This window comes from Oxyura jamaicensis, chromosome 1, assembly GCF_011077185.1.
Source record: "Oxyura jamaicensis isolate SHBP4307 breed ruddy duck chromosome 1, BPBGC_Ojam_1.0, whole genome shotgun sequence".
Taxonomy (NCBI): Eukaryota; Metazoa; Chordata; class Aves; order Anseriformes; family Anatidae; genus Oxyura; species Oxyura jamaicensis.
Window position 1 is genome coordinate 38,072,925 of NC_048893.1, and position 250,051 is coordinate 38,322,975.

The 250,051-nt window shown below is 39.7% G+C and overlaps 5 protein-coding genes and 1 long non-coding RNA gene across 11 annotated transcripts in view; 5 read left to right on the forward strand and 1 right to left on the reverse strand.

Moving 5' to 3' along the window:
* The first annotated feature begins 31 nt into the window (after positions 1–31).
* Positions 32–92,679, forward strand: LGR5 (leucine rich repeat containing G protein-coupled receptor 5). Of its 3 annotated transcripts, none has more exons than XM_035333973.1 (18): positions 61–444; positions 37,070–37,141; positions 50,945–51,016; positions 52,726–52,797; positions 63,398–63,613; positions 66,368–66,439; positions 68,932–69,000; positions 71,486–71,557; positions 72,397–72,468; positions 72,573–72,641; positions 72,772–72,843; positions 75,586–75,651; positions 75,862–75,933; positions 76,876–76,947; positions 78,899–79,024; positions 84,094–84,239; positions 85,225–85,308; positions 88,653–92,679. In XM_035333973.1, the coding sequence occupies exons 1-18, from the start codon at positions 239–241 to the stop codon at positions 89,741–89,743; spliced, it is 2,721 nt and encodes a 906-aa protein (XP_035189864.1). In that variant the 5' UTR covers positions 61–238; the 3' UTR covers positions 89,744–92,679. The 3 variants fall into 3 exon arrangements, with proteins under 3 accessions (XP_035189881.1, XP_035189864.1, XP_035189870.1); XM_035333979.1 differs by lacking the exon at positions 61–444 and adding an exon at positions 23,416–23,465; XM_035333990.1 differs by lacking the exon at positions 63,398–63,613 and having other exon boundaries at positions 32–444.
* An 18,673-nt stretch (positions 92,680–111,352) lies between these two features.
* Positions 111,353–150,620, reverse strand: ZFC3H1 (zinc finger C3H1-type containing). 2 transcript variants are annotated; one of them, XM_035334000.1, is made up of 35 exons: positions 149,896–150,620; positions 145,165–145,581; positions 142,674–142,738; positions 142,224–142,422; positions 141,393–141,619; positions 140,803–140,926; positions 139,383–139,480; positions 138,259–138,462; positions 137,428–137,592; positions 135,612–135,749; positions 135,074–135,192; positions 134,534–134,680; positions 133,286–133,460; positions 132,978–133,109; positions 131,720–132,268; positions 131,533–131,642; positions 130,188–130,319; positions 128,995–129,116; positions 128,334–128,435; positions 127,885–128,001; positions 127,046–127,229; positions 125,039–125,225; positions 124,383–124,574; positions 122,299–122,536; positions 121,089–121,194; positions 120,811–121,009; positions 120,272–120,366; positions 119,202–119,312; positions 117,371–117,475; positions 117,118–117,283; positions 116,212–116,312; positions 114,955–115,056; positions 114,331–114,370; positions 112,326–112,388; positions 111,353–112,200 (listed from the first exon to the last, which is right to left on the reverse strand). In XM_035334000.1, exons 1-35 carry the CDS (start codon positions 150,503–150,505, stop codon positions 112,063–112,065), a joined length of 5,979 nt encoding a protein of 1,992 aa, XP_035189891.1. In that variant the 5' UTR covers positions 150,506–150,620; the 3' UTR covers positions 111,353–112,062. The 2 variants fall into 2 exon arrangements, with proteins under 2 accessions (XP_035189891.1, XP_035189898.1); XM_035334007.1 differs by having other exon boundaries at positions 112,059–112,200; positions 112,295–112,388.
* An 8,327-nt stretch (positions 150,621–158,947) lies between these two features.
* Positions 158,948–163,498, forward strand: LOC118171179. The gene is made up of 3 exons (XR_004753089.1): positions 158,948–159,066; positions 160,433–160,435; positions 163,487–163,498. It is a non-coding gene; the product is annotated as an uncharacterized LOC118171179 (long non-coding RNA).
* A 247-nt stretch (positions 163,499–163,745) lies between these two features.
* TMEM19 (transmembrane protein 19) lies at positions 163,746–189,081 on the forward strand. Of its 3 annotated transcripts, none has more exons than XM_035334020.1 (7): positions 163,746–163,973; positions 173,515–173,665; positions 180,511–180,624; positions 182,104–182,241; positions 182,538–182,792; positions 183,877–184,086; positions 186,374–189,081. In XM_035334020.1, the coding sequence occupies exons 2-7, from the start codon at positions 173,536–173,538 to the stop codon at positions 186,535–186,537; spliced, it is 1,011 nt and encodes a 336-aa protein (XP_035189911.1). In that variant the 5' UTR covers positions 163,746–163,973; positions 173,515–173,535; the 3' UTR covers positions 186,538–189,081. The 3 variants fall into 3 exon arrangements, with proteins under 3 accessions (XP_035189911.1, XP_035189902.1, XP_035189899.1); XM_035334011.1 differs by lacking the exon at positions 163,746–163,973 and adding an exon at positions 173,274–173,430; XM_035334008.1 differs by lacking the exon at positions 163,746–163,973 and having other exon boundaries at positions 173,276–173,665.
* Positions 189,082–210,736: 21,655 nt separating this feature from the next.
* Positions 210,737–223,651, forward strand: RAB21 (RAB21, member RAS oncogene family). Its single transcript, XM_035334102.1, has 7 exons — positions 210,737–211,092; positions 217,323–217,382; positions 217,588–217,695; positions 219,257–219,320; positions 220,075–220,129; positions 220,535–220,623; positions 221,509–223,651. The coding sequence occupies exons 1-7, from the start codon at positions 210,934–210,936 to the stop codon at positions 221,646–221,648; spliced, it is 675 nt and encodes a 224-aa protein (XP_035189993.1). The 5' UTR covers positions 210,737–210,933; the 3' UTR covers positions 221,649–223,651.
* Positions 223,652–233,661: 10,010 nt separating this feature from the next.
* The window catches only part of TBC1D15 (TBC1 domain family member 15), a 33,038-nt gene continuing 16,648 nt past the window's right edge, over positions 233,662–250,051 (forward strand). The window contains exons 1-5 of the mRNA XM_035334094.1: positions 233,662–233,797; positions 245,262–245,360; positions 245,589–245,663; positions 246,290–246,428; positions 247,837–248,047. Coding sequence (XP_035189985.1) covers positions 233,774–233,797; positions 245,262–245,360; positions 245,589–245,663; positions 246,290–246,428; positions 247,837–248,047 — 548 coding nt within the window. The 5' untranslated portion in view covers positions 233,662–233,773. The remainder of the gene's footprint in view (positions 233,798–245,261; positions 245,361–245,588; positions 245,664–246,289; positions 246,429–247,836; positions 248,048–250,051) is intronic.

A 250,051-nucleotide genomic window follows, 5' to 3' on the forward strand; every position in this document is an offset into this window, starting at 1 on the left:
CCCGCCTCCCCGCCCGCCCGCCGGGCCCGCGGCCGCCCCCGCTCGCACGGCGAGGCGGGCAGGGCCCGTCGCTGTTCGGCGGGCAAGGCTGGGGCGGCGTCAGCGGGAGCGCGGTGCCGGCTGCAGGGCTTTAAAGCAGCGCGTAAGCCGCGATGCTACCACAGACAGCGGCGCGGCGGCGGCGGCCGCAGCAGCTCCCCCGAGCCGAGCGGGCGCCCCGCGGCTCCCGGCGCTCCCCATGGCGGCGTCCAGCGCCATCTTCCTCCTCCTCCTCATCCTCCTCGCCTTGTGCCCGCAGCGGGGGGCGAGGGGCAGCGGGCAGCGGCCGCGGGGCTGCCCGGCGCCGTGCCGCTGCGAGCAGGAGGGCATGCTGCTCCGAGCCGACTGCTCCGACATGGGGCTAACGGCCGTGCCCGCAGACCTCAGCGCCTTCACCTCCTACCTGTAAGTGGCTGCGGGACGGGGGCGGGGGGGGCCGGCCCCGGAGGTGACAGGAGGGCGAGCGCCCGGTTCGCAATAAGTTCCTAATCGCTTCTTAATCATCCGGGGGCTCCTAAAGCGGCTCCGGTGCCTGGAGGGTCGCCGCGCGATGTGCCGTCCGGAGGGCGATGGGAAGCGGTTGCGAGAGCAGCAGGGCGATCAGGTCCGCGGGGACGTTGTCTGCACCTTGGCTTCCCGGGACGCGGCTTTGAACTGCGGCTGCTGCCGATTTACTTGTTAACGCGTCTCCCCTCGGGCTGCCGAGAGCCGGGCAGGTGGCCGGGCCCCGCCGCAACCGGAGCCGAAACCGGAGCCACATAAACCGGAGCCTCAGCCCGAGCTGGAGCCGGAGCCGCAGCCCGAGCTCAGCCGCCAAGCTCCTGCGTGAGGGCATCGCCAGCAGCCCGCCCGCTGCGTTCGGCAGCTCGGTTAATACTAAAGTATATACATATATTCTTATTTTTGAGAAGGGTCAGCCTTCAGGCTCTCTTGGTTGCGTGTATTGGAAGTGCTGATGTGAGGTATTCTGGTGGTCTTCGTGCTGGCTTCACGCAGGTCCTTGTGGCTGCGTTTCCAGGGGTTCTGTAGTGGAAGGCTTCTCCTCCACGTCCCACACGCTGCGGGTCGCAAAGTGTCCATCCATCCATCTGTCCGGCGGGTTTGGCTGGCTGTTGACATCCTCGCTACTATGGTTACTGTAAGGATGGTTCATGGGACTGTGTGCCTGCGGTACTTCGGTGATAATTCTCACTCGCTTCTCCGTTAACGCTGCTAATTCGTCAGAGGACATAAAACACGGCGCATCTGAGAGAGCAGATGAAAGTCAACTAGAAATGGCCTTCCTAGGAGAAGGGCAAACAGGACAGCATCGGCGAGGTAGAAATAAGATGCCACCAATAAAATGTAAGTTGTAAGTATACGTTAGGGGAGAGCTTAGTTCAGTGGAAATAGTGGTTTAGAGAGGACGTGCAGCTGAAAGTCTTTTCTAAATATTGTACACATAAATACCGTTTTGAAATTTATCTTAATATAATCGATTTTAGCTTAGTTTATGCTGAGCGTTTCAAAGTCAAAGCCATTAATAATGTTAAAACTCCATGTTATTTAAAGACCACTTATAGAAGAGCAGAGCTTTGGCTATACACAATAAAAATACAGTCTTTAAGATATGTACAGAATTCACCACCGGTTTCTAACGTATCAGGTGAGGATTTGGGGTATGCACAAGACCCAACACTTTTTGGTGCTTTGGAAAGTGGTAACCAGACAGATAGGTACTGAACATACAAAGGCATACTTAAGCTGTACATGTCCCGTGTCAAGCAGATGCCTTAATTTCATTATTGCTGGGAGGAATGCTAAAACTGGAAAAAAAAAAAAAAAAAAAAAAAATTGAGGATCTACTGCTTGACTGTTTTATGAAGAAAAAGAGAACATAAATATGCACAATTATGTCAAAATACCACTGGTGTGGACTTCTGCTGTTCAAAAGCTATATACCTCCAGTAACCTGCTTCTAAGCAGGACTCTAATCTGGTACATGCTTTTATTTTTAAATCCTCTTGTCCTTCAGCAAGGGAATGACTTTCTCCAGTCAAGAATTCTGTGCTCTTCCATAACACCCTGAAGTGTAAAAACTCCACTGCAGGACAGGCAGACTTTTACATGACCAAGACTACATACATGCAGTGTAATAGTCAAGTGGGTTAAAGACTGGTGCATCCAAATTTACCAGGCTGTTATTCTTGGATTGGTCAATTATTGCCTAATTATGCAGAGCTGTAGCTCCTGCCCGCCTTCCGTAAAGAGCTGTCAAGTCTCGTTTTCTGTAGATGGCTAAGCAATGGCAAATCTTAAAACATTCTGGCTTGTTATAGAGATGTTTCCTTCTTTGAGGTTGGTAGTGGCCAACCAAATCTGTTTTTTTTGTTTTTTTGTTTTTTTTTTTTTTTTTGGCTTTGGGTTTGTTTTCTTTTCCCAGCAAAACAGAAATGTCTTTTTGCACTGTGACTATTTCTGCTTTAGAACACAGTGGGAGATTAAAACCGTTTTAAACACATGGACTCTCTTTCCAGCAAAGAACGTCCTCTCTAGTAGATTCCCTTCTTGTACAGTATATAAATCTGGCCAAAAACTGTCTGTGGTATTACCTTGTGTTGTTAGTTAATATAGCTTTATTTCTTAATTTCTGTCATTCTTATCTTATCTGAGGCACCTGCATAGAAAACAAAAAGATAAATGATAACTTGGTGTCCACTGGAAATTGTGTGAAAAATTGAAATGCTGAGACCATTAAAGTTTGTTTGATGCTGGGACAAATGTGCACAGATCATGATATATCATAGTGGCTAAATTCCATGTGTTTCGTATGAAGGTGCTCTTGCAGCAGAGCTAAATGTAGTCTACAGCTGGACCTGTTACATGCTTCTTCACTCTCGTTTAAAGTTGCAATTCTTGCCCCCCCCCAAAAATTTTTTTTTTTTTTTTTTTTTTTATCAGTTATGTATCTACTGCCATGAACTGTTAGACTTTTTAAAAGCAGACAAGGAGAATCTGAGAGTTTCTTTCCATTTCTTCTTCATTTACTTTTAGGCTAACTAATGTACTCAGTGTATGTAATGCAATTCCTGGTGGCATTAATGTGAATTCCGTGTGCTGATGAAGGGCAGCACCGAGTCTCTGTTTCAAATTAAGAACTTGTCACTTTCTTATCAGTACATAGTGAAAGGAAGAAGCCAGGATCTACAAGTCTTTGGTACACGGGATACTCATTAATTCTCACACTAAGCCTGTGAGATAGTGAAGTATTGTTACCAGTTAGTGTCATGTGGAAAACGGAGGCAAAGAAGGGCTTGCTCAAAGTTATGGGTAACATTTACAGCAAAGCCAGTAATTAAAGCCAGAATGCCTTATCCCTACGCCATTCTTTCACCACAGGCTCAACCTACTTCTTCTAAATATATGCTCATTAAAAATAGTGTAAAATCTGCCAACTCATGCTGAAGAATATTTAGTATGACAAGCATAAAAAAATCTTTTCATATGTCATGTGGTGACAATACAGATGATAGCTCTTAAAGATTTTGAGGGTCTTTGTTATGTGCCTGGATAGTACAGAAACAAAAATGTATCATAAATGCCAGTGTCAACAGCTCAGATGCAACGTTCTTTGTGATCAAAACCTTTAAGTGAGGAGGCTAACATGAAACCCTTAAGAGGAATATTTTCATAATGTTATCGTCTTGGATTGACATAGATATGTATGCATACATGTATAATTATTGCAGGCTACGGTACGTTGCCCTTTCCATTACGGTTTACTTAATGAACTATTTTGGGATAAGTGTTAGTTACATTTTAAAAGGTTTGAGTACATTGTAAATATGTGTAGTAACATTTTGAAAACTACGATTCATATAATTTGTAGTTCTTCATAGGAATAGCTTGTTAAAAAAAATTATTTTCAAAACTATGGTAACATCGATAGTATAATAGTAAAGTCTATGAAGATGGTAAAGACTATGAAGAGGAAATTACTGCATATTAGAAGTTTTATAACATAGTCCTCAAATAAATTCTGGTCTTCTGCTTCATTCATTTCCATAATACTTTGTTTGATAATAATTGTTACTGTAAACTTTTGAGGATGTCTGAAAGTGTTTAAGAGCACTTAGCAGAAAAAAAAAAAAAAAAAAAAAAAAAAGAAAGAATTTTGGAAAAAAAAAGAAAATACTTAGTTCTTGAAGGTTAAAAAGTACATTCCCATAAACTGTCTTCACGAAATGAGACGTTAGTTGTTTCTGTGCCAGAAATACCCAAAAACTTGAAGAGTAACTCTTTGGGGGTAAATCTGCACTATTTTAGTCATTCTTACTTCACAGTGCAGGCTCAAGTTTTGTCTGCCTCATTATCTAAAACACTGTAAGAATGACTGCAGTGTCTCAAAGAGATTATATAGCAAGGTATCTTCTTACGCAGAAGCAAGCTTTACAAAGTCTCTTACAACTTTAAGATCCCTTGACAAGGTTTAGGTGTTAGGTAGCTAATAAAATGTTAAAATGTTTGCCTTTTCTTAAAAAGTACTTCTATACATAGCTACAAACCTTATAAACCTTTTTTACCTTTTTTTTTTTTTTTTTCTTCTCTAGTTGAAATAAATTAAACATTTGCCATGTGGTTTCAGTTAATAACCTGAGTCTCTTCCCAGTTGGAGATGAAGGTGAATCCAGATTCTGGGTTTAGAAATCAGTGTTACATCCCCTCTTTGATAAGACCATGGGGCATTTCCTCTCTGCTGTGGCAATAATAGGTATACAGAGGTAAATGGTACACATAGATAAATTTGAGGTGCATAAAAACTGAAGAAGTAACAGACTGTAAAGTTGATGTTCACCAGATTTCAAAGGGTTTGCTTTACATTTCAAATCATAATACATCAACTCAAAGTTAGTTTATTTGTAAAAAGTTTAGATTTAAACTGCCCTTTAGAAGAGAATGTCACTCTTCCCACTTGAGACTAGAGTCCCAAAAATAACTTTTCACTGCTTTCTAAAGAGCCCTGTGCTGCTCAGGAGGGGCAAAAAGGACTCACGCTACCTCTCTCCTGTGTAGGATTTGCTGCGTGGAAGCACTGCATAAATTGCCGGGGAAAAGGGAGCTGTCTTTGAGCTGGAAGAATACAAGGAGCTGGCAGGGTGAAGGCACCTTCCATTTGGTTTGGTATCTGAAGTGCAGAGGACAATTGGCCGGGCAGAGGGAGCCCGACTCCAGCTGGGAACGCGTGCACTGGGCTGACCTTCCCAGCCAGCATGCCAGCAGAGATTAGGCTTTCCTCAAGTGCTCCCTTGTTAACCCAGTCTTCTCTCCGACGTCATTTGTCTTTCAAACGCTGAAAATTGCTACCAGTTTTGCCGTCCCAATTGCTTGCTTTTATTCTGTGTTTGTTGGCCAAAGATAATATTTCATCTGCATGAGCTGCTTTCGTAATTCTCGACCGGTCACTTGAATGGTCTCGATTAATACAATTTATAGTATTTTCCCTCACTTACTTCCTTGAACTGTCCAGCAGATCTGATTCTTTTCCCAGTAAAATCATGGTAAATAAGGTGTGGTTCCTTTGCTCTGAGTAAGCCGGCTGAGGGCAGAACACGATGTGGTGTTTTTGACATACAAAAACAGCTTTAGACTGGAGCTAGAAGAAAATACCCTAATGTCTTTAAAAAAGAACGAGATGTGATCAAAGCATGCTAGCTCCTCAGAGACTTAGCAATTCATGTGGCAAATCCTTGTTCTGCATGCTCTGCGCCGTTTGCTGGGAAGACCTGAGCAACGTCTGTGCAGTTTTACTGATCAGATGTGAGAAGGTTAATACCTGGAGAGCTATAAAAGAAAGAAATGTAGTAGGGGAAGGCCTGAGATGATGTTACTGTTGCTTGCTGAAGGAGCGCTACCCTCTTCTCTCTCTTGAAATGGAAGTTTAAATGAAAACTACGAATGTCTCGTAATATATGACAGTAACTCTGGTTTTAGACCCAAGAAGCACGCTTTTTGTGTTTGTGTTTGTTTGTTTGTTTTGTTTGTTTTTTCCTAAAAGCCTATGGGCAACAGCTTGAATTTCTAATTCTTGAATTAAATACATTGAAAAAAGTATTAAAGCAGCAGGACCCATTCAGACATAGCATCGTGGAGTGCCTTTGCTGTTTGGAGGAGAGAAACCCATCAGCTGCTGCTCAGAGAGAAGCGAGCGCTCTGGCCAGGGAGCATTAAACTAGGTGCAAGCAACACCTGAAACTCCAAGCAGGAAAAAAAGTAGGATAGCAGTGCAGATCCCCAGGAACTACACAGGATGTCCTCAGTTTGATAAGGCCTTTGCTGAAGCACCTTCCAGTTTCATGATTTTGCTGTGGTTTACTACATTTTTTTAGCTGTGAGCTTTAGGTTTTGGGCGCAGTGGCCTCAGCACTAACTTCCATATCGGAAAAGTGAAGTTGTATTTTCCTGGCTAGACACTGTTGCAAAAGTAGTTATTTTGAAGTGTAGTGTTCTCCAATAGTGATAATTATAATAATCAGCCCCTCCCAAATTAAGATTTTATTGGTAACAAATGGGCTCTTAGTTTGGGCCCAACTGTATGATTTGGCTCCCATCCTGCAAATACTTATCCAGATACTTAACTTTAGTGTCAGGAGTGGTTCCACTGAAATCACATGTGCAAATGTTTGCAGGAGCAAGGCCTTGTGTAATTTTAAAATAATTGTCCCCTTCCTCAAATACGAACTCATTTGTGTGGAATAGTTCCAGTATGATGTTCTGCCACACAGTCTCTTTACACAGCCCAATGCATTATGTATACCATAAATTGTTTGAAAGCCTTTATTTCAATTTTTTTTGAAGTCTTACGTAAAATGTGTATTTAGTTTAATCTAGAAAGCACCGTCTTTCAACCTTGTTATGCAATTGCAAGTAATTTTAGGGACATGTGTTTGATAAAAATTGCTGAAACATTTTGCATCGTAGTATTTCGAGAAAGGCGGGAGGGTTTCTGGCAGGGATACCATACTAGTGTAGGTGCTGGGTAGGTAGGTAGGTAGGCACCTTTTAACAACATGCCCAAAATCTGTCAGTGGGTTGCAGTACAGACAAGTGCTGCTCCCACCAGGGAAAATCTCTTGCAGACACTTGAATAAATGCTTTCTTTTTATTGAGAGCAACCATGTTTATTAATGTTACCTAAGTATTACCTGCTTAAGTAACACAGAAGTAGTTAGTGGATTGGAACTTAATTTGTATAATGATTGTGTATAGACTTAACCCTTTAGTCTTACTTTTTTGTGTGTGCTTTTGTATATATAACTTCTCACATAACAAACGGAATAATTTGTTCATGTTGTTCATTAAGGGGATGTGGAGGGTAGAAAAGTAAAGGTCATGTTTAGCACTAGTTGTTTAGTACTAGTACTGCTCCATTTTCTTCATGTTTTTTGCTGTTAGTTCATTTTCCAAACCCTTCAATCTATGTTGCTTGAGGATGAAAGTTACAGTACCAGTGTTAGACAGAAATAAAATTTCCCTAACTCTTGTTTCTGCAGCAGTAGGCATGTTATGATGCCAGTTGTACCATGCCTTCTGGATCCTGTGATAATATAAATGCTAGTCTAAGTGAATGAGAGAACAGATGTGAGATGATGTCAGCATTAAGAGAAGTGTAACTGCACTGATTTGGCATTCGCTGAGTTTGTAAATGAGTCTCTGTGTGCCCTGAGGGGAGAAGTAGGTCATAACTGGCAAAGAAAACAAGATAAGGCAAAGCTCTTCCTCACCCATCTCTGAGCGTTACCTGTTCTAAGCAGCCTTGATGAGTAACTTGCCTTTGGGTCTTTTATCCCTGAACAGTTTGGCATGGAGGCTGCCTCGGAAATTAAATCTTTCTCCTGGTGGTCTTGCACATGACAAGGTTACAATTATGCATGTGGTGGGGGGCAGGTGAGGTTGTCCAGTGTCCAGAAATGAGATTCATCCTCACAAAGGCATTGAAACCAAAGCCTCTGCAGTGCCCTGCTGCACAGAGGTTGGCATTTTGGAAGCACGAGGGAAGGGCGAGAACTGCTTCTGAGAACAGGGAGAGTGATCGGATAGGGATAGCCAGGATCCTGGTAGCAATTGAATAATAAAATAAAATAAAGTAGAACCTTTGGGTTCTGCTCCTGGATACAGTAATGAAATGATTTACAATGTGAAGCAAGTCATGCAACTGTTGTGTAGTCTGACTTTATGGAATGGCTGAGACAACCACCTACATCTGAGTTTAACCAATTTGGTAGTGACTGATAAATGCTAGAGATCTGTAGATTAAAAACACTTAATGAGGTGCTAATTATGAGTATGGCATGGTAAAATAAGGTGAAAAGCCAAAGGTTTTGTTGTTGTTGTTGTTTCCTCTTCATATGGATGTACGTCTGTCTGCCTTTCAGTTCAGATCATGGTTGCCTACACAGGCTGAACTCGGTGATATATAAGATTCTTACTGGAACAGGTAAAATCCACGCAGGCGCCTGAAAGCAATATTTGACCTGCTGACAAAAACGTACAGGATCCATATGCTTGGTGCAGTGTGGAAGCATCGCCTGCACTCATGCCGAAGTCATACAAAGACAACGATTTGGAAAAGGGCCAAAAGAAGTGCAGGTTCAACTCTGTGGCCTGACGAGAGTCTCAGGAAGTGAATTCCAGTCCTTTGGTAGTGTCCCCCACATAAAGCTTCAATGTATTCACCTTAACCTGAAACAGGCACACACAATTTCAGAAGGATTAACAGAGGGGTTCAAAGTGCATTGCGAAGAGAGCAGGTAGCCTGGAAATCCCTCTGTATCGGCGCCATAGAGTACTGAAATGTGGCTCTCATCAGGCAGCTCAACCGTTTTCAAACCCTCAGGAGAAGTGGCAGTAATGGAAATCACAGTTTCCATTTGTGCCAGGAGTCTGTAATAGGACTTTATAGGGTACAGTTGCCTTGGCATAGGTATTAGCAGAAAAGTTCATGACTAGCTGGCCTTGATGGAGATAACACCTAAGTATAATTGTGATGGGGTGGTGAGCGTAGGTTTGCAGTACTGGTACTGTGGTTTGTTTTGTTTTGTTTTGTTTTTTTAGTTGAGTGTGGAGCACAGTGAAAGTGTAATTGGGAGCAAAATAAGGTGCTCACATGGTGTTATTTAGGCCAGCACTGACAAAGGACAGTGTGAAAGCTCATGATCCTGGGAACAGCATCTGGAAAGGCTTTAAGTTTCCCAGCATATGGAGACTACACATCTGACCTGTTGCCTGTACATACGTAGAGCAGTGTGAACTGCTGAGTGCCACAACATTGCTTCCTTCTGGCTAAGGTAGGAGATGTGGAAAGAAAGGGCATGACAAGCATCTTGGAACATCCTGTCCGTCTGAAGGCCAGAGACAGCATGGCCCGTAGCTGAACGGGTTCTTGAAATCTTGAAGCAGATGTCTTTAGAGTAAAACAAATGTTTACTGAATACTGATAAGGGGAAAAACTTTAATCTGGAATAGAAAAAGCCATTGTGTAGAAGCAGATACTTGTGGAAGAATATTATCATGGAAGTATTTCTTGGGTTATTTGGATGGAATATTTATAATAAATCATAAGAGGGAGTGGAGAAAAAAGGCACAGTGCCAGATTCATCTCTGCATGTCCCTCCATGTGTGCAAGTCAATACTTATGCCAGGAAAGACTTCGGGTAATTTTTTTCTGTGCATATACTAACAGAACTAGCCTGACTCTGTGGAATTGGTACTGCTAAAATAAATTCAGTTTGAAAAATTCAAAGTCTTTAGACTTTTTATCATTAATGTAATTAAAATGAAGCATTAATTTCAGTTTTAATGTGCCAGCTCTTGAAGGAAAAAACTTAATGTGTTATTACTGTGTAGGGTGTCTGTCTTTCTGAAACAAATAAAAGCCAAAATTGTTTTTAGGAAAAGAAAAAAAGATTTAAATCATGCAGCCAAGTGATCATTGCTGTGTCGTTTGTGTCAGGATGTGAACTCTGCCAGGAGAGTTGTATTATATCATGGAGTTGTGGTCAACTGTACAGACTTTCCAGCAGTTGGAGGAAGGTGGGATCTTCTTTTATTTTCCATTTTTTTTCTTGTTGTGAAAAACACAGCAGATTTTTCCTGCAGATGCTTACATAGCACTGTGATATATTCATTATATCTATCACAGACAGATACCATCCCACCAAATAGAGTTATCAAAATCACATTTGTCCTTGCATTAATGCCTCAGCTGTTCTCCCTTCAATGGCTGTCTCCGGTCAATCTGTGAAGAATCCTGTAAACCTGAAGCCAGATGTGGCCTGTTTTCTACATTTATCATCAATCATGGCTGTAGCGTCTCACAGGCATGTAGCTCTGTGTTCCTGCCTGCCTGACCATAGGGCACTGCTGTACGAGCATCAGATTTCACAAGGAATTTGCAATATCCAGATTCACTGGATGGTGTTATTTACAGTGTTCTATCTCTGGGTGGGAAGTATAGAGGGAAATGCTGCGTGCTTTCAACATGCTCTTAGTTTAATCTATGCTGATAAGGGTTTGTGGAAACTTAATTATGAACCAGTTCAGTTCCCATTGAAAAACTGCAACTTCTTAGGATCATATGGGATCAAGTTCCTGGCATGTCCCAGTTAGTTTTATTATAGAGGTTTCTGTTGGGTCGTGGTGAGCCTAATCAAAAGCAAATTATTCACTCTTTATCCAAGTATCACTGTATGTTGAGTACACAAACAGATTTGTTTTTCATATTTGGCAAATGAATAATTGCCTGAGAACACAATGAGAGTAATTAATGGTAAATTATATTCATTAGTGGTTTTGTTTATCTCAGTGAAGAAGGCTTCCGCTAAAAGTGTTTGCAGCTTTCCTAAGGCAGCATTAAGGTGGTTGTTCAAAAATATATACTGATCGATGTCAGACCATAAGAAAATAAGCACTCTGTGTGTCATCGTGGAGCAATATGAATCTGGTAAATGTCTGGATGTCCTAGCCACAGGAGAATAACAGAAAAACATTGAAAATAATAATAATAACAAAACTCCTTGGCAGCAAAGCCTGATGTCTCTATTCATTGAGCTAGTAATATCATTACTAACGTTAAAGGTACATGAAAGACACGTAACAGTGTGAAACAAATACAGACATGGAATAAGCCTCCTATTTGTTCCCTGACTATAACATAGTGTGGTTTATCAGAAGTGATTCCAGAAATGAAAACATTTGGTAATCTATCATTTATTTCCAAGTGTAGACATTAATCTGAGTGTCCCTCTCTGCTATCAAGTCCATCACAAGGAGATGCCTCGGACCAGCACTCCCCAGCGTGGCTCCTCAGAAGATGGCTGTCTGACAAAGCGACTGGTGCATTTGCTTGCTGTTTGACTCGTGGAGCAGCTCCTGGCTTATTAGGCAAAGCAAGGTGTTCAAAGTGCGACAGACAAGCTCCTGCATCGGTCCACTTGGGTGCAATTACCGCAGGCCTGTTGCTACTGCTGCGACCTTGGGTGCACTTGGGGAACATGTGGTGCAGGCCTGTGTAAGCTGACCCAAAAGGAGCAGCCCAGGGCTGCGCCAGGTGGGAAGGATGACACACAACAAAGGGATCTCGGCATTTTTCTTTATGCACCATGGCAGCATTATTGATGGAGCTGAAATGTGAGGTGGAATTTCGCAGGAGTTACAGTATGCAAGAGGCTTTGAAGTTGCATACTAAGGTGATTCTACAGGGATGTTTCAGTGCATATCATTCTTGAGTATTTTAATGATGTAATTTATATATGTTTTTCTCTTCTAGTTAAAATAGCTTTGAATAGTTTGTCATAAGCCATGGCAGATACAAAAAAATAAGTTAACTGTGCACAGGGACTGATCTCTGAGCATGGGGATCTAACTGTGGAGAGAGAAGCCCCAACAACATTCAGGTATTCGAGCTCAGTCTTTCCTTACACATCATAACCTATCTGAATAGATAATGCATCTCAAGTAAAATAAGAAGTTTTATTTGTTATTAATATTTTAATTTATTTAATATTCATAATCTTGTTGACAGGATTGTCTCTGACCATCAGATTTAGTAAAATTATATAATTATATATTCTGATAGGCAAGGTGCTGGTTAGGTTTGTTGCTGTTTTCTGCTAGCATGCGATCATACACTAAAAATTGTTACAAAAGCACTCAGAGCACAAATTGTATTAACAGAGTACATTGGGTATTAACATAAGAAACAATGGATAAAAATTCAAACTAGACAAAGAAAAGTACAATTAGGCCATGGGGAATAATCTCTTTAAACATGTAACATTGAATAGCCCTGCAGCTTCCTTAAAATAAATAAATAAACGACACTTAACCTTCACACTGTAGGGAAACAAATCTGAGATGTCAGCGTGTAAGCATATACATGAGGCTGAGTGATATTCTGAAGTGAGTACATGATGTTCTGAAATGAATGCAAGATTGATTTTAATACCAATTCTGTACCTCTTGCTGCTCTTGCAGTATTTCACAGAGCGCATGATGCAGTTCACTTTGAAACACGCTGATTAAGACCAGTTTCATAAGGGATATTGGAGCAGAATTTATGCTGCTTCTAAAAGCCAGGTTTGGCAAGGACAGCTCGAGGTTCCTTTTGCCATTTTAAAATATTTTCCACTGTAGGTTACTTAGGACAGCAACACATTTTACAAAGAAAGTAGGAAATGCCTAAGGCTGTTTTTCAGAAAAGCAGTCAGCTCACAGCTATCCCGGGAGCTACTCCGCTCTTTGGAGCTGTCAAGCAGGAACACGAGAAACTTCCATCGGCTTCTGAGGAGGCTTGCCATATTCTGCTGTCAGCCTGCCTCTGAGAGGGATGGTTACTTAGAGGCATGTGAGCTGCATCCACACTGATCCCCAGCTGCGAGAAGTTAGTGAAGCAGTTCCTGAGCTCTATTAAAAATGATCAGGATCTGCCTGATCTATTGATTTAGTTCTGTAGTTGAAATAATTGCCTTTCCCTCGATCTTAAAAGACTTTCATCTGTCCTCTTAAACCTTCAGTATGTAGAAGACCTGACAATATAACTACAAGCTTTGTTAGTTCCAGATAAATGTCTCCAGTAGAATGATTGGATTCATTAAACATAGTGTTGTCTACTTTCTGGAGACAAACAAATGCAGGATAATGCAAATGCTTGCATCTTCAGGTTAATTGCTTTGGCTGCAATGCTTCTGGATGGTGCAGAAGCTCTACACAGAAGCTCATAAATTCTTATCCTCTATAAAAAGTGTAAAATGCAGAAAGATACAGAAGTCAGTGTAATTTTTCTTAGTATGTGAATCTTTATTTCTATCAAAGTAGAAATACTTTAATAAATTAAATTTTCCCTTAGATACCAAGGTATCTTACATACATGGGAGTTAGGCAGTTACATACTTTTGGATAGAAGTGCAGAACTAGCTTTTTTGTGTTTGGAAGGAAAAAGAGATTATGATGTAATTGGTGTGACATAGGTAATCCAAATGCGGGAACTATTACCTCCATATTATCTCCTCAATGCCTGATCCATTCCTAGTAAGCCTGTGTTCACTCTCTGCATCTGTAAGTGCCTATGCTGCTTTTAAGACCTCTATCCTCACCATCTTTAAGCTATTAAAGTAAGAAAGAGATGCCTTACAACGGAAAGCTAACAGCTTATTCAGACTTCTCAGTTGTTGAGTCTGAAGTACATTTCTTACTTTTTAAGACATCAGCTGATAAGATGAATATCAGAAGATTATTTCTTTTGCAAATTACAGTTGGTAGAACATAAATATATTTGTGTGCTTGTATGCAGGCTGGGAAAGAGGTTTTGGCAAATAATTTATTTTTACATTAGTTTTTATATTCTATATCACTTAAATGTGCCTGACACTCTCTTGGAGATCTGCAAACCTATACAGCCATATCGCTTAAAGGCAAGAGCGTGACTGTATGTGTACAGGCAGTGGAGAATAAGACAGCTGTCTAAATTTGATCCTCAAATCACTGATTAGTTTTCTGTCACGTTCCTAGGTTTGTCCTCACATGGAAGTAGATACTTTCAAATAAATGCAAAAACTGAATTGTCTTGTTATCACAGGGAACTGTGTAAGCTCTGGTAACAGAGAGTCAGATTATTAAAGTCTACAAATTATAAAGCAATTAAATGGGGAAAATCAGCGCTGAATTATTAGGCAAGCTGTATTTTTAAAGGAATCAGACCAAGATGATTAAATCTGTAACAGCAGCCACGCCTAGCTGTTTTGGAAGATATTTAATTACTACTACCTTTTAAGTAAGAACAAATCCCTGTGTCCCATGGTATTTTAATATACTTGTGAATATTCGTGTTCCTGAGAGCATACTGATCCATCCTAACTGCTGTCAAAATATTAATCTCAGCTGCCCCAAGATAATAGTTTTTGACAGCTGCAAATACAGTGGTTTTTAAAGTTTTTTTTCATGGTTAAATACTGATAGCTTTATTATCAGAGGAACCTGTTATTAAGAGGATTGTTTCTCATTTTGAAGAGTATATATAGGTATAGTTTAACAATCCTTTTCATCTTCTCTCTAAACAAAACAGTCAATTTTTTTTTTTTATCCTCTTATAGTGAGTTTTTTTTAATTGTTTCAAGTAAGTATTCTCAACTATAGTGGATATTCAATGAATACCTGGTGATTAGCTGTTTGTTTTTGTTTGTTTTGTTTTGTTTTGTTTTCCTGATTCTTTGCTCACCAAAATGAAGAAAAAATACAGTAATCCAAAATCAGCTCAGTTGCAGGGGTGTGACCGAGAGCCAGTTTTGGACTTTGCAATAATTGCTGTGCTTGAAAGGGTAACAGGATAAGGATTAAGTGGACATGTTGTCCGTGAGGGTAAGTCATCAAATGCTATAGCAGTGATGGTTTAGAGAACAGGATAGGAGAGAGCAGGGGAAGCTTGATTTATATGCTTTATTTTCTGGTATGTTTTATCCCTACACTTTCTCTTCCGGTTCCGTCAGGATAGAATCTCCTCATACAAAAGCATTAGAAATGAAAATGGAGTTTGGTTGGTTGTTGTTTTTTTTTTTGCAAGCTGTGAAGGGTAACAGATTTAGGACTTGCTAGATCTGAGGAAAAACAATTTAGAAGGAGAGGTGTTCCACCAAAAGTGTACTTCCAAGGTGCCAGCATGTGTGATGGCTCACAGCACTCACAGCTCAAGCACAACTGCTAATTTCAGTTTGCAGGGCAGAGCGCTGGGAAAAGCAATGGCTTTCTGCAGCTGAATGCCTTGAGGAGGAGCCACTCGCCTTTGCTGGTTGATCTTCTGAATTCACAGCACTGGAAGAAGATAGAGCTCAGAATTTTCTGGAAGATTGGATTTGGAATAGAAAACTCAGAAAAAAATGTGGCTCCATATCAAGAGTCCCTCAGCAAGAGAGACAGTTTAAGATGTTCATGTTGCTTTCCTTCATGCAAAGCCAGTTGTTCCCACCCTCCTGCTCTAGGCTTCATCTCCTTTGGCAGTGCCGACTTTGCTCTTTGTTGGGCTGTGCTCCCACAAAGATCTGTGAAATAATCTGGTTTAAAAAGAAACACATTTTTGGTCTTTGAAAGATGCATTTCTCATTTCACTGATCAGTTTTAGAATGTAGCTGCAGAAATGGCCAAACCAGTGGAGCTGAAGGGACAGGGACAACCAAGGGGAGGATGGTCAGCTGCCAAAGGGGAGTGGAAAACACTTCAAGTACTCTTGTACCACTGCAGTTTCCAATGCAGAACTGAAGATAAGAAAACCAAACGGGTAGGTTTTTCTCGTTTTAGATTTATATGTACATTATCCAAACTCTTTTGCTTTTATTAGCTGTTACAAAACAGCTTTTTGTAAAAAAAAAATCATTTTAGGTGCTTATAGTAGGCACAATATAAATTCTGCAGGCTATTCCAAATGAGTCTAGAATTAAGCAAAACCTGCAGAACACAGTTAAACATACGCAGAGCACATGAGTTGGTTTACATGAGTAAAGAGAGAACTTTTCACCCAGACATTGGTATATTAAAACAAACACAAGAGCAGGTCTTGAATTTGTGAGTCAAATAAATACTAAGTTTATACACCAAATAATTTCTAAATAATAACTGGAAAAACATCCCTTCCCCTCCATAAAGATGTTCCCGCAGGTAAAACATTTTGTCCACTTAATGGCAAACTTCACCCAAGATACATATATCATTGGCCCACAGACCACACAAGCCCATGAATGAAAGAAAACTCAACAAATATGAAGGTACAGTTGAAAATATCACCTTATTCTGAAATTGTTATGAAATACATCATCCAGAATAGAACTACAGCAACAGGACTCTAATGATTATTATAACCCTATGGAGAGCAGTATGGCTTGTGTCTATATACTTGACATCTTTTTACAAGCATTATTTCGTTCCTTTTGACACTGTGGCACTGTTATGATGCAATAACAGGAAAAAAGCATTTTAATAAGTGACTACAGCAGCCAATTTCAAATATATTTGCTGTTTTTACCTTATTTTCTGTGCAGAAAAGGAGTATTCTCTTGCATCTCCCAGTTGCCATTGCTTGTTTTGAAAATCAAGCCAAATTCTGCCTTTTGTATGCATTCCCGACAAATATTCAACAAGTAAAACATCTAAAAATAAGGCATTCACTTCTAGTAGGCTATCATCTTACATTTCTCTGGTTGCCCAGAGAAGCTGTGGATGCCCCATCCTTGGAGGTGCTCATTGCCAGGTTCGAAGGAGCCTTGGCCAACCTGGTCTAGTGGGTAACATCCTTGCCCATGGCCACGGGGGTGGATCTAGATGATCTTTAAGGGCCCTTCCAACCCAAGCCATTCTGTTACTTTGTGATATCACTTACAAAAAAAAAAAAAAAAAAAGAACAACATGTAGACATGTTTGTATTTCTAAAACGGTATATATATATATATATATTATATATATAATATATATTATATATATTATAATATATATATATTATATATATTCTCTCTATATATATATTATTTTTTTTTAATTCAGAAATACAAGAAATGATACACTTGGGGCATTAAAGAAAGTATATCTTCATTATAATGAATCATCTCATTTTGTGTCTGGTACAGTAGTCCTGGACCTGTACTTTACATGAATTTTACTATATGACAGGCTTGACGGAACTATTTTTTGTTATTAAGTTTTGTATTTTAACATTTTCAAGCCAGTTCTGTGTTTCTTAATACTAAGTAATAACTCCACAAAATATCTCTTGTAATTACATTCTGTATATATAACATGATAAGGAATTGCATTAAAAGCATAACAAGATAAATAGAGCTGTATTTTGAAACCTTGCTTCTCCTACATGTGTTTAAGGCAAAGAAAACTGCTATACATATTCTTCTGTAATAAGTGTTTCTTAAAATTGGCTTTATTTGTTTTACAGTTTAGAAAACTCTGCTCTAAGGTAGCTTTAAGAGCATGTTCATTTCGTTATCATTAAATCAGCAAGCAGAGCTTCTTTCTGCCATTCTCTGGCAAGATTTATAGGTTTTGGCATGATTTGTGCATCTAGCAGTGAAAGCTCTTGCTGCGTAAGCTAGCAAGCTTGACTAATTCTCAGTTGTGCTAAGTTCATAAACCTATTCTAAGGTTTTAACTTTGACTAAAGATTAAAGGTAATGACTTCATGCTGCTACCTTTGAATATATGATACGCTAACACGGTTATGGTCAGTAAGTGTTCATAAAATATTGAATATAGATTGTGTAGTACATATGTGAAACAATGTATATAATGGGCATTTGGCAACATCCAGCAAACTGTCATTTTTGAGGATTTAAAATGAGATTTCACAAAAGAATTGATACATTAATATTAAACACCCGCATGTATCTGAATGCTTGAAATACTAAATGATAGAACTAGTAAAGCGTATAACAGGAACAAAACATTTGTATTTCATAACAATTTACACTTGAATCAAAAAAGTGAACAATTATGATTTGACTCAATTTGATTTGATTTAAAGCTGGCTTGCTCAGCAAAGCCATTTTAACCTGTAAAGCATTCCAGTCACTACTGGGTTTTTCACCTTTCCAGACAACCCTAGAATCAGTATTCAGAAAAGCCTAAGGAAAGGAGAAAAGAGAGGAAAAAATATTTTCAGCCTGTCTGACAAGACTACATAAAAAGCTCATGATCAAAGGGACTTAAATACACGTTACTGGTGTGACAAACAACATTTTTGTCCCTTTATTAGATTTATTTTTCTTCTGAAAACTGCAGTGGCCAGTGCAGAGTACGTGAAAGAAAGCTGGCAGGGTTGTATTCTTTGATTCCTAATTAACACCTTCAGTCTCAAAAGAGGACTAACAGAAATACCATAAAATGTTGCAGCTGCATTGTTATTCCGCTTGGTTGATTTGTTAAAAGTCGGCTGGGCATTGGCAGCTGCAATAAAGGAAAAGCTCAATGGATGTTTTGTATTGTGCCCACTGAAGTGAAAGAAGGCAACCATTTTATTTTCAAATGGGCAGCTGCATAGTGATGTTTAAATGGAGCTAAATGTGAGATTTACTGTTAATTTATAGTAATTGGTTATAAATAAAGTAGCAGTATAGCTTGGCTTTCATCTATTAAAGACACAGAACCCAAATCGAAGGGAAATGAGTTATGAAGGGTAAAAAGTGAACAGCAAGATACTAGAGCGATAGAAAATGCTGCTTGAAGGGGTTACTTAGAAGGAGCAGCAGTATTTGGTTGTATGGTGTAGCAGCCACCCTGGCAGCAGCTAGCCAAGCCACTCTTTAGATTGTGCTTTGAGAAGCAAAGGTAGGCATCGCTTTGTCCCCCTGTAGTGAAAACAAAAATTTTAATCTGGGATCAGAACCAAATGCAATTCTGCCGGCAGTGCATAGGTTTGTGTTTTGGGTGGCAGAATAAAGGAGGCATTTAACTCTGGTCAGATAAATCTCGCTCACATTCAAAAAATGCAATTAGGGAAATATGTAAATCTAGATGTTTCATCAAATGCTAGCTGAGGGGTTACCAGTTCTTTCCTTGCACAATGACTGAACTAAAGAACTTCAGTGTCTATGTAAGAACCATTGTCCCAGCCCCAGAGCCTGTTGGAAACAGAGTCCAGACTGGCCGTGGGAAATACCTACATATTTGACACAGGCCCCGTTTCTGAGAGAAAAGGGGGTGGAACAGAAAGTATGGAGATTTTACTGTTGCATTCTAATCAGCCATGATCTGCCTAATTTGCTTTGATCAGGAAGATAAACTAATTTTCCTATAGGCTGGATGAAAGTAATTAGCAATCCAATGCTTTCATGTTTTTGAAAGGGGTAAAGAAAAGAAGAGCAGAAATTGTAATGGTGGGAGCAAAGTACATCTTTTCGGCTCATCTGAAAGCATTGTTAGTTGAAAATAGGATGGTGCCATAAGAGAGAGGCCCTGATTAAGGTGGTTTTATGAGCTGGGGTGTCATTGTACACCACAATCTGTAATGCTATGCAGCTAGCAGCTAACAGTTTCTGAAAATCGGTTTAACATGAGTTTTAATATATTTAGATTCTGTTCTCTTTTGTGGAAAGGGGATATCCCAGATAAACTGTACATCTGCCGGTCACTGAGGACGCTGTTTGATTTCCCAAGGTATTTTGATACTTCTCCGCAATCGTGGTGGAATAACTCAATGGTTAATTAAAGTCTGGATCTGCTGCTGCCATAAGACTTAAAGATTTCTAAGTAGACACTGTGAAAGCAAAAAAGCCCTAGCCATAGCTTAAGCCAAATTGCTGGATGTCCTGCCTCCTGATTCTGTTACAGAGCAGCTGTGCAGCTTTGCAGACCTGAGCTGTGGCTGTCAGCCTAACATACACTGTGGTATAGTGTACCTCAGGTAAGTTTTTTGGGAGCTGTTACTCCTCTTTTCCTTGGCTTCAACCATTCTGTTTAAGTATAAATCAAGATGCCCAGAAAGAGATTAAGTTTCACTCTAAAACCATGAACATGCAGACAGTGTGAAGTGCCAGGACATGGTCCTGCAGTCTTTACCCAGGCAAACAGTTCAGGTAATCTTGCTGAAGGCCATGGGGCACAGAATCCCCCACTTTTAATCCCCATCTTAAAAATGAAGAATGCTCTGGAAACACATATTAACAAGTCTAGGTAGTCTTAAACTAAGAAGTTTTTAAAGGACACGTGTTCCTGTAATTTTTTATGTTTGCTGCCAATCAAAAGTCTGAGGTTCTGTCAGTAACGTGCCTGTTATCATAAAGAGATCTCTAAATTGTTCATCACACATGGCTTAGAAGAAATTACTGAACTCCTTGTTCAGCATTCAGCTATCTCACTCTCACAAACTTGTCTTACCAGGGCATAGAAGCTGTTCTGGGGAGGGCATTGGGGTCTAAAACGCCCATTCCTTGCAGAGGGGCAGACAAACCTAAAAGTATTAGGGCCTCACATTTGCACATACTTTTTTGCTATGCAGTAATAATGCAGAGGAGAATCATGTAACCTTAAGCTGTACTAAATGAAGGTTAAGGATTACGTCTTCCCCCAGGTTTCCCCATTTTGCTATGAATTGAGTAGTGGCAGCCAGCTACAGCCATTCTGCTTAATAATTCTGTCCACCTACCTCTTCATATTGTGAAAGTTATATTTAAAAAGTCAGATAAGCATAAGGATTCTATTTATCGTTTGTGTCTTGGTTGTATTGCAGCCCACAGTCATAATCAGGATTGTGGATCCACTGTGTCACGAACAGTTAAAACACAGAGGTAGGCTCTATAAAAGCTTTCGTAGGGGGAAAAAAAAAAAAAAAAAAAAAAAAAAACAGCTATTTGTGATGAATGGGAAAACATTTTATGGTGTGGATAGAGAAACAGGGGCATATGTTCTATCTCAAAGACGCTCCTATTAAAAAAATAATATCCTTTAAAGACCGAGTTTGGAAAATTAATTTCCCCTGCCGGCAAGATGCATTGAATAGTATTTGCGGGGACAAAAAGTATGTTTCTGTATGATATCACTCTTAAACTGAAGTAGATAACAGATTTTTCAGTTGACTTTTTATCTCCTAAAATATGTTGGCATTGTGAACATCTGCAGTATTTGTATTCCAACCCATGTGATGTCAGCTGCAAAAGCTATGTTAGCATGGATGTGAGAACATGGTCACAAAAATATAAAATGATGGAAGACTTACAAAGAAAAGTAGAAGCATTCATTGAAGTACTGCTGAGAGTTACAGTTAGCCTGGGAACATTTATTGTTTATGCTTAAGGAGGCAGCACCACCTCATAGGTAAAGCACTGATCTGACATTCAGGAGATGTATATTTTCTTCCCAGGTTCACAGTTGTGTTGCTTAGTGCCACAGCAAAATTAGTTCATGTCCCTTTCTAGAATCTCCTCAACTTCTAAATAGCAGCTAACTCTTTCTTTAGGGAGTTTTCTGAAAAGTGCTGCATAATTGAATATTATTGTACCCCCAAAAAAAAAAGTGCAGGAAGGAAGACCTGGTAAGCATGTAATTACTTTTGGCCAGATAAGGTGCTCATGCTCTGAAAATTTCTCCTCAACCCCACTCCCCCTTGCCAGTACAGATCATTCTTGGTTATCTGTGGGCAAAAGTTGCTCCCCTGACACTCCCAGGAGAAAAGATAGCAATTGTGTCTGAGACCTTTCAATTACATCACATTTTCTGTAGGATATGAGCTAGAGTGCAGATCCCTACGTTATGCACAAACCTGAGGAAGGACGAAGTTGCTTTTGTCCCTCTTTCTGACCTACACAGAAATTAGTTTCTTAAATCCTTAGGGTATTTCAGAATCAAAATTGTGAGGAGATAAGAGGATTTGTGACTCCTACAGGAGGAAAACACTGACCCTAATTCTAAAAGTTGTCCTTCTTCCATAATGTTCTGTTCTTTACAAGGCTAACTTTTATTAAAAAAAAAAAAAAAAAAAAAAAAAAACTTTCTTGTGGTAATCTGGAAAATCCAACTCTAACGGTGCAGAAAAAGTTTCACAAGGAATACTTCACTCTCCTGCGATATCACACATTTCCAGTCCCAAAAGATTCAACATTCATTTGAAGTAACATCTACACAGAATTTTTTAGGAAAACGTGTGAGCTCTGCCTGTGTTCCTAACCATCTGGAAAGCATCAGCAAAATGCTGTGTCTAACCTTACCTGAGTACTAACCATACCAAAAGGATGTATTTTATCTAGAGACGACTAAGAATCTGCACGGGAGACAAACCTGCTCCATCTCATTGAACCTAAGGGAATCCAACTACAAGACAGATACCTGCATGAAGCTAGGCTCCCTAAGCTCTACTCTCATGGAACACACCCCGAGTTACAGAGAAGAAAGATTTCAAAAGCCATTAATTGTTGTTACAGACTAACTTCCATTCACTTTTGGTAGGGTTTTACTAATTTTTATTAAATCATCCTTTAAAAGTGTTTTGCATTTGTAGTAAGACCTGTCTGTTTATATTTTTATAAAACAAAGACCAACAATGAAATCACAAGTCTTAAAATATACTGACAAAAGTACAGATAGCTTTTCACTTTCCTGCATTAAAAAAAGTATATATATATATAAAAAACACTTTTTTTTTTTTTAATTAAAAGGAAGACTTGAGTAAACTACCAGGCATGACAGCATACTTCAGAGATTATAAACCTTGTTATATCCATGCAGAGAAGGAATCGTCTAATTCCTTTCCATCATCACTACAATGAATATTATGTACACATTTTATCTTGTAATTCAGTTGTTCCTGAAGTTGACTGAACTGCTGTTCAGCTCCAGATTGGCATGTGGATCTAAAATGCAGATGTCCAGAGTAAGCAAAGTGTCTTACTGTCCCAGTGGTGACCAGAGAGCATTGGAGAGCACTGACCTAAGTCACTTACCTGAAGATGAGATCAATCTGTCTAGATTTGGCTGACTACACCAAGAGCTCGGAAGCCTGTTTCACCTTTTCACCTGTCGACAGCTAACTTAGGGGTGTTAGGAGCTGAATCCCAGTCTCAGAGCTCAATGCAAGTGCCTAAACATAGGTAGCTATGGCACTTGAGTTGACTTCATGTATCCTGCCTGGGCTTCAGATGTCTCTTCAAAAGAGAGGGTCTTGTCATAGAAGATATTTTATCTGCCAGGTTCATGTGGATGTCTCAGGTAACCAAGGATATTTCAGGTTACTCTAGATGCTTTTGCTTAGCCAACTAAATTGAGTTTCTATTCTTTAATGCAGCAGTAGGCTGGAGCTTCATTTAGATATTCTCACATATCTTTCTCTTGCCATTTAAAATACTTCAGGCTATCTGACATGTCCCCCCTGGGATAACTATGAGATGGCCTCTACAGGAAGCACACCTCCTACTGTGGGGAGAGCTGTTTGGAAGCCAGGCAGGATACCCTAACGCATCTCAAGATGTGACCCAGAGATAAAAAATTGGCCCTAGTTTACTTTTAATCAGTGGTGTGGTTCCTCTGATTAAAGTACAAAGTCTTTTCAGTTGATAGCAAAAAATGGAGAGGCACATGTCCACGAGAGTTGATTGTAAGGTAGACAAAAGAAGCAGATGCAAGGTGCGGCCTTCATGCATAGTTGATGTAATTTTACATATATAAATACTTGACAAAAAATTTCCCTTTCAACAGTTCCTGTAGGAACAGGCTATCTGTGTGTATGTATCCTTGTGAGGGATGTCCAATGAATTTCACTGATCCCCAGTTTGGGTGTTCTTGTCATTCATAGTAAATCGTCCACTACGGTGAAAAGGTCTATTTGTTCAAACACTAAGATCTATCTGGATCAGGGAAAAATTGTCAGGGATCTGTTTTGCTTTTTGCCTAGCATTGCACCACTGGCACTTCTTCAAATTTTGCCTGGACTCTCCAGTGCATGATCTCATTCTGTTTTTCTTCTTTTCTATGATGCATAAACACTTTGACCTGATTATTTTAATAAGTAATAGTAATAATGATGATAATAATGCTTTGTACCCTTCAAAATGGTATTACTTATGGGATGCAAAAATGCAAAATGTCAGAAAGGAGGTAACACAGAACTTAACAGGACATAAGAACAGCTTAAATAAAAGTGTGTGTGTATGTATGTGTGAGAGGAGCAGAGAATGTGAGAGCTTAAAGTCTGTTTGGTTTGTCTGGAGAAAACTAAATCAATATGGAATTACACTAAAATGAGGCAATGTGTAACATAAATTATTAAACCTCATAAATGTCTAATTTTTATAAAATACTATGAAATAAAAATGTTGAACTATGATTATTATGAAGTTCTTATCTTTACTTTTAATATAAAACAAACAAAAAGTCTCCTGACATCTGATTAAGGGAAATTTTAGACTGTTTCATTAGATGAAGCAATCAGGTTGTGCTTTAATCAGTTTCATTGTTGAATTGGAAGAAACATACCGTCCGCTCTTAAAATAGTAATGTAATTGTGAAGTTGTCAGTCTGGGGTTCCTATTTGAACTGATTACACTTGATAAAAATAACAAGCCATGACAAATAGAGGGGCTAGGTTTCAGTAATTCACTAAAGAATGTCTCTACCAAGTCTTTGTGGCAAAATGTCTTGTTTGCAGGACAAATGCAGAGTTGAAATAACAACCCATGAATACCACTGGTGAAATGGCTATGTACACAAGGTGAATGCTAAAGTTTTCCCTTCTGAATGGACCTTTTAATCCAGGCATTATCTAGGCTCTGAAAAAGTCTTCAGTGGCCTTACGTACAGATTAATGGGAAAAGCTGAGACTCGGAGTTGGGCTATTTGCAGAAACAGTTTTCAAGATTTACTGATGGTTGACAAATGCCATTTAAGCTTTCAAAGCCATCAATATGCTATTGAAAGGGATTTAGAGGGAAATCCTCCCACTATAGAAGATGAGGACTTTGAAGGATCTCGGTGGAAGCCCTTGGTCTCCCCACCCCTTCAAACCTTTCACTGGCTTCCTTCAGCATATAGAGCCCTGAAACGCGTGGCTATGGGAAAGGGGGGGGAGGTCCCTTTCAAGGGCATTTGTATATAACCGAATGTGCCAATCTGCTTTTGTTCAGCCATGAGAACTGAATAGAATTGTTTCCAGAAAAAGTCTCTTGTGCTCATGGTCAGCTTTTCAATAGGCTTTCTGCTAATAGATTTTTAATATGTGAGCTGGAAATGGCGAAATACAAGTTTGAAAATTTTATTGAATTGAAAAGTTGCCCAGAAAAGACTCTCTGCCCTATAGCATTTGCTAATGATGCGACCATTTCCTTCTTTAGCACTGGCTTTTAAATAAAAGTAGCATCATACATTATACATGTGACAAGACAAATCACCTGAGCGTTCAGTTTAATTATTTAAAATAATGTCCTGTCTTTTTTGTTTGTTTGTTTTTCCACAGACATTTTAAAACCTGTTTCTCTGTCCTTTCTTTTCTCTGGTTATTTAAAAGCTCATTTTCAAACCACATGCCTTTATTAAAAATGTCCACTATGGGATTATGTTAGAAAAAAAAAAGAGACCTTAGACTGTCGTGTTTTTCTTAAAGTGGTTTTAACTTAGGATCAAGATGGCTTGAAGCACTCATTTTTTTCACATGCTGTACTGGATCTGTAGGAATCAAGGTGAAGATAGTGAAGATCTTGGTAAAGCTACACAAGTAAAAAACTGGCAGAACCCGCCAGAGCCTGCGGTCCTTTTAATAACAGCAATATTAATGCATGTGGAGCCATGCAGTGCCATCTTCTTCAACCTGTTGTAAGTATGTGAAAGTGCTGCGATCCAAATCGTTCCAAAATATTGGTTCATCTTCACCCAGAAAGACCTATAGCGATACAGATTATTGTGAGTAGACCTTCTGTTTTCCTGGTGGAGCTGACTGGAAAGCTGAACCTTATGTGAGACAAAAATTGAGCAGAGGCTTGCGAGGAGGAGGAAGGGAAAAACAAGCAGAACCAGCAAATTGCTTTGGAAAGAGAACACCAGGAATTAAAACACATGTACCCAAATAACTGAAGCAGCCATTACAACCAAAACAGAAAAGAAATAAAGGCTTTAACAGTGAAGAATATGCAAGTAAAACAAACTGAGATAAACCACATCCTTACATTTTTGAACCTCCTCACTTGAAAAAAAAGTATAATCATGATTCTGTCTATAGCAAATATGCCACCTTCCTCTCCTTAGTGATCCAAACCAACAGCATTCTGTCAGATTTCAGAAACAACAAAATAGGAGCTGGAAAAAAATAGGTAGAAATCCTCCTGGTGAAGCCAGCAGTAGGTATTACATTCACTACTCCAGGCAAAGTGATTTGCTGTTGCATGATTTCCACAACTGTGAAATACTGCCTATTGGGTAGAAGCTGGCATTAGACACCGCGGGCCTGGGACAACGTCCTGCTCCCATGGGAGTCACTGGGAGTTTTGCTGCCAACATCAGTGGAGCCAGGTGTTCACCCCCAGGCGCTGCGCCAGTGCTGACATTGACTTGCTGTGTTAAAAGTTGTAAGACATGTAAATAATAGGACGACTGATTCTTTCCAGCGTTTTTATGGCATTTGGAATAGCTAAAGAAAAGGATCCTGGAAAGTTCATTTCATGTGGAAAAAAAAAAAAAAAAAAAAAAAGAGACAGGTGCAGTGAAGGGAACACACATTGCATGTATGCACACAGGTGCAATAGAGTTGGCTCTATTGCCAACTGTTGCTAGTAAAGTGTTACGAGTTTACATTTGTTAAAGTTTTGGTTTGGCTACTGGTGTTTTATAATATCACTCTATATTTATCTCCAAGAAGACCCAGAACTGGTATTTCAAACCTGAAACTAAGATGTAGCAGCAGATGTGTGTGAACAGTACCAATTGATGACTTGCCCTGAAGAGATTTTCTGTTGATCGTTGTAACAATGACAAGAAGTGGTGGGTCACTGGCCTCCAAATGAGGTGGCCAAACAGCAGATTATGTAAACACTGCAAATAAAAGGAAGGAAGAAGGGATCATTTAGTCTAGATTGGAGTCTGCTAGTGCTACTCATACCAAGCGTTAGCCCAGCTGATCTCAGTGGAAATAGTCCTGAAGTATTTTGCCTGCATGTGTTAATTCTGCAGCTCTGATTCTAGATTTATTGGAAAGGGAAAGAAATTATCCTAAGAGAAGACATTTTCATACAAGAAGGAGCACGGCCCTTTTCCCTGAAGACTGTGGTGGTACAACCACATGAGAAACACATGCCAGGCCTGTCAAACACATGTGAGGTCTCTACTGGAGATTTCTCCTTGGCATTGTACATTAGTGCATGCTCAGCACTGCTCCTTGCCCTGAGTTCCTTACAGTTAGCTGAGGTATTTCAGTACTCTGCTGATCTGAAGGACAGCTGTTCGGTTACAAGCAAACAAAATGTGAGTGGAGCAGGTATACATAATGTCAGTATAGGATTAAGGATTTGACATCTCTGTAAATTCAGACTATTTTATACTAGCCCATGTGGAAGTATCCCACAATGAGGGAATTTTGAACACCTCAGGCAAAAAAAAAAAAAAATGAAAAAAAAAAAAAATGTATTGTTTAGAAAAACAGTGTTTTGAAGTATATTATCTTTGTAAGAATCAAGTTATAAATAGTGCTGGCACTTACTATTGCAGAAGTTTTGGTATTCAATCTGTCAGAGAAAAATCTGACAGCTCTGTCATTCCACTGAGCTCCACAGGAGGTGTTGTAAGAGGCTGTCAGCCAGCCAGAAGCTGGCAGATGCAGAGGCCCTATTGTATTTCAGCAAACAAGGTTTGTTAGACATAAAGGGCAAATGTGTGTGTAAAAAAAATCCACAATTATGTATATCTGAAGAAGACTGAGAATATTTACATCCCAGGTAAAAGATCACCCTGAACTGCTCTAAACAAACACAGCCAAATGAAAGCAAAAAGAACAACAACAACAAAAAAATAGTTCTGCTTCACCTTCCTTGTTTGTTTCTCCTCTATACTTTTGCTTGTGGTGGCACAAACAGTGATGCAATCAACCAGCTCAGGAAAGTAATTTGGATTAAATCCAGTTTTTATTTTCCTGCTGGAATTGTTTTAATCCATACCAGTTGCCAACCTTGGTCCAAGAGCATCCTTAAAAGGAATGGATGGTGCTGGGGTGGGAGGGATCAGGAGCAATTCATTTGGTGGCAAAGTTGGCTGAAACCATGTGTGCTGGTAATACGGCATCCATTGCATTGTCTGTGCAATAAAGATAAGATTCTGTACAAAATTATTTCAGCTATGCAACAAAAATAAAGTGAAATAATTCAGAGTAGAGCTCTAGTTGTTATATAGCACAGCATCATTTTCTCTGGTGAAACTCAGATTACTCTTCAACAAGACAAGGTACAGCTAAAGTAGAATAAAAGCAGAAGTGACAGTGCTGTGTTAAAACAAACCCAATTATATACCACCAGTGCATAGGAAAATGGGAACCATGAAGAACAGGAATAGTGAAGAAGCTAACCAGAGTTTCACTGAAAACTCCTCTGAGGTAAGTTACGACCAAAGAGGTGGACTCGGTTTTGTCGATTGAAGTTTTTTGCCATTTCTTTTACCAAGACAGAATTTCACCCAATCTAGTGTATGTCTATACATTGCAATGAACCAATGAACCAAGTTTGTAGCTAAGACAGCTGCTACCTCACATCACACAGAGTAACACTGTGCAGAGACCCTGCATTGTGAAATTAGTACAGTCATAGCAATGTCCTGCTCTAGCAGGGATAATTAGCCATTCTGAGAGTACCTAACATGGTAATATAGCTCCCAGCTCTGGACCTAGCTCACTCATCTGCACCCAGGGGCTCTCTGCACTGTGCAATGGAGCATTTGTATTTCCTGCTCTAAGTGCAGGTGCACAGAATGCCGGATGCGCAGACTTACATCATCACAGTCGGAACGGGCTTGCAGTAGATGCTGTCAAAGCTGTTTACTTTTGAAATCTTCAAATCTCTGCTATGGAATTGAACTGAGGCAAATTATGGCCAGCAGAAGTTATTTACAGTGTATCTTGTTATGAATCAAATCAAGCTAATCCTGATTCATTTCCACCCTCAGCAGCCTCACAGAAGTAGTATTGGGTATTTTGGCAAAAATGAGTATTAAAACTGATTTGTGTATTATAGTCTATGTTGTGCATATCCTCCATTTGGGTATTGAGTCCAGTTGGCTGTGTGGTCCGTAATAGTCTAGGAAAGTTTTCCTTGATGGCATTGGACCTATATTTTGGGTCTTTGACTATTTTCAGGTAGCTTTTGAATTCATTTCTGCCACAGTCCAGGTTTAGTCTACTAGTAAGCAAACTATTCTGTGCTTTATAGAACAGCTTAATTGTATTGACTGATGAAATTATAAACCTAGAAGTAAAAAGACTGGGCCTACATTTTCTGAAATGGATGAACGTGCCACTTCAGCAAAGAAATAAAAGTGGGGGGGGGGGGGTACATTTTCCTGAATATTTATAATTTTTGTTTCAAATAGTTGTAAAAGTAAGGCAAACCTGGAGTTGCAGGAAGTATTCTGAAACTCAGAGAGATCAAGATGTTTTTTTCCTAAGCTTTGTCACTTCTAACACATAACTTGTCTGAAGTTAACTGCGCTGTCCTACATCCAAAGTGAGATAAACAGTACCTGGTAAACAAACAGGTGGTGATAAAGAACAGAACAAACATTCTAGTAGTCTTCTTCATAAATTGCAATAAAAACTGATAGGTTTTCCTGTTGGGTATTGTCTTCAGTATTTGAACAAGATAAATAGTGTCTGCAGTTCTCATATAACCTATTTGAATTAGTGCAGCAGAAACAAGTAATAACTCATAAAGCAAAAACACGCTAAGGCAATCTGTGGGCATGGGAGAAAGAGGAATTCCATTCAGGCCTCTTTTAATTGCTCCTGCTAGCTCCCGTGTTATAAAATATTCCTTTAGATTCTTAAGCTGTAAATTATGTGAGTTAAGTACAGTAAATGATTGACACGTTGGAATGTTCTTGTAACTTATCCTGGTAATTATTACTTACCAAACTGAGTCTTCAACGCCAAGTGAACAGCCATGAATCAGCTTTGAAAGTAAATGGATAATTCCATCCAGTGAGCACTGTGAATTTGATATACAAGAAAAGCAGAGCGCAGGAATCTTTGTACCTAAAATAAAATGTCAGGTACTTGTCAGATTAATTCAGCACTGTGTGTGTTTGATCTGATCTTTGATCTTTACTTTCTTTTTGACCCTAATTGTTTGCTCTGCCCTGCTCCCTCTGCTGGAGTCTTGGATAAACTGAATGGCAAAATTGTTTCCTGAAAAGATTAATCATGCACGTACTGTTTGCTTTACAAATGTTCTGCAGTCTAGATCTAAGCAAGCCTTTGATGGCTGTTTATATGACAGAACTGCCTACCATGTTCAGGAATAATGCGTGCTATTTAAAATGACTGTGATACAGAGCTACTTCCATAATAAACCAGATTTTGCTGTCTGAGACACTCAAGCAACCCAGTGACAGGTATAAGGAAGTTCAAATTTTGACCACAGCATTTTGTTAGATTGTGATGAATCCAGCCACAGCCTAGCGGCGTGGTTTGCCTGGATCCATTATTTAGTGCTCACCCAACGGGTTCCATGCCAATAGGCAGCAGCAGGGAAGTGTGGATGGAGTTCTCCTGACCTGGCTGGATCACTTAAGTTTGAGGCAGCAGATCCTTCCAGTAGATAGCTATTAACAATTGCAGAGCTTATATCTTCTGTAAGCAAAATGCACTGCTAGAAGTTGCACCACTGGTGTGTTGAAGGAAAGGAAGGAAGTACAAGGAGGGCAGTAGGGCTACTAGCCCCAAACTAGCATAAAGCTGTTGGAGAGGGTCTGACACACATACTTACACTACAGGGTCTATTCTTATGTGACCACACAACCTCATTTGCTTTTTCCAGGGTGTGTTTTAATATGAAAAGTGTTGGGTCACTTGAAACAGTGAACTTCAAAGTGAAGTAACAAAAATGTTCTGTAAAATCGGAGTAACAAGCAACCTTGTTTTAGCTTTGCATCATCTCCGTATTAATGTATAGAATGAAATCAGTTGCTGATAAGTTGCAATTATGAGTCATACTTTGTGGGATGCTGACATTTTAAATATTTAACTTTAGCATTGGTCATGATTAATGTGCATAAGAAATATGCACATTATTGTCATTTGTTGTTGACTGTGAATACATTGATGGGGTGGTTGCTTGCTACATGGGATGTCTGTAATAGCTCCCCCTCTTTACTGCTTCTTTCTGCATATCTACCACTTCTTTTTTTTTTCTTTCTTTTTTTTCCAGAAGATTTTTCCAAATAAAAAGATTTAGTTCTTCAAATGTGAATCGCTTAGTGCAAATTCACATCTTAATCATAGTTTTAATATGGAGTCCTTCAAAGAACCACAGATGCAGCTTGCAGCTAACTGTGATAAGAAGTGCTGTGAGTTAATTGTCGGGAAGTGCTTCCAATGCTTTTTGCTCTGCCCTGTGTTTCTCTGCATGGCTGTATTAAACATGGAAGCACATGCCTACCAATTTGTGTATTGATTTTGAAATATGATATAATCGAGGACTTTGGAATGAAAATATGCTCCTAGTTGGGTGTAGCTGTTTTGTGAGGCTGTTGACAGCATATGCAGCACCATTGGGAAGGCAGCAGTGTGAATGCTGCAGGGCAGACAGTGGGATCTGATGGAAAGGGCACTGGACAAACCATCAATAGTGTTCCTCCATGGCATATATATAACCTGCAGATGGACTGTGAGCACGTCACTTCACCATTAGGTGTCTTAGTTTCCCTTCTGTAAAACAATGATAATTATTCTTCTATTTATTTATGGAGAGCCTTGAATGAAGACATGCTATAGGAATTTATTTGTAAGAAATAGGAACGACTGCTACAGTGTTGGCAAATAGATTTATCGCCTGTAAGTCGCTGTAGCAGACAAAGTTATTTTTAATATCCATAGTGAAGCAATTGTGGTAGTAGAAGGCAGGCGCTTAATAACTAGCACATTCCTCCATCAACCAGGGGAGCTAGTAAAGTGTCCTGCCAGCCCTGAAAGGGAGAGTGCTGCCTTAGAAAGATAGCAAGGGAACAGCAGTAGCAATTCTCACCCCTTTTCATCATATTGTATTACTACATGTAAGATAATGTCCAGTTTTGCTGTAAATGGATTAAGGAAATGGCCTTAGTTTAGGAGCTATTCCCAGCTTGTAGGAACATAGTGTAGTCAGTCTGTTGCCAGTGTTTTAATGTGAGTGCTTTATCTTTCAAAGGCTGCCATAAAAATAATTATTAATACATCTTGTTGGGACAAGGCAGGCCTAGAGAAAGCACAACTAACCATCCTAATAGTGAGGCATGATCATTTCAAAAAATTAGGTTCCAACTGTTAATTAATACTGGATTATTGTATTAGCCCTGTGATGGTAGAAAAGTTTGTAATATTTAGTATAATAGAAGTATAACCTAGTTATAGATGAACTGTAGAAGCCTTGTATATATGCCAAGACAGATTTTGTTCTCCTTTAAAGGACATAAGAACAATGTGGAAAACAGATTCCAAGATGAATAGTCACTGAAACATCTCTTGTAATAACAGCTAATAACAGGTTAGTAACTTGGCCTCCAGACTCGTCCATTATATGTTAAGAACTAGTTCACTTAACTTATTTTACTGGCTTTTGGGAACTTATGGTGAAGTACTTACCTATAAGACAGTAACTGGATATGTTTTTCAGCATGTATATGCACAGATAACAAAAGTGGAAGTGGGAGAGGAAGACCTGTTGTATTTACCTGTCTGAACTGTTTTGCAAATGCTCAGAATTTTTCTGTATAGTCACCAAAAGAAAAAAAAAAAAAAAAAAAAAAAAAAAAAAAAAGAATAGTTGTATGGTACAGTTTGCAATATTCTCCTTCCTTCAAAACATAATCTGCCATAGAAGTACTTTACAATTTCATCACAGGTAGGATTCCTTTCTCAAGTCACCAGAGACACAGCTTGGTGATTGATTGGCACAGAGTATAATTAAGATACCATTATAGTGAGCCGTGTTGCCAATGCAGTCATTGAAGCAAATCTTTTTATCTTCTCACAAGATAAAAGTATCATTTGCTGGTATGTTGATTTTATGGTCAGAAGTTGGAAAGAGGCTGCAGGAATGCTGCTTGGAGAAGAGATGATGTGTTCATTTGACTGTTCAAAATAGCCTATCAGCTTTCCAGCACAGTTCTTAAGCTCGTGGGGAGGTTGATTTTCATATGTGATGATCTGATGTTATTGCTGTTTACAATAGGGGTGTTTTAAGACTCAGAATGTACTCTTAATGATGCAGGTCCTACTGACATCAGTGGGATTTGCAGATGCTTTAGTGGTGGAATATAGAAAATGTTGCCGTACATCAACTTACTAAAGATTTTTCAGTATTCTAATAGTTGTAAGTTTTTCATCACTGTAGTCTGTAAGACTCTACCGAGTTGGACAAGAAACAATTCCAGTTTCAGCCGTTTTGATTTTGCTGAGTACACATGCACACGTACACAAGGAAAATTGGAGAATGGATCTGATACAAAAACCTAGTAGTTCCCCTGGGGATAGTTGAAAACCTTGATTTTAATATTTTTTTCAACATTACACTACAGATCCTGATGTGCAAGCAACCTTTCATCCCCTTCTGTAGTGCAAGCAAATGACTGATTTTACAGGCTAACATTGAAAGGAGAAATCAGAAAACCTGTTTGATGCACTTTTTGGAAATACACCATTGCAGGTGCAGGACATATGATAAATCAATCACAATTGTTACTGTTTTTCATAGTTATAATATGTAAGCCTGCAATTTACCACCTTGCTCTTTCTGGCTGTTAGCTGTGCTTGATCTAGCTAATGGACATAAATCTCATCCTAGCTATGTCTTCTTGGCAATACGGTAAAAAGGCTGGCAAGTTTGCTGAGAGCCTCCTTTATTTGTCTCTGGAGAACCATGAAGAATTTCTGTTCAGCAGCCCAAACTTTGCAGCACTGCTCACATGAGATCCAGTGACTGCATTGCATCTCTTTTTGTTTGTCTTGCTTCTCTGTATCCAGAAGTAGCTCTGGGTCGTGAGACTTCTCTCCTAAGTCCCTCAGTTCCTTCAGTGGACAAAAATTGGATGGAATGCATCCATGGTGATTCTGACCCAGAAGAGTACTCTGAACCTAAGAACTATAAGTGCAGACGAACTGCTTTGCCAGTGCAAGCAACGTAAGGTTTTTAGGAAGAAAGAGTTATCTAATCAGCCAACTGGTACATCTGGGAAAAGGAGAGATTTTTGATTTTTGTGTCTGAAAGTTTCTCAGTTTTTCCAGATGTATCTGTTAGCCTAATCAAAAGATATTATTTCTCCCTACAGCCGTCTTCCTTAGATTCTTAAACCACAACAACACATTGCCAACATAGACTGCAGTAGTCACTATGTTAGTTACCACTGTGTTAAAAACTAGTCTGGAAAGATGTTGCTGAACAAATCTGGAAGTAATTTCTGTTTATGAGAAAGTTGTTAAAAATAAAAACAATATGTATAGGTAACATATAGTTGTCCTGTTCCACAACAATATATTTGTATTTCATGTTTCAAGAAAATAGTAATTTGGGAAGAAAGAAAAAAAAAAGGAATCTATTTAGCAAAATGGGATGATTTAACTATTAGTTTTAAAAAGAGCTAGCAACTACGGCATTGTAGACTGGGAAAAAGAAAAGGTTGTCCTCATCATATGATGAAGAACACATACTTCACAAGTGGAATCTGAAAAGGAGACTAGGACACTGGAATTCACTGTTGGTAAATCCACCTCTGAGATCAAAAGAAGTTTTTAAGAAAAACATTTATTGTTGATTTTCTCATTTTGCATCAAAGCATGTAATCAAGGTGGCCTTCTCTTCTTCTGATCATCTTAAGATAATAGAGGGAGCTTGATCTGTAGATCGCTTATGACAGGTATCATGGGTCAGGACCTGGGAGCATATGGGTCAGGAACTGTGAGACTTGGGGTTCCGTGGATATCAGACAAGTCCTGTCTACTACTACAGGAAATTAATATACTATAAAAATAGGGTTCAGTTTTTCCTGGTCAGCCAGAGCACTGATTAATGCTGTTTTTATAGAGTGCCCTAAATATGTGTCTATCTGAAGAAGAATCACTCCCACCTTCAACCAACTCTGGCTTTTTAAGCCTAAAATGTGATTTAACATGTTTACAAAAACCCATTAAGATGTATGTTGAACATTTCACAATCAAAATGATGTTAAAATATCATTTTTATCTTCATATTCAATAGTATATGATTCACTACCTGGTGGAGTTTTTCTCTTGCCAAGTAAATCCATGTATTTGTTCCTTTGCCAGAATAAATCCTTTGAGCCTTTATCAAAGTGAAAGGGTAATAACCTGCTAAGCTGTATGAAAGAATTAGGTGATAAAGTATTACAGTAAAGAATGAATTTAATAAGTTCACAGTTCTGAAATTATACCTTGATTTTGAAGTGGATGCAAAGACTTTACCCAATAGTGATTTGATAATTGTCGTGAAGTATTAACACATTTCCTTTATTTCAAAATCTCTACGTGAAGTATGTTTTTAAATTGCATGTTTTAAAATTCAGCAAAAGATCAAACATCAAAATTAACAATGCTGACTAAAAACATATATTCTGTAATGTGAAACAGACTGTGAGTAATAAGAACTGGATGGAATAGGAATAGGACCCCTACCCACCGAAGTATAGATAATTTCTTTACCTTGTGAGCTCTCAACAGCTGGAAAAAATGAAGTTATCCAACTACTACCCAAAGTGGCTAGAATCTATAAGTGCTGCTACAAATACACATATTTGAATAGATTGTTTTAAATGATCACATAACATTTGCATAAAACATGCAGTCCTCTGATATTTTTAACAGCCTCTACAATAATTGTGTAACATAGTTGTGTAAGTCGTATCTTCCAGGTAGAGTTTTGTTATGTAGCCTGTCTACAGTTTTTATTCTTAACATAAGTCAGTTGTAATGATAGTATGGGGCTTGGGGAAGACAATGGAAAATGATGAGGAAACACCTTATAAATAAAAAGGTATTATATGAAATTTAGTCTAAGACAGCCTGAATGAGCTCTGACAGAGCTGCTATGGCTGGTTGTTTCCTGTGCCAGGAACTACCGTGGAACCCCACCAGGAAGTGTGCTACAGAGCAGGATCACATTACACCCTTGTTTTATGGTTCATTTCACTTATTTAATGCAATTTGAGAACCTGGAAAAAAAAAAAAAAAAAGACCACTCTAGAAAGGGGATGTTTATTATTTGAAAATATGTCTTTTCTTTGGCTCAAGTGGGTTGGGTTTTGGGGACACCTAAGGTACCTAATGTAATACAAGCCAATAACGTAACAAAACCAATAGAACCAGTAGGTTGTACAGCAAAAGCAAAATTTTTCCATATTCATTAAATGTAAAGAATTGTGCACATAGTTTGTATCTGTACACTTTTGCTTGTCTACTTTAGTATACCAACAGTGTGCTACAATGCAGTAACAACAGAAACCGTAGTAGTTTTCCTTTACTGCTCCAAATAAATTTTAGTACAGTACAGTGGTTTATTAAAATTATGTAGGCTAACAGGGCTGGTTAGTATTCCAGCTTGATTTATAGAGCATGATAAAACATTCCAAAGTCTTTGGACACAAGAAACATGCTATAGCCTGTGTTGGTTTGACAAAGCTATTTTCATAGGAAAGTAGAATGTTTAAAGTGCTAACTAGATAATGATTCATTAATCCTGGCAGAGGAACTAATTTTTGTTAACGTAGTACTTAAAAATGTGTGGAATGAACAGCTGGATACCACAGTTGTGGCATGCCATACTAAGTCTCTGTCTGTTTTCCCCTACAGTGATCTCAGTATGAACAACATTACTAAACTGCCCTCAAACCCCGTGCACAATCTCCGCTTCCTGGAAGAGCTGTAAGTATCATTGTATCCTTGATGGGCATAGTCAGCACTAGACACATTCCTGTGTTTGTCTCTCATACTTACTGTGGGAACCAGATAAAACGGTGCAGGAAAGCTGTCAGCCTGACACTTTTGGCACATGCGGTAACACTTAGTTGAAAAAAACGATTGCTTGTGATTCTGGAAATGAACTTATAAAAGAGTTACCAAGAGGCTACAACTTCTCTAGGCAGGATAGAGCCAAACAAATTAAAAAATTTAAACAAGGACTGCTTAAAAGAGCTGGATTGCTTTTTGGAAATAGCTAAGCAGCAGGATATTAAAAGTTTGAATACTGGCTCATGTTTATTAAAATCGCAAGTTAAGCAATAATCAAAACCAAAACCTGCTGCCTCATTCTGCCTGTGTCAAGGACAATTGAGTCCACATTTCATAGTATCAATGCTTCTTTTCCTAATCGCTTTTAATTACTGTTTCCTTACTCTTAAATTTAGCATCCCTGAAGGCTGGCTGTAAAATGCAGAATCCTTCAAAAAGCTTAGTTACGCTATCTACTACATTCACTGAGGGGAAAAACTGCACTGCAAAAACTAGCTGATCAAGCACAACATCAAAAGAGGAATGCTGTTTTGAAGTGATGGTGACTAACCAAAAGTGAAAAGTATTGTGCTTTCATGAGACCTGGATTTAGCAGTGACCCTAGTTACAATGACCCAAGCTTAAAAGAAAATTTAGGTTCCTGAGGAGTGGTTGAGACTCTGTAAATGATGCACCACAGCGCTTGTGGGAAAAAAACTAACACCTGCATTTGCATGAGTACCTCTAAAAGCTGATTAAAGGAACTGTGTAAGCATCTAGCCTCTTATGAAACGTGCTTTATAAGCTTTTAAAAGTGAAAGCCTTCTTTTCTCTAGCAAGTTTAGCTGCTAGCACATCATAAACCCCACATAAGATATGCAAAGTCATGATTCTGCCATTCTTGCAAAGACAGAGTTTATTTTAAGTTATGAAATGTGCATGGTCCTCTGCAATTTAAATATCCTTTAGGTGGCTATTGTACTGATGACTTTTGGTGTCCTTGCTAACAGTCATTTGAATCTTTCCACCTGGTCTTTCCAACTGGTATCTATGAGAAAAAAAGAAATGAAAACCATTCTGGTTATACCAGGTTTGAACAATACATTATCTGCAAGCAGGTTTTTCTTTTCTGCTTTCTTTTCCTTTTTCACCATATATATTTTTGAATGTCTTATATTTATTAATGGCAGCGTTCACATTCACAAAGCATTATTTCTTTTAATTCTGTCTTGTCCTTTGTGTATTTCCTGATGATGATCCAAATAGCAAGACTTAAATAACCGTTTGAGAGACTGTTCAGCAGTCTCTTTCGTCATTCTGGTCAATAACTCTGGAATGGTGCTAGGTCTGCATTTCCCACCTTAAATATTAAACCACTGTCCCAGAACCATCTTCTCCCAGATTCTTTGTTTTCATTTTTTCACCACTGATAGTACAAGGAAAATATTTCATTGCTATGTTTTGCCTTACATGCCCACTGTCAGCTCCTCCATTTGTTTCGCACGAGCTAATCATTCTGATGCTGTTTTGTGACAGACTTCCTGTTCAGTCACTTTCCAAATAAGCATAGAAAGTTGAAGCTTTTGAAGATGTGAGGTAACTGATTACTGGTTCTTAAGGCAAATTCAAACCCAATGTGCTGAGAGCATCTGTGGTGTTCAGAGCCACATAATACAATTCAGTCTAGTATTACTCAGAAAAAAAAGTATAAACAATAGAAAGGGAATTGGATATTCAGTTTTGAAGTAGGGAGTAACAGCCATTGTAGTTCCCATGCTCCTTTCATACTCATTTTTGAGCAGTGACTGTGTGTATTAAAATTATTTTGCTCGTCCAGGCATTACTACATGACTTTTATTCCCAGCTTACCTGGAAATTTTGTCTTGTTAGTGTTACTCAGCTAAATAAATGGGACAATTGTAAAACCTAACTTGGCCTGTAATACAGATATTGTAAAATAAGATTTTACAAGATCTTTAGACCAAAGTGATGTCTCCATGATGTTAAAATGCATCTCAGAAATGGCCACCCACTCTTTGAAATACAAAAACAGCAGGAGCTTAAAAACACATTTTCTAGGGCTTTTTAATGTTGAAAATTGTAAATTATTATAAGCCTAGTTCAAAAATCTGAAAAAGGCTAACAATTGATCCACAGAGATTTAGCATAGATGTTATGTCCTGGATGTGTGGTTTGGCAATACTTACAGGTCATTAACCAAAAAGAGCTGAGATTTTATTAAGAGAGTCAAAGTAACTGTTTTGACTCCAATGCAGGGATGTATACGCCAGGTCTGTTGAGCTAATTCTGACCACCTAGACTGACTCTGATTCACTCTTCCAGCCAAAGTTAGACACCTCTGCAAGCAGCATTCTTGCAGTCTTGATGATCATGTCTGGTACTTATTGATCACATACATATTGAAACTATGCTGTATTTTTGAGGTGCCTCTTCCTCCTAAAATCTTGGAAAACATCATGTTACTTTGAAAACTGAACTGTTCCAGTCCCTAAAAAGTTTAGTTTTGAGTAAGGTTTTTTGTTTGTGAAAACGATGGTCCTTTCAGGCCTTTCAGGATCATCGTTTTTTCTTAAATTACGTATGATAGAACTCCCACCAAGAAAAAAAAAATGCTTCAGCTTCTTGATTATCAGCAAGTTGCTTTGCATGGACTTGTACAACACCATTAAGTAAAATTCTTCATTATAAATTCAAAATAACAGCAGATATTTATCAGTATGACTGAGCCCAAGACTTGATCCTGTGTGTTTTTCTAGATGTATGTCATTCTACAAAGTGTTTAGTATGCCTGTATTAATAGAGCAATAAGTTAGGATATTGCAATAAATAAATTAAAAAAAAAAAAAAAAAAGTGTAAAGAATTACCTAGGCTAGGGCTCTTAAGAGTTTAACAGGCAACTCCCTCTGAATGTAGACATATCATTTTGGGATTACTAACACTTCAAAGCAGTGCCTGAAACTGTTTTATTTTATAAATTAGTATCTCTGTGAAGAGTGAGGAAGAAAGCCAATAATCATTTAAAACTATTTGAATCAGACTTAACTGCAAAAATCTCCAACTAGAATTATCTTCACATTTATATAAATACATGTATTCATATATAGTAATATAAATATATGCACGTGTACTCACATATACGAGGCTTTTATTTCAATTTTAAACACAGGAACACCCCACAGAAGAGCAAAACTCCAAGTGTTTTTTAGGTCATTGCTGTTTTTCAACAAATTAAACATTTTAGCAAAAAAAAAGAACAAAAAATAGGATCATTTTATTGCATTTATTTTACCTACAGAGTAAGACCGTTTAACAAAATCAAGTGAGAAAGTCACCTTAAATTAATAGTAACCTACATATAGATACAGTAAAGTTTACCAAAACACGTTATTTCTTAAAAAAAAAAAAAAAAAAAAAAAAAAAAGCACTCGGAGGGAATTACATACATGTCCACAGTTTTTCACATTGCCCACAATATTATTACATCAGTTAATCAAGCAGAAGTGCCTTTAAAAGTGAATTTTATTGCCATACTGAAGTGCAGAATTACAGAAAAAATGCAAAACAGACATGTTTTGCAAACCTCACCATCATTTGTGTGGAAATCCCTCCATGTTGTGATCAAGCAGCCACTGCATATATGAAAATGATGTCCTAAATATCCAGGCATAGTTCATTAACATCTGTTCTTGTTTATTGTTTTCCTTTTGCTTCTCTGTCTGTTTGCTCTCTATTTCTACAAAAAGATTTTCAAAGCTGTTAGTGGGAATTAGGTGTTCTTTTCCCCACTGACTTGGAGTGGTGGGATTGAGCTGTCTAGTCATTTCTGTCTTTGAAAACTGAAACCATTAGCTTCTGGGGTCGTGTACCATCTTTATTTTCATGCTGATACAGGCTCATTATGGCTAGCACTGAAAACTCGTTCTGCTCTTCTTACTATTATTGAAGTTAGCAGTAAACATAGGAGTGCTGCAGCCGTAGTCCAAAACTTTTTGGAGAAAGTGGGAGAATCTTAACTTACTTGAACATACTTTGGGCGGGATGCTTAGATAACAAAGTCTTTGCCATAGAATAATCTGCTTAGACTTAGAAACTTCCAAGGCAAAAAAGGTAAAAATAGCTGCAACAGACATGCACAGCAGAAGTAAAAGTAGGGTATCACCTAGTGCCTCAAACTGTCCACACACGTCCTTCTGATGTCACTTAAATATCAGTTTTATGGGTTTTGCACAGCAGGTTTTACGGGAGCTGTTCCTGGTGGAAATCGGCTTGTGCCATCTCCATCAGTGAATGTCTCCAGAAATGTTGCTGCTAAAAGACTTAGAATCCCTTAGGTAATTTGGGTGCTACGTGATAGCCGGCACATAAGTTGTGAATTTGATTTCTTCCCTTCATACCCACATATCACATGTAGAGGTGATCTGTTCAGAACACGCCGCTGTGTTCAATACGCAGTGTTTATCGGTGAGCCGTATCTGTCACCAGCCAGGCAAGCAGCCAGGGGCACATCATAAATTCCACTGCTGTAGGACAGACTTTGGTGATAACTCAGGGCTGGGGCTCCACAGCTTTGCTTTGTGACAGACAGGGAGGCACTGAAAGCCCTGACAGAGGGAAGTGCACCAGTCATTTTGAAATTAACCATACACCAGTAAAAACAGTGAGAAGGTATTTATCCAATTAATCAATTGGAAGCAAATACAGTAGTTTTCTCCCCTGGTTTTTACATACACAGTTGGCTTGATTTACTAGAAAAGAACAAAGCCAAGCAGGGAAGATTCCTGCTGCACAAGATGACAGCTCGGAACCTTTGCATTCACCAAAAAGGGCCCCAATGGCTCTGGAGCTGCCACCCCCTCTGTCGCGATCCCTTTGATGCCACCAAACTGAGGAACAACAAAGAGCTTTCCTGTGTGGCTGTGTCCCCTCTCCAGACTGCCCTTTCTCTGTCTTATCTGTAATGACAAGATGAGTAACAAAAAGAAGACAAACAATGTGGCAAATGCCTTACTAAATGAGAGCAGCTTGCATTGCTTGTAGAACAGTGTGCTGACAAACAATTGCTCTAGCAATGTTAATGCAAATTGCAGGGAACAGCCTGAACACTGCTGTGCATCTGGGGTGTAAGGGGGCAGAAGAGGAGATGAGGAGAACAAGGTAAAAGAGAAGTGAAAATAGTAGAATACACATGCAACTAAGAACAATGAATATTGACATCCAAGAAGCCCTGTCAGAACTGCTGCGTTGCTCTTTCTGAATGCATGCTAAAGTATATTTTCAGCTTGTAACTTTTAAGTACTTTCTGGAACTTGTAATTTATTATCCAGCAATATTCATTAGGAACTAGTTTACACTATCAAATAAAGGCACAGGAAGAGCTTTTCGTGTTTCGCGATCGATACAGATAGTGAAATTATACTTAATTAACTTAAGTGAAACTATGCTTTATTAAATGTGCTATGTATCTGTAAATCCTGAGGCAGGATTTTAATTTAAGTCTTACATGTTCTGCATGTACTGCAGTAGCAAGTATGCAGAAATAATCTTTTGTCAGTGGAAATTCAACCTGTTTGTAGACTGCTTGATTTCAGTGCAGTGATGGACGCTGATACCTATACTGTTCATTTTTTCACTTGCTTAGGATTACAGATACTGAATTCAGCCTATATTACATCTGTATCTAATAAGTTCACAAGCACAGTTCTTATCTCTAAGTTGTTGGTAGGGTTTTGATTTGTTTTGTTTTGTTTTGTTTTAATTTCCGAACAGGGCTAGCAGTAATTTCTCTAGTAGTTCTTTAGTATTGCTTAAATGCTTGAAGGACCCAAACTAGGAACTGTAATGTATCTGACCTACCATTTGTTGCTCCATCTTGCTGTAACAGTTAAAGTATTATAACAAATTGAAGATTATTCTCGGACTAGTGATTTGGTGACAGCATTTTTCAAATGTGGCGGTAAAGTTCTCTCTTTTATTGCTGGTATCTTTGGAATCCGCTCCTGGGAATCGACATGGGATTTCCTGGCTGATGTTGGAGTATCTCCTAACAACTTGCCATGCTGTAAGTCAGAGGGCAGGTACCTAGCCGCCTGTGTAGCAAAAGGCCACTCACTGTTAGAGCCCTCTGGAAGGGAGCTGGCTGCTGCTGCACTGAGAGCAAAGCAGTTTGTTCTTAGCACTGGCCTTGGACACCTTCATGAAAGGAGAGATCAGTTGTCCTTAGCAGTTGTTGGAACACACTGTTGGATCATGCCAGGTGCAGAAAGAGGCTCTCCCTTTTATAAGTGGAGAAAAAAATAGTACATTTTAGGCCACATCCTTAACTGACAAAAATCTAAGATCTCTTTTATCAAAGCCAGTTCAAGATCAAATACACACTGATTTCATTCCAACTGCTTGAGGTCAGTTGGAGTTGCTCCAGTTTACACCCTCTGAGAATTTGGCACATGCATTTTAAAAGGCAATTAGGCCCTAAAGCAAGAGCAAACTGTGTTATATTTGAATTTCCTACTAAACTGTAAGTAGCAATAAGCATAATGTACAGCACAATTATGACTTGCATGCTCCCCTCCCCTTTTTTAAAGAAAGGAGAGTATCTTTCTATATTTTTTCTTTGATCTCTCTGAGCATCAGATTTTTTAATATATCATTTGACCCACATTTCTTTTTATATTACTGTAACGATTACAGTTTTAATTAACATGACAGATTGAAATATAAAAAGATAATTAAAACATAGAGTAACATTTAAATTCCTCATCTAACAAACTAATTCTTCAAAAACATTCTGAAAGATATACACTGATACCATACATTAATTAATTAATAATTAACACAGTAATTAATCACCCATCAGTTCATACATTTCTATTGCCCAAGAATAATCATTAATAAATATAAAATTGAACTCTAATCTCAATTTTTTAGCTGACTTCTGGATATGTGTCCATGTTATCAGAGCTATTTCAATGTGATAAGCAAGAACATTTATTGTTATCTATTTAATGATGTATATGTAAACTGACGAAAGCTATAATCATCGAAATATATGTGATATATTCCGTATATGTTTTTATAATTAGACTATATGTATGTATAGTGTACGCACTGTGTACAAGACTTTGGTTAAGTTTGACAGTAAAGAAAATCGAAGCAAAAGATTCAAGATGAGTAATTCTTCCTTGAATAATGGTTACATTTTATATATATCCAGAAAAAGGTGTTTAAGAAAAAAAAAAAAAAAATGAAATGTCCATTTTTGTGTTATGCTTCCACATTGTATCTCCAGAAACTGCAGTTTCCTTTATTGCAAATGTGGGTAATAGTTTTGGTACTAGTGCTAGTGTGACTTGTAGTAGAAGAGGTGAGTCTGGCAGATACAATACTGAGACACAATGCAGAAATGAGTCCAGTTTCTACTTATGTCAACACAGATTTTTTCACGGACATCCATGGGACTAAGATTTCACCACTTACCTTTATTGGTTACTCAGAACAATTATGGCAGTTGGAGAGGAGGGATCAGGTTTTAAGGAAAGTAGTTTTGAATTACAAAAGAGGATTTCTTATCTGTACCCCAGGTATAAAAGAGACAATACAGGATTTCATAAATGTAAAGGAAATTTTCTACGTGCAATACTAACGTTTTAGTACCAAATTCAGCAACATTAGTACCACAGAGCAGCAGAAGTGACCCAGCTGTAGAGATTTTTCACTGTCTCAGGCTTTCTATACTTCCAATTTCTATTCATAAGAACAAAGATTTTTTTCACCTATTTTTTTTCTTCTCTAGGTTTGTCTCTATAATTCCTTTCAATTTTCTGTTAACTGCAGAATATAATGTAGCAAATAAGGAACGGAACATATTTTCAGAGTAAACAGGTAAATGCAAAACTGAGTTGTAATATTATTGATGGTAACCTACCCATCTTTAAACTTACATGTACATATGTGTATTTTTGTATGACCAAATTCATAATGTCATTGTCTTGGTACATGCAGTCTTTGTTCTCATTCCTCAAATAAAATCAACAAAATATTGATCAGAAGTAAAATGTATAGTCAAAGAGAGATAAATGCCAGATAGCGGGAATTATTTTTGTTGATATCCCTCAATATCTTTGCACAGTGAGAGATGATTTTGAGTTGCACTCATAGTTACATTATGTATAGAATATTGAAATATATATAAGCAAATAGCATGAGGAGTGATTAAATATAATGCAGCAGTAGTGATTAAGGGTCTTTAGTCTATGATATGTAATTCAATCTTTATTAAAGTGCTTGCATTGGCATTATCCTAGGACCGTAATCTGGTATTGCTCCTGTAGATTATCAGCATAATAATGAGCCCAATATATTTATTTTATGTTTGATTGTAATGAGGTCCTACTTAACTGTGTCTGTTTAGAAAAACAGAATTCACTGGATTCTCACATCTTAACAGTGCAGCTTAACTCTTCTTGTAATGCTCATCCCTGCCATACGTTGAGCCATACCAAGATGCAGAGTACTATCTCTTCTACATTTCTGCACCTTGCAGGATTTGATCAGTCACTTGTTCAAGAAAATTCCATTGTGCTAGTCTTGTTAGAACACAGCATGGGTGTTAATTAATATAAATGAATGCTGTTTCCCAAGGAGATGGTTATCTTCTTTTCATATCTTTCCTATGATTTTGATACTACCAGATTTTGAAATACACTTTACATGTTTGTTCAGCATTTTTGGGACTAGATCTTAAAAAAAGAAAAGCAGCTACTACCCATATCCTACTGTCACTATCTGCTGCAGACAATGAGGAGTAGCTAGGTTAGGTTTGCAACAGTTTCTAGTAGGTATGGAAAAGGTGCTTTTTTGTTAAATGTTTTGTTTCATTAGCTGTAGAGAGAACTTTTTAGTGTTTGAAGTTCACATTACATCCCAGCAGGTAATGAGAAGAGGCTTGGCACCGGGCAGCACTTGTTTTGATGCAGAAAATATACAAACACAAAGCAGTTTTGAGTTGGTGAAAAAAATTATTGTCCTAGAAATGGAAATAGTTGACTACGTTCAGTCACAACTGTTTATTTGCTTCTTTCTGAGGAATGAAGTTGTTCTTTTCAGACATGAGCACCAATAGATGGAAAACAAAAAGGTTCAGATCATTTTCAGAACTTTCCATGGGTGCCTCATTAGTTGTATTGTCTTTAAGGAATGTTCTCCTGATGTGGGGACCACCATTTCTAAGAATTGTGGCACTGCAGGAAAAGTCAGAATACAAAATAAAAGGTATAAACAGATGACGAATACTCAAAGGAGACACCAGACCTGCCTTTTCTTAGATCTGAGAACAAGACACGAAGCTGACCTGTAGCACTGCAACCGTTCCAACACTGAGCGGAGATTGCCAGCTGGGCTGAACAGCATTGAAACATACTTTATAAGTTGCTGCCATTTGAAAGGATAGAGGCAACATGCTCTCCTGTCAGCTCATTTATTTTACATCTTTCAGAAAGAAATATGCAGTAGCATCAACACTTACCTTGTACTTAAGCCAAATGTAGCCTGGTATCTTGTCTTCAAGAGTGTCGAGTAGCAGGTACCAAGGGAAGCATATGGTGACACATCCCCTTAAGTTTTCCAACCTCCATTAATTTGCAAGAGAAATGAAGCAGCATAAGTAAAATCTAGTTCTCAACTATTGCAGCTTTAAAAATGTGATCCTAAGTCAGTAATACTGTGTACTATAGATTACCTTTTCATTAAAGAGATGTAATGCCTTTGAGCCTGAATTTATTTAATGTGATACTTCCAAAGTAATAAATCTCAGAAATGCTGGAAATAACAGTGATTATTTTTTTTAATTGAAATTCAAAGTTCTTCAAATAGCGGAAGCCAGCCATTTGGTTATATAAGTGCTACGAACAAGCTAGCTCGTTCCTGCTCTCGGAAATCATAACTAAATACTGAACTAAATAGGATGTCCATCCTCATCTGTTCAGGGAAATCAATATCCATCCAGACTGAAATCAGTACCCAAAGTCCATCCAAAGTTCAGTAAAAGTACTGGGCAGCTTCCCTCAAATAGTTTAGGGTAATGGAAAACAAAATCCCTGAAATGGAGAAGAGTAAACTCTGACAGATGCTTGATAGATACCTGTAGTGTCAACAAGGGGATTCATTTTCCCCTATGCCAAGACTGAGAAAATAAACATAGTAATAGCAAGAAAAAAGCCACAAGGAAGGCATTAAAAACGTTGGGAACAAATAAGCCAGACTGAATGAGCTTTGCAGTATGTCTTAAAGATCTGATGTGCTAACTTTCATCCAAGAATATTGAAAGAATTAGATAATGAGCCCAATGAATCATTATTGCTTATTTTTTCCAAATCACACAATGCTGGGGAATTCCAAAGAACTGGGAAAGGAAGATACTGCTGTTGTGCCAGTGTTCAGAAGTGGTCTCATGGAGCATCCTGGGAGTGGATAGGTGGTTTGCCTGACTTTGATTCCATGGAAAGTCATGTAAAGGGTGTTGTGAGAAAGAATTTACTTCAGTAACTGCAGGTCAGACAACATCATTATGTAGAAAATAAATGTTGCCAGAAGTCTACCTTTTCTGACACTGTCAGTTTGCCTGGTAAGAGAATGGCACAAACATATGTGTATTTTGTCATTACATTTGATTTAGTCCTCTACTGAAAGGGGATGGCCTATACATGATGAACATGATCCTCTGCTGCATAAGCAGAAAAGTATATAAATTATAGTAATCACTGTCTACAAAATCAGTGAGAGCTCTTTTCAAACTGAAAAATAATCAAAGCAGAACTACAAGAATGACCTGAGGTTTGAAAAACTCAGGAGTAAATGCAGCAGCTCTGCATACAAAACCATGTGTTTTCCTCTGCTAAAGTGTCTGTACAAGACATTTAATAATTGAGAAGTAGTGATCTAAAAGGAAAAGCAGGATACAAAACAAGGTTAGGAATCTGAAAAAAAGACACACACAAAAAGAAAAACAGAAAGGAAAAATTACATCTCAGTTTAACAATGCAGGAAACAATTGTTCAAAACATCTTGGGAACATGGTTCAGCATCACTCACTTATACCTGTCTGTCAGCTTCAGATATTCCTCCAAAAGGTGTTGGAAATGGGGCCATGCAGAAGTCGTGCTCTTTGGGTGGTACATTGTGGGTGGCCAGATAATCCAAACGGACCTTACAATCAGAATGACAACAGTTTACTTTGGCAAATCTTCTCCCAAGGACAGGGCTTTTTTGATACAAAACCTGACCACAAAAGGAAACAGGGAAAAGAAAAAAAAAAAAAAAAGAAGTTAAATGAAAAAATTCTGGCCATCAGAGACTAGTTTAAATGCAATCCAGTGCAGTACAGTCTCATTAAAACAATGCTGAATGTCAGTGAGACATGTAGCATGTGCATGTATACATGTGTCTCTGTGCATAGGTATTTCCTTCTGACTGTATTAGATATGCATCACAGGTACCATAAAACCAATTTAAAAATTAAAACAGTCAATTTTTTAAAAAATGCCAAATATTAAGGCTTACCACAGATAGACACGATGATGCTCTTAAGCTGGGAAAAGTATTACACATTGAACCAAAACTTCAAAGTTGGGCAGTGTCCTAGTCACATTGCCACAGTCCTACATTTAGAGCAGGGAGGAGCATGCTTACCATACGAGCGTCCTTCACTGGGAGCTCTTAAAAGGTCTGATTTTCTTAGCTAACACTTTTAATAAAGAACAGTCCAGTTCCAAGTGGCAGTGTGAACGTGTGTGTGGCTGTTTGCATCGCAACAACTATGAAATTCACTGCAACATGGCCATTGTTAGGAAAGGATGGTGGCCTGACAGAGCACAAGCTTGAATCTTTGGAGATATGGTTTAGTTTTTGAGTTTTACATATGACACACAAAGCAGGCACGTTTATCTGCAAGTCAAAACCTTTGTACCTGTACCTAATTTTTTTTTTCCAGTACAGTTTTGCAAGCTCCTCACTTTCTGATTCATGTCCAGACTCATATCCAGTCCTATCAGTAAAATAACAGTGCAGAAGGTTGTTGAGGGGATTAAGTAGTCTATATACTTTCTAAAACTCTGTATCATAACTGAGATCAGCATTAGAGAAGTCCTTAGCCTCTGCTAGTCTGTGATCTGCAAATGGCATTTCTTTTCAGGGAACTGATCTGGCATGCCTAGCCTTGCACACAGAGGAAGAGCCATAGGTCCTATCATCCAACAGGTGTGTGTGTGTACAGGGAAGGTCCTTTTTCACAAATCGAAGATGCCTGAAAAGTCTTTGGAGTTAGCATCTGGAATCAATTTTCTTTCTCTGTGGCCAAATTTTTGTTTTCTATATGAAAAGGATGTCTAAGCAGAAGGTGTGCTCAGGACCCTGTAGGCCAAATAAGCTCCAAAGGAAGACAAATTTTAAGAACCAGTCAGTGCTGCATCTTTGGGATTGCAGTTGGCTTTTTCCACAAACAGGATTACCAACTCTGATGCCAACTTTGATGCTGTAGGTTCCTCTTTGGCAGCTCAATACATATGGCATTTTGTCTGGTCTTTCCTAAAGGGCCGGATGCAAAATCACGTCAGCTCAGCCATCACATCAGCTGGCCTGTGGTAACTGTCTGCAATTATGATGTGCAATATAGCTGATGTGAAACTTCAACTAATTCCACTTGGTTTAACTTGGTGTGCAAATACGAGGGTCAGATCATACAAACCTCCAGTTGTGGCCACCTAAGAGCAGACAGTATGGCTCTACTGACACACACACTTGGGGGAACTTGACTGGGAATCTGGCCTCAGCCAGTCAGCTTTCCAGCTGTGGAACAGGTATCATGGCACATTCCTGCTGTGCTGGAATGTCAGGAGGGTAAATGCAAGATGCTCTGGAGTTCCACTGATGGGGAACATACCAATGGCATTATTTCACATCAAATACAGAATACAGAATCTCTTCCACAGGCACAAATCTTACACATTGCTTTTTTTTGTTGTTTGTTTGTTTTGTCAGGGTAGTGTTCTTTACAGAGGTATTTGTTGTACTTACCTAGGTCTGTAAAGTATTTTCAGGCATTCTGAGAAGCAGGATGCAATAGAAATAGGGGGAAAAAGCCCTACAAATTTAAGCAAATACACTTTAAGGCAAACTATTACAAGTCTCTTCAAGGAGAATACTGTGATTGCACCAGTACAGAAGTTTTATGCATTGTTATTGTAAAATGAACTGTAATCACTACTACATGAATATATTCTGATATTATGTGCACATCTGTTAAATGCACAGCTGGGTTAAATGTGTACAAATACTATACAAGCACAGTTCCAAGACTGCATGCCTGTAACTCTAATGATGCTATTGCTGTCAGTGTACCTGTATTTTTGTTACTGAGGCTCTAATGCTTAAAAAGAACACTACGAAGAGTTAGATACGCATTTTAAACCATAAGCTTGATTTATAATGAACTTGCAGTTTGTCTCTGCAGTCCAGCTGTCAGTAAATCAACTGTACAGTTAAGGGCTCCTCTTGATTTTTTGCTTTTAAAAGTGTATTAATGGCAAAGCAAGGCTCTTAAACTACTGCCTCTGGCATCAGTCGTTCAAACATAGCTGTGTTGCACTTTTTAACAACCAAATTAATTCCACATGAAGAGTAGAAGTATTCACTCTTTTTTTCTTTTCCTTTTTCAAACTTTGCAGACGTCTTGCAGGAAATGGCTTGACATACATTCCTAAGGGAGCATTTGCTGGCCTTTTCAGTCTTAAAGTGCTGTAAGTAAACTGTGTGTTGTTTGATATATTTCTGATTTCCTAAATGCTCCAGGGAACTAATTAACCAGTGAAGTTTTGATCAAGTAAATTACGTATTTTGATCAGCTCATTTTGAACAATTCAGCTGAAGTGAAGATACATATGAACATCATTAAATCTTTGTTTTTTCATATAGAAAATATCCTAAACACAAAGGTTGGAAAACATTAATGGCATTCTAAAAACAACTTGCTCATCAAGTAGATGTCTCTGTACAATATCAAAGGTAAAAATTGGTTCAGTTAATAGTTTCTTTAATTGTCTCAAAAGTTCTGAGTTCAGGTCTAAATACCTTTGGACTTTTAATGATCACACAAAATGGGGGTAAATTGCCTTTTCCTTTTCTTGAGAGCTGGGGTGGGGGAAGTCATTATTGTAGAACACAATGCAATTTAAAAACCAGTTCTTATTTTGTATCTTGTTCTCTGCAATCTAATTAAGATAAATTATTAAAAATGACTAGACCCTATATTACTTGGGTTATTACTCCAAGTAATAAGACAACATGTACAGTTAGTAAAAAAAATATGAGCAGACCAAATCTCACTATATAGCTAATACAGTAAAGTTCATAGAGATTGTTTTGTTAGCAAGAATGCCAACGTCCTAGGCAGCGTCAAGCTAAGCCAGATGCTACTATAAAAATATACAGAGCTCTACTGCAAATATATGTAAGTGGGAAAGAAGTATGAAGAGCTTCCCACTCCATCTACTCTAAAGTTGGCCAACTGTAGATCTTGTTGGCCCTAGGAGCTTTAAGCCTGCCAAAAATGATTTCATATACAATGTCCCAATATGTCTCATTTTGAAGACATGTACTACGTCAGTGTCATCCAAATACAGTCCTTTTACATATGTAGGAGTTGGTCCAAACAAGGTTATTAGGCAGTGTGAATGGAACCATGCGCAAAGCGAAGAAAAGTTTCTACTGGAATGAAAAATTATTTTTCTGTCTTTGCATGCTAAAAGATGGCAGCTTCAGAAAAGAGGTTTGTCAGGTCATTGCAAGCAACCTTTCTTTTGAGAAAATTAATTTCATTGGGAAAGGTTTAGCAGCTCTTACAAAGATAAATATATTCAAACCAAATCATAAAGCCCTCATACGTTTAAAAATCCTGTTGGCCATAGTAACATCTACCTGAGTCAGAATTTCAAGACTCGGTCCTTCAGAGCTTTATCAGAATAAAACACTGAACTGTTGCAAAAGAAAAAAGAAAGTAATACATGAGGATCATAGAATCACAGAATTGTAGGGGTTGGTAGGGACCTCAAGAGATCATCGGGTCCAACCCCCAATGAGGATGACAATTCCAGAATCACTGGAGGCAATTATGAGCTCAAACCTAAAAAAAAAAAATATCAAAAGCAATTAGATATGATCTATTGACTTCCTCACCTGCTCTGAAAATCCCACTTAAAGCTGATGGGTAGCTCTTAACAAGGCTATTATGCTACAGGTATTTGGTTTGAAGAGAACTAGAATTTTGAAAAGGCCAGGCGAATGGAGCATTTGTGTAAATTGTTCCTTGCTTTTAATCTTCAGGTAAAACCAGTACAAAGGAGGTAAGCTCAGAAGAAAATTTGCAATAAAAAAAAGAATACCTTTACTGTGTTGATTCTGTTTTGTTTTTTTGTTTATTTGTTTGTTTTTTGTGCTACTCAAAATGTAGGATGCTGCAGAATAACCAACTACGCCAGGTTCCTACTGAAGCACTCCAGAACTTACGCAGCCTGCAGTCTCTGTGAGTATGCTTGATAAATCAACTTGTAAGCCTACATTAACAATAGTATATAAGATTACCTATTAATTACCTGTTAATGTCACTCACTAACATGCTGAACCAACTTTTCCTTTTAACTCTCTTTGAGTTCCTTTTCAAGAGAATTGTACTCTCAGTTAAACATCAAAAGTGACTGATTTCATTCCAGTAATTTCATTACACTGGTGGCTTCTTTGCAGTGTTATAAACTGGTTCACCATCTGAGAAGACACTCCTTGCCCTGCAATACTTTCTGTATCAAGAATATGGTCCCTTGAGCTCTGATCTTTCCCATGGTTTCTAGTTAAGACTCTTTACAGGCGAAAAGAAAGAATCCCAAACAAAACCCTTGAAACCCTTGTTGTTTTTTTGTTTTGTTTTTTGTTGTTGTTGTTGTTGTTGTTGTTGTTTTGTTTTGTTTTGTTTTTTTCCTGTATTTTTTTTTCTTTTTAAGCAATATGGAAAATGCTATTAACTTATGAAACAAAGTGTACTAGAGGATGCTTAATTATATTCTGTGCTTCAGGCAGGTCTCCATATTTATAGTTCTTGACTGTGCCATGCTGACTCAGTCCACAGGCTTCAGTTTTAACAGAACTCCTGCCAGATTTCCTAGACCAGGAGTGAGGATTGGCTGCTTCATGGTATGAACGAAATTATTTTGATGTGCTTCTGCCCCATAACATAAGGACAGTTGTACCACATCATGCTAAAAGCTGACCTAGCCCAGTATCCAGCCTTCAACAGCAGATGCCAAAGGAAAACTAAAAGGTCAGGAGAAGAATATAATAATACTGGCTTGGTGAACTGTCTCATCTGCCAAAACTTGGGACTCAGGGACTCACTGAACAGCTTCTTTGAACTCAATAGCTCTTAAAGGATTTGCATTGTGAGTTTGTGAGCTTCTTTGTGAGTTTGTACAATTGCTTTCTGAGCCAATGTAACACCCATTATTTTCTATGGCAGAATATCTGCTGATCAGCTAACTCTGCATAGTGTGGTGAACTACCTCGTCTAATGTACTTGGAACTTACAATCTATGGTAATAGATGCTGATAGATGTAGGACTAAGGTGTAAACGGTTGTTGTACCCCAGATTTTATAGACTTCTATCATATCTCCATTAGTCATTAATGTTAAGTTGTTTCTTATGTGGGAGCTATTCCCTGCATCTGGTCATCTTTGTCACTCTGTACTGAACTTCTTTCCAGTTCTTTGATAATGAATTTGAGACAAGTTGGGGAAGAATCAGACCTGCACAGAATACTGAAAGTGTTCACACACACCGGACTTATAGAGGGGAATTATGGTTTTTTTTTATTCACTTTCTGGCTAACCTCACAAAATTTGTCTTATTTAAATATTTAACCCTTACTGAACGCTACGCTATGATTTTCACACTTATTACAACTTCAAGACCAATTCCTAGCATGTTTATGGCTACTCAGAAGTTTGTCATGTCAAGTGGGAATTGCCTTTTCCCCAGAGATGTGACTTTACATCTACCTCTACTGAAATCCTCCTGCTATTTTGTTGTTTGGTCAATTGATTATCATTAGTACCTTGTACTGCGATTTCAGTTCACATTTTCCAACTACAAAGCCATTCTTGCTGTCTCAATGCAGGATGCAGAGTAGTTTCTATTTCTGAATTACCCACAGAATTCCATTGTCACCCAGTATAAAAAAAATAAAAAAAAATAAAAAATAATTAAAAAAAAGAAAAAGATGGGTAAAATTTCTAAAGCATCTACTGACTTTGAATGTATGGAATGAAATATCTAGATGATTTAAGATAGCCAGGCATGTTCTTCTTTGGACATACAAAAACGTCAGCTGACTTTGTGTGCTTTAGTTGATCATCATATATTTTCACAGAATTACTTTGAAATAAAATTATTTTCCTGTACAGGTCATCGGAGGTCATTAGAGAAGTTTAAGTAACTATTGCAAAAAATGTTGCTACAGTGTGCAGTGATTACCACATCATTGGTCTAAGAATGACAAGGGTAGCGTATATACCAAGCTATCTAGTCTGGTTACAGTCGAGATGATTGGGAAGCTTACTGTGCTAAACATGCTGTCTTTGCTGTCTTCTTTTTTTGTATGTAAAGAAGTTCTACCAGAAAGTTAACATCTTTTGCATACATTCAATTCAGCCAAAATCTGAAAAACAGAATTAATGAAATGAATTGTTTTTTTGGCAAAATTTTGTCATCTGTGTAAAACTTACCACTACACAGGCTCACATTATTCTGTTTTAGCTCCCAGGTGCTTATGTCCGTCTTGAACAATATTTACCTCCTCAATATACAAAGTATTCGTTAAGGTTTGTCAAGGTGAAACAGCCTTAAGAATTAATTATCTTATAATTGTTATTTGGTCAGTGCCTTTTTTCTTTATTGACCAGACACAGAGTGAAATATCTCAGCCATATACTTTTGAGGTTACAGTTCTTTCCTTTGATCTTTTAAAAAGTCATGAGAAAATGCTGGTCTAGTGACTATATTAGATTTTCTTTCTGCTGAACAAACAAAAAAAAAATCTTGCTGAGATCACATCATTCTATACACACTCCGGACCAAAACACGATAAGCCAAGCAAACAAGAGTTCCTTTGTTGCTCTGAAAGAGACTGTTGAATTTGCAGCACAGTTTCTAAACAAAATGACGGTCTCACCCATTCTTTTTTGCAAATACTCTTTTCCATAGGTGAAGAAGCTGAAGAAGTAAACCAAACATAGTTACGCTGTGTATTCTATGTAAAGAAGTGGTGTTTTATGACGGAATTGAAACAGAGGGAGAATAGGAGTGGTCAGGAGAAACCTTTAGACAGCTGTGTAGCAGACCCAAGATGGAATGATACGGGTTTGTACAGAAAAGCTACTATCAGCTGAAAGATGATCACTGGCGAAAGAGACCTCTTTGAGGAAAAGAAGACTATTATTCTTTTGTTTGCTTAAACTGGGTTGTGTCTGTCAGATAAAGGTGTGCAGAGATTCAATTTCTTCTTTCATACAGTCTAGGAATTTTCTGTTCACAAGGTGGTTCTTGCATTGGTTTCTGATTTACAATAGGAGTTATTTCTCGAAACCTTCAGAATAGCAGGAGTCTTTTCAAGGGTGTAATTAAGAGGTTAAAAGCCTACACAAAGGCAATTTCTGTAAGATAACAACTTATTGTGTTTATTATGTTTAACTAAACAGGTGGCATGGTTTCTGGAATCCTCATTAACCCTTTTCTTTAGGTTAGTACAGTTGCAAAAACCTGAAAACTGGGGACAGGACTTAAAATCTGCCTTTTAAGTTTTCACCCAAGAAGGGAAATCATGTAGAGAGGCAAACCATACTAATCACCTTTCTACCTTAATGAATATGAAGAGTAAAATGTTAAAATCATTTTATATAAATATATATACAGTTGTGTATGTGCACACAATATATATGTATACACACACGCGTTTTCCATATTCACTTACTATACAAATTCATCACAAATTTTTGCACAAAAAGATATTTCTGAATGATATTGCCTCCTTATTGTCTAGTTCCAGGCTCAAAAAATGACATTACAGGTATTGATATAGATAGCCAGATTAATTGATGTTAAATGGCCTGTGGTACAGAATGCAAGAAAATCTGCTGTATTGCAGGGATGAACACCAGTTCTTTCCACTTTCTCGTCCATGTTGTTATATTGTTGGCATGCTGAATAACATGACAAGTTTGATAAATACTCATAAATTTATTAAGGCTTGAACTGCCTTTAGCATACATCAGTCGCCTTCAAGAAGCAGGCATTATTCACTATATACTGTGGGATGAGAAATGACCACACACCAAAAAAAAAAAAAAAAAAAAAAAAAAGATTTGTGTATTTCATCTTCAACAGCAAAAAAATCTGTGAGAAAACCTTAATACTGCTGCCTGAAAACAAACAACCATATTTTTTTTCTTAAGCAGAAAATTTAGATTTAACGATATTAAAATCTTCTCCAATTTTAAAAGTCTTTGTAGTTCAATAGTCAACAACAGTGATGTGATGCTCTGATTAATAAATGAGTTCAGCTACTGGTACTTGGGTGATGATTGTTTTGGACTCTGATTCCCCTTATGGCATAAGGATTTAAAGTAACCAGAAGATGTGAATTTTGAGATGTGGTTATCTCCAAGTTCAGTGGAAGGTTATCTTCAACTTATAATATGGCCTATAATTTTCTTTTTGTATCATGAATACAAGTTATCTGGATTACTGGCCCTAACAATTCAAATGGCAGTCATTTCTGTTAAGCCAAAAAGAGGAAAACATCTCAAATACCATGACTGAAAACGACCAACACACAATCACTGGTGTCACAACTTAGATCTTGACAGCAGGGTTTGAAGTGCCACTTAAATGCTCTCTCTCCTGTTACTCACTTTTCCTTGGAATTGACTGTAAGCAGATGGTGTCTGGATTTTATGTTTCCCAGAGCTCCAATACCTCCGTTCTGCTTTTAAATCAAGAAGGCCTTTAATAATTTGAAATATATCTGTATAGTCCAAAAGCCTTTTACATAGGTATATTGATTTATTTTTCACATATAGCTATTAATTAACAACTTGCTGTCTGGCCAACTCTTTTCACTGAATTTAAGTATTTGTTTAAATATATATATATATATATATATATATATATATATATTTCCTGTAGTGTAATCATCTTGTCTTTTCTAGTGACAGGTACTAGAATTGTCGTATAGGTATCTTTTGAACAAGAAGGGATTGATAAAGCAGGCAGTAACATAAGAATATATATATATATTTAAGTTTGTTCCCTGAGCATATTAACACAAATTTTAGGTTATTAGCAAATGATAAGTCGGAGATCTTCATTTGCAAATGTTAGTAAATAAAGGAGAAAAGTTTAATTGGTATCACTGGTAAAGAGGTGAAGCTTCTGCTATTCTTTTATTGAGCCTATTGAAATACAACACCTTGCAGTGAATACTACAGATGAAACTTAACTCTCTGTTTATTTTCTTGTTTAGGCATCACTATTAATGAGCAGCTTTTCCTATTGTGTTGTCAGACAGGAACCGTCAAAATCAAGAAGAGATCAAGTACCATGTCATTGCCCATGCCAAACCAGTCATCAAGGCTATTTAAAAACAAACATTATTTACAGTAACACACATTACCTGCTTTCATTCCTGTAAAATATAAGAGGACTTTTACTTTAATAGCAGGAAACAGGGCAGAATACAAGACTCTTCCAAAGTGCTGGAAACATTGGTAGAGATAAAAATAAACTATCCTTTCTCCATTGAAAACCTGTGAAGTTGGAATTTAGTGTAGCAAATTAATTTGACTTTACAGATACAGGATAAGAAAATAATATAAATTAAATTTGTTTGAACTTTCTGACAGAATTTATAAATCACTTCAATTTTATTTTTCAGATATGTTGATATGTTTGGAGCACATGGTGGTGATGCAGTTTTACATAAAATGTTATCTAGAAATCATCTCTAAATAATCTGCCTGGCTGGAACCAGTCAGAAAACTGATTTTTCAGCTCCTTCTCCCTACTCCTCCATATATTTGACATTGCGAAGGAAATTCTTAATCTGAGCAAGGAGTTGAAGACTATGATGGCACAGAGTTCTGAAATGCATCCAGTTCAGTCTTGAAATTAAAAAGCCTTTTTTTTCAGACGCGTTAACTTTAAACATTTTTTTCCAGTATGTTTGTGTTAATAATGCTGATTTTTAGTTAAAAGACAAACCAACTTTGTTGAAATCACATTCTCCCAAGAGAATTGTTTTCATGAAAAGATGGGAGCTTTAGTTGTGGTTTTCCATGTCACACCCCATGATAATGAAGCCTATAGAAGGCTTTATCCTTCTTAGGAAACCCAGTACCTCATCAGTTACCCAAAAACTCCCTAAGGAGGAATTTCCCACAGTTTAAATCAAGGTTGTGTGTACCCATGCATGTATCTGTGCACATACATGAAGATGTCTCAAAACTCACCACTGCAGTCTCAATTTGCTGCATGTTTTATCCATGTGAGCTACTAGAGCCCTAGGGCACGCTAGATATCAGAAGAAGGACTGAAACACTGAGCCCAGTATCAGAGCACAGACACTCTTCTAGCTTGATAAGCATCTGGGAGGAAGGCTGAGGTGCAAGGATCACCTAACTGTGTATGCTACCCGTTTATTTGGGTCCAGTCCCTAGCACAACCAGCTGTAGGTTCAGATGGCTTTCTAAGCGGGGTGCAAATAGTCTGAACTAGATCAGCAGTTCCAGGCTACCAATGGATGTTTTCTTTCATCTGGTAGAAACTACTAGATGTCTGATTCTTTTCTGTCCACTGAGCAATCTCATAAGCACTTTTTTTAATCATATCTGTAAAAAGAGAAATTTCTCAACCTGAGAACTGCTGGTGAAAAACCTTCCTGTGTGGCTGAACCCCAGCTCCATCAGTGGGAGGAGGAGAAGCAGAAGGTGCTGAAAAGGTTAGCAATGTGAGGTTCATGCTAGATTTCTGAGGTCCTCCTAGGCACCATACAGGGACATCTAGTTGCCAGCGTAGCAAAGCAAACAGTACTTAGTAGTGCTCCCAGGCAATGGCCATGACCGTCTACCAAGCTGTGCTGTTAACAGGGTCGTTGCCACACTTCTGACCAGTGCCAGCTAACATTTGGCTGCGCTGTTCTGCAGGGTCACTTGGCAATTTGTACACCCTTGGGACCATCCCATCAGTGCTCTGCATGCAGCCACCTGTTTGGGAGGCCAGGAGCAGTCACAGGAAATGTCTGATCATGGACTTCAGATCTGGGTGTTCGGCCAGGTTCCTAGGATGACCTAAAAACTCCTGCTGGCCACACTTTTTTCCACTTTTGGGGTTTCAGGGCTAGTCTTAGTATGAAAATAGCTTAATATAACAGAATAAAATAACAGAAACAAATGCTCCTAAATTATGGCTTGTGACTTCTCTTTTTCAGTCTTGCTGTTGCTGCTCAGGGTTCTTTGTATCGGTCCTGTATGAGACCATACAAGGGCAGAGCTGAAAGTGAGCTGTGGGAACTGCTGTGCTGATGTGTTGTAATTAAGCTTTCACAATAGTCCTAGCATTTTCCCCTGTGGACTGAAGGGGATATCCTGCTTAAAGGGCCATGTTTGAAAAACTAAGCTCACAATAGCCAGTTCTATTTTCATTACAACCACTTTTCAGAGCCAGTTTTGATGTCACGCTCGCCATTCCTTACACAGGGCTTTAGCCCAACTCCTATCAACAAACCCTTGAGAGGGTCCGCGTCACCACAGGCTTGTAAGGATGGTGGGGCTGCAGGTGACTCCATCCTGCCTGCGACACCCATCCTAGACAGGCCCTGTCCCCAGTACTTCCCCATCATTGCCCCACACCTTGCAGCAAGGCCTGTGTGCTGCTCCCCATATAATGGATCCTGCTCAGGAGGGGAGGAGGGGAGGAAGGCAGTGGGAGAGGGAGGATCATGCCCTTCGTTAGTTTGCTGTGCCTGAAATTGGTCCTCATGTGCTCTCACCCCCCTGCCTCCCCTGCCTATGATATATAGGCCCTTATCATTTGAGTTTGCATGTCTTATTTTAAACCGAATGACAAAAGAAGCATGGTGTTCTTGACTTCTTTGTCTGTCATTGTAGCTTTCCTCTTGGCAATCCATATAACAGATATTTATTTCAGAGGGGAGAATGACCTGGGAGAAATTTCCTTCCTGATCCCATACCTAGCATTTGACTTATCCTTGAATGAATGAGAAAGACACACCGACAAGCCATTAAGGAATGTCTTTAACAGGTATATCACTAGGTGGTAGCTGGGCTCACTCCGAGAGAAGACTAGGAGAAAGGGAAAAAATATATATATTGCCTTAGAAACCTACCAGTGGCGTAAAACTAGGTGTCCATCCATATTGAACTGATCAAAATACCTGAATCAAATCTTATTCAAAGATCTACTTTCACCCTTTACAGAGTACCAGTAAATTAGTCATGTTTACAATTCTATATGAATAATATCTTTTAATCATTTATAATGCATATGGTTGTAGCATTCACAGTATGTCACAGGAAACACCAGTGGGATACAGTCCACATAGCTCAAGCATTTTCTTTGAAAGGTTTGGACATTTTAAGTGAGCTCATGGTGAATTTCATACTGGCTGCTTTATTTACATGCCGCCTATCAGAAGAGATCAAGCTTTTCTGTTTCCTTAAATTGGTTCTCTCTGGAATATAATAGCAGCTTTCAAACTCACCACATGTTATCTATATATTTTCAATTATAAATAGGGTCATGTTTGTGAGTTAATGGGTTTAGTTCTGAAAGTGCCAAAACTTTGATCAGCACATGTAAAACAATTGGCTGAAAACAGTGATTTTGATCAATGCTTTATACATCAGTGTGCATTACCTACAGTATGACAGGAAACATAACCACTACTGAAATGTTTTATTATCTGCAAGAGGGAAAATGGTACCTGGAAGTTTTAAAAAGATTAGATAACAAAATGCATTTGAGGCAGTACTTCTTATGAGCACTGGTAGGATATGTAGTCCAATAATAGGACTTGCAACTCAAATCATTGTAGCTTCTCATTTTCTTAAAAACTTTATTCAAAGAATAATCCAACCACCTAGAGTCTCACTTATGTTACAGCAGTACTATTTTGTGTATTTTGCTTACGTAGCTAATGGTGGGATTATATTTGGAAACTTTGGTTATTAAAAAAAAAATGTTTCCTTGACTTGCTGCTGAATATCAGTAAGGTAGAAATCCTGACCTCTCTGAGGACAACAGAAATAATACCGTTTCAGACACAGGATCACATAGAAACAATTGACTTTTGGCTTCAGCATGTGACCAGGGGCTCTGTGAGTAACTCCTCTGGAGTCAACAGGGAAGCCAGAGCTGCACACTCACCCTTGGTATTGAACAAGATGCTGACTGTAATGCAGTAACACATTTAGGTTGAATAAAGCCTCCATTCTTTAATCAGTGTAACTGTCAAACTAATGCAACTGTAACTTCTTAGTTTACATACCAGCATCACACAGGGAAGAAATTTACTTCTGACCAAAACACAAAGAAACCTCATCTACTCATTCAAATTATACCTTATTTGAAAACAGAGGCATAGCATGGTTATTGCCTGGGGAATGGGGGAGGTACAGCATGACTATTTCTAAACATTTCCAGCCTCACCCATTTGTTGACCAACCCTTGAGTTATTTTGGAAGCTCTGTCTCTGCTGCCTGCCATGTCAGTTATTATATTGAAAATTTAATTGTACAAGGGCTTTGACACTGAACTTTATAAATTTGTTCCAACTGACCTTGTCTCAGTTATTTGCCAGCCTGGCACAGAGCCTTAGCATTCATTATTTGTTCTCATGCAGTAGGTAGAAGAAGCATGGAGCAGGAGATAGAATGGACCTGACATTTTACATGACTGCAAATGAGGAAGCAGCTTTAAATAAAGAGATTACCATGGCCGCCACAAAGAGTATTACATTTCTCTCAAACAGACCGAATTTAGTCTGTACAGAATTACTACTTTGTACCCTGGGTGTGTCTGTTTGTTCTGCAGTGTTTTCAGACTTCTATTTAAATTTGTTTTTATTTCATCATTCACTTAATTACTTCTCTGTACAGATGTCTTCGAGAAAAGTTTTAGAGAGCATCTTTTATGTTACAGACAAGATATTAAAAGCAGAAAAAGTGTATTGGAGTACAGGTCACCATCTGGATGTTTCATGAAGTTGCAGAAAGTAAAAGCCAGTGAATATATGACATAGTATTTCTAGTGCCATATCTGCAAAGAGTTCAGGAGATTTAATCCTTATTTGCAGAAGTGTGAAAGCAAGATATCACCTGCAAACTCAGAAAAGGTACGATGCGCAACTGAGCTCCCTCTGTTGGCTCTGCAGCAACTGAAGTGTATTAAGTGCTTTACTTTTCAAAGTAAATAAATTGCATTAGCAGCACTGATCTCTGTTTAAAAACACTTTGCTCCACTATTAAAAAATATTAACTTTGTTGCTCATTAGAATCATTGGAATACACAGTCTTTAAGAAGGTGTAAAACAGGAGCAGAAACTCAGAAATTCTTTATTTTTGGCTTTTAAAATGGTGGATAGCATATGGAAACCCAAGTCAGCTTTTGGCACCATGATTCAGTGATTTATAGATTCTGAAAGAGAATGTCCTGCTGAGTTTCTTATACTTTTTTGTTCCAGACTTTCAAATAATTGGGAAAGGAAACAAATTCATGCCTGATCCAAAGAGAGGATCTGTTCAGAAATGATTAGTCTGTGCCCTCAGTGAACTGACGGCTCCAAAGGAGAGCTGTCTGCAGCAAGCCAGCTGACCAGGAGACTTAGGAACACCACATGAGGTCTCAGATAAGGCTGCAAGCAAGATAAAAATGTAGAATCTCCGGGAAATGAAAGATGGATGTGGCAACTCCTACCTATCCTTGTGTTCTTGGTGATAATTTCTTGTGTAAATCCACTGTTCTTTTCTCAGAGTCAATTTTCTTTGTTTCTTTTTCTCCTAGACGCCTGGATGCCAATCACATCAACTATGTGCCCCCCAACTGCTTCAATGGCTTGGTCTCCCTTAGACACCTGTGGCTAGATGATAATTCTTTGACAGAAATACCCGTCCAAGCTTTTAGAAGTTTACCAGCACTTCAGGCAATGACACTGGCACTGAATAAAATTCATTACATACCAGACTATGCTTTTGGAAACCTCTCTAGCTTGGTAGTTCTGTAAGTTTTATCGATTGCTTTTTAGCCACAATCTCTGCTTCTTTGCAGAGTTTTGACCTCCTTGTGATAAATTACTTGAAGATGCAATGTTTAATTTAAGCATTGCTTGAGAAAACCTCTAATAATTAACACTCCTCTAGTCTCTCCCTAGTTGGCAAACAATAGGTAAATAGCTATACGCATGGGTCATCTAAACCTCAGTTTTGTCTTTCAGTGTTAGTATTAAACTGATGTATCTTGGGGCCATAAAGCTGCAGTTCCCTTCTACTTTTGCATGAGTCTTAATAATGATACTCCTTTACCATGAGGTCAATACTGTTTCTTACAGAAAATGTTCTTTTTGGAATACAAGTTAAGTTTTCTGGTTTGCATATGTACTATAAAACAAAATTTGAAAGAAAAAAAAAATCTTAGAGAAGCATATCTTTTACATCTTCTTACAGTTAAACTCACATTTGCTAAATCACTTGTTTTGATCTAGCTTAAAAGTTTCCGTCTCCAGTAAAGAGCTATGTAAGGGATTTTTTTAAAAAAAAAAAAAAAATCACCATATCTGGTCAGCAAAACAAACAGAAACAGATGAACTGTTTGCCTTCTAAGACTCCAAGGCAGCATGTACTGAATGAGAGAAGATTAGAAAAAGGAAATGAACAGAAAGCTTTCTGGGTGACTTGGAAAGAATGCTGTCCAGTAGAAACTATGTATTTCCCTTCGTAGAAAGTATATGTAGTTTTGTATTTAGATATGTTTGCATACCAATACAACTAAATGAAACAGATGCAAAACCCACACCAAAATCTGGAAGGAATACTCTGGAACATGGTTTCAGTTTTTTATCTTCTGGGAATGCACCAAATGGAAAAAATTCTAGACTGGCCGGAGAAACTGAGGAGGAGACTGAGGGGGAGAAGTTATTTCAGGATAGTTTGGAAAATCTTAGTATTATTAAACAGAGAATAATATATTCAAGATTTACAAGCTGTCTGAAACCATAGTCTGTAAGACACTTAGCATATTTTAGCATGTTCTAACCCCAGTGTGAGCATGGAACCTGGCATTCTTCAGGGTTCTTTATTGAGCTTTATAATCACCATCTCTGCCTAGTGCCTAATATATTCATGTCAACATATAGAGCACCAATAATAGGGTGATAATAACTGCCTTGTGGCACACAGTCTTTGCCCTCTATTTACATCAAGTAACAGTCTCATTCAGGTTAAAGTTTTTAAAGGAGTCATTTACCGAGCTAAACATCTCAGTAATGCTTAAGATAGAGAATATTTTCAATGTCATTCTCTACATCCGTACCAGAAATACAGTGATATGAGGACAGTTAAGAAATACAGGAGAAAACAACCTCGTCTGATTCCCTGATTCTGTCTGCTCACTTAGGTTCCCTTATTTTAGATCTGCCCTGCTTATTTCTTGTCTTCTGGTCTTCATATTGATTAATAATTAAATTATCCCTCATGATCTACAATATCTGATACTTTTGGCCTGTCAAAATCTTTCTGTGTGGTTCTGTTTTTGTTTGTTTTCTACTCTATTCGGTCTGGCAAATTTTCCACTCTTTGAAAATATGCTGTTCATTTTGTGTAGGTTTGAAGCTCGATCACTAGCAGTCCAAATGTAATTTGTAGACACTCTTCGTGCTAACTAAAGCATTACAGCTCAGCGTAGTCATTTAAAAAATGATTATTTTTTTCACAGGAAACGAAAAACCCACAAAACATCTGTATTTTGCCACTAGAAACCTTTTTTTTTTTTTTCATGGACAGGGAGACTCAACTTCTGTAGGCTCTTTAAAATTATTTTCGGAGCAGAATAATGCATTGAAGGGTATGTGCTTGGCAGTTCCTCATTCACAGACCTTCTTTTCTTTTAAAGTGCTACTCTCATAGCTTCACTCCACTATGAGAGCAGTGTCAGAATAAAATAAAGGTCTGCTGGAAAAAAAAGCATCCTCTTTAGAAACCAATCTGAAGTATCACTGAGTTCTACCTACTCACATTAATAAGCTTCACGCAGAATGTTGTTTTTTTTTTCTATGTCAGTCTAAAAAACATAGAAATAGGCAGCATTACCAGCCTTCACAGGGAGGTTTTGATTGAAATGTGACATGCAACAGTTTCTTTCAGTTGCTGAAAATATGAGAAAGTAGCTGTTGGTTTTTATTCTTTCAAAGGATGGCAAGTTAAAGCACTTTGAAGATTGATTAGCTTACTCATCCCAGTGAAGCTATGACTTCCTGTCCTGTGGCTTTGTGTCTTCTTTCACTCTGCAAGGCTAATGACTATTTCTGCCTGATTATCCTTCTCCTCACCTGCTCCTGCTTTGTGCCATCCCCTCTAACACCCTCTGAATGTCTTCCATATATACAGCTAACACTCTCCACAGTTCTTAAGGCAACACATTAATTAACAACAGGTGAGAATATGTCTACAATTTCATGGTATTTAATATGCAAACCTCAACCTAGACCTCCAGGATATACCCTTTTTAGACCATCTAGGTGGTTGTAAAAGAAATCCCATGTACAGAATCAAACTGAAGCCCTCATGGGTAGGGAGATGTCAGGAGAAAGGGAGAAGGGTTGGTGAAGGTGCCTCTCTACATGCTCTTGCAAAAGCATGACTTGCATAGAATCGGTGCATGCCTGAAAATAAGTTTCTTTTGATTGAAGCATCAAAATGTTTTGCTTAAGTCCACTGTGTGTAGTGTGCTTTCCTGACTGTGCTTAATGTTCCCCTGCAGACATCTCCATAACAATAGAATCTACTCCCTGGGAAAGAAATGCTTTGATGGGCTCCACAGCCTAGAGACTTTGTGAGTTGACCTCTTATTTGTTTCTTTTTTTTTCCAGTGTTTTCATTAATATTCTAAAAGAATAAAAAATAGCCTAAAAGCTAAACATGGTTTTTGGCTTGCCTAATCGCTACAGGATCTAAGTGATGGTTTACAATGACTGTATACTGCAAATCCTATTTTTTACTATTTAATTAGTTTGCCTTTTTAATAATCATTGTTGATAAATTGTTGAAAGGACATTAGAGAACTGTACTGGGCATTGAAAACGTAGTGCCTATTCATGAACAGTTATGTTTGCCTAGTTTAGTACTATTTATTTGTCTTGTTTAATCAATAAAGCTAATAGCTAGATTAGGAAACTGTCACAATGAAAAGGTTTACCGTTAAGAAACTGTCTCACCCTAGAGGAGGGTTATAAAATGATTTTATTTTTCTATCCCTGGAAAAAGTGCCAAATAGCCAAATTATATGTTTTGCAAGGGAAGAGAGGAACACTTTGATTGTATCCGTTTTTGTCTTTAAAGAGCTCTGATAAAGAGTAGCACTTGTAAAGATTCAAATTGCCTCAAGTTTTTGCCATAGATGAGTGAACATGTTGTCTGCTAGAGTAGACAACAGAATCCAAAAATGCTACAGGGACAGAAGACCTGTGCATATCTTTCTATCCGCCACCTTCTGCCCTCAGCTGAATCCTTTCCAGAGATTTTAGAGATTTCAGCCAACCAGGGCAAAGCATAACAGACCTGGTCTGAGGAGCAAAGTATCAAAACTGAATAATGCTGGTCTAAAGGTAACTATTTTCTTTCTCATCCACAGAAGTATGTACTGCTCATTTTTGTATTTTCATAAGATCAGAAAACAAGAAGTTTTGGCCTTTTTTTTTTTTTTTAAATCCCTGGTTTCAGTCGCATCAATCCTTTAGAAGTGGATTGCAGTTTTACAATTTTGATTTTTAGCCTGCTGTGAGTTGAAAGGAAGTCCCTTGGTGTAGCACCGGAAAGGGGGACAGGAAAGGAAGAAGGAAAATGTAATAGTTTGTTTTGTTTTTACAAGTGAGATTCACATGGCACTTGGTCAAAAATGGGGAAAAAAAGAACAATGGAATAAGTAATTGCAAACCCAGTCCCAGACACCTGGCATGAAAGAGGTGAAAACAGAGAGGACAATCATGAACCTGGGAATAAGTGTAGGTGCGGCCACTTTGCTGCGATAGGAGAATGCAGCACTTGACCCAAGTGCAGTAATTGTGTACTGTATAGACCAGTTTCCAGATAGTTTCAAGCTAATCTAAAGAGATCTCAGTGTAAACGATGGATGCCAGCTTTAAAATCATTTATTTGCATCAACGCATAGGTCTGGAAATCACATATCACTGGAGGGCAAAACCAAACCGTACACGCCTGTAATCTCTTTTTGTCAATAAGCAGGAGAGATTTACAAGCAGGAAGGAAAGCCTTGTTGAGTTCAGACAGCAGTTTCCTGCCTGCATTACTTCAGCCTGATACTATTTCAATTTCAATCTATTGTAAACTGATTTGTGTTTTGCCCATTCAAAAAGGCTTTTACTCAAGTTTTTCAGACGGTGTTCCTCACAAAGCAGTGTTCAGGGAGCATCACACTAAACAGGTACATCTCAATTTTCAGGTGTCTCCTGAATGCTAAAGGATGCACATGTCATGCTTGGGGCAGAAGTATGCTAACAGCCCATTCAGCTTACCAGAATGAAGTTTAATTGCCACAGCAGCACGAGCAGTTCTTAAAGCAGAGGCTACTACCCTAGCTAAACTACTGTTCCTGCAATGTGTGTGGTTAGAAACATTCTCCATATGAACACTGCCAAAGCTTAAAATTAACTATTAACAAAGCTTAAAATAGTTAATGATAAAGTTGAACTTACTGTATGTTTTCCCACTTGTTTTAGCCAGAGGAAGATTTCTCCCAATCATTTTTACCTTCCAAACTCCATTATCTCCAGCATCTCCAATTTCTTGGTCTCACAGACCATGAAAAGTACATCAGATGAAATAAAGACTTAAGAATAAAATCTAAGTCTTGAAAGACTAAGTGAGTCAGAGGCAAACGTAGCCTTAATAAAGAAATCTATTAACCGTGTAAAAGTCAGCTCACCATACAAAGTTCTTGAATATTCCAGGCAAGAGGGTTTTTGTTTTGTTTTTGTTTTTATTTTTTCTGTTGATAATTCCCAAGTTATAACAAACGATTTACTAAAGAGCAGATCCATTAGTAGTATCTGAATCAAGTTTTGGCTTCTTCATTGCTGAATAGCTAGGATACAACTGCAAATAGGATGCTGATAGAAAAATAGGAATGAAAATGTATCCTAAATAGAGTCTGTTAGAAACATCCGTACACTGCTGAGGATTTATTGGCTTTTGCCTGTATGTACTTATTCAATGAATGGAAGACAATATTTAGTTACAAATGCTAACAAGTCTATGTTATCCTTAATGCAGCACGTAACCTCAATAATACGATCTGTTTTCACACAGAGATCTAAATTACAACAGTCTGGACGAGTTCCCCACTGCTATCAGGACACTAACAAACCTAAAAGAATTGTAAGTACAGAAGTACAGCGCTTATATTAGGAAGGAGGATGTTTTGTCTAGTGTGTGACTGATTCTTTTTTAATGCTGGTGATTTTATCGGTAATCCTTAAAAACTCAGATCTAGGAAGAACCAGTAAACATGCCAACATGCATAAAAGATAATTTTCAACATACAGTTTAGAGCATTCAAGTTCTGAAGACTTCTATACTGCATTGTGCAGTAGATTTTTTTCAGGAACTTCATCCTTGGAATACAGTGAATAATAACCACAATTAATTAATTTCAAATCCCAAACACAACAGTTGTTTTTTTTCAAGCAATCCAAAAAAAAAAAAACCACAATCTGCTAGTCTAAGAAAAAAAAACATGGCACTCTTACTGGCCAATCAGGTTTAGATGCTATCTTCCATCCCTCCTGCACCATTAAATTAAAACAATTTCTTTTCACTGTAAATACTCCTTTGTAACGTTGTAAACAAAACACTTCTGGATGCACGGACATAGTTTCCGTAAAATAATGTCAACAATGAAAAGAAACCAGCCAAGTTTATTGTAAGAAACAGCTGAATTGTAAAAGAATGAATGAAATATTCACACATTGTACACACAATGTACACAACAGCGTGTACGTTCAGAATTCTTTCCATGTGAAGTATTTACCACATTACCGGTACCATCAGCATCAAGATTTACAAAAACTAGGTAACAGTAATTGGGCGCAGTTGTAGCACTGTTACATCACAAGATGATGACAAAGCCACTGTAAGTAGGGACCTGAGATTTTTTCCAAAGCAGGGAATGCCCCGGCAGCACTGACTCCAGCTCGGTACCTCCCGTATGGGCCAGGAGTGCAGCTCTGGATGAGGTAGCAGAGGGAGGTTCAGCTCACTGCAGGGCTACCATACCATGGGGGTTTCTGGGCCAGGCCTTGTTTCTCCCTCAGAATTTGTGCCTGGGCTGAAAACACAGAAAGTGGTATCTTGCCTGTGGCTTGGAGACACCAAGGCAGCCAGTCAGAGCTGGAGGGCTGGCCAGCAAGACAGAGCTGTATCAGGTTGTCTCAGGTGCTCTGCACTTTGCAATCTCAGCTGTAGGGGAGGTTCTCTTTGCAAATTAAGTGGGTACAGCTGTTACCCAAAGTTAATACCTACATAGTTTGCCAGACTGAGTTTTGAAGATACCTGTGGGACAAATTTTCCCACTGTGGTCTTATTAGTCTGCTTACCTGGAGGTTCAAGCTCTTTTCCTCAGTACGTGAATTGGCAGGCTGTAACCTACCTTCGGTTTAGGCAGGGTGTATCACTGGTGAGTAGTGCCACAGGGCAGAGGCTCTCTTCCAACCAGTACAGAAGCTCTCTAAACTCTGTTTTGCAGAAATGCACCAAAATCTGCTCCTGGCTGAAGTCAGAGTGGTGATGAGGGGCCAGACAGTGCCCTGAGAAGTAGTTATGCCATTTGCTTAGCTTTTCTGCCATGCAGGGAATCCCAGTCAACACAGCCACAAAACCAGTCCCTTTGCTGGTTGTAGATGAAATGGGATCTTCATGCTGCATGGATTCAGCATCTGCACGGATGCAGTTTTTCTTGCATGCAGAAGAACAAGGGAGCCTTGCAGCATCTCGTCAGCAGTAGCATGATGACTAAACAAGTGAAACCAGTAATGTGGGACCTGTCCAAGTAATGACCAAGTGTGCTTGCATCAGTGAACAATTTGAGGCTTTCTAAATGTATAAATTTAATCTGGGAAGCCTTTTTCATACCCGACTGAACTAATGGGAGTTTCCCACACAAATCATCATTGTTCTTTTGAAACCTTAGTTGTTTCTTTTGTTTTTCACAATGGAGAATTACTCATATAAATAAAATCCAGTGATTAATAATGAGACAAAGATTTGGTCCTCTATCCAGCAGTCACAACTACATAGGATAGTTTGTTCATGTCCACATCTAAAATATTTCAATAGAAATTTGGTTGTGGGAGACTTAATAATATAATGTATAAAATTATTTACTTGACAAATTTGTGTAATTCATTATTATCTCAGCAAAAGAAATAGTTGCAGTCTAACAAGCACAGGGGACTATATATATATTGTTTTATTATTTATTTATTTTTAAATATTTAACTGTTAATTTTATTATTTCATGTGTGTATATTTACATTACATATTCATACGCATACATTCATACGTACATGACATACAGCTACGAAGCACTGTTTCCTAGTGTCAACATCTGAAGTTTAAAATGCTGTTTTGCAGTTTACTTTATCTGAACGGCACTCTCATTTAGAAAAGTACAGAAGCCTAACTATTTGCCTTTCTTTTTCTTTTACCTTTTTTTTTTTCAGTTCTATCTTACCCCAGAAAGCAAGGATATACCCTTACACACAAACATTTTCCTTATTACAGACAAAAAACAATGTGCATTGTGAATACAGATTGTGCCTTCACCATTTTTTTCTTTACTGTGTAACCATTTTTTCTTTTGTAGGGGATTTCATAGCAATAACATCAAATCAATACCTGAGCGTGCATTTGTGGGTAATCCATCACTTATTACAATGTAAGTGGTACCAGTTTATTCAGTAACTCTTCCTGGTAGAGCATGTGGAATTAAACACCATATTTGTGGCTATTTGTCTAATAGATCTTCATAGATCTTCTTGTGAGTGTACTGTGTAGCACACAATAATGTAAGTGAACAAGCTTATATCTTTCCAACCTCATGGAAAGAGTGTCAACTTGCATACCCTATTTAAAGGGAGTGAGTACTGCTGCCTTAGCCTTGACCTTTGAGTTTAACCATTCCTTATAGGTCTCTTAGTTTTACTGGCAATGTAGAAGATAGCAAAAATTACTCCTGATGGATTCCAGTCTCAGTTCCCATGGTTTTACATGAAGATACATGAGAATTGGCAAACCTAAGATTAAGAAATTGTAAAACAAATTTAAGAAAAATAGTGACTCATCTTGAGCAGTGTTATTTTATGAGCAAAAGCAGCATGGCTTCAAAAATGCAATGGAACTCAAATGCTGTGGATGGTCAACCTCCTCCAGGTGTGTGAAGTTCTGATTTATTCACTTGCTAACTTTTTCTCATGTCATAACAAAGTTCTTCATCTTTGGATTTCAATGTATGCAAACCTGGGAGAAAGAGAAGATGTGTTTTTTTTTTGGCAAACTTGTGGTTTTAAATTCAGGGAGACTGACTGCTTCAGTATTCAAAACATGGTTGATGGACTTAGGCTAGTGGGTAAGAAAAGGCCCAGAGGTGCACCAGGACTGTGGCTGAGAATACAGGGTATACTCACTTGCATATAATATAATCATGTAACGTGTTTTGAATCTTTTAAAATATTTTTAAAAATATTTTTAAATGTCTTTTTTGCTCTCTTTTTACAGACATTTTTATGATAACCCTATCCAGCTTGTTGGAAAATCTGCTTTTCAACACTTACCAGAACTCAGAACTCTGTATGTGTTTAATTTTGTTTTAATTGTCTTTATATGTTGCAATATTAGAGCTGTCCCACACAGCCCTCACCACAGTTATATTGAAATGATGTTTTAAATTCTAGGACTTTAAATGGTGCTTCACAGATAACAGAGTTTCCTGATCTGACTGGGACTACAAGTCTGGAGAGTCTGTAAGTGCTAAAGCAATATTTTTGCTTTGTTTCGTTTGTTGGATACTAACTTTTTCTAAAGAATGTTGTAAAAAAAAAATGTTTTACAATCTCTAAAAAGCAATCTTTTTTTCATAAATGCTCTCAACAGGACCCTCACAGGAGCACAGATCACCTCTCTCCCCAAATCAGCTTGTGACCAGTTACCTAATCTCCAAGTGCTGTACGTTTCAGTAAGATTAATGACATTACAGTAATGCAAAAGATTAATGAACAAATGAAATCAATATGATTTTGAAGTTACCCAATTGATGCTATTCCTGTGTATCACATTAACTGCCTAGGAATTCAGAGCAGGGAGCAATTCCCCATGTTACTCAAAAATACCAGCCTCCAAAAGTTCACAGTCAGGATTTCCCATACATTGTTGAAAAAAATAATTAATTTTCATATTTTTAGGTCAGCTTAAAATGGTTCTTGATTTTCTTTTAAAAAATGCAGAGCTACTTTACATGACCTTATTTTCATTCATTCTATGTCTCCTATAGTGTTTTCTTTTCTTTCTGAGACAGATAACTCAGTGAAGTGAGTTAGCTTTGAGTACTTTTTATGCTTCTCTTTTAGTTTATTTTCCAAACACACATAAGTAGTTGACTGAAATTTTAATAGATTATTATTTGGCATAGCTGGGGCATACTTCTTATACCAAATATCCAATATTGTTTTAGCTTGGAAATGTCCTTGGAGTTTGCTTAATCACTAACAAAAGTAATCATTGTGTCTGCTTCTTTGAGATTCAGCCAACAGCACTTTCCTCTATGTATTACATCACTAGGAATGCATTTGATATTGCTTCTCTGGCCAACATTAAAATAACACTAATTATAACACATTATTTGAATACCAGCTTGGATGTCATGAACATTTCCAGAAAAATTAAGTTTTAGTTGATGGACTCAATATAATCATTTCCAGAATGATAAAAGACAGAAACAGAGTCTGTTGCCAGAAGGAAGTCTGCACACAGACTTTCTTTTGACTATGCCCTGTACTATTCAAAAACAATAAATCTCTAAAGAGAAGGCAAATAAATACAGTAGCAATTAATAAATTGTACAGTTCATGGAAGAGCAGAAACCTCCACTGAAAATTCACATTCCTTATTTTCAGGTATCACCCAATATTATTGAAGCTGACAATAATAAAAAGGGCAGGGAACCAGTTTAGCAGCCATGTCATGTACACGGAGTTGCTTTTTCCCCATTCCCATCAGACTGGAAGGAACATGCCACATTTTACAATTTGTACCCAAGTTCACATTTAAGCTTACAGATGAGTTTTGCCTGCACCATGAAGTATAAGGGTGTGCTGAACCCGACCAGTTACTTGGAGACAGTGACCTTGAGCCTCCTGGCTCAGTTACTGCAGAACACCTTGCTCTGAGACACAAATCCTACAAGCACAAACACTGCTTGGAAAGCCAATTTGTTTATCCCACCTAGCCACCAGTGCTTCCAAATGTGGATGAACAAACACAGAGACTTCCCAGGTGCACCTGTATTGGAGGTATATCTGAGAAGGTGGACTCCTCGCAGCAAAGCTGGATACACACTTGAACACAGAGCCATAACCCCTCTGCTGCTGCCAAGAGCTTCATTTATAAACAGAGACAAAAAATCCTCAAACATCTTTTACCTTGGCTTAGAAGCTTCCAGCTCACCTGAACTCTCTGGCATGTCTGATCTGGACCACAGAGTACCTGTGAAGAGCACAAAATTAGGAGCAATAACCCTGCTGTTACAAAAATGTGTTTATATTAGTGGTAGTGTTTGTGCACAATAAAACCGAGTGGAACTCATTAAAAGTCATGCACTGTCATAACTTGCACCACATTCACAAGTCAAATATAGAATCTACAAAATGCCCCTATCAGATCAGTAACTGTGAAAATATTTTTTTTCCAGAAAGTAAATGGGTAGATGTGATCCAATTTTAAAGGATTTGAAGCAGGAATGATAAGAGATTACTCTTTTTGTTGATAATACTAAATAATTGTGAAAAATTACATTTTCTGTAATTATAGGTATAAGCCTTTACTCTATATTCTTTCCACCAGCAAAATTTCAATTCAGTTTTCCCCAAACGGGATGTATATATACGATGAAACTATTGAGAGTGGGAAGGGGAGGGGTGTTTGGTTCTTTTCCTTTTTTTTTTTTTTTTTTCCCTCCAATTTCTGCAAATTGCCTGGGCTTGTTTTTGATTAGTTAGATTATACTATAAATCAGTCCAGATGTTTCAGTTATTCTGTAATTTGTTGAGTTTTGGCTCAAGTCATTTTGAGAGTTTTTTTCTTCCATGTAGTGATTGATTTCAAAGTTAGTTCCAATATCTTTAACCACATCACTCAGTTATAAGACATAACAGTTCTAAGGATCAGAGGCAATACTGCTTAATTAAAAGTGTAGAACGGAAAGCTGATTACAGTTCATTGTGATTATTGCCAGAAAAATATAGGATATTCTCTGACAAAATGTGAGTATCTAGTATATATATGTATACGTGTATTTAATAGATCATTTAAAATGGTTTAAATATTTGTCAAGTTAAACATGATGAACATGAAGTCTGTGGTGCAAAGCCAGTACTCCCTCGAAGCAGACTGCTGATATTGTTACTGTAAAACACTCAGAATCTATGCTTCGGGCAGGAAATTGTCAGACAATGCAAGGAATTTGAAGAAGTAGGATATGGCGTTAATACATCCTACCTTTTCCCCTCATATCTCCTTCTCAGTTAGAAATAGAAGTCTGACAGATGAGAGATGATAACTGAGTCCACTCATTTCTAGTCTCCTGTAAAAACAAGCTATCTTAAATTGAGCATGAAGAGACACAAGGAAAGGAAATCTTTTTATTTTGACATTACTTTGAATATTAATCTTTTATTCTCTTGTGTATTACAGGGATCTGTCTTATAATCTGCTGGAAGATTTACCCTGTTTTACTGCATGTAAAAAACTTCAAAAAATGTAAGCTTCAAACTATTCAAAAATGCCTAACAAGAGTCATCTGTATACAAATTTGCATGAGCATCATTAATTTGGTTACTGCTGACCAATTTGACATATCCCAAATATATACCTTTACAATGCACCCAAGTGGATCATAAATAGTCTGAATTACCATGGAGTGTCCTCCAGGTGCCTTTGAAACTGAGGAGATTCTTATTGCTATTTCAGTGACTTGCATCATAACGAAATTGATGAAATCAAAGCAGACACCTTTCGGCAGCTGGCTGCTCTTCGTTCTCTGTGAGTACAGCCCTAGCAGTGGTTCACTTGAGTTCTCACAAGTGTGGGGCATATTTACTATCTATTCATTGTCTGTCCACTGTTTGCCCCAAAACATCCTTGTTTCTATTTTTCCATGCTTTGATCTTTCATCCGTTAAATCATAACTGTGAAAGCAGAATAAACACTGTGAAGCTTAGCATCTGCAGCAATGAATTCAAAGATGTAAACTTCCAGCTATAAAAGCTGTTACTTGTGAACATTTCTGACAGAGGTGGAGAGAGATACTGAGCCAAAACTGGTATCTGATGGCAGGTTCGTGTAAGAATCATCTCTAGGGAGCATGAAATCTTTACAGAGAACACTGTTCTCTACAAAGAAGAACAATAAGAAATAGATTTCAAATTTGTATGTGTTTCTAGTATTCACATAGACACAGTAGAATAATTTTGTTTGGAAATTACTTTTGTAAGTTTTTACTTTTTTAAGTTTTTGAAGAATCAAGCCCATTCTCTTTTTTTTTTAATTTAGTTGCTTGCAGTTTTTTTTCTTTATTATTATTTTTCAGGGGTGGTAAAGATTGTTATTAAGAAATTAAGCCTATTGACAATGGATTTGCTGTTCCTAGTCATGTTATAAGGGTCTCTTAGAAGTAGCCCGTATACACCATTCCTCTTCCTGCTGCCTTGGGAAACCATGAAGCAGGCTGAAAACAACTAAGTTAGACTGTAAAGGTCATTAAGTTTTAGAGAATGTTGTCACCTTAGTAACTAACACCATTAACTGACTAACGTAATTTGAAAAAAATGTAAAAAGTTTTTGCCGGTTGACATATGTAGAAGTTTATTGAAAATATTTGCATGTAATTAATACCTTTTTTATATTTAGGCACCCTAATCAAGTGTATGAAAACTTCCATATTCACTCAGTGGGTATGTAATTTTCTACTCACTTTTCTTGTAGGGATTTAGCTTGGAACAAAATTAAAATTATTCACCCCAATGCCTTCTCTTCTTTACCATCTCTGATCAAACTGTAAGTATTTATATATCTTTTACATTTAAATTTTCACATTTTTCTTGCAAGAACATGCAAAAATTTTGTAACTTGGTTCCCCACTCAGCAGAACTTGAGGATTTCTCAATTCTAACCTTCTGATCTGCTGAATCCATTTCTAAATGTCTGTTTCCTTGTACTTCACTAACTCCCATAGGTATTATGGAGAAGCTTCATATATCAAAAGTGTAATCACAGTGAATTGAGCTCTAAGAAACATGTCAGTCTACATGCCTTGCTTCTTTGAATTTGTTAGTAGTTCAGTCTCTATTATCAGCAGTGCAGATACCTTACGTGTTGTGTATCAGGACTAGGGAACTGGATTCAAAATTAAATGAGAAACATTTTTCCAGTTTGCATCTTTATTTCACTGCTTCTTCTTTGATGGAATAGTTTTTCTTCTTTAGTAGCTTCAGCCAGAGAGGTTAGTGGTCAAAACATCAGAATCCAAATTGTGTATGCCTTATTCACAAGCATCTCTGTCTTTAAAAACATTTTCCTGCTTCCCACTGTCATTGCAATACCTCTTTAAGGTGAATCCCTGAGGCAGTGGATGTGTGGGGAAGACATGAAAGAAAATTTCTCTGGAGTCATCCTGCTCCAAAGCTGTTCACAAAGACATACAGATAATCCAGTAGCTGGATTTCAGAGTCATGGGAAACGTGCATTTGGAAAGGAATATTAATTTTTGTTCATGGAAGAAACCTCCCTTCTGAATGGTGCAAAATCCCCATGAGGAGAATATTGCCTATGGCATCCCTTTTTGCGTTCCTCCTCAGTGCTTTCTTAGAGAAGAAGGGGTGAGGGAACATCATGCTGCCAGCAATAAATTCTGCCTTTGGTCAATAGCACCAAACAGTCACACAGAAGTAAAGAAAAAAAGCCTTTGAACACACAAAGTAAACCAGTGTACCGAGTGTTACCTGAAATGCTAGTCTGTTGCCCTGGTCTGTCTGAAGTCAGTGGTAGTTTTTACCTTTTCAGCAGGACCAGAATTTCTCCTTTGGTATTTAACTGTGTTGTGAGCAGTAGGACACACATGCACAAACAGTGCACTATAGTGCACTATACCAGAAAAAGCAGAAGACCAGTCCATCAACATACCTCTTATTTTATGACTAGCCCTTTAGATTCAGATAGTCTTAGAGACAGGAACTTTGTAATCCACCCTTGCATCAGACTCCCCTTCTTTCTCCTTCTTGAGTGTTAACCATCTTACATATTGCAGTGAAGATTAGTATGAAGAGGACTGAAAAGACTTATAAAATAAATAGAAGGGAGAGGGAGTAATAGAGAACAGAATACATCTGAGCTTCCCCCTCTTAGATTACTTTACCATTTCTCCTTGATCACAGTCACTTTTCCATTCACCTGTTTTACTTTGCCAAGTTATGTCTTCATATTCATCTGCATTTTCTCAGCTCCTCAGACAAACCTCAGCATAGAAGTATCACCTTCACTCTCTCCAGCCCAAACCTGTCCTCCTCTGACACATACTTCTTCCCCATACACCTGAGCTCCTCCTTGTGTAGATTTCAGAGCAGCCATGCCCTCTCATATCCTACTAATTTTTTTAGGTTGGGGGGAGTTTGTTCTGGTATTGTCTCCCTTTAATTCTATTTAATTATTTTTAAACTCATTTGCTGGTCTCTAAACTTGTATTTGAATTCTTAGAGTCAAAATTTGACAACAGAGATTATTCTTAGTGAAGTACTAGGTATATAGTACTAGCTTTGTGCTAGAAACATAGGTGTATACTCCTTATACTCCTGAGTGTTGCTGCAGCTTTGCTTTGCTGACAGGAGCCTCTATAATGCATTCATTTTTTTATCAATTTAGAGTAGTATAGTCTGTTTTTCCAACATGACTCTTCTAGCACTGAAGAAAAAAATGAGAACCTGTAAGCTGATTTTTATTTGCTGTTATGCAGGGATGTGTCATCCAACCTTTTGTCCTCTTTTCCTGTGACGGGGCTACATGGTTTAACTCATTTAAAATTAACAGGAAATCATGCCCTACAAAGTTTGATATCATCTGAAAATTTTCCAGAACTCAAGTGAGTATATCATTAAAACTAATAAGCCACATTTGTGTTCATGTGCAGTGGAAGGTGTGTCAGTGTGTAAGGCATGTTGCTTCGTATTGTCAGTCTTTGATCTGTGGTATTAAAACTAAAACAAATATGATAAAAATGATAGAGTTATTTTATTATGCTCACTTTTAACTGAAGAACTATGAAGTGTTTTGAAATATTAACCCCAGTACTTGCTTAATATGAGCCACATCTGCTTCCTGGTGATATGTTTCAAAAGCTGTTAAAACAATATTGCTAGCAGCTTAGTGATATCTCCTTCTACTGGACTGTGCTTACAGAACCTCCATTATATTTAGTGAGAATTCAGTAAATATCAAGAATATATTCCTGAAGTTCCAAAATATTTTGCCATTTTTGTTCCAAGTAGAAATGAACATTATTTCTTTCCTGTAATATTTAATTAAGATAATACTTTACTGTTATTACTTAAATACATTAATGCTAATAATTTGTTGTTGGATGCTCTATGATAGACAAAGGAAATGATCTCTAGAGATTATTTGAAGCTCTGCCAGTCACTGGACCATAGAGAAGTCACAGTAGAGAATTTTGCCTCTGACTTCAGGATATTAGGGAGTATCTCCTGAGTCTCCCTTGAATTTATGTTTTAGTTGGAGGATGTCAACTGCAAAATACGTTAAAATGAGGAAAAAATATAAAAGATATTGTAAATTTTGAAACAATTAAACAGTGTGAACATAGAGAATCACAGGACGGTTGAGGTTGGACAGGATCTCTGAAGGTCATCTTGTCCAACCTCCTGCTCAAGCAGGGCCACCTGAAGACAGTTGCCCAGGACCACGTCCAGACAGCCTTTGAAGGTCTCCAAGGAAGGAGATTCCATCCTCATATCCTCACTAGATTTGCCTTTTGCACTGGAGAAGTTCCGTAAGTCATAGTAGGCAAACAACTCAAGGAGACATGTTACTGATGAAAAGGACTGGAGTGTTTGAAGATATAAATAAAGCAGTCATAAGTAGAAGTAGGGAGATGATTTAATGTTTGCGTACAGCACTGGAAGGATCCACGCTAGAGTACTTCTGTGATGGTATGTTAATATAAACAGAGAGAAAAGCTGCAAAAATAGTTCAAGGGTTAGGAAACAGTGCCTTAAAAGACTTAATAAACTCAGTATTTGTAGTTTGTCACAGAGGAGATCGGGCAGTGACGATCACAGCGTATGAAACTACTTCATAACACAAATGTTCAAAGCACTAGAGGCCTTACATAAGTCTTCAGATGAGTCTCAGAGGTCAAGAAGCAAGTATCATAAAAAGTTGTGCATGTCTGAGGCTGAGTTTCTGCCAGTTTTTCTTCTCTCACTGACTGCCCACACGTTGAGGCAAGTGACAATTCTAAAATGCCTGAATTTATTAAAAAGAGTGTAAAGACCAAAAAAAAAAAAAATCAATCATTCCAGACTAGCAAATATATAGTAATATTTATACCACAGCCTACTGGCATAAGAAATCCTGCAGTGGTCCTAGAATAATCGACTATTCAACTGAATTGGGTACAAGTCATATTTTTTAATTTTTTTATCAACATTGTTTTGTATAATTTTTCCACCAAATTATGTACATTTCTAAAATGCAACTACAGTGTAGTTATTCTGCACAAGTAATTAAAAAAGTCAGACAATAGCTTAAGGGTTTTTTTTTTAAGTTATTAAAAGTATGATATATATGAAATATAAAATGATATATCTAGAGCTGATTAACATCTGTAAGAGCAAATGATAGCCAATCAGGAGAAAATGGGGTAAAATCCTAACCTGGAGTCTGTAGGACTTCTACATTTTAATGAGGCCAGGACTTCACACAGGATCACTGCACAAACAGTGCATGAAGCACCAAACTTGAACAGAGATCTAAAACAAAATGTAATTTCACCCTTTGTAATTGTTGGAACTAGACATTGGTTACATTAAAGACAAATTCCTGTACAAAAGCTGCCTGCTCATCTAAATAGGTCACTGCTGTTCAATACACAAACACATCAAAGAGCTGAGCATCCTCTGCCCCACCTCCAGCAATGGCACAAGAATGCTCACAGAGCCGAGCCCAGCTTGCTATAGCAAGCTACGAGGAAATAAAGTCAGGCTGGCAACCACTCCTTCCTTCTTTATCTGATGGTTTGATTCAGTGCTGTAAAGAATTCAGTGACTAGCTCCATCCATTCTACCTGTGCATTCCCGTTCACCTTTGTGAGGTGGAAAACAACCTTGTGTTCTCTGCTGCTTAATCCAAAACCAGAAATAGAGGCATTCCTCACTGCGGGAAAAAAATAATCAGGTGTACAGATACCATCAGTAAGATAAGAAGTATATAAAAATAAATTTAGACGGTGTTTCTACAAGACTTTAATTTGGCAAAGTCTAAATCTAATCACCCACATCAAATAAACACTAGCCATAGAAAGGAATGCTTCTGGCACTGTATGGCTGAGAGTTGCCTTTGTATTTTAATGTTAAAAGTAGCTATTGCAAAAAAGGAACTCCTCTGTCACCAGGAAGAGCTGATACTAGTTACTCTACATTGCAAAGTATATATTGTCCAGCCTGTTCTGGATCCCACTCAGTCTGTGCATGTGTGCTTTACACAAATTCAGAAGTATTTGCCAAATTGGGATCTATATGTATAGACTAGTAACCCAGGGTGGGTAGGAGTGTGGAGGGGAACTGTTCAGGTTTAACAAAGGATGCTAGAAAGTCATACAGGGAGGATAAGAAATGGGAATCACAATACAAAAATGATGTTGAGGTGCTTGAAAGCCTTCAGAGGAGGATGACAAAGCTGGTATTGGGGCTGGCAGCCTCTCCCGTGAGGGCAGGCTGAGGCCCTCGGGCTGCCTGGGCTGGAGACAAGGAGGCTGAGAGGCGACCTCCTGGCTCTCTGCAGCTTCCTGAGGAGGGCGAGCAGGGAGGAGGTGCCGGCCTCTGCTCCCCGGGACACGTAGGGATGGCCCAGAGCTGCGCCAGGGGGCTTCAGGCTGGGCATGAGGAAAATCTGTTTGTGAGGGTGGCCAAACAGGCTTCTAAGGAGGCCCCGTGCCTGATGCCCTGTGCTTGCCAGCGTTTGAGGGGCGTTTGGACAATGCCCTCAGTAATGTGCCTTAACTTATGGCTAGCGCTGAAGTGGTCAGAGAGTTGGACTGGATGATCTCAGGTGGTTCCTTACAACTTAACTATTCTATTAAAGAACACATTTGCTTTAGTTTCTTGAGCCTAAAATATCCACTAGCTATTTCCACAGCTTTATCAATGTCTTCAGATCAGTCTGACACTACAACTTGCAGCCATCACCTTGCAGAACTTTCAGTGTTTCTTTTTATAAGGTGTTTTGTGGTTTGTTTTTGTTTGTCCAAAAAGGGGCATTCCTGTTGGGGATGTGGATTGTCCTTCAACCCAAGTGACTAGGTATAGGTTAGTCTGGTAAGCTATGGGTTTAGTAATGGTTTATTTAAGGGCTTCTAGGAAATGTTTACCAAAATGTTTAATTGGGATAATCTCAGTGTTTTAAAAGATGACATGCACAGAAATGAATTAGAAATTACACACTTAAATCTGCTGGCCTGAAGTTGCATGATAGCTAGATCTTTGTTACCTTGAACTTTTATCGGAGTACTTTAAAAACAGCTTACGTAACCCTTTGTATTGGGTACAAGAGTACAGATTATTGTTGCTAATTCCCAACAGAAATATAAGTATATAGAATCTAAATGCCCCCAAATGCACTAACTTAAAAATCACTTCAGAGCTTAGGGTTCATTTTGTTCCACTTTGTACCGAGCCTTTGGCTAGTGCACAAGTCCTATTGGTATTGGTCCTGCTTCAGACAGACTCCCTGCTGGATTTTCCAGGACATTAAAGGTTGCTTGGAACATTCATTATGTTAATTTACATGATTAACCTATTGAAAGTAACCTGAAAGTAGGCTAGAGTTCTATTTTATTCTTTTTAAGACAGAATAACCTAGTTGCCTGTTTATCTCTGAAGCTTTTGGTGTATTGAATTTTTGAAATTAAGATTTTTTTTTTTTTTATTTTACTGTATACTGTTGGGGAACTGCAAATTAAATATCTCTACTTCCAAAGCACAAAATATATCCAAGGAATAGAAGAAATAGTCTGTAGAAGTTGAACATATGTAGTTCTTATATACTACCCCAGAAGCTGGACATCCCCGAATGAATGGAATTCAAAACATACAGGAAATCAGCAATTTTCTGGCAATAGAAAACCTCAAAATCTTTGAAACTCACTCACCCATACTCAGTTTTGTGTTAGGAATGCCAATGATATTAAAGGAGTTAGGAATGAACATGCAGTGTCCTGCAATGACTGTGCTCACTCCTGTGAGAATTAATAAAGTAAAGCCTTTTTTCAGTGACATCTGTTTTCACATATGCTGTGTTTGTGATTCATTCCCCTTTCAGTGTAGGATACTGCTTCCTTGGTCTGCGCACTTTTTTGCCATTTTACTCCGATAAAATTTGATGTGAAAAGAGATAGATGAAGTTTGAATACAAAATTAGATCTCATTTTCCCAAAACTGGAGAAATTATATTTGGGAAGCGAAGTTTTGGTTTTGCCTGTTAGGCAGGTAGGCGCAATTGTGATCTTGCCCTTTTTTTAAAAGAAGCCATTAAGAAAGTAATTTGGAGAAACTGTGGAGTTACACTGTAAAATTATTAAAAGACATAAAAAAGAAACAGAACTCTAAGAGTAACATTCAATAAACTGCAAGTCATGTTCTACATTCATATTTCCCATGAAAATGCATAAGGAAGCTTCACTGTGCCTTTACTAAAATTACCCCAGAAATCATCTGCATGTCTGATGTGGAATTCTATTTGTGAATCCTCAATTTGTATCATCATGATTGATTTTTACCCTTAAATATTTTGACTTTCAATCATGGCTACTTAATCAAGTTCATTTGTGCTAACAATTGGAACTGTGAGCAGTACAATTGAGTAACTCTGGTGCTCTAAACCAGTATCACGGCATGCTTCCTTGTTCTTCTACAGGGTCATGGAAATGCCTTATGCTTATCAGTGCTGTGCCTTTGGAGCTTGCGAGAGCCACTACAAAATCTCCAGCCAATGGAACAAAGATGAGAATAGCAGCATTGATGATTTTCACAGGAAGGATGTTGGGTTGTTACAAATTCAAGGTAATTGTCACCTTTTGCTTTTAAATCTACCTGAAGGCTGTGAATTTTCTAGTAAGCAGTCTGTGATGTTGAATTCAATACTCTTTAGCAGTCACCAAGGCAGTATCTTCCTCTCTTGCCTGGTAATATGTCAGTGTTCCTATGCTTAGCAAATTCATTTTGTCAGGTCTGTCTTTCAAAAATCTCACTCACTCTTCCTTCTCTCCAAATAATAACATGGGAAGTGAAATCTTCCCTTTATTTGAGAGACAGGGAAGTGGTGCTGGTATGTAACCCCATACAATAATAGGGCAGCAAAGATTCAATTTCTTGCCAGCTTTGGAAGCAGCAACAGCTTCTTGACTATCCTGCTTCAGGATCAGTCACAGAGCTAGTGTGGCCACTTAGGCATAGCTGATGGGTTTTTTTCTCGGCACTTCCTGGGTACCAAAGAGAACATCTGCTCTCAAGAACAGAAGTTTACTGTATTTTTCTTCCCCTTCAGCACAAGGTCTGTTATTTCACCTGTTATGTAAGTGTATACATACATTTTATACTGACCTGCTGCTTTCTTTGCTATTTCCACTCCTGCAAACCAGTGTGTCTCAGAGTTCAGGGCTAGTCCCAGCAAGAACAGAGCCCAGAATACATAGAGTGATGGCACAAGAAACGTAAAAGAACCTGGGTTAATTCTTAGTATCCTGGCACAACAGTGGAATTGGTATTTTAAACCCCTTCCTAGGCAGTCACCACACTACAGATTAGGTAATGGAGAACGTACCTTTCTAAAAGTGATTATTTTCAGAGAAGTAATGGTGCCAACTTTTTAAATAATCTTGAGTAAAGTGATTCAAAACCAAGTAAGCATACATCTGCTTCTGCTTACAGTTTGGCAGGCAAAGAGATGAGAACAGGCCTTAAATACCGAAGATGTTTTTGGAGTTTGTAGTAAAAGAAATTTTCCTCAAAATTGCAGTATCAAATCTGGGTATTTCCTCCCCTGCAGATGAGCGTGACTTTGAAGATTTTCTACTTGACTTTGAAGAAGATTTGAAAGCTCATCATTCAGTGCAATGCTCACCTTCTCCAGGTATGAAACTGCCAAGTACCTAGGAATCTAAGCATAATACTACCAGATATTTAAAATGCACAAATGAACAAACTCTGAATCTGAAACAAGAACAGTAATAGTGTGTTTTGCAATAATTTGATGAGACCAGATACATTGTACAAAAATACAAAATTCTGCATTGAAGTTCAGAAAAATATTCAGGTACTGAATTCATCTGTGAATGTACTAGAAGTTTCAGAGTCCTCTGGCAGATCCTCACTCCAGGCCCCTTACCACAGGAACTGATCCCCTTATCAAGGGAATGTGAAAGCAAAGGTTCTCTTCTGCCAAGAAACAGATAATAGAACAGAATCTTTGCTCACTCATTCATTTGCAAAGCTGAAGTAATTCTTCTCAACTTCATTGAGTTACTTTACACTTGAGCTTCTCAAACAACACACAGTTTAGTTCAATGTCTAGGACGTACCATACAGTACTATATCAACATACACACAATCCATCACAAGGCACTCCCAGCTCTGTCATTTTCTTTGTAGAATAGTGTATCCCTGTGGAGTAATGTGGGTTGTTTTTTTGTTTTTGTTTTTAAGTGATTAAATTGGAAACCAATTCCACTGAAAGTTTCCTTTAAGGCAAGGAAATAACTTAGAATGTTGCTTCTACTTTTAGCATCCTGACTCAGCAAGCGGTTTCCCTAGACATTCTTAAATTGTAACACATGAACAAAAAAATGCAAGTGACAGCTAGTACTTCAAGACTCACTCCAAGCCAAGATTCTTGTTTATAACAACAAAGAATAAATGAAAAGATGTTATGTCAAGAGAAATAGAAAAGGTAGAGGGCCAAAGAAATAATTTAGAAACATTTGACCATCCCGTATTCTCCTATGGCCTCCTTTGGAACTATCGAGTTCACAGAAATGTCCTCATCTTCAAGTTAAGTTATCACCAGACCTAAGAGAAAATCTAGCTTCCATGCTGGTCTTTCAAATGGTATCTTAGAAAAACTTACAAAATGACAAAATGGGTGCTTCTGCCTACTGGATGGCAACAACTGTAGTCATATGGAATACATCTCAGCTGCCGGGGTTGTGTTTGCATAGACAATCAGAGACCACTGTGGAAGACTTGCTTCGAGGAAGCACAGTTGACTAGAATTAAGATAAATAATGTTTCTCAGACAGCAGAGTATTCAGCTTCAATCACACAGCATATATATCTCAAATCTATGAGAAACAGCAGGCTTCAGTCATACTGTCCTGACTTCGGCCACAGATCATTGCAAGTACCTCCAAAAAGGCAGCCTTTACAAATATGAATACAGCCTCAACTTTCTATGGTTAGGAACTCTTTGGGTCACAAACTGTTGCAGCCTGCTAAGATGATGAAACCAATGAGCCACATAAGCCTTTTCTTCTTACAACCTATCTCACTGATTTGACCTCAGAGAATACAAAACTGACAATTGTGGTGGTTTTATCGTGCTAGGCAGTTGAACACCACAACCGCTCTCTCACTCCCCCTCCTCAGATGAGGAGGGGAAGAAGTAAAGAAAAGAACAACTCACGGGCTGAGATAAGGATGATTTAATTAAAGAGAAAAAAATATATATATATATATATTATTAAGGAAATACTATTATTAATTAAACAATTCAACTAAAGGGAAAAAAGGGAAAGGGGAAGAGGGAGGGGGGAAAGGGAATAACAAAACAAAACAAGTAAAGGCTATGTGGAAGTGCAGAGGAAAAGAAATTACTTTCCACTTCCCACAAATGAGCGATGCTTGACCACGTCCTTGAAGCAGGGCCTCAACACATGTAGCCGGTGTTCGGGAGGAGGACAGACGTTTTCGCAACAAGAGCCCACCCCTCCCTTCTTCTTCCTTTTTCCACCTTTTATTGCTGAGTGTGACATCACATGGTATGGAATATCCCTTTGGTTGGTTTAGGTCAGCTGCCCTGCTGATGTTTCTTTCTCACTTTTTGCCCACCCCCTAGGAGGGTCAGAGAGAGTCCTTATGCTGTGCCAGCACTGCTCAGCAGCAGACACAACACCGGTGTGATACCACTGCTGTTCTAGCTACAAGTGCAGAGCGCAGCACTGTATGGGCTGCTGCAGGGAAAGTTAACATCCCAGCCAGACCCAGTACAACAATTTTATTTGGTGCCTATCTTCAAACTACCTTCACCATTTATCTTCATATCTCATGGATGTGTCATTCTGGAACTGCTGTATCAAACAGTCTATCAAACAATACATTTCACTTTCTGCAGTGCTCTTTCCTTGCCTGCAGTGTAGCTTAATAGTCAACTTACACAGAAAAAAATATTTGAATCTTAAATGAAAGATTTAACTATTCCAGTATACGGATATTTTCTGAAATAGGTTAGTCCCAAAAGGTCTGTTTGCAGCCAAACATGTCAAGTCTTCTATCATTAAAATTCTTCAAGAACCCTGATCTCCTCTAAAAGGTCAGATTTCTCCTTGGACTCTAAACTGAATCATCTCAGATCATATTGGATCCCTATTCAAACTTGTAGCACTGTCGTCCATCCTGCATTTGTCTATGAAGATGGGATATTAGATAGCCATTACTTCTGTGAGAATGGTGGAGATGATGGCAAATTTAATGATGGCACCCAGATTTCTCTATCTGTGCAACTTACCTCTAAGGATCCATTCCAAATTCTTGACAGAAAGTATTACAAAATGCATCCTGAATTTATTTGGAATGGATTTGTGTAAAAAGCCACCTTCTCTTACTCTTTTCAGTGCTACATGCATTAAAGCACTTTCGTCCTCACACATAGGATGTCAAAAAATAGGCCTGGCCTTATACTTGCAAAGGTCAAAGCCATTTGAGTCATATCCTGGAATCATTATGGATAAAACAGAGAAAATGAAGAGCAAAGCAGTCTTCTGAAAAGACACTGCAAAGGGGACTTGGACCATGTAATGACGTGTTATTAGGTAGCCAAAGTGCATCTGTCCATATCCATTACATCACACTTCACCAGGACTCATTAGCACAGCCATCCTTTTCTTTCCTGAGAAATTTCCCATGGTATTCATACTGCATTTGTACGACTAGGTAAATATATATATGAGTGTGTGTGTGTATATAATATTTGGGTTGAGGAACAAAGACTCGTGTAACATGCATATGAGCAGCACATTATTGAGATATCTACTACAAAGAAAGGGAAAATTTTCAGATCCCCTTTTAGAATAAAATTAACTGCTTGGCTGTGCTGAGAACTTTTGCAAGAGGCATGAAAGTTGGTCTTACAAAGTACAAAATTAACTTTTAGTTTACATGGGTTTCCCTTGCCCTTTTGTTTGTTTGTTTCTTTCTTTTCAGGTCCCTTCAAACCATGTGACCATCTGTTTGGGAGCTGGCTCATCAGAATTGGAGTGTGGACCATAGTGGGTTTGACCTTCATTTGCAACGCGCTGGTGACTGCTACAGTTTTCAGATCTCCGTTGTATATGTCCTCCATAAAACTTCTCATTGGTCTAATAGCTATTGTAAATGCTTTCATGGGTCTTGCCAGTGGCGTACTGGCTAGTGTGGATGCATCAACTTTTGGTAGCTTTGCTCAGTATGGAGCACGGTGGGAAAGTGGAATTGGTTGCCAAATGACTGGTCTTCTCGCCATTTTTGCTTCAGAAGCCTCCATTTTCCTCCTTACCTTAGCCGCACTTGAACGTGCATTCTCTGTAAAGCATGCTACAAAGTTTGAAACAAAATCCTCTATTGCTAGTGTCAAAATTGCCATTTTCTTTTGTTTTATGTTGGCACTTATTATTGCCGTAATACCGCTCCTCACCGGGAGTGAGTATGGGGTTTCTCCACTTTGTTTGCCATTACCATTTGGAGAACCCACTGCTATGGGCTACATGGTAGCACTGGTATTGCTGAACTCACTCTGTTTTCTGGTAATGACTGTTGCTTACACAAAGCTTTACTGCAGCTTAGAAAAGGGAGAACTAGACAATATTTGGGATTGCTCTATGGTCAAACATATAGCCTTGTTACTTTTTACTAATTGCATTCTTTATTGCCCTGTGGCCTTCTTATCTTTTTCCTCCTTACTAAACCTCACTTTTATCAGCCCAGAAGTGATAAAGTCAATACTGCTAGTGATTGTCCCACTGCCTGCGTGTCTAAACCCACTCCTTTATATACTTTTCAATCCACACTTCAAGGAGGACTTAGGAAGTTTGCGAAAGCAAACATTGTTATGGAGGAGATCAAAACATGCTAGTCTGATCTCTGTGAATTCAGAAGACATAGAAAAACAATCTTGTGACTCAACACAAGCATTGGTAACCTTCACAAGTGCTAGCATATCATACGACATGCCTACCAGCAATTCACTAATGCCATCATCTTATCAAATGACAGAAAGCTGCAATCTTTCATCAGTAGCATTTGTTCCATGTCGCTAGTTTCAGTGGCAATGCAGAAAATATTGATGTTTACAATTTATTTTAATCCCAAAAATAAGTATGGGTGTGCGTCTACAACCTAGAGAATGCCTCTGAATTAGTTTTACATGCATCACAAAACAGATGATGACAAAAGTTGCAGCAGGCTGAAAATCCAATACTTGAGCCTTCATGGCCTGTCTCCGAAATGCTGGAATGAAGAGAGAAACTGAAAGCTGTTGCAGTTTGTGCAGTTGTATTGGCTGCTCTCTTTTGAAGTAGCACTACTCAGAAAAGTCAGTTGGTCAAGAGCAAAAATACCATGTTAAATTGGTAAGCTTTTTCTTCACCTGGCACAGTTTGTTTCAGGGGCTGGGTTTTTGCTTTTGTTTTCCTGTTGATTATAATTTGAATTTAATAACACATATTCAGTGTCAAGATTGTTTTTATAAGCATCCATGTGTAGCCCTCATTCAGCAGATTATCTAAGTGGACAAGTATTCCTGTTGGAAGTCCTAAAGGTTTCTGCAGAGTAGACTTTGATGAAGCTCCATGTTCAGCTGATAAAGTTCATTTAACAGTTTACCTGCTCTTAGGCTTGGTATCTTTAGAAGTCAGATGCCTTGACTTTTTAAATTGTCAGCCAAAACTACAATAATATGATATGAAAGAAATTAATTAAAATCCTGCTGAGCACTTAAAATGTAATCATAAATGGCAAGCCGTTGTCACATGGATATTTTTCTAGTGAGATTCTACAGAGCCTGGTCATGAATTGCTAGTGTGCCAGTAGAATTACCTCCAGAATTACTGCTGATAAAATTGGTAGGTGAGGGACTTGTAGAATTTGAGAGTGGGAAATACTACATAGCAAGTCATGAATACAGGAAGACTGGTGTGCTGAGTACAAATAAATGACACCTAAGGCACTCACATAAAAAAAAAAAAAAATGATTTAAGGTCATTTGTCTAGGAACTAAAACAGTAGTCCTGCTCATGGCACAATCTCTGTCTTGTGAAATGTTTCTAGAAAGCCTCTAGCTCATGGTCCTTAGTCAGATGAAGATTCAGAGGCCACTGCATCCTTTTGGCTATGGATAGATGAGAGAATATTAAGTAGGAGTGAAGAGGTTGTATGATTTGTGTTCTTAGTGCTGGTATAGGCACTACTGGAATATTTCAGACAGTTCTTGTATTCACACGCTATAAAGAAGACTGGGAAATTGAAAAGGATTTGAATATCATAAATTTACAAAACAACTTATCAAAGAAGTGACTTGATCACAGTTTATAAGTAGCAGCTTCAGGGAAAAGAAGTTTGAGAGCAGAAGACTAAGAGGAGAAGGATCCGGTATGGACCCCTAGAAGTTGATGTTAGGGATATACAACACAGAAATAAAGGTACCAATTGTTGACAGGGATGGTCATTAGCAAGCCAAGCAACTTATCATGGCTTGGGGTGAACTATCGGTCATCATATATGTATAAATTCAAATTGGATCTATTGCCAAAAAAGGTATTGGAGCAGCTATTGGTATTCAGGGATGCCTGATGGCATTAGTTTACGAGTAGGTTAGATTAGATTAACACAGAGTTACTCTCTGGATTTAAATCTTTTAATACTTTGCTGAATCAAGGCATTTACATTTAGATATCATGCAGTTAGATGAGAAGAAACTTCAAGTCTTTGCCAAGTCTACTGCCAAAATATCTCAGACAACAGAGCTCCCTTCACTTCCCCCAAGATCAGTCTTTGACCTTAGTCAAGCCATCGGAGGACATTCCAGTCACCATTTCTTAGAGCTGGCACCTTTTGCTCAAGTGAGCTGATCATTTAAGACACGGAAGTGCACAGTTTTGGGATTTTGTTGTTGTTAAAAATAGCTCCCTGAGGAGTAACATTTAATAGCCCAGTAATCACTTCTCAGTTAATGGCCACTCAGCTTCTGGGTGGATGAGACTAATTTCTGAACATTACCAAGGTTAGCCTAGCCCAGTAATTAAGGTAATCAGTTACAGATGATCACGGTTGTTCATCTGTTACTGCATATATAACTTCCTGGGGCACCAAGAATGGATTTTCACAATGAAGAATCTGTTGCCAACAATGGATATGCCCTGATTTTCTTGTCCACTCACACTGGCGTATTTTTAGTTTTGCAGTTACAGATGGCATCAGTTGACTTTGGCTGACATGTTCATCTTTCAGGAAAAAAAAATGAACCAATGCCGAAATTATATACGATAAAGTCAGCTGAGTACTTATCTTAATCCTTTATCTCTTGTGGGTTTTGAAGCAGTGCAGCATACAGCTGGAGAACGATGCCTGAAACCACTTTGGATTAAACAGAGGATCAGTCAACCATTGCACAATACCTATTACCATGTTTACTTAGCTTTAATTTAACTTGGGTCCATCTGTGCTGCACTGCTTAATGTCAATGAAATTCCTTTCAGCTCGCTATATTTAAGAAGTTTGTAAAGTGATTTGAGAAGCAAGATAATGTTATAATTCTAAAGACTAGTTAAAGAAAGCTTCTTTTATCAGAACTTTTTTAGCTTGCAGAAAGTCCTAAAGGCTTTGTGTCTTATTTTTGTAAGCATGTTTGAAATATTTTGATCAAATATTTTAAACTTGAACTTGTTAAAATTCATTTAATAGATTTTTAAAGTAAAATTTGTAAATATAGAACTGTATTTATTATTACAGTGAAATGCAACCACAGTAAAGGACATGAGATTAAGCCCTGTACAGTTTCATATTGATATTTGCTATATTTTCTGCTCATATATATTACTAAATTCATTATCTGTAAATAATATAATGTAAATGTGTAGTGATTGTAAATAGATGACATGCTTTCTTTTCTATCAGTGTTCCAAACATATGTAAGTTGTAATAAAATGTGACTCTACACAGTAAAGAGCATTTAATCAGGGCCTAACACCTCACAAAATTGTGTGCATCCTCAATTAGTCCTTCCCAAGTTATTCTAATACTTACACTAACTGCCCCAGATGTCCGAAATTCTTGTCAAAGTATAAATTACAAGTCGTGGGTTCTCATTAGGTGCCCTGGGGAGCAAAAAAAAAAAAAAAAAAAAAAGGATGAATACTGTTTCATTTCAACACAGACTGTCTTTAAAAAAAAAAAAAATGTCACTCAGAGACCCTTAAGAACAGATTCTGCTCCCTGCACATCCAGTTTCTCAATGACAACCTCTCACAACTGCTGTGCAAGAGACTCTCACCTCAGACCCAGATGACACAACGGATGTGCACGAGTACTCAGGAAGTGTGTCTAGGCATTGGAACAGGTTGCCCAGGGAGGTGGTGGAGTTACCGTCCCTGGGGGTGCTCAAGGAGGGGTTGGACGTGGTGCTTAGGGACATGGTTTGGTGGGTGATGTTGGTGGTAGGGGATGGTTGGACCAGATGATCCTGGAGGTGATCCTTTTCCAGTTCCTAATGACTCTATGAGTTACCCAGCAGATTTCAGGTCACAGTGGACCACAGGAGAGATGAAGGTATGCTGCACAAGGCTGCTGCTGGCAGTATATGCCAGACAACAAATTCTCCCATGCGCCTTTTCATTTTCTCTCCAACGCTGGATGTGGCAGACAGAGCTGGTCAGGGGATTACCAAACAGCTGGCAAAGTTCATATGATACACAGCAGAGAGGCAGAGGCAGCATCACATACAAAAGGCATGGCACACAGGTGCCGAGGGTGAGTGAAAGGTGCAGCACAAGCATGGGACTGGCAAGAGTCGGGTAGCTCAGGCTGCACCAGAGCTTGCGGCTCAGTTGAATTAAAGACAGGCAGCAGCTACACAGTCGAGGTCATCTAGGTATCGAGGAAGGGCAAGGTAGCAGATGCCTTCTTGTTGGGAGGGACCACAGCACAGAGCAGTTATATGTGCTTGGCTTTTCAGAGATCGTGAGCCTAGGTCCCTTCTGTGAAGAACCTGAAAGAGGTGAAACACCAATGAAGGACAAGTGCTGAGAAAGCAAACAATCGTTTAGGCAGGAATTCAATCCACATGGGAAGTAACAAGCTACAAAGGTTAAAATAAATAAATAAATAAAACGATCCCAGATGCAAATAGGTTTTAGCAGGGGGTGTGCAGGTTCTCAGCACAAATGAGAAAGCCAGAGTGGATAGGGTCACTGCAGCTAGGAAGGCCAGTGAAGAAGAAGTACTTTCAATGGGTGAGTTTTGGGGCAGTCTTTTTAAGGCGGGACAGGATCAGCAGTGAATGGGGATGAGAAGGGCATTAAGTATCCGCAGAAGAAAAAAAGATGCATAGCAAGGCACAGGGGAGTGCATGACTCAAGGAGAGGAGAGGGCTTCAAGAGACAGGAAGCAACTAGCAGAATTTTATGGGATGTTAAGAATAGCGTTGGAGTTTGTGACGGATGAAGAGCTCAGGTTTGATGTAAAAAGATGGAAGTGCAATGGCTGAGGAGACTGAAATGGTAAGAAAACAAGCAGTGAGGAGGCTTCCACATGCACTTACTTGCTCCAGACAAGTAAGAGCTGGGGGCCATGTGGGAGAAGAAGGAAGTTGCATTTTTTGAGGAGGGGAATGCTATGGTTTAACCACAGAAGAGAGACAGAGTAGCTACAAAGGAAGAACGGGTTGGTTAACAGAAGCCTCAAAGCAGAAGGGGAAAAGAGACATAAAGGTTTTATTCCATGATACATGGAAGAAAGATTTTCATCAGCTTATTTGCCAAATAGTGAGCAGTAGGTACTGTGGTCAACTTCAGTGTTCTGGCGATCTAGGAGGACATACAAGCACAAGTGGGTGACTTCTGCCTTAAAGCACTCATGCCCCAGAAGTGCAGTGTTACCACCGGTAACAGCCAAAGGAGAGTTTAGCACGTCCTCACCTGATGGGTTGTTTAGGTAGAACAGACAGAGCACACCACCTGCTCACTGCTCTGGCATATTTGATACAATACCAAGTTTTATCTGGGAACTCACAAAGTCCTCAGGGAAGCTGCAGATACCAGTTTGGCCAAGGCAAAAAGCTAGCCAGAGAAACAAGTGAATGCCATGAAGAAGATGGGATCACCTGTAAGAAAAACAGAAATGCATAAAGGCCAAGCTTTAGCAGACACCAATGGAGAGGCACAGGGAATGACACTGCAGGAGAAACTGCTTCAGCTGGGCATGTGGCTTCAGACTTCCTTCCCTCAGTGGGGGAGAACATACCTGGGTAAGCTGGTGGTCCTATTTAATCTCAAATTGGGACCAGCCATTTGCACAGTCCTTGCTACTGCTGCTCCATGTTTACGTTCTGGCTTAGTGGCCTGCATATAAGAGCCAGCCAAAGTATCTCCTATCTCTGCCCTCTGTAACAGGGATTTCAGCTATACAGCATATTTCCTCTGACTGTTGGATAAAAGACTGGAACAATAATCTCATAATCAGACATTTCTCTACCGTCAGCTTAGGTCACTGTATGAAATTTAAGGTCTTGCTGAAAAACCTCATTACTCAACTACTTAAGGAAAAGCTTAAATTGTTAAAATGTGTGTAGCAAAATTAATGTTCTTCCTCCAGGAAAGCACTGGCAGTCAAGAGAGTGGAGATAAAGGAGTAAGAACATGAGCACAGGAAAGCTAACAACAAAAGAACAAAACTAGGATCACAGCAGCAACAACAACATTGTTAGAAAATCCTTTCCAGGTCCGTGAGGTGTAATAACTGTGCAGAAGCTCAGGTGCATCAAGAGGGCAGGCACAGCACTGAGCCTCCAGCTGTGCTCCTTCTACCAGCAAAGGATGGACCAGCATCTCTGCCAACCATAATATTCATCTCCTGGACTCTTTCACTAACGTGCCAATGATAATTCTGTAAGGGACAAACTTATCACTCTCCAACAATGTCATTAGAAGTAATTGGGTGTTATTGTATGTTATCTAAACTAAGCTCAGGAAATTGATTCAACTCTTATCTGTCTTTGCTAGAAGAGAGTCCCATCTATATGAAATTAGGAATTTAAAAGAAGAATGCGAATTTACCCCTGCTAATAAATGAAGTAGAAAGAATTCCATGTGTTTATACCTAACACAAGTGTGCTGGAAAGAAAAGGCAGTATCAATATTAAGAACATCTTGTTCACATAACGAGAATCACAGACTTCTGCTTCAGTGACTCTGGAGACATAGGAAATATGAGTATATTCCCTCCATAAAACAGTTTGTTGTGTCATTGACAAAATTATCTAAGGATCCGATCTCAGTCATAGGAAAAAACAAACATTAGGAATATTCCTCTTGAGAGCTGGCCCACAGCCAGGATTTCTAAAAAACTCAGTCACAGACAAAGAGTCCACTCAAAATCCCTATTTAATCTTTTCACAGGTGGCAACATTTTCCACTTGTCAAGCAAAAAATATGCCTTCATTAACAAGGGAAAAAACTCCATCTGTGAATCTCAAGACTTCCACTAAGTATAGTGCATGCACATACCAAGAGTCTTCTCCAACTGGCTTTGAAAGTCTCAGGACTCCAAAACTAATACTTGAAGGAAGTTTCAAACATCTCCTTTTTCATCTGGAGTCATTCTTGATATGTAATCATTGTTTTGACAGGTGTCTGCAGTTATTAATTTTTTTCCGTGCGTAACAAGACAATCTATAGGTTTCACTGCAGTTATTGCCAGCATTTACAGTTAATGAACTGACTTTATCATTGAGGAAAGAGCTCTCCCAGACTTTTAAGAAAAAAAGTAATTTGGAAGATTGTTCTACTAGAAACAGGTTTTCTCTCTGGTAGGAATTGCCACAGTCTCTGTGAAATTCTCCCAGGCCTCTTGTTCTGGTTAGCCTTCAACAGGACTCCAGAAAGTTTTGTGTGGTCAGGGAATGAATTCTAGGATCTGAAATCAGTCTGAAGTCTGCAGCATCAGCAAGTGCCTCAGCACTTGCTCCCTGAGTACAAACTCTCCCTGAATGTACTCATCAGTCAGCAAAGAAAAGAGGAGCCAAGATCATTGTTCCAGGGAGATACACGAAAGAGTGTAATAAGAACATTTCTAACCCATAACATCCCAAGCAGGTGGAAGAGCCAGCCATTGGCACCTTAATTCATGAAGTGGAAAGACTGTTCTTTGGCTTGATTAAATGCTCAACTTTTTGTTGTCTATCCTTTGAAAAATAGAGTTGTTTATGCATTCAGACAACTGATGGTTTTATGCAACTGTACGTAACTGTTCTCTGGAGCATGGGGACCAAGGTCTCCTCCTTCCCAGGTGACTCTGTTGAACAGGTCTGCCTCCTGCTCCTTCTGAACAGAGGCTGTGAGTCCCATCACCCGCACCGTGAGCAGGCACCTCAGTCACCCCCACACAAAGATGCTGGCCCCGACCTCCCATGTGAAACCAGATGAGCCACCAGCACCAGCCAAAATAGATGAAAACCTGGTGGCTTTGGTACAGGGAGAGAAGATGATAAGGAGAGAGAGTGGATGAAAGGAAGTTTCCCAGGCAAAAAAATCACCAGTTCAGCTGAGGTGTCATTTCCCACAGAAGGACTCAGAAAAACTCATTGAGGAACTCAGTAGGAGAAAGGAAGAAGGAAAGGAAATAAAATAAATGAAAGCAATTCAACTATGAAAAATACATTTTAAAAAATTTAAAGGTCTTTGATTAAGTGTAACAGACAATAGCAGGCAATGAAGCTGGTAGCGTGGGCTTTGTCATGATCACCAGACTGGAAAAGTAAGAACTGCTCCTGAAGCACCTCCTCGAGGTACTCTCATAGGTGGAATACATGCCTTGGTCGACCTTTAAGGAGTTGGATTTCTGTTCATTACAAAATAGAGTCAGGCATGGATGAAACATCTTCACAGATCATTTGTTCTTTCTGGGCACACAGACACTGTGTGAAGGCTACTGGTACTGTAAAAAACACGAACATTAAATACACTTAGAACAAAAAATCCCCTGATTAGCATTAAAAAAGTAGAAGTACAGAGGTGTTACCTTCAAAAAACAGCAGCAGGTGAAGGAGAAGACTGAAGGAGTTCTGGTTCACATGTGCAGAAACGTCTGAGGCTGGAGCTGGCCGGTTGCCCAAGGAGCTTTGCCAGCCACTGCACAGCCCCTGAGGAATAGCCTCGGCCATGTTGTGCTCACTGAGGGAAGGGACCTTCCCTCAGCTGAAAGGGGTTGCCAGTGGGGATGAGCTCAGAGAATAATGACTAAATCCATGAAACTGTGAGGGTCTGTATCTCAGGAACGCAAAGAGCTAGGGAAGGTGATGAGTGGCAGGAGGGGGGTGTGCAGGTAACCCACCAAGAAGCCAAACCACAGCCCTAGGGTAAAGATCAGGAATGGGCTTTGGAACATGAGACCCATGAAGGGTCCCGAAGGGACAGGGTACAGCCCTGTGCCCAGCTGTGTGACGTGGGGAGCCAGCAAGGGGCTGCAGCTGAGCAACGGAGCCTGGATTTTCTGCAGCATTATGCCTGGGCACACTGACCTCAAGGGAGAGAGGTGAGGAACAGGTTCAAACTAGCAGGGGGGATTTTCTGGTGTGGCACATGTTTTCAAATTGTTTGCATTTTATAAGCAAACAGTGCCATTTGTACAAGAAGGCATGCATTACAAAAACTTAAATATTGCAGGCCACACTGAAGCCTCAGCATGTTCCTGTGCTCAGCCTCCCTGTAGCAGGGAGGGGATGCTGACAGGGGCAGTGTCCATCGTCCCCTTTGGTGTCCCTCCACAGTCTATATGAACTAAAAAGCCCTTCTAGAGAAAGAGTCCTTGATGTAGGGTCCTGCACTGAATCATCCCAGAAGGGCCCTTTTGTTTCACCGGTGGAGGTGGAGCACTTCTCTGAGGTCCCTGCTCACCTCCGAACAAGCCCACCACCACCTCCAGCCCCCACAGCAGACACCTCAGTGGTGGCTGCTTCCTGCTGAGGAGGAAAGCAAAGAGTTCTGCATGAAATGGATCCTACCCCCAAAACTCTCTTGTGAGAACGTGGCAGTAGATCTCAGGTACAATACAAAAGTACATAGTGTACCCACTTGAAATTTGGCAGACCCAACTGATGCAGTACACAGACTCACTTCCTAGGCATCAGTCCTTCAATTCCACCATCTCCCGAAAGGAAGAAGCGACCTAGTTTGTATGCCTCTTTTTTGATATTGTGTATGGTAATTGAGCTGCTTACTGTCTTGGAAACATTCATTTTCTCTGTGGGATTTGTCAGCTTTGTATTTTGAACAGACATAATGCTTCTGCTCCCCTGGAGCCCCAGTCTAACTCAGCCTCACTGCCCAAGTGTGCTTCTCCATCCAGTGGGACGTATCCTATTCTGGAGGACATTGGGAACTAAAGACACCAAGCCCTGAGATGCTGGGAGGGAATTCCTCGTATCTGAGGGGCAATGACATTCTTGCTGAGCTGATGTAAGGCAATAAAGTACACAGGGTGGAATCATATCTAGGAACACCTGCAGCAGAGTTGGCATGTGTTCGTTATCATGAAGACAAAGAGGCAATACGCTCTGCAAGTGAAAAATAACATTTTACTGTAATAGTTGGCAAGGAGGCAAAGTCAGAACAGACTGGAAACTCCATAATTTCACTAAGGGACAGAAGGGTCATGCAGTTACCTTAGGAAAATGGAGACTGTGGGTCAGAGAATATTATTTTGGGGTGGGCTTCTTCAGAGAATATGCCCCTGCTCTCCAGCCCCAGCTCTAGTGTTGGAGGATTTTTCTGTGCAGTGAGCAGTGCTGAAATATCTGCCCCAGGAAATGCCACCTCCTGGACAGGGTGCAGCCTTCATGGTCTCCTGAACGAGCAGATCTGCTACTGAAAGTCCCAAGCCCTCCTTGCTCTGGGCTTAAAATTACCATGAGCACTTAATGGAAACTGGCCCATCTCTAAGGTGGCATTCAACTCTTGGAAGAAGCATGTGAAAAGATAACCTTTGAAGAAGCTGAAGCAAAAACTCTTACAAAATCTCAGAGTCACAAGGGGCCTCATTCCAAAGAGCAGCAAAGGGCAACTGAAGTAGTAGAGGGCAGGCTGCACATGCAAGGGAGGACCGGAAAGTGCTCTTTTTTGGGATTGCAAAGGGGGACGAAAGGTCTCTGGCCTCAAACATAGAGATGTAATGTATCCACAGACATTTGTGGAGCATCAATCCAAGAAAAAAAATAAAGATATTCATGCAGAAATACCTGAGATGAGAAACACCTGAAAAAAATAAATAAATAAATAAATAAAAACAATAAATCATTGTGTTTTATCAAGTGAATCGAGTGTAGAGTGAACTGACAAGCTATTCAAAATTCACTTTTTTTCTTCTATTCACTTAAACAGGAAAATAGGAATCAGTAAAAGTAAATTACCAGTATTGAGTTCTATCCCTGAGTGCTTCTTTTGCACCTACAGGCTTTTTTTTTTTTTTTTTTTTTTAGAATAACATTCTCCTTTCCCCATACTCTTGACATTATGCTTGACACAACACTGCTGGTGTGTGTAGGGCTTTCCAAGTCTTCAAACACTTGTCCCCTGCTTGGAGGGATTTACAGCTGTAAGAAATCTACTTTGTGAGCCGTAAGTGAACTGTTCTCAGTATTGATCTCTCTCTATTTTTATTATTATCTGTGTTAGGAAAGCACTCAGGAGCTTTGGTCATGGACCAGTGTCCCACTGCTTTAAGTGCTGTATAAATACAGAAGAAAAAAGGCTGCTTGGAAGCTCACAGGGCTAAACTCTAAACATAAGTAAGCACAAGCAGAAGGAAAAAAATGGGTAAGAAAGCCCACAGGCTTTTCTCGTGTGGAATGCATAGGCTTCGCTGGGACCTTCTGCACTTCAGTGCATTTCAGCAAGTTTTTATTTCCACACCAAATATTTGTTTATTTATTTATTTATTTATTTTGCACAGTGGAAATTCTCACATTTGTAGGCAGCAAAAAACAGTGCAGCCTTAAAAACTGTTACTTTATGGTAGAGTGAAGAATTTCTCATCAAATCTGGGACCTCATAAATGATACTCTAGGTCTGATTTTCTTAAAAGGTAAATAAGTGACAAACAATAGAGCCATTGTCCAGAAAGCTCCATTCTTACACCAAGAGCCTTTCATAATGAGAGCAGCATCATAAAAGTGCTTTGATCTATGAAGGATCAAATATCTTTGTTTTCTATTAACATAACTTTCTTTCCCAATGGAACACAGAGAATTCCTGATAATGGCACTCTATTAGGATAATTAGAAAAAGATTGTTCAGCTCTATTTCCCCCCATAGAGCTCCCTGGCAAATTTCTCTTTCGTGTCATTCAGATTTTCTACCCCAAATACCTCTGTCATAAGGAAAAAATTTAGAAGTTTCAAATTTATGACTCAGAAGTTTAGGCTGCCAGCCTGATATTAACCAGCCATTAAAAGATTCTGGAAAGGGACACATACTGAAAATTAAGCCATCACCTTTTAAAAACCTAGTATTTTTTTAATGTGAACAAGGTTTTAGATAACAATGTCATAGAACTTTTAATAAGGTAGCAGGAATGTGCCCTGGGTTTATTTGCAAGAGAGGCTTGAGAAAGTGTTACAGGGAAGGTTTGCCCCAAAGGACCTGCTAGTGTAACATGACCAGAAGCAGAAATCGTACGACAGATGACAGACAGAGGAAGACACTTGTTAAGAGAGTATTCCCAGACATCCTATTAGAAACCTTGATTTCTTGGTTTGTCCTGCTGCACAATACTCAGGCGTTTGCTTCTCCCATCAGAGATGCAGATCTGAGGCCGCCGGCAGTCAGGGCCAGCCAGAGAATGTCCTGTTTTGCCAAGCACCTGGTGCCACCGTGTGCCCACGCATGCCTTGCTGCTGTTGTGAAACAGTAATTCTTTCCCTTCTCAGGTTCTGGTCAGCCTTCATCCAGCAACCCCATGAGGACAGTTTGAGGAGGAGACTCCCTGTGCAGATTTGGGGGCTTCTGGTGCAGGAGATGCTCCCAGGCTCTCCCACTGTTGTGGAGGAGGAGACGAGCATGAGGATGGTGATGGGATTCTCATAGGCTTAGATGGTTTTCCACCTGAAACACAGCATCCTTGATCAGCAATGCGGATGCCAACCATGGTAAAACAGTCTGACCTGAAGAAAGGAAGTCATCAATGAAGAGATCAACAGATAAAACTGATCAAAGGGCTCTAGCATTATAGGAGAAAAGCATCTCATCAGCCACTCTGAGCAAAGTGATGGCAGGAAAGCCAAGGGCACAAAAAACAGAGCCCAGTCAAACAGATCTTGGAAAATAAATTAATGTGGGGGGACCAGGAAATCATGCAAAGGGGATTCTGAGGTCTGTGCAGAAGAGTGGTCAGGAAATAGAGAAAATGAAGTCCACTGGGAATAACTGTTATTCAGATCTATACATTCATTGTTCTGTTATAAATAAATAAATAAATAAATGAGTGAATAAATAAATAAATAAAATCACCTGCCTGTTTGCTTCAGCTATCTGAAAAAGTAAGCTTTAAATCCAGGGTATCTGGAAGTCTGGGAATCTAGGCAGGGATATCTTGAACCTGCAGAAGTGGTACAGCTCCTTATTCCAAAATACTAAAGCAGGTGGGACTTTAGAAAGTGTCCTGTGGAAGCCAAGAAAGCAGCGAATACTGCAGTCCACTGTGGCATGTGCTTGTACCAATCTCCCAGCCCACGTGCACAAGCTAAAATCTGCAGCCCAGCAAGCGTACAAAGTGGGGGAATTACAGTAGGGATTCACCACAAGAAACTTGCACTCTTCAAGGAGTGAAATCATCCTGGAATATCTCACAATCTGCACACATTTGACTGCTCATTCAAGCTGAGGTCTTCATTGCCATCACCGCCACAGTTTCTACAAGCTGTATGGAAAAACGATCACTTTTTAAGTAAGCACCCCCTCTTTCACCCTGCAGACTGTTTACATACTTATTCTTTAATCACTACAGCCAGGAGAAGGACGATATTTGATGCTGGCTCAGGGGACCTGAAGGACAGCAGATGAGAGCTGCACTGTGGAGCCGCAGCTGTGAGTGTGCTCAGGCAGTGCCAGAGGCCCAGCTGCTGCCTCTTGCTGTCCCCAAGAAGAGAATTTGGGACCCTGTCTTCAGAAGTTTGGGCGCTCGGGACCACCAGGGCCCCAGCTCCATCCAGCCAAAATCCAGGAGGCTCCAACCTCAGTGCTGGGCTTTCCGAGTTCCTCCAGCTTCACAGCACCAGCACAGGACCTGACTCATGCCTCCAGGTGCAGTGGCTATGCCTGTGCTGTGAATTAAACAGAACAGGGCTCTCCTCTGCCCTCAGCACATAATCCAGGTCCACATACTCACATTCCCTCCAGTCCTTCTTTCCCTCAAAATAGAGTGGTCTTGTCCATAAAACATAGTGGGAAAAGCATCTGGTCCATATTAATTCACCAAATACCTGGAGCAGATGATGCACGGGCCAAAAGGTTTCTGTGGGCCATTCTCTGAGCAGCCAAGTGGACCTCCACCACCTCAGAAACCAGAGCATGCAGTACAGGGAGCAAGCCCAGCCCTGGCACCGTACCTCCGTGTTCTCCACCCATCTGCACATCGGGTGAGAGCAGGCCAAGCTGAAACAAATGTATTCATTACTCCACTTCAACAAAAGCTTTTCATAGCTTAAAGCCTCCGGATTGCTTAGTAGAATTGGACAGGAAAAAAAAAAAAAAAAAAAAAAAAAGCGGAAAGATATACAAATATAATAATCAAGCCTAACCTTTGATCTAGGTTGATCTGATAAAGCTCTGGCACAGGGCTTGCAAAAACGACTCAACATAGCACTGTAGAAGGATTGTACTGAATTAAGTGGTGAAAAAACAAGCTTTGTGTTCATTGGCACTTTATAGACATTGACCCACTCACATGCTGATCTCAGGCAAAAGCATTGACTTTTTACCTTCCAGATGAATTACACTGGTCATATTATTATCTTCTCTCTTGCAATTTTATATCAACTTAGATTATTTATGGTGCACTGTCTTCATGTCTCCACACAACACGTTCTCCAGACAACCCATCAGATTATACTGGGGCTTTACAACTAGAAAGCACATGGAATCAGGACTTTCCATTCCTCTGTTGGTGTACAAGTGCCACATGCCAGTCCCCCTGGACATTGCTCAGCTGGGGCAAATAGACACACTGTAAAAACAAGGAGCAAAAGTTCTTTGCAGTCCTAACAAACTTGGTGCAAGGGTGCAAGTTTCCCACATTCGTCTTCTACAAATTAGCAGAAGATAAGCCATGGGTTGTCTCCAAAATATTCTCCCAGTTAGTGCCCCATATAGTTAACAAAGCTTTTATTGTGTGTTTGAGCCATAGGGAGCACTGTAATGCACCAAGAAAACCTCTGGTTTCAGGTCGACAGAGATGCATCACACAGACCAACAAAATCCTCTCAAAACCCACACCATTCCCAGTAAGCAGTCTGAGCACCTCACTGGTGGACAGGGGATGCTGGATGCTGTTACAAATGGCTGTTTCCAGTGCAATATATGATCTCAAAGCTCTGATGTATACACTCTGAAGTTTACTATAGCTTTCTGAGTCCATACTGGGTGATCCTCACAGACAGTCCTACTGACTGGGAGCACCAAGAGCTAGTTTGAGGCACGGATATTAACGTCTGTTTTATAGTAACACAGGCAGAGATTAAAACCACTGTGTTTGTCCTCTATGTAGACAGGTTTTTTTTTGATCCTTCCTCAAGGATTTTGTAAGAATGATGGTATCGTACCTGTAATTGCACAGTTTAGTGCTAGTGCCCTTCTGAAATCATGCTTCAGTCTTGTAGGACTACTTGGGGCCATGTAAGGACTGCACACCGCTCCTCCTGTTGTCCCAACAAAAGGTGATTAGACAATGCTTTCCTTTTCCTGACTTTCCAGAGGTCTGAACTGTGCAGGCCCTGGTGGTGACCTTCCAGCAATGCAATTCCTACCAAAATCTAGCCAAAATCTAACCAACCTCTTCAGGCAGAAAACGGTGCATTAACAACACCTCTAGAAGAGAAAGGAAGTTCACAGAAGATTTTGAAGGGGAAGGAGGCCTCAAGAGGGAAAGGTGAAAGTTGATGGGAAAGGCAGATGTGATTACAGTGAGCAGGGGCTGAGCACGAGTACGTGGGCTATTCCCACATCACATCATCGTAACCAAAACTTCTTCAACCAAGTTTGTAAGAGCGGTTCTTCTGCCTTTCCATTCATGCTGCATTAACTCTTGTCAGTACAAGAGAAAACATCATTGCTTTCAAGACCTGTACTTAGAAGTTCCCCACCCATGTTTCCTCAGCCACAGGGTTTTCTCAAGGTGATGGAAAAAGGGCTGACCTAAGTTAAAGGGACACAAATGGGACCCAGATCAACAGTTGTCACAGAAATAAAAAGCAGTGATAGAATTCAAATGTCATCTCAAAGAGCAAAGGTTCCTCACAGACCACCTCTGGCCATCATGTGCTCTGAGAAATAAACTAAATATCATTTTCCTTTTCAAAAATTCAGCATTTTCCCCAGCTCAGACTATTTGATGCAAATCACTTATGTGACAGCATCATTACATCTTCTATGGTATTTTCTGCTAGATCAGACCCTGCTGTCTGCATTGAAAGGCTTACTCCTTTTTACTCTTTGTAAACATTTTACTGAGTGATGATACAGTCACTTCTGCCAGGATCCCAGGTGCAGTACTGCAGATTTTATGATTGGATTTTATGCTCCTGTTGGCAAACAGTCACACAGATAATGCATTGCCAACAATTTTACAAGGTTAAGTTTCAATTACAAGCCACACTCTGCTTTACTATCAGCTACTCAGGTAGGACAACAACAAATTGTAGTGTGCAATAAAAAAGAAAAGCAGCAGTTAACATCTATATTCTATTTTAGGCCCAGTTTTGATCTTGGGTTTCTTGGAAACATTAAGCCACCTTGCAGATACAGATAAGCTAACATTCATGCACTCTTCAGAGCAACAGAAATCCCCTGTGATGAAATACCAACAGACTCTGGAAAACAGCCCTCTTCTGCTCTCATCTCATTCCTGACCACGGGTAGGTTGGTCCCCCAGTGAAATGGCAGGATGTGTAAGGACATCTGCTGGCTTTAGTCTAGATTCCCACACTAGATTTTTATACTTCCATTGCAGGATAGAGATATAACCAGAATATCTTAAATGTTAGCTAAAGTAGGTAGAGATACTCAATGAACAGTTTTTTTCACCAGACACATAACCTACCAATTTATTACCTTGTAGCCAAATGCCACCAAGACATTGTCAATCAAGGTGTGCTTCCAAGGAGGGAGTCTGCTCAGAATCCTACAAAGCTGATCCGATGACTGATGCACTCATCCCTCAGCTGAATTGTTCCGTGACACAAATTTGGGTGGTCAGACTTATTTGTTCCAATAAATCAGAAATGTTGTTGTTTTATAATTCTGAACGACAACTCATGAGACATGAAATCAATTGACCTGCAATGGAGAATGGCACCCAGTCAGGGTCTGACCAGCTTCCAAGGGGCAGACGCAGGCACTCATTCCAGAGCCTTGTGGATGTTAACTTGTCCCAGAGATACAGTGATGGGCATGTCAAGAAATAGTTGTGGTTTGGTTTTTGTTTGTTTGTTTCTCCCTTCTATCAGAAAATTAATTCGATTCTGCCTTATTAAATAATTTGAGTAATGTAATCTGTCTCAATGATTTCCAAAACTTTGAGATGGTCTTTACAAACCAAAGGAAAAAACAAAAACAGTCAATGTGCAAAATTACTAGAAAAGAGCAAAAGAACAGAGGGCCAGACCAGATGGTTTTCAGGAACACAGAGAAACCAGCTTTTGCAATGAAGAGATTTTTATTTTGTGATGCTTTATTTTGTGATGCTTTTTTATTTTTAGATGCTTTTTTATTTTGTGATGCTGTGTGGGGGAGATGGGAGAGAGAATGTAATGAATGCTTCCCAATTAGACAGAAATACACTCAGTTTTTCACTGTCAACATAATATTAACCTTGGGTACTGTAGAATTCAATCCAGGCATACAGCTGGACACTATATATACATGTCATAGAACAATCACCGTAAAGGGCTTTGTGCTCTGTTGTGCTTTTCAGGTAAGTGGACACTTCCACCTCCTCTTTTCACTTTGGAGCCGGTTTTCGATCTACCTCAAGCTCTGCTCACCCAGCCCATACTTCACCAGCCTCTCTAGGTATATGGCATACTATCTACTGTGACTTACCCATAGAAGAACTATGAGGTCGTCCCACCCACCACCACCCACATTCCTGTGAATCTAGCTTCCATACAGACACCTAGATTGGGATGAAAAGTGAAAGCTGTGCAGTGGCTAGTAATTGCTCATGGCTTGGACTGGTGTATGTTTTGTTGGGTTAGAAACTGGCTGGGTAGCCAGGCCCAAAGAGTCGTGGTGAATGGACTTAAATCCAGTTGGAGGCCGGTCACTAGTGGAGTCCCCCAGGGCTCAGTACTGGGACCATTTCTCTTTAATATCTTTATCGATCATCTGGATGAGGGAATCGAGTGCACCTCAGTAAGTTTTCAGACAACACCAAGTTAGGTGCGTGTGTCGATCTGCTCGAGGGTAGGAAGGCTCTGCAGGAGGATCTGGATAGGCTGGACCGATGGGCTGAGGGCAACTGTATGAAGTTCAACAAGGTCAAGTGCCGGGTCCTGCACCTGGGGCACAACAACCCCAAACAGAGCTACAGGCTGGGAGATGTGTGGTTAGAAAGCTGCCTGTCAGAGAAGGACCTGGGAGTAGTGGTTGACGGTCAGCTGAATATGAGCCAGCAGTGTGCTCAGGCGGCCAAGAAGGCCAGCAGCATCCTGGCTTGTATAAGAAACAGTGTGGCCAGCAGGGCTAGAGAAGTGATCGTCCCCCTGTACTCGGCTCTGGTGAGGCCACACCTTGAGTACTGCGTTCAGTTTTGGGCCCCTCACTACAAGAAGGACATGGAGGTGCTCAAGCAAGTCCAGAGAAGGGCAATGAAGCTGGTGAGGGGTCTGGAGAACAAGTCTTACGAGGAACGAGCTGGGGTTGTTCAGCCTGGAGAAGAGGAGGCTCAGGGGCGACTGTATCGTACTCTACAGGTTGGATACTAGGAATAACTTATTTACTGAAAGGGTGGTTAGGCATTGGAATGGGCTGCCCAGGGAAGTGGTTGAGTCACCATCCCTGTAGGTCTTTAATGACTTAGATGTAGAGCTTAGGGATATGGTTTAGTGGAGGACTTGTTAGTGTTAGGTCAGAGGTTGGACTGGGAGATCTTGGAGGTCTCTTCCAACTTGATTTTGTGATGTGGGGAGTTAGCGTTGGCAGGCAGCTCACTTCCCCTCCCATTCCCAGAGGGATGGAGAAGAGGAAAGGAATAATAAAAGCAAGAAAACTTGTGGGTTGAGGTAATAAAATTTTTAATAAGTGAAGAGAGAAAGAAAACAAAACGTGATGCAAAGAGAATCACTACCTCCCATGAGTAGACTGATGTACCACCAGTACCCAGGAAAATGATGGGTAACCTTCCTAAACCCCCTCTTTTCCCTTTTAATTGCTGAGCCTGGCATTATATGGCACGGATTACCTCTGGTTAGTTTGGGTCACCTAGCTAGTTGTGTTCCCTCCCAAACTCCTACAAAACCCCCAGTATATTCACTGAGAAATGGAAGGTCTTGATGCTGTATAAAACACTGTTTAGCCATAACTAAAGTATTTCTGTGCTGTCAGCATGGATTTTGTCAGAAATCTAGAACACAGCACCATACAAGCTGCTCTGAAGAAAACTGACTCCAGCCCAGCTCTGTACAAATGCGTGGGTTGACAGATATGAAAAATTGGTTCTGAAGTCTTTAATATCAATTATCAGCATCTATTTAAAAATACAGGTCAGATTCTGATGCACAGCTGTACCAACTCATACAGTCTCAATATAAGTAAAAATCCAAAAAATAAAGGAACTGTGCTATTGTCATTAGGGATGTACAGTAGAAAGTGTGTTTTAATAGGGTAAAAAATGCTATTCTTTATATCATTATATTTTTGTTATTTTTGCATTTGGATATAACCCAACCAGGAAAAAATTGTGGAAAAAAAAAAAAACATGAGTTAAGCCAAGGCTTTGTTTTCCCTCCCTCCACTCCTTGCTTAAGGCTTGTAATCTGGGTAGAAAATACAAAAAGCTTGTTATTGTCTTCACAGTATGTCCTAGAGGTATGAAAAGGGTAAGATAAAGTGACCCAGGAATCTACCATCAAAGCCCAGAATGCAATTCATGTAGGAATAGCATTAACTCAGCACTACAAGCAGACGTATAAACCAGCTAGGTACATTTACATGAACAATGACAGCAATTCAAAGTCCAGATGCTGCTGCAAAATGACTTGCTAGCTGTGGAGACCAACAGCTTTAACTCCTAACATTCAATTTCTGAGCTAATGAGCCAGAGGATCAGACATAGTTAGATGCTTCTTACTGACATCTGACGTGGAAGAGGGCTTAATTACTGCTCCGTTGTGTTTGGGAAGTTTTATTGTGAGACCTCTGGCAGGATAGTCTAAGCTATAAAGCAGTGAAATGATGCTGATGCATTCTGGACATAAGGCTAGATGTCTCACCTAAAGATAACAAAATAGGCCAGCTCATGGAGCAGAAATCACTACCAAGTCTTTGCTTCTCTTGTGCTATGAGACACATCAGTTGCCTTGAGACTTGCAGTAGCTTGGCCTGCACTATTAATTGCTGTCATAGCCTCTGAGCAGTTAGTTCACAACCTTGGACTCAATGGGCCATGCTGCAAGGAAACCAAGAAGAAATAGTGTATACATGTATGTATGTGTACACACATGGGCATGTATATAATACAGGCTGGGCAACAAGGATGCCATACTCACAGCTACGGAGCTGAGCACTTCCTCTTGCAGATTCATTCCCAAACCAGCTGTCCACATGCTGTGTTCGCTGTGTTGGCTGAGGGAACCACACTCAGTTGTGCGTACAGCCATCTTCATCACGAGGTAACCTGCTCTGACAAGGTGCAGTCTACTAAGCAGGGATTTGCATTGCCCATCCCCATTCTGCACCCAACCGATGCCAATGCCAAATGTTCAGAGCCAATAAACACACACCACAGTTATCCAGGACTACTGTGTAAAACAGTAGTGCTAGGGAGCACCAAGATTTACAGGAGGTAGTAGGCATTCATTTTGCATTTCATTTTGTGCCCGTTACCTCTTATCCTGCCACTGGGCACCACTGAAAAGAGATTGGTTCCATCCTCTTGGCACCCTCATTTTGTATACATTGACAAGATCCCCCTGAGCCTCCTTCTTCAGTCTGACCAGGCCCAGCTCTCAGCCTCTCCTCACAGGGGAGGAGCTCCAGGCCCTTCACCATCTTGGTGACCCTGCATTGGACTCTCACAGGTACGTCCATGTCTCTCTCCTTCACTTGGGGGATAGTGGGGAGGGCAAAACTGTACCCAGCACTTCAGGTGTGACCTGAAGGGTCACCTCTCATGACCATGACCTGCTGGCAACCCTCTGCCTTATACAGTCAAAAATACTATGAGCCAGCCTTCTTAGCAGCAAGGGCACGTTGCTGACTCATATTCCACTTGGTGCCTGCTAGGAGTCCTAGGTCCTTTTCTGCCAAGCTGCTTTCCAACTGGGTGGCCCCCGAGAGGACACTGGTGCCTGGTGTTGTTGTTGCTCCCCAGGTGCAGGGCTCTGCACTTCTTGTTGAACTCCCAGAGATTCTCGTCTGCCCACCTCTTCAGCCTACCAAGGCGCTTGCAGATGGCAGCATAACCTCTGATGCATCAGCCACTCCCCCCACTTTTGTTATCTGCAGAATGCCTAGATGGTTTGCTTTTTTTTTTTAATTTGTTAATGGAACATCACAACATGGGAAGGACTCAGTTTTGACTGCAGACTTGACCCTGTTGAGTTTTCTACTTTTACCCTTTCACCTCTTCTGCTGTTTAGTCACAATATAAATACTGTACCCATTTATGTGTTATGAAGAAAAAGTGTTTGTCAGGAAACGTTGGAAAAAAAAAGGGGGGGGGAACAATGTATATAAGTCAACATTTACCATAGTTGAGGGCTTTTTATTAAAAGTTAAATACTGTGCTTTTATAGTCTTCTTTCATTCTAAACTGTATTACAAATTTTAAGAAATCAGATACTACTGCATTATAATGAAGAATATAATGAAGAAGTAACTGCCATGTACACACTGACTGGGGGAAAGAGGACCTCATTTTATTAAAGCTGAAAGTGAAATTATATAAAATGCACTTTCCCTGACATGGCATCCTTAAAAGGAACATTCACTATGGGACAAATAGATGTGTACCTGAAGCAAGAGCAAGAAAAAAAAGTCATAGATGTAGTTTTTGTATATCCACAATCAGTAGCTTAACCACACTTGCTTATCTTTTGATCAAAAGAAGAAGGACAAAATGTGTGTTTTGTTTTGTTGTTTTTTTTTTTAATAAGGTCAGCTTATATTGAAAATCGCTGTAAAAACAACTAATGCTGCAAGGTAGTACCAATACAAAACAGATCAATATTAACTTTAAACTGTTAAACTTTATTATAAATTAAAATTTCTTTACAAAAATTGCACATAATTGACCACTCTTAGGTTCTGATGCACTGGCATTTGCAATAGTTTCTTTAATCTTCAAGTTTAATAGTCTCTGCCGTGAGTCCAATGCAGAAAAGGGCAGTAAGCAACCCTCTTAGAGCCTTCAAGTGCAAGAAGCATACTTGTGGCCACGGCAGTTACACTTTCCTTAAGAGCGGCTGCTTTTGTTTTAAATCCTGTAATGAAAAAGTCTCAAAAAAGGTTTAAAAAAGGAAAAACCCAAAGTGGACTACTTGCTTTTACTGTAAACACAGCCCAGTAAATTAACCCCAAACACAGATCTCTCAGGCATCAGTGAGAGTGTCAAGTGAATCAGGAACAGCAAAACAAAGAAAACAGAAAATAAAAGGAAAACATGAAAAAATAATGTCTGTCATTTTGATTAACTATACTTACGTACATGATGTTATGAGAATCTGGCAGGGCCCAGAAGCGAGGCCAGACAGCGAGTTCATTTTTCCAGAGAGGAGGGTCACGTTAATTGTTTCCAGGTTCAAGGAAAGCAGACTGTAGACTTGATATGCTCAGCAATACTCATCTGCTTTACGCAGATCTTAGGCACAGATCAGCCTGAAGAATCATTCAACTGATTTTGGCATTTAACAGGACTTACGGCTGACTGTAACCAGTGTTCAGTGATTCTTGCTTTCTGTTCTGCAAGTGTTTAAATTTAAAAGCTCATCTAGGCTGACTCCAACCTCTTGGCACTTGGAAACTAGTTTTCTCAGGTTATCAGTTTTACCTCCTCCTGATGCTTCAAACAAGAGTTGCTGTAAGAGATGGGGAAGCAGATATAAGATTTAGCCAGAGCTTGAGCATCACCACATCTAAGGATATGGGATATGCAGAAAATTTATATGAAACCTCAAACTGAATCATAAGGAGAAAACATTACATCTTTCCACAGTGTTGCACATAGAGGTAACTTATGAAGAGCTCTCTGATATAAATGATGGACCTGTAAAATAAAAACAAATATTAAGTCAGTACCATATTGTGAGATCAAAATGAGTGATACGAAGCACAAAACTCAGTTGCAATAAATTTTTTAATCAGTTTTTAATAGTTTCAGATTCAAGCATTATTGTCACTACTAAAAGATACTAAAAGAAAAGGCAAGTTCGTGTCTGACCTTAATTCTAACCCCTGTATGCACATGAAAGATTAAATTAGGACATTTATTTTTTCTTCAGAAGATCCTTGCCTTATTCATTGCACAGGATGGAACATGCGCAGGGAATGTAGCAGCTTATTCAATAATTTTCGCTTGTATACAACTCCAAGGCCTTTCTTATTACTGCATACAATCCCAACCCTGCAATGAAAATAACTGTTTCATAGCCCTTTTTTCCCTGACATCTATCTGTGCTTTAATTACCTGTATGTCTTTGCAACTACAGCAAGACTTATTTTTCCATTTTATGTCTGCATTAAACTTTCTAGTTCTGCTTTTCCAAGCATCTACTCCAGCCTCCTTCAACTACTGTTATCTAAGTTAGCAGCTCCAATCAAGACATAATTGGTGTAGTGGTTTGTTGGCATTTTAAGTTGTGGAACATTTGTATATTCTCTTAGCAATCCTTTAAATGATCTGTTGAAGGAAGCAAGTGACAGGTTCTCCAGGGATGATAAATCCAGCATCTCAATCATAATTCAAACAATATCCTACTTGTTAACTAGAAGTTCCAGTTATCTGCAATATTTTACATATGCCTGAATTCTAATCGGTTCATATTCTTTAAGGGCTCTCTTCTCAATTAAATATATTTTTCCAATTTTAAAACCAAATAATGATGGTGTCTTATAAGTCAGCAGTCTCACTATAGGTAGTGCCTTAAAATGCAGTCCATCTAATACAATGAAGCAGGGATCTGTGACTAATTAGAGATTACACCAAACGATCGACACAGAGACAGAATTAAGGTTGAATACACAGCCATGTCTTTGATGTCTCCTGACTGAACTATTTGATCTTACAAACTAAATAACTGTCTACTTAGGGGTGTTCTTTTTTAAAGACTCAAGGAAACAGTAAAAAAAATTAAAAAATTATATGTGAATCTAATAGATGAATCAGTTAAAAAATTTAGTACTGTTTCAAAAGAAAGTCTACTGACAGAAGAGAAGGATGTTGAGAACCAGTCACTGCAAGAATGACGTGTAACAAGATACAGCAGAGAAGCAGCTCAGAAATGCCACAAATGAGTGGTAAGTAACAAGCCCATGTCTTCATGAACCCCCTAACACGGCATCTCTCCGCAATAATACTTTGAGTGACAGCAACAATACCAGGAAGACACAATTCTGTTCGAACTGAGAAGTGATTCATTCCATTGCTGTGCCAAAAAACCTCTTCTATTTGCGTACAGAGGGATAAAAATACACCTCCCACATACCCACACATATTAAGCAGCAATGAGTAAGCTTATTATTTTTGGAGAAAAAGAATTGATAGCTTTGGGGTGTAAGTGGGGCATGGGAAATTATTCAAATTCTCTACACATGTTTGCCTGGCAGAAAAAGCCTTCCAAGTGATTGCAAAGGTAGGTAGTCATTAGTTATCTTCCGGCACAACAGGATTATTTCCCCTCTACTGCATTTTAAATGCTAGCCATCTCCTCCAGGTTAAACAAAAAAAAATAAGGAAGGGAGGTGGGGGGCATATAGACTTCCCTGTACCGGAAAGACACAAATACTATGCAGAGGTACTAAAATGTAATCCTTTCTACCTTGATTGACAAAGATCTTTCTCACACTTGAAACAAATGCTTCAGTGTTTACACAGAGAATATTTCAACTATCCAGAATTCTTGGGTTTAAGAAATGACCATTGCTTTGAATAAAGTGAAACAATGACAAAGTTCTGCAATTTTTCATTATAGTAAGGTGTGTTGACTTACTTCTCTTTGTCCCATTAGAAAGCATTCGGCAGCAATGGCTCTGAGAAAAAGAAACACACAAAAATATTTATTCTTGAATGATTTTAAATGCCGTAATTGGCAGAATACTGACTGTGTAATGGAATTACAAATTCCTTGAGAAGAAACTAACTTCCAATGATGTTAATCTACAGTGAAAATATAAAAATAACTGTTTTTTAAAAACAACCTTACATGAGCAAGACATTTCAGTGGTTCCCCATTATGAACAAACACTGAAGAAAAAGATCAGTTCAGCATCACTGGATAATGGAGATTACTGCTATTGTGATATATAAAGGGGAGGGTAGAGAGGGGAGACAGAAGTCAATAGTTGAATTAAAAAGGCAACTTGTAAATATATCATTCATCTTTATCTGTATAGTATCAATTCACATAAGTTTCCCCAGGAGGGAAATTCCATTTTTCATTTTAAAGATGTGACAGTACCTCTGTTGTAACAAAGTTACTGCTTAAATAATAAAATAATGAAAGAGACTTCCAGCACAAGCCCAATTTGAAGGACATTTCAGATTTACCTTTGTGATGTAAACCTTATAAACAAAAGCAATATCTATGAAAACAGATGTATGACTGTTGCATTACATTTTCCAGATGGCCAGGCATGTTGGGATATTATATGTAAACATCTTGGCTTGCAGTTTCAGAATCTGAACATTGCTCTCCTCCCAGTATCGCAGAAGCAGTCTGTAAAAGGCATTCATGAGAAAGGAACACTGCTCTAATCACTGGGAGTAGAAAAGCAATGCAAAGATACATACACATTATACAAAATATACTACACCTAATCTCAACCAAGAGTTGCAGGTAGGAAAAAGAGGCAAGACACCACACAATATTGATTGAACATGCTCTTGAAACAAAAATGAAGTTAAGATACACCATCAGAGAGTAACTACACAGCGTGAAATCAGAGAGAAAATATGATCTTGGCACATTACAAGATCTGCTTTTAGCATGTGTGAGGTAACTGTATATTTGAAGGAAGGCTAATTAGTTTTGCAGTCACATGGCTACAAGATACTGTGCAGACAGTTCTGCTCACCCATTTCATGCAGTATCAACATTGTCTAAGGAAGATGTAAGCTCCACCTAGACAAAATTGTAACTTGACTTAAAATGCAGCCATTCAGCTTCCTGTGCTCATGGTATATGTGTGTCATTCTCCCCACACCCCCCAACCTGTGGCCAACACACACATTTTTCAAGTCTAGCTTTGAAATCTTTGGAGTCCATGTTGTGAACAGTAAGCATTCATGGTCTTTTCAGACACTTAACTCTGTACAATGCTCGAGTTCACTACAGCTGAATATGCTAAAATATGAATTCTCTAATCCTGGATGAGTACATTTTGAAATACTGTATAAGTAAGAGCAGATGTGATGTTTACTCTGTCTTTGTTTCCCATGAGATTTTTTCAGAATTAAGGGTTGTCTTCACTAAATAAACATCAAACCTCCAGGTAGCACTGCTAAATACTGATGGATCCATTTTATTTTGCTCCATATTGAAACTATACTTTTAACAGATATTAAGTATCAACAAAATTTTAATATAATATCTAAACTTTCTCTACACACTTGAAACTTACGTTTGTAAACACATACAATATGGATACATTTATTAATAGTTCCTGTATAATTCTAATCTCTGTAGATAAAACAGAACCCTTTCAAATACCAGAAAAATATTGAGATGGTATCAAAAGGCACAATGTGCCTCAAGCAACATGCAACAAGAGGAAGACTCTTATTTTTACAGTAGAAATCACGTGCATCTTGTACAGAAAACAGTAGTGGTATTAACCAGCTGTTCCTCTTGATTACAGGTGTTTTTACATACCTCAGTGCAAGTCCAGGATTAGCAGGCATAGTAGAACAAAACCTTTCCAAGGTTTTGGAATGTTGAGATTTTGGAATGCAGCTCAAATAAAAAAGAATTACCTGCAAAATTTGAATTATAAATATTAATCTACTTCATAGCAGTCTAATTTTACTAAGAATAATGGGGTGACAGAACTATGAACATTGTGACTGAAGTGAGTTACCACGTACAAACCTTATCAACGGCAAACCTTATCCCTCAGGGGTACAAACACCAATTCACTTAAGAAATCAACGTACTGTTGCTAATACCACAGATTATAGTCTTTCCTGCCTGTATTTAGTGAATAAAAAGAAATGCACTGGGTATTAGCAAAATGGGACCCAGGATTTTCAAAGAGAGAATAAAAGTCTGACAGAATAAAGCTTACAGAAGTGCTCAACTCAATCTTTCTCCTGCTTTTCTACTTTTTTTTTTCTTCTGTTTCTCAACCACTATAATTTTTGTCATCAAAACCAACAGCTTAAATACTGTTTCCATCACCCAGCGGTACAGCTCTGCTGACCCTTCTTGCTCAACCATCTCTTCTCTCCTTTCCAGTTTCTCTTTTATCAAAGAAATAATAGTTTGTCATTAAGAGCTGTATTCACAGAGTGTCAAGACATGCAATTTATTTATTTATATTGAAGTTTCTTTTAGCCTTACATATTCTTTATTCACAAAATCACTGGTAGGTATTTTTCTGCTTGGAACACTACTCTCCTCAAGTATCTTTTTCTATTAATTCTTAGCTCTCGGTGTACATGCTCTGATACTCTCATGTTATTTCGACAAGTAAATTACAGATGCTCGTTAAAAGGATATCAGTCTTTGTTTTTTAATTAAAACTGTCCTTTCTGTTTTAATTAAAACAAACACTTTTACCTTGTTATGAAATTCATAATTGGTCCAATAATCAGCAGCACTAAAAGGAATTGGGTATCGCGTAGGGACTGTAACCAGACATCTGTTCACTAGGTCAGTAAAAAGCTTGAATTCTTGAACTTTGTTGTTGGATCCAACAACTTTGCTATTGATAAAAACAAGGTAACTGGAAAAAAAAGAAAAGAAAAAAATGGTTCTGGTGGCCTTCACCTAATAGTTTTGAGATTTAATTACTTTTGTCTCAAGAACTTACTCCAGCCAGATGTTCTGAACAATTTCCTGCTGCATCACTGCACCAAGAGCTGCTTCGTAGGCATCCAGTGCTTCACTAATACTCGTTTGAAGAGACTGGCACAAACTGTTTATATTAAAAGTTTAAAAATATGGTATGTTAATATATACAATGTATACTCTTCTATACTAAGGGTAAGAAAGAAAGAAATTCCCTGATAAGCACAGAAACAGTTTTCAGTTTAACAGCAAAATAGACTAACTAAGTCAATGTATTATAATGAGCAAGTCTCAACTGCACAGAAGTGAAGAATTATACATTAACTGTGCAGTTTAAAATGCAATTCTTGACTGGAATAGAAACATTATCCACTGTCTTCTCTTGTAACCCATCCATTGCCTTCTCTCTTTTATTAATCCTTATAATAAGGATGCTCTGACTGCTACAGAATGGAGACAAGTCTTCAGCTTCCATTTGGAAAGCACCAGAAGAATAAATTTCAAAGCTCTATTAAAAGACCATTTGAGAAATGACATGAAACTCTCACAACAAAATTAAGTGTTCTGAAACATGCTGATCATGTCAGAGGAAAAAAAGAAAAAAGGAAAATAATCAGAACTAAACTAAAACCAGCTCCTCAAAGAAACATGTAGTCAGAACAATATACAGCAATATACAGAACCTCATCAAACACAGGAGACATTTTTTGCCTAAGATTCAGCTATCAATCCTCATTTCAAGGTGTAAATTAACAACAAAAGCTAAGACTTCTATTATGTCATAAGAGAAAAAAGCATGAAGACTAAAGAAACGCAAAATAGGCTAGGGTTGTTTCAACTACCTTTCTACAGAACCCTACTGACTAGAGCAACATAATCAGAGTGCCTGATTCTACTCCTGTTTTCTCCAAGAACTATAAACTATTTACTAGTTTTGCTCTCTCTATATATATGTGCGTACATATGTGCGTGCACATGACATATGTCTATACTTTTTTATATAAATATAGATGAATGATGTTTCTGGGCAAAACATTGTTCCTTGATCTTTTGAGGTTCTAGTAATTTCACACTATTTTCACCTGGTAAAAGTCAACTTTCATGTCTTTTGCCACCTGCACCTGAAAAGAAGAAAAACGTATAGGCCCAAATCCCTAAGCATTTACTGCGTAGCAAAACTGAACCAACGCAACCACTCTTTGAAATTAATTTTGAAAGTGGTGTTAGAAGTAATTTAGGCACATATTTCAAATGCACTGATTATTTTCTCTTAGGACAAAGTGCCTGAGCTTAGACTCTCCTGTGTTTTAAGTTAAGGTCGCTAATGACGAAACAGTGACCTCAAGTGTCTTTCTAACAATACTTCCACTGTGTTAAGTACTAAAATCGAGTAACTGAACTTGCAAAGAAATAATTATTTCTTAAATATATATATATATATACACTCTTAATTGGAATTAATGGATAATACCATAAGCTAACATTGAGATAACTTAATCTAAACCTTAGGCATTATCTTGAAATGAAACACATTTTACCTGTTTAGAAGTTGGCTATCAATTAAAAAGTGAAAGTAAGTGTTGGAGTTCTGAGCAATCCTTAGTCGTCACCTGAAGCATCCTATTTGCCCCTTTATTTGAAAAAACAAATAGCTGCTTGTGCAGTTGGCATAAAACTTGCAAAAAACTGTCTATGCTTTGCAGCAGCCAGTTGGTTTTTGAGGACTAGCAGATCATTTATTGGAACAACTTCAAGTGACACATACTTGGGCAAATAATGAATGTTCTGCAACTGAAAACTCCATTTATGAAGACTTCCTAGCTGTTCCTCAGAAATACTTTAAAAAGCCTCACCAGTATATCTGCCACAGATACGGGATTTGCTGGTTTACAACATCATCTGTAAGGTGTTCTTTATAGAGAGGTGCTGTAAATTCAATTGGCATTGGAAAATTCAGGAGATATCTAAAAGAGAAAAAGTAATAGTAACAGCGAATATCCTTCTAACATTGAAGATTCCTCCACGAATGTAACAGTTTAAAAATTCAATTCATGGAATATATTAAGAACTCATCTACTTTTCTTAGAGATTAGCTTAATTCTATCCAGATAGAGATTTATACAGAAAGCATTACATAAAAAATAGCAATGGTTTATACACAAAGTGGTTTACAATATTAGGCTCTAGGTTAAATGTTTCTTTAAATCTCAGACACAACCACCACCCACCCAGACCCTCATATAATACATCAAAACCTAGGATTCAGTTATCTACCTATAGACACCTACAGTGCATTGCCAGCACTACACTCACGTAAAGAAACAAGCAGGAATAAAACCTAACACAACTTGGAGATAAAAAGATTTCAAGGTCTCATCTGCATAGTATTTAGCAAAGAAGGTCTTCCTTTGAAGGCCTTCAAAGGCAGTTAGCTTTGACAGACTTCCTGAAGTTTTGAAATATACAAGGTTCACTATAATCAATTAGGTGCCTAAAATTCAGGTGGAGTTTCAGCAGACTGATTACCAAGCTGTGACTTTTCAGCAATAATCTGTTGATTAAAAGAGTGCTGGACCTCTGGTTTCATGTCTTTCACAACTGCCTAAATAACAAGTTTAAGGTATGCAGTTTTAAGTTCCAAACACTGGGGAAAAAAAAAAAGCTTCAGCATACATGCATGATGTTCCCTTTTCCCCACATCCACGAATTAATCTTGCTAGCTGCTTCACCTTTAAATTCTTATTCTTTTACAATTTAGTATAAAAAAAACGAACTACTATAATGCTTAGAAAACACCAAATCATAATTGACTGAAATCTTAGCAAAATCTGCCAAGTTAATAGCAGAACTCTAGACTGTTTCATTTTTCAAGAGAACGCCAGTATTGCCAAAATTTTAATGGAAAATAGTATTATGGACATACCTTAAGAGATCCATGGGATCATGCTGTTGGTAGGTATTCTCAAAGAAAGCTCCCACAAAATCTTGTAACAGTGGAAGAACATTGCCTGACCTTTCCTGTTTGTTTTTTTTTTAAATAAAAAATACATTAGACATCAACCTGAAGATGACAAGAACAATTTAAGCACAAATAACTAGCAGTGTCTCTCTCTGTAATGCTCCTTTGCCTTCATTGCCTCAAGAATGAAATCTAATTGGGAAAGTCAGTAGGTAGCAGAAAGAATGAAAACATACTACAGAGTTTACTGTTGCTGTCTAATGTTCTTGCATAAGGAGATTAACTGCGCATTAGAATTAACAATTTGAGCTACAGATTTTGCACTGTATAAAATTCCTTTGGTTACATTAAGTCTTGTCACTAATCTTGCATATTAAAGCAGAACTACACATTGCAAAAATATCATGAAGATCAATCAATTTCTTAAGTATTTGAAACTACACACAAAACCCAAACTTTATAAATCCAGCAGACCAACATACAGTTTTGGGATGTGGTATTACCTGTGAAATAAGGAATTTACACAACTGATAAAAGATCTCTGCATTCTGAGGATTCTTCTCAAATGCTCCAATCCACACTTGGTAGGCACTATCACTCTGCTGCATCTGCACATACAAGGTGGCCATACTTTCCAGGAGCGGGCAGTTGTTAGGGCAGAGCTCCAGTAAAGACCTACAAAGTTCTGCAGCAGATTCCCACCTTAAATAAAAGTAACGGTTAAGTTTTCATGGCCACATAGATGAGTACTCCTAATTAAAAATGTCTTGAAACAACTTACCTTTCAAGAAGCTTCAACAAAGCTATCATGTTTCTGTAGAGTGGAAAGCAGACAGCTATTCTTTTGTCAGCCTCAAGGCTCTCATCAGTACACCTTTTGACTGCATCTTCAGAACAATATAAAAATCAAGACCTTAGACTTCAAGTAATGTCAAAGTTATTTGAAGCTTTTAACAAAAATTGTAATTCAACAACCAAATTACAAAATATGCAAGGTTTTCTGAGATCATGACTAAAATCTTCCAGAAGTGTCATCCCTCATTCAGTTAAAATAACAACAAGAAAAAAAAGACAGCAAAAACAAAACCAAAAAACCCAAACCCACTGAACAGGAAACATCCTACCAACAAAGTGTTAAAGCTACATTACAGATGGTAGCTTAACACCATCTATTTAAAACTACACTCCAGTATATATGGAATTGCTGCTGAGATGAGTTCTACTGAGACAAAAGCTAATATGTGCTAGTTCTCTTTTTATGTTGAGAAGAAAAACACACTTACCCAACACCGAACACTACATTATGTCTAGACTACGTTCACTCCTACAGGTTATGCTTGAATATTTATTTGCACACTGCATTACCCTCTGCAGCATCGGTATGTTCTCACCGGCAATTCAATATTGGTGCAGCTAACACTAAGTACTGACATACAATGCTAATATAGTCTCCCTCTAGCAGTATCACAAATCAGTTCAATTTCTTCTAGTATCTTCATGAGATCTTTAAAAAAGTTACTCCGTTTACTTAAACTCCAAATGCAGACAAGCACACACTTTGCTCTGCCTCTTTCAAGGAAGCACATTAATCTTCCATGAAAGTAGCATCCCAACAGACATCACATTGGGGACGGAGGGGAAGAAGAGAGGGAATGACCACAGAAGTTTGGCTTTATGCTTTCTTCAATCTCCAAAAATAAGCAATGCCATACTATCACAAGCCACTGCTCTCTATCCTGATAGAACATCATAGCTCAGGGAAAAAAAAAACTATTGCTTTGAACCATAAATGAAAAATTGTGTGTGTTAAGTACCCAAAACACGGACTTTCCTCACTCTTCTGTCCAAATCAACATGAAATACTCACTGGATTAATCCCAATGACTTAACATAGCTGCAATATCACACTGCCATGAAATTCCAGGAGTATAACAGTTCTTGATATGTAAGAAGTGAGTAATGCAGTGAGCAGTTTACTTCCTTAATCTTACCTTCAAACATAGCTAACAGCGTATCAGCATCAGTCTTCACATCTTGAACTGTTTGCCATGGTATTAAAAATGGCTCTTTGTTCATTATCCTTGAAGGACCGACATTAGCTGGATCATAGAACTTGACTGGGAGAATGCCGAATTCAATTAAATGTATGTAAGCCAGCCAAGCCAAGCAACGATCACTTACAGTAAGGCGTTCTGATATTATCTTTTCATTTGCTGATTTTAAGGCATTCTGTAAAGATCAGAAGAAATACATTATGTATTTTAAATATAAAATCTTTAAGATCTAAGAATGAGAAGAAGAAACAGGAAGAGTAGTTTTAATGTTCTCAAAACTTTTCCACAGAAAAGACAGGAAATAATTCGCACTATCAATCATGATTGAATTTGGCTTTGAATGAATTTGTAACTATATTCAAGTAATAAAAAGCTACAATTTCTAGTAATAGTTTTAGGAAAAACTACTAAGATCAACTATTAAGATCATTATTTTGAAAGGGGAACAAAGATAGACATTGAAACCATGCATCTCCCAACATTTGTCTGCTTAGTTCTGTGACAATTACATCCAGTTACATGCAAATTATTTATTACCTCTGGAGACAGCTCATCTATGAGTTGGATACTGCTTGCTATACCCTATTAAAAGTCTTGTGTGGTTTTTGTTTTTTATAAGTTTTAGTTATACAGCTACTAAGTCACAGCTTTTCAAGACTCCTGAAAGCACTATCATCTCTAGATACATTGGCTAGGAAAATCTGAAGCAGTATCCTGCGTCTCAGAAATGTTTCCAATACCTTTTTTTTTTTTAAATTCACATGGAAAACTAGAATAGCCCATTTAAATTGGCAGATCCCAAATAAAATCATTAGAACAAGCAATTAGACAGTCTAAACGCAACCGCTCCTAAAACAGAACAGACTCTCATGGCTAGAGATACATCAACTTTTTTCTGGACAAAAGCAGCACAAGTCAAAGCTAAACTTTCCAAAATGTTTAGCTTATTCACCCTTCAAAATACTTACGTTAGAAATTTTTCTTTCAAATTTTTGAAGAGAAGTATTACTACTCAATTTGAAATAACATTTATACTTAGAATTCATCTCTTATTAAATGTGGTTAAATAATGTCTCACTGAGATAGTCTTTCCAACTACACATTACAGGTGAATAGTAAAAAAAAGTTTGGTTTTGTCACGTTGCTTTGGGTAAGGGAAAACAACCCATGTTCTTCCCTCATATACTCTGGATTTTCATTTCAGTTCGATGCATACTTTTTTCCCCATTCTTTTTGTTCATTCAGTCAAACATTCATAGTTTAATTTATCAGCACTGCTGTGTTTAGAATAGCTGTTGGAGAAAGTCAACACAGCATTACAATTTTCTATTTAAACTGGGGCTAGAAAGAAACACCATAGCCTTACACCACACAACCAAGAAAAATATTTTAAGGTGTAGCAAACCACAGGTGCCACCTGCTGGCAGGAATGAAAAACTTGCAATTGAAATGGCAGCTCCAACTTTTAGTAGAAGCTGATACTCAACACTAATTGTCATCTACCGTTTCTATGTGCTACAGAACAGTAACAGCATCCTGAATTCTCTCTACAGTCACCATAAAAGCCTGAGATAAGTTTTTGGAGTTCACAGTATCACTAACGTGTCATTAATATATCAAGTTCTGGAGCAGAAACAGTAATGCAAAATAACACCACACTATGTTCTTCCAAAATGTTACTCGTTTGATCATTTCTGTAGTAACAAGAAACATCTGAGTACCTCACAGGACTGCTCTACTGCTTACCAGAAATCAAGACGTAAAGCAATTCCTTGGGAAGTACAGAGGTTTAGCCGTCCTTTGCTAATAAACTTTGGGTATTAGCAACCCAAGCAACAAAAACAGGTAACAAAAAAACCCAAAGGCATACCCAAATTTTACGACATTTTAAAAAAGAATTCCCTAGGAGATTCCTGCAGCAAATAAAAGGAACAGCTCTTTTAAAGATGACACTAGGAGTCACAAGCAAGAGAAAGATGCAGGTACGAAGTCAAATCCTGGGGTGATAACTTGGTAGTTACCTGCAGCAGAACAAGAGCATTCTGATGTCTTCCTGTAAACAGGCTTAAGTGAACTCTGTACAGGAGTGTCTCCAGAAGCTGGAAGGACAAGAGATTGTGATTTTCTTCTCCCTCTGTCACTTCCATTAGGAACTGTAGCATCCTCCCACAAACGTAGTCTTTTCCATCAAAGGAATTCTCCAAATTCAAAAACTGGAGACAAATAAATCATATTTTAACAAATCAAAATACTTGCAAAAGTTTCGAGGTAAAGTTTAAAATCACATGAATCACATACTTTGAATAATGTCTTTTACCACCTTATGAACCAAACCTTGCTCCCCACACAATGAATCTTCACACTAATCCACACAAAACACTTAAAGAACTTTCTGCATCTTTGTGACTATTTAAATTTTGCAAGCTTAAGTAAAAAAAAAAAATATCTTGATTTTAAATAACTGATAATTGTTAGAGGACAACATGATAACTTCTACAGATATCCTGCAAACAGTACTTTGAATCACTTCATTTTCTGAGGAGTGTTGCAGAGGTTTTAAATAAACTAACACTACAGCTTTTTCAAGTCAAACTTTTCCTTTCATACTTTCCCTAACATACATATTTTCTACAATAGAAAACGCTTACCTACATCAACACTTGACACATTTACTTACTGTCCACCAGATTTGATAGGATGGGGCATATTCCACTGCTGTTTCACACATTTCCTGTATCTCCTCCTTTGTTCCTCTTTTTGAGAACAGTTTGAGATAATGACACCAAATTTCTGGATTTTCTTTGTTGTTTTCAAGAGCTCGAGACAAGACATTTAAAGTAGAATCCAAACATTCAGATGATGAGCTGTGAAAATTTAAAATAAATAAGCACCAGACCTACTTTTCTTTTTTTTTTTTAATATTATGACTCAAAATCAATATAAAATAGGAAAGTAGATGCTTATAATTAGAATGGAAGTTACAGTCAGCTATCTTTTTTTCTTTAAAGATGTGTTGTCCTTTCCTGTTATTAAGCTTTCAATGTTTCAGCAAGTTTTCATTCTTCAAAGGTTATTACATGGAATTACTGGACCACATGGGAAAAAAACAGTTTTCCCAAAAAAAGAAGCCAGTTTAACTGAGAATAGGTACAATTTATCCAGAAGCAGAAGTCATAAGCTTCAATCATACAAAGTATTCATATCATAAAGGCTCAAACTTGAAAAGAAATTTCAAGGCTAAAAGTTGGAACATTTTTGTTACATATTTTACTTTGTATGTCAGCAAGGATAGTGTTTATTTAAATTTCTTTAAATTTCATAAATTTACCTCTAAGCCACTAAAAAAAATTGATTTTACTTTGAGATGACTGGTATCATCTCATGATAATTAAGTAATACAAGATTAGCTTAAATAAGCAACTAAACTGTAAACCACAGAGCTAAGCTTCAATTTATAAACAAACCTCCATAAAAACACAGAAAGCTTTTGAGACCTTTTGACACCACATTTATTCTGAGAACATCTTTAGAAATTAATTTGCATAGACATTTATGAGAGGAAGGACACATGTTCCAAAGCAAAACTAAAACAATGAATTATGTACAAGACTCAAACCTTCCCTCAGTACTCCTTCTCACAACAGAGCACATCATTAAAAGCCTAGATTTTGTGCCATCCACAAAATCACTCAGTTTGTAATACCAACGTGGTCTTGGGGAGGATGTGCTCTGAAAAAGGACGCATCCTCTTCCATTAGCACCCCCCCCCCCGGGTTTTTTTTTTGGTCTTTTTCCAACTAAGTTTATATTTTAGAAAGCAATTTCCTCAGTCAGCTATGTGCTGGGTGTATTTTCTTTGTGCACTGGCCTTTCAGGTAGTACTTTGTTACCACTACGTAGTAATTCAAACAGCTTACAGCATACACTCCTCCATACTAGTGTTCAAGGAGCTATGGATACATTTAAAATCTATAACATTTTCCATTATCTGTTTACACGTGATTTTCAGAACAGCTACTCCTCCTCTCCACTCCCTTTCCTCCCTCCAACAGCTGGTCTCCGCACAACTCCTCTGCCTGAAGCTAGTACCTCACTATTTAGATCATTCTGTAGAATGAAACCATTGTGAGAGAATTCCTGCTGAAATTAGCTGACTGCCAGTAAAAATTGTGATACTCTGCAGAGTAATTTGAGGAAAGAAGCTAGAGAAACTCAGAAACCCAAGAGAAAAAACAATATGAAGCTGTTCAACTGGGTAATTTCTACATGGATAAAACCATGTAATGGAAGTGTTCTTGTAAGAAATCTTTTTACTCTGAAGAGGAGAAACTGATGTGATCTTATTGGTCCCTTACTTTAACACTGGAAGTACAGCATTCTACTGTAATCTTAGCAATACATTAGGTTGTACACTTCTCAAACACAATTATTTCTCCCACGCTGCTTTCCACCAACTTCCGTTTTGAATCAGAACCTCAGAACCTACCTAAAGATCAACTGCCATTGTAATTTATTGCTCACAGACCATACCATGTCCAGTAAGAAATTTATTTCTTCAACCTGTTTTTAGGTAATAAACTTGTGGATTTGCTGAAGAAAGTTCTTCAACAACAGAAAGGAAACTTGATTACGGTAGTGTGGGTAAAGCACAAAAGCAAATCTAAAATCTAAAAAGCAGACTTACCCTTCATTTTGATTCAAATATTTGTATGCAAGTTTAATCCAAAGCTGTACATCACAGGGGTTTTCTTGGACACTTGCCTCCAAGTTGGAAATATCATCGGTCTCACTTGTAAAATATCGGATATCATCTGGAGTCACCACAGCATCAAGAGCTGGAACTCTTTTTTTGTGTTCTGTAGGGTGGGCTGCAATGGAAACAACAAAAAAACTATCTTTTCAAAACAGAAGTGACTTATCACATTAGAATTCATACAAGGAGTGACACATATTTCAAGTGTAGCCACTAACAAGAGCAAAATACGGTTATTTCAGCATCTTTTAACATGTAAAACTAATGTGTAGAAAACTGGTCATATTTCATACATGAAGGTAAGAAATAAATAACAGTAAAGATTGCTTTGGTTTGATGTTTAAGAGGATTTTTTTCCCCCTAAAGACCTCACCACCAAAGACTAATTCTACAAATTTAAGATAAAACAAAGATTGACTTTTTTATATACAGTTCTAAGGAAAAAAAAAAAAAAAAACTAACTTGGTCCTTTGGTAAAGCTGTAACATTACAGATAAATTGCTCACTTTCAAAAACAGGTAGAGGTTCCATTTACATTTCCACTCTCAAATTATGCTAGTTATTTGTTTTGTCTGTAGTATGACAGATTAAGGTCAAACTTTACTCAAAATTATGCAAAATAATGTTTGCATACAGGCAGTATGAGAAAGTCAAAAGAACTACAGAAAACATTGGTTTTCTTAAGAACCACTTTAAGAATTAAGTGTTGGGAAGAGGTTCATAGGTATTTTCCCAGTTTTTTTTAAATGGATGCCACACTTCTGGATTACCATATTTAATAGGTCCAACAGACTGTTCCTCCTCACTGCTGCTACTATCTAACAGAGGTTTTCTCCAGTACTTCGGTCTCCATTTCCTTTTATCTTTCCATGTTGTAAATGGAGGTGCTGTAAACAAACAATAGTAGTAATTATTTTACTTTTCTGTACTTAAGATTAAAATATCCTTAAGGATAAAGATTATAGACGTATACATGTTGCACTTGCAAAATTTAAGTTTCAACAGCATTTAAAATCTGTTGTTTTCAACCATTTAAGTCACATTTTCAAACTGGACTCCAAAACTAGGTCCTTAAAACAAACTGTCATTTTTAATCTACCACGAGCATAATTAACAAACAGACAAAAAAAGGAATATTCTTTGTTTAGAAAGTCATTAAGGTACCTGCAGATTTTTAAGAAGTTTATATTGTATTTAATTTACCAAGGAAGTTACTTACTGTGACTTTTACTCTCATTGACATTGCTAGCCAGAAGAACAGCCATCTGATCCACTGACATACGGTCTCTGTTTATACCAAAAAGTTTTTCAACATATTTTTCTGAAACAAGAACATTCATACCTTATGTAAACACAAATGAAAATGGATAGGCAACTTAAGAGCAATTTAACACAACCTGTGATGAATTCATGAAATATGACTGCTTCAAGAGTCAAGGTAATTTAACACACTGGAGCACAAATCAAAAAGTGAACAAGTTCTCGTGTTCAGCTTGCCTACTGCAACAACATTATTTTACAATTCCAGCTCCACTGAAACAGACCAGTCCAGTAGTTACTAAAAAGTATTAAGGAAGTAGGGCAAGATTCTATCCCCAGTCCTGCCCCCATCCTCTGAGCCCCAGCAGTCCTTTGAGTGAAACATTCCACAAATCAATATGGTTTTTCCTCTCTGTATAAAGACTGTATAAAGAGTGTTGAATTGAGCGTTCTGTATAAAGAGTGCTGAATTGGACAATTAGAGAAACGTTTTTTCCCCATACAGCAATATCTTACGTGCTGCTTTACATCAAAGTACTTGCTCCCAGAGCTTTAATGAAAGCCATTCCCTTCAGAAATAAATCTTTAAATGCGAAAGTAAGCAAAAGATTCTTAAAAACCTGTGGCAGTGCTGATTTCCTCATCTGTGCTTTTTTCTGAACAACCAATCAGTTCTAAATTGTAAGACAGAATATCCTGAAACAGCTGCTTTCGGCTCAGAGTGCAATCTTTCATGTGCTGCCTAAAATAAACAAATAAGCAATTAAAATACTTATCATAGCAACAATTTAATAAGGTCTGTAATCAGAAAGTTGTTTTTAGTAGATGCTCAGGTAATGCATAAAGAAAACGATACCCATGTAAAACAACAGTCTGCTTTGAAATTTCCAGTAAATGTTTCTGGGCCTTCTCTAAATACAACAATACAACAATAACTTAACCCTAGTCTTCATTATTTCTGCACAGCCTTGCTCATTAGAATAAGTCTCTACACACTCATTTAGAACTTTCTGGTGCACACAGGTTAGATACAAGAATTAGTTGTAACTCTGTTGGAAGTATTCAAAGTATGGTTTGATAATAATAGCTACAAAATGATCTGAGAGTTTTCTGCCACCAAAAAGGGCAAAAAAAAAAAAAGAGCTGAAGTGCACTCATGTAATATTTTTCTAGCGGTTATAAGTTTCCAAGGTGAGTGTGTTCATGACTAATTCATATCCATTTGTTCTACCAACTTCTTAAAATACACTGTGCAACATCATTTAAACTACTTTTAATATTATTTAACCAGGCTTCAAAGCAATAGAATATCTTAGACACCATTTTCTTAGAAAACCAGAATTCCACTACAGTAGTATCTTCTTACAAACTCACTTAATACTTGTTATAAGCTTTACATCCATTGATATCACAATACATTTCTACTGTGCTTAACATTACCAATCACTACCCAAAACTTTAGCATAACGTCAAACCATCATGAAGCTATAAAGTAAAAGGAGCCCTGTCTAAATTACAGGGCAACCAAAGGGTGACATATCTCCTAACACTCTATACTGCCTTAAAAAACAAACAAACAAAAAACCTTATCTAAAAAGCCTCCTTTCTTTATGGCTTAGATACAAGATTTTTATTTTTATTTTTTACTGCCAACCAAGTACCTGAAACAGTATTTAAACGTAACTTTTTCTAGAACTTGTCCATAGGATCATATATTCAGACCTTTGAAGAAATGAAAACCATCCCTATTTCCATCTGGAATTAGATATCTAGAACAAATTTAGTTCAAATGAAATCAAAATAAAGAACTCACCACTGACAGTCATCATCATTACATGTGCCTGTTAAATCAAAACGGCAGAAACACTGTTTTGGCTCAATCATATTGCTATAGGTTACTGAACTGAGGTACAGTTTTTCCTTGGTTCGGAAATACGGACTAAACCTAAAATGAAATAGCAAATTATTGTGATAAAGCGTACAATCTAAGACATTAATTTTATTCAGCAAAACATTTGAAAAAAATCACTTTTTCAGTACTAAATCTAGTATTTCCAAAACCCTTACTATCATAAACATTGCTAACCTGTACTATATGAAGGAGTTGGAAAACAGTGGGAGAGAAATGGAACAAAAGAGCACTTCTAAACTGCCTCTGCTCTAATACTCTCCTCTCCTTTACATGCAGAACTTAATTCATATAAAGCCAGGAAATATAGTAATCACCCAGCAGGGAAAGCAAATTACTGAAATTAAACTTTGGTTTAGTTCTAGAAAAACTTTACCCATGCTCTAATGAGTATTAGATCAATATCAAATAGAAGTACAAAGAGAACCCTTAAAAGATTAACTTGAAAAAATTCACAACAGATGTTTAGAACTTGTGTGTGAACAAAAAGTTTGAGTTGAGTAGACTAATGCTTGTTTTAAATCTCTAAATGAAGTCTGACCATGTCAACTTTGGGAGTCCTAGCTCTCTGAGGATGCCATACATCTACATTAAGATAAAATTAATACTCCTGTAAAAACAGGATCTTCCTTCTTTTGCTACAATGCAGTGGAAGGCGAGAAAAAAAAAGCCTGAAGCACGTGATAAGAAACTGCTCCAACTGAAATTCCACATCTTGTTTTCTAAAAGTTACTAATTACAGACTTTTTTTAGTCAAAAAACAGATGCATCAAAATGATTACACTTGCAGGTGCCTATTTTAAATCAGGACAAATCACTGTGGTCATTCCTCCTTTCACCGACAAACAAAAATACATGAGTGGCGCAATCTTAACATGGACAATCTAAATGCTACATAGACTTAAGGACTGCATAATTGAAATAGTCTACTGTGAATTTTAGATCACTTCAAATTGCATACAAAAGTCCTCTTTTCTAATGTTTGACTATTGTTGTTAACATAATTCGGAAATACTCCAGTTACAGGGCACAGTATGCAATAAAACCAGCATACTGCACAAGAGGGACACCTGCTTAACAGAACAAATATCTAAAATCATTAAGTTCTCTAGCTAGAGAAAATTGTCACAGGATAGTCAAGTTCCTCATCACAACTTGTCTTTCTGTACATGCTTAAGTATAAAAGAAAAGTAGAGCACATATATACAGAACATATATACAGAAGTCAAATAGCTGTTAGTGGCCATACCTGTAGGATTTAAATACTAGAAGAGGACTATGATACGGTCCAAATGGAAATGGTTTTGCTTCAGTTTGCTTATTTTGTGATGTAACAAAATCCATATCCACTGAAATTTCCTACAAAACAAACATATATAGGAATTGCAACACAAGCTAGTAAAAGCCAGCCTCATATTTACCATTAGAGCATTTACCTGACCACACAATAGATCTTCCTTGGGTGATATAAAGGCAGTACTTTTCAATAACAACTCTTTCAAGCTGTCAGCTTTAGCATAAAGTTTTTTCAGTTCATCAATATTCAACCCAAGGAAAAGCTCAGGCTCCTCTGCTGCCTTTTTAGAAAGTTTGTTTATAGTTTCTTGTTTTGGAGTGTCCATGTGTTTAAGATTTGGTTTAGTATGAGAATTAGAGTCTCTGAAAGATCTCCTTCGTTCTCGGTTTGAATTAGACTGAACTTCATCATCAAAGTAGTTTTCTTCACTGTCCAAAGACAATTTATCCTGTGTGAGATCATGAAGTGATGGCTGAGGTAATGCAAATTCAGATTCTTCTTCTGCCTGAGGTGCAATATCGGATTGTTCCTTGGTCTGAAGCGCGCGAGCCTCTTTCAACTTCTGAATCTTCAGAGCATACTCATACTCTAATTGCTGCAGTCGTTTTTTCTCTAATGCAATCAATTCTGCTGAATGCTTTTTTGGACTTGATGCAGGGGAGTTCTCCAATTTCAACATTTTGCTTGGCTGAAAAGAAAAAAAATCCCTTTATTTCATTTTCACATTTACTGATCTATTGACAGGAGGTAAATTAAACGTGGGCAAGATATTTAACTCGGAGTTTATAAAAATATTTTTAAACTCTTGCCAGAAGATTTCAATAAACAGCAGGAAAACCACAAAAGTTTCCCACAATTCAACTGGCATGTTTGCAGGTTTTTCAATAAGAATTACCCTACATCATGCGCAAGCCCTCAATAGAAGTTCTCATCACAGTTAAAAGGTGAGGTACAAAACAGGCATAGATGGGAAAAACGAAAACAGTTACAAAAAAGGTTACAAAATTACAAAAATAGGCCTATTTTCATTTTTGTGTTTTTCAAAGCAACCAAGTCAGATTCCCACTTCAGTGCTTTTGTTAGATAGTTTTAATGAGATCAGCGATGTCTAGAAACCGGACTTGTCTTTCTTCACAGGTAAGGAACAGTATCTCTATATTAACAACATTCCTTCGGCAAATACATGTAGACTATTAAAAATTTTGTTTGTTTTTTTTTAAATGCTTGATGCTTTTCCTGTTGAACACTCAAAAACAGAGGAGACACATTATGAAGATCCCCAGTGCTTTTGAAATGTTCTCCTGTTTTTTTGATATCCCATCTGAACAAAGTTTCCTACTCAGAATTGCTACTACTTTTCAAGTGCAACATTGTTTAACAGCATCAAGCAGACTTACTCCAAGGTGATCTTGCTCCATTTTTCGTTTCCCAATTTCCTTACTCGCTACTGCTTTTGCTCGAGCAAGTTCTTCCCCATATTTCAATGCCAGAGCTTTTTTTACTGTTACTCGTTGCTGAACTTTATGAATCTGAAAAAGAGAAAAGAAATATACTAAGATGCAAGTTTTCATATATTACCACATAATAAAATAAGAAAACACATGGGATTGAATTAATTCTCCAAAGCAAGCCTACTGCCTCCAAAAATCAAGCTTCACATTCCAAGATTTCTAACTACAGTAAATAGAAACATTTCAGAATTTACTTGTTCCTGAAGCTTCTTGAGAAACATCTTATTAGCATTCAAGATCTTCTCTGTTGCTTGTAGCTGTTCAGCCAATTTATTAATTTTGTTTTCAGCAATTCGAACATTCTCTCTCTTCTTGGCCTCTTGTTGCAACAAATGTTTCAAGACAGATTCATCCTTCATCAACAGAAGTCTAAAAGTAGAAAAGTCATATAACAATTTTTTTTTCCAGAGATAGGTCTCTTGGAGACATCATTTCTCCCCTGAAACCCTGGTAATTTAAAAATTTAGAATAATGTTTGTTGATGAATGACAAAGAGCTAAGTTTCTCCACTCTCAACATGCATGACACAATAAGCATTGGTATTATACACAAAAGATTTCAGTATTCAAGTTCAGCAGTTCAAAGCAGATGAAAACATCTTAGTTATAAGGACAGAAGAAGGTAAGCAAGTGGGCTATTTTAATAGTTCTTAACATTAAGCCATGCAGAAAACACGTTTTTGCTTTCTGTTAAGTAACAAGCCCATTCTTTCATAGGGTACATGCTTATGCCCTGAAAATCTTCTAATCTCCTGAGGTGGACATGGAAGCACAAAAGCAGAGTAATTAAAGTTATGCATCAAAGGAAGATAAAGACTTAGATGGATGGGATGGAATAAAGGAAGGTGAGGAGGGGACAGCATGCTATGTCTGAACACACAACAGTTTCTTCACAAGCCCACACCAATCAACAAAGTGAGAAGGAAAGTTGAAAAGAAGGATGCAAAACACTTATGATCTTTGCCACAGTTACTTGTAAGGGTGAGAACAAGGGAAGAGGCATGCTAAAAGATGTAAGTGACAAGCCTCAAACGGCATGCCTATTCTGCAGAAAATACTAATTATTATTAATTATTAAGGGATATATCAGACATATCCCTTCAAAAACATGCTACCCTCAAAACATACTGAGGAGTGAAAACCATACTTTGTTTTCACATTTCTGAGTTATTAGGTAGCACGGATGAAGGCGCTGAGTGTACATGCAACTGAAAACAGTCAGTGTGATGAATCATATCTACAAGTTACCAAACAGCATGCTGGCCCTACAACACAAGTCCTTTTGTACAGCAAAAGAATTCAAGGCTGAATTGCTCAAGACAGCAAATAAAAACACAGAGGTTTGCTGTACTTCAACTACACATTGAAGATGCATATATATATATAAAAACTTTCACCCTTCTAACCAAACAAGCTAGAACACTAGGACCAGCTAGGACTTACCTATTTTTCTTCAGCTTCGCTTCTGCTTCTGTAACTTGTTTTGTCACTACTGCTATTCTCCCAATTCCATCAACTTCACCATCAGAGTTTGCAGGGGACGAATTGTTCCTCAGTGGATCAGATTTAATTAAACGCTGCTTCTCACGACTGAAGCAGATGTTAAAAGCAAAGATGTTCATTAGTTTCAACATTTATTCCCAATAGTTTTAAAATCTTCAAGAAAAACAGTAGCAGTGCAAGACTTCAAGTTAAAAGAAAAAGAACTTTCCACAGCTGCAATCATTTACTGCAAGTCAGTTCAAATCTAAGGACTTTCTTTAGACTCCTAAAGTTGTCCTACTAAAAACTGATGTTGGGAAAACCACAGGTGTCCTACTAAAAACTTACGGTGGGAAAACTGTAGGTAACGGCAAGGTCTTCAAACAAAGAAGGTCTTCAAAATGAAGGTGTTCGTATTTTAATTCCAATTACAAATATACATTAGTAAAGAAACACAGGGAATACACATTTTACTTTGGCAATAATTAAACTCAGTTGTACCTGGCAATCTCTTCTTTTAAGAGCCTGTATTCTATCTTCTTGTCTTCTGGTAGAGCCTCTGGAGTTCTCATTGGATCATTTTCTTTTTCAGATTTTGGAGGAGCTTTGATTTTTGAAGCCTTTTACAAAGAAGTCCAAGTTAATACTTCTCACGCAAGCTTAAAATACATCTATTAGCTGCTATCTTTAAGCAGTTTTTCAGCACAAACTTAGAACTGTTCAAAGTTATCAAGATCTTTTATGTCAGTGTTTCTTTCTGCCATTATGCATTGAATTTGAACCAAAACAAATGAAACCAAAATATATTATATTGTATCTGTGTATTATATATTGTATCTGCAATATGAAATCTTAACGAAAACATTTCAATCAGCTTGTGCAAAACAAATTACAACATAAAGGTCCAGATGGGAGTAATTACCTACTCTTGACCTTTTCTACCATAATCCAAATACTTCTTGACCCAATTCAAAAGCTTGAATTCTATATACAAAGGTATATTTTGTAATTATTTTGCTATTAAATACTGATAGCTTACCTCAACATTTCTTCTTGCTTCTTTTATCATGGATTCTAGTCCTCCAAACACACTGTTAGCTGAATTAGATGGTTCTCCATCGGACTCACTATCATCTGAATCATTTAACGTAACCACAACAGACTTATGTTTTGGAAGCTGTGGGAAAGAACAGAAAAAAGTTTTTCTATCAAGAAAAAGTTAACAGATGACCAACTACTTATTTACTAGAAGAGAAAATGGATGCTAAAATCCCTTGTTAGCATGGCACAACATGATACACCAGTTCCACACTGTATGAAAAAACTTAACAATTTGTGCATCTCCACTAGCACCCATCCCTGATACTGTAACATGAATGGAATAACATTTTCAACCTACTCCCAGGTATCTGTAGCATATTTATGGCTCCAACATCATAACACATCTATCTCAAACCTTTCACTCCTATACTTGGTAAATTTCACTTTTAAGGCAAATTATCAGCTACCATTTGCAGGCAAGTGAACTGAAAGGTAACAATCAAGTCTGCATTAGAAAAATTGTGGTAGACGTACAAGACCAGGACTCCTCCGCACACTTCTGATGCCTCTTTTCCCGCAGTTACACCTAACTGACCTTACAGTGAGCTAGCTGCTCAGGGAGTTAAACTGGAGGAACACCAACTCCACATAAAGAACATAGGCTACAAAATTAACCACATTTTACCAACATCACTAACTGAACCAGCTCATTGAACATCAGAGGATTGCCAATTCCAGCAGAAAGAATTATGCAGTTTTGATAAGCCTCAGATGCTCTGCAACTGCATGTGGAAAAGCAGCAACTTCAGTTCACATTTCCAGGACTTCTCCTCCCATCTCCCAGTTTAAATTTTTATCTGTATTTACGAGGACATTACCTCAGGACAGGACACCACCAAAGTTTCTTTCTAATGCCATTTAAAGCACACACACACAAAAAAAAAAACTCTACTTTTTGCAGTGGAACACACTCAATTTCCACATTCATTTTTTTCTAACATTCTTTCTGGACAAGACTCAGAATAAGTATCACATCCACTACTTCTGAATGTACTACAGTTGCAGTTTTTGCACCACCATCATACAGTATACAGGCAGAATTCCAATTTTCATTGGTGCAGGAAAACAGAACAAAACGCTGGTCCTCCCAAAACCAGTATTCCATGGAACTACAGCCAGTGAAATCTAGTTTGATCTAACTGGGCATCTAACCCTTCCCCACATCTTCTAATGCCTGATGTAACAGTTCCCTATTAGTGGCTCTCTGTATTCACAGACCGAAATCATGAAACTGGGGCAGCATAAACTGTCCCTAAATCGCTTCATTTTTATTCTAAGGAAAAGCTGACAGTGCGGAGGGTCAAAATCAGCTTTTCTTCAACTAGTTTAGAGAGTTAAGTAAGGAACAGGACTAATGCTCCAGATGCCAGTAAAAAAGGGAGACACTGTTTGGCCAGCAGCAGGAAAAAGAATGATACCAACAAGGTCCTGATGACCACTGTATTTCAGGCATTTTAATGTGAACTAACACTAGCCTGCTTCGATGGACTAAGCATGCATTGCAGGTGGACTTTATTAGTCCATTCAAAGCTTTAGTTTAGTTTAATAGAAAGGAATGCCATTTGTATAGGAAAAACATAAACATTTTTAGTTCAGATGAGGGCGGGTGTGTTTTGATGGCCTCTTAAGCTGTTACATTCTTAATTCAGTGTCAAATTCTTCCTAGGAAAGCATACAAGTTATCAAAGTTAATAATTCAAATGTTTAACTTCAACTTGTTGTCTTACTAAGAGAAAGAACAATTATTTCCTTACCGTGATCACTGCTCGTGGAGGCCTTGGTACTCTAACAAACTTTGTATTTTGTACCCGTGGCTGAGAGACAGTATTAATACTGACAGCAGACAGATTGCTTCTTGGCACAGACTGCAAATTATCCGGAACAGGAGGGGAAGGTGGACCACTGTTACTTGAAGTTTCCTAACAAAACAGAACAAAAATATAGTCATAAAAACACGTCATAAACAGCTATCTTAAAAGACATGGAAATGTAAGAATAAATTAGGTATTGCCTAAATCATAATTTCAAGTTCTGAGATGTGTATGGAACAGACTATCCAAAAATATTAGACAAATCTTGCAATACTGCCAAAAAGGCATGCAAGAGCATTTAAGTTATCCACAGTTCACAGGTCAACTGCAAAAGACTGGTGACCTTTTAATGACATCAAAAACAATCCCAACCTTCAAAACCAGAAATTTTCTTCCACACAAAAAAACACCAAACACCTTAAGCATTAGAAGCTGCAGCTGTCTCCCCACCACTTTGAGACAGTTAAGCAGTATACACTTTTACAGAAAATAAAAACCCCACTTTGCTCCACATTTTCAAGGTTTTGTTACCTTGAAGTTCCTTAATTCTTTCACAGAAGACAAGCTGCTAGTTACAATTCAAAGGATATCCTGGGGTGGGATTTGTTCTGGTTTCTTTTTGGGGACAGAAAGAGATGGATATTCATTGTGGGGTTTTTGTTGTTGTTGGTTGGTTTTTAAGTCATCAGAAAGGCAACCTTACTTAGGAGGTCACATTTAAGTTTTGGTCAACAATGCCACCTAGAGGTTTACATTCAAAAACCAGTGGAGTACCTCAGATCTGAAAGCTCGTTTGTTAGCTAGAGACTTGAGTAGCTCTTCTCTTAAGAGCATCTCCTCTTCTTCTTCTTCATCTGCAAACGGAGGTTTTGGTGGCTGCTCGGGCTCTTCAGGTGGAAGAGGTGGAAGAGGTGGAGGCGGATCAAGAGAAATACAGGAAATACCCTCCATATAAAGTTGGTTCAAAGATGGTACAGGCTGAGATAAAAAGCAAAACAAGGGTTTGAAACTTCTGAAGTTTACTATTTCTTTAGAACTACTTAGTAGAGGTTATGCTATACCTAAATTATTCCATGGTTTAAAACTAATTCAATCTGCAATGGATTTAGACTACTGTAAAAGGCTGGTGCTGAACACTTGTAAAGACCCAAAACAAGATGGAAGTAACAAGGTTAACATTTGGATGGTGGAAGTAGTGCAGACATACAAACTATAAATGAAAATTTGAAAGTATAAATAATCTGGGCAAAGAAATATGGCTGACTTAATAGATGAGGGCCAATGGATTATATCACACTGCTTCAGAAACAGTCCTTAAAAAGTTTTTACAAATTTGTCTTAGCTAACAAAGTTACAGGCTTCCTTGGTTAAAAACTCAGAGGCCACCATGACACGAAAGAGCAAGTTTCTATTGCCCTCCTAAGAAGAATAAAAACTGCTCACTGAAGAAGAGTGATGAGGAAAAAATCCGTTTTCACAGGAACTCTGTGATGCGAAGACAGCATACAGTCAAAAGTGCCTTTTGACTGACAAAACTGACAAACTGACAAAAAAAAGTTTGAAAGGACCATGATGAGCTACAGGCTTCCCCCCCAGCCTTGCTAGGTAACAAGCTTTTTTTTCTTGATGTAAAGAAAGAGTTTAACGTTACCAAACAGAGAAAAATCGAGTTCAGTAAGGAGAACTTCCATTGAACAGAAACTCAATCAGGCAAAAAGTAGCTGAAAAAGTTTTTAAAAAAGGTACCGCAAGACTTTCAGATAACCAAAGGAAGTCACCACTTGGTTCAGATTTTTTTCAACTACAAACTAAATTTAATCCTAAGTGCAGCATTAGAAATAAGGCACAAAATGAAAATTATTAACATTTTCAAATACGTTCCTTCCAAGGTTACTTACTGGAATTGGAGGAGGCAGTGGTAGGGAAATCGGTGGTACTGGAGGTGGAAAATATGCCATTGGACACTCAAAGAAAGGAGGCTGTGCTGGAGAGGAAGCTAATAAAAACAATTTTAAGAAATACTAAACAACAACTCAAGTTTATGCTTCAACTGATTTAACGCAGCAGAAGAGGAAGGGCTTTTTAAAATGATCAACGCTTTGAGTCAGTTGAAGACACAGCACAGTGCATTTATTTCACACACAAGAAGCAGTTAAGTGTGCAGTTTCTATTTTACAGGTGAAATGCAGTACTCCCAAAGAGTACTACTAAGGTAATGATTCAGGATGATTTAGCCCACGTATTTCATTTAATTTGGAAAAATATCTTCTTAAACTATGTGTCACAGTAGCATGACTCTTGACTACCACACACCAAAAATAAAATACAAATTAGGACAGAGGCAGACTAAACACACAGCTGACACTTAATTCTGAAACAAAACTAGAATCATAGAATGCTTTGAGTTGGAAGAGACCTTAAAGTTCATCTAATTCCACCATCCCTGCCAAACTTTGGGGCTGGCCTTGCTACGGAACTTGACTGGACAAGTATCTTTAAGGACAGAGATCTCTCAACATTTCCAGGCAACCTTTCCTAGTGTGCAACCATCCTCTTGCAAAACCACCTTTATATCTAAGCAAAATTTCCTTTGTTACAACTTCAGTGTTGCCCCTTGTCCTTCTGTTGCACACTGCACAGAACAGTTTGTCTCTGTCTTCCCTGTAACTACCTGTTAGGTTGCTGAAGACAGCAGCAAAGACCATCCTCAGCCTCCTCAACTTAAATACAACTCTCCTGATCTCTTTTCAGGAATCGTATGCTCCAGCGGCCAGTGAACTTTAAGATTCTCTGCTAGACTCATTCCAATATTACCTTATACTGGGAAACCAAAACCTGAGGCAGTCTCCTAAGTTGTTAGCATAGGGCAATAAGCACTTTGTCCAGTCTTGGTCCCTTCCATTACAGTCTCGTTACTATGCTACAAACCCAGGCTGCAGCTCACCTTTATCACCCAAAGGCACGCGGCTGACTCAAGCTCCATTTAACATCCATAGGGACCCTCAGGCCCTTTTCTACAAAGCTGCTGCCTATCCAGTCAATACCCAAGGGCCCTGGCTTTCTACACAACTGCTTTTTGAATGCAAAATACAGATTTTAGTGCTGCAACGAGTCCAGTACAACCTTGAAGACTTCTGAGATATCCTTACAGCAGGGATGGAAAGCAAAAAAGTCATTATTAAGATGAAACTAGCTTACATCAAAAAGATAGCACATATCGTACCTCAAGAGAATGATTTTCCTTCTAAAATAATAGCTTATTTCCTACTTTTTAACTTTATCTACTCACTATACAAGAAAACTGTAAATTAGTCTTACCTGGAGAGTTAGTTTCACTATCTGTATCCATAGCAACTTCATCATAATTATCATACTGATATATTCCTCCTGCACTATCCATAGACGGTTTATCCAAAGACCATCTCAAGTCTGTATCTGAAGACTAAACACATCAAAAAGGGTATTTTATTTAGCTGATCTTACATTATTCTTCTAGAGCAGAACAACTAAACTTTAGAGACATGCACCTATGTCTTCTAATTACTTCAAAAATACGATTTACTCTGCTTATTCAAAAAAAAAAAAAGCAAACCGAAAATCAACTTTTAATCAAATCCATTGCTGGCAGTGACTTTAAACAGCCAGTTTTGAAACTGCAGCTCTCAGCTCTTCGGTGAGGGGAGCAGGAGGACATAATTTGCAAGTGTACAACTCATACAAAACCATTCTTACCACAATGAAAGGGAACACCTGTCTAGAAAGGGATTCAAGCACTCAAATACCTTGAGGGTTTTTTTTAAAGGCGTTAAGGAATGGTAGGTGAGGGTGAAATCAGGAGGAGGCACAAAGACAAGAAAACTTATGAATCCCAAACATAACACCTGAATACCATACTACAAATTCATTACCCTGCTTCTTGATCTCCTCTTTCCTCCAACTAGCTTCATAAACCGATTGTACTGCTCTTCTTGATTTGAGAGGTCCCTAATTTTTCTGATTTCTTCTTCTCTCTTTCGTCTCTCCTCTTCCTCTTCTTGTTTCCTCTGGTCTTCTTCTTTCTGACGCCTGTCTAGTTCTTTTTGTTGCTGTATCTTCTTTGATGTCTTTGTCTGTTGTTTCCTCAAAGTTTGCTTGGCTTTAAATAGAAAGATTGTAGAACAATTAACAGCCCATCACCCACTATTTAATAGGATCATAGAATGCTTTGGGTTGGAAGGGACTACCCTCTAAACCTACCCTCTTTTAGTTTAAAGCCACTCCCCCTTGTCCTGTCACTACACTCCCTGACAAAGGGTCCCTCCTCAGCTTTCCTGCAGGCCCCCTTTGGGCACTGGAAGGCCGCTCTAAGGCCTCCCTGGAGCCTTCTCTTCTCCAGGCTGAACAACCGCAACCCATAGAAGAGGTGCTAGAGTCCTCTGATCATCCTCATAGACTTCCTCTGGACTCGCTATACTTCAATTTCATTCCTGTGCTGGGGGCCCCAGAGCTGAACGCTGGCTCCAGGTGGGGTCTCAGGAGAGCAGAGTAGAGGGGGAGAATCACCTCCTTCGCCCTGCTGCCCACGCTGCTTTTGGTGCAGCCCAGGACATGGTTGGCCTTTTGGGCTGCAAGCTCACACTGCTGGCTCACGTCAAGCTTCTGAACTACCAGCAAATGTTTTTTTCACACAACATAACTATATATTTCTATTTCAGAGTACCTGTCATTAATAGTCATTTCAGTAACATTAAACTTATTACCTGTAGCACTACTTTTTTTTGTTGAATGTGCTTTTGTACTGGCTTTGACTTTTTGTGTTACAGTTTTTGTTTTTGTTAACTTTTCCTTGCTTTCCTTCATCACCTGTTGCTCTTTTTGCTGCCATTTTTTACTAGCAGACTGAAGTGCAAGAAGCCTAAGCTGCAATTCAGACATCTCTTCCTCTTCATCAAGCAGCTTCTGAAGAAGAAAAAAAAAAGATGAGACAAAGTGAAGAAGTGTCATTTAGTAAGTGACGTTGTTTAGAAAGTCATTTAAAGCCTGTCCCAAAATTTTTACCACGAGAAAGCTTAAAAATACTGCTCTATTGGTAAAGTACTTTTCCTGAAGAATGAACCACTTCTACAATTGAAATGTTTGACTGGTTTGGAAAAAGGTATCAGACCATCATAATGCAATTATGCCTCATTTACAAAGGAATACTTCCTTACCTTTTCAGATGCCACATCTGAACCACTAACTTTTCGCGCTGATGTTTGTTCTTTGTCTTCTGAACCTTCCAAAAGAAAAACACTGTGGTTTTAAGTACGCTGTTTCTCATGAAATAAAGCTATATTAAGATGATGTGAAAATTTGAATCCATGCAAAGATATTTCATCAATACCATTGGTAAACTGCGTAAAACAGAACAGCGGTTGTATGTATATGAGCATATTAAAACACATTAATATATATCTGACAGTTCTGTTGAAATCTACATCAGATTGCGTAAGCCTAGGGCAAGACTTGCCATTTTTTAATAATCCTCCGTCTCACAGCTGACATATACTTCACCAAGAAGCAGAGCAAAACAGATTAGGAAACGAGGAGGAAAGAAGGCTTCTTGCCATCCATTTTATGCTACCACCTCATACCAGCTGATGTCCTGAGCATCTCAGATTGCCCTGGCAGCTATTTTGAGTAACAGGTCAGTCTTTTGCAGAATGAAATATAAAGGCTCAAAGCCACAATAAGAACACATTTGCTCTGTTTCACACCAAAGAAAGAGAAAGCTGCGCCATGGAAATAAATAGCAGATAGTAATGCTTTCCTGCTGAACATTAGTATGTTGACAAATTAGACTGTTCAAAAGCCATGCATCTCTTTATTAATATATTTTATGTATATATTATACACATGCTATGTTGTAATTTATTTATGATTAATAGAACTGATAGCATAATTAGTTTATTTTAATACTGTGATGCATAATTATAAAATATAAAGGTATATGTTGATCTGCATCACAGGAAGGAAAACATTTAGACAAGCTTGGCCATCTTTTCCTATATTAGCCTTTCTTCAAAGACATTCCTTCCAAGTCAGATCAGGAGAAAGTAAATTGTACTCAGCAAAGCTTTTACTCTTCCCTATGTTTTATGAAAGGTCACATTCAGAGAGACATTGTTTAAAATATACCAAATCCTTGAACCTAAACAAAAATGGTATTTAACAAATGAATGTCTTCCTGCTTGCACATGCAGGGATGTTTTAAAGCACAAATACAGGAAGAGGAAAAATAGTATCTAATGCCCATCTGCATTCTAAAACGATTCAAAAAAGTTAGGCAAAGATCTTCACCATTCAGTCCACAGGACGGAAGGGACAAGATGCAGATAAGCACATGGTATGCAAACTAAAACGCCCTTTCGGATCAGAAGAGGATGATGGGCAGAACAGACTAACAGGCAGCAAGGGAAGGAGAGCAGGGAGTAATGTAAAGCCACTACCAGTGGAATTAAATCACAGAAAATTAATTCCAGAAAAAGACACAAACATCCCTCAGTTTTAATATAAATTCTTCAACTTGAACAGGTCTGGAAAGACATCCAGGACACCGGTTAAAATAAATATCATAGGAAAAATGACTGTTGTGAATATCTTAATAAGTGCAAAATTAAGTAACATACAATCACTTGATAGCCATGAATCTACAGTAACTAAAATCCACCAGGTTTTTCCTACTTCGGAAACCTACATTACACTGCCAGAAGGACCTCTGTCTTATATATGTCTGCTTGCAGATCACCTTTGTCATACACTTAAAACTGATTGGTGTGCAAAAATCCAGATGCTCTTAATACACATTACAGAATCTATTTTCCCTATCTGTATTTTCCCTGTCTGTATTTTCATCTTCAGTGCTTCTAAGCTCTGAAGTTGGATTTTTTTTGAGACCGTTTTGCTTTTTATTCCTGCCTTGCAGTTATCTTCCTGCAAACTGTTTTTTTTTTTCCTTCTATGGACAGAATCTCATTTTTCCCCCCATGTCTCCCACTGAAGACTACATTCTCTCAAAGAACACCAGAATTACTTTATTAATGGGAAAGACAAGGGGGTGGTTTATCTAGTAATTATCATTTGTCTTTTGTTGTTTGTTTTTTTTTTTAAAACGCACCCTCTTCTAAACTCTCATACTGAAGATATGTATGAACCACTCTTGTGTTCTAGTCCTACCTTTCTTTGTATTCCTACTACCCAGTTGTATCCTTACTCCATCCATTTACTAATTTGTTCTTACTCCATCCATTTCATTAATCTCTTCCCACTCAAATTGATAGTTTACACACTTTGACAAATTAGCTAATATCAGATGACAAGCGATATGTATTAGAGCATCCTCTGCACAGCTATAATTTATTAGAACTAGATGAAGCCTCAGAATAGAAAACTTAGGTTAAATAATTGCCTTATTTTGCTAGACTTAAAATTAAGCTGAAGGACAGAGGTCAGCTGGACCTGTTTAAAAAAAATGCTTCCAAGCAATTTCAAGGAATTACATAAAACTGGAAGGAAATACATTCAGTCTTTAACTTACAAATAACATTTTAATTAAAACTAATATTTTGTTTAATACAATATTCCCAAACACTTAATATATATGAGAAACAATGACAAGCAAAAAAAAACTTTACAAGCCAAAACAACTTTACCATTACTTACCTTGGGCGGATTCTGTGCCTTCAGATTTTTGCGATACCTGCTTTGTTCCTTCTTTGACTTTTTTTAACCTGCTCCTCTCAGCTGGAGTAGACAGTTTTTGTCTGAGAGGTTTCAGTTCAAACGCCTGAAAGGCTATAACCGGATTTTTCTCCTCAGGAGAAACTTCTTTTATAGCATCTGTTGTAATACTGTCAGTTTCTACAGTTACTTGGTCCTCAGTGTCCACCGCTTTATCATCATCATGTTCATTTTCTTCCCTGTTGCTCAGAGCCAGTCTTTCATCTTTATTAATGTATTCGAGCTCTAACTGTATCTGCTTATACTTCAAGAGCAGATCCTCAAAGCTTTCTTCCACAGAACTTTCATTTTTAGAAGAGTAGTTCTGTTTTCTAGATGGGGACCTTCCAAAAGTTTTGGCTGAATCACTGGTTAAGAAAACTAAGACAAGGACATGTATGACCTTAAATAACAAAGACATGACCAATAAGGACTAGATTACAAATTCTGTTTGTCATAATCCGTTCTGATAAATTTTAATTTTACCGCAATGCCAGCTTGAAAAATATCACCTATGAAATAAGAGCAGCATGTAAAAGATGCATCCATTATTAAATATGGACGACTTAAATACTTTCTGAAATCAACTATTTCAAGTTTTCTATTTATTCCAAGAATTTCTCAAAGTGCTGAGAAGCCTTCTCTCTCTAGGTCGCGGTACCCTCCTGGGAACAATTGATGCGATATGGAACATTTCCAGCATTCCAAAGAACACATCAAGCTTCCAGAGGTCCTGACTCCCCAGCCGACACTGACAATGATGGGTTAAACTCACTCTCATGCATTTTATCCTATCATAAAATGCTAAGACCTAGCCACAGCCCAATTAAAGGCTGCAGTAATTGTAGCTCAACAAATGCATTAAGGCGCCGAATAATCAACAGCTGTGAGGAAGAAAAAAACAGCAGCCAAGACTTGCAGTCAAAACATCCAAAATGGTAGAAGAGGGTTTGGAATTACTAATTACTCAGAAAAAAGTTCTCTACCTGTGCCCAAGGGGTACAGATTTTCTTGCCATGTTGTCTAAAGCAGACAATGGAAACATATCTTAGACAACTATGGAGAAATTTCCACCATCAGAGGTTCACTTTCTTTTACCTTGAAAAGCTCTTACAATTAAAAAAAAAAAAAAAGTAAAATAATTACCCCCAGGAAAAAATACTTAGGATACTGAGTCAGGTTTGATTCATTCAACTTCCAGAATCAACCCTCCGTGATAACAGCTGACTCGCACGAAGTTATGAAAAATGCTTTTTCATCAACATCATGTCTCAAACCGATAAATGGAGTAAAACTAGAAGCTAAAATAAGCATCCCCCAAATGCAAAAATACTGAGCACAGAGGAGGAGAACTTTGTTTCTCACTCACAACATTCATCACCAACTTGGATGTTTCACTACAAGTCTAAAGAATCTTGGTACCTATCCTACAAAAACAACTCCTGTATTGCAAAACATTTCCTGTTATTACAATGCTCTCTTCAGCTTCAGCACAAAAAAAAGCAGAAATTAATCCATCTAAACTACATAAAATCCAGAAAGCAAACACTATTGTAATTTGAAGTTCTATAAGTACATTGAAAATACATCCACAATGTAAAGAACTGGGTGCAGTATAACCACAAATCACGTAATAAGCATATTTGCCATCCACTTCTAAAAAAGCATTAGTGATCCAGAGTCCCAAGAAAACCTTGCACTAATTTTTACAATACATGTTAAATAGTTTACTAAGTCTAAAAATTATCTATAGTTTCAGGAGTCATCTCTAATTGGGTAAAAATACCAAATTTTGAGATATTTTTTGAGCTTGGAATGATGAAATTGCCAGAGCTTCCGAAAAGGCATTAATCAGAAATTTGGCATTTGTCATGGTTTTGGCTGCCATAGAGTTATTTACTTCATAGCAGCTGGTATGGTGCTGTGTTTAGGAGTCAGGGTGAAAATGTAGTGATAACACACTGATGTTCTAGCTGTTGCACAGCAATGCTCACACAGAGCCAAGGACTTTTCAGCTTCTTGCACTGCTCTGCCAGCAGGGAGGCAGGGGGTGCACCAGGAGCTGGCCCAGGCTGGCCAAAGGGATGTCCCATACCAGGCAGCATCATGCTGAATGATAACAACTGGGGGGAATTTCCTGGCATGGGGGAGTTGCCGCTGCACAGGGACTGGGCAGGCATCAGTTGGCTGGTGATGAGGACTTGTAGTTTGCATCAATTCCCCTCCTCCCTTCCCCATTTCTTTCTTAGTTTATTCAACTGTCTTTATCTCAACCCACAAATTTTCACATTTTTTACCCTCTCCAATTCTCTCCTCCACCCCACTAAGTAGGAACAAGGGAGCTGCTGTACGGTACTTAGCTGCCTACCAGGCTAAACCATGACAGCATTTCATACATAGAGTTTTTTGGTTGGTTGACTGTGTTTTTTTTTAATACATAGCTCTACACATAGAATGCAAGAGTAGGTGGAATGCTGTGAGAGGCAGTCAGGAATGCATTAAAACAACACTTACTCTTCAGTCAACACTTGAGAGCCCTTATCCTACATCCAAAAACAAGAGACCAACTGATGACACTGGGGTTAGAAGAAAAAATGTAAAAGAGAAACCTCTGAAGGGTTCAGAATTCACCAGCACAAGAGTTATATTTTGGTCCCATGTTTCATACTCAAAAGTCCACAAATGTCTACATATGTATTTCTGCAGAATACCCATCCAATAGCTTCATATATTAAAGATGCTAGGAAATGAAAAAAAATAAACCTATTAAAAGATAATATCCAAAGGAGAGTAAAAAGAATTCCCTACGTGCCCCACCATGTTGCTGATTTATTCCTATTTATACTTGTACTTCTACATAGCACACACAAAGTACCAGTTCCATGGATGAGAAAAAAAAAATTATTTTTCTGTTATGACACCTTTAAACTTCTCACTTTCCCTGGGGATTTCCAAATACCACAAGCTTCCCTGCACCACTTCACATGCAGGTCTTTTCTGAAGTCACATACCAATGAACTACACCCCTGCCCCATTAATATTAGCAACGTGGAGGTTCCTTAGTATTTAGGGATACTCTAATTCCGGATCTTTTAGATGGCCAGGATATGAAAAATACAGAAAAAAAAAATGTATTTTATAGAGTAAATCATGGACGTTCCTTAATTATAGAGCCCACAGATAACCAAATGTGACTCATTAAGCAGCAACAGCATTATTAAATTGCCTACAATGTTTAAGCAGAAGAGTGTATCTCAAGTTTTGGGGATAAAAAAATTCTCCCCATTGCTGCTTTTGGTTTGAAAGTGGAATTATCAGTTTCTGAATGGTCTTTTAATTAGAGCATACAAGGAGACTGTATCAGTATTAACAAGCATTGCAAGGTCTGCTTAGGATGATCAATAGACTGGCCCTGCAAATTACTCATTCCACAGAAAGTAACTGTTTTCTAGTGCTTAGAGCAACACTGCGAATTAAGAGATGTATAACATCCATTTTCAGCACTAGAACTATCTTACTATGTGACTCTGGGCAAATCACATCTTCACACATTGCCTCTCAAGACATGATCCTCAAATGAAGGGTTATGAAGCCTTCAGTGGTAATGCTCTAACATTACGAGGTGAGATTAAATAGCTCTTTATCACTAGTTTACATATCCCCTCCCCACTCCAAAAGAAGAACAGTTGACACTGATAAATATTCTAGGATCTAAAGTAACACAAGGCTCCAATGATCAGCTTTCAAAGCCTTAAGTCCCGTCACAAGTTGGACAACATCCCTGTTCTTTGGGACTGCCAGTACAGCCAAGCAAACAAGGTACATCCTCTGACTACTGGTGCAGCAGACAACAAAACAGTGTAATGGTTTTAACAACTATTTCTCTTGCTTAACTTTTTTTGGTTTCTATTTTTATATTTGCCTGTTTTCCGTTAGGCAAGCAGCTGCTTTTCCATGCCACGCTGCCCCTAAGCCATGTTTCACATGGGTTGTTTTTTCTATAACTGTCTTGGAAAATGAGAGGAGCTTTTTCCAGCGCTGCTGCAGTTCCCACTCTTAACAGGAGAAAGTGTTAAGTGTTCAAAACCCCCTAATCAGCTCTCTAGGAGCGATCAGAGGAGAACACCCTCCAAGAAACGCAGAGGACAGCTTTGCAGAGAAACGTGGCTTTCCCACGTTACCCAAACTCCCATAGGAAATGAGCTCTGCGCACAGAGTCCTGCGTCAAGTTAAGTTTAGCTGTAAAGCTCACTTCAGCTATGCGTAACAACCTCTGCGGGCCTGTAAGCGAAAATGAAAAAAAAAAAAAAAAAAAACAGCGGATCCTTCGTTGCCCAACAAGGGAAATTAACAAGCTTAGCGTTTTACAGCAACTCTGCTGTAATTATATCCGCTCAAAGTGCCTCGCCAAAGCCTGAGCCCGCTTCCTAACAGAAGGGCTAGAAATGTGGGGCTAGAACAGCAGCCCCGGGACCTGAAGGGCTAAGGCTTTGTTCCAGGCCACGCTTCTCCCCTTTCCTTAAGGCAGGTCCCAGCAGTAACCCTCCCTGCCAGCAGCCCCTGCCAGCAGGCGGGGAGCCTCCCTCCGTCCCCACCACGGGTCCCTCCCTCCCTTCCTCCTTCCCCAGAGCCTCGGGCCACGTCTGGAGCGCCGCCCCCCGCTCCGAAGGATACATTTGCGAGGCGAGGGCTCCCTCCAGCCCTGGCCGCCGCCGAAGCCGGCGCCGCCCCCCCCTCCGGGCGGCCTGCCCGGCGGGTTGCCTCCCCGCTCGCCACCTCGGCTCCTGCCCCAGCGCCAGCCGCCCCTGTAGGGCCGGCCTCGGAAGCGGAACCGGTCCAGGGCGTTGTGGCTGCGCTCCCAGAAGGAGAGCCGCGGGCCGCTCTCCGGGTGCGGGCCCGGCGGCATCCGCGGCGCCGGCAGCGGCGGCGGGTGGGAGCGGAACGAGTCCTTGGGCCGGTAGCCGCCGTGCCCGTGCAGGTGGCCCATCTCCGGCGGCGGCTGGTGCCGGGAGCGGGGGAAGCGCCGGGCGGACGACGACACCGAGAGGCCCCCGCGGAGGCCGGGGGGCGGCCGGCGCCTCGAGTAGGGCCTGCTGCTGCTGCCGGCCGGGCCGCCGCCGGGCTCGGAGCCGCTGTAGGGCCCGGCGCCGCCGCCGCCGCCGCTGTTGTTGTCGTCGTCGCTGATTTCGCCGTCTTCCAGCTCGCCCTCCTCCTTCGGGGACAGCCCGCTAGGATCCAGCGCCGCCGCCTCTGCGGGCGCGGCCGCCGCCTCCGCGGCCGCCATGGGGCCCCCAGGCCAACGGTGCCGGGCAGGCGGAGCGCGACCGGCGGCGGCTCCTGCGCTGCGCGCCCCACGCCTCGCCCCCGCCCCGCCCCGCCCCGCCGCCACCCGCCCGGCGCGGCCCTCTCGCGAGACAGCGCCGCGGCCCCGATTGCGCAACGACTGCTAGAGCTGGGAGGGGGGGGGGGGAGCGGGAAACGGGACGCCCGCGCGGGGGTGTGTGGGAGATGTAGTTCTCGGCCCCGAGAGGGGGTAGGGAAAGCCTATCCCGCCCCGGGGGCGGGGGGCAGGAGCCAATGGGGGCTCGGTCCGCCATGTTGGCGAAGGAGTATGGGGGGGGAGGGGGTGGCCGCCATCTTGTGGAAGGGAAGGGCGCTGGCTGGAGGGGAAGGGCGGGTGCTGAGCGGTGCGGGCAGTGATGGCTTCCCTCGGCACCGCCGGGAGTGGCCTTTCTCCGTTGGTGGGGCCTGTGCCCTGGCTGCCCCAAGGCTCTGCAGGCTTCTGCAGGAGCGGCAGCCGGTGTCCTGGCGGTGAGCGGCACCCGCCTGGGCGCCATTTGCCCGCCGGCCCTCCCAGGGCTGAGCTGCTGTGCTCCTCAGAGGTTTCTGGGAGGCCTGCCTGTTCAGGTCGGCCCTAACAGCCTCCACGGCAGAAGCAAAAAGCGAGCATCTCAGAATAGAAAGCAGATATATAAAATTGATAAAATGGTACCGCGTGTTTTTATCTGACTTCTCCAAGGTTGAGTATTCTGGTACGAGTACGCATTTCAAGGGCTTCATCTCGTACCAGGGTGCTGTCAGGCAAGCAATAATTACATTCTTGGGCAGGAGGAGAAGCCTTGTTTAGACTAGAACAGAATAAGACGTACTGAAAGCGTTCTGAAACAGCAGCCGTAGGTCAGGCAAGGTATCTGGAGCAGTGTCAGATTTCTGTGTCTGAAATCTGATCTGCTGTAGTTACAAATGTTTCCATTTCACCACATTTAATGATATGCTGCAGAAATTTCCCTCCCAGCAGAAGTTGGTTTAGTTGGGCATATTCTGCATATATCTCATTCTGCATATATCTGGTTCCAGTTTAATCTACAGTTAACTTTATTCCTAAGTGTTTTCACACACCAGAAGGATATTAGTATCAGCATCTTTTAGAGGGGGAAGGAAAATGCTTACAAAACCAAGGTATTGGCAGACAAGCAGCAGCTCTATGGGAACTTAACTTTATTTGTTCCCACTTTATTGACTGTTGCCGTATGTTTGTTCAGAGTTCTTCTAACAAGTGTGCTGAATTTATTCAATACCACTATGCAATCTGTATTATAATTTTCTACCTGAGTTACTTAACCATATTTTTTTCAGGAACTAATGGAGTTCAATGCCCTTTGTTTGATTGTTTGTTCTCTTCTTGGTACTCAACAATTGTAATTTCAAATATGATAGGTGCTATGTAAAGAATGAGGACTTTACTTTTTCTAATTTAAGAAAACATGTACTGGCTAGAAACTGGGGGAAATGAGTGAGAGCAAAGTATGTGACTTAAACATATCTTCACGGGTTTGGGGGGCTTAAATTTTATGACGAAGGGATTTTACAGAAATAGTTAAACATTTTACATTACATTTGAATTTCTGAGGATTGTTAGGTGGATCCGTAATTTGACACTGTGCAAATTGCACAATTTCACAATTTCACATCACTTTGTAGTTCTGTTTCCGGGCATATTTATGTTTTGTGTGCATGTTTTTATATTTTTTTTTCTAGAAACCTGTGTGAATAAATCTTCCTAAGAAAGAAGCTTAGAGGCGTATATCTAAGAAGGAACATCCAATTTTAAAATTATCGTTAAGTGTAAATAAGTTCTTACTGAACTCAGTTAATACCTTCAAAACACATGCGAATGTAAAAAGGACAAATTAGAGGAGCCAGTAAGACTGAGAAAAAGAGTGAAGAATTATATTCAAATAAAAGGCATGGCTGCACACTGATAGATAGAAATTACTTGTCTCATGATTTGATGTCTTAAATCAAATAATATTTCACCATGAGATATATCTGAGCAAATTATCTCAAATACCTTAAGAAATCTTTCCTTGGATGAGTGAGAAGTACAAGATAAAAATAGGAGATGCTTGTATGAGGTATGAGATAAAAATCAGATATTTTACAGAAAACTATAAAAGCTTTTCAAACCAGAAAGTAGACTCTAATCTTTGTTTTTGATACCTATGCTGAGTTAATGCTAAAAGATGTATCAGCCATGTTGATTAGCTCTCAACCATTCACTCATAACCATCACTCAGTGATGAGAAAAAAAATGACATTCTGCAACTGTTCAATTGTTCGATACCTATCAGCTACTAGCAAAGACTTATTTAAAATCTGGGAGATGTTAAAACGTGATTTCAGGTTTTTCCATAAGGTTATAATAGTGTCTGGTAGAAGAGGTGGTTCTGTGAGTTCAGTCTTTCATTAAGTACATACAATAAACCTTTTTTTTTTTTTCCCTTTAGAAGATGTTTTATTTTTAGGAACATAAAATAATTGCTGCCAATAATTTTAGATGGAATACACATACTCAAGTCGAAGTTAACTTCTTTGGGTTATATGTTCCTAGAAAGAATTGCAATTTCTTCTATAGAACATCAATGCCCATTCCTTTATCCCCTGATATTTACAACTGAGGAACTCCTGCATTGGCACTTGAAACTTTACACAAGCCTGTCTGTAAGGACTCATAGAAATTAATGTCACATTCAGGAGAAGTAAGCAAGCAAGGTCAGAAACTTAACCACGTAACTCATGTTCTCTTTAAGGCAAAGATGACTGTAGGCTTTTTCTGCTGAGTTTGTATTGTACTTGAAAGTAATATATCTAGGTCAACACCAAAGACCACAGTGAGTGGATAAAGTGTATTTTGTCCTGTTCTGGGATGATTATTTTTCTTTAATTCTTCAAATTGTGTACACATGTAGTCATGGTTGATCTAAATACAGAACTAGAAATATTCAGTAGGGTTTTAATTTCATTTCCTGTTTTAACATATGCATGTAATTTTGTTAAACAAAAATATCTTACAGTTGGATTCCTCTCCAGATAAGAGTTGTGTTTTATGGCACATGGTTGCTAAAGCCAATGTCATGTTTGCGCTTTTTCACAGAACAAATGTCTGTGGTCTTTTTCTAAAATGTGACAGGTATACAAATACACGTAGAGATGATTAAACACAACCATTTCCAATATTCTGATATTTTCACATTTTTCCTAACTACTTCCCTGAATATTTAAAAGAGAAAATCTGAAACTAAGGGTTCAAATCAGTATGCTTTAAAAAATATAATCAAACGTACCATTTCTATCAAATGTAAATACTGCCATGGGTTGCATGTCAAGCGTTGGAATGAGAAAGAAGTGAAAAATATAAACCTCACGTTAACTTCACAGGAGACTTTTTTTTCTAATGAGGCAAGTGAAAGTGTGCTATAGCATTTTCATCTGTATGAACATGCAGTATCTGTTAAAAGCACTGTGGAAACAATTAGAGGCAATGTGTTATCATGTTCTGCAGTCTTTCTCAGTTCTTAATAGTCCTCAATATGAACATTTTTAAAGTAGTATTTCCTACAGCATGTACTCAGCAAAGGTTGACAAAACTGGTCTTGGACACAAGAATTTAGCTGTTGCAACAGTAAAGGAGCCTTTACTAAAGAACTTTTTGGATGGAGGGCGTGAAGGGTCATAAGAGGTTAATTGTTTATTTGTACTGGTCATGAGTGAAGATTTAAGCTGTTGGAGACACAGGATAAAAATAAGTAACTCCCTTTGAGTGGGAGTTTTTTTCTTAACCTGTCCTTCAGAACTGTAGTCTGTCTGTCTGACTGAGACTGTTTCTTTGGCTGGGACATAAATGACTTGTCATCTCACTTTACGTGAATTCCACGTTACATAAGTAGTAATTTCTCAAGTGCAAATACTGCAGAAGGTATCACCCCACTTCTTGTGTATTTTGACAGAATGCTTTTCAAGTAAATCACTCTTTCTGTGGTGTCACAGAATAAATATGCAGTCTATTTCACAGGGTCAGGTCAGGCAGAAGTAGGTTATTTCTATAGCTCAGGCAGAGAGCACAGAGCACCAGAGGTTCAGACCTCTGTTGATACAAACTGACTTAAAACAAAAATACGTACATTTACAGCAGATACATTCTGCTTAGCTAGGGGCCTGATGTGACAGAGCGGCATCTGCACAGGAGGAGACTGTCACAGCAGCTGGACCAATGTGTTCCTCATGACTCCGTCTGCAACCCTGGGGCCTCAACCTACGTCTGTTCAGCTTCTCTCTCTTGTCACACTGCTGTGTCCGTGACAAACTTTTAGGCCTAGGGAGGCTTGCTGCCACCTTCCCCATCTGAGACTTCCTCCTCTCACAATCCTTAGAGACCCCCGGGGTGCTGCAGACAAGATGCAGGTGTCTTACTCATGGCTCTTCTACTGAAGACATCTGTCTTGTCTGTCCTTGCCTCTGGACTTAGGCATATGCCAGCATCAGCTTCTGGATTTCTCCTCATTCCACCTCTGTTCATTTCATGTCAAGGTACACAAATCCCGTTTGCAAGTCTGGGATTAGTGTGGTTACAACAGTACCTCTGTATTTCTTAACACAAAGTGTTACCATACAGAGAATTATTTGAATAAACACATACAATACAACCGGTAGTAGTAATGGAATAAAATACTATACTTTTTTTTTTTTTTTAACCTATAAACCCTAAGTTTTTTTATGTTTTCATACCAGTTCCACGCATTCCAATTATTGTGTTGTTTTGCTTTGGCTGCCTTTTTTAATGTGTTCACTCAAATCACAAATGTTTTTGGAGTTGTCTGTCATGTACCTAAAACAGTCTTTTCCAGCTACCATGTGTATTTCACCCTTATGAGCCAGCATAAAGCCAAATTTTAATGTTTTGATTGTACAGATAGCAGTCATCTCAGTTGTTACTGTTAATAAATATTAATAAAATGATAACAGATTATAGATTGTAGATAATATTCATAATATATAATAGATAAGGAAGCACAGTCAGGCACCGGAACAGGTTGCCCGGGGAGGTGGTGGAGTCACCATTCCTGGGCGTGTTCAAGGAAACATTGGACGGGGTGCTTGGGGACATGGGTTATTGGGTGACATTGGTGGTAGGGGGGTGGTTGGGCCAGATGATCTTGGAGGTGTTTTCCAACCTTAATGTTTCTGTGATTCTATGTTACACTGATGAGAGTCCAGAGCCTGAGCTGGAAAATATCGTGTGGAACACGGGAGGTGCAGGGCAGTCCCTGTAGTCAAGGGGCTGCCTTGCTCTCAGGCAAGCCAAATGGCCTGGGGGAGCCAGCCCCAGAAAAGGGTCCCTCAGCCCCCCAAACCCTGCTCCTTCCTCCACGTGAGGACATCTCCCAGACCGCTCCCAACACAGCCGCCTTTGGCCATGCGTGGGCCACGTCATCACAGAGGCTTGCTGAGGTCACAATGGCCACCACTGCCACGTGGGCCCTATAGAACAGCCCCCCTGCCGCTGGCCCGCCACTCACTGAGCTACTAGGAGACTAGAGGCGAGAAGCGGCTCAGCTTGGTTTGCGAGGACAGCCATGCCGTCCAGAGCAGCACCAAGAAGGAAGGCAGCTGACAAGGAAATGTGTTGTGGGCAGAGAGGGAGTGCCAGCAGCACCCGATACAGCAGTGCTCGAGGGACATCTGGTGCTCAGCCCACAGACGCATACCAGCAATGTCATTGGCACCACAGGCGTGAACATCAAGCCGACACCGGCATGGGACCTCAGGGTGGAACAGGTCAACCCCCTGGTGCAGCACCCTGGCCAGAAAACATGCCGAATTGAAGGCATCCTGTTTGGGCAGTCCCGGGCAAAAACTGGCTCATCCTCCTGCCCAACACTGTGGAGCCCATGGAGCTGGATCCACCAGAAGATACGGAGGAGGCAATGGAAGTGGATCCACCGCAGCCAGAATGGACCTGGGACTATCCTGGCACGTCTTCACTCTGTGCCATCAGAAAGCACAAACTGCATCACAGAAGTGCCTGGCCAGCTCCCTACTCGTTGCTCAGGCCCCATCCCAAGCATTAGCTTGGAGCCCCCAAATCTCACGGATATCCCACAGGCTTGCCTGCAAGATGTCCCGGCAATAAACACCTCTTGCCAATTCTCAGGGGTTGTGTGAGTGCTTCTTTCCCATCCCCCAGCCCTTGTGCGGCAGGTGGCATCCATTCTGCACAGAGCCTCGAGGAAGAGCACAAGAGAGGACACAGCTCCTTTGGGCTGCTGGAGGAGTCCCCAAGGGCCACCATGCACCTTTAACGCTTGTGAAAATAGACTGAGGGGTGAAAATAGTAGTGTGTAAGTGATTATAGATGGCTAATTTCTTATATTAGGAGTGAGTTTCTATATCTGAGTAATTGGTAACGACAGACATGGAGAAGGCTGAGGTACTCAGCAACTTCTTTGCCTGCGTCTGCACTGGTAGATGGGCTTCCCAAGTCTTTCATTTCCCTAAACCCATAGACGGAGGCTGGGGGATCAAAGTCCCACCCGGACTGAGGAGGAAAGTCCCACCCCCGAAGAGCATGTTTGATACCACCTGATGAATCTAAACATGTACAAGTCTATGGGACCTGATGACATGAATCCCAGGGTCCTGAGGGAACTGGCTGATGGAGTTGCTAAGCCTCTCTCCATCATAGTTGAAAAGTCCTGACATTGGGTGATGTCCCCAGGTATGAGTCCATCTTTTCTTAGCTGTTCTTACTGTTGTCTCAGTAGTCAGGAGCACTTGGAACAACAGTCCTTCCCACTCAGGTTGCAGCTTCGATTCTCTCCATGTTCGCATCAGATCCCGATCTCTTGCTTGGAATGGATGGATCAGGACTTCCAAGGGTGGGGTTTGAGCTAATAGTCCACAGGTCCTGAGAGATGACAAAGAGGATGACAGCCCGAGTATATAGTTCTTAAGAAAAGCATCTTTTGTTTTGAACTGAGGAAACTCATTCCCTTTGTCCATGTACAGCAATCCAAATAATATTTCATATGGTGAAACTCCTACATCTTTTCTTGGTGCAGTTTGAATTCAGAGAAGTGCCAAAGGTAACTCTCTGGGGGAAGTAACTCATTTGGGGAAGCTGAGTAACTGATGGTAACTCATTTGGGGAAGCTGAGTTTGAATTGCTTCTTTACTGTCTGATCCGCTCCATCCTTCCAGAAGAGGAAGGATGCCAAGAAGTGTGAAATTTCCACTTAATTCCTAGAGTCCATGTTAGCCCTTGCAGTATTTCTGACAAAGTGATTTCTCTGATCAGAGCCAGTATTTTCAACAATTCCATACCTGGGAGTTATTTGTTCTAAAATTCCTTTAGTTACTATGTTCACAGTAACAGATACTGAAGGGAAAGCTTCCACCCATCCTGACAAATGATCTACCAAGACCAATAAGTATTTAAATCTACCTACTCTAAGGAGTTCTGTAAAATCTACCTGTACATTTTGGAAGCGTTGAAATCCTGGTTCTCACCCCCCTTGGTCTGACTGCAGATAATTTTCCTGTTTACCTTCTGACATACTACACAACTCCTGCATACTTGTTCAGCTGGAGTATATATATTCCTACACATACATATTTCCACAGCACAGCGTCACACGTTGCTTGAATTCTCCAATGGCCCTTTTGATGTAAAACAGTTAATATTTGCCTCATTAGCACTTTATTCAGCATTCCTCTCCCATCAGGGAGTATTTGTTTTCCTTTGGACTTCGTGACTCCTAATTCCTTAAAAGCCTCTTTCTTTTAAAACTTTTACTTCTTTTTAGTTTTGGGTAGCGGTAGCTCAACAATTCCCTGAATCCTCTCTGGATTTTTTCTTCATTCCCACTCAGACACTAGATGCCCTAAATACTTGACTACTCTTTCTACAGATTTTAATTTATTTTCCAATACTTTCAAGCCCTGTTTTCCCAGAAAGTCAAATAGCTTCTTAGTGGCTTCCTTCACAACTGTTTTCTCCTGTCCTAACAATAAAAGATCATTCACATATTGTAACAGTAATACCTCATTTGGATGTTGGAATTACTCCAAAATTTGTTCTAGAACTTGCCCAAATAAATTGGTGGCCCTGTAAACCCCTGAGGTAAAATTGTCCACCTGTATTGCTGCTTCCACCCCATTTCAGGGTCTTTCCACTCAAAGGCAAATATATCTTTGCTCTCAGGGTCTGAGAGCACCCCACTAATAATACCGTTATTCCAGCCTAACAATTCACTATTTGAATGCCCAATTTCATTATCAAATCCTTTCCCAACAAGTTAGTCCCTGCCTCAGGTACATACAATATTGCCCAATGATCATTCTGTCCCTAGTCTCAGCTTGGTGTCCCCCAAAAACTGGCACCGTTATCCCAGTCCCTTCTACCCCCATCACATTTAGGGTTTCATTAGTTAATTTAAGCCCTGATACTTTACAGGCCAGTAATGACCTAGCTGCCCCAGTGTATTGGGTTCACATGGCAAGGTTCTGGTAGCGGAGGGGCTGCAGTGGTAGCCTCTGTGAGAAGAATCCAGCAGCTGCCCCCTGTTAGATAAGGGCCAGTTTCAGCAGGCTCCAAAGGGGCCCACTGCTGCCCAGAGCCAAGCCATGAGCAATGCAGTTTAAATCTCTATGAGAGCACACCCAAGAAAAGGAAATACAATGCTGCACAACTGCAGCTGGGAGAGTGAGGAGTGAGAAACCTCCCTGCAGACGCTAAGCTTAGTGCAGAGGAAGGGGAGTGCAGTGCAGAGGTGCTCCAGGTGCCAGAGCCGAAGCCCCCCCGCAGCCCACAGAGAGGCCCCTGGTGGGGAAGGCAGACCCCCCCACAGCGCGTGGTGTACCGCAGCGGAGCAGATCTCCACGCTGCAGCCCATTCAGGAGCAGCCCAGGAAGGTCGGCACCCCACGAGAGGGACCCCACACCAGAGCAGCTCCCAGAGAGCCCGCATTTTTGCTGCCTGTGGAGAAACCCACACAGGACCAGCCCAGTAAGGTCGGCACCCCACAACAGAGTGGGGGGAGAGTGACCGTGAAGAAGCAGTGGAACCGAAGCACCACGGACTGACAGCAGCCCCCACTCCCGGCACCCCCCGTGCCACTCAGAGCGGGGAAGAGGTGGAAGAGAGTGGATGGGGGAAGATGCTCCCAGCTTGTTTCTTTGTTTTTCACTGCTCCAGCCCCTCAGCAATAGGTAATAAATGTTATTAATCTTCCTATGCTAAGTCTGTCTTGCCCGTAACGATAATTGTAGAGTGATCCCCATTGAGGTACACTTTTTCATTTATCAGGGAGATAGCTTTCTGAGAAGCCCTGACTCCCCTATTCTGAATTTATAACAGCAATCTCTCCTCCTTTTTTCACTCCAGATACTCCTATTTGAAGTGGCCGGCCTGGCCACACTTAAAACATCTTCTCAAAGCCAGTCCCTGCTAGGATTTAGGCTGCAACACAGGTAGCTTTCCTTGTCTGCCATTCCTTCATCTCTCTTCCTCTCCTTTCCATCCTGGGCCCTCTGTCTCCCCCTCTGCCTCACTACCCAGTACGCTGTCAATACCATTTGTTTCGCTCTCTGCTTTTCCTTCTCATCCCCCCTCCTGGCATACACCTTCACACTACCTGCACTGTTCACTCCATCCTCCCACCTTCTGGAGCTTTTTCTACATATCTGGCCAGGCTTTAATCACAAAATGAACTTTAAAGAGCCCTTGGGCTACTGGGTCCTCAGGATTCATCCCCGAGTACCTTCTAATTCTGACCCCGAGTCTCTCATAGGATTTCTATGTTGTGGGTTCTTACTATCACAGTTAGATAAGCAGATATTTCTGCTCTATTGGAATTACTCTTGGTCTGGGGAGGGGGTGAGGTGGGGTGTTGTTAGTTCTTTCCCATTCTTGCATAGCTGCCTGGCAAATCATTCCCCTCCTAAACATTCTTCCCCAGTGAATAACATACTCAGGATTGACATTTCCCCCCCTAGGCATCTGTGTTTTTGGGTGTACTACACCTTTGGTTTGAACCCTTTGCCTAATGCTGTAGATCAAACGAACAGGAGAACAGGACTAGGACTGCAGTACAGTTACGTGCTACCAGAGAAATGTGGAGCAAACCAATCTTGTACTACTGTAATCAAACCCAGCGTGTGGGTCACACCAGCAAGGGAAGGGAAGGGAACCTGAGGTGCTGCTAGGCAGCTGTCCTGGGAATGCCACAAGTAACTGAGGTGTAATGGGCACCCTGACCCAGCCAGCCTGCAGTTTCATTTCCTGAGGGCAGGTCCTGTAAAACAGACAGTTTTGAAAGAAAAGCAGGTGGTGATGAGGCTGGTGAGAACAGGTTCGGGAGCATGCAGGCCAGAAAGGCCTGCTCTCCTTGCTGATTGATCAGTTAAGGCACTTTCTTGTGTGATATCATCATAAGGAAAAACACGAGTTTAGTATTGTACTATTACTGAGAGGGCTTGCAGCAGGCCTTCAGCACATCAGCCACTTTGAACAGGAGCACCAGATGACGTTAAGCAGTTGCACTGTTCAATTGTTTCAATTTTTTCAATTAAAATAAAGCAGCAGAAGCAACTATTTTATTTTTTTTTCTTTTCAAACCATTCATACATTTTTTCTTCTCTTTTTTCTTTTTTTTTTCCTTTTTTTTTTTTCTTTTCATACCAGCTGAGAAAGGCATCCCATTGGACCTGCTCCACCAAGCTGCCTGAGTATTTATACTGTTAAATGTGCCAACAAAGGTGCTAAATCTTCAAAAATATATTCACAGTAAAAGTTATAATACAAAAAGGAGTGTGCATGTTGCTTTCCAGTTGGTAGCTGTGAGAAGTGTAGGGACTACAGTCCTGGAAAATTGAATCTATATGCAAAGAGGTATGACATGACCCTCAGTGCCAGGATGATGTTTTCAGCTTTGCTTGCAGCACTTTACTGTTATTCTTCAGCCTAATATGAACTATGAATATGCAGTAAAAATAAATAATTTGAATTACTTTGTCCAGCTCTGAAAACCTTTTGTTTATCTTCAGGAAAGCTCAAGAACTTTCACTTGGCAGGATACATCTTAACAATGCAAGAAAACAGAAGAAGACAGTGACGACGTTCACAAAGGCCCTAACTAAAAGTACAGAAGGCTCCATACTGCTAAATAAGTGGGCTTGGATCCAGTTCCTGGCCTCAAAGGCAACTGGTGCTCAAGACTAGCCCAGTCTCTAAGGAACCTCCTGGAAACAGCTGGTCAGAGCAGTCCAACTGCTGGAGAATAAATTTGCAATTAAGCAGTGTGGGTTACGGAGAGGTCAAGTGCTTGAGCTGCTCCCAAGTCCTGTTTATTTATTTAGTAGTATACATTTATTGTCAAGGTCTTCTGTCTTAGTTAATGGACAAAGAAAAAAAATTCTACCAATTGGTTCAATTCACCTAATGTTAACTGACTACACAGGGGGCACACAGAACACTTCCTTGCATTAATTAATAGGAAGAGAGTGGCTTCTCTAGGGTAAACATAGCTTTCATATATACAACATGAGTGTCCTAAGATCCTAAGACAATGAATCAGTGAACATCACAACATTAACGATTTCTGCAAAAGTTTTAGTACCTTAACTCAGTACCTTCACTCAGTTCAGTACTAACTCAGTAGCCCCTCGCTACAAGAAGGACATCGAGGTGCTTGAGCGAGTCCAGAGAAGGGCAACGAAGCTGGTGAAGGGTCTGGAGAACAAGTCTTACGAGGAGCGGCTGAGGGAGCTGGGCTTGTTCAGCCTGGAGAAGAGGAGGCTCAGGGGCGACCTTATCGCACTCTACAGGTACCTGAAGGGAGGCTGTAGCGAGGTGGGGGTTGGTCTGTTCTCCCACATGCCTGGTGACAGGGCGAGGGGGAATGGGCTAAAGTTGCGCCAGGGGAGGTTTAGGTTGGCTATTAGGAAGAACTTCTTTACTGAATGGGTTGTTAGTCACTGGAATAGGCTGCCCAGGGAAGTGGTTGAGTCACCATCCCTGGAGGTCTTTAAAAGACGTTTAGATGTAGAGCTTAGGGATATGGTTTAGTGGAAGATTTGTTAGCGTTAGGTCGGAGGTTGGACTCGGTGATCTTGGAGGTCTCTTCCAACCTAGACTATTCTGTGATTCTGTGATTCTGTGATATTATTGGCCTGTTGATTGTATAGAGCACTTTTCATTACTAGTTACATCTAGGAGCTAGGATCTGAGCATTGTCCAGTGAAACTGTAACGTCAGTTTTCAGGAAAAAAAGAAAAAAATCAAAAGCTCTTTTGTGTGGTAGTGCTGACTTCCAATTCCTCAATTGCAAGAGGAAGCACTTTTTGTAAAAAGCCTTTGAAAAAATATTGTTTGAGTTTGATTTTTTGGAAAAAAAAAAAAAGTTTTTTTTTACACAAATACTTTGTTCAAAAAGACTGGGACAGCTCCAGCTTACAACTAATCAGTAGCTGATGTGAAAGAAATCAAACGTATAAAATAAATTGTAGGTAGCTAAACAGACTCACACGTGGGAGGATCATAAAAGCAGAATGGTTGTCTCAAGACAGAAGATTGTAAAATACATTTAAAAAATCATGACCCATTCTACTAAAATAATCAAGACATTAAAAATATTAACTCTGTGTTGTCTTCAGATTTATTCTGAGATTTTGTTTCAATTCAAGCAGTTTTCCTTTCTGCATCCTTGTTATCCAGTGTCTACATCATCAAGAAAAAATACCGAATGTAGGAAGACTTGGCAGCCATGAGATAACCCCTAGTTGTTATGGTGATGTCCTAGACTTCCAAAAACTGAAATATCTCAGAGGTATGTGGAAAAGCAGAACACCATCTTTTGTTTATCTTTGTTATGACAATGCTAGGGAGTATATGCAGACTCCTTTAGCAAATTAAGAATGCACTGGGGAGGTGTGGGGGGTGGTAGTCAAAAATACGGCCTTTTCTGAAATAAAAACAATGGAAACAATACCTTGGAGTATTTTGTGCACTGATATGGCACTCTGCAACTTCAATACCAATTTATGACACTGGGTGGATCTCTGAAGTCAGAAGAACAAGAAAAGAAATCCCTTAACTGTTGCTGTCTTGGTGTGAGAGCAGTGGGTTGGGCTCCACCCTTTCTGTTAGCTTCTTGATTTCTCCACTTCTGATCTGCTTCATGGCTGGGTGAGTTGCTGTGGTATCACTTTGCTGTTTGTGACTGAAAGAACATGGACAAATTATCACAGCAAAGAAGCAGAATGGGCAGTTGAATATTGCTTCTGATAAGACTTCAGTTGTTGAAAATATCGAGAATCTGCTATTTTTCTGTCATAGGACTTGAACTCATCTTGCTTTTGAAACATTTGTTCTATGCAACTTCTGCTGAATCTGGACTGAGCAGAAGTACTGAAAGGTAAGGGATATTTCTGCTTAACTTTTTAATGCATTATTATAGCCACCTTGTTTAGGCAAAACATTTGCTCCTTACTCTATAGTTTTTGTTTTGTTTTCAGGAATTCTTTGCATTTATTACATAATTATACAATTCATAAAGTGAAAAAGTCTTCAGATCTAGCAGTGGTTAAAGTTGGACGTGCAAGTGTTTGTCCTGGGTAAACCAGCACTAAACTTCTGCACTGACAAAATCAAAAGGATTGTACTTGCATGAGTATTTAGTGGTAGAAAACTTGTTCATTATTAAAGAGCATATCTTCTGAAATGCAGCTTGTTGCCACAGAAAACTTCCTGCTGTTGTTGATCTGCAAAACGTAGCTAAATCTGTATTGCACCTAACAAATGTGTATGTCTCCAGTATGTCTCCAGTATGTCTCCCCTAAATAAATAATATGTATCTGGATTAGCAGAAAACTCTGAACAACTGTCCAGATACAATGAAACATAATTTTTTTTCAGATATAAAAAGTATGTATTTACTAATGGGTAGGGTCTTCTGTGTCCTGAGGCCAAATTAATACAAGGCTTTTACAATAACTGAGATGCGGGGAAGGCTTCATAATGCTGTGTGTTTGAATCCATGTACACCCCGAAGGTAGATAATCCCCTCAAGAACTTCTAGGTCCTCTGGTAGTTATAGAGGTAAAAGTTGAAGCACAATCATCATGGATTTTATTGAAGAATCCAAAGACTCTGGTTAAGGTTCACAGCATCTTTTACAAATGTTTAATAAAACATTCAATAAATATAATGTTTCACTATGTATGAAAGAACTGGCAGATCATCTGGTTTCATGTTTTTCTTGATTCGGTTTCCCATGTGACCTGGAACAACATATTTACCAATGCTACTCCACTCCCTTAAGCTTTGGCAGAATGTAATGTTTGTGAAGCTTTTTTTAACCTCTTCTGATTTAACTGCTATAGAAACGCAAAGTGTGTGTTACTAATTCAGAGACAGAACACCCTCACTACTTGAGCTGTATCTTCATAATTGATGTTCTGGCTTCTTGGCTGTGGTGTAACAATCAGCCACCATGTTATACTACTATTGCCTTCATACCATAAATCATTCCGTTTAAAATTCAGTTGGCTTTTGATACTAAATTTTCTGCTAACCCATGCTTTTAGTAACCTGGAACAGTGAAATAAAGTTGCTTTGAAATTGATTTAAGAGGCATTTTGCATGCTTCACTAGATTTTATATAATGGATTATAAATTTAAATGAAGGATGTATAACTGCAAAGAAGAGTTTTGAAAGCTATTTTTCTGTATTTCCCTAGTCAGACCTGAATTTTGTACAGAAACAATAACCTCTGTTGTACCTCTAATGTTAATAAACTGCAACAAATAAAAATGAAGACTACATTCAATAATGTGAGAAGCAATGACTAACTTTTATTTTTATCACAACTACCAGAAGCACATCAGTATTCATTAGATAATTCCACTGAAATGATCTTCCTTATCACAGGAAATATGAATTGTATCACTTTCATCCATGCATCTAAAGCGCTGCAAACTGTCATGGCTTAGGCAGGTGAAGCAAGATGTACTATCAGGGACAGTGCCTTAGTCATCTGTGCTTCTCTGTTATGGGTCTTTACCAGCTCAGTGAAAGTTGGCTTTGTAGCCTACAGCAGGTCTGTCCAGTGATTATGATATACTAGTACAAGTGTAATTCATCTGCTGGTTTAAAGATGTGTCTACAAGGTAGGGGTAACCCAAATAAATCCAAGGCATTTTGTGATTTACCACTCTGGAAAAAAAAAAAAAAAAAAAAAAAAAAGTCGCTAATAAAAAATAGCACTTTCTATATTTATTTCTCAGGAACGATTACAAAATATTTTTTTTTTAAAAAAAAAAAAAAGGAAATTTAATATGGAAAATATGGAACAAGCAGTAAAAACATAGAGACAAGAAAATAAACCATTTAACGGGGGTTTGAAAGCCAACCTCTCCTTTAATAAAGCAGCAATTCTCACTGCAAGCTTGCTTTTAAAATAGTAATTAGTGAGAAACCACATCAGCCTGACGGCGTTAGCAGCATCTGCATTGAGGTTTTGCGTCAGATCTGCACACTGTGTAACACATCTTCACTGCCTCGAAGGGCATTGCACCATTCATTGCACAGCCACAGAGCGTTCATCCCAGAGTTTATGTAAGTCTCTGTTTTGTTATGAAAGCACCCTGCCCCCCTTCACGTGGAAAAGGCAGAGAAGTGGAGTCTCTCGCTTAGAGCAATCAAAATAATGTTGGAAAAGAGACAAGTAGGAGGGGGTACAAACAAGACATTCCCTGACTAGAGACCTGGTAATTGAAGCACTACGACCCATTCATTATGCTGGCAGAGTTACTCCGGCTAAAGCTCATTGCATCATTCAGTGCTGTTCTATTTCAGATGCAGATAAATGCATGATGAGCAATTGCATGAAATGTCTTAGTTTAAAACTATCCACATGGACACTGTGTGTGCTCTGGTTCTTGAGCAACTGCTTAAGGATAGTATAGTTTGCCATCCTATTAAGGAGATTATATTTGAAATGTGAGCTGGATATTTCCCTGTTGCTCGTCATTGTAGACTGGTGTACTTTTTATCTTCTAGACTGAAACATAAATTCAACAAACAGTTGGACTTGACAGCCTGTTGGTGTGGTTTCTCTACAGAGAATAAATATTTATGAATTTTATGTACTTTTAAAAACAAACAAAAAAACTATTACTATTTAGGGAAATGTAGATATACTAAAATCAGAACATTATTTCCAGCTGTTTTTGCTGGCTCCTGAAGTCAGGACATAGTGTGGACAAAACTTGTATAACTTGTGGCTTTAGAAGAGCCAGTAGTCTGGTGGTTGGAGTAGTCATTTAAGAATAGTAAACCCAATTTCAATCCTTGTTCTGCCTAGTTCTGTAATGACTAGTAATGGCCAGTAAACATTGGTCTTCTATATTCCTGTCATTCACAAGCTGTTGGGAGGTGAATGCACTTGATTTGAAATTTTTGATGGAACTGTAATGTCTGCAGTCAAAAATCTCTTGAGGTTGAAACGTGTTGGAGCATCTACTTTGCCCTTGTTAATCCATTCATTATATTATCACTTCTACATTCCTACCAATGTTTTTCTTTGTGCTGTCATCATTCAGCAAAGGTTTTCCTACCTCTTGTTCTGCCTGAGGGCTCTTCCCATGCTCCACCCTTTCTCCACCAGTGTTCCTCAAGCATTCTGCCTGCTGCTGTGAAAAATACAGTATTTATTTGCAATCCTCTTTTCTATGCTATGGATTTCACAGAATCACAGGTTTACTTTTTTATTTTTTTACCTGAAGCCTTCTTTATATGAAGACACGGCTCAACAATTTAATAGCCCTCATCTGCCCTTCCTCTGGACTGCATTTCCAAGTATTTTCCCTGTAAAAGACTACAGCTTATGTCCTCACAGATATTCAGGCACTCACTGCCAACTGAAATCAATGGGAGCTTGGCAAGCCTGTAAGAATTCCAGCCTCGTTACTAATAATCTGGAGAACAATATTTTTATTAGGACTACATTCTGTATCTACATTTAAGTTTGGTTTGTCACCTCTTCCCCATTCTCTCTTACAAGTGATTTTAACATCGTAAAACTTTAGTCATCTTAAACCTTGAGCAATATTTTCCAGAATTCTCCAATTCTGCTCAATATTGTAGAGGTAAATGTGATATAGTTCTTCTGAAAATCTTAAATCCAACCGTGTGATCTATGTAGGAAAATATATGTGCATAGCTCCATCACTTCTGCCCAGTCTGTCTAAACAGATGAAACTGCTAATTAAAATCATTATGTATGACAGGTTACACCCACTTGTGTTGAGGCAGAAGTGGAAGGACATGTATTTTTACAGGCTAAAAATGTATTTGTCTTAATGGTTCTGTTTCATTTCAAAGTTATCTAAATCTAAAAGCCAGCCACTCCTGTTCCCTTGCATAGTTAATATTCTGTCAACAGAGACTATGCTAGGTAGAACCTAGCGAGGTGATAGAGAACAACAGGGGAGCTATGAAGCCATTCCCATGGCTGTTCTCATCCACCATATGCCGGCATTCATTTCTCAAAGCAGTTTTCATTGCCGTGAGATAGGCTCCTCCTGGAGGAGCCTAGAGCCTAGCCTCCCAGTTTTGCTCCAAATGTGTTCAAAGGCTTGACACATCTAACCCCAGATGTGCTCTGTACCACCTTAAAGTCCTGCAGCATCTACCTAACGCATGCCAATAGAAGCCTCTTGAATGGGGCAGAGCTCTCAAACACCCTGGATTCATTCAGTGCTTCAGAGAGCCAGATGCCATGGGAGCATTTGCCTCAGCTGCCAGCTCTCAACAACTTCTTGAAACTCTGCTGATCCTTCCTCATTCATCCACATCTCTTTTGTATAGTTGTGGTGGATTTACCCCGCTGGGCAGCGAAGCTCCAGCACAACTGTTCTCTCACCCCCCTCCCTAAAAGGGGAAGGGGGACAAAAATGATTCTCTTAAAATATAGTAATATGTATATAGTATATGTATATTGCAATACTTGTGGAGTGTTAACAAGGAAATTAAAGCATAAAAGTTAATGTCTAAATACAGTGTGGTTTTGTGCTGTTAAAAATAAAGTAGTAAAAATCTAGATCTTCAAGGGGTTCATTTTCATTCATTTCATATTAACTGTAAGGTAAACCACATTTATCTCCAAACAAATTTTTAATAATGTCATCTGTTCAGCTTTTAAAAAACAGTGGCTAGCTCCCTTTCCCTTTCATCCTTCCTCTACTATAAAAAATATTTATCTTGTAAAAAAGACTACTGAGGAAGGTACAATGGATTATTCCATGGTTGGATCAGCATTTTCTATTAATATTAAACCACTGAGAAAAAAAGAATAACATTACAAAACAGAGCCCTCACAAATATGAATAATGTTTAAGCAGGGAAGAGAGAGTACAATAACAGATACAAAAAAAAAAAAAAAAAAAAAAAATAGTGGAAGAAAAGCAAAGCTGAACAGAAAGTCTGCTTCAAAGTATCTTCATGAAAATTTGGGAATGTTATGCTATATTACAGCAAATTCCCTAAATTATAATTTATTCCTAGGAAAGAATGAATGCAAAAGAGTTAATTTTAATTAGCATGCTATGCACAGTAGCATGCTATTATCTTCAGTTTGTCATGCTGCCTTTGCTCACCTCACATTCCTGTGTCCTTTTAAATTATCATACTTTTTAATTCTAGACTCTGCGCCGGTCATATTTTGCATCCTATAGTCCTAGGTACGTTTCAGAAGGAACTCTTCATCTAAATACCTGGGTTACTTATAAGTCTAATGATTTAAAAATAAAATAAAATAAAAAACACTTGTCAGATTTTTCTTACTTCAAGTATGTATTTGTATGGGAAAGTGTAGTGAAAAGCTTTCAAGCAACAGTTATTTGCCATTACTTTTAATTATCAAGCTTTTAGCTATATAAGCAAGAATGGGGAATGTTTCTTTAAATGTAAGTAAATATTGTTTATGAAATGTACATATTGCATGTATTACATGTGACTTAACACTTGAAACTGATTCAAGATGGTATTTTAAGTATGTGAATTCTAAATTCACATTATTGTCACCATCTAGATGTACTTTTTATTTTTAATGAACTTTTGCCCATTAAAACTGTTTTATTATTATTATTATTTATTTTTATTGCAGGACCTAGTAAAAACAAAGAGCAATATTTAGAAAACAGGACTTTAAACATAGCATTTGGGTCAATAGTAGTAAATGCTGTAGACTCGTTACTTTCAAAAATGTGTCTACTTCTTTCAGTTTCCAAATATAGAAGACTAATTTCAGGTTTCTTTCATTTTCTATTCTAGCCCCAACACTTAATGTTAAGCAACTGCAGGAACTTATCTAGGTTTCATATGATCGAAAACCCTGGAAGAGGGATGCACAAAGCCACATCACACAGGCGTCTCTGTGCTGAAACAGGAGTAAAAGTCAACATTATTCATGCCATGGTTGTTACAGAATTTCTAACTGAAATCACCTCTACCATGCCAGGCATTGAGAGCTGTATTCTGTTTTGCCTTTCTTGCTATTGTAAACTCCAAGAGCAGCAGCAGCTGTGGCTTTACGCCAAGATTCAAGGTCTGTGAATAAGCAAGGGCAATTGTCTGGTATGTGTCTAAAGAGTTCTACTTAACTCAGGTATGGGAGCTACGAAGGAAGATGAAGCTAGAGCTCCGCAAACATGCCTTCTCTTTGCAGCAGCTGGTGGGTTCTGATTCATCATGGTCACATAGTTGTACAGTCCCACTGATATCAGCGAGGGCTGTATGATTCCTGCAAGAACCCTTTTTTCTACATCAGAAATTCCAGCATTCTCTTACAGATGTGGTGGTTTTACTCAGCTGGACAGCTGAGCTCCAACACAACCACTCTCTCACTCCCCCACCTAAAGGGAGAAGGGGAGAAAATATATGATGGAAAGGGCTCAAGGACTGAGATAAGGACAGGGATATCACTCAACAATTATAATCACAGGCAAAACAGACTCAGCACAGGGAGATCAGTATTATTTATTGCCAATAGTTAGCAGACAATAACAGTGAGAAACTAAAAGCAAACTAAACATACTTCCCCACCCCCCTCCCCCCCCCATCCACCCTCTTCCTCTCCTGAACAGCGCAAGGGAATGGGGGCTGCAGTCAGCCCTAACACTTCATCTCCGCTGCTCCTTCATGGTCATTCTGCCCCTTCTCCCTGTGGGGTCATGGGATGCTGTCTTTCCCAAACTGAGCCTGCGGGGGCTGCCCGCAGGCAGCAGCTCTTCATGAACTGCTCCCACATGGCTCCGTACCATGGGGTCCATCTCCCAGGAGCAAACTGCTCCAGCACGGGTCCCCCATGGGTGGCAGCTCCCCCCAGGCCCCCTGCTCCTGCGTGGGCTCCTCTCCACCGGCTGCAGCTCCGGCCCGGGGCCTGCTCCTGCGGGGGCTCTCCATGGGCCGCAGCCTCCTCCAGGCCACATCCACCTGCTCCACCGGGGGCTCCTCCACGGGCTGCAGCGTGGAGATCTGCTCCATGTGGGACCCATGGGCTGCAGGGGGACAGCCTGCTCCACCAGGGGCCTCTGCACAGGCTGCAGGGGAACTGCTGGTGTGTGCCTGGAGCACCTCCTGCCCTCCTGCTGTACTGACATGGGGGGCTGCAGGGCTGGTTCTCACTCCTCTCTCCCAGCTCCTGTTGCACAGCACTTTTCCCTTTCTTAAATAAGCTTTCCCAGAGGCACAATCAATTTTGCTTAATGACTCAGCTCTGGCCAGTGTCAGGTCCCTTTTGGAGCCAGCTGAAACTGGTCCTTACCTAACGTATGGGGCTGCTGCTGGACTCTTCTCACAGATGCCACCCTGCTACCCCACTACCAAAACCTTGCCATATAAGCCCAATACAACAGGTTAGAAAACAAAACATAAGCAATAAATTGAATAAAGCATTATTGCAGTTAATGGTGTTTTTGAATGAACACATTTATGGGAGCTGGTTACAGCTAAACAAGCAGCTACTCGTTTAGCTACCAGTCTACATAGAGTTCATCTTGCTCTGATCAAAAGTCGTTAACATAGATTATGGCAGAAGCATCTAAGCAATGTTGTATTTATGTTATCCTTCAAAAGGTGTCCTGCTCTTACAAAGCAGCCCACCCACTCATCCCAGGATTTCAAATCCAGGTCTCAGATGGAGGTTTAATGAAAAATTTAGAGGTGAGAAGGAAGACTAGATATACCAAGTCAGTTCTCCTACATGAGTATTAATCTTTCCAGGATCTCTACTTCAGAGAAAAATCAGGTGTTCCCAGTCATTATCATCAATAAATATAGTAGAAAATAAGATGAAGTCTCTTCAAGTTCGTCCAAGGCACCTGGTCCAAGTTTTGGCTCTAATTGCATACAGCCAATACATGGTAAATACCAGAGTGTTTAGCTAAAATCAACTATCTGTAGGCCTTTACAGAATATGGTCACTAGTTTAGACAACATCTGAGGAAGAAGCTCCAAGTGATAACAGAATGTTTCATTCATAACAACACCGTAAACTTTTGTTGAAAAAGACTCCACAAGCTGGGCTGTGTGCTCATCCTGTTAGAAACTTACTGCAGATGCTGAGTGAAAAGCAGTAGAACATGCCTCAAAGATGAATCAGGTGCCAGTGTGCCAGAAATATTCTTAAATACAGTAGGGAAATGATCAATTCTTACATGAAGATTATTCACTAGAATTTTCAACCCTAAAAACTTCTGCTGTTCCTCAAAGACAACCAAAGCCCATAACTAAACGTGCTACCTGCTCTACGTAAAATATTTTTAATTAACTTTTTCCTATTACTCAGCTGCTCACTGAACAATTAAATATTCTGCTTGTTTCAATTCTGTGAAAATAAGCACGTGAAGTTATTGGTGTTCATGAAATGACTCATCTGTGGATTTGTAAGCTTTAAGGTTTTTTAGTCTGCTGTCCACAGAACAAATGTTGAATAAGTTACCTCAAAATTCTCTTCTGAGATGCTTAAAATCTTATTTCATAGGTAGCAGCATCAAATGGAAGACAAGGAGGGTTTCTGAAAAGTCATGGAGCTTGACATCTTTCTGTGCTTTGTTGACAAAGCCTCTTCGGTGTGGAAGAGGGAGCTGTGGAGTCCTAATAACTCGGGTTAGCTTCTTTATTTATAGTCAAGTGTTTTGCAAGCGATTCTGGCATGCCCTCAGAAAAGCCAATAGGCAGGTTCGGCTTGTTTTTATTCCACGCTGTCTTTGGGCAGTGTTTCAAGTCTGTCTTTCTTGCGTTAATGAACTTTGCAGTGAACTCCACCAGGTTTCAAACCTCATCAAAATGCTCGTATCCTTATCAACCGCCATCCCTCCGTTCTTATTCCACGAAGAGGCAAACTGGATTTCTATTTAACAAGCGTTTCTGTCCTGTACGACGTAGTTGAACGGCAGTGTCGGGGCACACCGCGTTCAGACTGAACGCACGGCCGCGCAGGCCGGCCCTGCGCCGGGACCGGCGGGGAGCGAGGAAATGGCCGCCGCGGCGGGTGCCGCCGGCACAGCGCAGCACTGACCCTCGCCTCCTCACGAGGGTTTTTGGCAGCGAGGCCGCACCGAGCCCGACCCACAGCAGCCCCCGTGCGGCCCCGGGCTGCAGGTCGGTGGCGTGGCCGGGCGGCGCGGGGGGAAGGCGGGGCGGAGGCCGCCCGCATCTCGTTCCTGCCCTCGCCGCCGCCGAGCCTGCGCCGTGTGGGGTCGCTCCGGCGCTGGCCGCGCTCGGTGTGGCGGGCGGGGGGCGGCCATCGCCGCCGCCCGGTCGCCGCCGCCGCCGTTCCGGTGGTGCCGCGCAGCCCCCCGCCATGCCCGTAGGTGCCGGGGACGAGCGGCGGCCGCGGGGCGGTTGGGGCGGCGGTGTGGCTGATGCGCTGCGCCTTGTGCTTCCCCTGCAGACGGCCTCCTCCTGGCTGCCCATGTCGTGCCACCAGGAGGATTTCTTCAAGGAGTACCTCAAGATGATGGCGAACCTCATCATCCTGAGCTTGCTCATTTGTATCTCGCTGGCCTTCTGGATCGTGTCCATGACTGCGAGTACCTACTACGGTGAGTCCAAAGGCTGCGTCCCGGCCTGGGGCCCGGAGCCTGCCTCGCTGCCTCCTTCTATCCCCGCTCCTGCCCCCAGGCTGGTGCAGACAGGGACCTGGAAGAGGCATCTGCAGAGCCCTCTCCCTGCTGGGTAGAGCTGAGAGCTCGAGTCCTACCGGGAGCTGGTACCCAGCTCTGTCAGGGAGAGCAGCGATAGTCTACGAGGAGAGCACGGGCCTAGTGAAAAGTTTTAAAATGTATCTGTAGGCTTTGAACAGGGCATTCTGGTGTCAAGGAAAAGAGGAATAGAGGAAATAATGCAAGAAGAGAGGGATGTATGCATGGAGTCTTTTACATGGGTTCACACAGTCAGCGCTGTTCCATTTAAGCAAGTCGAGCGGACTGTGTGTGGATTTGTTGTGTAGGGTTACAGGGACACTGGTACTTTCTGTGATTTGTTCTGTTAGGACTATTCTTACAGCAGTGTGTAAACACGGCGCTACTGCCTGCAACATCAGTTCAAGCCTAGAAGAGTTTAACAGCTTTCCCAGGACAGGTAAACACATCCTTAAAACATCAGCTAATTTCATGTGGGAGAAGCTTCCATGTCACAGCATTTTTGCTGATTGCCCAGGGATGCAGCATGAGCACGCCCAGGTGCTAAGTGTCACCTTGGATTCAAAAGGAGCTAGAATAAATACACCACCAGCATAAACCACCTCATGTAGCAGCAGTTAGATGTCCCAGCACAAGTGGTTTCAGTGTTTCATGTTTTCGGGTAGCTATTGGGTCTGGTACAGCATTAAATCTGCATTATCTGGACAGTTCTGCTTTGGCTTGCAGAGAGATGCAAGACACACAGAAGGTATGCAAGAAGCAGGCTTGACAAACAGGTTTTGTTAATTTCATTTTGAGTTAACCAAGTCGGTTTGAAGCATGCATTTAATAATGTCATTTATGCATCTGCTGTCGACAGGTATAGCTCTCTCAGTTTTTCCATTGATCAGGGTGTTCCAGTCCTTGCTGTCTAACATGACTGAGAACTGATAGAGTGGAGAACCTTGATACCACATGTATCAGGACTAAGGATTGATAGGAAGCAGGTGACTAGAGACAAATCCCCCTCTTTGTAGAGAAGGACTATGGAACATGAAAAACAGGACTTCTGTTCTCCATTTGTCTGAGACCATGGCAATGCCTTGGCTTGAGAAGGGGAATGAAGTATATAGTAGGAGTGGGCTTAATGAAATAGGAGAGAGAACTGATGTTCAACCTGTAAAAGCAAGGAAATTTACCACAAATAAAAATATACTACAAGTAGTCACTCATTAATTTACTGTTTATGGTTCATAGTAATACTTAAGCACCAAAAAGTCACAAAAATATTTGTAAAATGGAAGTATGAAAGAATCCATAATAAAGTAATGAATATGTTCTATCTCAGTCTTAACTACTAAACATAATAGTAACTTAGTACTAATATTGTTTTTCCCTAAGGATATACAAGAAAGTGAGTTTTAAAAGTTAAAAATCGTGTTCATTAACTAGCCCAAGAGAACCCCTTTATGCTGCTCACAGTCAAGTAGATATCAAGAACTTAGTTTGTAATTAGCAATACCACCACTGGAGATGGCTTCCTGTACACCTGGTGGTGTTTTGCTTTGAGTTTATGAGTCAACCTTTGGCTGCAGGGCTCACCTGCATGCCTACTGCGGCATTGGGATTTTCCAGGATGCAGAAGAGAAGTTTGTTCATCTTGAGAACCTTTGTGCTCGCAATGACTAGCTTTCATTGTGAAAGGCGTTTACCCTACTTCAAACCAAGGAGCCTGCATAGCTGCAAAGCTGTAGGTACTGCTGATGGAAGCATTCTTGTTGAAAACCATTGTGTTCTGCTTTCCAGCAAGACCAATTGCTGTGCCTGTGTGAAATCTTTATTCTATTAGATTGAGACCCAGTTGAATGCTAGAATTGTGATGTCATATATTTGTACAGCAGATATGAAAAATAACTTAATGTTTTTTATTGTTTTAGCACAAAAGCTGCATCAACAAGTAACTTTGATTTTCATAAGTTTCTGGGCTTTTTAAACAAAACTCACTTCAAATCTTGCTGAGGTAGTCATCAGCTTAAGATCCGTTTTTGAGAGCCTTGTATCCAGATTAAAAGAATGGAAAGAGACAATGTTTTAGACAGCAGTCACGTCACTTTCACCTACTGACTTTGTCATTTTTCTGGAAGTGAAATTCTATCAGAGCAAGTTGTGTTGTTCAGGACATAATCAATAGCTTTCTTGGCTCTCTGGCTGCAGAAGTAGAAGATTTTTTTAAATCTCATTATAACAATTCTTCTCGTACTTCCAAATTTTTCTGTTCTAAAATATGTACTTTTAAGATCGTTTCCAATGAAATGTATGTCTTTAAATTCATAGTAAATATGAGGTGTTATTAATATATTTATATTCTTACTGCCAAGGTGGTAGATTTGTGTCACCCTATGATTTAAACAATATACCCTCTGAATGGACAGTAATAACTCCTTTATTAACTTTATTAATAGTTTTTATATTAGTGAGTGTTCTGGAATTTTAGAAGGAAACAAAATATGTTTAGCACGTTGGTGATAAATCATCTCCTTAAAAGATAAGTTGCTATGGACACTGGTGCTTTATGGAATCACGTTGAATATGACAGCTGAGTGGGATATTGTCTGCCTGTTCTACAAGCTCTTTTAAATTCACATCATAATGACTTGCATGACTAAGAAAGGGGACAGACTCGAAACTCAAGAAAAAATGTTTTAGAAGGCACTGTAGATAATTTGATGAGTGTGTATCTTTAGAATAAAATATGTTGAAGTATTTTTTTTATTCAATTAATTTTGTTTGTAAAATTAAACCATTTGTAGTTCTGAAAACCATTTTTACTTTGTTTGGGAGTTGCTGAAATAGTCCCTCTTGGTGATTTAAGTATTCAAATTTAAAAATTGTCAGTGGAGAATATCATTAAAAGCAATCCTTTCTTGTAAAATGTTTTGATTAGTTTCCAGTTAAATACTTCAAAACATTCTAAACTGGCTTTATTTTCTGTGTAACAAAGATAACAGGTGAGCCATTTTTGCTTAGATGTTAATACTAGGCCTGAAGTAATTTTTCTCTTTAGTTTCAAATAGGCTGTATTATTTTCAAATACAGAAATTGTAATTATGTAGAATTGTTTTCATATGATTTCATGAAAGCAATGAATTGATTTTAATGCATTGCATTATGAATTGTTCTGTGAGGAAAAGCAATAAGCTACAGTCAAATACTTGAATATAGCCATAGCACTGGAAGTTCATTTTGTTTAAATTATGTTGGCTAGTAAACAAAATAAACAGAAGCACAGAGATGTGTTGTCAGTTTTGCCACCCCCTAAACTCATGTGTGCCGTTCATTTAGCAAAACGTGTAAATCTAAAATCCATGCTCACATGAAAACTCAAGACTTCCGTAACGTGACAATTCTGTTGCAGCTGCTGTTGGAGAACACAAACCAGTAGAAAGGATTCCCCCACGAAGTGAGGTACCATAACTCTTGGAAAAAGAAGGATAACTCGTAGCATAAATACATGTTTTCAGTCTATGCTGTATATACCACACCACAAAGAAGACAATTCCTCATGTGAACAAGTTGTGCAAGGCAAGGGAAATTCTCTTGTCACTAAATACAAATTGATTATGAATTAATAAATAATATGAATCACTTGCAAAAATAAGCTAGAAGATGAAAGAACAACTCCTGTACATTAAGGACTGACTAATAGTAAGGATATTGAAAGTGTTATCATTAACGAATCAACGATCAAAACTGGTGAGAACTGTTTGATTGCAGTGTTGCTGAAAATCTTTTCTAGTTAAAATTGAGAAAAGTAAACAGTGGAACATAGAGGTGGAAAAGAATCAGTCTAGAGACTCTTCAAAGAAAAAATACCAGAGGCTTCTGAGAGTAAATATGTAGTACCAGACATAAATCTCTTGGATGCAGCCTGTTTTTCAACAAGTCTCTGCAGGGCTCCAGACCAAGGTGTGCAGTCAGTTGCCTGTACTGCTCTCAGGTTGGGAAGAGTCTGTGTGCGCGTGCATGTGCAGTAAAGAGGGACTACGTAAAGCGCAGAACGACAAGTCTGAATCATAAGTGACTCTCAGCTAAACCAAATTCCACGGATTAGAGAAACAGAGACAGAATTGGGAGAACTGCAATAGCTAAGTTCAGGCTCACTTAAGGATGAATGTTTAGATAGAAATCAAAATGTGCAACACCAGACTTGTATATCATCTGGCTACCTTTCCTTAAATACACAAAGTTTATAGCATCTGTTGTTCTTCCATAAAAGTCATGATTTAACAGGGGAACCTGAGGCTTGCTGAAATGAGCTTAGTTTTTCAGTTCTTTTGCTGTTTTTAGTGTTCCTAGTTTTCTTTGGAAGTTTCTAGAGCTTGCCCTTTTGGTGAAAAATTAGCCATTGTAAAGGTAATGGATGTGTTTTCAGGTTCTGAGAGACATCAATTCTCCCTGTTGAGATACGCTGCTGTGGGGAGAGGAGGACCCAAGAGCTTGGTTACTGTGGATAAAGGTGATCAGGTAGTAATGAAAGAAGAGAACAGCGGAACAAATACATGTATTTTACACCACAGCTGTCTGTAATTAATACGCTGCATGACTGAAGGAGGTCAGTAGCTTGGTTCAGTACAAGCAGGTAATGATGAGGAGGGCAATTACACTGTCCAGGTTACTTAATATATCATCATCTTTTTGGTTTGGAAATGACACATATTTGATTGCCAAAAAGATCAATAGATGGCTAGTAAGGAAGAAAATGTGAGTATTTTATAATAGTAATTCATGGGGTCTCCACGTACAAGAGTAGTGCCTACTTCTGTGTTCATCCCATCGTACAACATCTGCAGCAGGATCAGCAAGGAACAAGGATGACCAGGGCAGGTAACAGCATCCATTTGAAGAAGACTTCTTAGTTATATTTCAGCACAGAAAGAGGGCATCTACGTATGTCATGAATGGCTGAAAGAATGTGAATAGGAAATCACAGAATGGGATGCTGAGTCAGACGTTTGGCTGGGTCCAGTGTACGAGTTCTTATGTTTCAGCTGGGTTTAGTGTGGAAACAAAATGGATTGGATAGCAACAAAAGTTTTGTTTTGTTTTGTTTTGTTTTTTTTTAATTATTATTATTGTAAAAGAAGTCCAAACATCTAAACTTCCATTCTAATGTCAGTGCAAATCATCAGTGACGATATTATAAACTGGTGATATGTTCATAGACCAGCAGAAGGACAGAATTAGTGTATAAAGGAAATGTGTATATAAATGGCAGGATTTCCTGCCATTTTGTATTAGAAGACCTAAAGCATCACTGTGGCTCAACTAAGCACTTAAATATGTTACAGAATATGTAAAATTTCCATACAGATAGAAAGGGTAGTAATAGAAAGCTACAGAAACACAAGCTGTTGGCTAGCTTATGTACACACTGATGTCTCCTCTACACATAGACATGAATCTACATCTGGAGTCTTCTGTCAGCCAAGTAGAAATCCTTCTATTACCGTAGTGTAAAATTCGTATTGATGGCTTAAACGACAAAATGATAGCAGTAGGTATGTCCTAGGAATACTTCAGAATACATACATTATGAAACAAGGGATGTAGGAGGTTGATTGCTTTTCACTGTTGAGAGCTAACCAGACTAAAGCTTTTGATAAACAATTATGACTTTTCCTAAAATCCCTCCTATTTGGTTTTGCTTGAAAGGCAAGGTAGTTACCTTTCAGAGCAGATAAGTGCTAAAAAGCATTGGTGACCACAGACAGTGGTGTTCGTTCTCTGTATTGTTCTTGTATATGGTGAACTTTGATTAAAAACAAACAAACAAACACATAGTTACCATTAACGGATAAGATTTGTTCATGGAGTTAAAAGTGACCAAGTTACAACATGACTGACGGATGTATTAGAACAAGTCCTGTACCTAAAGGGGGCCTTTTCCTACAAGGAAAGCTAGGGAGGGACTCCTCGTCAGGGAATGCAGGACAATGAGTAACAGCTTTAAAATAAAAAAAGTAGATTTAGATTAGACATTAGGAAGAAGTTCTTCCCTCAGAGGGTGGTGAGGCCCTGGCACAGGCTGCCCAGAGCAGCTGGGGATGCCCCATCCCTGGAAGTGTTCAGGGCCAGGCTGGATGGGGCTTTAGGCAACCTGGTCTGGTGGGAGGTGTCCCATGTCAGGACGGCTGGAATTTGATTTAAGTCTAACTTAAACCATTCTGTGATTTTGTGAACACGATCTTTGAGGGAAGCTCTTGACCTATTTTGTTTACTTGAAGTTGCTTTGTAGTTTCTTTACATGAAAGGACTGCTAATGTTTTATTAACTGTGATTTTAGTTTGAATTGTATTCATATTTGAAGCTCAGTTCTACATGGTATATTTTTTTCTAATATCTGAACATTTCTGTTTTATTCAAATCAGGTTTCAGCTGCTCTTAACATTTTGAATGTTATTTTTTGAGCTTATTAGTCCTTTTCAGAATGAAAAATCTCACTATGTCTATAATACATTTGCCATTTGTTAATTTTAGTTAATGTATTTTATTTTTTTTTCTGTGAAGGCTGAATGAAAAAAGGAGTAGATAATTGCAGGTATTTTGGTCTTCCATTCAAAACATACTTTTCTTTTGAAAGGTGAGGAGGTTCAATTTCTGTTAAGATCAGATACTAAATAAATACAAGGTGAGAAATACTTTTCAGATATAAAGGCATTAAAAAGGTTTATAAGGATGATGTGTAACCATTTTCTTTAAATTACCAGGTAATTTACGACCAATTTCTCCGTGGCGCTGGCTTTTTTCAGTCACAGTTCCACTACTGATTGCTGTACAGGGTGTTAAGAAGAAGAGTCTTGATCACAGTGGTGCGTTGGGAGGTATGTTTCTTCTGAGGTTATTAAAATAAATGCTTAATAAACTGAATTACGGTCCTTTTTACTGTACATAATATTCTTTTAAGACATTCCTACCTAGTTCTGTTATAATAAAAAAAATAAAAGTAAGCATACATAACTTGAATTTATACTGATGTTAATTATGCTTTAGTCAAGTTAACTTTTGCTGCTGCTTGTAATGCATTTGATTAATATTGTCATTAGATTTATATAAATCTGCAAGATTGTTTTGAACATAAGCACAGCGCGCAGTTAAATCTGCATGGTTTTGTTCGCTTCGCATATCTAGAGATCATGAAATGAAAGAGGCAGTGGTAAAGAAATAGCCTAAAACTGAGCCATGTCAGCAGCCTTACCTGCCTGGTAGGAAACCAGGAAAGATAACATGGTTTCTCTTTTCTGTAACATCAACAGTTGTAGGCATTTTTGGCCTCCCGCATATATGAAGAAAATTAGATGTGTTCTTCAGTTCAAGCCAATGACTGTTTCAGCAGTGTTTTTTCTTGACCACACAAGAGGAAAAAAAAACAGTGTTCATTGAAATATGATGCAAGACTTGTGGGCAAGGTGACTGCCCTTTGTCTTGTGGTGTCTGAATTGATGGTCAGTGGAAAGAAGTCCTTGCGTCCTTTACACCTGTGTCACCCATCTTGCAAATCTTGTTTTGTCTGTGAGTTACAAGGAAGGATTTTCTAGATACAAAAAAAATTCTTCTATGCTTTTACCTCTTCATGTAACAGCTCTGCTAGCCAGCTTACACTGGCATTCATTTTGCACGCAGGTAATTTTCTTTCAGCCAGAGAGAATTGCAGTCATGCAGTGGGCAGTGAGTTAGACCTCTCTTGTGGAGGAGGTAGAAAAAGAAAATCCAGGAGCTCACATACTTAAGAAAATAACAGAAAGAAAAAGATTTTTAAAAAATTAGAAAAAAGAAAACAGAAGGGAGAAGTAGCAGCTGTTAAGATATGGAGGAGGGTTATTTGGTTTATCTCAGAGACCTTGTGTGGGGGAGAGGTTTGATCCCCAAACTGAAGATAAACTTGTGGATAGAGAGGCTGCCACAGCTGTCTATACGCGTCTCATACGAACAATCAAATTCTTTGGGCAGGGTATGTAAATTCCAATTAGATATCCTTCAGCTTTTCTTTATTGCTCTGTCTTTTGCACAGTATTGCTGATTTGTGGCAACAGAAGATCTTCAAAAGGAGTCATATGCTTTAGCAATAGCAATAAAATTAGAAATTTAGCTTTGAAAGTTAAGAGAAAGTGATAAAAGTAACTGTTTTTATTTCAGTCAAGATGTCCTTGGAGTTCTCACTACAGGTGTTAGATGCTTCAGTAATTCCCTTACTGCATATTTTTCTGAGATTTATCATGACAATCACTTATCATGAAGATCATACTAAAGAGATTAAGTTGTTACATGAAAGAACGTTATACTGATGTTTTTTTTCTTTGTAGGATTGGTGGTTGGATTTATCCTTACAGTTGCAAATTACAGTTTCTTCACTTCTTTGCTTGTATTTTTTGTTACTTCTTCAAAGCTTACTAAATGGAAAAAAGATATAAAGAAGCAAATAGATTCTGAATACAAAGAGGGTAAGCCCTAACACTTTGATTTCATCAGATCCGTTGTGAAGAGTAAATACCGCATATTCCCCTTTATTTCAAAGGGTCAGAGATGTAACACCCAAAGAAGAGAATGCTCCTGTCATTTCATCCCCTTATCCCCCTGAATGTAGTGAGCAACTTAGCTTTTTCTTCTGCCCTATTATGTAAATTGTTATATATTTTCTGTTTTGAAAATGTCTTTCAAAGTTTAATTTTATATGTCTTCCTGCTGTTGCATTTCAAGGTTGTCTGAAAGTACTGACATTTAGTTCTTGTCACTTTAGGTGGACAGAGGAACTGGATACAAGTATTTTGTAATGGCGGTGTTCCTACTGAGCTGGCTATCTTATATATGATAGAAAGTGGACCTGGTGAAATTCCAATAGACTTTTCAAAGCAATACACAGCATCATGGATGTGCTTATCGCTTTTGGGAGCTTTGGCATGCTCTGCTGGTGATACGTGGGCATCAGAGATTGGTAGTGTTATGAGTAAAAGCAAGCCAAGGTTAATAACAACCTGGGAAAAAGTTCCAGTAGGTGAGGAGTTATCTGTTTTACATGTTCTTGTCTTAATACTTTCTTGATTGTTTTGAATTACGCATCCAACTTGAAGAGTTCAAAAAAAGCCTCAGCAAAGCAAACATTAGGAATCTGAGATTAGAAAATGCTAGCAGGAATGCGTTCTGTGAAATGTTATTTACTTGGTTGTGTTTCTGTTGCATATCATCTGTGAGATGTATCAACACAGCATCCTGTGAGCTAAAACCATCCTTAGTGAATGCTGTCGCTTCTTGTCTCTGGTACTATGAGAAGCATTTATACTGCTGATAATGCAAAGACTACAAGTCATCTGAATTTTTCAGTCATTAAAATTTTAATCAATAGAAGAAAACGTAAATACATACATACAGATTTAATGCAGACACTACAGAAAATTCACTTCTTAACCAAATTGCTCACTTCCCTTAATGTATTACAAAGAGTACGTAAACTGAACCTTCTGTCTATGAAACCTTGTCTGCAGAGTGGATGACATTGCAGCCTTACAGCACTATGTGTTTTTTGAGTCTTGCTGGCATGTTGTTCTCAGCTTCAGATCTTGTGGGCCATGATGTAAATGCATGGACATTTTTTTTTCTCATAATAAGTGTTATTTTTTTCCAGTAAGCTTTCATCTTCTTTTCTAGGGATTTTGCTCTTTCCTTTAAATGTGTTGGTGAAATGCATCTTTGCATTCTTCTGAAAGAGGCGTTGTTTTAATAGCATGCACATCTCAAGCTCTGCGTTTGAGCAAATTTTTTCCGTCCAAATTAACAGCAGTCAAATACCAGGTGACTCTGCGAAGTTTGCTGTCTGGTTTTATTTAATGTATTGCTACTGAATATTTCTTGATAACTAGCCTTAGAGACAAGGAAAGTAGTATTAATACACAGGCTGTAGTGTTACAGGGTAAGCTTCTCAGCATCTCGTGGGAATTGTAAATTAAAGCTGTGGTAGCAGAGTCTTAAGGATAAAAGAGGGAAATATGACTGAGCATAGTTCTGATTTCATATAAGACATCTGAATAAATTTATGTCTGTAAGAAAAAGTTGGTAAATCAGTTTGGTTTTGTTTGATTTAGGTACTAATGGAGGAATTACATTAGTGGGCCTCCTCTCAAGTTTGCTTGGTGGCATGGCAGTGGGAACAGCCTACTACATAACACAGCTCATTTTCGTGAGTGATCTGGATGTGTCCGCGCCCCAGTGGCCAATTGTTGTGTTTGGTGCAGCAGCTGGCTTGCTGGGATCAATTGTTGATTCATATTTGGGAGCTACAATGCAGTACAGTGGTAAGAATCTTACTCTTTTTTTTTTTTCTCCCCCTCTCTTAATGTAACCTAAAAATGGACTTAATGTCAGGAAGGGATGAGGAGGTGATTTTTAAACAGGGAAAAAATACAAAGTTAGCATCACAAAGGATGAAGAGAGCCAAAGTAATGGTGGACATCATAATGAAAACAAGAGCTAGGACAGTTGGTCCTTCTGTCTTTCATCCTCTTCCTTTTGCACGTTTTGGTTTGTTTATCTTACATTACTGTATTGCTGACAGCTGAAAGAGACCAGAGATCTCCAACATATTACCTTGGAAAAAACAATCGCTGCCTCCTCCTTTTCTATGTATTTAATTATGGTAACCTTTTATAAGAGAAAACATCAGCTTAATTTTATCCATTCACTCAGACTAATTGGTAACTGCTGAGTCTCCATTTCTTACTCTGGAGACTTAGTGGTAGTGTCAACTTCAAGAATTAAATAAGAGGAGCTCTGAGAAGATGTGCACGGTATTTTACATTCTTTTTTTTTTTTTTTTTTTTTTTCACTGTTTAGTACTATTTCCTGTAAGTTAAGTGTTTCACGAACTAGCTGATCTTATTAAAAAAAAATTAATTATTGTCCATTTAAAAAGATTGTTGTCTGGTTGATTATAAATAATTCCAGTATTTATTCACTCATTGATCTTTAGGATCATTGTGAATGAACAATAAATACAGGCAACCTTCAGGCTAAACCCTATGTTTAAAAATTGTTTAAAGACTATATCCGACACTTTTTTTCATCAACTGTTTTACAGAGAGAATATAAGTTTTCATATTTTACTGTCAGTATACTTGTTAGACGTCAGGGTTTGAGTTTGGAAATGAACTGAGAGATAGAAGCCTGTTGAAACTAGCATCACAATGAGAACTGCAAACTACTGATGGATGTGGATTTGGCTTTCCAGCAGTTTTTATGCTCTATTCTTCATAGATCCAGGAAAGTCCAAAACAAAATGGAATGCTTAAACATTTGAGGAATTTTTAGATAGAATACTTCTGTACTAAGGAAGAAACATTTAAGCACTCAGGCAATGTCTCATTCTTTTAATGAGGCAGATGCATTAAGACAATGTGGTAAACCTAGCTAATGCACGTCTGCATTTGTCAGCATATATTTCTTCTTCAGATATTTTTCCATGCTCAGCAACTTACTTTTTGAGCTGCAGCAGGGACAGTGTGAAAGTTCCATAAATTTTCCAAATTCATAAGCTGGAGAATGCATACCATACACACATACATGCTATCATGTACATACTGTAATATAGACGAAAAAGTGCTGTTCGTGGTTGTGCACTCTGTTAGCTTATGTGTCCTTCTTCATTTTAACCCACTTTCCCCAACCATATTCAGTGTCCTTTCATAAGAACTACCCCAGTCTCTGGAGCATCTTGAAAAAACATATAAATATGGCAGTGGTAACAAAGAACTATGGAACTGTTGTGTTTTTTAAAATGTTTTTTAAAAACATTTAAAATACTTTAAATGTTGTGTGGATGGAAGTGAAGCTCTGGACTCTGAAAGCTGGAGAAGAGCAAGTTTAAATTTTTTATTTTTTTTTTTAATATGCCAGTGCTGTCTATCTCTTCTGTCAAAGTTTTGTGTTAGTAATCTTCACAGATTCAGTTTCTGTAATAGTCTGTGGTTCCTACTGTTCCTGAAAGAAAGTTCTTCTCTACCACATATATACATGAAAACTTTGCTTCATCAGCTATGCGGAACTAGATCCAGATTTTCCTATGTTGCCAAGCTGAGATTATACCGATTTTGTAAATAGCCAAGCTGGTGTAAAGGCTTGCTGTTACTGTTCTACGTGTTTATGCTCTGAATCTTCAATATATGTAAATTTGTGGTATATATTTATGAAAAGTAGTCCCAGTTTTTCTTTCAAGGAAACTTCAGACTTCCTAAAACATAGCAAGTGTTAGGATTTAAATATAAAGCTTTGAACATCTTTTTTTTCTGTAGCTCTTTTGAATTAGCCAAAAACAACTTGCTTTGTTATGGAGCTATGTAAAGAGATCAGTAGACCTGGAAGAAAGGGCAGCTTCTCAAATAACTTCTAACATAAATCATTGCATGTATATCCTATTCTCTGAATCTACCAGATTTAGGAAACTGATTAGATTTAGCTAATTCAGTTCAGTGTATCGGTGTCTTTTCTTGCAGAGGTTTGGCACCACAGTGGTAAACTGAACCTAGAAGGTTGCACACATTTGCTTGCTAAGTTTCTTTTTAAAATGAAGTCTTTTTCTTTTCCCAGGTTTTGACAAGAACACTGGCATGGTTGTCAACCACCAAACAAAAGACTCCAAGCACATATCTGGAAAACCTATACTAGACAACAACGCAGTAAATCTTTTTTCTTCTGTACTCACTGCTCTGGTGCTTCCTGGTGTGTCATGGTGTTTCTGGCCAAGAGGTTGAAATGGTTTAAGGCTTTCTGCGTGTGGTTCAGTTATATTCAGTCGTACTTAAAGACTCCTAAGAGTGCTCTTTGAGCTCTCTTGAAGAGAGGGATCTGAACCTTTGAGAGCCAAAGGACTTTCCATCTCAACTTATTTAGCATACAAGCTTCATATGGCAGTAGCCATCTGTCAAGGCAAAGGAGGGGTTTTGTCAATATGCTCTTGCTGCTCTTTAAGTGGGTGTAGATCATTGCCAAATGAGGCAAAGCACTTTTTTTATCATCACGGAGCTGAAGGGTTGGCTTCTGTGTTCTCTATGGAAGAGCAAGAAGCTGGAAATAGAAGTCATCTAATCTACATTTACTGGTGTGATAGAGCACTGCAACTGTTCAAGCCAGGCACAAAATACTCTGCAACTTTATGCAGTGGTAACACGGGTGAAATGGAATAATTTTGGTTTAGTATTTCCCATACTCTGCAGAATGTAAGGTTTTGAGGAAATACTTTGGGGGAATAGAAGTAAGCCTTGTTGCCTATTTTGTATCCGGATACAATCTCCACTTCCCTTTTACCTGAAGGCTAGTAAAAGTGATGCTACGATAATGCTATAATAATGTTTGAAGCAAAAGACTGAGTTCAGAATAAAAATGCACTAGTTTTTCCAGTAAGAATAATAAATTTGTCCATGTTTATTTGAAATTCTTATTTCTTAATGCTATATAAGAAGATCGTTAACACTGTTGTAATGTGGTACTTATTAAATTATATAACATTAAATATTACAGTTTTGAATTCACATTCATCTTTTTATAAATATGAACATTGTTTCTTTAAGCATAGAATTACTTCATCATATTTAGCATTCTGAGCAACCCATATTCTTTAGTTCTTTTTCAGCTGTGTAAGTTCTTTCTATTTTGTTCAGGGTTGCTGTTCACAGGTGATAGCCTCGATCAAAGAAGCCTACAGAGGTTATCCTCATAGCGAATGGGGAGAGTCTTACTGACAAAGCATTTCAAAGGGGAAATTTACCTTCTGGTACTCGGGCTGCTATATTAGATGATTCCATCTTTCATCGTTAATTATAAGATGTAGAAATAATTTAGCCATTACAGATTATATTTAAACTTTATGAATACCCTCATAATAACTGGAGACATTCAGAAAGTAGAGCCTGTATAATTAACGTATTTTTTTTCTTTTTATCTTCAGAGATAAATGTGTATTTGTGTTAAATAGCTGATTTATTTATTTATTTTTACAAACGTGGTGTACATTGCCTGTCCAAATGGATTTGGATTGTGTATTCTGTCACCTTTTATAAGAATATTCAAAAAATTTAACATCTCCCATGTCAAATTCATTCATTTGAAATCTGGAAATTACCAATGGACCTAGTTAATTGTATTATCCAATGATATAGATGAGATTTCAACCTTATGAAAGCTTTCTGAAAGAACGGAATGTCTGATGAATGCCAGTGTTCCTATGGGAAGGTACATGGTTATAAAAGGAATATATGCACTTAATCCATAACAGTAAACACAGGAAACTTTTATGCACTGATTGGATTTATGCTGCTTCTACATAAACGCTGTATTAGCAATCTTTTAAGATTTTATTAATATTTTTGTGATTTCTGGAATTGAGAAATACAATTTTTTGGTAAGATACTTTTGCTTTCAATTAAATGTCTTTTTTATTATTATTTTGTTTCCTGAGACAAAGTATGCTTTCAAACACTGAAGCAGACTTACTCTGCTTTTCACTACTGTTTCATATGAGTCTTATTTTAAAACTAGCTTGTCACAGTTGGAGGACATCTGTAATTTAAAACACATAGCAGCATGAAATGCTTTGATCTGTTATCATATGAATTACTGTGATCCAAGTGAACTCCTGCCTGACGGTAGGACCTTCAAAGGCCATTACTGAGAATTTAACAGTTGTCATATCTTCATAGTGAAGACACTGAGTTGTTTATGAAATTTCCACTCCTAAATCTTCAGTATTTAGAAAGATCTGAACACTCTTGACCTCTAAAAGGCACAGCGTTAACTCTGAGTATACTGTATTGTCTGGGATACACCTTACGGAAATTTCATTACTTTCTTTTTTTAATAGATATTACAGGAAGGAAGTTAGAGTATTTGACTATCTGATTCCAAACTGATGTGTGTCACTAAGAGCAGTTGCTGAGATGAGAAAGGAGCACAGGAGTACTGCCTGTCCATATGATACCAGGAGAGCAAGAACATGTAGGAAGTAAAAGGGAAGATGAGGAGGAGCTGGGATAAAACCAAAGAAATTAAAAATACCTGAGTATTTGTTTTGCTTCAGAGCTATGGTACCTTTAGTATATGAGATAACTCTGTCACTAAATTTCCTTTGAAATTGAAGTGGCACCAAGATTTTCCACAGCCTCAAGAGGATACACTTGATTTTTTAAACTGAATTATGAAACGTTGGTCCTCATTCTTTGCTTGATTTTTAGATGTGTTAGAAGTTCAAGTAAAAGTATGTTTATGGCATAATTTACTTTTAATAAAGAACACCTTGCAAATACTTTGTGTATGAGAAATCTTTAGCCAGGTCTCACTGAGGCTTGGTTACTGTAGGGTACCAAAAGTTACCATAATGGGATAATTGCTCTCCATTTAAATACTTGTTTTGTTTTGGTGGGTGGGGGGTGGAGGGGCTGTGCAGTTTTCAGAATCAAGGGCCTGTTGTGGTGTGTAAATAAGAGCAGGTACGTGAATTCACCCAGACTGTGTGGGGCCCTACAATGCTCCCAGGCCCGCAGCCACCTTCAGTAACTATTGCAAGTCCCAGATGAAGATGAAACACAGCAATGTGGAAATAAAGCTGTCAGGCAGATGGCATCTTGTGCTTAGGTACTCCCAGGTCTGTCAAACTCCATGTCAAAGCAAAGCAAATTCCAGCAGGACAGCATTTATTCAGTAGATTTTCCTGAACTTCCACCCCAGGAGGAATTGGGTTGGTATGAATACCTTGCCACTACAACCAAGAGCTAAGCCTCAGTTTTCTTTGAAACACAGTAAGCTGGATAACCGTGGTGCTCTGCTTTCCTGTATGATCAGGACACTTGGCATGTGACTAACAGATAATACAAAGTAGTAATGTCATACACATTATCACTTTGTAAATCTCTTCAGAACAAGCATACCCGCCTTTAGCAGCCCTTCTGGCAGGGTTGTTTGCTCTGTGTTGCCCTGGGATCTGTCATTCTGGAGCAGGGGCAAGTGCTGGATCCTAACCAAGTGGCTGGCTGAAGACGAAATTCTGGATTTAGCTGAAATGTGGGAGAACCAGTCAGACCTGGGTTGAGGGAAGGGGTTTTAGAAAGGGGAACACCACCAATCTGGAAACAACTGCCAGTCCCTGGGAGCTACCTGGTTGGACTTGCAGAACAACTTGTGAAGCCCTATGTAACTCGTTTGCCACCTTTTTTGTAATTATTAATTATACTTTCCTGGTGGCTGCTTTTTTTGTGGCTTTGTTCAAACAAACATAAAGCAGAACTAAATACTGCTATGTGATCACCATCAAAATTAGACTTGGAGGTTCAAGCCCACACCACTAGCAAGGATGGCCACAGTTTAAAAAACTATTAACGCATCCTGCGATTAGAGAAAATGTCAGTAGAAAGCAAGAAAGTAAGAACTGAAGTCTTCTGGTGCTCATTGGTTAATATCCTCTCATAATCAGTGACTGGTTTTGTAAAGACTTTGCAACTGCAGCCCTAGCAGCAAAGCCCTGAAGGCGGAAGGGCTTCATAAAAATTCACGTCAGCCTAAGGACTGGCATTGTATCCATAATGCTTCTTACACAGATACACAGATACACAGAATTTCTAGGTTGGAAGAGACCTCAAGATCATCGAGTCCAACCTCTAACCTAACACTAACAGTCCCCACTAAACCATATCCCTAAGCTCTACATCTAAACGTCTTTTGAAGACTTCCAGGGATGGTGACTCCACCACCTCCCTGGGCAGCCTGTTCCAATGCCTCACAACCCTTTCAGTAAAGAAGCTCTTCCTAACATCCAACCTAAAACTCCCCTGGCGCAACTTTAGCCCATTCCCCCTCATCCTGTCACCAGGCACGTGGGAGAACAGGCCAACCTCCACCTCTCTACAGCCTCCTTTAAGGTATCTGTAGAGAGCGATAAGGTCGCCCAGTACTTCTTACCAGTACTGGGCTGGGAGCAGTCAGTGGGGCAACAGCAGTGGCCGTGCTCTGTCGTTCCCTGCTGATGGGCCTTTGCTGCAACGATCCTGCAGAGCTGGGCCCGGTGCCAGAAGAGCGATGAGCCCTGTCACCCTGATTTCTTTGTGACCACTGCTCCTTGTCCTGATACTTCATTATCCCATTTGTTGACGTCCTACATCCTGAAATCGTCCCACTGTGGAAAGCTGCTGCGATCCAATGATCTTCCAAAGCAATGGCCGTGTCGGTCTGCTCCGAGCCTGCCCCAAAGAGCCGAGTGCCTCCGGGTGTGCCCCTCCAACAGGTACCTGCATCCTCTCATCGCATTGTCTCCTCCTAATGTAATTTAAAACGGAACAGTGAAAGCAGGCCATTCACAACACACCGGGATAAGAGGCATGAGTGTAATTCAGTGCTAGGATTTGGGAAGTCCTGTGGCTTTTGGTAGGCATTGTAAGAAAACATGTAACCATTGCAGTCAAGGTCTGTGCAGTTCTGCATTAATCTAGCTGTGCCAGGGGATTAAAAAAATGCCCCAGACCATTATCATAAGCCAAAGCGGAAGCATGTTTTAATCTATTTTACAGCTGAGTTTAAAGTTAAACTAACAAAAATACTCTCACGCTGGCATGCCTATAGATTTATGAGTAAGGCACCAGATTCAGATAGGTTTGGAGTTGACTAACATCTTTTCACTGGGCTTCAGAATTCACCTGAAATAAGAATGTCATATAGATTTTAAGCTCAGATGCCTTTTCTTTTTCTCTTCCTATCTTGCGAATCCAGTCTTTTACTACATTTGTTGATGCTTTCCTGCAATGGAGAACTGCTGTTCATCTATCTTCGCTTACTGATCTGATCTATGTGAGGGACTATCTTCATTCTTCATGTACAACGAAGTCGGGAGGAGAGAGAGGGGGGCAAGGAGAAACCTGCGTGCATTTTTGAAGATGCAGGGTGACGTGCTTTGCCCAGTCCTTCCCTGCAGACGTTTTTGCATTAGACTGCAAGCTCTGGCTTGGTTACAGGGTGCTCCAGTTCATGGACTTCTGTACTTAAATCACACTTAGGCAAACTGTTCTCCTGCCTCCAGCGCTAAATGCAGCCTCAGGAACACGGACTTGCACAGTGCATGGCTTGACTGAGCCTGCAATTGCATCTTCAGGATGAGAACAAAGTCCTCATTCAGGAAACACACAAGGGCTTAACTCTAATGTTCCCCAACTCAGCCTAGTGACTTTTACCACAAATTTCTTATTAGTTAGAGAATTTCAGTATTTTCACGGCCAATAGGTTATATTTCACTCCTGATATTTGACACATGTAGAGTGAAAGAGATATCGTATCTCAGATTTTTTCACTTAATTCATGGTTATTTTCACTGTAACAGAGCAGTGTTGTTACCCTTCCATTTTGTTGAGACTTTTGCAAATACTGCTTCTATTGAAAAGATTAAAACTACCATGCTTTATTCTCGATACTTACGTTAAAAAATAAGTTACTGATGCTCCCAAACCAGTATCTGCCATTTTAGAACAGCAAATGCTTTACAGACTTTGCAAGTGGCCAAACTGAAAAGGAGGAATGGCTGCGTGCAATGGCTGAATGCAACAGCTTGTGTCCTGTGAAGGAACACACATGAACGGCAGCCTGAATTCCAGTAGGTGCCTGTTAGTGCTGATATTCAGCATTTAAACAATGCCCTGAAGAGTGGAAAGTGTTAGCCATTGGCTGTTGCTGATATTTATACGTAGCATAACAGTAAAATACCACTGGAGTTAATAGGCACATACAAGTCTGCTTTTTGACACCTTTAATTTTCAAAAATTAAAACCATTGAGAAGGTTCTCCTTGAGGACTAGCCATTTGCTGAAGTTAAAATCCTGCTGTTGTAGAAGCTTTGTTACAATCCGTTTCACATGAAAGAGAAAGTGCATTGCAGATGAGTATTTTTCTTCTCACCATTACCAGGATAACATTTTGTTTAAAGGTTACTCATATTCTTGTCCAAGAAGGGAATATTAGAAATGTAAGCCAGAACTATTTTGGGAGATTAAATGTATTTAAAGTTATTGAAAATTACTGTTAAATCTGTGATGTCTCTTAAATTCATTTTAATGATGCCTCTATGCACTGGCAGCTCTGTTTTGATATTTGAGCAAGAAAATGAGAGAAGAATGATAGTGATGGCAATGAATATCTATCAGCTTACACCTGTGTCTTCGTGGAATTTACAAGTCCAAAGCCTGCACCTGTATGTTTGTCTTCTGGGGCTTGTTTTCACTAGCTCTCTATCATTGCTACAATTTTTTTTTTTTTAGACTGTTAAATATCTGCAGCTTAAGAAACATCCTTTCCTGTTTATTTTCTGCCATTATCTGAAGAATTCAGTTTCCTTCATTCCTGTTTCCTTTATCTCTTTCTCTGTTTTCTGCTCTAGCTCCTCCTGGACTGCAGTCTGCAGCTATTCTTTAATCCTCATGAATGTGAATGAGAAACCACAGAACAGTGATTCTCTTCAGAGCAGCTGGTGCAATGATAGTGTTTACATTTCTGTGCGTGGCACAGAACTGGTCTGGTTTGTGCAATTATTTTTTCCTTGCTGGTGCAAATAGCTATATAAAAATGTGATCCGATGTCCCCCCTGGGGCTTGTAATGTCTCCCTTGGCCTCCAGGTTGAGGGAAAAGTAAAAGATAAAGCTGACCGCTGTGGATGAAGGTTGCAGAAAGCTGAGCTGCTCTCCCGCCCTGAGGTTAGAGGAGTGTTGAGATACCCTCCCTTGGGCAGGAGTTTAATGCAGAGAGACACCTTTATATCTGAAGGCAATCCCAAAGCATCAGCTCAGCATCTTCCTATACAGCCCAGGCATTGGTCCTGCCTGAGACCATATCAACAGAGACACGTCCACACCAGGATTATTTTGCTGCTCTACCCCAAAGCACCTAGTTAGCTGCCTTCCATATTTTTGATGTGAAAGCTGAAAAGCAGAAAAGAAAATGAGCTTTGCCAAGCCACCTGCACTCACATTATCCTGTCCTGAATAAGGACAGCCTGCTTAGTACTTCTTGTAAAGACTTCCCACAGCAGTGAGAGCTCTTTTATCTATACCACGATAAAGTAGTCTTAACTGGAAGTGTCACGGGCTGGTCAAAGTTTTCAGCAGGCTGATTTCCCTTCACCTTGTTTTCACCGCAGAGTTTGAACAACTTTTTGCCAAGGTCAGACCCTTGGTCGGACTCTGCCAAGGTCAGCAGCGATGGGAAGCCCAGCGCAGCTCTGGCTCATCAGGGTTTGGTCCTGCAGAGAGAAGAGCAATGAGATGTGAGCTAGCAAAATGCCCGAGCACGTGGTTAGTTTTAAGCATGAGAGCAGTCTTGCTGGAGGGATAGCAACCAAGGGGTGTGCTCTTGGTAAATGGGCTCTGAAGAGCCTTGTTGAACTGCGTGGTCCTCAGCCTCATCGCCCAGCGATGTGCCCTGCTCCTGTCAGTCAAGTTCGTGAAGTCCACGCGCAGTTGCAGGACTGAGTCAATTGGTTTAAACTTTGCTGAACTGTGTTTAATCCTCAAATATAAAATAAATAATTCAAAATGATGGCATTATTACTGCCATCACCACACATCCTCCTTGCCCTGGAGCTTACTTTCAGTGTCAGAAAAAAAAACATTTTGATAGTCTTCAAAGGAAGTTTTAAAAAAAAAATGTGGCAGGATATTTTAAACTGCTGCACCCAGAAACCGGGCGTAGTAAAATTCCTTTAAATTATACAGTACTAAAGCAATCCGTGTTGAAGACAACAGAAAGTTCTCCAGGTGAAATGGGCTGTTAGGGGGTGATTACAACTACCCAGATAGAAGGCTGAAACCAAGACTTGAATACTTGTCTAAAAGATAAGCCCCAATTCATACGAGAACGGGTCAGACGGGTCGAGGATGCCACAGGTAGATCAGATGGGAGGCCAGACTACTTGATGGCAATGGTACCTGTTAGTTTGCTGGTCTGTGAACTTTCTGTACTGACCACTTTGATGGGACTAGAAATGCATATGAATGGGCAGCAATTCCCAGCATGGTGGCCTTGTTTATGAGGGAAAGAAAACCTTCTCACTGATATTGGTGGAGGTTGTTTGTGCATAAGCCTAGTCATTTACCCAGATGGGAGTCATGTGGCAGACAACTGACATGAACATGCATTTATGCAGTCCTGTGAAATGTCTCGTCACCTAATTAAACAACAAAGGCAGCCAAAATTTCTGCTTTATATCCCTCCGAAAACCCTGGCACTGCCAGACACCCAGAAGCATCCGTCCTGTTCTGCTCCTCCAGCAAGACCCCCGCCACCCCTGCAGCGTCACCTCCTGAGGCACCTGGGTTTGCCCGGTGGTGGGAGAGGCCTGTGGGAACGGCTGGCTGAGCTCCACCACTTCCCCTTGCTCCATGGGCTACCCAGGCTACAGCAAAGTGAATTTCATGATAAGCAGCAAGCTCGGGCTTATCCTTAGCATCTCACAAGTCTGTGGTTTGCCAGTAAGCTCGTTGTTTTCAAACAGCCATGCAAAGGTACTCTGCCCCGCTACCCTAGCTCATCCTGTCCTCCACTGTGCATGATTGTTTTCATCACAATGTTTTTTCCATTACAAACAACAGTTATCACTCAATGGAGTTATTCACTTCATGAATTCTTTGAACTTTGTTGCAAATAGGTTTTGTTCCTGCCTGAACTGGGAGTTTGGAGTTTTGTGGGCCAGGCTGCCTGGTCAGTGCCCAGGGAGCCCAGCGAGGAACAGCAGGAGATGTGGCCAGAGACAGGGCTGGAGACTGGGCTACAACATCAGTCGGACACCAGGCACAGACCTTCCAACAGGGCTGGAGATGGGCAAGGCTACCTTTCCCACAGGTCTCGAGTCCACCCAGCCAGATGGGTTGGTAGGCAGGACATCAGGGATCAGAGCTGGGCACAGGCACCCCTGTGGCAGCTCCGACAAGGTTTGGGTGCCCAGGCTGGAGCTGTGCTCCCGGGCCACTGGCAGACCGTGGAGGACCAGGGCAAGGCTGGTCAGGGCCATTAAAAAGGTATGTTCGTGCCTGACCATCCCTGTCTTCCAGAGTGCAATTCAGATCAGGATAACTTGGGTGCTGTGAATTGTCTCCCTCCATGATGAACTACCAGTGAAGTCTACAGGCCTCAGGTCCTAAAGGCTTAGGTTTTCAGGCACCTGAAAGCAGAAGCTCACAGGTGGCTACCTGAATACATCCATCAGTGACATACCTAGGCTGCAAAGAGGGAGTGGAGAAATCCCCTTGCACAGACAAGCACCGTGTTCCCTTACACAGGGCAGCCCCCTCCAACCATGGATCCTCTTGTATAAATTGGACAGAGGCGGTAGGCTGAAGGTGTAACCTGGCAGACTGATGTAACCTGGGACAATTTGGCTGCACTGATGCAAGGATTTCTTTCTCCTCACCTATTCTGCACTGGAGGTTATACTGTAGCTTCATTCTGCCACAGTTCAGTGATATCTGATGGTTTTATCCACTGGTAAAGTTCCCATATTTTGCACGGAAGCATAGATCAAAGTTGATAACCAGCCAGAGAATCCTTAATGAAATACCTTACCTAAGAACCAGTCATCCTCTCATCCTCTTTTCTGTGTTAACCTTTAGACACCAGCTACCTTTATTTATAAATACAAAGGCCTGAAAGTGTCCATGAAACTTTTTTTTTTTTTTTTTTTTTTTTTTCCTTTATTGCTATACCAAAATCACAAACCTTCCAGTTTTCCAGAGCCATTTTTTTTACAGCTCAGGTTCTTGCTCTGTTCAGACCCACAATCTGCACTAACAGCAATCCTTCGTAGTGCTGCTCCCAATGCTCTTGTTTTGTAGACACAAGCATTGCTGCCACCAAGACAAGAAGGTCTGGTCTACCTTTGGTCAGGGCAAACTGTTCTGCATAGAACAGAGCATAAAAATGTGTGGAGAGTGACCAATATCATAGCGTACTTGTGGCATCAGAGAGACCTTGTCATTTTGTTGAGGCATGTAAGCGATTGTTTTACGTTTCCCCAATGAAATGCTCAGTTTAGACAGGCAGGTAATTTCAGCCCTCATTTTTTAAACAAGCTGTTTGTACTGATAGATTATTTCCTTCACATCTTCCCTTATGATGCTAATAGACCGTAGGAAAAATAGAGTCCAAGAAATTGCTCATCTTTCTCTGGAGAATTCAAAATTACCACTCAGCGCAAAGAGGAGTGGAAAACCAGTCATCACCTATAGCTTCAGACCCTTCTCGAGAATGCTTCTGCTGAAGGAGGACAATTCTCTTACCCCTCCCTTCTCTTTAACACTAGCAACACCTGCCCTGTATGAAAATGAAGCAGGGATCTACCAAACGGAGCCTGAGGCTTGTAGGTACCTGCCTGTAGCCTGTAGTTCCCATGACACAGCCATGTGAAAGTACTGCATGTCCCTTCCTTGCATTCCAGGATCTTGCTTCGTTCCTTTGCCAAGTGCAAGCAGAGACATCACCTTTGTAGGAACATGATGTACCATCAGATCGGAGCAGAAGCCTCAGCATCCCTCCTGGAAACTGGCCAGTGCTAGATGCCTCGAAGGAAGAATCAACACAAGAACTGGCCTGGACAATTAGGAGTTGACTTGCACACAGTGTAAATTTCTCAACTCACATGAGTTACAAGCTGAATTTCCTGAAAGTTCTGAGTTCCTGTCGTTACTTTAATCACTGGTGCACATCTGAGGAGTCCAGGAGCCAAGAGGTGAGAGCTCACAGAGCTGCCAGATCAGAGGTGCCCTGTATACAGCATTTTAAAACTCCTATCATGCTTTCACCACCTGAAAGGCAAAGATGATGACTGAACCTAGACTTACCCCCATCTCCCTTGGAGGCTCAAAGCATTCCCTTTGCAGCTGTCCTTACATAGACAAGGTAGACGAGAAAGTCCCACCATTTAAACTCTCTGTTGCCACTGCATAAGACAAGAAGGCACAAAACAGGCAACACAAAACCAAGCTACACTGCACTGTTTACACACATGAGCTGAGGGTGAGTAGTATGGACTGTGAGCCTTTCCTTCCACAGTCACCCACTGAATTCCTCCTGGGCAGTTGTACAAAACACAGCTGAATCGGGTGGGTTAAAGCCCCACCAAAAAAATGACAGCCATTTGAAGGACTGAATTACAACATGCCCATATTAACAACAAAAATATGTAGACAATTCTTAACCTCACTTGCCTCGGAAATTCCAGTGCATTGAGTCATCATATCTGATGACAGAAACTTGAGTACTGCCATCTCTCACCTTTGTATCTCCTTCCAGTCACTGCTCCACTGCTTGCGGACCTCTCTCTGCCATGGCTGTCCAACAAAGAAAGCAAAAGTTGTGGGAGCAGAATTATTGCTTAGGACAATTGGGCTAAGCCTCAGGAGACAATCCATCATTAAAGAGCAGTCAGGCAACGATTAAAGAAATGGAAAGGACAACAGTCAGTGTGTAAAGAAGTTGTTTCCACTCACGCTAATGAGTACATTAGAGTTGCTAAGAAACTTATCCGAACTACAACGGTTGGTATAGTGGCCTAAAAATAACTATAATGCTATATTTATAACAAAATGCCCAGCTTCAGAATACAGAGCCTTCTTTATTCAAATTCAGTGAGCATCATTTGATGTATCTAAATCAGGAAATGTCTCTTAATCATGTTACACTATCCTCATGGCTGTAACACTGTAAAGCCAGAGTAGTGTAATAGTATTTGTACAATTGTGCTAATACATCTCCTAGCATAAAAGTTGGGATAGAAACAGGTACAGAGATATCCAGTAGAGAGCTTAGGGACCTTCCAGATAAGCTTAGTGAATAAAATAGAGTGAAATTATTTCTGGGGCACTCTTGGCAATTTTATATCTTTCTGCAAGTCTGATCTGCTGGTAATTATATATCAAACGTCACCCATAAATGCAGGTATGGTGCAGCTCTTTTCTTGAGCCATTCATGGATTTAAACAAACAAACAAAACAAACAAACAAAAAACACCTACGCTTGGTTCTGGCGTTCTGGATCATTGCAACCTATTGAACAAGAAAATAGCACTTACTGCATGCAAGAATTTGAATTTGTCAGAAAAAGCTTTCATCTTTTTACTCTCTAGGATAAAAATATTTGATGAGAATAGGAAAAAACATTTTTCACATACATTTTTTATGATGTTTTTCAGCAAGAAGCTCAACTCTAAAATATTTCCACTGGGGAAAAAAATAGTCTTCTGTTAAAAACTGCTACAATGCAGAGGTAGCCATATGAATCCATATGGTGTGCACACTCAGGCTAGCTGACATTCCCCATAATACTCTACAGTTTTTCTCCCAGTTGGGAAAGCAAAGCATGCAGTATGTGCACACATTATTGAGGTGAAAACAACCACAAGAGGAACCCAGATTTCAGAGAGAGATGGAATATGAGGTAACTAACTGTGTGCTTGGGATCTGGAAGCAACACTACTCAAAACAACACTCTGCAGCTGCTGGGTTCTTTGAAGGAGGCTGGAAGGGAGAAGGAGGCTGCAATAACCCCCGTGGAGAAGTAAGAATGTTGAAGCCTTGAAACAGAACATGTTTTTTGCATGGGTAAGTATCCATTAGTTGTTTAGGGCTTTCTTCAGCTCCTGCTTGAACTGGTATGACTATTCTGAATGAATGAACAAGCTGCAAACAGCTTGATTACAAACCGTCAGGAAAACAGTTTTATTTGTATTAATCATAGTAGCCATGATCCCTGTGCCTTCCAGGTGAAGCTGTTAAGTAGCTGGGTCTGTTCCGCCAGCAAAGCTTATTCTGTGAAAATGTTTGGGATTTTAATGTGATGCTGATACCCATTTTTCACTCTGTAGAAGCAGCATATAATTCAAAGTGAATAACATCTGTCTGATTTTCCTCTGGCTTGCAGCAAACAGCCTTTTGTTACCTGCCTGCAACACCTACTGAGCGGAGCAGACTGGGGTCCCACCACGCCTGGCGGGCTGTGAAACAGTGGGGCCTGCTCCCTCACTTGAAGCAGGCAGTGGCAGCAAAGTTCTTTTGGCCAATTCACAATAGGACCATGATGACCTCACTGCTAAAAAGTTAATGGGCATTAGAAACACACCCCCCCATTCTGTCCCTTCTTCATGGTTTATTTGTAGCATGTTCTGTTCAGTAATCCTTAACAAGCTCCCACCCCTGTACTCATGGAAAAAATGTATTAACCAAGGATGCAATGATATTTGGAATCAAAGTGCTTGTAAAGATGACTTGGAACATCCATTGCTTTCCCACAGAGGGCTGTTTTTTGCTAAACCTTTAATGATGTATCTTGGCTGCTCTAGTTGGCTAATGCCGTTGTTTGTTAGAAATCTGTTAATAAATCTGTGTGTGTGTTTGTTGTTGTTGTTTTAAATGAACACAGCAATATGTCTTGTAGCCATCAGTGTCTCCAAAAGGGGGGGAAAAGCTTACAAAAACACTACAGAGAATCCCTAACCACAGATTCAGTCTAATATATATATGTACAGTTCGCAGAAGAACCACTGTTCTTAGTAAGACCAATGGTCTTAGCAGTCACTTTTTCTGAAGTACATATAACTAGTATCTTGCATAAATTGCTTTACTCCTCCACATAGATTCAGATAGAGGTTCAGATGATGGAAATCAGAGGATCCTGGATAAAAAGTGAGTTCCTTGCTTACTGTCATTTTCTGGAAGTAGTGAAATCTAGAAAATATAAAATATATTTTTTAAAAAAACTTCTTCACTTTCCTATTTGCTTCTTCTGTAAAACTTTTATTTATTGTTGTGATTCAGAGGACTACTTTTTTTAAGTGAAGGATGAATTTTGTATGATGAAAAGTGTTTTTTTACGTGTAAGTCCAGAAGCAACTGCCACCTCAGACTTGTGTATAAATTCACCTACAAACTGTATGTCGTAATGGTACAATATCATCAGCATTATCGTCAGGTTAAGGAGGGCAACTCTTCCAGAAGTGATCATTCAACAAGAAGCACTGGGGCTGTTTGGAGGTTCACCACCTCAGACTTCTCCTATGAAATTCCCATGAGCCTACAAAGTCTCAAATCTTCCTCCAAAGCTGCCAAATGAGCAGCTGTCCAGAAAAAGAAACATCGAAGATTTGCATCATTTGTCCTTGGAAAGCTGTATGTGAACCAACTGGGTGAGGCCTAAGACCTCAACTTGGCTTGAGAGTTGTTTTGTAATAATGGTATTAGGGCAATTACTATAGGGTTAAAATAAAATATGACTCCCAAATGAGAACACAGAAAATCAGCACTGGAAACTGTGACAGTCTCATACCTGCAGCTTCATCTTTGTTGGGGTAGTGAAATATTTTACATCTCCAGCACAAGGAGCTGTGACCTGTGGCTCCAGGCCTGCTCTCTGTGGCTTTACTTCAGGCCTGAGCAGGCCATGGAAGCCCCTTCCTGGTGGGGATGTGGTCCCAGGCCAGCTCCCACAGAGCAGGGGGCAGGTACAGCCTCATGTGTGCCCACCACAGCCCCCCTGCTGCCCCTGCTCTGCCCCGGCCACTGGGCCGAGGTGACCAGCTCTGTTTTTTACCAATTAACAAGAAACTGCTTGACACAGACAATCTCTCTCCAAAGGGCTTCCCACTTGAATAACCGTATGTTGTTATTTGAATGACCGTAATGGGGTTAATCCTTACTTTAATCTCACCTTTTATGTATGTAACATATATGCACACTACAGAACATTATATACACACATATATAGACATATGTACATGCACATATTTGCATACAGCACTGTGCTTGCTCTCCAGGGGCTGTTTAACCCCGAGCTGACAAGGTTAAACATTGTACCAGCAGCTCGCTGTAGTGCTTTTCTTTTTTCTACAGCTTCGCTGTAGTGTCTTCAAACTGGGTTACTGAGTGTAATTTCAACAAGAATTGGCTTTAAAATACATTTTTTTAAGGAAAGATATGATGAGGGGAAGGAAAAGGCTGACTGATTCTGCTTTATTTGAACACTTAGCAGAAATAAAAAACACTTTCTTTAAGAGTTTATATGATAATAATCCTGGTGTCCAGTCACTTGCCTTTTATACAGTATTTTAAAATGCTGGACTGAGCAGGAGTGATAGGAGAGCATGTAATTACTGTTGCTTACTTGTTCACTTTTTCATAGCCAGTATCTGTACTGAAAGCACTGTAAGGAACACTTTGCACAGGAAAGGATATATAAAATGAAATGTATTTCAGAGTCCAACAATTATTTTTAAATCAGTGGTAGTGATTGAATGATATTATTAAAATGTCTTAGCTGTTTTATTCTTTGTTTTGAAGGCTGCTTTAGGATAAACTGCTTCAATTTAAACTATATAATGTATTCCTAGGATCATTCCACTTATTTCCATAAAGAATATGTTAAGAATGCATTTTTTCCCTCCAAATTGTAGAAGTCTTAGATGAATGCACAACATTTTAGTAAGGTGTGATACTAATTTGGGCCATTAATAATTTTGACTATCTTTATTTCAGCAATGCATATGCTGAATATGGTGTTAAGAAATAATTTTATAATTTTCACAGCTGCCAGAGACTATCAGTCTCCTGTGAACTGTGGTGACTGCCTGAAACACAACCTTTATCTGGCCAAAGTCATGCCAGTAAGCTCCCAAAAGTTAATGCAAAGCTGTCAGGAAATAAGGAATTGCGTGCTTCACTTGGTAGTTCTTCCTGGTTTTAAAACTTCTGATTCATTTTGAATCTGTATTTGTCTGGCTTGTTTCCCACTTGATAGTGGGAATCCAAGTTCTTCCCTTGTGCCTGTCCTTGATACAGTATGAATGCGCAGGCTGAAGCAAGCTCTTTCCTGTTCTCTGCCTTATTTTAATGCTACATGCCAAAATCTAGTATCAGTTTTACCAGCACTATAAATAGAGTGCTATATATATATTATCTCCAATATTCCTTTGTTTCATATTCAGAGATTACCATCAACCTTTTGCTGCAGTCCTACACTGAGATGCTTGTTAGGTTTTGACACTCATGCTCTTTATGTTGCCTAAGAGTTGTCACTCTGACATCCTTTACAATGTTCCTACAGGAGATAGCTTGTCATACAGCTGACAGCCTGATTCTTATCGCACTGACAGTGCCACGTCATGCTTGATTTGCAGCAATTTTATATTTGCTTTCCAGAAAATTTAGGAACCCCAAAGGAAACATCAGCTTTCAAAGACAATTCTCCCAGTGACAGCTCCTTTGGAGTTCCCAATCAGCCACTGATGCACTGAATCTGTGCTTTATTGCTTTATGAAGTAATTTTCTTTCTGATCATTAACACATGGTGCCAAGTCAAGCAGTTTTAAAGTTAATACAGCTATGTAATTATCTTCTAACAGCCAAGTCTGTAATCTCATTGCAGGTTTGTCTGACCAGCCCTATTTTTCCATCAGAATTTGTTGACTGGCACATAATATTCCAGTGCTTCATGTAATTGTTTGCCATTCATTACTTTTTTTCCTTGTCGTCACCTGCTCCTCCCCACAGCCAAAGATATGAATGCCATAATGAGGAGGGATGAGTCAGGGTCTGTGTGTGTACAAATGGCAGGACAAGCCTCTGTGCAATAGGCAATTACTGTTGCCAAAGAGTTGGTCTCTGAACTGGCTGGTTATTGTTACAGTGATGCTGATTTGGATGAAGATGTGTTGTTGATTAATTAAGCTTCCCATGATCCAAACCAGACTGGTTTTGTCAGAGTTTTTTCCTCACCTGTGCAATTATCACTGCTGGTCTGCAGCTCAGTAGCACTGAGACAAGTGAGCCTTAGGCTGTCCCTGAGGAACTCTGTTAGCATCCACCCTTCCTTTCCAGGTTTCCGTTCCTTGGGAAGGACCTTTAGGAGAACTTACTGGCTGATCATCCAGAAAGTAAAACACCTTTCTTCTCCTATTACTGCTCTGACTGATGTGCAGTCAGCACGCCGCAGGGTCGCACCCCAGCCCAGCCCCAACATCACCCTCACTGACCACAGAGAGTGACGGAACCTACGGTGCCCCTGACTTCCCCATCTTCTGCTGTACCCTGCAGCAGCCGGTTACTCTGGTGGAAAGTTTCATCCCTTATACTCCCCATGAAGTTTACACAGACCTGCCAGCAGCTGTGCTGGCCTTCTGCATTTGAAAACATTGGCAAGGTTGTTTAAACAAGGCAGTGTTTTTAACAAGGCAAGGACTGATATTATCCTAGGTAGCTGATAATTGCATGGGTCCCGTTTTCAATTTTTTTTATATATATATATATATATATATATTGACATGAGCTTACCAGTTCTGCCTTTCTCTGGAATTACCCTGGTCTACCAGCACGCATTTAGAATAAGCACTTCTGCTTATTTTTGCCGCGCCCCCCCCCCCCTTTTTTTTTTCCTTCTTAACACTTTTATATGCATATCTTGTAAATGTACTTCTGGGGGAGGGAGCTATTTGCTTTTGTTCCTAGGAAATTTTAAAATCTATTGACTTTAAAAGCAGTGGGTTTCCCCTCTACTGTTTAGCTGTCCTGCTCATGTTCTGCCTGTCACTGTCTTAAATTACTATTACTTGCTTTCTACTTCTCCTGCTTCCTCTCTCTCTGCCCCCCTTTAAATTTAATTTCTGCTCCAACTCATCCATGTGGGATATTTAGTGAAAGTTGACTTTTATCTTTCCTTTTTAAATTATGGAATTAGAATTTTTCTAGCCTTTCAGGCTCTTCTTAGGAATCCCAATTATGACTTCCACTTTCCTTTGTAATCAAAAAGTTTTCTTGCTTTGGGAAATTACCTCTTTACCTAGTACTAACTGTGAATGTTTTTCTTTTCTCTCTCCTTTTTCTGTCCCTGATGCCCGGTGAAACATCTTCAATGCCACCATCCTTCTTAAGCATCACGTCCAAAACAAGATTACCACATGCTGCATGCTCTACTGTTTGTTTTAAGAAATGAAAGATGAGGCATTCCTGAAATTCATCTGATAGTTCATAGCCAGTCACCAGGTCCTCCAATACAGACTTTTTAAATAGATGACTTTTACACCACCTCCTCTCCTTCTCCTCCCTCATACAGGCAGAATACAGACCAGTTTTATGAAGAAATTCAACCTCATTTTCTGTTTGGTTGCCGGTCTTTTATAGATCCTCAGCGATTTCCTTTTCTTGCTTTTTGCTGGCTGACATGGTGCATTCAAGGTTCTCTGAGCTGTTAATAATACTGACACAAGTTATAGCGTCTTCAAAACAAGTAATAGTGTCCCATGGAGTACTTTTCCACTATCTTTACGCTCATTAAATTGGTTATAGCATATTATTTTTATATTCCAGCTATTCAAGATGTCCCCATGAGCTTCAGAAACACTATTCGTAGCACATTTCTTTTCATTGCTGATTTTTTTATTCTTCTCGGTCACTTCCCAAGCTGCTAATATAAATATAATGCAATGTAGATGGACTTGTAATGTATTTATCCTCTCACTACCCTCTTCTGATTTCATCTTGGTTGCCAACCAGGAGGACTAACCCTCAGAAATGAAATGTTTGAACTTGCACGGGCAGCAGCTGAGGCCCCAACCACTTGTATGGTGTATTTTCTGCTATCTCAGGGTGCCCACAGGCTGGGGGCTGGCCGGGCTGCCTGGGGACACCTCCCCAGAAATAAGGGGCTGCCACCAGCTCTGTGTGAGCCCTGACCCCACAGCCAAACCTCCCGGAGCGGGGCCACTCTCAGGCTGAAGAACCCCACTGAATGTGGGTTAGCACCGAAAGGCATTACTAAAACACCACCAGTGGTCTCTTCCTCATTTCTTTCAGATTCTGTGTAATTTCCGCGGGATGCCAGTCAATTTGTTCCAATGTGTCATGAAGAGAAGTTTCCATATCCTACAGTCCCAGGGAATCTTGCTGTTATATGCTGATTTTCTGCCTTCCCCCCAAAACAAAACAAACAAAACAAAAAAAAACCCTACCACCATAGATTCTGTCTCCGTGTCCTTTTCTGCAAGTTCTGAATAACTGGAATTCATATTAAAGGCCTATGGGAAATGAAACGGTGTGTGAGAATAGTTACAGTCAGTCAACTTTGGGAATATCTGGGCTAAAGTTACGCTGTTCTGACAAAAAAGCATTCCTGTGGCTGACAACATTTCTCTCACGTACATATGTTACATCTTAAATGTTTTATTTCCTATAATAAACATGGCACATCTGCACATGGCTTTGAGTAATGTTGTCAGAGAACACAAGAACTATTATTATTGTAGCTCAATTACTAATCATACAGCAGGAACTGCAGCGACTTGGACGGGTGGCTTTAAAAACACTTTGGTCAGGCAAGCGTTTTCAAGATAATGGCCAACTTTTCCAAAACCAAGGCACGTGGATAAAAAATTTAGGTACGAATATGAGAGGAAGAACTTAAAAAAGAGGAGGGAGAAACTTTGCAAGCATTTTCAAGATAATGGCCAACTTTTCCAAAACCAAGGCACGTGGAGAAAAAAATTAGGTATGAATATGAGAGGAAGAACTTAAAAAAGAGGAGGGAGAAACTGAGGAAAAAGTTTTATTTCCTCTTCATTCTTAGCCCACCCTGTTACTCACTCTCCTTTTCTTCTTTTCCTGGGGAACAGCAGAATTGCAAGGAATGAATAAAACATTTACCTGATTGCTTTCTTTTGAGTCCTACACTCCCTCACCCCCTCCAGAGACAGCAGGAAAAGAAGAAACACTGGACAGAGTAGTTAGAGCCTGAAAAGATATCAGCACCATGTGGGGGTGGGATTTGGCATGGCCACATGTGTCTCAGTGTATGTATTGAAAAGATAATGGATAGTGGCAAAGGAATTAGAACTGCCTGTCCTGGGAGGAATGACATTTACAGACAATTCCTCTTCAACAAGGACAGCTGAACTTTTAAGAACTAATTATTTTTTCTCTACACGGAAACAAAACAAAGCATTGTCCCATGCGGGTCTTATTTTTTAGCTAGAAATCAGATTCCATGTTTTACTTTACAAATTGGAAACAAGTCTTGGGCTGAGCCAAATCTCCAAGCACATTACTGAACCTGTCAAGTACTTCACTATGCGTACACTGAGGCTATAAGCATTGAAGTGAGTAGGTAAAATATGTTCCAAAAAGTCCTCCTGGGTCAAGTTTTTTTCTGAATTGTTCTTTTCTGCTCAAGTTCATACGTTTTACTCTTCTCCTTTGTCTTTACTCTTCATCTTAGGTACCTGAATAGTCATCTTTCTTTTTGGAGCAGAACGCACCATTTTAATACATTGATATTTCTTAAAATGTGCTTATCATGATTTAAACAACTCAAAGTATGGACTTTACCCTAGATAAATACACCTACAAATATTCTTGATGGATAGGTTGATGCTACCTGTGATAGCCGTTTGGTAGAGCAGCGTTTACTATCTCTCCTTCCATGCTGGATGTTCATATCAGTCACGTCAGAAACACAAATACATGCACTTCGTTCTGAGCATCTTTCTTTTCTGCTAGTATTGAGACCATATTACTAACTTCATGATAAGAGTTTTTGCTGTTGTTGTTTTGATTTTATTCTTCTGTTCTTATTTCTTGCTTTTATGGATATCTACACAGTTTCATAGAGCCATTTGATCTTATAAAACTGCACATTAATTGGCTGAGATTTCACAGTGCCTTTCTTTTCCGAGAAAACCTGATAAAATCGGAGCACTTTACTGCAACTATGACAAATTGTGCTTAGAAATATTACTGAAGGGAAAAAAAATGCCAATACAAGATCGATGTTACCTTCAAAATAACTGCCATCCTTGTATTTACATGAAACTGATAATTAACCCAGAAATCAGTTTTGTATGGTCAACCAGTAAGTGTATAATGTCCTTTGCACAGCTACTAAATGCACTTTATTTTACACTGGAGTTAAGATGTCTACTGTTTTATAAGGAAATCTAATAACACAAGCTGAAAGAAGTACATGATTTTCATATTCAGAGATTATTTTTTTCAGAGGCAAAGGCTTGTGTAAAGCCTCAACAAACACAATAAATGGCAGTGGCAATGGATACAATGGTGCAATTAGTTTTGGTATCATAAGATACAGGGTATTGTAGTTTCTTTGTGCAAAATGCATCTCAAATGACATTTTTCTTGCAGATGTAGCCAGCAACACAGTTGACTTTCATTTTCATTTCTGTCAGAACCTGTCACTGCCTGGGTAAAACGGCAGTTTCACTGAAGCTGTGGGGAAATGCACATGCCCCCAGGCCACCCAGGCATTCCTCCTCAAACAGATGGAGCAGGGATTTATCCAGAAGTTGGGTGAATGGAATCCCAAGCTAAGGGGCTAGTGGCTACACCCTCAGTGTGCAAGGGACTCGTGTTCCTGGAGCTCACGCTGCAAAAGCCCTGCCTTGTGGCTGATTCTGTATTGCCACAAACCTGCCATGACATTGTTGTCACCTCAATGCCAGTTAGCAACAAGCTCAGTTCTCAAACGGATCTATTGACTGCCAGGCCTCTGCAGCAGCCAACGCGATGAATCTCAGGGGCGGTGATTAAAACACACGGGGCTATAAAATATCTACAAAACAGATTATCTTGTAAAGCCATTTAAAAGCTGTGAAAAATGTTACAATGAAAAAGATCAATATTTAAAAAAAAAAAATGGAAGAGGGATTTTCTTCTTGAATATGGTGAAATAAAATAAACACTTCCAAAGTAAATTAACACTATTAAAATAATTTGTTAACACTCACGGATATTTAAACCTGCAGATTTTAATGCCGTACACATCAGATTACAGTCAAATGTGACACTTCCTGTAGCTTGGACAGAATTTTCTGTGCTCAGGCAGACTAGCCTTTTAATTTCATTTAGTAGTAATGGTGGCTGAAGTTTTGGATACCACAGGGCTTCCCATACAAGAAGATCCATGATCAGAGGTTCCAGACAAGAGAGAGGAAAACAGGAATGATATAACACAGTAGTCACTCGCAACAGCTTTTTGTCAGCGGGAAGATGCACTCCTGACTGTGCACTACCACAGAGGACTGCTGGAGAAATTCAGTCTGCCAGAATTAAGCTTCAGATGGTGTCTGATGCTTTGTTGTGCTCTGTGTTAGAAAAATGATGCTCACCGTTATGGTCAGGCACTGTCAGCATGTGGACTTCATGCAGGGTGTCTCTCTTGTAGTCCTTGGAAAAGCTTTAGCTCCCATGCAAGGGGCAGTTTAAATAGCGATAAATTCTCTCTCACTCTAAAGAGGACCTGTATTTCCATCACATCATTCGGTATTCACACACTTGGCTGAAGACTGATGAAGAATTACCCATGCAAAACCACCCTTTTGACCAACAAGTTGTAACTGATATATGAATTATTTCTATTTGAAGGAGAACTGAAAAGTAAAAGCCAGTTAGCCCTGTGTCTTTACAAAGAACGCACATACAACCTGGCTTTGTTGAACATTCAAAAGCTACAAGAACAGGAAGGGTTTTGCTAGCAGTTTTCAGGACAGCCTTCCAGGCAGCCCTGCACCTTAGCAGATTCATTTGCCACCAGTTACCCAGGAAAGCCTCAACCTACGGGGCCTTGTGAGCAGCTTGTGCCTCAAGCATCGACTTACAGTGTCTCTGGCAACCCTGACACAAACCCCATATTACTCGTTTCATGTGTTCAGCCTGAAAGAAGAATAAATAGCTAGTGTGCCAGTCAGATTTACTGCATGTGCATGGAAAGCATGACTGGCAGAAGATCTATCACTTCCAGCAAGATTTTCTTCCCTCAGAGGGTGGTGAGGCCCTGGCACAGGCTGCCCAGAGCAGCTGTGGATGCCCCATCCCTGGAGGTGCTCAAGGCCAACCTGGACGGGGCTTTGGGCAGCCTGGTCTGGTGAGAGGTGCCCCTGCCCATGGCTAGGGGGTTGGAACTAGGAAAGGACCTTAAAGACCACCAACCCAAACCATTCTGTCATTCTCTGAAGACAGTGTATTTATTGTAACTTGCTGAAATAACTGATGTGTGGATCACAAGAGAACTTCCTGAGAAGCCACGTGGCAGTAGCTTGGATTGGTGTGTGTAGATTGCTTTTAATTAAGGGGCAATATTGAATTTCACAAGGCAGTCACCCAGCTCTGGACTGTTAGGGGTGTGAGAACTAACCCTATGGCCACAGGGCTCTGCACAATGCTCCTCTTGCCCCTTTCACACCCTACTCCCATATCTCAGTTCTGAGGCACTTTATCATGGGATGCTTTGGCAAACACTTAAATTCTAATAGCCCATGTGGATGGGGGCACAGAAGCTTGGTGAAACCCATGTTTGTAAGCTGAGGAGCAGCTGAGGGAACTGGGGGTGTTTAGTCTGGAGAAGAAGCTCAGGGGAAGCCTTACTGCTCTCTACAGTTACCTGAAAGGAAGGTGTGGGGAGCTGGGGGCAGCCTCTTCTCACAGATAACCAGTGATAGGACCAGAGGGAATGGCCTCAAGTTGCACCAGGGGAGGTTCAGGTTGGAAATGGGGAGACGTTTCCTCTCAGTAAGAGCAGTCAGGCACTGGGACGGGTTGCCCAGGGAGGAGGTGGGGTCACCGTCCCTGGGGGTGTTCAAGGAGGGGTTGGACGTGGTGCTTGGGGACATGGTTTGGTGGGTGACGTTGGTGGAGGGTTGGACCAGACCATCTTGAAGGTCTTTTCCAGCCCTAACGACTCCGTGATTTTATGAGCGCCTGTCCACGGCCACCCACGGCTGCCCTGTCACAGCTGCGCGCTCCCGCGTGCGCGCTCCCACGGGAGGCCCCACGTACCCGCCCCCGCCCCGCCCCCTCCCCTGCTCTCCCCGGTGGGCGCGGCCTCTCCCCGCCGCCCCTCCCGCCCCTCCCATTGGCGGCGGCGCCGCGCGTGACCGGGCGGCGTGTGACGTAGGAGGAAGCAGCCGCCATTAGGGGGCAGCGGGGCAGCCTGCCGCGGGGAGGGGAAGGTGCCGGCCCGTGCCCGTCGGTGTCCCCTCGTCCCGGTTCCCCCCCGGGGACCTCGGCGGCGCCTGCTGCGTTCCGCCCCGCCCCGCGTTCCGCCCCCCGGCCCGTTGATGTGAGGCGGCGGCGGCGGGGCGCCCATGGCGGCGGCGGGGGCCGGCCCGGGGGCGGCAGCGGCCGGGGGTCGCAGCTTCTCCTTCAAGGTGGTGCTGCTGGGCGAGGGCTGCGTGGGGAAGACGTCGCTGGTGCTGCGCTACTGCGAGAACAAGTTCAACGACAAGCACATCACCACCCTGCAGGTGCGGGGCAGGGGGGGGCGGGGTTTTTGGGGTGAATTTGTGGGGAATTGGGGTGGTTGGGTCGGGGGGTGCGGGCAGGGCTCGAGGTGAGGTGGCTGTTGCGGTGGCGGTGGGCTGATGACTAAGTGGTTCGTGCGTGCTGCGTGCCTGTTAACTGCAGCCGTCGTCGTGCCCTCGGATCCCGACATCCCCATGCTAGAGTTGCCGAAATAGCCGCATCTGGAAGGGGCAGCCCCCACAGAAGGCCCTCGGGGGTTAAAGCTTATGGATCGCTAACTGAGGAGGTCCATCAGGCTTACCTGCGCGTCACGGTGTCTCCCTGAGATTTGGCCTGGCGCTCTGTCAGCTAACTTATAAACAACCGAGAAACGGTGCTTCACTTACAAACATGCGATGGTGTCCGCTCGAAAGTAATGGTTTTCATCACCCCCTCATCCTGAGTGGTCTGTGTGCCACATTGCAATGTCCATACATTTTATACGTGGTCATGGAAAATGTGCTTTAAACTTCGTGTCATGGATTGTACAATCCACACATGTCTTTTGGGCTCTCTGCTCACTTATCCTCTTCACTTGCAGTTACGCCAGCTACACAGCATCTTTTTTTTTGCTGGTTATGGATGCGTAGCACTCCATCTATCATATGCTACACTTAATACGCTTTTCTTGCAAATAAAGAAACAAACAAACCCTGCCACCACGTGGGCCAGTGGTGGGTTTTGAATTTCTCCTGTGGAAGACAGAGTAAATAGTAGGTGGTGCCAGAAGAGAGCCTCTGCGTAGTTGTGCGCTATTTGTGCACATCTAGGGGAAAATTCTTGTGGGCTGGGTGTCTCAGAAGTATTTAAGGGTGAAACTTTCCCTTAAAACAAAGGAAACATGAGAGATGCACTGGAAACAACATAGTGAACATTTCCCCAACAGATACTGTTGCTCCATTTTTGTTATAAATAGCTAAAAACATTTTCAAGTTCATGCTCAGCTGTTGGATGCATCTATTGTTAGGGTTACTAGGCGTGACGAGGTGTTTATGTCAAGCTAATTGTGGATCTGATTGCCATGGAGGTGCCTAACATTTGCTGTGCTACAGGAGTGGTTAGTGGCTCGTAGGTGGCAGGGGTGCCGTTGCACCCTGTGCTGTTATACTGCCCAAAGCGTGGTGTCGAGCAAACAGTCGTGTTTAAAGTGCACTGCAAGTGATTGTGTGTAGCTGAATTCTGAGTAGGAAGATTAGTTTGTCATGGGATGTAGCTCTGCTGTAGCAGAAAGCCTGAAATTAGAAGCAGAAAGTGAATTGGGTCAGAGATGTCATGATGTGGAACTCCAGATGGGCCCAAAATGTTGACCCTAAAATGTCCTCTCCAGATGCTACAGCCTGAGAGCTGTAGTCTTGCCTGTTTATGTGGCAGGAGAGTGCTTGTAAAGGAATAGGAACACATGCTCACAAGTGATACTGAAATTTTGTCCCTTTGCTGTGACTAGGTTTCTGGTTGCTAACTGTATGTTTTAATTGCATTATACATCTCAACTCACCCTGCTTCTCTGTTCCGAACCTCCTTAGCCACATGCAGCTTATTGATTAGAAAATGCAGTGTCAGCTGCTGTTTAATTGTATGGTATATAACGTGCACTTGTCAAGTATAATCTGCCTTGTTTTTGTTTTCCTGCATCTCAGAGTTGTAGCAGAAAGGTTTAGTAACTCCTTTCACTACCAAATCAAAACATCCCTTAAAAAACAAGATATGGAGAAACTGATTAAACAACCAAGTGACATTTTTTTTCCTAAGAGCTCCTTATTTTTTCAATTAAGGGCTTAATCTGGTAAAGTGGCTTCGTTTCATGGCATCAGTTCAAAGTATTGCAGCAAATGACTTTTGTTCCAATGAAGCCAAAATTAAAAAATAAAAATACTTGGCTCCTGATGCAGCAATGGAGCCACGGTGATGAGCTGCCTGTAAATCTTGCTGGTCAGTGGGATGAGAGCCTCAATCCACAGTAATCTGATTTAGCGGGGGGTGTTGTGAGAGTTGTAAGGGTTGTGCGAGTGCTGTTGAACCTCATGCCAACCTTTTTGCACCAGAAAAGTGGTGAGATCTTTGAAAAGGGCTTTAGAGAGGTTGCCTGGTGCTTCCTGCTGCGTCACCCCAGTGATGGGAGAGCACAGGAAGCCACACTGGGCAGCGTGAATCTTTCACCTAAATGTACATCTCGGTTTTCCTATCTGAATTTTAACACCACTGTTACTCTGTTGTGAGGTTTGTGTGTGTACACACACAAAGGTGACTTTCTTCTCTTCTGGTAAGGATGTTTTTAGTGAAAGGGAGTGGTGTCGTCCCGTTTCCCCCCCCCCTCTTCCCCCCCCCCTTCCCTAAATGCTAGCTAGAGGGAAATGGTGACCTGGGACTTCCTTATGTCGAGATTAGGAGGCTGCTGGGACATGTCGCTGAAGTTCTGTTAGCTTGAAGTTGTGCACTTAAATATCAATGACCTGCAAACTGAAATTAAAGTAGCTACTGGTTAGCTGAAGAAAAATATACCCAGAATAATGTGAATAAAGCTGAAGCAGGAGAAGTTAGGTCGTTTTTTTTTTTTTTTGCAAGCAATAATGATAATCTGTAACCTACTGTCAGACCTGGTGGGCCAGCTGGAGTTGGTTCCCATTGATCAAAATATCGAGGTCAATGCTCCCATATTGTGATGTTCCTAAGCTGTTAACTGATGCCAAGTGAAATACACTGGAAATGTTCTAATAACAACAAAACCTACTGTCAAACTGTCCTTTTAAAATTTGGGTGGATGCTGTCTGTTAATTGCTCAGGATAAATATAACTTCTGTGTACTAATCTCTCAAACGTTTGGAAGGCTGCCAAGTACCCAACCCGAGAGAGCCGCTCGAGTGGTGATGTTAATCACATAGAGTGATCCGCATTGCTTTGGGGGACCTGCCTGACCTCGAAGAGTTGTCTTGGATGTTGATAGCTTGGAAAAAAGATGGTTCAGTGCTGTATATGATGTTTATGCGCCTAGTGATAAAGCAGTCAAGGGGTGGGTGGTGTACACCTCCTATTTTTTCAAGAGAATATTTTCCAGCTGGGTCTTCTTTGCATTCTTTTCAGGCCCTTTTATCCCCTCTCAACAGGGCCTGATGCGCATGTGGAACTGAGCTCTTAAAAAAGAATGAAATGAAAGATTTTCTGCAGACACATAAAGAAAATATTATTTTAGCTCTTGTAATTGCATTATCCTTTTCTTCGAAGTGCAGAAGTATTCTTCAGACCAGTCATAAGACACTGGAGTCAAAATACCCAAATTAGTAGCATGCTTCAAAGAGCTGTTTGAGATTACTTATCTTTGAGTTAGCTGAGAACCCGTACACTTGTGTTTTTTGAAAGTCCTAGCAAAAATGAATTGCCATAGTAATGAAAAGAATATGGAAAGGAATTACCAATTGTAAATCGAGTCGTGACTGACACTTAACTCTCTCATACTCAATTTAGTGAAGTCTCAAGAGACTAGAACAAACGTCAAGTCCTCTTCTTTGTGTGATTATCTAATGCTGTCTGGCCTGCATTGCTTTAAAAGGCTGTGATGCTCTTGGCAGCAACATATTTTCTATCTAAACTAGGTTGGATGCGGAGCTTGCTGCCTTAATCCAATAGTTAAAGCTCTTCCTTTACGTGTGGGACCCCCCAGTTTTCTAAACGCTGCCATGTCCTGCCATTCACTTGATGAGCTTTTTGCCCTCTAAATTCAGAGTGAATGAAGAGAAGTAACCTTGCTTTTCATGAGACGACTGGAACTTAATGTGGGATTGGGGGGAGTTTTATTTAAACAGTTGGATGTTTGCTGTTTGGTCTTAGGTGCTTTAAAATGCACTTAACTGGTGCTAATAATGCCAGACTTACCCATACCAATTAATTCAAGAAGGGGGCCTGCTAATAGTATTCTTCAAGAATATGAACACACAGCAGAATTAAGCATTTAACGTGTCATGTAGTATTGACAGTTTCTCACAGCATGCTCAAAGCTTTCTGCTCATTATTAACCCCAGCCACTTCAAATACCAGGTTCCAGTGTTGTTACCAAGCAAGCTTTTTATACAGACTTGTATGCAATCAGGATATCTGAAATAGGATAGATCCCTAGCCAAAGAGGTAAGATCTTACTGAACTAAATATTAAAAAGTACAAATTAATCAACTTTTAATACAGAGAGCAAGTGCAATAGCCAATCCTAAATATCCTTGCATCTGCCTCCTGTCACTTCTTGTAGGAGACACAAAAAGGCTGACCTGAGTGTACTGGTCTTCTAATACTAAATTCTAATATAGGAGAGGACATATCTCATTCCTGGTGCTAAAAGACAGTATTTGTATCAAAAGCTGGAGTGACCTGAAGGACAGGTCATTATAAAACAAAAAAAAACACAGAAAAACAGGTTTATCTGTGGTGAGAAACCCACGTTAATATTAGATATGTCAGACAATTAATAGCACAATTACCCGTACTAGGCCAATGTCTGAAGCCCTGCTGACGTAACCTTATGAATACCGTGTTCTGTGTTAACTTTCACTGAAGCAGGAGTTATATTTTTCTTTGTTTTGGTCCAGAGGCCCAGAAATGTGGTTCTCAAGTGTTTCTGTGAAACTTGTATCAACTGAGCAGAGTTGACTTTTCATAATAGTGACAAAATCCAACAGTGTCCTGAAGAGACTTTCCCCAGAGATTTACAATGCTGTGTCAAGTGCTGAGTACAGCAGACAAATATCATATTGGCAAGTAAACTTGATTCAGTGTGCCTAACCCATAGCTGGGTTAATGTGGTCCAAGTGTTGGTGTATTGAAACTTCTAAACTCACTTCTAAGCGTACAGCTTTTAAACTGTGAAGCTGTAGAACAAACTTGTAGGAAGACTTGACACTGATTATACCATCTTTAGGGGCAGCTGGGTGAAAGCTGTAAAGTAACTTGTGCAGTACTTTGGATTTGCCTGAAAACCCAGTGAAGTTTGCTGGATGTGTAAGACTTGGATGTGTAAGACTATGCTGCTGTTAAGCTGTTTGTTACAAGTTGGCTGGCATTAAGTATTTCAAACACGCTGCCTGGAGTTTTTCCTGAAGTTGCCGTACGCCACCTTACTGTAGACCAGAAGGGCAGCAGGAGTCGCTAGGTACATTGCAGCCAGCGGTCACAGGGATCATTCTTTTTCTACCTGCTCATGGGAAGGTTTCTGGGTGTTTCTCTTTCCTGCAGGCTGTCTTCACTCTGGATATGCTCTGTTTGTCAGGCTTTGTGGAAAGCTTTGCAGCAAACTTCTCTCAGAAAAGAAGAAAATATTTTCCAGAAAATATTACTGAATCATCTCCTCTTCAGTCCTACCGATGCCAGGGAAGCAGCAGAACAGGAGCTGCTCTAGGAGCTGAGTTGGGTTAGTTTAACGCAGGCAGCACTCCAGAAAGGTATTTTCTCAGCAGTTGAGGCTGGTGTAAATTGAACTCTTGTGGTCTTCTGTGTGCAGGTACTGGTTGCTTACACAGTTAAGCAGCAGCCTGGTTCAAGCAGCTGACCTGACCGATGACACTTTCCCTTTCCACATCCACGTCATTTTTAGTCAGCTTGATGCCTGGTCAGTGCTCTCATGCAGAGACCTTGTGTTGAGATGCTGCAGGCCAGCCTAAAATAATCTGTGATGAATGTATCTTAAGATACCGCTGAGTGCTTGATAGCTGAATGCACACTGAGGTAAAAGGAAAACTGAGTGTAACTTAGAAAAAAGACAGAAGTTAACCTTGGCTGTAAACTCAAACCTTTTTATTTTGTTTTGGTAATTCACTAGTAGTGAACTATTTTGCAAATTCTTACAACCTACAAATCCAGGCATTTAGGCTGGTTCCTTTTTGTACTGTCATGAAACACTAAGTTCAGCTTAGGTTTAGCAGTGTTCTGAATTCAAACTCTTCACACACAACCCTTGTATCCTTCCTAAATCATTCACAAAACAGCAAAAAGACGCAGGAAATAACTGGCTTAAGGCAAATTTATTTAGAATAGACTTCTGGCAAACTGTAGTGAAATGACTAACTGGCTTAGTATTGACCCAGTCTTCTGGCTTAAGGAGTGTTTGGATTGAGGAATCTGTCTTCTGTTGGTTCAGATGTTTTCATTAGTAAATAAATCTGAAGTCAAATGAGACATTTGTGTGTAAAAAAATGAACTCTGTTTTGTTTTCCAGGCATCTTTTCTCACAAAGAAGCTGAATATTGGCGGGAAAAGAGTAAATCTTGCAATATGGGTATGTTTGCTTTCCTACACTGTCCTCCCCGCTGCGTGTCCCCTCTCTCCTCTTGGTTAAACAGAATGTTTTCCTGAAAAAGTTCTTGCTTGATAGAACTGAAATGTTAGAGACTTTGTAATAAAGTAAAATTTTCAAGTAATTAGAATCTCTTGAAGTATTGTTTGTTTAGTCTTCCATGCTAACAAGAGTATTTTACATGCAGGATACAGCTGGTCAAGAACGATTTCATGCATTGGGGCCGATCTACTACAGAGATTCTAATGGCGCTATTCTAGTATATGATATAACAGATGAAGATTCTTTTCAGAAGGTACTGGAGACACTTTTACCTCTTTGTAAGATGTAAACTGTGAGAGGGAATTTGTGATATGAGTGTATACAGAGGGATCTTCTGTTTCAGCAATAGCATCTCTCCTTAATTTGCCTGAATTACAGGATTGATATCTGACTTTGCCATGTGCAAATCTTCTGTTATACCTGCAAATTCAGACCATGTGATGAAAGTGTGCACCTTAGCATTTTCTGAAGTCTACTCCTAATAAAGGTCTAGTAGGGTTATTCAAAGAACACTAGAGAATTAATGTATGAGTTAACTGTGGCAGGCTATAAATGTGAAGTGGTACTCTTGCAATAATATACAGTACTGATTTTTACTGCATAAATCAAATTGCTGAAAGATACTAAGTGGTGTGACCTTTGACAGATCTGAACTCTGAAATCACAATACATGACAGTGGAAACGTTACTTTTTCAGTAATAATAGGTATTTAGGTATTCCAAGGCTTCATTTAAACTGAAATTTGATTATTAACTATTTTACTGCAGAATCAGTTGATCAGGTCAGGGCAGATGACTTTTTGTCTAGTCCTGTGTCAGACTGGTACTACTGTGTTGTTGTTCCAGCTACTGACACTTTCTTAGGTGAGTCTGGAGCTGATTAGATTGTGGTAAAATAGTAAGACTTCTGTGTAGAGGAGTAAGAAATTATGGTTGTATTGGCTAGGCTTGGGCTAGCAGTGATGCAGTTAGTTTCAGGATATGGTTCCACAGCAGAATAAGCAACTTAAAAAGTCTGATGTAGGGCAAGTTTAGCACTTTGTGCTGACAGCGTTGGGCCCCTATCTGTAGGGCTATGACTTGAGTACTAGTTCAACTTGGGCCTTTTAATGCTGAGCCATGCTTAGCGAAAAGGCTGTCATATCAAGACACTTAAGTTACTTCTCAGAAGTAAGAGGAAAGGTGAATTTGCAGAAATCACTGCATAACTACCTATGTGCCATGTATCCTAACTATTTTTAGATCCTTGAAGTGGTCACCTCTCTTCACAGCTTAAACTCCCTTAAAATAGCATCTCCAAGTCAATGTAGTGACCATCCAACTTAAAAGCATGACAGCAAAATTAATAACATACCTTACTGCCAGCTGACTCAACATGCGCATCTGCTCCTTCAGGAAGCAAACATTTGTTATAATCTAATCTGAAAAATTTGGTTCAGGTACTTCTACCTTTAAGGAACCACTTGTGATCTGTTAGTAGGTCCTGTGGCTGAAGATCTCTTGCCTGCCCTAAAGTGGTCAGTGTAGTGAACTTGTTCTTTGGAATGGGACTAATGTGAATGCAAGTCCAATTTCTGGTGTAACTGAACCATTTTGTACAAGTTGCTTTGCTCTGAATTTCAACTGTGAACTAAAATCATCTGCATGTGGCTCTTGTTCAGCAATACAAAAAATATTTGGTCAATCTATATTGCTCTAAACATGCCTGTTTCAAGATCAGGGTGAACAGGTAATGAAGGAAATGGGTCACTTCTGCAATGCCCAAACCAGTAGGATATCAAGATAAAATAAACTTATCTCTGTTCTTTATGCAGGTAAAAAACTGGGTTAAGGAATTAAGAAAAATGTTGGGAAATGAAATCTGTTTATGTATAGTAGGTAAGTTCTTTTAACATCTAATTCTAGTGACTGAATCAGAAAAGTTTGTTTTGGTTAATAACATCTTCCCAATGCTGCTTTGACAGTTTGTGCATGTGAAGGGGTAAAGCTTGTGTGAATTTGATAACTAAAAATGCAATTTGAGCTAGAAGTTTCAATAGATCACAACTGAAGAAAAGGAGAATTAATTTGGAGAAAAAATGTTTAAAGATAGGTCATGGCAAAAGTGTATGGTACAGACAGATGCAGTTGAACAAAGAAACATAAACCTCAGATGTGCTACGTATACTTCTTGCTAGTACTCAGACTCCTTGTTTTTTTTTGTTCATGCTCTGTAGTGGCATAGATAACTTCTGTTTTTAGAATCACGTGCTTGCAAGGGGAATAAATCTTAAAACTTGGATATTTCAATGCATTTTTTACAAGTGCATGTAAATATTTTAACTTTAAAATCAATTCTAGTGATTTAAACACCTTCAGGAGGTTAGATATATAGACAAAAGCTACCTTTTGTGGCACAGATGTTTTGTCTGATTAAAAAAACAAAATACTGCTTTTCTTTTTTAATGTATTGAGGCATTTAACTATCCCTGGTCTCTTGATAGAAGCTCATTAACTGTATATGTTTGAGTGAAAGGAACTTTCAAATTATTTGTCACTGTCTGGATAGAGACCTGTTCAAGAGCCAATTTTTATTGGGGCAGCTTGCAACAAAATGATGGGATGAAATGATTGCATGACTTGTTTCCGACAGGTAACAAAATAGACTTGGAAAAAGAGCGGCATGTTTCAGTGCAAGAAGCAGAAACGTAAGTCACACCAATTATTAATAGAAACAGTCATTGCAGAATTATGCTGGAGTAATAAACTTGTGATGCTCTTAGCCACTGGCAGGCGTAAACCAGCCATGCCTCACTGGCTGCTAAGTGTTCTGTTTGTATTTGAGTTTTGGGATGCCTTTACTGGCTAAAGTGTAACTTGTGAGTTGTACGTCACTGAAAATCAACATCTGTAGTTTGAATACATTTCTAAACAGGAATTTTTCAATTTTTTTTATGAATCACTCAATTCTAACCATAATTCCCTTTAAGTCAGCATGTGTGGATTAAGGGTTTTTATTTTGAATTAAGAGTTTTTTCCACTTCATGTAAAGTGGCTTAGGAAGACTGCATTCTTCAGTGCAATTAAGCTGCTCTTTATCTGCCTTCCTACAGGTATGCTGAATCCGTTGGAGCAAAACATTATCATACTTCAGCTAAACAGAACAAAGGAATTGAAGAACTGTTTCTTGACCTTTGTAAAAGTAGGTATTGTCTATTTTGTTCATGAAGAGCTCATACACAAAAACGCTTCAGGAATGCTTCAAATCCTATAGAAAATCCTTAATTTAAACCATGGAGAAGAACTGGCTTTGAGTCTATATCAAGTTATTTGTACTTTATAACAGCTATGGAAGCTTGATGCATAGATGCAAATTCATGCTGTACTTTAAGAACATCTTTCTACCACTCTGTTGGAGTGTCCTGGGTTGGAGTTCTGTTGTACTCTACATGCATGAAGCTTGATCTGCTCATGATCATGCATGGAGTCACTCCATGTGATTGCTCTCACTATTGTCTTCTTTATACCCTATTGCCACATCTCTGACATCACTTGACAAGATTTCTGAATTACAGTTCATGAATTTGAAGCTGTAGTTACATAAATCTTATGCAGCAGCTGTGATAAAGATATGATAAAGAATGTGGGATGCAGTATAAGCATAGCACAAGGAAGTTATCGCATTTGTGTTCTTAAGAAACAAGAAATTAATCAAAACATTTGTGTTAGTGTTTTTTTTGTTTGTTTTTTTTTGAGGAGTGGTGTGTGTGGTATTTTCTGTTTAATAAATGTTCTTATAATGGGTGGGTAGATCTAGCTTTTGAAGTCACCAACTCCAGAACATCTGAGCATCTAAGGTCTACCTTAGTCAACAGGAGCTTCTGAGTATTTGGTGCTTTAGGAAGAACACTTAAGTATTTTCTTAAAGCTATGCTGTGAGATACCAGAGTGCTTACTTCTGCATAATTAGTAAGAGAACCAGTCTTGCTGAACTTTGTGCGCATAATTCATAGGTTAAGATCTTAATGTCTTGTGTAAAAATGCAATGGAGCACTAATGCATTTCATCTAATATCCTTCATTTACAGGAATGATAGAAACTGCTCAAGTGGATGAAAGAGCAAGAGGCAATGGTTCCAGTCAGTCAGGAACAGCAAGGCGAGGTGTACAGATCATTGACGATGAACCCCAAGTACAGAGCAGCGGCGGGTGCTGTTCTTCCGGATAGTAACAAAACTGTGCATCACTGCCCTCTCAATATGAAGACTGCCATATTCAAAGTCACACATTCTTTACCAGTGGAGTAATAGAATTAACAGTATTTAAAAATAATTACACATAACACTGCAGAGACCTTAAGTGCTAAACTAGTGGCGTCTGTGACCAGAGAATTGGCATTTTCTACAGTGGTTAACAAAGCAATTACCAATGGCCTTTTTACATACTTTTCTTTAATGAGGAATAATATGCATGTAGAAAAGACCTACTTAAAGGCTTCATTTATATTCTTTTAAATCAGATCATTATTTAATAACTTATATACGGTGTTGTTGGAATGGTATACATTTTTGCAGCTCTTTGTATTTTGTGGTAGATTGAATTGTATCACTTCTAAAATGCAAATTGATTTTTTTTAAATTAGCAGATATCTGAAGTAATATTTTTGCAGGGTCTCCACAAGCCTATAACCATCAACTACTTTGATATATTCTGTTCGTCTTGTATGCCAAGCTGGTAAAATACATTGTAAATTACATATTAAATATTTTATCTGCTTTTACAAGTGCAGGTGCAGAAATATGTACATCAGTCTTGTCAGTGATTGTGAAGTGAATAAGTCAGTGAAAAGATGCAAGCTTTTCATGTGTACTGTTGAATTGCTCATTCTATTCCCCTTTCCTGAAAATTGAAAACAGCTTTTTTTTGGTAAACTCACAGCTACAGCATTTTTTTAAAGCTTTTTCTGTCAAGCAGCAGTATTTAGAGTACCCCCTTAGTAGGAAGGGAATGCTTCTTTAGACTGCTGTTTAACACTGGGGCGTTTGACTCACAGCTAACACAGTTGGAGCATGCATTTATCTTGCCTCTGCACTTACTTCATCCTCTCAGATATCCCCCAGAAAGTTGAAGCAAATTTAGCCCTTGTCTGTCTGGTAGCCCCTAAACCAGATGCATGGGAAGCTCTTAAGCTGTACTAAGACATTTGTGTCCCAAGACAGCATTATAAATGACGTAGGAGCGTAACTTTTTTCCTATATTGCAGGGCTTGAGTGAACAAATGAATTGGCATTAATGAGAACTGCTTCTGATTTTTTTCGAGTGCTTATGTGGAAGATATGGAACTGCCAGATGCAATTGTAACTTTGGGAATGATAGACAAAACTGAACTTAATCTTGACTTGCTCTTTCTCTTGTAAAGCTTTTTGAAGCCCACTTAAGGTTTGGGAGGAGGGTGTTCAGAAATAAAGTGTATAAATTACTATCACAGAAGGAAGACAAATGGTGGTAGTTGAAACTTCAACATGTTTTGTGGTCTGACTTTTTTTTCCTTAAGTTGTCATGCTTGGAAAAACAGTAAAGGTGATGTCTATGACAAAATAGAATATTCCTTGGCCTTCCTTTTTCTGAAGGGTAGAATTAGTATTGCATATAAATGCATTTAATGGTGTGGGTGTATTATAATGCATAACAGGAGTAGTAGTAACTAATCAATCTGACATGTAAGAAGTGTGCTGTCTTCATCTGACTTATTTTCTCTGAAATAATAGATGGCTTTGCTACAGACTGGTCCCAATGCTCTTTATTTCCTTTCTTTCTGCCAAAACTGCAGTGTACTTTCTCTAAAGATGACATTGGTGTGCTCTTCTGACGTTGTTGTATGTGTGATAGGCAAAAGTGCTCTGTTTTTGTTAGCAAAGACAAAGTTACTTGACTATACAGAGCCTTGCTGTGAATCTAAAATTCATGATTTTGTGTATATAGAAACACTGTGTTAAGCTAACATCCTGATATTATATCTCACTTAAGTGAGCCTTGCCAAAGTTAAATTTGGGTCAGTTTGATACAAGAAATAGCACCTTCAAATCCATACACTAGACAAGTCAGTCTTGTAAATAACAAAATAGTGATATGAGGAGTGAAATTGGTGAGAGTGTTTAAGATTGAAATTGAGTTATAAGAAGAGGTGCAGATTTTTGGATTCCAATTTCAGCTTTTACAAAGATATTAAAAAAAAAAAAAATCAACTAGGCTTGATAAAGAGGCAGATATGCCCTGGCATAGACAAGTCATTAGAGCTCATGTTTTCTCCAGAGCAGAGCTTTCCCTGCTTTGTTGAACTAGACAGCTGTGATCCTGGCCTGGTAATTGATACAAGATGTTTACCAAAGGGAATGTTATATTTGACTGCTGAAGTGTCCAATTTGAGTAGTCTGTCCTACTGTAGTGTATTCTGTAGTAGGGGCGGTGTGAGACTTTGGTCAAATACAAAGCCATGTTATACCAACTCTTAAGTCACTTGCAAAACTGAACCTATTAACTACTGAAAACTTGGGTGGGGATTAAGGAGCCGACACCTTTGTATCTTAAAAAAAAAAAAAAAAAGGTTCTGGTTACCACTACTATTATTTGCAAAATACCTTTTAAAAATTGTCAGAAGTTACTGTCTTTAGATTCAGTGAAACTACAGAATGACAGATCTTGAATGGAGCTTTTCTGTCTAAGCTGCAGTTGGCCTGGACTTTATCCGTAGAACTTGATACCTGGCTAAGCACAGATCTTCATTATATTATCTAATGAATATAATTTTAAAAATAAAAACCTTACTTCTGACTTAGATGTCACAATATACATGTGACAACCTAATGTCTCAGGCAAATGCTATAGACTACAGTAAGGATTAATATCAGTTATTTATAAACACTTGTAGCAAGATTGATCCTTGTGTGAAAGGGGGAGGTGGGAGGGGTGGGGGTGGAGAATTGTGCCCTGTCAGTGTGTTTTCTTAGCTAGAAGTAACAGTTGTGTTTAACTGCATGAGTAGTGTGCAAGTCACTAGAAGCCTGTTTCCTCAATATTACCTACTGATCTGTGGCATTGACTAGAATATTTATGGCTTCTTGAAAAGTTTCAAAAGACTGAATTGGCTTGCGTATCTAAAACAAAGGCTTGATGTGGAAGAAATTGAAAGGTGAATGTGAATTCATGAAAGTTTGTTTCCAAGACTTAAGATAATATTATTTGTTCTTGAAACTGATTAACATAAGCTATTCATTCTTGCCAAAGTACAACTGTTCCTGGAAAAGGCATTTTTATTATTTACAGAGGATATCTAGATTACGCAGAGAAAGTGTGCAAGGAAGTACAGGTAGCTTGGTTTTCTATACTTGATCTCAAGGATCTTCCTTGAGTAACCTAGCGTTATTACTGTGTGGCTTGGGTTTTCAAGAGTCTTGCCTTTGAAATCTAGATTGCCTACTTTGTATGTCTTAAGTATCTGTTTAAGGAAAAGTGTTTTATTTTGCTGCCGACAAACTATTTCTCTATTTCTCATTATCCTGGGAACAGTGCAAGAGAATGTCTTTACCAAGTATCTCTGCTGTTGGATAGCTAATAACTAGCCAGGCATCTGCTGCAGCACCTAAGTCAACTTTAAAAGTGCTTGCAACATGGAACTCACTTCCTCAGGGTAAATCTTGACAAAGATCAGTATGAGACCTTTTTTTCTTGTAGTGAGTGAGTATAAATACCTTTCTAGAACAACTTTAGTTGCTCACAGTTGTGCTGTTGCTATAAATACTTGAGATACATATGGAATTTTATGACTTGCTGAAATAATGTCTAACAAACCAAAGTCCAGAAATATGAACGCCGTGGTTATGTATCTCTATTAGTAGTTGTTTATGGATGCAGCCTTAATGTATTTAGGCGCTAGTTCAGATGTTCTACATGACCAGGTAGACCAACTGAGACAAGGACACTAAATTATTTCAGGTCTGTAGTACTCAGAGATGAGTGTAACTAGCTCTAATGTTTTGGGGGTGGTTACTTAACGTGGTTTGCAGTGGATTTGCATAGAGTTCCAAGATGGGAAATCTAATGTCCAGATGAACTGCATTGACTGGTCTCTTGAGACAGTTAAGTAATGGAGTGTTGCCTTGATTTATATGTTTTTCCCTGACAATGTTGACACGTTATGGACAAGCATTCTTGCTTACTACCACATCAAAAAGTACCCCTTAGCCCTTTTATCCTGCCACTTTCATTCGTTCTAGCTGTTTAACTTGTATCTGCCTACAGCTCTTCATTTCTGCTGCAGATTCCAAGGCATGTGAAAAATTTTGCAAAAAGTTAGGAGGTCACAGAATGTGGTTGGAACTCTAATGAGGTTCAGAGAAAATGTTAGGTGCTGTCAGAAAACAGTTTAAAGAAAGTAAGAGGAATGGAAGGCCTGCTTGAGGGTGAATGGAGATCAGAAGTATTCAGAAGCTGAAAGCAGATGAGAGGGATGAATGGGTAGAGCAAGGGAATAAGGGAGGTGGAACCAGCCACCTTTTTTCTCTGCATTTTTTTTTTTTTTTTTTTTTTTGTGGGGGGAGAAACAAGTGGGGAAAAAAGCAAGTAAAAACTGAAGGTGTTGGTAATGGGCTGTCTGTGCTAAGTTACCCAGCTTTTAATAGAGCTGCTAGTATGTCTTTTCAATAGTTGCCTAATTCAAGACCTTCCTAAGATGACATCCTAGGTTAGTTTTCCTTCTGTGAAATACTGTTGTTTTTTGTTTCCTTTTGCCTTAAAGGAGAGAATACAACTAACTTTGAATGGGCTTTCAGGCACAATACTACCCTACCTAAAGACTGATTAAAATATGTTCCTTTATGGGGTGTTTGGTTACTTTAATTTTGTGAATTTTCACATCAAATACTGGGATTTTTTCCTAACTTGTCAGAACTTCTCTTTCAGTGAAGACAACTGCTGTTGTGTTAAGGAGTAGCAAATGAAGACCAAGATCTTTGGCACTAGTTGTTGCACAAGCGCAAATACAAACCAGCTCCCTTTTAACTGGGCGTATTGCTCATGCTATTTTCTGGGGTGGATTCTGATCAACACTGGGATTCTGATCAACACTGGGATCTTTACTTTATTTAGGGCCAACCTGTGCCATCTCAGTGTTGTAGCCATCTACTGAACTTAGGCTTTTTCTATGAAATAATAGTGTATATTCTTTCCCTTCCTGTGTTCTCAGAGCTGTCATTAAGTTACTGTGTAGAGCAGAGTGAGAGAGAGAAACAGCTTTGAGAACTGGGAAGTCTGCAATGTTTCTCATCTTGAGTTGGCTTGGAAAGTGAGAATCTATGAAACTGTCTCCGTTATGAGAGGGGCATTATCATGTTCTAGATAAATGAAAATACTTTGGCTTAGAAAAAATAAACCTGCTTAAAAATCTAAATTGTTCCAATTTCTTCCAAAATGAAAATTTATTTCAAGGTGATATATTTCGATTGCTCTTTGAGACCGCCGAGTTTACTAAACTATGCCAAAAGGTCAATTGGTTGGCGGGTTCTGCAGCCCTAAAATGTCTCAACTGCAGGGAGTAGCTGAGCATTTCTTCCATTGGGCAGTGTAGAGCTTTGATTATATCCAATATCAGGATGTTGAAAGGTAGCCCGAAAGAATAGTTGTATAGTTTCTATTTCCCACTGATTTGTGTACTCAGGCAAACAGCACGACCTGACGTGGCCGTAGAGTCACTAAGGAGCTCAGGTCCCTCTTTTCCTGCTTGCTGGCTGCCCTGTTCCTCATCATTACGGAATCACTACTACAGAATACCCCCGTACAAGAAAGGAAGCCTGTATTTTTTGGAGGGGATATGGGGGTGAGGGGTGGTGGAGTGAGGGTTAATACGTCATCTGTAGGTCCCTTGGAAGCAATGCAATTTGAAACTACAGAAACAAAGGAGGGTGAGTACATTATGCAATGATCTTCCCCTCAGCCTCTGTAGCAGTTGGTCCTATCCTGCCTACAAACCGAGGGAAGGGAAGATACTGGAAGGTTGATATGGAGTCCTTGCTATCCCTGGTACCTCTGTGTATTGGAAAAAAAAAATATGAAAAAACAGAGCTGGGCAGTCTAATAGGGGAGAAAAGCAAAAAACTTGTTACTGTCGTATCTGAAAATTCTCTCTTACATATAATAAATGATAAAACTTGAACTGTCTGAAATAAAGTGGCCCTGAAAATTACTGGGGGTTGGGGAAGAGTGGTCTGGCTTATGAATAGTTTTTTTTTATTTTTATTTTTTTTTATTTTTTTATTTTTTTTAAAAAAAATCATGTTAAAATTTCTGAACACATCTGAATATATTCTGCTGGAAGATGGCTTTAAGAGGTGAAATCTGGCTCAGAAAGGTTGCTCTAACTATGCTAAAGTGCCCCAGAGACTCTAGGGTGAGCAAGGACTCACCAAAATGAAGCTTTGATGCTCAAAACCCAGAACAGTTGGTAAGGGAGAAGCAGATGCTGTCGAACTGCATTTGGTGGTTCAACAAACATGGAACCAAGACTGAGAATTTACCAACAGTGCTGTGTTGATAGTATGCTGATGTCCTGCTCCTGTAACGAACGCTTGAGCACACTTTCCCTGGTGAAAGTCACTGTTCGGCAAATGCTGAGGGTTTGAACTGGATGGACATTGTGAGTGAAAGTAGCAAAGAACAGGAACAGAGGTTTGCACAGTTGCTGCATTGCTTTTTCTTAACCCCTTCATCTGCACTTTTCAGAAGTCAGTACTTAGATCCGACTATCTTTGTGTCAAGGGGTGTATTTTCTATTTGAGTAGTTTATTGATCAAAGTAGTCATAAGAGGTTTTTTTTTTTTGAGAAAATGTAGTTCCTTTGCTGATTTATTCTCCCCATGCGCTCTCAGCATCTCACTAAGGGGGCTGTATTAAATGGTGAGGAGCAGGAGTGCTGCTTGTAGTACTGCCCCATGCTCAGTGTCCTGCGGGGAATGTTTCAGGTAGCAGTGTCCAATGCACCTCTGGTGGCCAGCCTGCCCTCATGGAGATGCTCGTGCCATTGTTTTGTGGCTTCAGTTAGAGTAACAAAACAATAAAACAATCCTTGACCATAAGATGTGCCTGTACTTGTTAGAAATGTTGTTTTGAAGTTTAAAATATTAGATTATACCCTGATTGGAGTGTTCTGGGAATCCTGACAACCCTTTTGGTATGTGAATACTGCAGTGCTTGGCGCCGTGGGACCTTCAGGGGTTTTCAGGATTTAAGGATTTCAGCTTGTATGGCAAACAGTGATCTCTGAAGTGGATTACAATGGCAAATTAGAGAAGGAAATAATTATTTCTTAATAACAAGATGCCTATCAAGCATTGCTTCTTGAGCAGTTAAGATGAAATAGAGCTTTGACTGCCCCCACCCTAGAACAATTGTTCCGTTAGTTTCCCGTTCTTTCTGGGAAATGTTTCTGGTTGTCGGTGGTGTAATGCATATGTAGAAGCAATTGGGGTACTACTGCTTGTCTTTTGCTCTCTGAATTCCTAACTCTGGCAATGCTGGTTTATGCCAATCAGCTCAGCAAACAACAGATCAGTTTCTGTTTAGTCATCACTCTCGGATAGTTTCCAGCTCCTCTCTGGAGGCTGATGCAATCATGAATCTTTCCTTGCATGGCAAATACAGAGCATTTTGTGTCGGTGTCTGTTCTGCTTGTTTTATATTTAAAAAATAAAAATAATATGTCTTGTCCCACCAAGAGAGCAGAGTCATTGTAAACTTGTCATCAGTCTTAACAACTGTAATTTTTTCTTAGGTCGATTCTTGTATGTTTTGGGTTGTTTCATATTCTGGAATTCTGTTAATACTTGATATGAAAAAAGATTTTAAAAAAAATCTGGTTCACAAAAAAACTCACAGCTATGGTTAAGTATATATAAAATGTGACATGTTACAAATACTTGAAGAAAGCTCCTCATCTTGTGTACTGCCTTCATATCTTATACGTCTCCATGCCTCCACACTCTTAAATGCAAATAAATGCTAGTGAGGAGAGGGATTTCCTTCCTCTTAATTTCAGTCTGTCTGCTTAGTTCCTTTGTCTCTGTCCTTGTCTAACCTTGCAACAGAAGGAAGCCAAGCATGGAACATAAATGTACCAGTGTGCTCTACTTCCACAGGTTTGGTGTTGCATTTTTTTTTAAAGTAACAGGTAGGAAAGGTCTCTTGGTTTCTGCATTGAGGGAAAGACGACAACTGAGTTTAGAAGACCCTAATTAGTCCCGAAAGGCTACATTTTATTTTTACTATGTAAATTAGGCTAAGGCATAGGGAGTTCTGGCCTTGAGAGCAAATGGCACAGTACAACTTTTCATCTGTGTGCCTAAACCATCTGCTCCCCTTTAAAAAACTTCTGTACACTGCCTGCTTGGAATGGCTGTGTGTTCACCACACCGTATCTAGATATTAGCCCGTAGGGAACCTGAATGGTACGGACCATAGTTATACACAGAAGCATGCTAATGATGAAGCGGCAGGGATGACAGGAGGTCAGTACCCCAGGCTTGCTTGGTTTATTTGATGTACCTGCAGCCTGGTCTCCCTCCTTTTAAATGTGAAGTAGGATGGGAGGTTTATTTTATTTCCTGCTCCTCCTGTATGTGGAAAATGAGAACATGTGACAGCTGAATCCTAGGATATCCTTTGTGATATAATTCGTGCTGAGGACTGGCACCTCTTAGAATATGAGGAACTCAAGCCTGGACTGCAACTTCCTCTGGGGTGTTCTGCTGCAACTGGAGTCCAAGACAGCACCACATTTACTGTCTGCTTGTCACCTGTGACAAACTGGGGTGACCTGGAAAAATTACGTGTTGCGTATGTCAAAGCAAAGCTTGAAACATAACCTTTTGCTGTAAGCGAAAGAGAGGTCATAGGAAGGGTTTTTTTTGGCACTGTGTATCTTTGTTTCTCTACTATGAGGTTTTTGTTTGTACAAGTTAAGCCTGTGATGGAAGGACTTGACAGAATCTGTACTTGTCTTGTGCAGGCCAGGTTTTCATGTGGTTGGGCATGTGGGCAGATGACACTTCTGAATACGGGAATGGAGCCTGGAACTTTGCTGAAATAGCTGTGTGAACAACAATAGCAGCTGCTGCAGCTCTTGGCATAGCAATAATAGCTACACTTGCAGCTGTGACAGCAACAGAAACCACAGGAAAGCCAGGCACTCTTTCTGGCTGTACAGTCAGTGACTACCTTTATGTTGCAGAGGATTGCTTATTAGAGCAGGTGGCTGCTTAAAATCCAAAGAAGGGTGGGCCACTGAGCTGATGATACCCTCCTTGTTAGACTCCCATCTGTGCAGTGTGCAAGGGGCTGGATGCTGGCATAAATCTACATAATGCCACCTTGTGCTCTTACTGGCCTTGAGGAAGATGGAGCCAGACTTTTCTCAGGGGTGTCCAGTAGCAGGACAAGAGGAAAAAGGCATCCATTGAAATACATGAAAATCCATGTAAGTATAAGAAATATGTTTTTCACTCCAAGGGAGGTCAAACACTGGCACAGCTTGATCAGGAAGGTTGTGCTGTCTTTATTCTTGGAGATACTCAAAATCCAACTGGGCAAGATCCTGAGCAGTCTGTTCTAGCTGATCCTACTCTAAACAGGAGGGCTAGAAAATGGTAAAGCATTTCATGGATTAAATTGCTCTGTGTGACCACAAAAATTCTGTGTTCTTGTGAATGGGACTCTGTGAAAGCATTGCAGCGGGAAAGGAGTCCCAGGAAGAGTCCTGTGGGAACTGTTGAACACTCACCAAGGAATCTGCTGGCAGAGACTCATTCCCTATGTCTGGTGGAAGGAGAAGGAAGCTGCAATGAACACATTTCCATCAATGGAACATAAAGTCTCAAAGCTAAGCCAGGTCTTTGTCATCTTATTTTTTATTTTATTTTTTTTTTTCTGAAGACATTGTATCCAGAACACTGTGATGTTACATGTAGGCATTCAGGCTCCACTGAGCTGCAGGGATGATCAAAAATTTGCTGGTCAGTGATTTTTGAAGAGGGTATCTTTCTTATGCCTCATCTTCTCCAAGTCCAGTGTCCAAAGCCCTAGCTGCTGCTTTTCTTAGTAAATAATGGAAAATAGCTTTTTGTCTTTTTGCTCAGGTTTTGAGTGAGCTACAGTTCCCTAGGCAAATACTGATTTTCTCAGCAAAAGTGGCAACAATAAACAGTCCTAATTAAATTGCCTTTATCTACGTTAAAACATTTAAGAAAATCAGTCTAGAAATAATTTACCCCTTCCTGGATATTTTCACAGCTCCATCTCCTTCAAACACTTCTGCTGAGTTTCTCTGTTCTAGCCTGGCCTCTGCTAAGTGATCCTCTCCTCCTATCCATCTGTAGAGTACTTTTGCCATTGAGTCGTAGTTACGTGTTTGGCAAAGCAACTCTGTCTGTGTGCATAGATACACAAACCCACTGTAATCAGACCTCTTTTTCCCTCACAAAGAGTGCCTGGAGTGGCTGTTTTTGACACAGCCCTCTCTTAAGTTAGGTCAAAGTGTTCATACAGGGATCGCTCTGTTCACAGGGTAGCTGTTCCTCACCACTCACCTCTTGTATAGACTCTCTAACAGTACCACATCTCAGCATCTTAGTAATTTTTAATTTCCACACGGTGTTTATATTCTCCTTGAGCGACTGTACAAATTGATGTGGGAATGCTGGAAGCTTAAGGGAAAACGCACAGGGGAGCACAGGTTAGCATTTAGTGAGCCTACAGATGCACTGTAATTAACTGTCAATTAGCATGTTTTTAGCCATGGAAACACTACATGAAGAAGCTTTCAGTAGCATTAGATTACCACATTACCTTCAAAATCTCATCGAGGATCAAGATCCTGCTGTGCTAGATTTTTATAGCCTGGTCTCTAACCCTGGTACATAAGCCAGTCTCTTGAAAGGCAGCATCTTGAACTGGCTTTCCTTTAAATGACCAAATTCCTTCAAAAGCAGCTATCAACCCTAATTTGGGTCAGGAGTAAGCAAGATTTTCGCCCACCTTCAGATGAGAAAAAGCAAAATCCGTCTTGCTCAGAGCAGGATCTTCTGTAAACATGTTAATACTGGTTATGTCTAACTCCCAGACGCTGGTTTTGGCCCCTCTTTCAGCTGAGAATCATCCTTCTCAGCTGAATCCAGTGCTTTTGTAGTTGTTTTTTGGTGTCTGCCAAGAGGTTGTACGCTGTCACAGAGCAAAAGCTCTGAGCAATCTGACCCAACTACAAAATGTCCTGCTCTGAGTAGCGAGATGTACCCGACAACCTACAAAAGTCTGTTTTTCAATGGTTAAAAGTACGGTATGGGTATTAATCTAGCTAAAAAGTTTTAAATTTGAGAAGCCAGAAGCAAATTATACTGCCATTTTATGAGAAACAAAAAAGGTCCAACTACTTTCACTCCTCCAGAATACAAAACCGCTTCCCTGTGAGCATCCCATCCACGTGTTGTGAGCAAACAAAATCGGGGTTACACAGTCTGGGGGATACACTATGCGCTCAAAACATTTTATAAGGTGTTGGAATATAAAAAATGTAGCCTTAAAATCCAACTTGATTTATGGCTGCCAGCGGGACCAGGTATTTCAGACTTACTGAGTTAACAGACTTTATTTTTTTATATTTAAGTAGTAACACACGTTATGTGCTTTTCCAGGTAAAGAAGATGAACCAAACTTTGCTGGTATCAGCAGAATTGTTTCAGTTTGTAAATCTGCACGCATCCAAATGCTGAACATTTGCTAACGCTGTCGAGATTGCCACTAAAATTTGGCTTTATCCCATTATGAATACGAATGTGTTAGGTGTCGAAAGCCAAGGGAAATCTCATCTACGAAGTGACAGGGAAAATCTGGAATTAGCGCAGCTTGATGCTGCGTACGGGCCGGTATTTCCTTAGCACTGATGTTGTGGAAGAATGGAGAGGAACCAAATGGAGAGTGATTTTATGCCCAGTTCGCAGTAAGGCACAAATGAAGCACACTCTCAAGGCAGTACCAGATGGCTCTGTGCTTCCAACTACGGGCGGGGCTCAGGAGCAGGGCCCAGCAGGGCGCAGCAGGCCTCGGCGGGGCGGGGCTGTAGGAGAGGTGGTTGCTAGGGGCGGGGCTTATACGGGCGGGGCTTCCAGGGGGCGGGGCTCCGGGGGCGGCCGCCGGCAGGCGGTCCCCACCCGAGCGCGCATGCGCCGGCGGCCGAGGGGCTGACGGGGCTTGTTGTGGGGCGGGGGGGGGCAGCACGTGAGGAGCGCAACGTCACCATAAACACTCGTAGGCAACATGGCGGCGCCTCCGAGCGGCAAGGTAACGGCCGCGACGGGACGGGGGGGCGGCGGGGGGAGGCTGCTCCCGGCGGGGCCCGGCCCCGCGTCCCGTCCCCTCTGCGGCCCGCTCCGCCGGTGCTGGGCCTCACGGCTCGGCCAGGAGCCGCCTCGGTGCGGTGGGGCGGCCTTGTGTCCGCAGGGGCGGGCGGGGGAGGTGTGTGTGTTCGGGGGCTGCTCGGGGGGGGACTTGCGGCTGCCCTGAGGTCTGCTAGGGGTGAAGGTGGGCACGCCGACCTGTCCGCTGCTGCCAGAGAGGTAAATGCAGCCCTCGCGTATGTGAGGGAAGGCTGCTGTCATGGTCGCTCTCTGATGAATCCTGAAATTGAAAGAGGCTGTTTCTGTCAAAGGCTTTTGGCGTCTTGATGCAGGGATACTCATCTCGCTGACAAATGTCATGGAATCATAGAATGGCTCGGGTTGGGAGGGACCTTAAAGACCCCCCCCCAGTTCCAAACCCCCTGCCATGGGCAGGGACACCTCCCACCAGACCAGGTTGCCCAAAGGCCCATCCAGCCTGGCCTTGAGAACCTCAGGGCAGCCTGTGCCAGGGCCTCACTGCCCTCTGAGTGAAGAATTTCTTCCTAACATCCAATCTAAATCTCCCTTCTTTCAGTTTAAAACAATTCCCCTTTGTCCTATCATTATCTACACGAGTAAAGAGTCCCTTTCTGTCCTTTTTATAAGACCCCTTTAAGTACTGAAAGGCCGTAATGAGGTCTCAATGGAGCCTTCCCTTCTGTAGGCTGAACATCCCCAGTTTTCAGCCTTTCTTCACAGGAGTGGTGCTCCAGCCCCCTGATCATCCTCATGGCCCTCCTCTGAACCTATTCCAACAGGCCCACATCTTTCATGTGCTGGGGGCCCCAGCCCTGGGTGCAGCACTCCAAGTGGGGCCTCACGAGGGCAGAGTAGAGGGGGGACAGTCACCTCCCTTGACCTGCTGACCATGCCTCTCTCGATGCAGCTCTCTTGATGTCTTTCCAAAAAGTCTGGAAAATAAACTTGGAAATCTTGTCACTCTTCAAAATCCAACCTAAATGAAATTTGTAATTTTTGACCATTTAGAAAGTTCAGTAGCTTATTGGGTGTTAGTAATTATTTTCGTATTTTTTCACATTTTTATTAGTCTGTTTACTTGGGACTTCTGTAAGTCGTTTAAGTTGCTGCAAGATTCTGTTCCGATTATTCTGCATCTACAATGCTAATGCAGCTTGTTAACACAACTTCTATTTGTGTCCTTAGTGTTCAAGTACTTTAATTTTTAATTATAGTATCTCAACAAAGTAAAAGCTCTTGATACAGAGAACAAACTGACAGTTGTGTTTTCTAAAACCTCACAAAGTGGCTGATTTGAAGTATCGCTGCTGTCATTAGAAGCAATTTCAGTCTTCTGTGGCTCTCCCCACCTGCGTGTTGTGCTTCTCCTTTCTTGGATACTATACTCGTTTGATCTCTAAGTGATTTCGTTTAGCGAGCTGAAAGAAAATACATAAAACTGCATTTATTTTTGGCTGGGTCCATTTTTTTTAGTTTGGGGAATGCACTGGACCACAATTTTTTTCTTTGGACGTCAGCAGGATTTTAGATGGGCTCACAAACTACTAAACCTTCACTCCAGGTGGAATAAACAGTGTAACTTGGTACAGACCCAATATTCTCATATAAGACATTGTGTGTTTCAGTAAATTTACAAACTATGGGTGTCCTAAATTGATTCCACTCTTCCTTCTGGCAGTGCGGTGTTTTAATGAGGTATTGCAGGTGGTAGGTGTCTGGGAGAGTGGTAGGTACTAGCTTGTGGGCTGCTGTAGTCTCATTTGGCCTAGTAACATGAAAGGGATGTATTCTGATACATAAATTCTTTTTTGAAAAATATGACACAAGGTAATTCCACAGAGTGCATGGGGTGATAGATTAAGTAGCTGGGATAGCCTGTGTTGTCTCAGACTTCATGAAATCTTGCTTCAGCAAGCCATACAAGGTTGGGAGTTTTAGTTGCACCCTGTTCGCTTTCCACTTCAGTTGTGTTTATTTCCCAGACGTCGTTAAAATCAGTGGATTCACAACTCAGCTATTTCATATTGTCTCATCTCTTTTTGCAGAGTTCTTGTTTCAGCTTCATATGTGAATGTGGTATGAACTGTAAATTTAGCCACCTCATGTAACTGTGTGTACTACTTTCCTAAGAATTTTGTCCTATTTTTTTACTGTGAAGGTTCTTTCCAGTGCTTTTCTATGTACAGTTAATTCCAGAAGACTGAGGTTATCGCCGAAGAGTTCTAGAGTCCTGACTCATCTTTTAATAATGACCACTTGCCCTAGATCAGTGTGAACTTCATTTTTTTGCCCTTTCTTAGAGCTTCTGGTTTTTCTGTGTGTAACTTGGCAGTGAGGTCTTTTGGTTTCAGTGCTTCTGACATGAAAGCAGGTATATTACCTCTTTTTGTTGCTTAACAAGTGGTATTTTGTTTCCCTGATTTCAGAGGAGTCTTTGGACTGTCTTTCACCTTTATAACAGAAAACTATGTTAGAAAATGAGGCAAAAAGTTGTGCGTGGGGACAAGTATAAATTTAGCCTGTCAGTGTATAGGCTATTATTACAGCTGGTCTAAAGACAGTAATGATTTTTGTTTCATGTTCTTGGAGTTGAGTCTATCTTCAGCATATGGGCTGCTAGATCGTCCTCAAATTACTAGTTGGCACACGAGCTGTCAGAAGTTGTTTTTCAATTGCTTGTGCCCTTCTTGAAGCTAAATCGTGGTCTAGGCTCAGCTATTTGGCCGGTGTAGAGCAACTACAAGTGTTCAAGTAGCACCGTACATGTTCCTAAACTGTAATGTAAAAGCTGTAGTATTGGGGGGGGGGGGGTGATGAGTTTTTTTTTTAATATATTAGGATCAACAAAGATTTACAATACAGTCTGTTAAATTGAGCTTTGTGTCCCCTAGGTACTTTGTTGGCATGGATGCAGCAGACTTTTAGATGTAGATGTACTCTGATGTAAGCAGTGTTTTGCTGCACCATCAACTAGTTGAAATTTGGGGCTTCGACTCCTATTCTGTGGGTTGTGCTGTTTTGTGAAGCGCTTGATTTAAAGTCTTCATTATATGTCTTTTACCCTTTATCATTTACTGTGGATAGAATCGTAATCTTTGCTGAATATCTTGTACTTCATAGGTTTTCTCTGTGAACAAAGCCTCTGCCTGCCTTTGCCTCTGTTTAATTTAGTTAAGGTTTCATTATGTTTGACTAAAGCAGTTCACTGATAATTCTGAAATTCTTGTATATTCTTTCCATGGTATAGTTATTCATTAAGGATTTTCTCTTGCAGCAGTATTTGTGGTAGAAATGCTGTGTTCTGTCTCAAGCACTTACTCTAGGCTTGTACGTTCACTGATATCCCACAGCTGTTGCACAAGTAGCAGAAATACCTGATTCCAGAAACTTGCAGAGGTGGAACCTGAAAAGCTTACTGCTGTAAAGCAGGAAGCCTTTTCATTGATATGTGGTTCCCACGTTGGGAGCTTTGTCATATTTATCACAATATGAATATTTGTGCTTTTTTCCGCCCGCTTAGAAACTTGATGTGAGAGTTTCATGCTTCTAAGACCAGTGGGGTGAGAAATTTTACTGTCTTAGGAAACAGGTTGAGCCATAGGCACAGCAAACAAGATGTACAAGGGGATGGTTTTATACTTACTAAACTTTGAATTCAAATGCCAGAAGTTCTTGGGTATCTTTGGAGCAAAAGATGATGTTGGTCAGTAACGTTAGCTTGATGCTTTGCAGAGCACTCGAATTTAGTGGTTTCCAGGCGCTGGAAGCGGGCTGTTGGTGCAGTTTGGACATGCCCACTGACAGTTCAGCAGTGGTTGTGTGACTACACTCTGAGGAAACCTCAGCTATTCCAGAGAGGGAGGTGGAAATGAAAGCAGGACAATACAGATCTTTAAATTGAGATCTATTTCTTCTGACTTCGCTTAGTTTAGAGCTTGGCTTTACTATGTTTTGTTGATGTAAGGTATCTCAGAGCAGCCATTGACTAAATTGGATTTATTTTATTGGCCTGTAGTTGTTTCCTCGGTGTTGCATCTTCTGTTCTGTTTATCTTCTGTCAGGATCTGGAAATAACAGATATAGCAGCTGATTAGCATCTTGCTAATGTTTGCAGACAGACCATTTTTTTCCTTAATTTGTAGTCTGGGGAGCATTCAGACTTGCTAATGGAGTTACTCTCTTAGGAGCATGCCTGCTTGCTACTTCAGCTATTGAATCCACAATGAGGTCCTTTACCTGATGCTATAATATAAGGCAAAAATGAAAGAACCACTGTTGAAAAGTTGTTAAGAGTCCAGATTTGCCCAGAGCCACAATTGCTCACTGACCTCAGAGCAGTGGCTGTTTTACTGCACAAGTGCTACAGGCTGTGTCTGTCATAAACAGGATGGCATCTGGCAGAGTGACAGCGGTCCCAGTTTGTACTCTGGCAGGACAGGAGAATGTGATCAAGAATATGGGGAGAGAATATGAAGTATCTGAAAGATGGGACTAGTTAGTAGACTTGCAGTGCTTCTCCATTCTCTGAAGTCCTGCGTTTGATGGGTTGTTGGTGTGTGACAGAGGTAAGAGGAGGATTTTGAGGTACTAACGAGTGCATGTGGTAGCACAGTAACACAGAATGATTTGGGTTGGAAGGGACCTTAAAGACGACTGAGTTCCAACCCCTCTGCCATGGGCAGGGACACCTCCCACCCCATCCAAAGCTCAAAGCCCCATCCAGCGTGGCCTTGAACACCTCCAGGGATGGGGCATCCATGGCTTCTCTGGGCAGCCTGTGCCAGTGTGTCACCACCGTCTGAGGGAAGGATTTATTCCTTACAGCTAGTCTAAACCTACCCTCTTTTAGTTTAAAACCATTCCCCCTTGTCCTATCACTACACTCCCTGACAGAGTCCCTCCCCAGCATTCCTGCAGGCCCCTTTTAGGTACTGGAAGGCTGTAACAAGGTCTCCCCAGAGCTCTCTCTTCTTCAGGCTGAACAACCCCAGCTCCCTCAGCCTGTTCCCATAGGAGAGGTGCGCCAGCTCTTTGAGCATCCTTGTGGCCATCCTCTGGGCATGCTCTAACAGGTCCATGTCCTTCTCATGCTGGAGGCCCTGGAGCTGAATGCAGCTCTCCAGGTGGGGCCTCACGAGAGCAGAGCAGAGGGGGAGAATCCCCTCCCTCACCTGTCTGACCATGCTGCTTTTGATGCAGCCCAGGATAAGGCTGGCTTTCTGGGCTGCTGGCTCATGCTGCCAGCTCATGTCAGCTAGTACTTTGTGTCCAGCAAAGGCAGGATGCAAAATGGCAAGTCAGGAGGGCAGGAGTGCTCAGGTGTGGGGTAGCTCTCCTTTTTTGTTGCCTACACCTTGTTGTCTTTGGGTGCAGTGTTGTCAGTCTCTCACTAGATGGTTGCACAAGGCCATAAATTGCCTTTGAATGACAAGCATTTAAACCAAAACCTTACTTGTGTTCTGGCATATGTTGTAATTGTTGGTGTGGTTTTGGTGAAGGCATTCTGATACGTGTCCCTGGCAATAAATGCTGTAAACGTTGTCCATTGAGTCCTTATTATAAGCAGCATAGTGAGCTAGGCATAAAAAAAAAAAAAATTCTGTGCTCTGCCCCTACAATATTAACAGGCTCTATTAACAATATTAACAATATAAACAGGCTCTGCCTCCTGTTTCTCGGAAAATATTGCTGGGATAATAGTGGGACTTCAGAAGGTTATTCTGCTGGCCAGTGATTATAAATACTTGAGCAGTTTTCCATAACCTGAACGAGCATAGGCCATGATGTGTCCCAGGGGAGCAGAGCAGAGGGTGCTTCTCAAGGCTGTCTTGGGTAAACTGAGCCGACGTCCTGCTTCTTCCTTCTGCTTTCCATAGGAGGTGGTAAACAGCTCTTCCACTGTTTTCCTGAATTTTGTGCTGTGGTTCCCTGTTTCTGTGGACCCTCTGTCAAGTTTACTTAGTAGAATAGCTGCTGTCCCCACGTGGCACAGAGTTGTTCATGACTGACTGGGATGAATTGTGAATTTGCTTTTGACTTTTGCAGTACTTACAAGGGGAAAAACAAACAGGTCAAGCAGTGGCTTTTTTTCCATGTACTTATAGGGAAAAACAAGCAAACAAACAAAAACAGAACAGGTGGCTTAACAGTGTTTGGGAACTCTTGCATCATTTTTTTTCTCTTTTGGTAAGATTCTGCATCAAATAGGCAGTGTGTCTTGTTTTCATTCGATAGAATTAGGAAAGTGGACGTGGTACAATTTCATGCTGACAGCCTGCAAGCGTGAAATTTTAAGATTATTAAAAAATAAAGATTTTTTTTCTCCACCTTTTTTTTAGGAAACAGTTGCCAACTGAATGCTTTTACAGTGATAGCACTCTTTAGATAATAATACTTACATTTAACAGTTGAGGAACTTAAGGATATCATAGATCGATAAACCTGGATTTGGTTGCTCTTATTTTACTGTGGTATTAAGGAAACTTTTTCATAGAACTCGCTGTAAGTGATAAGATGTCTGAAAACCTTTGAATTATTATATGTGCAGTTTCAAGACAATTCAAATGTGTTTAAAATCAAGTCATTTGTAAAGTTGTTCAGCTTGTCACATTACATCTTCATTTGTATTAGTTGCATTTGTGTTGAATGTTCTGCCATTCGTTCTTCATTTTATTTTAGTTGTAGGACCAGAGGGTCTGACTTATGTGTGTAATAACATCTAAGCCTGAGGAACTCTGGACAGTTCAACATACGCTTTCAAACAGATGTAGAAAAAAGCAAATACAGTTGTTTAAATCAGCATAGTTAGGTTTTTCGTGGCTGGACAACTTTTCTGGCCTCAAGCAGGTAAGTAGTGTGTGCTGCTTTGCTTCCCTGGGGTTTTATTTCTATGACTGGTCCTTTGACTCTGCAGAGCACAAGTTTCTTCCTGGTGGCTGTGCGGGTGGACAAGTGGAAGGGCTGTAATATTGGGATGAGGAGTACCTTTGGGTTTAAAATCCTAGGGGCACGTCAGCTTATCTAGTCACCTTTGTTGTACACTTATTAACTTCAACTTTCTTCATGATGGGGTTGTTAATGTATAGATTACAGGAAGTAAAAACAATGGCTTTCATCATAGAAAAAGAAAATGAAAGATTAAGCTAGATTCCACCTACTTGCCTTTGAAAAAGAGACCGTGGCGAAGTATGTAAAATAAGGAATAGTACAGAACAAAGATGACGTAGTAGCACGCCTTCCTGCCTTGTAATACAAGAAGCATAGTCAACAAACTGAACAGGTGGGGCTCCTGAAACTGCTGAGTTCTTCCACGTAGCGGATAACAAGACCTTTCTAGATCAGACCTCTGTCACTGCAGCCAAAAAGCTATCAAAATATAAAGTAGAACAGGATGCTTAACTGCACAGAGGGTGTTGACAGGTAATAATGATAGGATTAAGTTATGTTTTGGGGATCACAATCACTTTAACTGCTAATAATGGGGCAACTGGAGCTCATTATGCTGTCCTGCTCATATCTACTTCTTCACTGTCTATACATACCAGGAGCTCACTACATAGATTTTGGTTGCACATCTTATACAAGTCCTAACTATTTTAATGATGCTTCTGATTGTTCTCCAGCATTTTCTGTCTGTTCTCCCTCATCTTCTTTAAAGGTTCCCATTGTATGCGTTCTCTGGTAACGTGCTGTTCAGGCAAGAGACAGTACTTAACTGCATCTGCCTCGTTTTGAAACATCTATTTTCTTGGCTGTTCAAGAAGTCTTTGTGTGGTGATGAGACATTCGCCTGATTGCTGGGCTGCGAAGCACTGAGCAAACACCTTTGTGGGCTGCATGGTGCGCTGGGTCAAGCTATGCAGTGTTTTAATAGTTGCCTACTGAGGGATGGCTTTTATTCAGATCTAACTATTGGTATACTGACTTTTAATTTAGTAGTTTCCTTAGTACTTGTATGTGTAATTTAACATTGCTTTCTATCTTTTAATTGACTAATAGCTTGCCATTGCCGTCATATAAGAAAACAAAAATACGTCATAAATTACATCTTGCTGTAACGTGCTGTAAGAATACTCGTAGAATTTCTGAGTTTTCAGCTTGCTAAGAACGTTGTGTGAAACACAGCCAAGTGTAGCCAATCTTCAAGTGCTACCACTATAAAATCATACTTTCAAAATCAACTTACTCATATTCAGTTATGTAATTTCTTCATAAAGTGCAGCTAAAGAGAGTAACTCAGTATTTCAGATAACTCAAATATGATGAGTTACAAAATGATTTTTAATGGAATAAATCATTAAAGCACTTTCTAGGTATTCTTTTGTAAGATTGATGCCATATCTTTATTCAAACTAGTTATGTAGTTGCATCTTTGAGACTACCCACCTAAGTGTGACTTAGAATCACAGAATATCCAGAGATGAAAGGGACCCACAAGAAACATCAAGTCCAACCCCTGGCCCCACACAGGACCACCCAAAAATCAGACCCAGTGTCTGAGAGTGTTGTCCAAGCAGGCTCGGTGCCATGACCACTGCCCTGGGGAGCCTGTCCCAGTGCCTGACCACCCTCTGGGTGCAGAACCTTTCCCTAACGCCCAGCCTGACCCTCCCCTGTCCCAGCTCCATGCCGTTCTCTGGGGTCCTGTCGCTGTCCCCAGAGAGCAGAGCTCAGTGCCTGCCCCTCTGCTCCCCTCGGGAGGGAGCTGCAGGCCGCCATGAGGCCTCCCCTCAGCCTGCTCTGCTCTGGGCTGAACAAACCCAGGGACCTCAGCTGCCCCTCATACGTCTTCCCCTCTAGACCCTTTGCCATCTTTGTAGCCCTTCTCTGGGCACTCTCCAACAGTTTTATGTCCTCCTTACACTGTGGCACCCAAAGCGCTCACAGTGCTGGAGGTGCGGCCGCCCAGCGCAGAGCAGAGCGGGACAATCCCTTCCCTCGCCGGCTGGCAGTGCTGGGCCTGATGCACCCCAGGGTGCGGTTGGCCCTCCTGGCTGCCAGGGCACGCTGCTGGCTCGTGTTCAGCTTGCTGTGACCAGAACCCCCAGGCCCCTTTCTGTGGGGCTGCCCTCCAGCCTCTCACCCCCCAGTCTGTACATACAGCCAGGGCTGCCCTGTCCCAGGTGCAGAATATGGCACTTGCTCTTGTTAAACTTCATATTGTTGGTGATTGCCCAGTCCTCTGATTTGTCAAGATCTCTCTGTGAGGCGTTTCCACCCTCAGTTGAGTCAGCAACTTCTCCCAGTTGTTGTCTGCAAACTTACTCAAAACACCTTCCAGTTCTACATCCAAGTCATTTATGAAAACATTGGAGAGACTCAGCCTTCTTCAAGGATCTAAACAAATTTATTTATTTATTAAAAAAGCACTCTAAGCTCAGTTGTGTTAAATACTTGATAACAATTGGAAAAAAAAAATACAAGATTATACCTGTTGTTGAATAAGGATAAAACCTGACAGCTTGACTTTCTGGCCTTTGAAACTTGGAGAAACTTTTTCATGAGTAATGATAGGAAGGAAATAAACTGCATTGTGGAAAGTGCTCTGTTTTATAGATGTCCTGTCCATGAACCATGTTTCTGGTTCTTTGATTTCATCATGTTATAACAGAGGTGGGTCTGTTATGCAGAGCAATTACATCGCAGGAATAGATGTGTGGAGCAATGCAGGACTTTCCAGTTAGGTGACCGCTGTGGCATGGAGTCAAAGAACTGGGGCATGAGGGTCACTTTGTCCTTTCCTGTGAAAGGAAAGGTTTGTCCTTCTGAGAGATCAATGGATGGAAAATAATAAAAGCATGAATTGTTACACTGTTAGTAGTAGGGCTGCTTTGATGGCATGGAATAACTGCTATAATACATTAGACCAAGTGTTTCTGGACTGAGGAGGTGTTCTTTGATAATTAGTAAAATTACTGGCAGAAATGCAGGTCTACCACAGCAACTCTGAAATGGGTGGTTTGTCTGGAATGGCTGTCCCAGTGATTGATTGCTTCTGGGTTCGTACTTGCAACTAGTTCTGATAGGTTGGATCCAAATACTAGAAGGTAAAACTGAAATGAATGTACAAAGTTGCAGAGTTTAAAGAGGGCCTGAATTTCAAAGCAGGTTTTTGGAAGATAAAAAGGGGGGATTTTTGGTAGAAAAAAGAAAACCTGCAATAGAGAACAGGAAAGAAGACTTTAAAGTATTTGGAAGGGAATTTAATAAGGTGTTGGCAATAATCCTTCAAGAGCGAGATTAGAGTAAGTGACCTCTAGAGGTCTCTTCCGAGCAGTATTTTTGTGATTAAACCAGAGACTTTAGAAATTTCGTGCTTCTGTTGAAGAGAAATTTAAGAAATATATATACAACAGAAAGGACAAGTAAATCAGAGTTTTATGGGTATTTTTCAGTGCTGCTAAGCATACATACCGGAAGCTGTAAATTACTGGCCTGACTGCAATTGCAATAATTTAAAAAAATTGATGAATGAGTACATTGAGAAAAAGAGATGATGATGTTTTAGTACTAAAGAAATGTAATCTCTCTCCCTGGTAAGTTAAGAAATTACTTTATTTTGCTTTTAAAAATATGTATTTCTTAAAGCAGTGTTTGCTGCTTGGTTTGAAAACCTAACATTATTATAGAAAATTACTGTTACTACTTATGTATTTCACTTCCCCAAAATCTTAGCTTGGTGTATTAGGGACTTTTCCATCTTCTCTTGAAGAATTGTTTAAAAAAGAACTTGTTTATGTTGTTTATACAGTTCTTAGGAACTCTTATATAGAACGTAGCTTTGAAGAACCTGCTGAATTTTGACAGAAAAAAAATCTTAGTTTTATTATATTAAGAGCATCATCAGAATTCTATGAGGAGTGATGCCCTTGGATGTATTTCTGTTAACATTTGAATGCTGAGGTTTGGTGGGCAGTGCAGTCCTGCAGGCCACTCTTATGTGATTCTCTCATTCTACCTTTGCAATTGAACCTTTGCTATTCAGCCTGAGTGTATGTGGCTGTTATTTAGTTTACGGCTGCAATTTTAAATGTCTGGAGTTCATCTTTTGTAAACTAAAAACCAGACAGTTTAGTGTAAATTTAGGTTATCATTTCAACATGCTTAGGTAACAAGTGGGGAAAGGCAAACTATGTAAGAGAACCTTCAAATGTTTTAAATGGTGTGTAGTGCTCAAACTTAGTGCTTAGAGAATAGAATTAATCAGTTCCAGTTTATGTTTTTTCTTGACTTACTTGAAAGACTCTTATCTTAGAAGGGGAAATAAAAGGAAAAGTAGAAAACTAACAATCGCTAGTTGATTGCTTCAACTTAAGTAGCTGAATCAAAATGCCAATATAACAGGAAATAAAATTTTAAAATCTATTTTGTTTTCTTCTTTGTTATAGGTTGTATATGAGCAAGAAGGAGTTTGCATTCATTCATCCTGCGGAAAAAACGATGATCAGGACAACTTAATATCAGGCGTACTACGTGTTATTGAAAAGGTATTTGTGTGATACAATTATGGAAGCTTCTTATATTTGTTGGCCAAGCACAGAATGTGTTTGGTAAATCTCAAATGTTCTCAAGTTCTGGAATTCATTAGTGAATTAACATTGCATAATGTTTGACACCATCTGCATCATTTATATATAATGTAAGTTATACCTGAATCATACTGTGGATATATAGGGAGATGTGTACTTTACGTAGATGGATTGTTTTTATTGTAGGAAAATGAAGTAATAGTAGACTGGAGGCCATTGGATGATACTTTGGATACTTCTAATATCCTCTGTGCTGGAAAGGTACGTTCCTTAGTTGTGAGTGTTTTTCATTCTGTTTCCATTTTGTGATAACTTTTGGGTAGATGATCTCATAACTGGAAGCAAAATCTATTTCTGTGACTATCGGTATTAATAGCTATGTGTAGGAATCTCATTTGTGGACTACAGCCCGGTTCAGGTTACTGGGATATATATTTAGGTGATTGTGCTTGGTTCATACATAAAATAGAAGGGAACTGTCTGTTTGAATAGAAAAGACCAAATGAGGGTAAAGCAAATCACAGTCACTGGTCCCCCTGCATCTATTATGCTGGGTTCTGGTGATTCATTCTTCATAATTAAACTCAGAACAGAGACGCTGTTCTAATGCAAGTAAAGAAAGAAGTCTATGGAGGTTCCAAGAGCCAGTAATATTTAAGCAGTATTAAGAGAATGTGACTAAAGCAGAAAGATTAAAGTGTTACATTTAAATAGAGTTTTATGTTGGTAGAGTCTGTGAGAGAGGCTAGGATATTTTAGCACCATACTGAATTTAAGTAAAGCCTCTCAGTCTTCATTGTAAGTAAAATTTCCTGTCTTGAAATGTGTTGTTTCTTAGCTCCGTTTTCATGTCTTGTGCTTTTTTGATGGTTACCTTTTTTGCTTAGGATTCCAGCTCTGTTGTAGAGTGGACTCCAGCTCCCAAAGAAAAACTTGCCCGAGGAGCAGACCGTCCAAATAGCTATGAAGCAGAATGGGACATGGTCACCACAGTCTCTTTTAAAAAGAAACCTCATTCAAATGGAGGTACTCCAAAACTAATTGTATTTTCTTTCTTCTTTGTATTAACCTGTAACTGAAGAATTGTCTGCTATGTACAGTATATGAGTGTGTAAAGAAACAAAAGCTCACAGTAGAATACCTGTCTTCTGCTTCCGATCTCATTTCTTCTTTAAATTAGTAGAGAAGTGTATAGAAAGTAAATGATAAATCTAACATCATGCTGTCAGGATGCAGCAGTTTTGTGTGCATTGTGCTCTTCTTAAATTCTTTCAAACAAATGGAATTTGAATGAGATGCCTTATTAGAAAGGAAAATGAAAAAAAAGTTTGCTCAAATACATTTCAATATTGGAGCAGCAGGGGGAGATGGAATGTACAGCTATATTGGTACTTTGGGTCTCTTTATGTGGAAGCTTAGAAAACCAATTTTTGTCTAGTGAAAGTACTTTAGCAAAATAAGTTCATGGCTACATTATTCAGGTTACACCGTTGCAGTAGATATGCTAAAAAAAATAAAATTAAAAAATCTCCAGTCAGCTTTTTCCTTTGATTCTCTTAGTGAATAACTGGAGACACTTCTTTCCCCCCATCTGTGATGGTTTTAAATGGTGCTAGCTGTCATATATGTTGTCATATGTCATTTATGAGTTCAGGGTTTGGACTTAAGATTGTGAATGTTTGGGGGTGAAGCACAGTCTTTGTTTATAGAATACTTCTTTGCATTTTTTAAGAGGCAGAGTACATCTTGCTCCAAAGTGAGTGTTAGTGAGTGCTAGTGACAGGGATGATGCTCTGCCACTTTCTGCTTATTTCCAGTTACTGTAATTTGATCAGGGTAGGGTGGGATATGTGCCAGAGTCCTTTTAGGCACTCTGGGAATTTTTGTGTCCCACAGTAGTGTAACCAATCCTTTAGTTTTTAATGTATACAGTCTTGCACAGTATTCTTGCATAGAGTGTACATATATTTGCACAGTAAGAGGTGTGGGGGAAGCTTTTCAATTCCCTCTTCTGTGTCTTGACTACAGCCTGACAAGACATGTACGTGGTGCACAGCATACAAGATTGTAATGGATATTACATTTAGCTCGAGTGAGTACTACTACGAGGCAGAGGTGCTGATGGGATTCATCTTGCTGCTGATACGTGATACAGCAGTTACATACTTACCTGCTGGATTGCTTTCTTAAACTGTCGTCAGAGCTTTAGGGAAGCAGTCTGATGGAACTGCTTATTATTTTAAGTCTGTAGCAGATGAGAAGGCACAATGAGAAATCATTGTAGTAGTTACAGTGTGTTTCATTATTAGAACTCATGCTGGATTTTGACTTTAGTGTTTTTTTAGTTTGTTTTTTAGGAACAGTGACAGATAAATCTTTGTAGTTGCTAATAATGGAAATCAAAATAAAATTGTGCGGTAATTTTGTTTTTAAGATGCTACAGCTCATGCAAATGGAGAAAGCAAGTGGTCGTTCCTGTTCAGTTTGGCAGATCTGAAATCAATCAAACAAAACAAAGAAGGCATGGGATGGTCTTATTTGGTGTTCTGTCTGAAGGATGATGTAAAGCTTCCAGCTCTTCACTTTCATCATGGAGATAGCAAACTCCTGATTAAATGCCTTGAAAATCATGTTGTGCTGAGTGAGTAAGTATCAGACAACTCTTAGTTCTGATTTAAAATATGGATTGTTTACTTTTTTAATTCTGCAGTGAGGTTCAGATTAATATTTCTTGAGGTACTTCCATGTCCCTTGTCTATTAGTAGAATCAATCGTCAAGGTGACTAAAGCTGATACTTCACACACAAACTCGGAATGTGGGCTGAAGCTTTTAAACTTGGATCAATTTATAAGCTAGTTCAGAATCTGCTGAAGTGTAGCTCCCTCTAGTGGATAGAGAAGCTTCTCATGAACACTCAGATGTAAAGTTAAATCCTACTTCATGAACCACTACTGTTAAATGGGATAACTTGTGTAAAATTTTGGATCTCCTACTGTAAGTAAAATACCTGAGTATTGATGTTGCCCTGTAAGTTAACTTACAGTGCTTTCAATTAAATCAATTTTTATATAAAAATTTTGCCCCAGAACTCAGTTCCCTTGTAATTTCTTGCTATGGGGAATACGAACTACATTTGATCTTTATTGTTCTAATCATTTTTTTGAAGGTAAGCATAATTAGACCCTATCATGCTGTTAAATACTTGAGTTTTGTTATGTATTTATATTGTGTTACCGCCAGGCTTTTTACCGGGATAAAAGCTTTTTTTTTGACAGGCATAGTGTAAACAGTATAAAATAAAATGTACTGCTTTCATCTTATAGTCAAAAGTATAATTTAAAGAGGCAACAGGGTATCTAAGGGTAGGTAGAGCATGAAGAAACAGTGATGTATTTCATCAGTGTAACAGTTGTGTTTTCAGATGTGTTTTTTTTAGCATCACTTGCAACAATATATTCTCATGAAAGATTTGAAGGCAGATAGTGAAGTAGCTTTGAGAATGCTTATGGAGAACTGTTTTTATGTTGGGAGCATTGAGAAGGTTAGAATTTTCTTCTACAAGTAGGTAAAGCTGAGGCTTTGGTAATATTGGAGTTGCAAGCCAGTGGGATATGAGTGTAGTGTAGTCACTGAGTTAATTTGCAAAAGGCTTTGGCACTATAGTGGTGATTGAATTTGGGATACTTGGAAGTTGTCAACTGCTTGGAGAAAGTGGCACAGTTGGTGAGACCAGCTGGTGAAATAGTACTGTTGGTAGCATCGTTGATGGGCTTTTCAAGAGGGAAAATTCATGAACACAAAAGCAGGAGGGCATTAAGGAGCCGAGGTAGAAGTAATTAAGAACTCTCTCTCTATAATCGGAGACGAGGAAATCCTGGATGGCAGATTTATTTACTTTCAGTTCTACAGAGTCATGTGCTACAAATAATTGTAATTCATATTGCTATGTAAAATTGGTGCTTATTGGTGAGTCCCTGAATGGAAATGGAGCAGATAATGATTTTTGTTCCTGTTCAGAAGACTCTTTCACATGGTCTGTGGTGAGTGATTCAGCACTTTAACATTCTTTTCTTTGATCCAGTAGATGTTCGATTCTTGCCCTTTGTAGCCTCTTGCCAGGTAATGTGAATGTTCCCGCTGGGACAGCGCAAAACAACATTTCTCCTCAGGCTGAGGAGAAAAGTGTAGAAAGACAGGCTCTCATGTCTGTTCTTAAATGAAGAAGGCAGTGCTAGAGCTTGCACAGTCTGATCCAGCAGGTGTGCCCACTGGAGGGTTCAGGAGTGCTTACCAAAGAGAGTTCCCTAGCTGGGGAAGATGGGGAAACCTGAGGGCATGTTCAGGCATTTGGGATGTGCTGAGCTCCATAGTATTGCTGCCTGAAAAAGTACTGAGTGTTGCAGAATGGAACAGCAGATAGTTTGGGAACTTTAAAGCAGAAAGCTGATGCAGCTATGGAAATTAAATTTGCAGGAAGTCAAGCATTGTGTTGAACAGGAACTTCCAGTTTTAGTTTTCTTACTTAGATTCTTCTTTTCCAGTTAAGATCTATTTTTGGCACCAAAGTCTTTTCTGTGGTCTAGTCACGTATGATTTCCATTCCTTTCCCCTTTCCCCTTTCCCCTTTCCCCTTTCCCCTTTCCCCTTT

Bases quoted from the DNA above. Each gene is read 5' to 3' on its own strand.
- LGR5 (XM_035333973.1), top strand. From the start codon at position 239: ATGGCGGCGTCCAGCGCCATCTTCCTCCTCCTCCTCATCCTCCTCGCC. The intron at 37,142-50,944 runs GTAAGTATCATT...CAAACTTTGCAG, and splicing joins CTCCGCTTCCTGGAAGAGCT to ACGTCTTGCAGGAAATGGCT. The intron at 52,798-63,397 runs GTGAGTATGCTT...TTTTTCTCCTAG, and splicing joins TTACGCAGCCTGCAGTCTCT to ACGCCTGGATGCCAATCACA.
- ZFC3H1 (XM_035334000.1), bottom strand. From the start codon at position 150,505: ATGGCGGCCGCGGAGGCGGCGGCCGCGCCCGCAGAGGCGGCGGCGCTG. The intron at 137,593-138,258 runs GTACTCCACTGG...CTGTTTTGTTAG, and splicing joins AACGAGCTTTCAGATCTGAG to GAAACTTCAAGTAACAGTGG. The intron at 133,461-134,533 runs GTAAGTCCTAGC...TTCTACTTTTAG, and splicing joins GCGAAGCTGAAGAAAAATAG to ACTTCTGTTGATGAAGGATG.
- TMEM19 (XM_035334008.1), top strand. From the start codon at position 173,425: ATGCCCGTAGGTGCCGGGGACGAGCGGCGGCCGCGGGGCGGTTGGGGC. The intron at 180,625-182,103 runs GTATGTTTCTTC...TTTTCTTTGTAG, and splicing joins TCACAGTGGTGCGTTGGGAG to GATTGGTGGTTGGATTTATC. The intron at 184,087-186,373 runs GTAAGAATCTTA...TTCTTTTCCCAG, and splicing joins AGCTACAATGCAGTACAGTG to GTTTTGACAAGAACACTGGC.
- RAB21 (XM_035334102.1), top strand. From the start codon at position 210,934: ATGGCGGCGGCGGGGGCCGGCCCGGGGGCGGCAGCGGCCGGGGGTCGC. The intron at 217,696-219,256 runs GTACTGGAGACA...TTCTTTATGCAG, and splicing joins ATGAAGATTCTTTTCAGAAG to GTAAAAAACTGGGTTAAGGA. The intron at 220,624-221,508 runs GTAGGTATTGTC...CTTCATTTACAG, and splicing joins GTTTCTTGACCTTTGTAAAA to GAATGATAGAAACTGCTCAA.